The sequence below is a fragment of the Triturus cristatus genome, chromosome 2_1 (assembly GCF_964204655.1).
Source record: "Triturus cristatus chromosome 2_1, aTriCri1.1, whole genome shotgun sequence".
Classification (NCBI taxonomy): domain Eukaryota; kingdom Metazoa; phylum Chordata; class Amphibia; order Caudata; family Salamandridae; genus Triturus; species Triturus cristatus.
The window spans coordinates 112,494,703-112,783,060 of NC_140581.1; the positions used below are offsets into that span (position 1 = coordinate 112,494,703).

Below are 288,358 nucleotides of genomic sequence, written 5' to 3' on the forward strand. Positions count from 1 at the left end.
GTTGCCCGCTCGACACATGCAGTGGCTGAGTTAGCCAACCCATGGTGAATGCAGAGTCCTTCATTGTGTGGCATCTCACCACTGTGCAGATGAGTGAACACCTATCAAGGACCACTGGGCAATGAACACTGCAAGCACATTCGTTTGTACAGGAGACCCTTTGCCTTGTAATGTGGAAATGAATGTCTCTTCCACAATTGCAGCATAAGAGCCGGCGAGAGGGATGAGCTCTTTCTGTGATGCAGTCGCGATCTGAAAAGTGCTTTTTTTAATCGGTTAATTAAGCCCGGCGGAGGAAAGCAAAAGGTCGAGGTACGTTCAGAGAGAACTGCTGCGCCTGTCTGCACAAACCGATACAACTCAAAGCAGCGAATGTGGCGGGCGCATGTTTGTCTTAGATAGGAGCATCCCTTCCATTTGTATGGACCAGATGGAAGCGTTCACTGGTCAAACAGGGACGCAGGTGCAGTGATGCGTCTCTAAGATACATCTATTGGCACTGCTGCGGGGGAGTGTCAAAATAAACACTCATCTCTAAACTCAAGTGGGAGGAATGTGTGGGTTATTTTCCAACTGCATATTCGCTGACAGTGGTACTCAAACAGATTGTAACACAAGCAGTACTACTAATGCATACAAAAAGAGTACTAGCTCTGCACAAGGGTGGAGAGGATATGGATTTAGGGTGGAAGGCATATGGACTTACCTGGAAGGCATACGGACGCGGGGTGGGGGCTGGAGTTAGAATGTACTATCAGCTGCCCGCGTGGCGGTGCAGGTGGAGTTTAATGAATATTTAACGCCTTTCATTGAGTGGGTGGCCAGAACTCCCATCTGTAAATCAATATCGGTCGAATAATGGATTCCGTAGGCCTTTGAGGCCCCCTAAACGCCCCCTGAAGAAAGTGTCGATTGCCCCCGAGACCCTCCAATCTCATAGACAATCATAGACTGAATGGGGAACGTTCGAAGGATGCGGAACCACTAGAGCACAGGATCTGCGAGGGCATATATGACACACGAATATGTGTCTCTGGCAGCTTCTGCCAGTGGCTGCTGAGGCCTGCCATGTCGCATCCTCAGTATTTGGTTTGGGTCCTGTGGGGCGATAGAGGGAGCCCATGCAACAGAACCGGCATTAAAGGCTGCACATCACCGAGGTGTAATAACCAAAGAAAACAAAGAAATAACTAGAGTCTGTGCTCAGTTTACAAACACAAACGTAACAAGCATTTAATGCAACAAAAACAAAAAACACGCTAGTGATGCGCGCGCGCAGCAGCTCGAAAAAGTGAAAGTGATCGCGCTGGAAGGGAGGCAGATGGCGGCTGCACGCGTGCACGCTAGCATGCGCTAGGCCACCAAAAGCCTGTGGCGGCACTTTGAAAACCCCGATACTAAATGTCTCGCAGTGCAGCGCATGCGCTGGGTCAGTGAGACCTAAAATGGACTCAACAGCACTTCACCACCTCAGGTGAGCTCCAATACTTTTTTGAAATGGTCACATACAGTTCAAAATACTTCAAAGACCATGTCACCATTAGTTCTCTACTGCAAGAACTCACACAAAAACACAGACCTTTCAGGTGCACAATAGAATGCAGGCATGTGCTCCAAGCCATTAAAAAAAGTCAGTGGTGCAAAGAACATGAAGTATTTCAACCCAAAACTATGCACAAAAATCAAAAAACAAATCCGCATGCAATTACAACGCGGTCCTTACAATGACCGCTTTATGACCGTGCATGCCATTACTCCGCAAGTCGGAACAAAGACTTGCTCTAGGGGGGTGCTGGATGTTGGAATAGCATAATTTACTATTCCAACTCCAGTCCGTGCAACAGTAGGGAAGGTGTTGGATTTTAAATCCAACACCTTCTGACCCCTAGAGCAAGTTGTGGTTCCGACTTGCGGGGTAATGGCATGCGTTGTTACAGCGAGGTCGTTGTAACGACCTCATTGTAATTGTACGCGGTGTTCCGGATTCAGGTTAAACCATGTTTACTATGGTGGACTCCAGGCCTGTCTGCATAGAAGCCAACACACTGGAACAATATGATGACAAGCAGCAGATAGTCTCCTATGCCAGTCGTAGTATGACAGATGTAGAAGAGACATTCTCACAACCTGAAAGGTTGCGCTCATGTGGGCATGTGAACACACCACCTCTGCATCTATGGTAAACAAATCACCATTTTGATCATTAAGCACTACTCACGATATTTGGCAACTGTAGGAAATTGGGTTACTGGTTGAGGGGGGTGAAACCCTAATCAAGCAGAATCACAATTTCTGTTAGGGTGAAATCACAAGCAAACCCCAAAATTAACCTATGCTTAACCCTATGGTAGGTTGGCACAAAAGCAGTCAGGATTAACTTAGAGGCAAGGTCTAAAATATTTATGTAGCACTTCAAACAGTAAAAAAGTTAAAACATAATAAAGAAAAATCCCACACCAATTAAGAAAAAGAGTAAAATGTAATAAATTATTTGACATCAAAACAACAAAAAAACAATTAGTAGAACCGGATATATGCAATTTCAAACTTTTAAGTAACAATAGGGCCTAGAATCACAAAGCAAAACTGTGGTTATCTGGTCACACCAGATCATGAGAATGTCACAAATTCAAGTTGATTGTGATGGAGCACAGGCTGCATATATGAGCCCAGTTAGGTCTGCTGAACAAGGTACCTTAAATCCTGGTAGCTGAGCGTTTCAAAATCTCACATGGAGGATGCGTTGCGCAGAGCAGGGGAGGTTCCGATGGGCTGCAGGCAGTGATGCGAGCTCCTGCATTGAGGATGAGTCATGCAGAGGGGGTTTCTGAAGAGCTGTGGTGTCATGTGTCGGGGATGCATCACACAGTTGCGTGTCCGATGTAGGGCTGCGAGGCGATGTGTCTCACTGCGTCAGTTCTGCTTGGACCAGAGCTGGGCTGTCAGAGCACCTTCAGGCCTCCGTCCCAAGGTCCAGGATTGGGGTGGCACCATTTGGTAGTGGTTAGAACTCAGAGCAGACTCAGTCCAGGTGCTGGGATCAAGGCAGTTTGAGCCTTTTCTTTCCCTGAGGCTCTGATCAGGAGGCTAACTAACTAGCCCTAGGAGTCACTGTGGTCCTCGTTTCAAGATGCAGGTCTAGTCCTTTTCCCAAAAGCAACAGGGTACCAGGGCAGCAGGGTACCAGGGCAGAAGAGTAGTAGTCCTTCTTGCAGAGCAGCACAGCAGTCCTTCTGAGTCTTCCACAGCTCCATCGGTGTACTGAAGAGGGTTTGAGGGTCCAATATTTATACCTGGTGCACTGAAGTAGGAGAAGGTTCTGAAGGTTACCTCCCCCAGAGATATTTGGAATGTCCTGCCTCCCTGCCGTCAACAAAAGACTAGTGTCAAAAACTTTGTGAATGTGCTCAGGGAGAGGCTTTGTGGTGTGCAAGTGTCTTAAGTGACAGCTCATCCCCCTCTTAAAGTCATCCTGCCTACACCTATTCACCCTTTGTCTCACTGTCTTGAAGCAAAACACAAAGACCAGCTGCAAGTTACACCTAGTCGTGTGAACCAGGATAAAGGGTGCTGGCACCAAGTGCCATTTTCAGAAATGTGACTTAAAATCTGACTTTACCATTGAGGAGGGTTTTAAATTACAATTCTTTAGACACTAACCTCAACATTCCTATTTGCTCTCAATTGAAAGTCACCACTTATTAAATGTAATAAGGTAACCCAATGCTATCCTATTGGAGACATAAGCCTTGCAAAAATGAAAAACAAAGTCTAGAGTTCACTACCAGGACATGTAAAACCTAAAAGTACATGTCCAACCTTTTAAATAGACTGCACCCGGCCGTCTGGTTTGTTTAGGGCCTAGCCAGGAGTGACTTGTATGTGTTAAAAAAGAAGGTTTAGGCTTGGCAAAAGGTTCTTTTTGGCAGGTCGAAATGGCTATTTAAAACTACACATACAGGCTGCAATAGCAGGCCTGAGACATGCTTATAGGCTGATTAAGTGGGCCACACAATCAGTGCTGCAGGACCACTTGCAGCATTTAATTTACATGCCCTGGGTACAGGTATCACCAATTTACAAGTGGTTTACATGTAAATGTGCCAATTGTTTGTATGACAATTTCACCATGTTTAAATGAGAGAGCACAGACACACTACTGGACTCAAGTCCTTGACGACATCAACAAGTATTTAGATACAGAGATCCCAGACTTCCAGAGTACGTGCTTCTGGGGGTCCCAACCCGCTTACCTATCCGCTGAAATCCATGAGGGGGAAAAAAATGGCGCTTGCACTGGGTTCTGCCACACAAAACATTCTCACACATTGAAAATCTACACGTACTCCAACACTCACAGGGTGGCTTCACCAACTATGGCATATATTGGACATGGAGAAGATTTTGCTCGCCGCTGCTGGCAAGGGCTCAGGACTTAACAACCTATGGCAGCCCTTCCTAGCCCTCCTGGCACAGGACTTTAAGGAGTTGACATGCCCGAGATGCCTGCGCCTTCTGTGCTTGACACCACCGGACGCCTCCACGTCGGAGGCAGGCCCTACCGACTAGTTGTCGCCTATCTCTGGATCGGCAGGGTTGGGGGGGTACGGGTGAGGAGGGGGGAGAGCGCTTTTCTATTTTCTTCCTCTTTTCTTTTCCTATTTCTGGGTTGGGGGGGCTATTTCTTTGATTTTTCTAATAAACTTATATGTCATTCGTTTGCATTGGAGCCCTGCGTGGCCCAATTGGTCACACTGCTGTTTTGCAGGCTTGCAGTACATGGCATTATTTCAATAAAAAGATTTAAACCATAAATGAGAGAGCACAAGCACTTCACTACTAGTTAGCAGTGGTAAAGTGCACAGAGTCCTAAAGCTAGCAAAAACAAAGCCAGCAAAGACAGGAGAATAGAAGGCAAAAAGCTGGGTTAAGACCACTCTAAGGCTGTCAGGTCCAACAGCAACCCCAGAGCTAAAATGCCCCACGAATAGTATGATGATGAATACATCGGCAGAAATATACCTACGCGATAGAGCAGAAACGCGGAAAGGATCGAAACCCGGTAGACTACATGTCTCAACACCCATTGATCCCAACATGGGTGAGATCGTCTCTACCTGAAGAATAACTCAACTTTGTGGGGGGAAAAACCTCTCCTCCAACAGTGTCTGTTGCCATTATCACTAAGACAACCATAACAGTTCCCACCTGAAGGGAGGTAACCCAGTGGATGAGGCACCACAAATGATGGCAGGGTGAAAGGCCTACAAGTGGCACGGAAGTAGTCAAAAACAAATCTTGCTGCGGGGGCCAAATTGTCATCCCAGAGCATTTACACCAGTAAAACGACGACATTGTACATGAAGGCAATCGAGGACTTGTGCTTACCAAAAGAGCACTAAGAAAACAAGTGTGGTTCCCGGTGCTTGACCAAATTGTCAAGGAAACTCTAAAGGAATGGCACATCTATCAAGAGACCAGTCAATAAGAAGCTCCACCCCCCTCTACAAATGGCTGATCTGCCCGTTCGTATCTGGAGCCAAATCGCAGTTGATTTCTTCAGGCTGATGATGTCCGGCTAATACTTCATGGTAGTCATTGATGAATACTCAAGATTCCCACTAGTTATGGAGCTGTTATCAACCAGTTCGGCAGTGATATTGTCAGCCCTTAATGAAACATTGCCCACCTGGGGCATCCCTGAAACTGTAAAGACAGACAATGGACCACCATTCAACTGACATAAGCTTGCAGATTTTGTAAAGCATCTCGACCTTAAATATCGTAAAATTACACCACTGATGCCAAAAGCAACAAGCATATTGGAATGATTTATGCCTACACTAAGGAACACCATATACCAAGCAAAAATCAAATGGCTACCACTTCAGCAGACATTTTATCCATACTTAGAGCCTACCTGGGATCCCCACACAGCATCCAAGACAAATGCCTATCCACACTCATGATAGGGCGAGAGGTGCGCACCCGAATACCCTGGTGGGTCCCAAAGGAGGTGTCAGTAGAGAAGCGTAGGAAACTCCGCAATAACACCCAAGTACAAGAGTGAGATTAGCATCAGAAAGACCAGATGAAGAAAAATGCCAATAGCAAGCGAAGAGTCTAGGACTTACCCCTTGGGGTAGGAGTGAGGGTGTTAGCCAAACAGGAACAACGGAGAAAGTTAGATGCCCGATACCAGAGTTGTCAACTTCGAGTGATTAGGTGAAACAGAATTAGAGTTTTAGAGACCAAGTGAATTCAGTGTCTTCCGCTGCGTCCTTTGCTCTTAGGTCTTGTAAGAAAATTCTGCCGCTCTTACCTGTAAAGTGTCACCAAACAGTCGTCACAGCACTTACTATGTCTAGGCTGGATTATTTTAATAGCCTGTATTTCAATATCCAGGAAGGAATAACGGATAAGTTGCAACTCCTGCAGAATGCTGTCGCTAGGTTGGTGTCCGGTATCCCTAAATATGCATCAATCTCTAAGGAGATACGGAGGCTTCATTGGCTGCCAGTTAGGAAGCGTACCCAGTTTAAAGCTTTGTGTCTGGTTCACAAGGCGATTCATGGAACAGGGTCAGCTTACTTAAAAGAGCGGCTATTTTGGTATACTCCTACTAGATCACTGCGCTCATCTGCAGCTAAGCAGGTCTATGTACCTTTTGCAAAAAAGGCCTCCTGGGGTGGAAGAAGCTTTGTAGTGAATGCAGCCAAAGCTTGGAATAATATTCCATTACACCTCAGAGGGTTGACCAGCCTATTGGCTTTTCGCAAAGCTTTAAAAACCTGGCTGTTTACAGAATAATTTCACTTCGGCTTTGAGGCTTGGGTAGATCTCACACAGCGCCAGGACACCCACGGGTAACAGTAGCGCTTAATAAATATTACACATAAATAAATAAATTATGACAACGGCTGAGGAAGAGGACCTGTGAGTGACCAGAAACATCTCCCACTTCAAGATGTATTACCACTGAAGCAGAGTGGTAATACCTTTTGAACCACTTGGCTTGAAAGCTGGAAATAACCTCACATCATTGGATGACAGTGACACAGGGGTAAGCGAAGAACACAGGGCTGTGGGAGAGGAGAGCCAGCCTCCCACTCTCCAACATTCCACAAATATCAGAAGGAAATATATTTCTCATTGAATGAATTTAAGAAGACGCAGATACCCATACTCACAATTTCAAGTGAAGGTGGGGGAGAAACCGACCAAAACTAATTGAGGTGGGTTGGACGAGAGAGATAGAGAGGGGGAGAAAGAGGTGGGAAGAGAGAGAAAGCGCACAAGAGAAACATTGCACAATTGCTGGCCACGTGCCCGCATGTCTGTGCATGCGTCATAATTAAGGCTCCCAGTTTTCCATTTTTACTGATTTTTACAGATTAATACAGCCGGAAAATAATGTGCTTCCTGTCTGTATGTTTTTTTAAGGCGGAAAAGTACTGAAAATGGTGCTTCCTGTGAGAGACTCCCCATGCTGTCTTTCATGAACTCCAGGCAAATGCTGAGCAGAGAGACAGCATGCAGAGTTAAAAAACAGGATGAGATTTCATTAAACAGAGTCAAATATTAACTTATATTTGTAGTACAACGCTAATGTGCATCCGTGAGTGTAGTGTTTTGTTGTATGTGGGAGCTTAATTTGCTAAAAACCCGACAGGAAGCCACATATAAGTGCACATCTAAACGTTAAATAAATGAGGAAATATACCATTTTAAGGCTCCATTAATACTCAAAACACAAAATAAACATGGATAAATACCAATACGATGGCTCAAAAAGAAATATGGCGAAATACAGACAGAAATGTTAAAACAAATACATACCATAAAAGCGGGAGAACCAGTCATGATGCATGCCTTTGCATTAGAATGCCATCGAAAAAAACATCGTCCAACCCAGTAGCTTGACCTTTTGAAGCCAAGACCAATTGGCTTTGTCAATACTTGTTTTAATGTTTGCGGTCACTTTTGATACATTTGTGTCATGGTTTAATGAAATAAAGTTGGATTTAAACTCCACCAGTTTCGTGCATAATTCTTGTTCTTGATAAGGAGTGTTTTGCTGCTCATTTTTTGCCATGTTTTCCACCACTAATTACTAGAAATGGTGGAAAACCAATAGCATTTATACAGCGGATTTTCCGATTTGTTTAACCTGTAAATCTACATGCGTAGCTCTTCTGGCAGAAACACGCAGGCCCTCATTTACAGGAGTTTGGCATAGGGCAGCAGAGAAAGGCACCTTGCTGAGCTGTCCTACGCCAAAGTGAAAGAGCAGTAAAGCACCGTATTTATGCAATACGCTGCATTCCTGTCCTTTCTTCCTGCGCTGGTGCCATTTCGGCAGCCTAGTGCCAAATTAGGCACCCTTGCACCATACTGTAAGGGTGTCTTCGTTGCATGCACAATTGTTTTTACACAGGAAGGGGTACCCTTCCTGCACAGAAATATTCCTAAGGGGTGTTTTCCTCTTTCTATGTGTGCTTCAGAACGGTGGCTTTGCGTGGCTTCATAAATCTGATTCAGAGCCATGCATCACGCATGTACCACTTTACATGGTACCACTTTCGTACCAGAGACCCTAGTCTGAAGATTCTTAGATGACCCATATAAAGTGGCTTCTAGTGGTGTAATGAAGCACATTTTACAATCAGGACGCATGTTGCCAGGTTTTTGTTTGAACTGTAACTTTTATCTCTCAAAAATGCATTTGATATGAAATCCAGATGTGAACACTTCATTAATCTTTGGAAACACAGATAGTTGATTATCGAGCATTATCCTCCAGCTTTTATCTTTTCCTGCCGTGCAGATGTTATGACTTTGTATTCAGCCCGACCATATTTCCTTTGCAGAGCTGTCTAGTCTAAAATCCATTTTAAAAGCTCTGAAGCACGCCATACTCCTTGCCTCTACATATATGTCAGATAGGGTGTCAGATGTCACATTTAGTCAACTTATGTAAGATTTTAGTTTGTCCTACTGCATTGCCTGATCACCCCAGGGTCAGGAATCTGTGTCCCACAATGGTATCTTAGGTCTTGAATAATATAGGAAATGTGCTTTTAAGAGATTTCATAAGGTACAATATGGTTACATAACTTTCCTTAATGAAGTTTTTGTCAGTGATAATTTTTTGTTTTGTTAAAGATATATGTTAGACCTGTTATCCTTAGGGTTGTCTTTCCCCAGACTGTTTGCCTTTTGCCTCCCATTTTTGCGGATTCTTTTTGTTGGCCTTAGGACCATGTGCACTTTACCACTGCTAACTAGTGCTAAAGTGCATGTGCTTCTCCCCTAAACATGATGCCATTGGTGTATACCTTATTGGCATATTTGTTGTACTTGTAAGTTTCCTGTAAACTGGTATATTGTATACCCAAGGCCTGTACTTCAAATGCTACTAGTTACTCCCTTGTAATCTATCAAGTTTCCACCTCTCCAACCCCCCACCCACCCTGCCCCCACCACTCTTACCTGCATGGGCCGCTCCTGGCACTCATCGTGCCATCCACAGAAGTAGCCTTTCAAACCTGTCTCAGGACCGCCACCACACTGCCTGTCTGCAGCTTGCTGCCACTTCGATTTGCCATTTAAAACTACTTGCCAGGCCTTAAACTCCCCTTTTATTACATATAGGTCACCCCTAAGGTAGGTCCTAAATAACCCTAAGAGCAGGGTGCCATGCAAGTAAAAGGTAGGACATGTACTTTAATGTTTTACATGTCCGGGTAGCAACAAACTGTCTATTTTGTTTTTCACAACTATGAGGCCTACCCCTCTCACAGGCCAGCATTGGCAATTCCTTAATACAATTTTAAGCTGTAATTCCTGATCAGAGAGGAGTATCTTTTTCATGTTTCATATCTAATGAGAAGTCCTCTTTACTAGTGAAGCTGGATTTCACATTACTGTTTTAGAAATGGCACTTTTAGAAAGTGGACATTTATCTGCACTTACTGTTCTATGTGCCTGACAGCCTGTCTCCAACACACATCCAGGTTGAGTGACAACTACACCTTGTGCATGCCCTCTACACAGCCACAGACACAGGAAGATGATGTAATCACACGTAAAGAAGTAAGGACAGCTCTCTGGTAGGGAGCTACCTTTTAGCCCTAACAGGGAAGTTAGTTTTAAACATATTATCTGCACTTATCATTTTCTGGATCCTTTTCCTTTTCTTTGTGTTTGTATTGTCTTCCCCCATCCTATTCATCCACCTCTAGCGTTGGTCTGCGCAGAGGTGTCGCAGCAGCCCAATGATGAAGCATGCCACAACTTGTTGTGGGTGAGGGCAGTGTTTACAAAGCATTGCACTTTGCTACTCTTTGCACTTAGTCTTCTCTTAAAAGAAGCAATTCAGATGTCCTTACTTCTTTACGTGTGATGAGGTTTATCTAGCGGAGGGCGAGATGTAAGGTAATTACCTCCTCCCCCTTTGCTTGTGTGAAGCACAGGAAGATGATGTTCACCTGCATTCTGGGTACTGAACTGCATTCTGATGGGTCTTCCTGGGCAGGGAGGAATGAGAGAGGCTGACACTTACACTTCAATAGGTAGTTTACTGTCCACACACAAAGCACTGATTTACCCCCCCACAGATAGCCTGGCAGACAAGACTGGGTTGAAAGGGATCTTTGTGCACTTCATAGATCTGCTTTGAAGTCGCCCCTACATCAAAAGCACTTTTGGGTATAAGTACTGGGTCTCTGAGGTCCAAAATTCAGACACTTCTGGATCTTGAACTGATCCTCTGTCAGAAAGAATGCAGTGCTGCATAAATGACTCAACTGGACAGCTTTTCTGGAAGGGCTGCTTTTCCGCTTGTTGCCCTGCTGCCCCTGACTCCGCTGAAGGAGATCTGGACTCTGCTTTCCCTCCAAATTTATTTCCAAGGGCTATCTGGCTTGCCTCCTGTTTTCTGAATTCTCAGGGACACAAAGGACTTCCTGCAACTCTGCTTTTTGTGAGTCCTACCTATGCCTGAGGTGCCCTCTCCACGTTCTGGGTCTCAGACGTGGGTTCTGCACCTGTTTTGCTAGAAAATAGTAGCATTGTCACCTTTTTGCAGATCGGAACCAACGCATTGCCCTTCGACGCCAAGGCTGTTTGATGACAGCAGTTCTACAGCCTGCCCAGCCAGATGCCGAATACGCAATGACCGGACTGTTTGGAAAAGATTGACGTATCATGCCCTCAGCTTTGACTCTCTGCTCCATCCCAGGTGCTTTCTCAGCGGGTCCTATAGGGGGTGGGGAGAGGCACTATGGGGATGGGTGTGTGTGTATAGTGTGTATAGTGTGTATAGTGTGTGTGTGTGTGTGTATATATATATATATATATATATATATATTTTGTGTGTGAGTGAGTGACGGGGAGAGAGAGAGGGAGACCTGGCTCCATGAGCTCTTGCTATCTGTTGTGACTGTGCCATACGGCTCTTGCTCTTTCTGTCCTTCACCCTTTTGCCTTTCACTCTTACCCATCATTTTGTCTTTCTTTTGCCTTTTTGCTCTATGTCACCCTTTTGTGCATTTTTGGTCTTTCTCACCCTTGCATGCCTCTTCGCTCTCTCTCATGCTTTCAGGCCCTTCTGCTCTTTTTGTACATTCCCACCCTTTTGCTTCTTTTGTGCCGTTTTTGCTCTTTATCATCCCTTTGTGCCCATTGCTCTTGTTTCACCCTTTTGTGCCTTTTTTCTACTTCTGTGCTTTTTTTTATCCTCTGTTGCCTTTTCTGCCTCCCCCTATGCTTAGCTTCCCACCTACCACTTCCCGCGCCCCCTCTCACTACCTATTCCTTCCTGCGCCACCACCCTGCAGTACTCCCGTCAAGCCCCACCCATCGCTCCTCCCTGGGCCTGCTTACTTGCAGCCAAAGCAAAGACAAGCACACCAGCTGCGCCAAAGGAAGGCTCGTCTGCACCCATCAATTCTTGGACCTCACCAAGTGCCACAAACCCCAGTCCTTCTGCCCCTTGATGCTATTCTGCAGGGTTCCAACACTCTCTAATCACCACGATGCTGCCACACCTCACAGCGCAACACAGAAGGAGCATCTACCTGTCCTTCCGGTCACTTCTTGTGCAGCATCCCACCCACCACAGCCACTCTTTCCTCACAGATTACACACAGCATACCAACCATTCCCAACTACATACCTGCACGCCAAAACACACTATCATGCATGCATCTCAACACCCACTCACTCAGCAAGGACATCACCGATATCTGTGACATCCTACAGGGCAACGCCCTGGACCTCATCTTCCTTACGGAAACTTTGCTGACCTCAGAGTCAACACTCCACATTGCCACATCCATTTCGGCAGGATACAAGCTTGCACGACAAAACTGCCAACACAAACCAGAAGGAGGAATCACAATTGAAGGAAAATATCAGCTGCACCACGATTATGGAAAAAGCAACCTCCTACATGGAACACCTAAATCTGAAAATAAGAATCTCAACAACATAAACCTTGACCGGAACCCTCGTCGACTGACCACCAGGACGACAAACCACCTGTACCAAAAACCACGCAGACTTTGCCGCCCCCTTACCATCAACTCCAAAGACTACATCCTACTAGGGGACTTCAACGTCCACCTGGAAGATAGAACCGACACAAACTCCATCGCACTCTAAGAAAGCCTAGGATACCTAGGATTGACAACGCATCACTCAACCCATGCACTCCAGCTGACACACCGTAGACCCAATTTTCACCACCTCCAATGAAACCACACCACTTCCCTGGACTGATCACACTCTCGTCTAATTTCAAAATCAGCATCTCACATACCATCACCAGTCTGGCCAAATGCAGTTGGAGAGGCATCTTGGAATCAACACTGCGCCTTAGTCAGCCTGACTCCACCAACGACTAAAACAACTAAATCAAACAGCTTGAAGAGCAGATCACTAAAAGGTGCAGATTCCCTAGCATCCCATAAACGCAACACAGAGAAGAGAACCCGTACACAGGCCAGTTGGTACACTGAAGAACTCTGCACAACATTACAACACTGGAAACAACTGAAAAGAAGATGGAGAACAAACAACTATGAAAACAGAAATGAAATGTTCAAAGTGACCCTGGGACTCTACCATCAGATGATAAGAGATAGAAAAAGGAGGACCTTAGCAGAGCGAATAAATAGCAGTTGCAACAGCTGCAAAGAACTCCTATTGATCATCAAAGCCTTCTCCTCAGCAGCTTCCACCACCAACATCACCCCCTCACAATAACTATGTGACAGCCTATCGAAATTCTTCAGCAACAAATCAAACGCATCTACACTAACGTTGCTCACCAACCAAACCCCTGCACCCTCACCTGCTAAAACTCCTGGACTACTTTGCAGAAACTGCTAACATCATGATGGCCATCTGCTCTGGGGCACCAATGGGCCCCTGTCCCCATCACAACTACAAGGTGGGTGCCCCCCCATCAGTGAAGTCTTCACCCACATCTTGAACACCTCCATCACCACAGGGACTTTCCCGGACACCTGGAAGAACACAATGGTCAATGTACGGCTAAAGAAACTCCCAGCAGGCCTTTTTTTCAACTAGCAAACTACAAGGTCATAAAGAAAGCCACCAACAAGGAACTTGCTCACTACCTCAACAAACACCAACTCCTGGACAACACTCAGTCGGGTTTCTGGCCCAACGACAGCAGCGAGACAGCTCTCATTGCAGCCAAAGATAACATCCTCAACCAGGAATAAATAGCAGCCTCATACTCCTCGACCTCTCGGTGGTGTTTGACACAATCTTCTACTCAACCCTGATTAAAAGACTACACTAAGCAGGAATCTAAGGTCCTGCCCTTAACTGGATCTGCTCCTTTCTCTCAGGAAGAACACAAAAAGTCAAGTCAAGTCAAGTCAAGTCAACAGCACTTCTATAGCGCAGGCATATCACTCCAAAGAGTCTCATGGCGCTTGCAGCGGCTGAAAGCAAAGAGATAGAGGTAGAGTGGGACTACTGATCAAACAGCCAAGTTTTGAGTTTGCTACGAAAACACTTAACGGGGATGGAACGCAAATCGTGCGGCAATTTGTTCCAGAAAAACGGAGCTAGATGTGAAAAGGATCTACCACCCTGCCTAGTTGTATAGACTCTAAATGGGGTGAGCAAGGACTTAGCACTTGACCGCAGTGCCCTCTGAGGCTTGTACCAACAGAGTTTTCTGGCCCAGTACTGTGGTTTATTTCCATAAAGATATTTGTGGGTAAGGCAAAGAACCTTAAAAAGGATGCGCTTTTTTACTGGCAGCCAGTGTAAGGCTCTGAGGCATGGAGCAGAGGAGGTACGTTGGGGCAGATTTAAAATCATCTTGGCCGCAATATTTTGGAACACCTGGAGCTTGTTTAAAAAGGATTCATTTGTGGATAGCAGGAGTGCATTTCCATAATCCACTCGGTTGGTGATCAGACCTTGAAGCAGCGGTTTTCTTCCCTCCAGGGGAATCCATTTAAAAACTCTCCGCAGTGTACGCATAATTCCAAAACAGGAACTGATCACATGGTTAACCTGGGCCCGCATGGACAATTGATTGTCCATGTAGATACCCATGTTGCGAACTATCTCCTTAGGGGCAGGACAAGCACCAAGGTCGTGGGGCCACCATTCTGAAGACCAGTGTTCTGAGGCTTTCCCAAAAAGCATAATCTCGGACTTCGCACCGTTCAGTTGCAGATGGTTGTCCTTCATCCACCTGTTGACGTGAGACATGCAGTTTTGGAAGCGCGTCATGGTTTCCTTAGGGTCCAGGCCCAGCGTGACTGTGATCCGAGTGTCATCGGCGTACGATATGACCTCAAATCCGTATGCTCTAATCACTGGAGCCAAAGGAGCCACATAAAGGTTGAAAAGAGTGGGGCTAAAAATGGAACCCTGCGGAACACCCATGGTGACAGGTCTAGTGGAAGAAGTACTAAGCCCCAGCTGAACGGTAGTGCTACGGTCCGAGAGGTAGCTTTTGAACCAGTTCAGAGCCAAGCCGCTGACACCAATCTCCCCAAGCCGATGAATTAGAATGCTATGGGAGATGGTGTCAAAAGCGGCTGACAGATCAAGTAGTACCAGGACTACTGGTTGTTGTCTATCCAGAGCCCGCCTGATGTTGTCGGTGACCTCGACCAAGGCCGTCTCCGTGCTGTGAGCTACTCTAAACCCTGATTGTGAGGGGTCCAATAGCTCATGATTTTCCAAATAACTGACAAGTTGCTGATTGGCGATGGATTCTAATACCTTCCTGAGATACGGGAGTAAAGAAATCGGGCGGTAGTTGGGGAGGAGGCTGGGATCGGCCGTGGGTTTCTTTAAAATAGGCTTCACACAGGCAGTTTTCCAGTTAGAAGGGAAGACGGCTTCTGACGGGGATTTATTACACAAATCAGTAATAGTGCCAACCAAGGCTGGAGCAACCGTTACCAGTAATTTAGAGGAGATCAGATCATTAGGGGAACCAGATTTTACCCTCTGTAGAGTTTTGAGGACTGTTTCTGGGTCCACCGCAATGAATTCCTCAAAATGATGGGAAGGAGTCGTAATAGCAGGGGGATCATTAACTGAGTTCAGGCTATTAATATTGGACATAAAAGAGTGATGGATGGTCAAGATTTGTTCTTCAAAAAATTTAGAGAGAGAGTCCACCCATTGTAGTGAGACAGGAGCAGGCTGAGGATTCCTAGGAGTGGTGAATTCGCTCAGGACCTTATTAAGTTCCTTAGTGGAGTTACCTGCCATGTTTATTCTGTTAGCAAGTAACAGTTTTTTGCGGTTTTGATTTCCTGCATATATCTGTGATGGAGTTCTTTATAGCTGGAACGATCGTCTGGGCATTTATTCTTGCGCCATTTACGCTCTGCAATGCGACACATTGTCTTAGTGGCCCTAAGCTGGTCCGTGATCAAAAGACTACACTAAGCAGGAATCTAAGGTCCTGCCCTCAACTGGATCTGCTCCTTTCTCTCAGGAAGAACACAAAAAGTCAAGCTGCCAACTTGCACGTCGGAAGCCAAGAACCTTGTTAGACCTGGCATCCATGCATGGTTTTCTACCATACTTTTTGCCCACAGACTTCCTGTTTTGATGACTTTGTTTTTGGTTGCCTTAGGACAGCCCACTTTACCACTGCTAACCAGTCCTATAGTGCCTGTGCTCTCTCCTTAAAACATGATAGAATTGGCTTAGACCCAATTGGTACATTTAATTTACATGCAAGTTCCTAGTACAGTAGTACTACCTGTCCAGGGACTGTAAATGAAATTCTACTAGACGGCCTGCAGAACGGATTGTGCCACCCACTTAAGTAGCCCTTTAAACATGTCTTCTGCCCGCCATTGCAGCCTGTGTGTGCAGTTATAGACTGCTATGTCAACCTGGCAAAATAAATCTTTTGCCAGGCCCAAGCATTCCATTTTAATACATATAAGACACCCTTAGGGTAGTCCCTAGATAACCAAGAGGGCAGGGTGCAGTGTATTTAAAAAGGTGGACATGTACTTATATGTTTTACATGCCCTGGTAGTGTAAAATTCCTAATTTGTTTGTCACTACTGCAAGGTCTACCTCTCCCATAGGATACATTTGGAGTTACCTTATTATATTTAATAAGTGTAATTTTCAAATGTAAACAGGTAACCAGCTCATGTTTGGTGTCTTTGGAATTATAATGAAAAATCCTAACTTATGGTGAAGCATGATTTTAAATTATAATTTTGTAATGTCACTTTTACAAAGTGGGCCTTTTCTTGCCTTAGCCACTTTATGCCTGCAGCCTGTCTCTGGGTCACATGACTGGGTGCAGTTGACAGTTGGGCTTTGTGACAGTTGGGCTTTGTGATAGCCACACATACTACTGAGCTTGAATGTGTCTGGATGGGCAATCAGGATGGGAGGGAGGAGCTGGTCACAGCCCCACTTATATTTAATTAGGCTGTGTCCTGCCTCTACACAAAGGACTGCATACCACCTGTAGTCAGGAGCCAGGGCAGGGAGGGCGAGGCACCTGTGCAGTTCAAAGGCATGCCTCTAGAAGCTTCTCCCCATTTTAAAGAAACAACTGGGTATAAATACTGGACCTCAGACACAAACTCTACAGTGCAATTCTGGACCTTTGGATACTCTCCAAGGAAGAAGGACTGCTGTGCTGCTGTAAGGACTGCCACACACATGGACTGCTGCTCTGAAAGACTGCTGCCCTGCTGTGCTGACCTGCTGCTCTCTTGCCTGAATGAGAAGTACTGGACCTGCATCTTCTGATCCCAGAACCCCAGAGTGACTCCAAGGGAAAGTTGCCTGGCCTCCTGAGCTGAAGCCTCATGGACACAACAAGCTTCGAACAACCTTTTACCTGGACTCGGCCATCTGTGAGTCTACCCTGCCAAGTGGTGCCAGCCCAGTTCTGGACCCTTGAAATTGGGTCTAAGGTACTCTGCTGGCCTCTGAGAATCCAGCGGAACTGACACATCTTCTCTGCTGTGTGGTGCAGACCTGATAAGAACTACTATGCATCGCCACTGCTGCAAGGATTGGATCCGCTGCAAAGACCCGCATTACATCTTGGTCCATCAGAACCACCGCTGAGCGAAGCATTGTTGGCGCAGGCCCTCACATCTCTCACCAATGGCAGCCCGACAACGACGCTGAGCCCTGCATCACACCCTCACTGCTCATTGAAACCAGTGAATTGCTTATGCTGCACAATGCATCTTCGATGCAGATCCTTAAAATGGTCCCCAAACCAAGATTTAAATAACTTTATTCAGCAGATTTAACTGGGTCCCTGTAGCCGGGCCATGCTCCATCGTAATCAGCACTTAACTTGTGACTGTCCCAGTTTGGCATGAACAGATATCCACAGTTGCCACTTTATGATTTTTGGTGCTATTTTCACTGAAATGTATTAAATTGCATATCTTCAGATGCTGATTGGATTTCTGTTCTTTTGGTCTTATTTTATATATTAACAACAGCCTACTTTTCTAACACGATATGTGATCCTTTGAGTGTAGTTTTTTCTTAACTTTATTAGTGTTTGAAGTGTTGAACAAATACTTTACACATTGCCTCTAAATTAAGCCAGATTCTTCTGTACCAAGCTACCAAAGGGATGCACACAGTTTAATTTAGGGTTGGCTTGTGCCTTACCCTAACAAGGATTGTGGTTGCTGCTTGACCAGGGTTCCCACCCCATTCAACCAAGAACCCAATTTCTAAAGAAACCTAATCTGCGGAGTCCTCCAAGGCTCTTCTCTCAGCTCAACCCTTTTTAACATCTACATGACATCTGGCAGACCTAATCAGATCACATGGCATCAACATACTTTCCTGCTCTGATGACACCCAACTTGTACTCTCCGTGTCAGACAAGTCCTGCACTACAAAACCAACTTTGCCACCTACATGTCCACGGTGGACTCCTAGATGAAATCCAGCTGCATGAAACTCAACACTGACGAAATGGAAGTGATGATCTTCAGAAGGAAAATGTTGGCTTCAGACTCCACCTAGTGGACAGCAGACCTCAGCCCCACATCCACCCCATCACCCATGCCAGAAATCTAGGAATCATCCAGGACAACAAACTCAACATAACAGCCCAAATATACACAGTAACCTCCTCATCTTCTACACTCTGAGGATGCACTAAATGATCTTCAAGTGGCTACCAGAAAACATGAGGAAAATTGTGATGCAGGCCCTGACCACCAGCAGATTTGTGTACAGAAATGCACTCTATGCAGGAATCACCAACAAGCACCTGAACAGGCTCCAAACCATCCAAAACACAGCAGCAAGATTCATTCTCAACCTATCTCGTTGCACCCACATCACCATTTTCCTCAGGAAACTTCACTAGCCCCCCCCACCCAAAACACAAACGCATCCAGTTCAAACTCCTCACACACAAAGCCCTTCACAACACTGGTCCTGTATACCTCAACTGCCACATTTACTTCCACTGTCCCTCAACCCCCACGCTCAGCCTAACTTTCATTAGCACATCTACCCCACTTTCACAGAACAAAAACCAGATGCTACGCCTGCGCATAGATTGCCCCCAAAGCATGGAACAATCTCCCGCATCACATCAGAACTTCCCCAAAACTTCAAGTTTTGTTAAAAACTGAAAACTTCACTGTTCGAACAATCCCATCAAGGAGACATCTGCCTACCTAACTTCAAAGCACTTGGATGCCCTCACAGGCGATTAGCATGAACTACAAATACACATAACATAACAAATCCTAGTACCATAGATTAAGTAAGACCTGTGGATTTTATCACCCCCACTCAAGCTCACAGACCCCAGGAACTTCCAGAGGGCTGTGGACCAAGCTACAAGCTCAATTTTTATTGAGGTCAACTTGAACTGCAATATATATAGGCTATCTGGTTTTAGGTTTAAACCTACAATAACTGAAAAAACCCCACCGAAAGGAAAATAGCCATCACCAGTGTAAACATATAAACACTAAAAAAAACTCCTTCGAAACCACAAACTAAGTGCCATTCAAATAAAGGAAAAGATGAGTGAAAGAGTCATTTTCATTGCTACCTGAAGGGGCCGATACAATGTAACTTTGTTATACAAGGCAGCAGCAAGAAAGTCTGGGCTAATAGTGAACTGCTCGAGTCTTGTTGTTTAGGGATGTCACTAAAATATTGTCTCTTCTTCCTACTGCTTTTTTCAGTTTTGTGGACTTTGGTCTAAAGATGCAGTGCATGTTTCAGGTCTTATTTAGTTATTTTATACACTGTAGAGAATCAGGAAATATCAAAATCATATTTGATATTTTGGCTACTTTTGATTTCACTGATGGGTAAAATGGCTGGTTTCATAAGAATCTTTCCCAATATGTACCATCACATTTACCCACAGACAGAGAATGAGTGAAATCCTTTGATACATTTAGCCCCCTTTTTCTAGGGAGTCTGTATTGATTGTAGGTGAATTGCCAAACACCCCAGGCTTTAAACATTCAATGCAAGGTGTAGTGACAGACATATGTGAAAAGAATGGTGTCACCAAGCATCTGATAATGTGGTGAAAACATGACGCCAGCCGTTTGGTAAACATGGAACGCAGTGTCACTTGAAATGCTGCTGCAAAAGGTCCTACCAAGTTCAATAAAGATTGGAATGACATTGTTTGTATTTGCAGTAATTCAGCTACATATATGAAAAAGTTGTATGATGACCTGTCAAAATCGATCCCTGAGCTGAAGTGCTTCCCTGTAAGAGATCCTTTTCACTTGCAAGATGGTATGCTGAAAGCATCTTTACAATCTTCAGAGTTAATGAAGAGTGCTATTGACTTTGTAGTCCATTCTGGAGCACTGTTTTATTATGCCCGTGAACTAAAATGCTAATATTTCTCATGTTGTGCATTATGTGGCATCAAAGAAAGAGTCATCCTAACTGTCATTTAGCCGGTGGTTCTCAGTCCAAGAGACTGTGAATGCTATATTATCTATATGGCGACCGTTTTCATAATTTTTGCTTAGTGATGATGCCAAAGGCAAGAAATGTGATGACCTTTGGTCACATATTGATAGTGATGTGAAAAAAGTACAGTCTACTGCATGCTAAGGTTTTTACAGGAAAGCTTGACTGCTCTAGTGGACATTATCAAAAGACTAGAGTCTGAAAACACTCTTGTCTACTGTGTTTAGCGTAATTGGTGTAGATGTGAAACATCTCCTTGAGAGCAGGCTGGGCGACACTTTTAGTCACTTTGGCACTGCAACATGTTCCATGTTAGGATTCTTGCCACATGGTAAGCAAAGAAATGTTGAGGAGCAATTCAGGAAATGTTATTTTACAGTGCATGGGAAATTGCTTGCAATGATGCATAGAAATGTCCCTTCACCAACCATGGCATTTAAAGTTAATAAAGCCTCACTGAGGTACTCTGCACAAGTTCTAGGTCCCTTCTGAATTTTCTCCAGACTTTGAAAAGTACAGCTTTTTTTTACCGCTTCAATAACTGAGGGCATATGTGCTCAATTCAAGGCATATGTTGCAGAACATGTCAGAGAATTACGATCTTCAAGTGCACCAGTATTGGCATGGAAAGCTATGTCATTCGCCAGAGTTAGAAAATTGTGTACTGGCTGTTTTGGTGTTGCCCGTCTCAAGTGGCAATGTTGAGAGGGTCTTTTCACAGATAAACGTTTACATAGGAAGGAATGAGCAAGCATGCATAACCAAAGACTCACTAAAGAAGTATTGTGTGGTGTACTACAATAAGTTTGATTTGTAAAAATGTATTTGGACCTCATATACCCTGTACACATGCGGTCTTTACACATGCACTATCAGAGCAGACAGCAAGCAATAATTAAAAGCAAAACGTTGAATAAACACCGGAATAACACTGCTTCTGTTGTTTTTAATGGCGCGAAAATGTGTAAGCACTGATAACCACCGTTTTTTAAGGTATAAAAAACTGAAAAACACCCACCAGAATATACCAAAACTTGAAACTGACAACAGGAAAGCCTAAATATATATCAACTTACTAACTATATACATCTCTTGCTTTAAGAGTCCGATGGGTTTGTGTCGTGATTGTTTGTCTCAAAGATCTATGAGAAAAAATACATATTTTTGTATTTTTTGAATTTCTCAGTTATGTGGCTGGTCGTGCATTAGTTCTCATGAATTCTAGTAACCTTACCTTATGAAATATTGAATATTTTGTCATTATTATTATTATTTTGGTTAATGAAGAGCTTCATATTCTCTGACTGACGGATAATCTTTACATCACTTTGTACTCGTCCACTCAGTGAAATTGCAGAAAACCACCAAGGCCTAGTGGCTGCCCTGGCGGATAGTTTTTCCCAAGTAGTACAAGTAAAGGTAGGCAGTGCACCCAGACATCCCTGGTATAATGGCAAATGCCGAAAGGCTAAGACAACCCTGCTTACAGCTATTAAATGGAATGATAAGCTGACAATAAAGGAAAATAGGTTACTTCACAAACACGTAATTAAGAAAGCCAAAAAGGAGTGGGAAGCAGAAAAGTGGGAGAGCCTGAGAGATGCCTTAAATAGGAGGGATATGAGGACCTTCTGGAAACTAATAAGCACAGACTCAAAAGAGGATAAACAAGCATTCAAAACCTAATTTGGGTGCTGAGGTCTGGAGGGCCCACTTTCAGTCACTTTATTCCAGGGTAGAGGGTACTTTTGAGCAAGCTCAAATTCACATCTACCTGCCACACCCAGCCTGCCCGGAAACTCCTGCAATTTCTCTAAAAGAGCTAATGGCTGCAATTGCTCGAGTAATACCTGCAAAGGCTCCGGGCCTAGATAAGATCCCTGGAGATCTTTATCGCACCGAACCCAGCGTTTAGGCCCCGTAGTTTTGGAGCATTTTCAACACTATTCTACAGGGAATGGAGATCCCCATAACATGGCTAGGGGCGGAAATCATCCCTATCTTTGAGAAGGGTTCACCCCTCCATCCTGCGAACTATCAGCCCATTAGCCTTATCGATGTTGCACAAAAAATCTTTGCTCGAGTGCTTCTGGACCGATTACAGAACTGGATGGATGAGTCTTCCATTCTTAGCCCTTACCAGGCCGGCTTTCGAACAAAAATGTCCACAATCGATCAAGTTTTTAGGTTGCAATTATTGCACTGGAAAACAGTGATCTTGGAGGGTGGCAGTCTCTACATGATCTTTGTGGACTTAAATCGGCCTTCGATTTAGTTCCTAGGGAAAAACTATGGGCTATTTTATTTGATTTGGGGGCACCTCTGTATTTATGCGAGATCTTGAAAAGATTACATGAGAATAATTGCGCTCAAATTAGATATGGGATGAATAGAGACCTCACTGACCGCATACCCATAAAGAGAGGCGTGAGACAGGGGTGCATTTTGGCTCCAACCCTCTTTTGTATTTTTATCAATGGCCTAGTGGGAGCCTTGACAGCGAGAGGGGACATAGACGTTCCAAAGCTAGCAGACGGCAAGGTACCTGCCTTGATGTTCACAGATGATACCCTCCTGCTGTCAAGATCACCAATGGGTATTCAAAGGGTTTTGGATATCTTTTATTTGTTTTGCAAGAATAGGGGTTTGGAAATCAACACCCAGAAAACAAAATATATGGTGTTTAACGCAGGGCGCTCAAAACGACCCAATCCACAATTAGCTGGGGAATTTTTAGAGAAAGTCCCTGTATGTGAATATTTGGGATTATCCCTCAATGAGAAAATGGAGTGGGGTGATCAAACTAAGAAGGCTTGTCTCAAGCTGGCGCAAACGTCAGCGGGCCTAGCGAAACAGCAGAGGAAGTGTGTACATAAGATGCTGGGACCGGTGCTGGAAATATATAATGCGCAAGCCAGAGGGGCTGCCCTAAATGGAGCAGAACTATGGGGTCACAGGCCACCTGAACAACTTGCCAGGATTGAAAACTCATTTCTTAGACAACTGCTGGGACTTCCCAATAGTACCCCATTAACTCCGCTCCGAATGGATCTGGGTGTCAGCCCAGTGACACTGGAGGTCGCGCTTAGACCTCTCCTTTACTGGTGCCGCCTATGGAGTACTCCAGAATTATCTATGTATAAGGAGGAACTGAGGGGGGTGGCAAACCTCAGGGGAGCAAGCAAAATACCTTGGCTCACTTACATCAAGAATTCCTTCTAATCCATTGGAATAGGAGACCAATGTTACAGTCCGGAAGAAAGTTCTTTGGCAACGCCAAGAAAGGCATTGATAAAAAAATTTAAGGATCACCATCTCAATTTTTTACTGAGGGTCCCCAGGACAGGCACACTTACATCATCCTTTTTAGAAGTTAAACTGGAATATACCTTAGAATCTAACATAGATGACATACAGCCCTCTCTTGCTCAAAAACTTTACGTGCAGTTTAGGTATGGTGTACTTCCTTTATGTGCTGTTACCTATAAGTGAGGAGGTAGTTCTACGAAAGATTGTCCGTCATGTAAAAACTGTACGGAGACTGACCTGCATGTGCTGTTTTTTTGCCCCACCTACAAGGCAATAAGGAATCGTTGGTTACGACAGCTTTGCAGGAACCTTGGAACTTCCCATTGCTCACAGGCTTGCAGGATCCTAAAATATGATACCTGCATGCCAATTGTATATCCAGTTTCCCGTTACTTGTTCTCAATGTGGTGTGCACGCCGTACAGTTTTAAAGAAAGATTAAGTCTAAACCACCTATGCACTTATTACAATTCGGGACTCTGTATTATAATCTGTTTTTTTAAACACATTAATTTGTAGTACATACTCGAGGTAATCAGCGCCTATTGAGCTATATAATGCTTTAACATTTTAATGCTCTCATATTTTATGTGTATATAAAAAAAAAATTATACTGACAAATTGTACTGAATTTTCAAATGTTTTATCTGTGCTTTTAAGGTCTTGTGAGGCCGAAATAAAGTATCTCTTGACTGACTGACTGACTTTATAAAAGGTGACCAGAGGGGAATGTTGTGTAGATAGACATCAGGCACTTGCCTTGATAAATTATTTTTTGTAAACAAGATGTAATTTTAAGGTGTATAATATTATTGCAATATGTTTTCATGCTTTTACCTGCTTTTTATACATATAATTCTGAATGAAATGCATTATAAGGATGATAAATCCTCCTGTTTACGAAGGTGATTTTTTTCACTTGCACTGTAATTTAAATGAATGGTCAATTGCATGTATACAGCAGATTTCCAATGTGACATATATGGCCTTTTGTGTTTCACATCTGCTCAAATGAATTACATTTTATGCGAGTGAATATTATTACCTCCGTTTGGCTATCTATGCGATTCACTGTATTTTCATCTTACTCTTCCCCTTAACCGCAGGATGTTTTTTATGTTTATTGTGCACGTTACTATTTATTGCACCACAAGATGGCGCACCGCTGTCGTGATCAAGGCTGCTGTGTGCAGTTGAAACTCGTTGACAGTTTGTCACTCACAAGCGCTTGAAATAAAGTTTTTTTCAATACTCAATGAGGAGTTCCTCCGTAACCTTTGTTTTCGAGGGAATGCACTTTCTTTCTGGTTTGACAAAGGCAGCTGCGGCTGTTGAAACGCCCTACCGTTGTTTTTTCTACCAATAAATCGTGTTCGAGAGCGAAATTGAGCGTTCTGGAGTCTGTCCATATTAGAAGGAAGGTGTGTGGAGTTTCTATATATATTATTTATTTTTTTTACTGGGAAAAAACTAAAATTAAAGGAATGTTATAGTTAGATGAAAATATCAGTCAAAACATCCAGTTTTAAATAAACAAAACCACTGAAATGCAACAGTTATTTTTATCACAAGTAACTATAACTTGTGTTCTCACAATGCACGGTGCTTTCATCAATGTGATTTGAGTTGTGACCACTGATGTTATCATTGATATCATAGAAGATGTGATGAGTGTTGTAATATGAGAGGTAATTAGCAGTGCCAGGACCTTCTCCCAGGAGCCCAACCTCCAGCCGTGCATAGTTGCATAGTCTTTGCCGTGCACAGGGCGGGCTGGGCACAGGGCCTAGTCTGCAGCCAACACTTCGTGGGTGCCCAACCCCCAGCAGCGCATGGCCTTCGACATGTGCTTTGTGGGGTTCTGTGCCCAACCACGAGCTGTGCACGGCCTTTGGTCATGTGCAGCAGGGATTGGGTGAAGGGCCTACGTCATGTAACAATGTAAAATGTGCCATTTTATGCAAGACAGAACTACTCGCTTTGTTAAAGGATATGAACACCAAAATAAAAAAGCAGCTGGCCCATTCCAAGGGGTCAGCACATAGACATAATTAAAGCAGACCTACAGGCTTTGTCAAAAAGTCATCAATAACTATAGTCGAATGTATTGACTACAAATTCACACATGGCAATGTTTGATACTAGTGAAAATATTTGAGCATTGAGCATTTTTAACAAAAAAACATTTAAACATGTCTTAGTCATTGTTAAACATTTTTCAGGCAACTGCAGGCATAGCACAAATGACAAGGGATCCCTACACACCGGATGAAGAGCAAGAAACTCCAGCTCAGAGTGCTTTAAAAAAATATGGTAAGCTCTAGTGGGGTCATCGATTTAATGAAAGCGGCGACTTACTGTGTTATTTTTTTTTTAATGTTGCTGGGGGTTGCTGTGCTCCAGAACAGTTCTAAAAATGCTTGGTGGTGCCCTTGCCCATGTTAGTGTCACCACTAATATTTAAAATCATTACTAAAAAGCCCTTGCAGGACATTATGAGATGATCCTTGCACCGAGTCGTGAATAACAAATGAGCAGCTCCTGCCACTCATTTATTATTCTTTTGATTTTTTTAAAAAAGTCATTTTTGTGTGTCCCCGACTTCTTTTTGTTGTTGTTGGGGGAAGTTGGCAGCCAGGGGGAGGGGGCTATTTGCAGCCGGGGGGGGGGGGGAGCCTAAGGCTCCTGTGGCCACTGCCGGCACACCAACTAGGACCCATTGTGGGTTGTGGTGAAAGCTAAACTTTAACTTTTACTGTGGGTGCCCCAGTGCCTACTTTTCTTGATTAGTTTCTTATTTGGGGGCCACAGGGGAGCACCAGGGCCCCCATTGACCCTGCCAGCTACACAGCCAGCACCCATAGCTTATGCCGGCTGGAGCTGGCAATTGTTTTTCCTGTAGGTGCCCAGGGTCCGACCCAGGGTAGTCACAACTGAGAAATCATAATGGGCCACAGAGGGGAGCCCCCAGGCCCCCGCGACCCCTGGCTGCTCCCCAGTCTGCAACCATACTGGCTAGTTATCCCAAGTAAGTATAACTCAAGTAACTATAACTAGTGCCCTTGCCATGCACTGCTAATTACCTCACACATTACGCCGCTCATGAAATGCTCTATGGCGTCATTGATAACATCACTGCAACATCTGAAATGACATCATTGATGAGAACACTGTGCATGTCGGGGGTGGGGGCTCAAGATATAGTTAATTTAAAGCATCTCAAATGCTGCTGCATGTTGTTCTACGATCAGAACAGTGTTCTGTGATGAGCACAGGGTGGGAGCCAATGACTGAGATAAATCATTTGATGCACACACTGGTCGCTAAGGAGGGGTGGTGCAAAAGGTGGCAGAGACGTATCTGTATGAGCGGGCTGAGCACATACAGGTCTGCAAACATCATGTCTAGCAATACAATCCTGCTGAGAGCGGCCAGGTCTGTGGATAAGATAAAGTGTAGTAGTGTGATCCTTCTGAGAGTACCAGGTCTGCTCAAGGCAGGGAGGTCTAGAAGTACAATCCTGCTAAGAGTGCCGAGAACTGCTGAGAGGTGTAGAGTATGCTCCTGCTGAGAGCACCCATGTCTGCTGACAGTGGAGATGTCTAGCAGTATGATCAATTGAGGGTGCCCAGGACTTCTTAGAGGTATGGCAGTACCATCCTGCTGAGTGCTCCCACGTCTGCTTATGGTACAGGGGTCAAGTATATCAATCCTGCTGAGAGTGCCAGGTCTGCTGAGAGAAGTGGTCTAGCTGTATGATCTTGCAGAGAGCACCCTGGTTTGCTTAAGGTACAGAGGTCTAGTAGTGCAATCCTACTGAGAATGGCAGGTCTGCTGAGGGCAGAGAGGTCCACTACTATTTGACTGCTGGGTGTACCCAGGACCGCTGAGAGGTCTAGTAGTACAATCCTACTGAGAATGGCAATTCAGCTTAGAGCAGAGAGGTCCACCAGCATATGACTGCTGGGTGTACCCAGGACCGCTGAGAGGTCTAATAGTACAATCCTACTGAGAATGGCAGGTCTGCTTAGAGCAGAGAGGTCCACCAGCATATGACTGCTGGGTGTACCCAGGACCGCTGTGAGGTCTGGTAGTACAATCCTACTGAGAATGGCAGGTCTGCTGAGGGCAGAGAGGTCCACCACTATATGACTGCTGGGTGTACCCAGGACCGCTGAGAGGTCTGGTAGTACAATCCTACTGAGAATGGCAGGTCTGCTGAGGGCAGAGAGGTCCACCACTATATGACTGCTGGGTGTACCCAGGACCGCTTAGAGGTCTAGTAGTACAATCCTACTGAGAATGGCAGGTCCGCTGAGATCAGAGAGGTCCACCAGCATATGAATGCTGGGTGTACCCAGGACCGCTGAGAGGTCTGATAGTACAATCCTACTGAGAATGGCAGGTCCGCTGAGATCAGAGAGGTCCACCAGCATATGACTGCTGGGTGTACCCAGGACCGCTGAGAGGTCCAGTAGTACAATCCTACTGAGAATGGCAGTTCCGCTGAGGGCAGAGAGGTCCACCAGCATATGACTGCTGGGTGGACCCAGGACCGCTGTGAGGTCTAGTAGTACAATCCTACTGAGAATGGCAGCTCTGCTGAGGGCAGAGAGGTCCACCACTATATGACTGCTGGGTGCACCCAGGACCGCTGAGAGGTCTAGTTGTACAATCCTACTGAGAATGGCAGGTCTGCTGAGGGCAGAGAGGTCCACCAGCATATGACTGCTGGGTGTACCCAGGACCGCTGAGAGGTCTAGTAGTACAATCCTACTGAGAATGGCAAGTCTGCTGAGATCAGAGAGGTCCACCAGCATATGTCTGCTGGGTGTACCCAGGACCGCTGAGAGGTCTAGTAGTACAATCCTACTGAGAATGGAAAGTCTGCTGAGATCAGAGAGGTCCACCAGCATATGTCTGCTGGGTGTACCCAGGACCGCTGAGAGGTCTGGTAGTACAATCCTACTGAGAATGGCAAGTCTGCTGAGATCAGAGAGGTCCACCAGCATATGTCTGCTGGGTGTACCCAGGACCGCTGAGAGGTCTAGTAGTAGAATACTACTGAGAATGGCAGGTCTGCTGAGGGCAGAGAGATCCACCAGTATATGACTGCTGGGTATACCAAGACCGCTGAGAGGTCTTGTGGTACAATCCTACTGAGAACAGCAGGTCTGCTGAGGGCAGAGAGTTCTAGCAGTATGTTACTCACTGGGTTTTATTTAGTGCAAAATCCCATAGAGGGAACCTTCAGTGAGCTAAAGTTTGTTGTTCACAAAGCGCCAGGTTACCATTACTACTGCAGTTCGTTTGAAAACAACAGGCTGTAACATTGGTTGAAGGTGTGCACGCAACATGCACAAATATGATTGAGTTCAAAGGTATTGGAATCGTTTGCATTCTATGTTCTATTACATGGCGCTTTTATACCCCTGATGAGGCCCCTCAGTGGATTCCTCAGAGATCCACTCAATCAGACAACAATAAGTGAATGAAATCTGCCTGTGTTCGATCTCTCACACCTCTTCGTGATCACATGGATAGGCACAGCGACCACCACCATGCACCCACCTATGACAATATAAAGCTTCCCACATTGGCCACACTGCAAACAAGTGTCTAGCGCAGTGATACACAAAGTGCGGCCCTCCGGACCTTTACATGCGGCCCCTTGATCAACAGCAGCACTGAGCTGCTGTCCACTCGATTCAACGTTAACATTAGAAAGATGTTAAATATACAAACAAACCTTTATTTAAAGGTTAATTCAAGTTAAAGAAAGTAACATGTCCTGCACCACTTAATTTTAGGAACACCTTCACTTTTAAAGCCATTTTGCAGCAGAAGTGTAAAAATATGATAAGGTCTCTTCAAAATTCAAAAAGTCTATTTTAGTAACATTCAATACCTTTTTATATCAGTGCATTGAGAAGTATTTTTTAAGTGATAAGTTTCAAATATGAATTTAGAAAGATTTATTCTTTCCCCCACACTGACAACAATGCCAATTGTGAACTAAGAGGCACGTCAGTTGTTATGTGCAACCTTTGGGTGGCCTGGGTTCATATTATACATGAACAACATTATAGTTTATTAAATCAAACACAGGAGAAGGTTTTGTTTTGCGCACATCTGAAGTCATGTATTTCAAGGCCCTCCTATATGTGATAATCAAAGAATTAGGAGGGAAAGTGAAAAAAACAATTGCATAGGATCATACAATTTGGTAAAGAGGGGAAGCTGGGATTAATCACAGGTTTTCTGGCTTTACATTGTGCAATTCAGCCACCAGATGCATATGCTTCACTTTCCCTCTACCCACCTTACTGCCCCTTGCATCGCCACCCTTCTGGCACACATGTAGCCCTCAATCACATCCCAGATCAAACTTTGTGGCCCTTAGGAATATATTTGCGAGTACCCATGATCTAGCACTACGAGACTACACAAAGGGTCGTAAGCACTTTACAAATACAAATGACCATGGCCTGTAACAGACCCGACAAACTCATGTGCATGTTGTTCCTTACACCTGGAGGTGGACGAGCCACCGAAAGCTCGAGCCGGCTTGAGCCTTAAGCCTGGCTCTGGCTCAGCTCAAGATCATGTCGGAACCTCGAGCCCATAACGAGCCGAGATTTCATGTAGCTTCTGTCTACCGCCCTTCCCATACCCTGGATGTGGCGTTAGGGCAAGAGTTGTCGACTTTGGACCTGGATAACCTGGTTGGAGTCTTGGTGTCAGCTCAACATCCTGAGATTCTGGGCAAATCGCTTCATTTCCCCATCCCTGTGAACAATGAATGGTGGCCTTGTGTAATGTAACTGGTGCTTATGCAAAGCGCTCCAATACCTTAGGGTCGAGTTAGCGTGTTCTAAAAACAAAGGAAAGGTGCACAAAGAGGTAAAAGGAAAGCCTTAACATAAGAAATATTACTCTATAATAATTTGGGCCAGTTCAGGGTTTACATGACAATTGTCTTGCTTTTTAGTTCACTAAAGATTCACATAGAAAAATTATCACTTTTAATAAAGTACGTCTCCGTGCAGTCCAATAATGTGACGTCAAAGCGTCCACATGCTAAAGAAATAAAAAAATAAATTCTGAAGAGACTATCATACTTTACGCGATGTTTGGTCTATGATTTGCATAGTAAACATTTTCAGGGCTCGGCTCGTGCACTGGCTCCAAGTTCCAAGCCAGAGCCTTGGCTGGGTTCTCCCTGCTCATATGTTGCCTCGCCTCACTCTACATCCAGCTGGTGCAGGCAGGCTCTTCTGGTACCCAGCCCCTCTGCGCACCCCGAGGATGCGAGCTGCGACGCCCAGCATCCTTTGAATCTCTCAATGACATCAGCGAGGCGCTCTGTGGCTTAGCCGTCCGTGCCATCCGGCCGGTCCCTCTGCCCCACAATAGAGCGCCCTCTAATTAATACTTCAAGGGAAGCTGTAAACCCTCCAAGCCATCCATTTCTGGTGTAATTACACTGGAGGTTCACAGACCATTAATGCGTATGCCATACAGATGGCTAATACTTCCCAGATCCAATCTGAAGATTTTTATTGTGTCATTAATAGGATCTAAGAGCTCTGTCCCTTCTCCCTTTATGATTAATGATGCTCAAGCAGACAGTATGTGAAGGCAGCATCGCAAAGATTGACTCCGCTTAGACGTCAACCACTTAACAGTGCATGGAAAACACGTCAACCCTTCCTGGTACTGCTTCCCCTGGCCCATATGAACACCCAGGCCACATCTCATGAGTGAGGGCGCTGTATCACCCAATGGAAGCACGGCTAATGCCGAGCATCGAATGCAGCCAATTACACAATGCCTGACCATGACAGACAGACTGCCACTGGTGAACATCTCAAACCACCACCGCCGCCGCCACCACCATCACCACCACCACCGCTGCCACCCCACCAATGCTGCTGCCACCTCCAACGCCACCACTAGCAAGCTGCCACCACCACCACCGACACTGCCGCCCCCACTACCACCACCAACAAAGCTGCCACCACCACTGCCACCACCACCACTACCGCCGCTGCCAAAACCGCCACCAACACCGCCGCCACCCTCACCAATAATGCTGCCACCTCCAACGCCACCACTAGCAAGCTGCCGCCACCAACCCCACTGCAACCACCACCAATGCTGCTGCCGCCACTACCACCACCACCACCACCAAAGCTGCCACCACCACCAACACACCACCAATGCTGCTGCCACCACCCCTACCACCACCAAAGCTGCCACCACCACAAACTTTGCAACCACCAATGCCACCACCACTCCCGCTGCCACCACCACCACTGCTGCCATCACCGCCGCCACCACCACTGCCATCATCGCTGCCACCACCAACGCCACTGCTGCCACCACCACCTCCACCAATGCTGCTGCCGCCACCACTACCACCAACACCAGAGCTGCCACCACCACCAACTTTGCCACCACCAACACTGCCGCCACCACCACAGCCACCACCACTGCCACCGCTGCCACCACCACTGCCACCACCACCACTCCCACTGCCACCACCATCACTGCTGCCATCACCGCCGTCGCCACCACTGCCCCCAGCACCACCACCACAGCTCCGCCACTGCCACCACCACCACAGCCGCCGCCACCACCACCACCACCACTGCCACCACTACAACTGCCGCCATTGGCGAGCAGTAGGACACCCCACGTGTAAATGCCAGCTGGCCTGCTATAGCCTCAAGGAATGAAGCACCGCTGCAGTCCCACAATGTTAAGGGGTGAGGCAACACTGCAAATTGTGACCCTCGTCCCTAGTTGCCCTGGACGCTATAGTTGATTAATACTAAGAAACAAAAACCCAAGCCACCATGTTGTCCTGGCAGGAAGTGAACATCAGCTTTGTGGTGCTGGAGAGTTCAATGTGGTCCTTAGATTATAGAAAATCTCAAACAACAGTAAACATTTCATCAGTGTCTAGCTACACAAGCTGCACTGGTGGCTCGCCCATAATATGAAATCCAATGCAGACAAGGAAGTCCAGTGTCCCTCTTCCGCCAGGTGATCCAGAGTGCCGGCTAGCGAGGCTTACACTCATACCACTGAAGACGGGCTAATCCTTCTCACAAAAATAGAGTTGAGCTTTATTATAGAGGCAGTCTGCCTGAAACCCTGCAAGTGGTTACCATACATTAAGAAAGATCTGAGTTATCAACGTCTTTCCCCCTTCATTCAGGACATCTTTGAACATCCATCACGCTAAAGCAAATCCCCATCTGGCAACCAATATTGACTTAAAGATCACTTCTGAGCTGCTGTGCTGCCATCAAAGCCAAGCTCTTGTGGGTCAATTGACTTCTGCCGACTGGACCACGGATGAACTTGCCGATTGGCTCGGATTTGAAAATGTGCCTTCCATCTTGGAAACAACAGTGCAATGTCCCCCTGTATCTCTTCGTCATCAGAGGATTGTTAAGGAACCAGTCATTCCCTCTTGTGACATGGGTATGAGCTAGTGCTGCTCTTTACATAACTCCTTAATGTCACCCGCCTCAAAGCGGCGAGGCCTGGAGCTGATGGCTCCCACTTTGCAAACGATGCCTCCTAGCCTGGCACATGCCCGACTGCATAGTGACAAAGTCTGCTCACCACCGATCAGCAAAAGTGAGCTTAGAGATCAAAGCAGCGCTACAAAACCTTTGGTGGAAGGCTTCCAGCAGAGTCCGGGTCTACGGACAACCACCACTAGCCTTGAAGTCTTAGAACAGGAAATCTGCCATGATGGAGTTTGACCGAGTGGGAGGTTCTGTAGATAGGACTAATATGGATCTTGCATCGTGAAGCTGAGGTCCATCTGGAATACTCGCTGAGCGGCCTTCACAAGAAGCAGTGCTCATCTAGCCCCATTAACTCCACGGCAAAGGAAAGAAAGGGAGAGGATCCCAAGCAGGCTCTAAGGCAAGGCTGATGAGATACCTAGATTTTTGTAGCAGTCCGACCCAACAACTATACATGGATTACACGGTGAGCACAAGGTGACTTCAAGTAAAAACTGGTTGATGATGAACAGCAGAACTCCTATGTGTATTGAGCAGAAACAGACAAACTCAAGGTGTGTTCTGCAGACCAGCAGTAGTTGTAGCTGGTGTGAGAAGAGAGCAAGGTTTACAAAAAAGGTGTATATGAAAATAAAACAAATTCCACAGAAGTTCCAAAAGTTAGAGGTCTTTAAAAATTGAGAGTAGGTACTAGTTTCCAGGGTAAGCAAATGCCCTCGAGGACCATGGGGAGGAAAACAGACAAGGTGAAAAAGATCATAGCAACGCATCCTACTTCATGCATATGGATGGCACAGCTGGCGCCATGACTGCAAAACACTGTATGGCGGAATTTAAAAACAGATGCTCCAAACAGTGAAATGTCTATTTGCAAAGGTTTTTTGAATTAGTACTTTCTGAAGTAATTGTACTCTTTCATGCCTTTGTGAACTGGCCCCAATATATCTAAAATGGAAAAAGGAAAATGAGATAATTCAGGGAATATTCATATACATTTAGTCAAAAGCGAAAGGACTGTACCCTTTTTGCACTGTAGCTGCCATGGAGCTGGTCGGTTCAGGTCAGGGTCATTCAGGCGGGTGAGAGTACCCTTAAGAAAACACCTGCAGTATTGCTTCCTGCGCTCAACTTTTGTTTTTAATTTGGTCCCCAGTGTGTGGGCAATGAATAAACTAACCTGATGGTATATACATTTATCATTCTATATAATCTCACCTGTTGTGCACGGAACAAAAATAAAAACTATGATTCCAACAGTTAGTCTCCAAAGGTGGTGCTCCACCTCACTCTTCTATCCCTGGGCGATGCTCCACCTCACTCTCCTATCCCTGGGCGATGCTCCACCTCACTCTCCTATCCCTGGGCGATGCTCAACCTCACTCTCCTATCCCTGGGCGGTGCTCAGTCTCACTCTCCTATCCCTAGGCGATGCTCAACCTCACTCTCCTATCTCTGGGTGGTGCTCAACCTCATTCGCCTATCCCTGGGCGATGCTCAACCTCACTCTCCTATCTCTGGGCGGTGCTCAACCTCATTCTCCTATCCCTGGGTGGTGCTCAGTCTCACTCTCCTATCCCTAGGCGATGCTCAACCTCACTCTCCTATCCCTAGGCGATGCTCAACCTCACTCTCCTATCCCTGGGCGGTGCTCAGTCTCATTCTCCTATCCCTGGGCGGTGCTCAACCTCACTCTATCCCTGGGCGGTGCTCAACCTCATTCGCATATCCCTGGGCGGTGCTCAACCTCACTCTCCTATCCCTGGGCGGTGGTCAACCTCACTCTCCTATCCCTGGGCAGTGCTCAGCCTCACTCTCCTATCCTTGGGCGGTGCTCAACCTCATTCTCCTATCCCTGGGCAATGCTCAACCTCATTCGCCTATCCCTGGGCGGTGCTCAACCTCACTCTCCTATCCCTGGGTGGTGCTCAACCTCATTCGCCTATCCCTGGGCGATGTTTAACCTCCCTCTCCTATCCTTGGGCGGTGGTCAACCTCACTCTCCTATCCCTGGGCGGTGCTCAGCCTCACTCTCCTATCCCTGGGCGGTGCTCAACCTCACTCTATCCCTGGGCGGTGCTCAACCTCATTCGCATATCCCTGGGCGGTGCTCAACCTCACTCTCCTATCCCTGGGCGGTGGTCAACCTCACTCTCCTATCCCTGGGCAGTGCTCAGCCTCACTCTCCTATCCTTGGGCGGTGCTCAACCTCATTCTCCTATCCCTGGGCAATGCTCAACCTCACTCTCCTATCTCTGGGCGGTGCTCAACCTCATTCTCCTATCCCTGGGTGGTGCTCAGTCTCACTCTCCTATCCCTAGGCGATGCTCAACCTCACTCTCCTATCCCTAGGCGATGCTCAACCTCACTCTCCTATCCCTGGGCGGTGCTCAGTCTCATTCTCCTATCCCTGGGCGGTGCTCAACCTCACTCTATCCCTGGGCGGTGCTCAACCTCATTCGCATATCCCTGGGCGGTGCTCAACCTCACTCTCCTATCCCTGGGCGGTGGTCAACCTCACTCTCCTATCCCTGGGCAGTGCTCAGCCTCACTCTCCTATCCTTGGGCGGTGCTCAACCTCATTCTCCTATCCCTGGGCAATGCTCAACCTCATTCGCCTATCCCTGGGCGGTGCTCAACCTCACTCTCCTATCCCTGGGTGGTGCTCAACCTCATTCGCCTATCCCTGGGCGATGTTTAACCTCCCTCTCCTATCCTTGGGCGGTGGTCAACCTCACTCTCCTATCCCTGGGCGGTGCTCAGCCTCACTCTCCTATCCTTGGGCGGTGCTCAACCTCACTCTCCTATCTCTGGGCAGTGCTCAGCCTCACTCTCCTATCCCTGGATGGTGCTCAGCCTCACTCTCCTATCCCTGGGCAGTGAGTGCTCAGCCTCACTCTCCTATCCCTGGGCAGTGCTCAGCCTCACTCTCCTATCCCTGGGCAGTGCTCAGCCTCACTCTCCTATCCCTGGGCGGTGCTGTCTCACTCTCCTATCCCTGGGCAGTGCTAAGCCTCACTCTCCTATCCCTGGGCAGTGCTAAGCCTCACTCTCCTATCCCTGGGTGGTGCTCAACCTCACGCGCCTATCCCTGGGCAGTGCTAAGCCTCACTCTCCTAACCCTGGGCGGTGCTCCACCTCACTCTCCTATCCCTGGGCGGTGCTCCACCTCACTCTCCTATCCCTGGGCGATGCTCAACTTCACTCTCCTGTCCTTTTGCGTTTCTCAACCTCATTTGCCTATCCCTGGGCGATGCTTAACCTCACTCTCCTATCCCTGGGCAGTGCTCAGCCTCACTCTCCAATCCCTGGGCGGTGCTCAGCCTCACTCTCCAATCCCTGGGCGGTGCTCAGCCTCACTCTCCAATCCCTGGGCGGTGCTCAGCCTCACTCTCCAATCCCTGGGCGGTGCTCAGCCTCACTCTCCAATCCCTGGGCGGTGCTCAGCCTCACTCTCCTATCCCTGGGCGGTGATAAGCCTCACTCTCCTATCCCTGGGCAGTGCTCAGCCTCAGTCTGCAAGCCACCAGCCACTATCTGGAGGAGATTCACAGCTAGGGAAACACACGTTAGTTATCTCTGACTGCCTACCCAAAACAGGTTCTATTCTCCAGTCATTTTGTGATCCATAATTTAGATATATTCAGATTCAAGACAATTGGAAAATGTCTCAATAAATTAAGAAGTTAACAGCAGCAAAAACTGTATAATACTGTTGTACGGTATTAATAGTGAGATGTGCATAGATAAATACAGCTTTCAACTGTATGTTGTCTAAGCTATTTATCAAATCATATTGAATTTGTCACATTTTCCACTGACAAGTTTAAGACCACAGCCTTCTTATCAAAATGTTAATTTACAAAACAAAATGTCCTTTTTTTTTTTTTTTTAAGGAGTGTTGATTTGTCACCTTCTGGTCCACTTCAATGTAGTGTGCCACACATTCAAGCTACAGGGTAAGAATTGTTATTAAACTGGTTACCAAGGTTCTATGTGTTGGTGATATGAGCCTTCCAGGCCTTCACAGTGGTGTAGTGGTGCCCAAGGGTGTGTTTGTGACTCTTGTAGTGTTGATGGCAGCTTCGCTGTGGCTCCATCTGAAGTAGGATTGGTCTCCGATGTAACGCTGCCGCACTGTTGATACTCGCTGCGTTTCAGCCGTTTTTAAAAAAGCTTGCACTTTTTCTGTATTATACATTTGTTGCACGTTTTAACTGGCTATGGGGCGTGCACGTGTGGGCACCTGAGGGGTTATCCTTCAGCTGCAGGTCCTACAGTTTCAAACACAACCCTCCTGGTCCTATCGCTAGACCTATCCCTCTCCCCCAAATTACGGAGTTTAAGTTTTCCAGCATCGATGGTCGCTCCCTGGTCTGTCACCACATGGACGTCTTCAATTTTATCCAGGACATTGCACCTGACATTCTATTTCTTACAGAATCTTGGTTGGGACAGTCTGCGGCAGTAGAATCCGCTTTAGCGTTCCCCCTGTCTATTACCTGAAGAATTGTGATAGATCCAGTGGTAGCGTAGGCTGCATTGCCAAGATATACAAAGAGATGCTCGTTTGCAGCTTGACCCTATGCCATTTCTCTGACTGTGAAAGTGCCATCTTCAAAATCTCTCTGAATAACAGCTTCACACTCTCAGGGCTTCTAACTTACAATCCCCCAGGCCCTTACAAAGCCTTCAGGGAGGCGCTGATCAATTTTACAGCACCACTGGTCATCAAGCTAGCCAATTTTAACATCATTGGAGAACTCAATTTGCATCTCGACGTCACGTATGAGAGCGATATCACCAACTTCATAGACGACCTCGCGGCTATGCAGTTAATCCAATTAGTTATGGATGCCATGCACTCTGCTGGCCACCTTGTAGACCCGGTCTTCTCAAACCTCAGGTCCTTACGGGCCGCGACCCCTCTACCCATAAGCTGGACTGATCACTTCATGATCTCCCGGTCCATTTGCTTACCTCACCAAGGGTATTCTTTGCTTGCTCACCCGATCCACAAGCGTCCTTGGCAAGAGCTTGACCTTCAAAAATGTGGCCATTTTATTTAGGTCAGCTGCCCCCGGCAGAAGTGCAGGTGTTCGGCCCTGCTGAGAGTGTCTTCGGTGGTGGTCGAAATTCTGAGGGTATTCCTGTGGACGATGGCGATTCCTCCTCCTGGTTTGTTGGTGCGGTCCCTGCAGGTGATCTTGTAGCCGTCCGGGATGGCTATGGCAATGTCAGGCGCTGAGGAGGGGTTCATCCTCAGCGCAACGTCCAAGTAGGATGAGTCGAGAAGGTCCCAGAGTTAGACGGCGTCTAAGTGGACTGAGCAGGTGTTGAGTAGCATGCATCTGAGATGGGTGTGACCTGCCCTGGTGGGATGGGCAGGTCGTGTAGGTGTTCGCTGGCTGGTGAAGCTGCAGTTTCGGCAGGTGAAGGGTCCGTGGGTGAGCTTTGGGATGGCCTGGTAGCAGGTGGATGATCGGCCGGGGTTGAGTGCGTGGAGGAGGTTGGCGTAGCCGAGAAACTTCACAGTGACCTGGATGAAAGTAGATCCTCAGCCCTCATCCTGCTCGATTTGAGCGCCACATTCGATACTGTGTCTCACAAAACTCTACTCCAGCACTTACAAGACATCGGTAAAGGTGAGTCTTCACTGTCCTGGCTCGCCTCTTTTCTATCTGAGCATTCATTCCAGGTCATTTCTCCACCTCATGGATCCCAACCAAATGTCCTACACTATGGCATCCCCAGGGCCCTTTATTGAGCCTTACCCTATATAACATAGGCATTCAACCATAGGCACAGGTAATTAAATCCTGGGGGCTTAAGCTGGTGTTGTATGCTGACGATATGCAGCTCATTCATTCACTCTCTGAAAACTCTATGCAAGACATGGCAAACTTTCAAAAAGGAATGCTTCCGGGTGGCAGAGTGAATGAACAAAAACTGTCTTCGCCTGAACGTGAATACAACAGAAATACTGCTATTAGGAAAGTATGTCCACTCCTGGGGCGACAACTGGTGGCCTTCTCCCTTGGGCCTCCCCCTAAGCCCAAGTCATCCATCAAAAATGTAGGAGTCTGGCTGGATAACACCTTGGCTTTCGAGGCTCAAGCCAAAACTGTAGCTGGTACTTGCTTTGGACTCTTGCGAAGCCTGAAGCCCATCATGGGACTTATCGACTTACGCACCAGACAAACCATATTTCTGTCCCAATTAAATTACTGCCACGTTCTGTATCGGAGAGCCAACGAATCAATCACTAGAAGACTCCAGCTGGACCAAAATGCTAAATATAGGCTGCTAATCTTCATCCACAAATTTTGCTCCACCTCTGGTCTTCTTCGCAAGCTGCACTGGATAAATGCACTCACTTCAAGACCCTGTACATTGCTCACAAGACCCTGAACTCCCAGGGGCCCCCCATCCTTTTCAACCTCAAATTACCAAACCCACCCTCGGAGCGTGGGTATCAGCCGATGTCAACTTGGTGATCGTTCCTCAAGTCAGGAGAGCACGAGCGGGTGGTCACTCTTTACGCGCTCTGGACCCTTTTCTCTGGAACACTCTCCCTCAGGAAAACCCAGAATCATCTGCTTTTCAGGAAATCCCTTAGACTTGGCTCTTCTGCATCTAGCACTCCCCCACCCCATTAGGAGACAGCAGCTGCGGCTCCTATGTCCTTCGAGTCCAGCACTGGTATGCCCTGTAACTGGGGCAGCTATGCGCCTTACAAGCCCTTAAACATAACATGACATAACATAAAAAGACCAAGCAGCATACCCCAGATTTGCAAAATGTACACACAATAGCAATCTGTTACAAAAAAAAAACTCAAGCACACACTTTCAGAATGCAGATATCAGGCAATAAAGAGGAAAGAAGGTCAGAGTACAGAAATACATTTGTTTTACTGCACATGAATCAGAACTAATGCCACAGTGACCCAATAATTTGGCAGTTATTAGATCTGGTTAGACACATATTTTTACCCCTGTGCAGGCTGTGCCATTTTCAAGGTGCCCTTATCTTGCCCGTTTGAAAGCTGATGAATATCACTGCAATGCTGAATGGTTGGCATATGGTGCCAATATGATAGTCCCAGCTGCCCGCTGTGATGCCATGATGAAGCCCATTAGGCTGCTGGTGCAGACATACGTATAAATCACTCTGTCAACTGTTCCGCAACAAGTGCTGCTCCCTCACGGGACAGGAATCAAGCTAATGTGATGACTGTTCCCTGCAAATCTAATCCGCCTCGTTCCCAGCATTCAATCATCCACTCACGCAAAGCTGCAAACATAAAAATCCATTTGGCTTCTTTGATTAGCTTTGAGGGAAATAGCAGTGAAGGTGACATTTCACTTAACACTATCTAAATTGTTACATTAAATTAGAATTAAAAAACCTACAAAATATTAAGTGATATATTATTGTGAGCAGCTGTAAAATTAAGAATTTCCAAGAGCCACCGCATTAGTTCAAGGGATATTGTTTTAAATATATCTGATATTAGCCACACTAGTGCCTCTTCAAGGTCATGTGAATAAGCAGGATTTGTATCTCAATAATAATATATTCCGCGTTTGTTGTTTACACTGGTGAGTGACACATTATGAAGCGCGGTTCTTTCATAGATTCCCAGGCCTGAATCAAGTCGAATCAAAGGTGGAGACGAAGAGGAGACGCAAAGGAAGACCACCTGACAGCGAACCCACCTGTCAAGGTCACATCCGAGCTTGCAAGGGTGATGCATGGATGTCAGCTATGCTGGTGACCACCATCTAGCAGAGCTTCAAAGGAGCTTGGTTTAGCTTCTTAGCTTTGAAAGAGTTGCAAAGGAACACTGGTAGAAATGCTCAAAATCTAACCACCTTAACAACATTTAAAGAAATGGGGGTCACACATTTCCTGCATCCACCACAAAGCTTTTCAGTGTTCCACCTTTGCCTCAATGTCTATACCCGGTGGACCTCATAATGCCAATGCAGGGAAGTCAATAACTTGCATGAGCAGATGGCTGGTGCATTGATGAGCAGAGTATATGTTCTAGCCACAGTTTATCTTTCAGCATGCCCTACGGTCTTAGGCCTATCGGACCTTGGTCTCCGTGCTTTACACCTGGCACTAAATCAAGTAATTTTAAATTTTTTGCTACTGTAGTACCAGGCATTCGGAACCTCTTCACTAGTTAATTTAGTAATCTGGCGCATAAAATCTGCAGAGATAAAGAACTTCCTGTAGGGCGTGCCCTTTGATTAATGTCAATGAATGAATGCATGAATGGCGAGATTTCTAAAGCGCACGGCTACTCCCACGAGTGTCCCGGTGCTGAGCAGAATGTAAGAGAGCATAATTGAATCTTAGCTGGATTCCGTCTATAAAAGCCTTGCAGAAACTATTTCTTAGGGTTGTATGGCCCCGTTAGGCCAGGCTGGACTGGATTAGCCCTCAACAGCGTCCAGAGTCAAGCCCCCTCTTCTTCATAGCTAGAATGCCCCCGTGGCTCCACTCGCTATAACACGCGTAACTGCTGTGTCCGACACAAACACAAGGTCCCTCCGTTCGACTGGTCTGCTGCCCGTGGTCCGCGCCGGGGTGCTGCCCGCTGCGGAGGGCCACGGAGCTCAGTGCTGGGGTCGCTCGTCAGCTGCAGCCTGCTTCAGTCTGTAGTGCTCCTCTGGGAGACCCCTCAAGCGTTGAGCTGCCTGTTGAAGAGAGCATAGGGTCAGAAGAGACAAACAGAAAAATACACTGAGCCCAATATAACTCTACATTTCTGAAGGACCTTAGATATATCATTTTCAGTCCACTACTTCCAAACGCCAGCGAGGGGGCTCTAAGCCGGGTGAGTGGGAGACACAGAAGCTTTAGGACGAATTTCACATCATCAGAGGACAGATTACCAGCAGAGGGCATTAAGCGCTGGGTCCCCTCCAGGCGTGTAATGCACTGCTTTAGGTTTAAAATCCAGAGCCTGTCTGACGAGTAGTACAGTATGTGAGCGCGTGTAATTACTATTGTGTATTTAGTAATGGTGGTCGCGAGGCACAGAGTTACTGAGCCTTCACAGGCACGCGCGCACGCAAACACACACTCGCGTAATATTACAGCGACAGCACTACAAACAAGCATTGGCATAGCCAATAGGTCTCGCCTTTGGGGCCTTATAAGTGTTTAGCCAGAGCTATTGACTTTGTCAATGTCTTTAAGCTGTGCTGTAGAGAAGTGTGGCTGCTGTTCAGCTTGCTGAAAAGTTTTAATAAAAAAAGTGTCAGAATAATTTTTGTTACCTTATATATGACCAAGAAGGCATTATGTACAACTGAACGACCATATTAAAAAAAGTATTTACTATACAAAATTTCCTCAGTTTTCTTTTGTTCTTGCAATGCTGGCAACTTGTTGCTGCCTGTTTCTGAGTGATGCTATGGTGGTGCTGGGCGATGCTGTGGTGGCCCTGAGTGATGCTGTGGTGGCCCTGAGTGATGCTGTGGTGGCCCTGAGTGATGCTGTGGTGGCCCTGAGTGATGCTGTGGTGGCCCTGAGTGATGCTGTGGTGGCCCTGAGTGATGCTGTGGTGGCCCTGAGTGATGCTGTGGTGGCGCTGAGTGATGCTGTGGTGGCGCTGAGTGATGCTGTGGTGGCGCTGAGGGATGCTGTGGTGGCCCTGAGGGATGCTGTGGTGGCCCTGAGGGATGCTGTGGTGGCGCTGAGGGATGCTGTGGTGGCGCTGAGGGATGCTGTGGTGGCGCTGAGGGATGCTGTGGTGGCCCTGAGGGATGCTGTGGTGGCCCTGAGGGATGCTGTGGTGGCCCTGAGGGATGCTGTGGTGGCCCTGAGGGATGCTGTGGTGGCCCTGAGTGATGCTGTGGTGGCCCTGAGTGATGCTGTGGTGGCGCTGAGTGATGCTGTGGTGGCGCTGAGTGATGCTGTGGTGGCGCTGGGTGATGCTGTGGTGGCGCTGAGTGATGCTGTGGTGGCGCTGGGTGATGCTGTTGTGCCCCTGAGTGATGCTGTCGTAGCCCTAAGTGATGCTGTGGTAGCCCTGAGTGATGCTGTGGTAACGCTGAGTGATGCTGTGGTGGCGCTGAGTGATGCTGTGATGGCGCTGAGTGATGCTGTGATGGCGCTGAGTGATGCTGTGATGGCGCTGAGTGATGCTGTGATGGCGCTGAGTGATGCTGTGATGGCGCTGAGTGATGCTGTGATGGCGCTGAGTGATGCTGTGGTGGCCCTGAGTGATGCTGTGGTGGCCCTGAGTGATGCTGTGGTGGCCCTGAGTGATGCTGTGGTGGCCCTGAGTGATGCTGTGGTGGCGCGGAGTGATGCTGTGGTGGCGCGGAGTGATGCTGTGGTGGCGCGGAGTGATGCTGTGGTGGCGCTGAGTGATGCTGTGGTGGCGCGGAGTGATGCTGTGGTGGCGCGGAGTGATGCTGTGGTGGCGCTGAGTGATGCTGTGGTGGCGCTGAGTGATGCTGTGGTGGCGCTGAGTGATGCTGTGGTGGCGCTGAGTGATGCTGTGGTGGCGCTGAGTGATGCTGTGGTGGCGCTGAGTGATGCTGTGGTGGCGCTGAGTGATGCTGTGGTGGCGCTGAGTGATGCTGTGGTGGCGCTGAGTGATGCTGTGGTGGCGCTGAGTGATGCTGTGCCTGTGTTCTGTGGGCCCCATTACTAAGTCTGTGAAAGTTTACCAGGTTCATTACGAGTATCTTTTATCTTTTCTAGTCCAGTAGTTTTCTTTGCATTTTGCTGTGGTGCTACTGAATTTATAAGCGGGTTGACAAGATTAAAAGTATCAGGAGGCAAAGAAAAAACTATTCTGTTAAGTTTTGCTTGATCCATAGTTGAAATAATGAACCTTCTGCCTTTTAATGAGCGAATGTGTAGCTCGAGATGTCTTGCAGTTCACACAAAAGATAAAGGGGCAGTAAGTGACAGAGGACTGGGAGTTTAAGAGTGAGGAGGAGAAAAGCAAGAAGCTAGTGATAAAAGGAAAGAAAGAAGGGGCAAGTGCATTAGAGTTTGCAAGGTCTCCAAAGAGGCCGGAACAGCGTAGCATGGAACTGGGGAACCAAGTCTGAGTTTCGACCTCAGCTCAACATCGTAAGATTCTGGCGAAATCGCTTAATCACCCTGTGCCTAAAAAAGGGACCCTGTGTAATATAATCTAGTGTTTATGAAAAGCGCTATGATACCTTTGGGCCAGGTTTGCGCTAAGTAAAACTGCAAAGGGAGAGCAAGAGAACACCATATAAAGGAGGAGAGGGTGTAGCACTATTAGCACGAGACTATGACACAAAAAGAAAGCAGCACACGTTTAGTTAGTGCATACAGTAGAGTAAAAGTGTTCAACAAAGAGCTTTGATGAAGGAATTAGAGAGGTATTGGAAACGAGAGGAAGAGAGAAGTAAGGGGTCAGGGAGCAGAAGGAAAGAGGAAGACAGGAACAAATAGGGAAGAAAGAAAGATGGTGAAAACCCCGGAGTAATAAAACTGGAAAGAGAGGAAAATGTATGGAGGCTAAAAAGTCAAGAACTTGGGACAAGCGAAGGAGAGGGCCACAGGAGGGTGGAAATGGCTAAAAGGAGGGAAGAAGTGACAAATGCACAAGAGAGACATGAAGGACTAATGAGGGGAAGAACAAACTGATTGTGAGGGTTAAAGTGAAAACTAGGAGTCAAAAGCGAAATATGTGTGTGGGAGTTGAGGCTGCTTTGCAGAGACGAACATAAGGAAAGGCTGGAAGTGAAATGGCAAGGACTAAGGGATTTAACAAGAGGGGTGGGTGTGCTTGAGGGTGCTGTTCTAGTGGGCAGACCAGGTAATGGAAGAGGTGCGAGTCTTTCTTAGTAAAAGCTGATATACTTATTACACGCAGACTGTAGGATGTTCAGACGTATACTTGCAAAATGCATGATGGGCGTTTTTCCCTCATAATGTGTGTAGACTAGCAAGGCTTTACTGGGCAGGCAGGTTAGTGAGCTAACAAGTCTTAATGGACGGCATCGATATTGCTGTCAACAACTATAACACACTGCGTATTATTTTTGCATGAAGGTTTTGTTTGCCTCCTGCATTTTAAAAGTTTAATATTTGTTTGCAAGTTTTTTACTAGGGAAAACGAATACTTCGATATTTCTGTTGCTTCAACATGTTATGATTATTTAAATGAGCAATTTGTATAATTTTTGTCGTGAAGCCTGCACATTGAAAAGAAGCGTTCCTTTTAGATTAATGTTTTTTTTTAGGATTTCACAAAGAATGTATCTGGATGCAAGTTAACGTGTGAACCAATTGCCTATGGTTTTCTTTTAAGTTTACTCTGGCGTACTTCCAAACTTTGACAAAACACATCCCCGAGCTCAAACGACCACTGGTTGCGGTGGGAACCCAGCTCCGAAACTGACAAATAGGTAAACTGAAGAGCAGCCTGCTGAGCAATGGCATCAAAAGGGTGTATGATGTAGCCTACCCCTGCAGACCACCTTCTGATATTTACACAAGACCTCCATGTTTGTAATTTTTAGTTTAACCGGCTTCTGACCCGCGCCTCGGGAGGTTAATAGACATTCCTGGCCGCTGCCAGCCTGAAAGTGGTAAAGGCGGGTGCTGGGCAGCTGCGGGATCAATGACTACAACCAGGAGAGAGGCAGCCCGTGTGTGTTGCGGAGGCAGAGCACGGAGGAAGGGAAGGTGAGGGTTGGCCCCATATGGAAAGGAAAACAAGCAACAACAAGCATTGGCAGCGCGGCCGTGAAAATGACACGGCCGCGCGGCCCGGGAAGGAGAAAGTGATCGCGGTCGCAATCAAGGTGGTGGAGAAGACACATGGTGGCTGCGCGCATGCACGCTCACATGCACGCAAGCTTTAGGCCACAGGCAGCACTTTGAAAACCCGTACACAAAATGTCTCGGCCAGACCAGCGCATGCGCTGGATCAGGCGAGACCTAAAAACTGCATAGAGGAGCAGAAAACGAGGTCAAAAATAAGCACACAGATATTATATATAAACATATTTTAGTGAGTGAGATAGCTCAGTGGGCTGCAGGTCACAGGTTTCAAATCCTGGCAGGGCCAGCTCAGCCTTTTGTTTCAAAGTAACTAAAACAGAGTATCCTTAAGTTTGGAAATAAGAACCCAAATTCAAGTATCTGGAGACGTCTCGTAAAGTTGTGAAAAATACATCAGTTTTAGATAATAAAAGTGTAGTGTTATAATTCATAAAACGAAAAGTGAAGATGCTTTGCCATGAAAGTAGGTCAGCTGATGGCACACGGCGCCAGCATCCTCAAGGGGACAGCTGGCAGCTCCTGGAGTATTCCACTACACGGTCAGGTAAGGAGGGGGTGGGGGGGATGGGGGAAGGGAAAAGAAGAATAGGATGCTTATACATTAAAATCTGAGACAGTCCAATATAGCAAGAAGTATGAATTACAACATATCTTTCCCCTTCTAGGGACAAAAAGGAGAAAACGTAAACAGTCCAATATAAATATAAAAATCTACAATAAGACAACCTAATGTTAGGAAAAAACTAACAAATAGTCAAGTATATAAAGGACCAGAAAGGGAAGGGAAGAGAAGGGTACATACGGATAACTGGTTTCAAATACAGAGAGTATATGGGACAAATAAGGGCACGGTGTAAAACCCATGAATCCAAGATAAAATCTTGGGGGGAGGAGAGTGGGGGGTAAACACCCCTGAGGGATTCTTTTCTGGAAGGGACAGGATTGTGAATTCTTTTTGGCAGATCTCCGCTTGTACCTTGACACACAAGATTATGTTTGGATATTCTGTCAACACTCCATGTTTGTCCATTACTCAATTTAACTACATTGAGACCCAGCTAAAGTATTCTGAGCATGAGAACATGCTACTTCCCTCTTTACGGGTCCTAGGTGACTTAATTTTCACTCAATTTCCTTCAGAGACCATGGGTTCTTTTACACTGTTCAACCAATCAGAACATTCTTTGTACCTCTCTTGGTGAAAATGGATTCTTTTCTGGATCTTCTTCCTATCTATATCAACAGAACATTCTTTTCTGATCCAGAATGGTGTGATGGAGATTTTGGGATGCATTCCTTTTAGGGACAAAAAAGGGCAAAGCATGTGACACTGTTAGAGGTTGTGCGGTACGCCCACACAGTTTCTTGTAGAGCTTCTTTTTCAGGTGTTTTCATTACTTCCGGCCTCTGCACACATTCTTTTTACCATTCTATTCATTCTTTCTACTAACCCACTGGCACACGGGAAATACAAGGCGGGTTTGAGGTGGCAAATGGATGATTTCCTTAGGAAGTCTTGCATGGGTTCTGAAGTGAATTGTACCTTATTGTAGGTGATGAGTATTTCTATTGCGCCTTCCTCTAAGAAAACATTGTTATCAGGACAGTAGTTCTACTATGCACACATCTTGTCACCACCCAGCAAGTGCGGTAGCCTACCAGAACAATGGCATAATTATGACAGACAGACTTATATCGGACAGGCTAAATGATATCTCATGCTAATTGGACCCAAGGCTGATCAGGGATTTCAATAGGAGATCATGGGGCCTGAGTGAGTACACAGGACTAGTCACTTTCAGCACAGGCTCAATTTCTCACTATGTTGTCTAGGAATCTATCAATACAAGGCCACCCGTACTCAAATCAGGCTTTGCTTTCTGTTAAGCTGTGACGTAGATGTCCTAGGTGCGCTAACTAAGATTTGTCCTCTCAATTCTTACTTCCTCTATAAATTGACTCATTTTCTATACTGAGCTCATGTCTCACCTCCCAAAATGTCTGCACCGAACTTGGTAGCTCATGACAAGAGTCAGACAAACCTTTTAAAATATGTCTTCAACGATTGCATTTCCATGGATTTTTCACACTCCTCCTTGTTCACCCCTGCTATACTGACTGCTAACACACAATATCTAAAATACCTTCTTCAGCATTCATGCCTTTGTTGATAGGCATGCTTGATGGGCAGTCAGCAACAATGTTCTTGTTGCCTGGCACATACTGCATGGTAAAAATGATCCTTTCCAATCTAAGGAGCCACGAGGATATTCTGGGCGTAGTACGTTCAGAATCCTTGGTGGTGAAAGCAAAAATGCGTGGGGGTGTAGTCCATACACATCACAAACGGTATTCCCCAAAGAAAAAATGTAAAGGGCTTTACTTCCCAATAACACCCCAAAGCTTCATGCTTTACTACAGAATAGTGCTGTTCAGGAACCTTAAGCGAGCGTGAGGAAAACCCAACAGCATGTTCACTCTCATCACCCAATTGACTCAGAGTAGCATCTCGACCAACACTGCTCACATGGGTGGTGAGAAATGTAGGTTTTTTGGGATCAAATTTGCCAAGGGATGGGGCATTACTGATGGAGGCCTTTATCATTTCAAAGGCTTCCTGAAACCTAGGTTCCAATGCAAAATGTGTGTTTTTCTTTAAGGGAGAGCGTAATGGTTCAGTGATGCTGGCATAATCAATCAAGTTTCTTGTAAAGCACGACTACTCACCTGTTAGGGTCTCAAGGTGGTATGGGGGCAGGGGGGTGGTGGATCTGCAGTTCAGTCTTAGAGCCAGGTCTTGAGGTCCTTCCTGAATTGAGGCAGCAACGGTGATTGCCTGAGATGTCGAGGCAGGGAGTTCCAGGTCTTCGCAGCGAGGTAGGAGAAGTATCTTCCTCCAGCCGTGATCTTGTGGATCCCTGGGATGGTGGCCAGGGTCAGATGAGTGGAGCAGAGATGTCTGGTGGTTGTGCAGCAGGAGAGGCTGTGGTTGAGGTATACAGGTCCGGCGCTGTGGAGGGCTTTGCAGGCGTGCGCGAGGAGCTTGAAGGTGCTTCTCTTATTAATCGGGAGCCAGCGAAGGTCTCTCTGCGGTGACTGGTGATGTGGCTGCAGTGGGGGATGTTCAGGATGAGTCTGGCAGAGGCGTTCTGGATTTTCTGCAGTTTCTTTAGGAGTTTTTGGGTGGTACCGGAATAGAGTGTGTTGTCGTAGTCGAGTCTGCTGCGGACGAGCACATGGTTGAATGTTGTCCTGGACTTGGTAGGAATCCACTTGAAGAACTTCTGAAGCAAGCGGAGCGTGTGGAAGCAGGACAATGATACGGAATTGATTTGGCGGTTCATTGAGAGCACCTCGGACCAACAGGAGTCGTCCCAGGCGGAGAGGGTGGAGCCCAGGATGACGACTTCGCCCAGTCTGAGTTGTGCTTGGGGCAGTTGTCCTTCATCCAGGTAGTGACAGCCTTCTTCCTGTTGTGGAAGTTGCTCTTGGCAGCCGTGAGTTTGTCTGTGAGGGAGAGAATCAGCTGGGTGTCGTCGGCGTAGGAGACCATGTTGAGTCCGTGGCTTCGGACGATGGCTGCAAGTGAGGTCTTGTAGATGTTGAAGAGGGTGGGGCACAGGGAGGATTCCTGAGGCACCCCGCAGTTGATCTCTGTGGGGTCTGAGTAGAACGGTGTAAGTCTGACTCTCTGTGTTCGGCTGGGTAGGAAGGAGTGGATCCATTCTAGAGCTTTGTTGTGGATGCCGGTGCCGTGGAGCCTTGCGCAGAGGGTGACATGGGAGTATGTGTCGAACGCGGCTGAGAGATCCAGGAGGATGAGGGCTGCAGTTTCGACTCGGTCAAGTAAGGTGCAATTGTCGTCTGTAGCAGCGAGAAGAGCGGTCTCGGTGCTGTGGTTGCTTCTGAAGCCTGATTGGGAGAGGTCCAGTTGGTTCATTTCGATGAACTCTGAGAGTTGGGCGTGATGGCCTTTCTGCTCGTTTCCTGTCTTCGGGGAACGCGACAGACTCGATGGAGCAGTTGATGGTGCTGTAGAGTTCGGGGGCAATGGAGGTGCTGGCTCTTTTACAGACGGGGTGCAGAAAAGGATCCATGGGGTCTCCAGAGTGGATGTTCTTTATGATCCTGAGGGCCTCTTCAGAGGTAGGGGTGGTCCAGTTGGGCAGGGTCTGTTGGAGTCTGGAGCTATCAGATGTGGTGGGTGCATATGGGGTAGGTGGGCCCTGGGATGCTAAGCTGTCGTAGATCTCCTTGATCTTGCGGTGGAAAAAGGTGACAAGGTTGTCGCAGAGGTCTTTAGAGGGGGGGAATGTCTGCTGTCTCCGTGCTGGGTTTGGCGAATTCTTTGACCACGGTTAAGAGTTCTTTGCTGTTGTGTGCGTTGGCATTGATGTGTTCCTGTACAGCTCTTTACTTTGTTCTGATAAGGGGGTGGCATGCAGTGATGGCAGCTTTGAAGGCTGAGTGGTCTGCCAAGGTCTTGTTGCTCCTCCATCTTTTCTCGAGCTGTCTGCAGGTGCGCCTGGACTCTTCGAGGGTGGGAGAGAACCAGCGGACTTTCTTGGGGTGCTGCTTGTTCGAGGGTTTCCTGAGGGGAGCCAGTGTGTTGGCACAGTTGGAGATCCAAAGGTGGAGGTTGAGTGCTGAGGCCATGGTGTCCTAGGATGCCGGTGGTGGGGTTATGGTGAGGGAGGTGGTGAGCTGGTCTTCAGTGAACTTGTTCCAGCTTCTGCGACGATAGCGGTGGGTGTGGTGGTGTACAATGGGTTTGGTGAAGGAGAAGTGGACGCAGTGGTCATTGGTCCAATGTAGGTCGGACGTGTGGCTGATTGAGATGATGTTGCTTGTGGAGAAGATGGGATTGAGCGTGTGTCCTGCTGAGTGGGTTGGAGAGGTGACCAGTTGGTTGAGTCTTATGGTGGCAGGGTTCTCCAGTAGGTATGAGGAGTTGTGGTCACCGAGGTGGAAAGTGAGGTCGCCAGGAGGATGTAGTCCATTGAGGCGAGAGCGTGGTGGGGGATGAAGTCGGCTACGGCTTCGCTGATGAGGTGGCGGGTCCAGGAGGTCTGTATACGAGGGTTCCGCAGAGGGTGGCATTCGGGTTGGTCTGGATCTGGAAGTGGAGAGCGGAATTGAAACTGGACAGGAAAAGAGGCAGAAAAAAAAGAAATAAAAAGGCAAAAAAGAATAGAAACAACAGCAGACAGGAACAATAACTCACCACTGGGCCACCAAGGATGAAGAGCAGGCGGGGGACTGCGTCTGGAGTAGAGCCTCCAACTCAGGACCTGGCCACTGGAGGGCAGACCACTACTAGGTGGAGCTGTGCGGTGGGGGGAGCAATGCACTGACAACTATGCCAACGTGCTGCAAGGTGACAGCTCGTGGAATATTCCACTACATATAAAGGTAAGAGGTGAACGTGAAAGGTGGAATAGAATGCTATATATAAAAATGTGGGACAGTCCGATATAGAAAGAAGAATGAATTTCAATATTAATCTTTACTGTCCTCTGCTTAGGGTGTGATTAGTGGTTACCACTGTCTTAGGAGGGAGCTAACTGTGCTTAATTGTCCGTCACACAGTTATGGGTCATAGCCGCAGAAGAAGTAGCATAATGAGTGAAAGGGCAATTAATAGCTGATAACGTTCAACACCATGTTGGAAATTATGTACCCAACCTCCTAACTCAACACAGTTACTGCTATACTTGACATTTATTACAACATCATCTCTTAAACTGTAAACTCTGCGGCCCCTCTGAAATCAAATGTATTCATCTTCAATCCTGTCGCCCACGGATCACCTCACAACTAACAAAAGGCATAAAACACATATTCTTGAAGAACAAATGGAGGCTCACTAGCTTAGTAATAATTCGTAGAAAGCTGAAATCACTAACAAAACTATAGAAACAGCACATCCTTCAGGCTAAATCACACTATCTCATTACGCAACTTCAGACCTTCCAGAAACCATCCAGAGTTCTCTTCCACTAGATTCGTCACAATATATCCTATGCAGTCAGACATCTCTTATACCTCCAGCATCAAGTGCAAAACTTTCCAAAATAATTTTTTCAAACGTTAATGGGCTGAACAACAAGATTAAACGAGGTGCTGTCCTGCAGTATCTCAAAAAGCTTAGCCCCCAATTAATAATACTGCAGGAAACCCTCCTGTTGGATACTAAGTATGGATTCCTAGGCAGACACGGTTTTTCCAAGGTCTACCATGCTGGGTTCACATCAGGTTCTAGAGGGGGGATCTTGATAGATCATACCTTTCCTTTCCCAGTCCCCAAAACATACACTGATTCCCCTGGGCCACTAGATGGGATTGTTGGGCCTGTTGGAGGGAGTTACCTGGTCTCCTGTGAGCGTCTATGTCCTTCGGCATTGACAGATAGCCGTTGACTACCCTATCCGGCCTGATCCTGGAGCTCCTTGTAGGCAAACTGGTTATAGGAGGGGACGTCAATGCAGTTATGATCCCAGAACGGGATGTCCATACACTGGACAACTGAATGAATGAATGAAATGAATGAAAGGTAGATTTATATAGCGCAACTGTCACTCCGGACGGAGCCTCCTGGTGCTGAAAGATAACCAGACTGACTGAATATGCGAACTAAATAAGGGCAAGAGAGTAGGCGTCAGAGAGACCAAAGATCCAGGTCTTAAGGGCACGTTTAAAGGGATCTTGCTGTTGTATTGCCCTCAGTTCCTTAGGTAAATGATTCCATGCTTTTGCTCCCAGTATCGTGGCTGATTTCCCTCCCTTTGTTGACAGTTTAAACCTGCCCACTGCCAAAAGATTAGCCGAGCTTGATCGTAGTGTTCTGGCAGTAGTGTAAGGTTTAAATCTGGCGGAGAGATAGGCAGGTCCGACTCCTCGAACGGCTCTAAAGGTCGTCAAAAGAAGTTTAAAAAGGATTCTTTTCGGAATTGAAAGCCAATGCAGAGTCTTCAAAGCAGCTGAGGCCGATGATTTACGGGGAAGTCCTAAAGCCAGTCTAGCAGCTGCATGTTGGACCACCTGAAGCCGTTTTAGGGAAGATTTGTTAGTCCCAACGAGAAGGCTGTTGCAGTAGTCCAACCGCGACAGTATAAGAGCTACTGTTACTGTTTTCCTTGCTGCTGATGGAATGACATTGAAGAACTTTTTCAGTGTACGAATGTGGCTAAAGCAGGTCCCCGTTAGTTTTGAGACATGAGGCTTAAATGAAAGTGAGGAGTCAAACAGAACTCCCAGATTTCTAGCAACCTCAACAGTGGATGGAGGGGCTGCAGTAGCCTCTGGCCACCAGTCTTTGGGTTGAAACGTGTTGTTTTTACCAATGGGAAGAATCTCTGTTTTGTCGGTGTTACAACAGAGATGGTTGTTATTCATCCATCTAATGATCGCTGAGAAACAGGCTTTAAAATTCTCCTCTGCTGATGTTGATCTATCCTCCAGAGACAGAATGAGTTGTGTATCGTCAGCATAGGATGTGGTCTCAATTCCAAAGGAAGAGATCAGTGAGATCAGTGGAGCCATGTATATGTTGAACAGCAGGGGACTGATAGAGGCCCCCTGAGGGACACCCGTGGAGACGGTGCGTTCAGATGACACACAAGATGCCAAGGAGATAACCTGTTTCCTGTTAGACAGGAATGATGATATCCAGGCCAAGGCCAGGTTTGTGATGCCGCATGATCTTAATCTGGCTAACAGGATATCATGGGAAATGGTATCAAACGCGGCAGACAGGTCCAAAAGAATCAAGACTGCCTTCCTGCCACTGTCCAAGATGAATTTCAGGGTGTCAGTAATCTCAAGTAAAGCTGATTCTGTCGAGTGTTTCGGACGAAAGCCCAACTGTCGGGGATGAAGGATAGATGCAGATTCAGTAAAGCTGGCAAGTTGTTGACATACTATTTTCTCAGTGGTCTTACCCAAGATGGGGAGAAGAGAGATAGGCCTATAATTGGATAAGATTGAGGACTCTACATTCTGTTTCTTTTTTAATGGTTTGACCATCGCGAATTTCCAATCCGTGGGAACATTACCCAAGGCGAGTGAGGAGTTCACTATACCATTGATAACTGGATTAACCACATCAATAATATGATGTAAAAAAGTTGGAGGGCAGACGTCCAGTGGTGAACCAGATTTGCAAGCTAATATAGCCTCTCTTGTTTGGGCTAAAGTAGCAGCTTGAAATGATAGCAAAACAGGAGGATTGGTACTGGGGTCTGATTCACTTGCGTCATTAAAATCTTCCAGTTTCCAAGTCCTAAAGTTCTTTTGAATGTTTTTAACTTTGTCTTCAAAAAAGCATGCAATTTCATTGCAGAGTGCCACGGACGACGGTATGGTAGTGTGCAGGGCCTTAGGATCAGTAAAAGATTTTACAATTTTAAATATTTCTTTTGTATTGTTCTTAGCTGTAGTGATTTTATTGCAAAAGTATTCCCTTTTTGCAGTATTAATGGCCAACTTATATTTCTTCGTAAAGGCTTTGAAGATAAGCAGACTGGATACTTCGTATCCCCTCCTCCATTTACGCTCCAGCTGTTTGCTATGTAGGTGGAGATCCGCTAGGTCCTTGGAAAACCAAGGATCGTTGTGGATCTTCCTTTTAGATGTTCTAGTGGCTCTTCTAGGGGGTTCCAATTTATTCCCAATGGATGTGATCCAGTTATTCAGTCTGACTGAGTCCTCTTCAGGTTCCCCTATGAGTTCAGGTACAGTATTTAGAGCAGTATTTAGAGCCGTAGCTATCAAGAGGGGATTAGAGGCCAACAAGAGCCATTTCCGCTTGCTAGTATAAGTATGGTCACTGTCATTTGTACCTGTACTAACTTTTTGGGGAATAGAAAAGCCAAAAGGGATAAAACAGTGGTCCGACCAGACCTGCGGCAGTGAGTTACTAGTCTGTAAGGACTTTAAGTTGGTGCAGACGGTATCCAGTGTATGTCCACCACAGTGAGATGGGCCTTGGACCGTCTGTTATAGTCCCAACATAGAGATAGTTTCTAGGAAGGATGACACTCCCGAGCTACTCTCGCATTCTAAATGAAGATTAATATCCCCAAGAAGAGTAAAATTTGAGTATCTAAGCACTGCCTCACTGAGGGCATCTCCCAGGGATTCTAAAAAAATGTTGCTATTACCTGGCGGCCGATATAGAGAAGGAAAAGGAGTTGTCCATGGTACAACAAAAGCCCATGTTTTCTGCTCCTTTAAGGCCTTGGGGGGAAAAAGTCTTCACCTGCACAGTCTCCCTATGTATGATGGCGACTCCCCCTCCCCTGCCATTGTCTCTGTCCAGCCTACACATAGTAAATTCTGGCGGCAGAGCGGTTACTATATCTGGATTGCAGTCTTCCCTCAACCAAGTTTCGGTGATAAATAGGAGGTCCAGTTTGTTCTCAACAATCAACTTCTTTATGTCCAGGGCATGCTTCCTTAAAGAGCGAACGTTTATTAAACCTCCAAGGATGGATACCGAGTGGGTGTGTGTGATGTCTGGGTCAGTCGTTATATGATGGTCCATTACATTAATTTGGGTCCGGCATTGCAGGCAACTTATCGGACCCATAATACCCTTAACCTCTAACGAGTGACCACATTGTGTACCTGTATTTAGTTCCTCCAGATTCCGAGTGGTCATGGTCTGGATTGGGGGGCAACGGGCAGCATGGCTGGCGCTGGGCGCGTAATGGTCGCGGACGGGCGCAGACGGGCTTGCCTTGGGCGCGCCCGCTGCGCGCGTCCGCTGCGCGTCAGCGCCATAGCCTGTTTAAATACTGTGTGAGAGAGAGTGGGTCCGAGGACTAGACCGTGACACTCTCAAGATGGTGGATGTCAAGTGTCCCACAGGAAGTGGGGAAAACAATTGTAGCGTAGGAACTCCCTCCACACAACCAGCACCAGCTGTGGTGGACCGGGAAGTGAATGCCAAAGTCAAAATTACACAAGCAAGAATTCACAAGGTAAAATTTAGATAAATCACAATTCCTTCCCTGCAGCGTGAAATAAGGCGATTTTTATGTCAGGTTAAATTTAAGAACTCCAAGCACTGCAAAATAAAATAAAACAGTGATTTAAAAACGTAATTTTTAAGCCCAAGAAGCAAGCCTTATTTACAGCATTCACAGCACAACCGCAACTGACTTGGTACTGCCCCTCTGCCAACCTGAGCCTCTTCACTGGGGCTCACAGATGCATTGTAGAATACACCACACAACTACCCGGGCATACACTTATTACTCTGGCGCCACTGCTCACACTCCTGGTTGGATCCCTTCTTTCCCACAGCCAACCGGACGTCACTACAGTCCTCAGATATTCTGCCCAGATGTATGTATGTATGTATTTGTATGTATTTATTTCTTGTTATGCGCAGCTGTCACCCAAAGGGTATCCTGGCGCTGAGACCCTATTAAACCATCGGAAGGAATATTTTACATTGCTCTTGGGAACAGATAGGTCTTAAGATCCCTTTTAAAGGAGAGCAGATCTTGACTACCCCTCAGCGCCAGAGGAAGGGAGTTCCATAGTGAGGCGGCCGTATAGCTAAAAGCACGGCCACCTATCCTTGCTCTAGTGATCCTTGGAATCCGCACCAGGAACGCCGATGAGGATCTCAGAGGTCGGGCAGCTTGATACCATGAAAACAGACCCTGAATTGGAATTGGTCCGAGTCCATGCAACGCTCTAAATACAAGACATGACGCCTTGAAAGCGATCCTCTGCTGTACCGGCAACCAATGTAGATCAGCTAAAGCTGCAGAAGAAGAAGCAGAGCGTGGTCGCGACAAGGCCAGTTCCGCAGCCATGTTCTGGATCCTCTGCAACTTAAGATGCCTTTCTGACCACTATCGAGTCAAACTGACCATAGGAGGTCTCCCAAAATCTGGGTCCGCCAGTGGCGACTGAACACATATAGACTGAACAGTGGTCATTTCGTAGGTCACATCTGGAAAGGCATTGGAAACTACTTAACCTTTAATATGTTTCCACTGTCTCAATGGTAGTAATACTTTAGGAGCGCGGAAAGCAACGATCCGGGGAGACATTATCTCCTCCACTGCTGAACACCGAAAGGTTGAGGAGTGGGACATTGGTAGGCTAAGCGCAGACCTTACGAGCCTAGAGGAATCTCTACACCACGAGGATGGGGAAACTGTGTTCTGACGTGTAGAGGCGGTCAGATAGGAGCTAAAGCATCAAATCAATAGAGAAGGCCAGGAGGCGGTGGGTTTCCGCTCATCACCATTTATACAACATGGGAGATAAAATGGGAACACTCTTGTACTGGTTAGCACACAATGACCTGGAGCAAAGAGTGGTGGCAGGAGTCCACGACCTCATGACAATCATGTCTACTGCGTCTGCAGATATCACCAATATATTTGCATACCACTACAGCGGGCTATACAAAGTGCTCCTGATATAAAACCGGATAATAAATTATCTCCCCATTGCAACACTACAATTAGAGGGTAGGGACGCCATAGACATGCTAATTTCAGACGTAAAAATAAATGCTGCAATCCGTGCCATGCCATCGGGAAAAAAGCACTTGGCCCAAATGGCTTTCCTTTCCCTCAGAATTCTACAAGAGATTTGCCAGTTACTGGATGAACCATTAGAAGCCATGTATAAAAGAAATCCTTCGTCCAGGAGAACGGCTATGAGGTTGTGGGGCAGCCATATTGGTAATTTCCACAGCAGGGAGCGATCCCCTGGGCTGAACTTATCATCGCCCCATCTCCCTTATTAATAATAAGGTGAAAATACTGGGCAAAATGCTAGCCTTCAGGGGGGCTGAGGTGATCCGTACCCTGGTCCATCTGGACCAAAATGGCTTCATGCTAACGTGTGGTGCCAGGCACAGTATCAGACACCTGCACATAGCTCTGGACCTCCTTCATTGTTCCTGAGACTGGCAGCATTATTAGCCGTAGACTTTGAAAAGGCTTTTGACTCTGTTCTGGCCCTTGATGTTTCAGGTACTAAATAAAATGAAGTTCGGCCCACGATGTATTGCATACGTCTGACTTTTCTCCTTTCTCTGGGATCAGATTCACATTAATGGCCTATTCTCTTTCTCCTTCCCCCATTTGATGGGTGACAGGACAGGGCTGCCAACTGTCCTCACTCCTATTTTTCCGGATTGCTGAAATGCTTGCAGCGTGGATCCAACTAGATACCTAACAAGGGGGCACTGACTGAGGTGGGAGGGTGGAAGATCAAGTTTACTTCTATGCAGATGTGTTATTGTACCTGGAGCACTCACATCTGTTTATCCCTGAATCTTTCAGATGACAGTCTACGGAGAAACCTTAGGCCTCAAAGTCAAATTGAACAAGTCGGTGGTGACCCCGGTGGGGATGATCAAAAAGGTGGTTCTGTCCATGACTCTGTCTCTTGACAGTCATCGGGCCCCTTTAAATACCTGGGCATACAGATCATGCAGAGACTGGAAGACTACTTGAGATTCAATTTAGAACCATTGGTACGTAACCTCAAACTGTAGCTTGCAGCTTGGGGATGGCTCCCACTTTTGATTGTGGGGCGAGTGGCCCTTTACAAGATGTTTTTTTTTCCCCCAGCTGCTTTATATACTACAAAACTTCCCACACCAGCTGCCCAATACCTTCTCGGCGAGGTACATGCCACCCTTTCCGCATACCTGTGGGAGAGTGGTCCCCCGTGAGTTTCATTCACAAAGGTGATGTAGTCAACATTGGATGGGGCGGGCTATGAGTGCCAGACATACAGCTCTTCTACTGGGAAGCCCACATGCTCCCTATTAGAGACTGGCTCTACATGGTCAAAGATGATCCTATGGTCAGATTTGGACTACGAGAAGCTGAGAAGTTTGAGGTGTTGGCACTTTTTCATGGAGCTAAAATACCGACTGACCTTCTTTCGGCCACAGGACTTATGATTGAATCTTGTCCAAAGCTTTGAAATACATGTAATGGATGGGGCGACCTACATGAGCAACCTCTCAGTGGGTGAGCCACTGAAAACTTAGTGGCACAACTACCAAGATTTGAGCCATGGAATAAAATAGGTATTTCTATACTGAGAGATGTTTAGACTGCATCCCACATGAAACAGTTTACCGCACTAGCAGCGGAATACGATCTCCACAAATCAAAATTTTCTTGGTTTCTCCACATAACATAAGAAATGCTCTGGAACCCTATAAAAAGCGCTCAGCTCTATCCATGACCATAGCCCTCTCGAGGCCAACTTAACCCTTGAGGCAATCAACAATAAGGGAATATCTAGTTTGTAAAAAAAGTTAGTCATAATCACCCCACACCCTTTCTCACTATTGAGGGAACAGTGGATGTGGGAGATCTAGAATGACGACTGGGGAGAAGCCACAATTGCAGCCAGGATGCAGGCTAACTCATCTAGGCTGTGCCTAGAGCAATTCAAATACTTTCATTGTATCTATTAAAGCCGAAAGAAACTATACAAAATGCTTACGTCTTCGATTCCCGAAAGCACTTAGTGCAGCGGTCTCCAACCTTTTCTGAACTGAAAGCTACTTAAGTTCAATGAAACGCATTGGAAGCTACTAATATTGTTAGTGTTGTATAATTTTAACTTTGTTATATGTATATTAATTCAACCAAGCAAAAGCTTTCTAATTTAATGCGCTGGGCTGCACAGGTGAGCTACTCAGAGGTTGCTGGAGAGCTGCAGTAGCTCACAAGCTACTGGTTGGAGACCCCTGACTTAGTGTGAGAGATGTAGGAACCCTGCTACACATGATATGGGGTTGCCCACTGATACATTCATATTGGTCTAGAGTACATGACACTTTATGCAGCACCCTAGGCTACCCGGTAGAGCGTGAACCCTGGACAGCTTTACTGGGCATTCACCGTGGGTGGGACGGTCCAACTAGAGACATTACACTGTACAATATCAGTTGTCTAATAGCTAAAAGGGACATTGCTAAGCACTGGCGCTCACTGGAAGCCCACACAATGACAGAATGACTAAACAGCCTGGATCGCTGTGCCTTGTCAGAGGCCTTGGTTTTCTAAGACCAATGATTGCCCTGGAAAACATAAAAAGATATGAGGCAAATGGATTGACTATTTTAAGGATGACTTGTAATCTACCCATTGAGGTATCCCGAAATCTCTGGACATTACTTTGTTATATACTCCGATATGCGTTTGTCATGACCAGCTGTAATGATGTGTCATGCTGCGGCATTCTCAGTCGTTTCGGTGCAGGCTGCTTTCTATTTCTTTTGTTAAAAAATACAATAAAAATATCTTTTTAAAAAACCAAAAGGGACTCAAAATGTAAATGACCTCAGCTCAGAGCTCACCACACAAAGCCTGATGCTGGTACTGCAACACCCTCCCACAGAAAATAATGAATTTAGGGAATTAAAGTAAAATCCCATATGAAATTAAGTTCAATTAAATTATTAAAAATAGTTACAAATATAAACAAATATATTTTGAATGTTATTTTTTTTTTAAATAGTACATATTTATTGTTTAATTATAAAATATTTCAAAAACTTCTTTTACTAAAAATATTACCATAGTATGTTTCATTAAATATGATTGCATTATTTTTTATTGTTATGTTATGCAGATTTGTAGAGTGCACTATCAGCCAGGAGTGTACGCCTGGCACTGAGAAGGTGAGAGTCTAGGCACACCTAGTTCCTAGTGAGACTACTCAAAAAGCCAGGTCTTCAGCTGCTTGTGAGATTCAAGAAGTGTGGACAAGGCTCTTATGTGTCGCAGCAGTATGTTCCACGCTTTAGGAGCGATGTAAAGAGAAGGCTGGACTGCCGGATCTGGTTTTCCGAATGTGTAAAAATTGTTCAAGTAGGAGTCCGGACAACCGGCGGTGTCTGGAAGATTTGTAAAAACTGATGCGATTGTGGAGATATAGTAGGCCAGTGTTATGCAGTGTCTGAATTGTGCTAGTTTGTGAATGGGAAGCCAGTGGAGGTCCTTTAGGTGTAGTGTGATGTGAGTGTATCATGGGAGGTTGAGAGTGATTCAGGCCAACGAGTTTGGAATTGCCTGCCGCCTTCTGTGAGTTTGTGTGGACCCCAGCATCGAGGGTGCTACCGTACTTCAGCTTGCTTGTGACCAGGGTGTGCGTGATGGTTTGATTGGGAGTAATTTGAAAATCTTCCCCAGCATCTTCAGAGTATGGAAGCATGAGGCGGTGATGGCATTCACTTGGCCGGTCATGTTGAGTTTCCGGTCTATGATGATCCTGAGGTTCTTGCCGTGGGTTGTGGAGGAGCGGGTCAGTCCTAGCTCTGTTTGCCACCAGGTGGAGTCCCACGGTGATGTGTGCTCTTCCATAAGATCATGATTTTCAGTCTTGTCAGTGTTCAGCTTTAGACAGTTGGAACTCATCCAGTGGGGGATTTCACTCATGCCTTGAACTTGATTCGGGAACAAGCGGTCTTAACCATGAGGGAGAGAATGAGTTTTGCATCTTCGGTGTAGAAGAGGGCATGGATATCATGAGAGCAGCTGATGCTGGCTAGAGGGATCATGTATACGTTGAGGAGGGTCGGGCTCAGGTAGGATCCTTCCGGAACTCCGCAAATGAGGTCGCAGGCATCCGTGGTATACAGTGCCAGGCTGACTGACCGGGTGCTTCCAGTCAGGAAGGAGCAGATACATCAGAGTGCATGTCCTTCGATTCTGATATCGTGTCGGCGTTGGATGATGATGGGGTGGGATACTACGTCAAATGATGTGGAGAGGTTCAGGAAGATGAGGGCCGCCGTGTCTCCTCTGTCTAGAGTCATGTGAATTTCATCCAGGTCAGCTGTTTCTATGCTGCTCGGTCTTAACCCAGACTCAGTGGTGTTGAGGAGTTGATGGTCATTGAGATAGTCAGTGAGGTGTCTGTTGATGATTTTCTCTAATTAATTCTATACATCACTTTTAATAATTTAACATTTAATTTGGTTTACTTTAGTTGGATGGCATTTTTAATTTCAACTTGAGAAAAATATTTAACTCTATAGTAATGTATCTTTTTTCTTTAGTTCTACATTTACAATTAATATATTAAAATAATGTATATTAATATTTAACATAAAAAATATTTACAAAGATTTTCCAAGTTTAATAACCTTTTATTTGTTTTCCCTTATACTGTACTATATATATTTTAAATTAAAAAGTGTTCAATTAACACAATACATATTTATTATAGTTTAACAATATTTTCTATGAGATTTTATTATATTATGTGTAGGAGAGTAGGATCTGCTTCTTATGGTTACCCCCACTTTTTGCTCATGTAACACTGTTTTTCGACTTTAGTCTGGCTGGGGCCCTGCTATTCAGGACCCCAGCCTAGCTGCTTCCTCTCTAAATGGATTCCTAGTACTTTAGGTACACAACAGATTGGATTCTGAGGTGCCCTTATAAGTCCCTAGTATATGGTATACTATGTACCCAGGGCATAGGTACCCCAGAGGCCTACCAGGAGCTGCATCATGTATTATGCCACCCCTGGGAAGCCTTCCAAAATGACATCACAGGTCTGCTACTGCAGCCTGGGTAAGGTGGTGCATGCACCCCTTACTGAGATATAGGTTCACTATATCTCACCTATCACTGCACATACAAACCTATAAGTCACCCCTATGGTAGGCCCTATCAATTCTGAAGGCAGGGTGCTTGGTTTTGTGTAAGAAGGTGCACATGCATGAGCAGAGCCCCTCTGCAGCCTTCGGAATCTCTTCTCCGGGGTTGTCTGTGATGCAGCCTGACCATATATTCTTAAGTGCATTATAACCAAACAGTAAATGCTAACTTTGGACTGGCTGCATGGAAACATGCTGTGTTTGGTGTCAAACACCTTGGAATCATATCCCAACACCAGTAACTGGTGTGGGGGTATGATCCCACCCTTCTAGAGGGAGAGACATGACAACACTGGTATACCCGGTACCAACTTAAAAGAGCCCTGGCATTACAAAATGGATGCTGCAGCCACAGACACGAGTCTGGCCTCCTGCTGCTGACTGAAACTCCGGCAGGGGAGGCCTGGACAATAGGTTTCCTGACACAGGGAGGTGTTATCAACTCCCAGACAGGCTTTAGTGTATTGGGGCTGGGTGGGTGCACTCAGAGTGCTTTGAAGTCCTGCACTGGGGGCACATTTGGTGTCCCTGTGCATAGTCCAGCTCAAACCAGTTGCAGGTGCTACCAGCCCCTGCTCTAGCGTGAAACTGGACAAAGGAAATGGGTGTAGCCACCCCTCTTTCCAAACCCTCCCATAGGTGGGTCCCCTGAGTTAGTCCAACCCTTTCCTTGGGTATAAAGAAGGAACCTCTGTAACCATAACTTTAGATGTTCCTGGACGAAACTCTGAAACTGAATCCTGGACCTTCGACGATCTGTTCAACGCCAGATGACTGAAGAATCTCCCTTGGGGTAAAGGAGTCACTTCCCTGCTTGGTAGGCACCAAAGAAGCATCTGTCCGGTCTGCATCTCCAAAGCTCCCTCTGGACGCCGAAGACTTTGCAACACCAGAGGTGGATTTCCAGACTTCCGAGACCGAACCAAGTCTCCAGCAAAGCTGAGACCCGCAGCCCTTGTGGGTACCGTGGAACTGGAACATTTGCAAGTGCATCAGCTTCTCAACGTCCCTTGAGGCTATGCATTGGGTTACTTGTAGCCCAGGCCCCGAGGAGAGAATCCACCGAAGATTATCGGCCTACCCACTCCGAGTGACCCGTGGGCCGTCATTTTGTGATTCCTTTCGAGGTCCCTTCGCGATCCCTGGTCCGTCGACTGGTGGGTCCCTGTGAAGGTAACTTCCACTTCCATTGGGCTTCCCTGGTTGCTCCAGACGTGCCCCGACTCTCCATTGCTTGGTGAGTCCCCAGGACTCTGCACCGAAGCATCTTTCTGCGTGGGTTGCTGTTGCCAGGCCTTGTTGTGTCTAATCCAGGCACCGACGCTGCAGCACAAGACATCCTTCGTGGGGCAGCTCGAATCCAGCTCCTGGTCGTCCTCGACAGCTCCTGGTCCTCGTGGCTGAAGAGTCAAGCTTCACCTCTTTCACCTGAAACACCCGACATCCGTGGGCATTCGTCTATCGTGCCCCTGGTCACTGGCAAGTGACCCAGACTCTGTCCCCTCTGCTTTCAGGTTCTTCACATCCCCGATCCAGGCTTGGATCTCCTTGGACACTTTGCATCTTCCCGGCAACAGCACTTCTCTGCAAGCTGCCATTGAAAACGACGACGCGACCCGACACAATTTGACAACTATGCACCCGGCTTCCCTGGGTGAGGTAACTCGAGTACTCCGGTGCCCCCATGGGTGTTGACCCTAGAACTCTCTAAGTCCAAGAGGGTTTGGTCCTAGACCATTTCCAAGTGTCCTTTAACTTTACAAATCTAACCGCAACTTTCCCCATGTTCTCACACTGCACACGGCCCCCGTGGGTCCCCTGTGTCACTACCTTGGGTGGTTCTTGGGGCCCAGCGATTCTACAGGCTCTAGGCCTTGTGTCTAGTTAAGTCGCGGTTCTTATACCACTTTCTTAGTATACGGTGTGGCTCGCCCCTAGGGCCTAACGTATATTGTGCTTATTTACTGTGTTATTTGAAGTGTAACTTATGTGCTTTTGCCTCTAATCTCATAAAGAGACTAGAGGGGTGTGTTTAGTAATAAATACATATATTTTATATATATACCTGGTGTGGTCTCCTTTCATATAGCCACTCAGGAGATTATAACTGGTAAAACGAGCAGCTTTACATTCTTTCAAGACTTAGCCTGAAGGCTGCTCTCCATACCTATCACTAGGATAGCTTTCAATAAAGGTTGTCTTTAACCTTTCATCAATAAGGGGTTGTTTGGACTGGTACAGGGTGCCCACTATAACTAGAGGACAGCATATACCAGGCCAACTTCTCACATTATCCTCACTCCATTACTTTCTATGGGATAGCGCTGCAGTGTTGCAGTACCAGTGACTGGCCACGTGTGGTGCTGGACTTACTCTAGCTCTGAGCCGTACCCACTTTGATGAGGCACGGACAAACATGAACTGAGATCAGTGTGCCAATTGGTGGCAAATATACTGTGGTGTTACTACGTCAGGAGGTCTGGCTAGAAAGTTCGTTTTTTACCATCTTGCCACTACATGTTGCTCACGAGGGCCCTTTGGAACTCAGCCTTTACATAAGTATAGGACAATATACACATCTACACTGTTGAACGCTTAGTTTCTCTTCACCTTTCAGTTCTGGTTTGTATCCCACTTCCCTGGCAGTTCCTTCTGTTGTCAGACCCTTCCTAGGTCACATCCTGGTGGTGGTTTTCTGTTCACTAGCCTGGTTCCTGGATTCTAATGCTATTCCAGCCCTTTCAAAGCTGCATTGTGGTACTTTCTTTGTCTTTACTCCAATCTATACTTCATTCCTAGCTTTCCTGTTTCCTGTCTTGTGCGTCCTGGATCTACTGGTCTTCGCCCTTCCAAGTCCCAGTTCAGCCTTCCTTTTCGGTGGTCCCCGATTCACTGCAACTGGTTTATTTCTTGCACCTGGCTCTCTCCCTGCACCGGGCTCCTGCCTTGCACCTGGCTCTCTCCCTGCACCGGGATCTCGCCCTGCACCGGGATCTCACCCTGCACCGGGATCTCACCCTGCACCGGGATCTCACCCTGCAGCGGGATCTCGCCTGCACCGGGCTCCCTCCCTGCACCGAACTCTCGCCCTGCACCGGGGGCTCTCGCCCTGCACCGGGGGCTCTCGCCCTGCACCGGGGGATCTCGCCCTGCACCGGGGGATCTCGCCCTGCACCGGGGGATCTCGCCCTGCACCGGGCTCTCGCCCTGCACCGGGCTTTCGCCCTGCACCGGGCTCTCGCCCTGCACCGGGCTCCCTCCCTGCACCTGTGCTTGTACCTTGAATCTCCAGATATTTCAGCCTTGTCAGCCCATAGTTTAGCAGCGTGCAACTGGCTTGGTTGTCGAGTCTCTTCGTGCTGTCCCATCCTCGCTGCTGTGTTGCCATGCTTGCGTTTCCATTCAGTTTCTATCTCTTGTTATCTCTCCACGTCGTTTCCATGATGACTTTGTTCCTAGTTCTGTCTGAATTCTTCCTGCTCGGCCCTTTTACACTGAAAACCCTTGCCTTATGCGGTGTGTATTCTAGCCCTGAACCGGACTTTGATTCCAGTCCTGTGTTAACCGAAGTCAAATTCATGAGTTCCCTCCACTGCTTCCCTCTGTCTTCTTGTGTGTTTATATTGTAATCTTGATAGTCATTGCTACCCACAGCCCCACTTAGATTTCCAGGCGCAAGTCTCAGGCACAGAAGACCACCCAGCACTCTTTACCCACCGGAGCTGCTCGCTGTTCCTCCCCAAACTCTGAGATTCATTTGCTCCTTGTCTTCTTCTAAGATCTTTTCCCCTCAGAGACCACAATCCAAGGAGCGTACAAACTATCATTTAAAATCATTTGTCTATCATTTCCCTTGTATTCCTTTGTTGTAGTACTTGTGCAAGCATATAGTCTCCTTTTGCAGACTTTCAGTTTCCTGGTCACAGCTTGCTTCAGTCCTTAGCTTCTCTCCTTCCTAGCTTTCCAGCTTTCGGCCATTTAATTGTCTGTGTTGATCTCTTCTCTGGAAACCCCTCTCCCTTCAGAGATCACACAACCCCAGTCGAGTACCAATCTCACCCAGCTGCCCCCTGGCATGGAGCCACCTGCTGCAAGTGCAGAGCTATCGTTGAAGCTTCTCTGGACCAGTCTGGAAGCATAAGATGAGGATTCTGAGGGAAGATGCTTCCATCAGACTCAGAATAGGTATTGCATGGTGAACCCTAAGCATCCGCCCATCATCCCCGGTCCCCCCTACATCATTTCTGTCAAGACGATTATTTACTTATTGCTCAGCACGATTTCCAATTAAATTTAGAACGGATACCAAACTAGGAGTATGAAGTCCACCAGTAAAAATTACATAATGAAAGAGCTGTGAGCAAAGGAAGGCGTTTATGAGTCCATAAGGTTGTCCTGTAATGGATAATAGGTTGTCCTGTAATGGATCATAGGTTGTCCTGTAATGGATCATAGGTTGTCCTGTAATGGATCATAGGTTGTCCTGTAATGGATCATAGGTTGTCCTGTAGAGTTCTCACCTGCTCTGGCGTCAAGTCTCGCTGGGCTTGCGCCAGCATCTCATAGCCCACCATGAACTTCCGAACAGTAGCCGAGCGCAGGAGGGGTGGGTAGTAATGCGCATGAAGCTGCCAGTGAGAACAATCCTCCTTGAGGTGGGGTCCGGTGGGAGCTCCTAACATTGAAAGAAAACACATGGTCACAACAGGATTCACAACAGAATTGAAAGAGTTGATACGTAACATGGTTCACTTTGCCGAAAAAAGACAGAGCAGAAAATAAGGCAAAGGTAAGACATTAACATCCATACCAGACTAATTTATCTCGATATTTCACTTAATTTCTCAATTTGACACTTAGTTTCAGCATTTTCATATTAGCAATTTTAATTGTCGTGCATTTCTGACAGATTTGCATCAGAAGTGATGTGTTTTCAACTACCACCACAAATTGAACCATCAATAAATGGTATAAAGTAAATGGGTTTGTCAGACATAGGATTATGCACTGACAGGCTTATGGGCGTGGTTTGATATGTAAATCACCTCACCCTTCTATATGAATGCAAATCAGGCCAAGGATTGTCAGTGATGAAGTTTCCTAATGCTAGAAGATGCAAGGTCACGTCTCCATTTTTAATGGTGAATACTTAATTTTAGTCATACACCTAATCCTTAGTCCCAAACATCCACCTTAATTCTAGCCATACACCTCTCTTAGGCCCAAACATGTACTTTTTAAAATCTTTTATTTTCGTTGGTGACGAGTGGGTTCTTTGTGATCCTGTCCTGATGAGAGCAGAGTCCATGATTCTCCTTTTAAATTACTATGAGTATGCAAATGTGCCAATCACATGGAAGCTTCAACCGTTTGGCCCACCCACCTAAGTAGTATGCACATTTCTTCCTGCATTTTGCCAGGATGATGAACAGCTTACTAAAAGGCCCTCCAGCTCGTTTTTCAGCAATTTTGGTGATGTGTTTTTCATGCCGAGGAATAAGAGGACATCTCCATCAAACAAAAAAGCACTTACTTCTTACAGATAAGAGGAAGGACCCTAGTTTGGTAGAGATTTACCTCTTTGTAGTCTAGTTTTCCTCTCTGTAGGAGGATTCATGTAATCACAGATTTCTAGATACAAACTCACAAGAAACAATCGCATTGCCGAAATGCATGCACGGTCACTGGAGACATTTCCTCATGGGCCATTACACAGATGGATTGTAGAAAACGCACTGGGCATTTACCCGAGGTAGCAGTTTCTAATTAACCAGAAGAAAGTGCTCCACTTGAGTAGATATTTTGTGCAGACTCTTGTTGGATAAAGGGGCAGGTGCTGTTCCATTGTAGCCCAGTCACTTACACAGCTACTGACACACCCACACATTCACTTAGACACCCACTCACAGACCCACTCATACACCCACTCATAGACCAACTCAGACACTCATGCACCCATTTACAGACACTCACACTCACTCACAAACCTACTCAGGCACTCATACACCCACTCACAGAAACACCCACTATGCACCCACTCACTGAGTCATTCAGACACTTCTGCATTCACTCACAACTGGGTCACACATTCATGGAAGCACTAGCAAACCCACTCACAGTCTAACACCCTCTCACAGACCCATTCAGACACTCACTCATTTATGCACCCACTCAGACACTCATGCACCAACTCACAGATGCTCATGTACCCACTCACAGACCCATACAGCCACTCACACCTGCAAAACTAATCACACACCCAGTCACAGACCCATATTGCCACTCACACAAATACACACAAACCTATACAGCCACTCCCACACACACACTCGAAGGTTATAGGTTGAAGTTAGGAAATAACAACGAATCTCTCTACTACTTGCACTTTACCCTCAAAGGACGGCTCTGGAAACTCTAGCCCACACTTCCTTATAGGGTGCCTACCCCCCGTTCCACCTAGTTACTATGCCATCCGACACGTCAGCCTACTCCAACCCCACCTCTGCGAACCACTTAAAACCGCACGACCCGAACTCCTTCTCGATCAGTTTCCCCCCAACCTCTCACCCAAAGCGAGAAAAAAAACTTTAAACAAAAACTGATCAGACAACATCCTGAATCACTATTCGTGGACATGTATCACTGCGCCTCCAAAGGACAAGCAAAAATGGATCTCATCTTCCACACTGAAAGACCCGAAATATGGAAATCCATCCTCAGATCGCAACTCAATATCTCCAAAATGACTTACACTTCCCATAGCTGCAAACTGACATTCTCAGCCCCTAACCGCACTAGGTGAAATGGGAACACCACTGCGACCATCTACTCCAATGGCACAGTCCTGATACAAGCCAACAATGACAATCTAGAATCCTTTGACGCCCTCTTCCCATCCCTCCGGACTTCCCCCCCCCTCCCACGCACTCCTCGTCTCCCTGAAGAACCCGACCCGCCAACAGAAATCACCCATCATTCCGGTGCACCCTAGTAATCACACCTGCCTCCTACCGCGAAACACCACCCCAAAAACTACCAGAAAGAACAAGACCCCTCTACCCCCCTCCGACAACCACCCTCACCCAACCCCTGCCCTCCATCCCTCCCAACCAACTTCGAACAACTTCACACAGTGCGTGACTCCCAACCCCCTCCTCATGCAATTTAACAACGATGCCCCAACATGGCCCCCGCCTCCCCGCACCCTCAGCCCCGCCTAGATCCCACACGGACAGCTCACTCAGTTCAGTTCAGTTCATAAGGCTTTATTCGGAGCTTAAACACAAAGTCCATAAAAGCACAAACATTACATATAAAACAACATCATTTTAACAAAATTAGTCGGACATTTAAAAGTACATTAAAACAGTTTTAAAATGACAGACTAGGCCTTGCTTTGATGGCCCGTATAAGAAAAGTGGCAGTAAAAAAACAGACATCAGGTGACGGGTTAAATAACAATTTCATGGTATCTTTTACAGTCCTAACTCCATACTTCTTAAAAACAGGTTTTAAAAAAGCTAAACGAAAATTCCCATAAAATGGACAAAACAGTAAAAAGTGCATGGTACTTTGTACGGTAATATTATCACATGGGCAAGGACCAATCGGGTGTTTTCTAATGCTTTGGAAATGCCACCAAATGGTGAACAATCCCAAAACGCAATCTTGTCAGTACGAACCTATGGGAGGGTCTGGAAACAAAACTCAAATACGGTTGGAACCCTGTCGTTTCACTAAAGCTTTCATAGAACCGACAGGTTGTTAAGTTACCACTGGCCCTCCCACGCTTCTCATTCCTGTGGTTCATAAAAACAGATTTCAACTCGTTTTTGGTCAGACAAGAGGCGGCATAGTGATCCTCAATTACATTAAGATCATAAATCTCAGAAAAACTACCCGAAACGAATTTAACCCATGGCATTCGATACCGTCCCACACAAATTGCTCCTGGAGACACTAGCCACCAGAGGCATTAGGGACAGAGCACTGGGATGGTTGCGGTCCTTCCTATTGGAAAGATCCCAATCGGTGCATTTGGGCAAGTTCTCATCCTCCCCCCGGACCATCAAATATGGGGTCCCACAGGGGGCTTCGTTAAGCCCTACTCTGTTTAACGTTTTTGTGTCTTCTCTGGCCGGAATTGGCAGAAAATGGGGGGTGGAAATTTGCTCCTATGCAGATGACACCCAACTTACGGTAGTCCTGGATGAGAAGACCAATTCCAAGGACAGACTTAGGAGCTGCCTCTCAGATTTGGCTGATTGGATGCATAAACACTATCTCAAGCTGAATGCAGACAAATCAGAGATATTGTTGTTTGGAGGCCACACACAAATGTGGAATGACACCTGGTGGCCCGAAGCATTGGGCATCCCCCCAGCCCCTACATTAACAGCAAGGAATCTGGGGATAACGATCGACACGTCCCTTTCCATGAAAGATCATGTAGCCGCTATATGCGGCAAAGGCTTTGCGATCCTGAAAATGCTCAAAAGAGTTTTTCCTTGGATTCCATTAGATTGCAGAAGGATCCTAATTCAGTCTCTCTTGATGAGCAGGCTGGACTATGGAAACTCTCTGTTTGTTGGCATGGCGGAGTATCTGTTCACCAAGCTACAAACACTTCAGAACGCAGCAGCCAAGGCCATCTGTATGAAAAGGAAATTTGACTCGGCCAAAAACTGTCTGCGAGATCTGCACTGGCTTCCGATGAAGCAGAGAGCAACTTTTAAGATGCTATGCATTACTCAGAGCACTTCATGAGACAGGCCCTCTCATCCTTAGAAACAGGATCCGGTTCTACACTCCCACTAGACACCTCCGCTCACAAATCGCGGCTCTGGCCAGCATACCGAGGGTAAAGAAAGCCAGAATGGGTGAACGAGCCTTTTCCTACGTTGCCGCAAAGAAGTGGAATGAACTTCCCATGGCCCTTCGACTTACAGAGGATCATCTGGCGTTCAGGAAACTACTGAAAACTTTTCTTTTCCCTGACTATGACTAAAGACACCTATTTTTTCCCACTGCATCCTCACTGTAGCAATCGCAGCGCCGTGATATCCCCCGGGATGATTGTTAGCGCTTTATAAGTAACCTAAATAAATAAAATAAATAAATAAATGATTATCGATAGAGACACAGTCTTCAATAATAGCTCTATTTAAAGAGGTCTCTTCCTTTACCCAGATTGCACGCCACAGCATAAGTGGTCTAAGGGCTACGGAGTCTGAAAGATGTTGGATTCCAAACTCCCTATGCACCAAATCGGTAGAAGCCGAAGTAGGTAGACTTAGAAGTCTTTTAAGGAAGATATTTTCCTCCACTTGTAAACTTCCGCTCGGGGCGTGCCCCCAAATACCAGCACCATAGAGAGTAATAGAAAGACACCTCATTTGATAAATGTTCAACATGTCTTTGAGCCGTTTATCCCCTAGTTTAGACGCAAACTGAAACACCCCGTGGGCACTTTTCGCCATTCTACCCCTGACATAGTTGATCTCGCTAGACCAGCTACCTGATTTGGAGAAGGTGATACCTAGGTAGTTGAAAGAGTCCACCGTTTGGACCTTATGCCCTTCAATAAAAAATGAATGTGGTTTTTTACAACTCTTACCACACTCCATGACAAAGGTTTTTGATTTATTGATCTTCAACTTCCTGTCCTTAATGAACAGGGAGAATCTGTCCATTAGACGTTGAAGGCCGATAGGGGTCCTAGATAAAATAACGGCATCATCCGCATAAAGTAAAACAGGGACGTGGAAATCAAGGGTTTTAGGGGTGTCAGCCACTACAGTCTTTAAGACCGTGTCAACCTCGTTAATAAAGAGTGTAAAAAGTAGGGGGGCGAGCACACACCCTTGCCTAATACCGCGTCTAATAGGGAACCTAGGGGTGCACTCCCCTCCCGGGCCGTAACGGACGCTAGATCTGAGATTGGCGTATAGCCGGGCCAAGAAATAAACAATGCCCTCCGGAGCTCCCATTTCCAGTAGTTTCTCCCATAAAATCTTATGGTTCACCATATCGAAGGCACTGCTCAGATCTGCGAAGCAGAGAAAAAGAGAACCTTTCTTGGCCTTCGTATACTTCCCTATTAGAAGTTCAAGGTTGAGGCACTGTTCTACTGTCCCCCGTCCCTTCCTGAAACCATATTGAGAATTTGCCAATATGTTATTAGAATCGGCCCATTCTTCAAGTCTGACCAGGAGCACCCTGCTCATGATTTTCACGGAGGAGTCTAGAAGGGAGATTGGACGGTAGTTCTTAGCATCCCTCCTCTCTCCCTTCTTATAGATTGGTATTATAGTAGATTCCTCCCATGAGGGTGGGACACCGAGGCAGACCGCTGCGTTAAACACGTTTGTTAATAACGGGCCCCAAATCTCTGGTTCTTTTTTGTAAACATCAATGGGCACCCCGTCTGGCCCCTGGGCCTTACCTCCCTTACTGGCAGAAATACTATCCTGAACCTCAGAAGTGGATATATCTAAAGGAATGGCAGGCCAGTCGCCTCGACCTTCATCCAGAGATTTGTCCGAATCGAAAATCATGGAGAAGTGGGAGACCCAACTTTCTGCGCTAACGTTAGCCGTCAGCTCAGGCATCTCCTCATTCTTAAGAAAGGGACAATTAACTGTTGCCCAGAAAAGGGAGGAGTCCGAGGTTTCAGCCGCCTGGTCTAACTTGTCCCAGGCGTCTTGCCTTAGTTCGGCCTGCCTATTGTTAATTGCTGCCTGATAGGTGGCTCTAAGCTCCCTAACCAAATTTATGTCCCTAGGTTTAGCAGCAAGTGCCTCTTTGAGACCCTTAAGTGCAATAGTGCTAGCATGGTCGAACCATCCCCTTTGCCTGCACGACTTGCCCTTAAGAAACACGGTAAATTTTGCATCAATAATAGTATTAATATTAATAAACTTGGGGATAATTACATCCGTCAGTTCTTTACTCTCTAAAATAACGGAAATATCGTTAACACAATTGTTAATAATGGAGTTGGACAAGATATCTGCTTTATTCCCCCTTCCACCTAATTCTAGTTCCGTTGGAACGGTGGAGTTCGATATTAGCTATTATGTTTGGTTTGGGGCCTAATTTCGCCTTCCATAGTACGGCCTCCATAGTTAGGCAGTTATGGTCGCTGATTAGGTTATCTACTATCAGAGGGGCTGTACACCACGGGTTGAGGCTAGATGAAATGCAAATGAAGTCAATCACCATGTTTGCATTCCGGCCCGTGAATGTAGGGATGGTTTCACCAGAGGCACCTTTCAAGTTCTCCAACAATTCCAAATCATAAGTCATCAGGATTTTATTTAATGACTCTCCATAGGAATTGTGGGGAAAATGGGAGGCGCCTTCCCCCCAGCAATTAACAAAACCACAGGCCCTATGGGCGGGGGATGGGCACACAACAGTGTTAAAATCCCCTAGCCAAATGAAATCAAACACAACATTGTTACCCGTGACTATATCTGCCAAAGCGGACTCTAAAGCGAAAACTACCTGCTGCCTGGAATTATCAAATACATTATTATAAAAATTGATTAAAAGGATATTTCTACCCAGCTCCTGAGAAAGCCATAAAATCTGGGAATGGACCCCAATGGTTACATATTTCTTGACAATAAGTGGTACATCCACAGAGATCAGAGTCAGAAGCCCACCCTTAGCTCTGCCCGAAGTGGAAGCCACAGCCGGCAAATGGTAAGAAACAAAACCCAAATAATTAATGGGGGCCTGACTCCAGGTTTCCTGAAAACAAATAATAATAAAATCAAACCTTCCTAGACATGTATCCTTTTGTAAGAGACCAGCAACATTCCAACATGCGATAGAGCACCGACCTCTATTATCCAATATAATGGGTGTAGTTGGAACAACCCTGTCCCCAACGCCAGAGGTCGGTCTTACAGTTCCGCTGTCCACTGGAACATCAATAGGATTAACACTGGGGCCATTTAGACCAATAGTCTCTACTGATTCATAAGCCCCGTTGGTCATACTACACCTTCCCTTTCCCATAGGAATGGTCACAGTCCCTGGGACCACCGAAGGTAGCCCCAGTCAGTCGTTACAGTCAAGGCCACTCAGGGGCTGAAATCTATTGAACGTGGGAATGGTAGGACCAGCACACATATTCAAATCTCTAGACCTCCCTTGATAACGCTCAGCATCAGGTTGAATATCAAAGTCTCTATAGAAGAACCCCAGGGGACGTAGAGAAATTCCTTCATCTCGAATAGGAAGAGAAGCAGCTTTAATCAACGCCGTGGAGGTAAGTTGCGGATTTCGAAAGTTGATAACTATACAATCCCCTCCACAAGTCTTGCGTGATTTCCCCACCCAATTGGTTCTTCTAGTACTTAAGATATCCCCTGAGAGTGCTACTGGGAAACCACACTGCCTATGAAGCCAATGCACGGTTTTATTCTTTAAAGAGGAGTGCGATTCAACATAGCCGTGGTTGCTTCCAGACATTCTCAAAGGAGGAACATTGGTTAAAACTGCTACAAAGGGTGCACAGGACGGTGGTAGATCCGGCTGGGGGCTACTAGAACTGTTAAGATTTACATTGGGACCCATCTGCTTCCTTAGTACTGAGCTAAAGGAAGGTTTAGCTTGGGCCGACAACTGCGGGAGGGAATTAGACACAACAGGAATTGCAACACAATCATTCCCAGAGCTAAAGTTACTGCTCTCGGCCGTCGATGGAACTGAAATGTGAGGATTAAGAGACACCACAGCAGGTCCAGGATCTTTTTCGACGGTAGTTACTCCCTTTGCGGCATTTAAGAAGGTATCCACTAAACCGCCCAGTCTGACTACTTCGTCAGAAATTGTAGCAAGTTTGGTCAATAGGGGTGTAACAAGTAGATCAAGCTTGGCCTCGATAGCATTAAGCAAAATATCTAGTTGCTCATTGTCCAAACTGATCGTGGGACCATCCAATAACTTAATTTGGTCATGCTGAATATTGGGCAATAAGGGGTCAATTCTTTTAGCGGGGCGATTCCCCCCTCGTTTGGGCTGATTGATCTTGCTATTATTCCTGCATGAACGTATTAATCTTTGTGGCCTCGGAGCCTGCACATTTGGAACTATTGGGTCTGGAGAGATTTCTGCATCCGATTCTACTTCATTGGTGGGCATAGTAATGACAATTGCCTCACTTATGGTATCATTGGAATCAACCACAATGGGACTGACCATTGGATTCGTATGGACACTAGCATCAAGGATGGGGATTGACTGAGATGCTGGTCCAATAGGAGAAGAAGGGCATAGACTTTGAGGCCCCGATCGTCCTAAGGACTTCCTCCTTTCCTGGTTGATTTTATCCACCATCTTTACCAAATAGTTATCCATAGTGGACAACGCAGCCGCTGGTTTGGCTTTAGGCATTGAAATGCCGGGCTGGGCCAGTACCAATAATAAAAAGCAGATTAACACGACAACAATCAACAACCTGTTACCCAGGGCAAAATATGGCTACCCAGCACAGAAGGTCACTTCATGTTATACCACTATATCATTCACTGCCCCACCCTCATAGCAGTTACGTCACGGCAGATCACACAACCAATTAGGCAGGATAACAGCAAACGATGTAAAGCCAAAGATAATGGCCCCCTCCTACCCCCTCCTGTCCCGGACTGTCACAGACTGTCCGCCCTTTGTCCGGGCTTCGTCCTGGGCGTCCCGCGGCGCGTCCCGCTCTGCGAAGGGTGGTTGTTTTTGAATGAGCGGGAACCAATAATCAAGGGTGTGGGCAGGAAGGCGGACCTCCGCGCAGGTGTGCTCACGCACGGACTCCTGGACAATGGAGTCCCGTGCGATGCTCTTTCCCGAGCACAACAGCGATGTCAGCGGCAGCAGTCCCTGGTCTCTACCCCTCCGGGGGTGATGAACAGCACAACGTGATTCTGGCTCCAGGTGCGTCAAGTGCGAAGCGGGACCATCAGTCAAAACTGTGACCTACACACGGCATTCTCCAGAGACCCCTTCACAAGTTAGGAATATGTCACTGTTGGAACGACGAAGAGACATCAGTTAGTACAAGTGACAGCTGCTTCCCTCTCAACAGGGACTGTGCTAGTAGCGCACCGACAGAACTGGTATTTCTAGCTTCTTTTTTCTCACAGAATAGGTAGTCTTGTGTAACGAAAAGAGTTGAACAAGTCGTAAGCAGGCCAACGCAGTCCAGGCGTCCCTCGAAATTAAAATGGTGTCCGAGTCACAGTGAACCAACAGGAACCCGGGAGTAAAGTTCGAATGCACGCCACCGCGTTCGCACAGCCTGTGAGGCCACTGGCACTGCCAGAGTCACCACAACCAGCTCCCAGCGCTGCTTCAGAGGGGGCCCGGCCTGGATCTTCAGCCCCTCCTCCCACCCCCCAGCCGGAGGAGGGAGCTGGGGTGTAAAGGTGAAGAAAGGAGGCAGGAAAAGCCCAGGTGTGTGAGTGTCTGAGAGGCGCTTTCACTCACAAAAGGGCAACTTAACAACGTTAGGTTCCCCCCCCCCCCGGCTTAACTTACCCGCCCAGAACACCCACACCGACAGAGACTGGGCAGCGTCTCACCCTGCTTGAAAGCCAGATAACAACCATAATCCAGGGTCTTAGTGAAATCCTTACCAACCTCGCCGCACCCCTAAAGCCACACTGTTTCCCTTCCTTCCACTCGCTCTCTCAACAGAGGCTTTCCAAGGCTCCCCACCCAAAAGGGATCTCTTCCCCCCTCTCTAATCAGACACAAAGACCAAAAAGAACTAGAGATGAAATGTCTGTGAGTGAAGCGGCAGCTCTCGCTTCCTCGTACGACAATCCTATTACTGCCACCCTCCAATCCAAAATACAGGTGATCACCGGACTGGGAAGAGAACAGGCCCCTCCGAAATCCCCTAGACCCCCGGCCACACGCACTATCATTCCCACGGTCCCCCGATCGAAAAACCCACAACAGAGACATCCCCCACAAACTGCATGCTCATAAACTGCAGATCAGCCACCAAGCATGCCACAGAGCTAGCGGAATCCATCCTCACCCACAACATAGACATAGCATTCATCACCGAGACATGTCTAAATGACTCCTCATTGCCACTCATGGATACTCTTGTCCCCCCCTGGCTTTGTAATAATCAACAAAGATAGAAAAGATCAAAGAGGTGGAGGCATAGCAATCATCCACAAAAACAATATTTCCGTGACGGAAATAGGCTCCTTCAACTACAACACCTTTGAGTGCCTAGCCGCCAACATCAACACTAGCAACATCAAAACACTTATCTGCCACCTTATTTACCACCCCCTAGGCAACACCACCACATTCACTGAACATCTTTCCGACCTGATTGCCCACTGCTCTCTCCGAGACATGAACAACCTTATTCTGGGCGACCTCAATCTACACTGCAATGAAGAAAACAACCTGCTAATCCAGAACCTGAAGGAGCTGCTTCACAGCAACAACCTTACCCAACACTGCTTAGAGGATACCCACAACAAAGGAGCAATACTAGACGCCATTATCTGATTCCAGTGACCATTCTAGCTGCTGCGTTGAGAGCAGTTTTGAAGGGAGCTAGGTGAGATTTTGTTGTACCAGTAAGGGTGGCATTTCCATAGTAGAGTTTGGATAGCACCAGTGATTGAGTGGCTTGTTTGAGGTCGTTGGTTGGGATGAATGGTTTTATTTTGTTAAGTAGCTTCTGGTTAATGAAGGCACTCTTTGCGGAGTTCTTGATGTGTTTGGCCATGTTGAGTTTTGAGTCTAGGGTGATTCCTAATGATTTTACAGAGTGGGTCAGAGTGTGATTACCGTTAAGAGCATCCAAAGCTTTTAGCCATTCTGAAATATGAGGGTTCTCTTCTATGTCGGAGATGAGGAAGATTTCGGTTTTATCTTGGTTGAGTTTTAAGTAGTTAAGCAACAGCCAATGTTGGATTTCTTTTAGAGTGACATTTAGTCTGTGAATGTCATCTATGGAGGAGGTTTCTAGATAGATCTGGGTGTCATCTGCACAGAGGTGGAAAGGGATATTAGCATTTTTGAGTAGGGTGGTGAGGGGTTCCATGTATATGTTTAACAGTTGTGGTGAGCGCACTGAACCTTGGGGTACGCCCCTGTTGACGGGGTGTAGGTCGGAGGCAAAGTTTTTTTATTTGTATCCTTTGTGAGCAGCTGTGTAAGAAGGAGGAGAACCAGCGTAGGGCCACCTTATCAGCACCTACCCTTTCTTGCAAAGCCTTGATGAGAAGTTGGTGATCAACCGTGTCAAAGGCTGCTGATAGGTCTAGGAGAATGAGGAGGCAACATTGGTCGGTATCAAGGGATTTGTGGATGTTGTCTGTGATGTTAAGGATCGCGGTCTTGGTGCTATAGCCTTTTCTGAAACCCGATTGGTGGGGGTCAAGAAGGTTGATGCTATCTATATGCTGAGTCAGTTGTTGGAGGAACCATTTCTTAAGGATTTTGGAAAGGAGGGGGAGATTGGAGACAGGTCTGAAGTTATTCAGTTCCTTGGAGTCAAGGCCTGTTTCTTTTAGTAGTGGCTTAACTTGGCCAACTTTGAGGCATTCTGGTATGATGCCGGTTCTCAGGGAGCTGTTTACGATCTTGCACCAGAACGGGGCTATGGAGAGTTTCAGTTTTTTGGTCAGTTGGATGGGTATCGGGTCGAGGACTCGAGAGGCTGGTTTGGAGGTGGAGATCAGTTTGAGGATCTCGGTTTCCAGGATGGGGTTGAAGGACTTCCAGGTTTTTGTGGGGTGCTTGAGCATGCTCTCTACTGTGGGCAGGCTTTTGCAGATGGGGTTGACGTTGATGTCCACTGAGAGCTCAATCTTGGTGATTTTTTCTTCGAAGAAGTTGGCGAAGTTTTCACACAAGTCCTTGGAGGCCTGTAGGGAGGATTCCAGGGGCTTGGAGGTTTGTTGCCTGATGATTTAGAGGAGTTGGTTGAGCCTGTTTTTTGCGTTGTCCAGGGCGGCGCAGAAGAAGGTGGATTTTTCGCTGCTGATGTGTTTTTTGTAATTCCTTCGGGCTGCTTTGAGTTGTTCGAGTAGGCTTGAGGAGGGGTTGCTCCTCCATAGTCTTTCTGTAGCTCTTAGTTGTCTTCTTTCGTTGTTAATGTCAGTGTTGAACCAAGATCTGGATGGGACGTTCCTGTTTGTTTTTTAGTTTCAAGGGGGCTACGTGATCTAGAATGGATAACATGTTTGTGTTCTAGTGGGAGGTGAGTACTGTTGTGGATAGATCATCCGTGGAGGCAGTGAGGAGAGAGTTAACCCTTCCCTCTAGATCAGTCATGTTAAACTGAGTGAAGTTTCTAGTCCATTTCGGAGGGTCTTGGGTGGGGGGTTTAAGTGTGATCGGCTGAGTGCCCTGCACACAGGAAAACCTGAGTATTTGGCTGCTAAACAAGAGGGCTGGTCAGGCAAGGAACCTCAGGAGCTCCAGCACCCTACTACTCATCCCTATGAAAAACAAAAAACTGCAGCACGGTCCTTCGCCGGAAACGCGCCAAAAATCTGGAACGCCATCCCAGTCGGAATCAGGGCTATCTCGTCCTTCACAAAATTTAAAAAACACCTAAAAGTCCTTTTCCTCAACCGCTCCCTCCCGAATGGATAGCCGCCATCTAAACGCAAATCCCAGCTCGTCGTCTCTTCCAGACATTGTAGCTCTAAGACTTACCTCCTCCCTGCTATTTGACCCCTAACTGCTCCCCCCCCCCCCAAGTGGTTCAACCCCAAGACAACGTGCACTCTATGAGGTTATCTCAGGACTCACGTACTACCTCAATGCTGCTCAGCACACTTTAACTTGCGAACCTATATGTAGAATACTGCTTTATTGCATGAATCTTGCTCAAAAACTGTTGTGAAGCGCTCCAATACCCTCGGGTCAGGCTGGTGCGATATAAAACTCCTAAATAAATAAAAAAATAAGTAAAAAATAAATAGAAAACCTTCGAAATTTACTAAAAATACAAAGGTTGCAGTGATGTTATAGTTGGGAATGAACATTTAGAAAAAATTCTAAAAAACCCAAAGCTTACAGGAACGTTTTAGTTAGGCTTAGATTTCACTCTTCCAAACCATAGAAATTAAGCAGTTATAGTTACCTGAACTAACTATAACTTACATCCCCGAAATGCACTGCTTATGACCTTACAGATTACATCACTCATGACATGTTCAGTGACATCACTGATGACATCTCAAATGACAGAACCACTCACATGCTCACACCCCCATAGAACCTCTCACACACCCACACAACCACTCACAAACCCATTCAACCACTCACACACCCACTCACACATCCATAGACATTAACACACCCACTTATTCACCTATAGTCACTCACACAGCCACTCACTTACCCATACAGCTACTAACAGAGCTACTCACTCACCAATACAGCCACTCACACACCCATTCAAACAACCACTTACAAGGCCATTCATACATCCAAGCACTCACATGCCCACTCACCCACCCATAGAGCCACTCACAAATTTGTATCCACTCATGCAGCCACCCACACACCCACTCACTCATCCATCCATCCATCCAGCTGCTCACACAGCCACTCACTCATCCATACAGCCACTCAAACATACCACTCACCCACCCATGTATTTATCCATACAGTGACTCACACAGCCACGCACCCACCCATACAGCCACTCACATACTCATTCACTCACCAATACAGCCGCTCACTCACCCATACAGCTACTCACACCCACTTATTCACCCATACAGGCACTCACACAATCAAATGACATGACAGAAACAGTATCAGTCAGTAGTACATAAACAATAGTAATTCAACTTCTGCAGTAGCTTAGTATATATCTTTAACTCTCAAAAAAGTTTGCGACACTCTGACTCACTGGATGATGTCATCAGTGATGTCATTTGAGATGTCATGAGTGATGTCATGAGTGATGTAATCTGTGAGGTCATAAGCAGTTTATTGCGGTAGCGTAAGTTATAGTTAGCTCAGGTAACTATAACGGCTGAATTTCTATGGTTTTGTACGAGTGAAATCGGAGCCTATCTTTAATGTCCCTGTAACCTTTGTTTTTTTTTGGTGAATATATATATGTAAACGTATTTATTTTTGCGGCAATGAGTGTGTGCTTGCAACTTGTTGCGTAGTGAGCTGAAGTCTATACAGGGTTTCCTCGGACCCTGGCACGCACCGCAGCTGACCTGTCCGGGCTTTTGGCGAGGCAAGTGAAGAAGTTGTTTTACGGTATGGCCGATGGACCGCGGTGTTGGAATGGATGTAATCCTTACACGCAGCGTTTGATGATTGTTTCTCGCAGAACGGAAGACATTACAGCATTTCGGGAGCTTTACGAACAATGTGCACCTGAATTTGTTTCAGACACGGAAGTGACAACAGTCCGAAAGAGGTGAGGCTACGTTGGAGTCTGCCACGTTTGCTTCTATCCTTTCCTCAACTCTCTCACGTTGTTTTGCTTTTTCATTTAATTGCTGTGGTTTGGAAATTTCAAAAGAACGTTTTTGATTCATTACGGACACTTTCCACATATCGCAAGCTTTCCCTGTGAGCTGAGTCTGTCACATGGATGACTGGGGCTTTTTGGGCTTCCGCGCAATTTATGGCCAAATTCCGTTTGTAATGTCAGAAGTGCCAATTGCCTTTTGGAGATAGTGATAAGCTATAGCAATACTTTGATTAAGGTATCCAGTTAACAGCTGATATGGAACAGGACAGAGAGCCACGACGAAGGCTTAGAGACAAAACCATGTTTATTCAGCGGCAAATCAAGTATAAGGTCAAGAAAGGATGGTCCTTCCTACCTCAATAAATCAGAAAAATCAAAAATTGGAGATGATGAAAAAAGAAATATCCAAATGGTGGCAAGCCATAACCTTGGAAAAATATTTTGATGAAGGAAGGGTCCCACGAGGACTTAGGATTCTTATTGCTCCCTCATATGAGGAACCAGATCCAGAATTGGCGAACGAATGGGCAAGCAATTTATTGGACTGTTCCAACTGCATGTTGTCTATCTTAATAAAGTTTGCTTGGAAGAAACGTACAGTCCTTCTGAAATCAATTGAGGAACTAAGAGAGGAAAATCAAAAAAGAGAGAAGCCAGGATATATTCACAACTAAAATTGAGGATATTGTGAAAAGAATAGACAAACCTGAAGAAGAGATCATAGCTAAAAGGGAAAGGAAAGTTTTGAGAGATAAAATTGATTAATAGGTTGGAAGAGTGTTTACTTTTAGTCGGAGATTTGATCATGTAAGCAACAAAGGAGGACGCATACTGCCTGAAGATACAACTGCAATGAGTGAAACCGGGAGTGATGTCAGTGAGCGGCACATTTCAGAACATGGGACATCAGTAGGTCATAAAGTTATTTCTTTCCCGACACACTTTTGGGGAGGAATTTCGTCTGCTGAACTAGTACAAAATCAGCAGAACTGGCAGAAGGACAGAGGTCGGGGCAGAGGAAGGGCCCAAAGTGAAAGAGGAAGAGGAAAAGTAAATGGAGAAAAAGCCATGTCTACAAAAAACAAGGAGAGGTCGATGGAGCAAAAGCAGCATCAACCCCAGTGGGAATGGAAACAAGGGGCCAGAAGAGACAGGGAAAATGAAGAACAATAATAATGTGGTAAATCTCTCAAAACGTCCGTTAAGTAACATAGAACATAAGGTGTTACAATATGGTTATCATTTAATCCCACGACCTCCTTTTCCTACCCACAAGAATGAATCGATCTTTTTCATTTTGTGTGGAAACTTAGATTACGTAAATGGCATTAGCTAAAAGTGAAATTATCCTCATCTCACACTACCTCTTAACGACCAACAACCTTACGATTGGTGAGATTGACACTCTAAATGCCTTGAACGAATTTGTTTTGGAGAATCCGGATCTCTCACCTATTGATGCTTGCTCATTGGGCTTTAAGGTTGACTTGTGTTGTCCAAATGATTTTAAACTGATGTCTACCTTTAACCCTTCACTTCGCCAATGTAGGACTGACATTTTTGAAACTTTGGTGATCAAAGATTTTTACAAAAAGGACCAAAAAGAAAAATTGGAGGAACGACAATTTGAATGAGAATGAAAGACTGGCCGTGAAGACGTTGCAATCTGATCAAAGTATAGTTATTCGTCAATCAGATAAGGGGGGCAACCTTGTTGTATTTAATATTGAAGATTATTTGCAGGAAGGTATGCAGCAACTGGATAACCCTGAGTGCTATGAGAGGATTCCAAAACAGAACATAGAGAGTTCATATTTGTTACATCTTGAAATGTTGAAAACATGGCACACACAGGGTATCTTAGAATGGGATGAGTATGCCTACCTTCTAAATCGCTCTCCCAAGATAACTATTCTCTATTTGTTGCCAAAACGATATAAGGACCCACTGAGACCACCAGGGAGACCCATTGTGTCATCTATGGGCTCTTTATTGGAAAACACCTCCAAACGTATAGATATTTTTTGTGACCGTATGTGGACGTGTTACCTCCTACATACAGGATAGCAAAGATTTCTTGAATAATATTAAAGATGAGGTTTGGCAAGACAACTTTCTGTTGATAACCTTGGATGTGTGCAGTTTGTACACCTCCATAAAACACGCTGATGGCATTCAAGCTTGTAAGCACTTTTTAAAGTCATGCACTATTTCCTTTTTGCGAACACTGAAATTCTATTGACCATGATTGACTTTGGTCTTGAAAATAATTTCTTTATTTTCAATGCCATCTTTTTTAGACAGAAGCAAGGGACTGCTATGAGCACCTGCTTTGCTCCCAGTTATGCCAACCTCTTCATGGGGTGGTGGGAGCAGCAGGTGCCCAAGGCCTACAAACAATATAACAACCATATAAAAATGTGGTTGCGTTATATGGATGATCTTTTCATTGTATGGGAGGGGAGCCAGGAACAAGCAGCTAATTTAATCTCCTTCCTCAACATGAATGAGCTCAATCTAAGATTTGAAGGCAACATCTGTGAGACTTGTATTGAGTTTTTGGACATACAGATTTCATTGGTCAGTAATCAAATTACGCCTAGATTGTTCTGCAAAAAAACTGCAGGAAATACATTACTTCATGCGGACAGTGGCCACTCCAAGATGTTGATTCAGAGCAGCCCATATGGTGAGTTCCTCCGGGCTCGGAGGAATGTGACTGTATGGTAACCAGATTCAGAGGTCGTGGTTATACAGTCACAACTATTCAAGAAGCACGTGACAAAGCAACTATTTTGAGGCGAGAAGAGATGCTAGCTCCCAAAGTAAAGATTGCTAATGCCAATGATAACATCATTAGCTATGTTACTACATAGAACACGACCTCACAAGACCTGAAAAATTGTCTGGGTAGACATTGGAACATTCTAAAAACAGAGCCCACTTTGAATGAAGTGTTAGCTACGGAATACCCGAACATTTCATACAGGAAAGGTAATTTATTACGGGATAGGCTGTGTGTCAATAAGATCTCACTAACCAGACAAACAGGCTTTGATATACAAGGCTTCTACACTTGCATGTCCTGTAAGGCATGCAAGTTTAGTACGAATATCAAAAGGTCTACTATCCAGTTACAAATACTGAGAGAGTGATAGAGAAACATTTAACTTGTCTTTTGGATGTTTGTGTTTATGTGCCGACATGTTTATTCTCTAAGCATTATGTGGGCAGCACTATGTTCCCTGCAAAAAAACAATTCTGGAGCATATGCGGGCCATCCAGAATAAATATAAAGTTTATCCGGTGGCACACCACTTTGAAGAAGAGCATAAGAGTAATCGCAACCTGCTGCATTTCTTTGTCATTGATCGCGTCTCTCAGACCATCAAGAGGAGGCAATAGGATACGCAGATTAAAACAATTGGGATCCAAATACATATAGGAACTAGGTAGCAGAGCCCCTCAGGGACTGAATTCCGCAGAGGAATTATCATGGTTTCTAGGTGACTAATCCTGATCAGTGTATGTTATATTCCCTTCCAGTTGTTAACTTGTACTATGTACTTTGTTTATCTAGGTCTGTTTTATATTTAATAGTGATATTTTGATATATCACTACTTACAAGACTAAGATGCTAGCGTTGTGCTTTTGTTGTCTCAAGGTTTTATATGCAATTTTATTTATATTTCACTTTGAGTGTTTTCTCAATTTTTCACCTTTACATAAATAATCTTTTGTATGCAATAGAGCATTGGTCATAAGGGTCTAATTGTGATTAACTGTTTATGCCTCTCTTTTCAGGTGGAGAATCAGTACATGCCCTAAAGTACTAAGATGGTATCCCTTTGAACTATTAAATTGATGTTAATATGGTGAATCATGGAGATAAACATGTAGGCCCAAATAACTGTGGTTACAACGCCATACCTTAGACAATAGATGTATATTGGTTGTATAATAATGATATATTTGTTGGCCCACTGGGCCTGGATTGTTACAGGTTATTTAAGGCCTCAGACTGTCCACGGTATTAGCCCACTTGGGCATAATTGTTCAGTATGTGGATGTTACTCATTTTCATCCGCATTTGTGTATGCCATCCTATATTTGTACATATGCTTGATTTATTTGAGGCCACAGAATATCCACGGCATTAGCCCACTTGGGCATTATTGTTCAGTATGTGGATATTACTCATTTTTGTCCGGATTTGTGTATGTCTTCTTACATTTGTGTATATGTTTGATTTCTTGCAGTTTTTGATCATTATTTTTCTATATTTCGGATGCAATCGTACTTTACATATATAGCTATATTAGTCTATGATGTTAATGAAATACGGGCTTGTACTATCCACTGTGATGCAATTGGTATATATATATTTTTTTAAATCTTAGTGATTCTGATTGCCAAGATGGTTTCACTACTGTAGTTATTGTACATGCATATGTGTATGTGTGTATGTTGATTGCCTTAGACATTATTGTACATAACCATTACAAAATGGCTGATTTCCTATATCTTGACTGGTGCTCTGTCAGTTCGTCATTTATTTTGTTTCATTTACATTGTCACGTTGCACGTAATCATGTTATGAAAAGTGTTCCCAAAACTTTGTAATTCCACCCATGATCAAGGCGTTTACGCCGAAACGCGTTGGGTTATTCGGCTTGGTACCACAAATAAATTCACCCCAAGCACATTTGGATTGTGCCTTGATTTTGCGGCAAGGAGTGTGCGCTTGCAACTTGTTGCGTAGTGAGCTGAAGTCTATACATGGTTTCCTCAGACCCTGGCGCGCACCGCAGCTGACGTGTCCCGGCTTTTGGCGAGGCAAGTGGAGAAGTTGTGTTATATATGTTTTATTTTGCAAAAGGTTTTTACAAAACCACCAGTCATTGCTCAACACAGAGCTCCCAATTTACGATCTCTTATTGTGAGGGCTGAACTCAAGCAAGCTGTAACAAATGCAGGGGTTCATTGCTGTGACTCTAAAATGTGGATCACGAGTGAATATCTTTAACATCATCAGAAATTAGTCCTGTTATGAGAAGGACCTATGGAATAAGACAGCATTTTACATGTCGCTCAACATGCAATATTTATGTGAATCAGTGCTAAAGCCAAAGCTGTAAAAAACAATATGTAGGCCAAACAGTAAATGACCTCCGTACACGATTTAGGAACCAGAAATCGGCAATAATTATTAAGAATCTTGACCAGTCTGTAGCCAATCATCTCAACTTGTGGATCATTTACTATCAGATTTGAAGATTTTCCCTGTGAAATATGTCTTAAAGGAAGACTACTGGACTCCAGAGAAAACTTACAATCACTGCATTCAGATGAACTGAACATCACTGACAATACCACCTGATGACTGCATATCTCAAGAGATCTCAGGATTGCATTGATTCCCCATTCCAAATGGAATCTTCACTCACCGTGTCAACTGTGCAGCCACTGAGCAAACCATCTGGTACTACCTGAGGAAGGCAGAAGCTGAAACGTTGTAGAGGACATATATTTTTGTTCTTTGGTGAGTCCATCTGTTTGGGGAGATGGAGATGGGGAGATGGGGGGATGGGGGGGAAGGAGATGGGGAGATGGGGGGGGATGGAGATGGGGAGATGGGGGGGATGGAGATGGGGGAGAGATAGGGGGGGGGAGATAGGGGGGGGGAGATAGGGGGGGGGAGATAGGGGGGGGGAGATAGGGGGGGGGAGATAGGGGGGGGGAGATAGGGGGGGGGAGATAGGGGGGGGAGATAGGGGGGGGAGATAGGGGGGGGGAGATAGGGGGGGGGAGATAGGGGGGGGAGATAGGATAGATAGATTAGATAGATAGATTAGATAGACAGATACACACCGAGAATCTTGTCACGCCCTGAATGAACCAGGAGCCAGCACTCCAGGGTCTTTTTTACAAAAGCCACACAGCTTCTTTTTGTATTGTCATCAATAACGCGTTTTGGCCAAGCTCAGGCTTGTTCACATTCCACCTAACATCACCCTCGACTATGAGCACCGCACCAAACAGTGTTTTTTGGAGCACATATATATAGATATATATAGATATGTATTCCACACCTATCTAAGGCTAAACCAAAAGATTTAAGGGCATGTTGTTTTTTTCATATGGCCTCTGCGCCAGTCAGGAGGATCTGTTGAGTGTTGCTGTGTGAGCCTTGGAAAACACAAATACTTTGCCTCTATGTACCACTCTAAAGGGCACTGGGTACCTCAGTACACACATACTCTCTAATTGCCTGCCTAGGTTCTCTGTTTCCTTGTATATCTGGCTGAATAGCAACCCTCCCCCTCCCCACCCAAGGTACCCACTCCCACGCGTCTTCACAGCAGCATGCTTGAATCTTCAGGCAGGCATCTTCTTGAAAGCCTTGTGGAGAAAGGAGGCTTCCTTGGCTGACTGTTTGCCACTACTAGAACCTCTCTGTGTCCTTGAAGGTGAGCTTATACCACCTCAAAGTACTCTTCAAGAGTCCACTGTGAGGCTGCGCGGTGAAAAAGTCTCCAGAGACAGGGGCAATTCACGGAGAAAAGCAGCTATTAAAGCAACCACCTAGCTCAGCTCAGAGTTTGAGGTATTTAAGCTAAAACAGAAACCATTAATAAGAAAAGCCATTCCACTGCAGTCTAATAATTTAACACCATCACAACTAGGACTCACAGGGGAACAGAACAAAAGAAAAGGCCGTGTGTTAAGGATAACATTATACATCTTAAAACGTTGGAAACAAGGGAGCAAACAATACTTTAACAGAGGTGCAGAAGATAACGGGGAGAAATCATCACATGGCTAGTGAGTCACTGTAAAGTCAGGGTGTCTCAAAGACTGAAATGTGTTGTAAAGAAGCTGTCAAGGTATTAAGCCACACAAGCACACTTAAACCTTAGGCATCAAGTTTTTCCCATTTATACATTGTCACTAATCCCTCTCGCCACACATTTTGCACAGGTTTAATGTCTCCAAACACCATTTGCACCTGGGCCTTCAATATTGCTCTCAAAACTGAAATTAGAGCAATATTCCCACAGTAATTACCCAACTGCTGGCTTCCATTTTGTGTAATTGAAGTAATTTAGACCAAAACCTTAGGATTTGAATAATTGAAACTTCATTAGGTCGAGCATTCGAGACCTCTTGTATATACTTTAGTGTATACTTATATGTGTATGTACTTTGTGGGCTCTGGAGATCAGCCTAAGACTTGTCTGCTTCCGCTTAGGGACTTTTTTCTGTTCAACTGCCTCTGTTTAACTTTCTTGATAGAAAACGACAGCAGATGTCAGAAAAATACCACAATCGCTGTAGCATTCTCTAGATTCCAGTCCATAGTAATAGTCTTCCACGAGCACCCGTAGACAATAGTATTTTTTTCTAATCTTGTATTTTCAGTGATATGACCACCGAAGGCCCTGCTTTTATATTAAAAACAGAGCTTTGGACTATACCATTTTCCGCTGAAAGGCAATATTTCTCTCAATGTGTTCCCATACCTGGCGTGTCACGCAGTTTGGTGCTTACTTTCACTCCATGTTAAAGAACAGTAGAGGTTTCAGCACCCAGGCTAATGTGCTGCATAGCTTAATACATATAAGGTCCTAAAGGCGAGACCGATTGCATTGCAAATGCTTGTTTTTAAATTCTGAACACTTTAGTCTAATACTTTTTTCACGATTTCTCCACAAATGTTAACTAAAGCACTGGGGGGACGTCCCCTCCTGACACCATTAACGCAGACACGAGTCATCGGCGAGCTGTTGCACAATCAACAATGGCGCTCTCTGGCATAAGGGTTCACTGCAATGAGGAAATATGGGCATGGCACTCCCTTAACGGCCCTTGATGCACGGCTCAGTCCACGGTGGCCTTCTCCTGGCATATGGGGTTGCTAAAATAATCCTGCATAGAGCAGTGACCAGATCAGTGCACAGCCATATCCTCACACCTCGAGTCCTGTCGGTAGGGCTCCCCACTGGACCTTGCTCCCTCCAATGCTCTCTGTGTCGTCACAGGGCACACTGGTCTTGGCGAGCAGGCACTGGTACTACAGGCTCCAGGGCAGGTTGTCTTAGTTTCCCTGGGTGATGCCCCCTCACCCAGCAGAGAGACTAGCAGGCCTTGGCCCCCAGTCTTGGCCACAGGGAGAAATCTTGCAGAGCTTCCTCTTCTCGCAAAGCCCTACTGGCTGCTTGACAGATGACAACTTCTGGGGTCTAAAACTCCCCTTCTTATAGTCAATTTCCAGATATCAAATGTGATTTAGGGTATGAGTCTTTGCAAGTTTTATGTTGGGGTTACGATTCTTTTCAAGTGTACACTTTTCTTTCTCTTCTTTCCTCCTGGAATGTTGTCTGTCACATTAGGAGGGACCCAGAGCTGAAAGTCCGACAACACAGGCCATCTGAGTGACTAGAGTTCACACCTGGATGTCAGCCCCAGTGATATGTGCATCAAAAGGTTAATCCCGGGTTCCCAGCCCCACTCTTTAGGAGTCCTGTATCAGCTCCATCTTTGTTCTGAGATCTGTCCAGACCCCTTCCTTGTGATCTTTCACTGAACCAAAGAGCAGACTTTTGAAATGTAAGGGGGCAGTCTCTTTCTCCCTTCCTTCAGTGTGTCCCACTAAGCTCACAAGAATACACAAATCTGTCTTGGTGGGGTTCCTCAATTCCGCATGTCTTCTCCAGTCAGGCCTGGGCTTCCCAAAATGGAACACAAGGTCCTACATGTAATGTACCATTGCAGGCACACTTGCACTTACTGTATATACTCAGACCACATACTGTCCAGCCCGGTTAACTCTGTATTGTGCCACCACAAACACACATACAGTCAGTACACACATTCAATCTGCATGCACTGTTCAGTGCTGTAGCCTTTCTGTATTATACCAGTGTGCTATTTGCAAACACACACACTGCCAGCACACACACATAGCATGTGCGCACTGCACAACACTTCACCCTTCATGTAATGCACTTCCCGCAAGCACACATACACCCAGCACATGCTTTTTAGGGCACGCACTGCATAGCACTACATCTCTCACGTAATGTAATCCTTGCAGGCATACATACACTAAGTACATTCACTAACCATACCTGTACTGCACAGCACTGCTCGATCCCTGTACTGTACCCTTCCCAGTTTCAATAACTACTCCTGCACTGTGCAGCACGCTATAGCCAACTGATGTAGGCCAAAAGAGAGTGAAGCACACAACAGCGGAACTTTTAAAAAGGTGAGGGAGTCTGTAGGCCTCACTCCAGTGACACAGGTTAAAAAGGACATGTTCACACCCACTGATCACTAAACGGTATGCTGCCACAAACACAATCGTGCCGTTTAACTCTTGGTGAAGGTGATAGCCTTCCTTCCACCACTATGACAGTAGTGCTTTGGGCGCCCCTCCCTGTCCAACAAGACCACAATTGGTGAGACAGGTCTATGTCACACATGATCCGTGCTTGCCTAGGACAACATAAATCAGCATTAAGAGTCCAGACAATAGTACAGTTGGGCACTCAGGGCAGGGGTACACATATTTACAATGCAGAGGACTTTTCCATCTCAGTATGGTGCTTACACTGCTAAACAATTTGAAGGGCCTGCCTGGCTGGTGTTCTGGCCTGCCAACCCAGCTAGAATTGTTGGATCCTGCATCCCTTCGGGTCGCTGTGCACCTCAAAGGGCAAGCTAAAGGGGCTTGGCTGGTGTAGTTGTAGGATGGGTCTGAGCTGTTTAGGAACACCTGGGAAGACTTGAGCCACCGAACCACAAAGGGCATGGGAATAGCGCCCCAAGTGGCAGCTGGGATTTACAGATCCATGTGCCAAGCTGGTGGATGAGGAGAACTTTTTCCCCCCAAATGCCTCCGACTGTTCTCATCTATTCTCCACCCCCCATAGGAAGTCAGAAAGCGTTAAAGGTTAGTTTTGCTAGGACGCCTGCACCACCAAGCTTTCAGGGGAGTGGTACTGAGATACAAATATCAGGACGCCCAGAACAGGGCGATGGTGTCATGCAATCTGGCGGTTCACTAGGGGACCGGAGCGAGATTTGGCCTATGCCCCCAAAAAAGTGACTCGTTAAAAGGTAAGAGGGGCTCACGGACTGTTGGGTGCCAGACCGTTGAGCTTTATCAGTGACTTGGCACCAAATTCCAAGATAACACTGCAAAGCTGACTATTTCAGCCCTCTTCCAGGTCTTTATATTAATAAAGATCAAGCCAATGACAACACTCAAAAAACTCAAATCAGTTGTGCATGCTCGAACACAAAATTGACATGGTAAACGCCAACGAAATAACCCTTCTATCGCAGCAATAATCTCACTATTACAGCATTACAATGCAACATCCAGAGCAGGTGCAGGCTACTTCTGGTGATAACAAAAGCTACTCCTGTGCAGCGCGAAAACTCTGCAAGTCAATGCCAGAACTCATCAGACATCACTGTGCAGACTACAAAGGTCCTCCAAAGTAATTCCCTCCAAGTGTTTTCTCGCTACTCAATCATCTTTATCTCTCCCCAAACCACTTCATGTAAAGGACTTTTGAGAATAAATTTTCTTTTTTTGTTCGATGACTTGTATATTATTACTCTTGTTCAAAGTAAAGAGTTGCAATGCTGTTTGGCCAGATAATGCTCCAAGTCCCTCAAATACCAAAAACAGTGGTTTAATAGCAGCTTCAGTAACTAGATATTTTCTGTCACTATATTGAAAATACTGCCAGCTTCCAAGAGAAAATCATTTTTAGGTTTCACCTCAACAGTGCACGCGTTGTCTCTGCGAAATATGTGGTTCACAATCCGTTGACATACAGGCTGCCAACACCTTGCCATTTGTAAGCTTCAGCATTGCTCCCATTTACTTCACTCCAGTTGTCACAGAATGCTGGCATCATGCCCTCTTCTCATGTTTGGCCCGCCCATGGAGCATGGACCAAGCGCTTGTGTCCAGCCACTGCTCATTTTTGGAGCTTCTTTGTTCATCGAGTTCAAGCACTCCATAGGAGTGCTTGTGTTTTCAGTCCATCTCCCATATCCCCGTCCATGTAGCTTCTATAACCTCTAACCCACCCCCTTCCATGCTGCTTCTTTTCCCACCCACCCCCTACCCTGTACTCTATGCCACTGCATTCTACATCACTGCGCTCTATTCTGTACGACGCTACCTTGTCACTGCACTCTACACCACTGCACTCCCTCCCACTGCATTGTACATCATTGTACTCTATACCATTCTACTCTATGCCACACTACTCTGCACAACTCTATTATATGTCACTGCAATTTATGCCACTACAATATACTCTGCACCACTCTATGCCACTGCACTTTAAGCCACACTGCTCTGCACCACTCTATGCCACTGCACTCCACTCCACTCTACTCTGCACCACTCTACTCTACTTTGCACCACTCTATGCCACTGCACTCTATGCCAATTCACTCTACCTCGCTTTACTCTGTCACTACACTCAATGCCATTCTACTCTGCACCACTGCACTCTATGCTTCTCTACTCTGAACCACGCTACGCAACGGTACTCTGCACCACTCTCCGGCACTGCACTCGATGTCACTCTACATCACTGCATTCTACACCACTCTACGTCACTGCACTCTACACCACGCTATGCCATATCACTGTCTACCACTGCACTCTATGCGACCCTACTTTAAATTTGCACCATGCTACACCACTGCACTCTACGATGCACCACTCTACTCTACCTTGCAGCAATCTACTGCACGTCATTGCACTCAACTCTGCACAGCTCTACACCTTTGCACTCTACTTTGCCCCACTCTATGGTACTGCACTTTACACTGCATCACTCTACTCTACGCTACTACACTCTATGCCAATGCACTCTGCACCACCCCATTCTTTGCCACTCTACTCTGCACCACTGTATGTTACGGCACTCTATTCTACACCTCACCACTGCAGTCTACTCTGCACCACTCTACACCACTGCACTCTACACCATTGCACTGTACTCGGCAGCAACCTACACCACTCCACTCTGCACCAATCTCCGTTACTGCACTCTAATCTGCACCACTTTATTCCACTGCACTGTATGCCTCTCTACACTGCACTCCTCACCACTGCACTCTACACCACTGCACTCTACACCACTATCTAGGCCACTGTCCCTCTATCTACAACACTGCACTCTACGCCACTATCTAGGCCACTGTCCCTCTTCTCTGCACCACTCTGCACTTTATGCCAGTGCACTCTACTATGCACCAGTGCACTCTACTTTGCACTGTACTCTGCAGCACTCTACTCTGCTGTACCACTCTACTCTGCACCACTGGAATCTACACCACTGCACTCAACTCTGCACCACTGTACCTCACTGCAATCTATGCTACTGTACTCGACTCTGCACCACTCTACTCTACTCTGTACCCCTCTACTTTACTGCAGTCCACACCACTGCACTCTACTCTATTACACCACACTCTACAACACGGCACTCTATGCCACCACACTGCAATCAACAACACTGCAATCTACAACACTGCAATCTACTCTGCAACACTACAGGCCACTCTACTCTGCACCAGTCTACGCCACTGCACTCTACTCTGCACCAGTCTAAAGCACTGCACTGTACTCTGCACCACGGTACTCTACACCACTGCACTCTCTGCCACTGCAATATACTCTGCACAACTTTACTTTGAAACATTCTACTCTACACCACTGCACTCTACACAACTCTGCTTTGCACCACTTTACTCTTTGTCATTGCACTCTATACCCCTGCAATCTACACCAATGCACTCTACTGTGCAGGACTATGTCACTGCAATCAACTCTACATACTTAACTCTACTCTATATCACTCCACTCCACATAATGGCCCTCTAGGTCATTCTACCCGACTCCACTACACACAATGCCACTCCAAACAGTGCCACTCTATGCCATTCAACCCCACTCCACTATACACAATGCAACACCACAAAGTGCCACCCTATGCCACTCTACCCTACTATACACAATGCCACTCTACCCCACTTTGCTCCAAGTTACTCTACTCCACTCCACTCCGCTCTGCTCCACTGCATCCTATGCTACTTCATACTAAACAAGTCTATGCCACTGAACGCTACGCCACTCCACACTACTCTAGTATATGCCACTGCATTCTACACCACTGTACTCAACTCTCCGCCAGCCCACTCCACTCCACTCTCCAGTACAACATGGCTAAAAGACATTAGCAAAGCCAACAGCTCTCACAAATGCAAAACCTATTTGCTATTCCAATGCTTGTTACACTTCAGGTGGGTTCCCTTGCCTATCCTCCCCAAGGTTTTCACATGGTTCTTTCTACCTCATCTATCTAAGGCACGCCAATGGGTTGCTTCCCATTTGCTTTGAGTAAATAACCTCAGTGTGGCAATGATGTGTTCCAATCCGTCAGCTCAGACAAAACAAGCAGTTTCAGCTGCACCGCAAGACTGTGATTGAACAAGACGACATATTTGCAAAGCCCATACAGTCAGTCATAAAGTCTTTATTCGGTTTTAGTGCAAACCATAAAAGCATACTACAATAAATACATATTAAAAACAAAGATTTCATTATTAATAAAATATCAACATTAAAAAGGGTACAGTTCATTTCTTCAAGGTACGAATTACCACGGTTAAAAAACTTGCAATGTTGAAGGTTTCCCAGACATTATTTAAAAGCTGTAAGTACAAAAAAGCAGGTCTCACTTGAACAAAGCCTTTATCTTTTAAAATTGGGATTAAAAAACGTTTCCTAATGTCAATAAAGTGCTCACAGAAGAAAAAAAGGTGTATAATGTCCTGGGGGGAAAAGTTATCACAGGAACAAGGGCCAGGGTCCAACGCCCTTTTCCAATCTTTCTTAACTCCGATCAATGAGTATAGTTGGTTCAATCTAAATCTGGTTAAAAGAAAACGGTGATTTGGATTTGTTACATATCCGAGATAAGGTTCCATAAGAGGTGTTGTTTTACAGAGTTGGTGGCTCCTAACGGAACCCTTAACCAACTCCTTCTCTTCCCTTGCCAAAGTGGATATGCAACTATGACTTTCTTTGCACCAGTTGATGTCGCCTTTTACCAGGGTCTCGGGAGAAAGATACAGCTCTGGTCTCCCGAGATTTTTGGCCAGGGTCCAAATGTATTTCAACCAGGGTATATACAAACCATGATCGAGCGACAGACAATCTCTCAAAATGATGTGGTTCAAGTGTAAATCCGGGTTAAGCCAGATGCTAATCCATTTCAGCATCGGGGCCAGGGCAATGCTGTCTTCAAGATAACCAATACCTAGTTCCTGATGGACAATATAATTAGCGGTACAAATCGGTACTGAGAGGAGATTTTTTAGAAATCTATCCTCAACAGTCTGAATGCTTTTAGCGTTGTTAATGCCCCAGACCTCAGCTCCGTACAAGGCTATGGAGAGACACTTAGCCTTGTACACCTGGATAAGGGCCTTCAATGGTCTGGCTCCCAGTTTTCTCGCAAAACCCAGGACTCCTACTGTAGCTCTTGAAAACACAATCTTTTTTGCCTGTATTTGGGTAACCCCGGAATCTCGATCATCAAAAAGGACACCCAGATAAGGAAAAGAAGAGACCCTCGATAATTGATGACCCCCACATAAAAAGGTTTTAGATTTGGCAGATTTAGGGCCAATGACCATAACGTGTGATTTAACAAAATTGACAGATAAGTCCAAATCCTTCATAAAATCAGCGAAAGAATTTAATAGTAGCTGAAGGCCCACTCCCGTTCTGGCGATTAAGGCAGCATCGTCAGCATATAAAAGGGCAGGGACCGAATATTTCCCTGCACGGGGGATATCTTTACATGAGGCGACAAGGGTGTTGTCCAAATCGTTTATATATAGAGTGAAAAGGAGAGGTGCCAAAATGCACCCCTGCCTGACCCCATAAGATATGGGTATATCTTTGGTACAATTACCCTTTTGGTCATAACGAACTGTGGCTATTAACTCTCTATGTAGGTCCGCTAAAAAATGAACGATCTCTTTATCAACACCAAGTTCTAGGAGCATGGGCCATAGTTTTGATCTATTTACACGGTCAAAGGCCGAAGACAAATCCATAAAGGCAACCAACAGGGTTCCTTTTTTGGCCACCGTGTATTTACCAATTAAGAGTTGTAGGTTTAAACATTGGTCTATGGTGCCCATCCCTTTCCTAAATCCATACTGGACCATAGAGAGTTTTCCAGATTCCTCTAGCCAACCGTTTAGTTGGGCGAGAACAACCCTCCCCAAGACTTTCACTGAGGAGTCTATAAGAGAAATTGGTCGATAGCAGCTCGGGTCGCCTCTGTCCCCCTTTTTAAAAATAGGGACGATGACTGTTTTCGCCCATGTTGATGGGAGGCCCTGTTGGCATGCATTTAAAAAAACATTAAAAAGAATTTTAGACCAGAGTTTGATATCTGATTTGAAAAGGTCAGCCGGGACTCCATCGGGTCCCGGCGCCTTATTACTTGTCATTTGTAAAATAGCATTTGTCACCTCTAATTCTGTGAAGGTCAGCGTATAATTGTCAAAGTTAAGTAAGGGCCCCGCCCTTGAGCCGTCTCCATCATACACCTGTTTAAAATGAGCATACCAAACATCCTCTTGGATGCCGCATTCAAGCTCGGTGTGACTTTTACCGTTAAAAAAAGGTTTATTTACAATAGACCAAAATTTCGCACTATTATTAATGACATCAGTAGACAGGAGGTCATTCCATGCATTTTCCCTAATTTCGGTTTTACGTTTCTTCTGAGCCATTTTGTAGGCCTTCCTACAAATGGCAATTTCCGCTCTGTCAGGTGGAACCACTTTAAGAGCTGACATAAGCTTCCGTTGGGAGGATGAGCAGCTGTGATCAAACCATTTCTCCCCAACTTTGGGTTTGTGCTTGCATGCTTTTTTAAGATCACTGTTCACCTGACAGCAGATTTTTTCATAAGCTGTCAGAACTGCATCACTACAAATCCCGTCCTGTGAACACAGAAGTATTTCATCCCCAACCGTCTCCCACAAATTTTTGGTGAAATCCTCTGGGACCAACTGACACCATTTCAGGCGTCGCATTTGGTCTGTTGGCCTTATGTCCAGTATACTGACAGTAGGTTTATCCACTATTCCTTTTTTAAGATCATCAGTAAGAATTAACTGGACGGGATTGTGGTCACTAAGAGTAGACCAATTGACCTTATAATGACTTACATTACCAGCTAAGTTAGACGTAACAAAGATGTAGTCAATAGTGGATCCTGTTCCACTTCCTTTAAAGGTCGGGGTGTCATTTATGTCATTTACGGGATAAACCAAATGATTCCCCACTAGAAGCTCATCTAAAAAAGTCCCCTGTGGTGTGTGTTCAAAGTGTAAATTGCCTTGATCTTGTGGACCTAAACTGTCCCATATAAAACAATTTTTAAAACATGGATGAACATTAAAATCACCAAGCACAATAACCGAATACGGATTTTTACAAAGTTCATTATACATTTGTAAAAAATCAAATAGACTGCGTAAATGTTCATTAGGCATATTCTGAATAAATGAATTATAAAAATTAACAATAAGCCAGATCCCATTTAAGTTGGAATGAATTTCAACTGCTAAACAGTAAGGCGAGCCCGTTTCCACTTTACTGTATTTGCCATCAATGGTTAGTGCAATAAGGGTCAAGAGACCACCTTTAGCCCTTCCCCTATTAGAGGCCACCGCTGGTGACCAAAAAGCACAAAATCCGTCCAGCAAAAAAGTATTTTCAGTGTCCCAAGTTTCTTGTAAGCCAATAATTTCATGGCCTAATAGAATGTCCCTCCAAATAGGGTCATGAGTTTTGTTGTTTAGTCCAGCTATATTCCAACTAAGGACACTTGTGCCAAGGGGCATTTGAGAGGCACTAACAGTCGCATCCACTCTTTCATCATTGACAGTCCCCGATGCAGACGTAACATTTTGTGTGCCCTCTCCACATGTAGCTGGTACAGAATCACCTGATGCCGTGACCTCTCCCTCCACAACGGTTAAGTTTTCCATGCTGAGTCTTGAAGTGCCCCCGTCAGGGTGCAGTCAATCGTTAGAGTCTAAATTACTCAGAGCCTGAAAGCGATTTGAAATAGCAAAACCTTGAAAAAACTGGCTTTCAGGATGACTTACTCTGAATTCCCATGGAACACTGGGGGGTAAATTTATCTGTTCTTTATAGAAGTAGCCCAGTGAATGCAGGGTAATACCCTCGCCAGTGTGAGGGAGCAGGGTGGCTTTTGATAGGATGTTATGCACTATATGGGGATTACTAAAGTTTATTATTACACAATCCCCCTTTATAGTCTTGCGTGAGCGCCCAACCCAGGAAACTCTTCTCGCGGTTAAAATCAGATGAGATAGATGTGCTGGAAAACCATAATTCTTATTTAGCCACGAGACTGATTTATTTTTAAGAGATTCATGGGTTTCAAAAAAAGGGTTCTGGGCAACGTCCTTCAAAGGGGGAACATTTTTTAGCACAATAACAAAAGGGGCGCAGTCAGGGGGGAGATCTGGTTTTGCTCCTCCCAAGTAGGTACTTGCTGTTGCGTTATTATCGCTTAAGCAGCTGCCAGAAGATAAAGTGTTCGTCTCGTTTACTGGTGAAACAACTACCAATGGGGCTGTACTATTTAGAGTATCCTTTGAGGACCTCGTAATATCAACAGAGACAGGTACGCCCTCTGTGGCTTTAGTCAGATTCTCAGAGGAATTGGTCTTATTTGCCAAAAGATTACGTAGGCCTTCAATCTCAACAGATAATTCGCCAATTTTGGTGACTAGGGGTTCAACAATTTTCAGGATTTTAGACTCTACGAGGCCTAACAAGGAATCAAGTTGATCGGAATCTAGCTTGGCCATAAGATGGTTAGTAGTGGCTGGTTCCTTAGTGGCCTGAATTATTGGCACAGGACCCGTCTTTTTATGATTACTTCGTGTGGAACCCTGTTTAAGATGAGTCCGTTTACGGGATCTTAACGCTCTCTGGAATGGCCGGTCCGGAGAGTCTTCTACAATCTCATTAACGTCAGTTGCTAAATCTCTATTCACTTCAAGTGGTTCTTGTTGTTCGCTAGGGAAGTGATCATCCAAGAGTGCTAAATCATTCTTTTCATTTACACAGTTTGTGGCGTGGGATGAAGTAGAGAATACAGTGTCTGTGTCATTTAACAAAGGACCAGTAGTCAATGAGTTTGAACCCTGACCTAATGATTTACGCCTATCACTGTTGATTTTAGTGACAACTTTAACTAGGTAGTTATCCAACGTTGATATAGTCGTGGATTTACCTCCTGCAATTGCTTTAGCCATATTTTGTTATACCCCTGGGAGGGCCTAAAACTTCAATTAAACTTTCACAGATGTGGCAACGCCAACATGTATAATAATACCTAATGAGACTTAATAACCAAACATTAAAAACAATCCAATAAAGTCTTACAGTTTAGTGGGGGGGCCCGTCCCGGCCTCAATCGGTCCTCTGAGGGCCACAGAGGGCCCGCCCTTTGCCCGGGCTTAGCCCGGCGTCGCCCGCGCGCGTCCCGCAGCGCGGGGGCTCACAATCGATTTATGCGCTTCAGGCGCGCTTCCGCTGACGTTGGCGGGTTCGTCCCGCAAGGGCCGCCGGGAACTGTAGTTTTCCCTGCACACGGCGGCCGTATAGATGGTAGGTACGGCGGCGGCAGGGAAACCCCAAAGTGCGGTGGTGAGTGCGTCCCGCTGGCGCTGACTAGGACACCCTGACACAAGGAGCGGGTAGACAAAGAAACCGCTTCAGGAACAGACAACCCCGCTCTGCCGAGGGCTCACAATCTATTTATGCGCTTCAGGCGCGCTTCCGCTGACGTTGGCGGGTTCGTCCCGCAAGGGCCGCCGGGAACTGTAGTTTTCCCTGCACACGGCGGCCGTATAGATGGTAGGTACGGCGGCGGCAGGGAAACCCCAAAGTGCGGTGGTGAGTGCGTCCCGCTGGCGCTGACTAGGACACCCTGACACAAGGAGCGGGTAGACAAAGAAACCGCTTCAGGAACAGACAACCCCATACATTTTGCCCATCCTTCCATAGTCTACAGGTAGCACAAAGGTGCAACCATACAACTATACCAGATATCCATACCCTGGCACGCCATTTATGGGGACGGCTAACCTCCCTTCACCATCCCTGGACATGGAGACCTGATCTGAAATGGTTAATTAGACGGTTTTTGCCACAAGCACCAGTACCAGCAACTGGAAAGATAAAGTTAAAAATATGTGGCTCTTTGGAAGAACTGATACAATAAAACTATTTATTTGCAATAATCCTGCTGCTCTCAGCATCCTTACCATGCCATCCCATGGAATAGGGAAAGGAGATCTCAAAGAGATTGTCATACTTTGTGAGAAGCCTTTTCATGATGGAAGCCAGACCTGCAATAAAAAACAAATATATACCTTTAGTAGTGGCAAAACATTGTGTCTTACAGATTGCTAAAATTAACAAAAGCTAAATAAAGAAATAAAACAATCAAATGTTCAATGCTCGTACAGTAAGAGATCCAGCCGATAGATTCAAAAGTAGAAAAAGAGGCTGGCGTGTGGAGGATCTCTCGCCCACCATGAGCCTCCCAGATCCTTGCTCTATGACCAGCATTATCAACCACTTCAACAGCAGGTGACTGGTAGGTAGGTATGTGCAAGCTTTTTTGTTTTGCAGCTTTCATGGTGTTTTATGGGAAACTTTTCTAAGGCTGAAAGGTTTTACGTTTGCTATACCTGTGCCACACTGTACAGAACCATTTTCTAAAATATAAATCTGCAGGGAAAGGTCTGCAGACCATTCCTCCACCACTGGGCGCAAGTGGATTGAAGGGTATCTTGCAATGCAGTCACAAAGATCCTGCCATCCGCGGAAAAACTAGGCCCGGGCAAAGTTAGAATGGAACACTGCAAACTATGCAAGGAGGAAAAACGGAAACATTGCAGAACTTGACTAGCAGGGAAAAAAAAAAACTTTGCACATCCCGGCAAACAGAGCACATACAAGAATTTGCAAGTATTATTTCTGTGTGAAAGGTCCTGGTTTTGTCAATTCACGGATAAAGCAAGGCATGAATGGTTTCTACACAGTAAACCATAGACAACCACGACTGGTCCTTTTTATGATTCAATACATTTTAATTTCAATCTTAGATAACAAGACCATCCGATGTGTAGGCAACATAATAATTTGCCTCTAGATGACATCACCGTGGTTCAGTTCAGGAGGCAGGATCTACAATACCCACTGTGTTCTTGGGCATGTCATGGAAGCCACTGCTAGCTGTCTTCGCAAAAGATGCCAGATCCATTGTTTCAAAATGTCCCACCCTGAACCAACAGTGCCGCAAGAAACCTACTCTACTTCCACTACCTGGCACAGGCGATGGTACCAGCCCAACCCAGGATGGACGCAATTCCGCCTGCCCAGGAGGGTTTATACGCAAGCAAGCGCTACTCAACAATTTTTTTTGAGCCTCTCACCATCTCTCACTTTGACTACGGTGCCCACCCAACAAAACATTTGGTGCACTGGGGGAAACTCTAAAGCCTGTGATTTGCCCTAAAGATGTTGTTCCAGAACCAGCTAATTTGAGGGCAGTGCCAAAGAATATGGGGTAGTGAGCCACCCTCCCTGCATACCTCCAGCATTTATCTGGGCTTCTCTTGTCAAAGCTTGTAGCATGGATAGTGTGTAATACAATCTATAGTATATTTTCAAAAAAGCTGCAAGTCTGTGAAAATGGCCCTCTGTTCGATTTGCATATAACGTCAGTCCTTTCCTCATGTGCGAGTGAGATGGTCTCCCAAGAGCCTAGAAGGCTCCATTTGGGTGATTTGAGTTGCACTTCTCTTAATATGTGGCTTAAGCCTAGACTAGCTGCCTATCTGTCTGAGAAGATTGCGACAGCTTGTCCCGTGGAGTAGGTTCCCTTGAACCCCCGGCTCTTATGCAGTTACAGCATGTTACAGTTGCAAAAAGCAACATCTTTCAGGACTCTCCCAAGTTGCAGTCCCACCTGAAATGCTCAACTGGTTTTACAATGCCATTGCTAACAAGGTCCCCCAGCCTCAGGCATCCATTCTGCCACCAGTTCCCCGAGTGCCTCCCCGTCTAGTCCAGGTTGGAAATGAGTTCCCAAAATGGGAGGCAAGTGAAGACGGGTAGCCCATCAGCCTCTGTTTTATTTTTAATCTCATCCCAGACCGTCAAAGCTGCTGTTCCAGAGCTGCAGATCACAAGTGTTGTGTCAGCCCTATCATTCTTTATCCACAGGCCAGTGGCATAACGCAAAATAAAGGGCCGCCCCTGCAGAATGCGAAGAGGGGTCCCTGAGTCGCTCATATCCAGGACCAATGAAATTATCGTATTGTATAAAATGTTTATTTTGAATACAATAGAAGCTGAAGTGAAATTTACACTCCACCGCCGGATGCACAGCCATTTACGTGATTAATAAGCACCATTTCAACTTTCTCCACGTTTCAACAATACGTTTTTATTCCAAGTAATCAAATTCATATTTATTCACATTTTTCACTTTTCATCCTATCACATGTGCGACGTTTATGTGTTCAACAATTTCTCGTGCGCAGATATGCCGATCCGGGCCTTTGTCTAGCGCATGACGAATACATAAAACATCCAGAAGTTCGTTATTTCACCCAATGCATTTCGGGCTATTTATATTATAGCCCTTCTTCAGGGGTTCCCTATAGATTTAAAATATTAACATTAGTTTTTATGTTCAGACCTGTATACATCCATAGTTATAATGCATCATACAGTTCCTGGCTCATATTCATAATCAACATTTTCCCTCTAAATGCGCAAAAACGCGCCAAAAAATATGCCTGAAGCAACCTTTCCCACCCCTCAATCCTTTCCTGTATACACCCTCATTTTCTCATTCACAACCCAACTTTAATTTTCCATCTGCTAGTTCAAACGTCCTTTTTATAATCCATTCCAGCAACTATGTGGCCAAAAAACCTCCCCTGTACCTTCAACAAGTCACAGCATAATCTCCTTCTCTCCATGTTCTCTTATTTCAAAGTTAGTACTTTACTTCCGGTTATTTTTCACCTTATATACCGTAACTCCACCCATCTACAAAAAACAGGCCAATCTTGTCAAACAACCTTTTAACGAACTGCAAGTCCCATAAATCATCACTGCTGGTGCCTAATGTATTGACTTTTGACTGAATAGGGGGCCCCGATGGGCTGGGGCCCCCCTGTGCCGCAGGGGGTGCAGGGTCCTGGGTTAGGCCGCTGACAGTAAAAAAAAAAAAGCCCATGGATTTTCTCGTCTTCTTTTGATCACTCCCACATATACGTCAGACAAGATGCTCTTTATTAGGAAATGAATAGCCAGTCCCCCTGGAATCACCAGACCCACAGGTCATATGACTTTGACTATACCTGGTGTTCATTAGGGGTGAGAGAAGAATTATGCTCCGCTGGCTGAGTTTTTCCCACTCAATGCTTAGTTCGGAAAAACTCTGCTAAGCAACAGAGTTTTTTCTCTTGCGCAGCTCTCCAACGTGAAGGGCTTCCTTCGGCTCCCTCTCTCCTACTGGGGAAGGCGGTGCTAGGGAGCAGGAAATTCTTCTAGACTCTGGCGTATTTTCCAGCTCTTCTCTTTGGCAGAGTCCTCTTGTTCCTGGAAGTAATCTAAAGTGCTGGGGTTTTAGGTGTAATACTTATACCACAAAATGTATTTGTTCTCCAAACCAGTCCTGTCCTCCCTGGAGCAGCATGACCACAGGGGACGGAGACAGAATTGTGCAAAAGGAAACACCGCCTATTCAGATCTAAGCAAAGCTCCTCCCACCACTCTAAATGCAGACCAGGTCTATTCAGCCCTGCGATGAGTCACCCAGGCAAGGCAGGGCACACCTCACCCCCCCCCCCCCCTCTCCCCCAGTGACTGTCTAGAGTGAATGCACATCTCAGCTCCTGTCACTCACACACAAGATGCTGAATGCACAAACAGCCAGAGGCACACACAATGGTGAAGTAATAAAATGCCCACTTTTTAAAAGTGCCATTTTCAAACACAGAATTTAAAACCTATCTACACCAAAAGGTACATTAATAAATTGAGTTCAGAGAGCCTAAACTTAATTTCTCTATCTTGTCCCAATGGGAAGTTCTACTTTTACGGTATCCAAAAGTATTTCCCATTCTATTCTATGGGACAGATATCCTTTCAATAGTGAAAAACGAAAGTGGCAGTATTTTACTATCAGGACATGTCCTACTTTTCATACACACAGCACCCTGCCCAGGGGGGTACCTTGGGCCTACCATAGGGGTGCCTTACATGTAAGAAAAGGGAAGGTTGGGGCCTGGCAAGTGTGTGCACTTGCCAGGACAACATGGCAGTTCACAACTGCGTGCGCAGACACTACAGTGGTAGGTTTGAGACACCTTTACAGGGCTACTCATGTGGGTGGCACAACCAGTGCTGCAAGCCCACTAGTAGCATTTGATTTACAGGCCCTGAGACACACCGTGCACTTTACTAGGGACTTACCAGTAAATCAAATATGCCAATCATGGATAACCAATCATTGTCAACATTTACACAGAGAGCATATGCACTTTAGCACTGATCAGCAGTGGTAGAGTGCCCAGAATCCTTTAGCCAACGAAAAGCGGGTTGAAAAATATGAGGCAAAAAGTCTGGGGATAAACCTGTCAAAAGGACCAGGTCTAACAACCCCTAAATGCTCTAGGAAGGTTCAAGAAATGAAGGGAAAGACTTCTCCACTTAAAAAATGCTTTCCTGGAGTACTCCATACTGAACCTAGTTTACAATTCTGCATGCAGGTTTACAGATGTGCCTTAAATTTAGAGAACAGGTTTTCCAGCTTGAGGACATCTCACCCCTCTGTGCCCCCAGCGCCTGTGACAGTGCGACATCACCATTTCCTCCACATGCACTTACGCCTGCCCTTTACAGGAGCAGCTGCTTGTCTGTATCTAGGGTGGAAACACTTCGAAATGTCTGCGAATCCCACAACCCCGTAAATTTGCAAGTTCTCATGCCAGATTATCACACTACTAACTCTAGAACTGTGAACACCACTAACCTGCCATATTGGACGAATTTCCACATTTGTAAGTGCCACTTCTGTGACATTTCAGCATTCCTAATTTAGTGAATCAGTGGTGCATTTCAACTTTTATTAATATTTGTATTTGTGACCTTAGCTAAACAGTTACGCAAGAATGCATAAAAATAAAGCCTTCAAACATTCGGACTTCGTAGAGCAATTACAGATGCACTATTCCCAGTGCCTAATTTGTGAAAAAATAAGTGTCAGGGCCCTCGTCAGGAGGCCACCACACCTTGCACCACCCATTGCCATTACATTACTTACGCAACTACTAATCGTCGCACTGCTACAAGTGTGACAATTCAGACTATTCGAGGCCGCCAAAGCTTTAAGAGTGACTTGAGTGGCAGGTATAAGTTGTTTTTAATGGATATTGAAATGATAAAAAACACTGTGGTTCTGCTGATCTCAAATTCACACAAACAGCGCCACCATGTGAAAGCCGTCATAAGTGCCAGTGTTGACAATTAAGTGCCGGTGCCAAACACCAGAAACCACCGGCTCAAATAACGCCCTGGCTATTCTATTCCTAACTCCAGATTCACTTAGACTAAAGATATCATACAATGGAGGTGAGGCCGATGCAGACGGTGCTGTATTTTGGCCATGCGATATATTGCATATCAGGCGCACAACACCCATTGGGCCCACCGGGCTTCAGCCCCCCCGTCGTCTTCTACAGCCCGGGCTAAGATGACACGCACTGAAATAATGAACGGAGGCTGGGCATCGGATGAATACTAAGCATCCGAAAATTAGATTTTTATGACCCCTTCTGAGAGGCCCAGCAGCCCGAGCCAGCCAGCCTCTGAACGGTTTCAGTGAAGCTCGCTGCCCCCACTTCTTGTTTTCTTTTAGACTGGTGTCACCGAGGTGATATCCTTGCCTGAAGGCAGGGATTTCACCTAAGCACTTGATGTGTTGTGAGCATGGGGTGGGAGTGGGAAGATGTGCACAGCAGGGGGAAAGGGATGGCCAATGCAGGTGATGCTTTTCCTTTGTAAAGGAATTTCTGCTGGCGTCATAGCCCAGGGTGTGCTGTCTGTGCACTTGTATGGATGTGTATTCCATACAAGTGCACAGACCGCAAACCCTGGGCTATGACGCCAGCACGAATTACTATACAAAGGAAAAGCGTCACCTGCACAGCCATCCCTTTCCCCCTGCTGTCTGTGCACTTGTATGGAATACACATCCACGGCGCTGCTCACCAGATGAATGGTGAACAGGGCCATGGAAAACCAGGAGACATTTGACCCACACCTATCTACACAGTGAGACCTTCGGGAGGGGCTGGATGCCAGGACGACAGTGCTGCTGATCAGCCCGACTCCACAGAATAGTATCAGAAGAGCAGGCAGCTGGTTTTTAAGTAAGTTCCAGTAACTTTAATGCATTCTACAGCATCAGCATTACCTACTGGCTGCATATCTAGGTTACTCTAAGTGAACGGTGTTCTAGACTTGCATACATGGAAACGTCAAGGAGGACAGTCCCCTCGGAATATGCAAATGTAGTGTAAGCTTGTAGTTTTCAGCTTTTGGGGTGCCAGGGGTTAACTTTAGGGTTCAAGGTGGGTGTGCGTTTTAGGGTGCCATGGAGTCATTTTAGGGTTAGGGATTGGGGTGCCAGGGGGTAATTTTAGGGTTCCGGATGGGTATGGGTTTTGGGGTGCCAGGGGGAAGTTTAGGGTTCGGGCAGGTATGGGTTTTGGTGTGCAGGAGGCTTCTTTTAGGGTTCAGGGTGGTATGAGTTTTGGGGTGCCAGGTGGTAATTTATGGTTCAGGGTGGTAATGGGTTTTGGGGTGCCAGGGGGATAATTTTAGGGTTCAGGGTGGGTATGGGGTGCCAGGGGTAATAAGGTTCAGCGTGGGTATGGGTTTTGGGGTGCCAGGAGTAATTTTAGGGTTCACTGCAAGTATTGGTTTTAGGGTGCAAGGGGGGAATTTTAGGGTTCACAGCGGGTGTGGGTTTTGGGGTGCCAGGGGGGCTATTTTAGGGTTCAGGGTGGATATGGGTTTTGGGGTGCCAGGGGTAATATTAGGGTTCAGTGCGGGTATGGGTTTTGGGTGGCAAGGGTGTAATTTTAGGAATCAGTGCAGGTATGGGTTTTGAGGTTCCAGGGGGGTAACATTAGGGTTCAGGGTGGTAATGGGTTTTGGGGTGCCAAAATTAACCAATCCTGATTGTCTGCTATTTTAGCCCCGCCCCGATTGATTAACATTAGCCAAGCCCCATCATTTGCCATGTTAGCCCCCCACCGGAAATTAAGACCTAGTTGCACCCCGGTTGCATATGATATAGTGTCACTGCACCTCCCCCATCTCCCACCCCTCTTATAGCACCGACTCTCTGGGAATGCCAGTGCCAAAGAAAAGGACACTTGTAGGTAACCCCAACTTTCCATCGCTACGAACATCAATGATTTGGCCCGATAGTCGATAACGTGAATTAGTCTGAATGATTCTGTAGTGCGCTGAAATGAAGGATGTTTTTGTTCTTTATAGAATACCTCATAAGATTTTCAAAACGTAGGTTTATTGTGCTGCACGGAAAGAATACAAAAGCAGCCGCGCCGGCGCGCTTCGGAATGAACTAAATACTGAAAGAAGCGCGTTGCCACGTTCGGATTCCTTGAAAGAGATTCATTCAACGCTCTGCGGAGAGGGGATTCCAGCCTGGAGACCAGCGGGGCTTTGTTCTGCAGCTGAAAAGATGTCTGCAGAGGGGAGGCGTTTGTAGAGCGTTGGACACATTCACATGATTTTTAAAAGACGTGCATCTGTCTGTCAGGGTCCTAATTCCAGCAGAAGGCAGGCTGCCGCACTGCCTCGCTGCAACGCAACCATGTCTGCCAGAACGGAGATAATTGGCTAGAAAGATAGCTCAGTGGGTTGAGGGCCTCAGGAGGGATGAATTTGTAACCAGGCCGGTTGGACAGCGACTCGTACTGACAACGTGCATACAATTTGTAGGATTGCGTTGGGTTGCAATATGCTTAGTCCCCAAGAACAGCAAACATGGCCCGCTCTAAAGAGGTCACCCTCGCAAATTTCAGCAGGGCCCACCTGTTGTCATTTACTGGTGGGAAAATGCTTGGTAAATTCCGATACATACAAAATTGATGTACACAATGCAGGATATGTACAGAGTGGGTGCAGAAAATATTTAACTCTTTCCTGGCCCATTTGGAAGTGGGCAAAAAACAAACAATTGATGGACGGAATGCAGAATAAATCAAACATTCACCCCAGTCAAGAGGTCTGGGTTATATCAATCATTCTTATGCTCACTGTGCCACCCCAGTTTATACCTGGCCATATGCAAATCAGTCTTGACCCTGTGCCTCATGGGAACAGTCCAGCCCGAACTGCCAAGCCTAGTCCTCCCTGGACTGGAAACAAACATCCTCGGACTGGTTTCGGGGTTTCATCCCTCATTAGCCGGATAGCTTGAATCAAGTGGCACAGTGAACGAGAGAGCACAGGACACACAATTGATGGACGGAATGCAGAACTAATCAAACATTCACCCCCAGTCAAGAAATCTGGGTTAAATCCATCATTCTGTTGCTCACCATGCCATCCCAGTTTAAATCTGGCTGTTAGAATTGGGGATCTCTGGTTGGCACAGGTAGGTACTTGTGACAAGCAGGGACCCTCTCCTCCTGTCAGGGTAAGGGGTTACACTCCTAAAATAACCCCTGCTCACCCTCTAGGTAGCTTGGCGCCAGCAGACAAGGCTTATCTCAGAGCGCTATAGGTTAAGCATTTGTGACCACATACAGTAACTCAGTGACAACACCACAAATGGACTCCACACTGGGATTATCAAAAATAAGTATTTTATATCAGGCTTAGCACAAGACCAAATAACGATAAAAAGGCCCACAGTACTATTAGCAATAAGCAGTTCTTCGTTACAGCGTACTTTCGAAGTTCTGTGCGCTTAGTTCTTATTGCTTCGGCCCGTATGGGGATGAACTGGCCTATAGAATGAGCCTATAAGCGCTGCGGACGCTCCGGGGCGAAGCGTACACCCTATGGTGCGAAACTACACAGTACCTTAGCTTTGGAGAGTTCGTCACGGACACTGCGGTGAAAACAATGCGTTGTACGCTGCGATGTCCTCCTTTCGCGGTGCGAGCTTACGGCTCGGTGGGGCCCCGAGTCGCGTTGCTTGAGGGGATGGGACCTTGTACGGTGCTTTGGTTCGTTGCGGCGTACGCGCCGTACTGCGGAGCGGCTTTCAGTCTTTGGCTGCCATGCGGAGCGTACGTACGGTGCGTACTCCCTCCTTCGATGCGAACGGCAGTCTTGACTTCAGCGCCGGGTGCGGGTCGTACCCACCAAGATAGTTCGATGAAGCGCAGCATTGTACGTGGCGAAGTCAGCCAGTCACGGTGCGATGCTGTTCGAGGCGGACAGGCGGGTACGGTGCGTTGCTGAACACGATTTGGCAGTACGAAGCGTACACAGCTCCCGGCCTCGGAAAATGCTAAAAACAGCGTTTCTAGCAGCGGATTGCGAGGCGGATGAAGTCCACTGGTCCTGGGACTTCGTTCAGGGGGCAAGCTCACTCACAAGCCCTTGGAGATCTTTAAGCACAAAGTTTCTTTGTAGTCTTTCTCCACTCCTTCAGCAGCAAGGCAACTACTGCAGGCCAGTCCCCCTGGTCAGGGACAGTACTCCTCCTTACAGCTTTCCCAGTTCCTTCTCCTCAGGCAGATGTTCTTCTGGTCAAGCAGGATCTAATTTCTTGGGAGCAGGGTCCCAATACTAATACCCCTAATGCCTTTGTTCCTCTGGGGTAGAGGGGCCTTTGTCCAGTCCAAACCAGTTCCTGAGCACTTTGTTGACATGACTTTGACTTTCTATTCAGGGTGCAGGGCAGAGACATCAGCCGCTCCGCAGGAGGTGGAGCCAGCATTGTGGTGGCAGAGCACAGCCCTATTCAGAGTCCAGGTGTACTCCTCCCACCCATCTGGATGTAGATCTCTCTATTCACCACCGGGCGGCCCCAGCCTGTCTCCTGGAATTCCCCAGCCCTGTCACTCACAGAAACCAGACAGCAGATACACATCCTAGCAGAGGCGGGCTGAAATAGTTAGGCAAGCAAATACCAGCTTTCTAAAAGTGGTATTTGCAAACACAGAATATTAAAATAAACTTTGCTAAAAGATGTATTTTATTATTCTGAGTTCAGGCATACTAAACCTGAATTTCTACCATGTTCCCTGGGTCTGTTAGGATCATAGAATGTAACAATTCTAACAGCCCATTCTGGCCTATGGAGAACAAGTAGCCTTTCAATAGTGAAAAATGAAATTGGCTGTAATTCACTATTAGGACATGCCACACACATCAGGGCTTGTCCTACCTTATGCTTACAATGCACCCTGCCCTTGGGCCTACCATAGGGGTGACTAATATGAAGTTAAGGGAAGGTTTAGGGACTGGCAAGTGGGTGCACTTGCCCAGTCAGCATGACAGTACCGGACTGCATGCAGGTTCTGCAATGGCAGACCTTAGACACATTTTACTAGGCCGCTTCTGTGGGTGGCACAACCAGTGCTGCAAGCCAACCAGCAGCATTTGTATTTACAAGCCCTGGGCACTCCTGGTGCACTTTACTGGGGTCTGACAGTGAACCAAATAAGCCAATCATGGAATCCAACCAACATATACATTTTACAATAGGGAGAGCATATGCACTTTAGCACTGATCAGCAGTGGTAAAGTGCCCAGAGTCATAGAACAGCCAACAACAGGTCAGAAAAAATACAGGAGGAAGGCAAAAATTTCAGGGATGACCCTGCAAAAAGGGCCAAGTCCAACACTGGCCATAAGCAAATCAGTCTTCACCCTGTGCCTCATGGGAACAGTCCACCCCGAGCTGCAAAGCCTGGTCCTACCTGGACCGGAAACAGGAATCCTAGGACCGGTTTCGGGGTTTCACCCCTCATCAGCCAGGACAGTTTGAATCCAGTGGCACAGTGAGCCCGGGACCCACATCTGGGCATACCCGGCACACTTAGGGCGAGAAAGCAAAAGACACACAATTGATGGACGGAATGCAGAACAAATCAAACATTCACCCCCAGTCAAGAGATCTGGGTTAAATCCATCATTCTTTTGCTCACCATGCCACCCCAGTTTAGACCCGGCCATATGCAAATCAGTCTTCACCCTGTACCTCATGGGAACAGTCCAGTCCGAACTGCCAAGCCTGGTCCTACCTGGACCGGAAACAAGCATCCTAGGACCAGTTTCGGGCTAGCCAGGTTAGCTTCCAGATTCCCCGAATAGGTTTTACAGAAAAATTATAGTTAGCAGGACATTTCACCCGTACAAAACCAGTGAAATTCCCCCGTTATAGTTAGTTCAGCTAACTATAACTCGTGCCCCCGCAATGCACTGCTGATGACGTCACATATTACATTACTCATGACATAGTCATTGACATCACTGATGACATCACTGATTACATCTCAAATGACATCACTGATGATATCATCCAGTGACTGTGTTTCTGTAAAGTTTAAATATGTTTAATATATATAGGGAAAGGCGTATCAATGAATGAGTGGGTGTATAAGTGTCTGAATGGATGATTTAGTAGGTGCGTGACTGACTCTATAAGTGAGTGATGAAACGTACCTTACTGAATGCATGAGTTAGTGACTAAACTGTGTGAATGTCTGTATCCGTCTGTCTGTTGGTGTGTAACCGGCTATATGGGTTTGTGAATAGCTATATGAGTGTCTATATGTGTTATTGATTGGTTGTCTGAGTATCTGTATGGGTGCCTGAGTGTTTATGTGGGTGGGGTGTGTGTGACGTTGTGCATAGATGTGTGAGTGGGTGATTCACTGGGTGCATGGTTTCAAGAGTGCATCTGGGATGGACTATATGGTTGAGTGAGTGTGTCTATGGGTGTGTTAGTGAGTGAATGTATAGATGTGTGAGTAACTACATATGTGAAAGGCAGTATATATGTGTGTTGGAGTATATAAATGGCTATAAGTGAGAGTGTGTGATTCTGAGAGTGGATGTATGGATGACTGTGTGCTTGTATCAGTGATTTTATAAGAGCGTAAGAATTTGCTAGCATTTGTATGAGTGATTGAGCTGGTGTATGTATAACTGTGTAGGTGAGTAAATGGCAGTGTGATTAATTATTTGCATGACTGACTAGGTGTGTGTGAGTACCTCTATGGATGAGTGGTGGTGTGTGAGTGTTTATATTAGGTGTATGAATGCATATGATAGTCCTGTACTGAGTGACCATAAGTATGAGTGACTGTACGGGTGAGTGAGTGGATGTGTGTGTAAACCTAAGAATCAGTGAGTGTGTATGTAGTTATTGCTGTTGAAGTGTTTATGGTTGAGAATGGCAGTCTGTAATTTAGAGTGGGTGTATCAAAGGTTATATTAGGGTGTGAGAAGATGCATCAATTTATCAGTGATGTCATCAGTGATGTCAAGGGTGATGTCATCAGTGATGTCACTGACCATGTCATGAGTGATGTAATATGTGGCGTCATCAGCACTGCATTGCGGGGGCGCGAGTTATAGTTAGCTGAACTAACTATAACGGGGGAATTTCACTGGTTTTATACAAGTGAAATGTCCTGCTAACTATAACTTTTTGTAAAACCTATGGTTTTTTTTCAATGAATTTCAAAGGTTTTTTAAATGCTAATTTCTAACTATGACGTGCCTGAAACCTATGGTTTTTAAGTGAATTTCTAAGGTTTTTTAAATGCTAGTTTCTAACTATGCCTACAGAGGTAGAACATGTGAAGAAAGAAAAAACGCACAGAAAGAAGCAAAAGAAATGCAGAAAGAAGCAACAGAAGTCCAGAAAGAAAAGAAAAGTGCAGAAAGAACGAACAGAGGAGCAGAAAGAGGTATTGTTCCAAAATTATCCTGTGCCCACAAGTTTTTCAGACGGTACTGGTGGTAACTGACTCTGACTAACCAGGCCTAGAGCCAGTGCTATGCTAAAACACACTTAGAATACAGTTAAAAAACCTACATACAGTAGGGAACACTATGCGTTGGGGTAGCCCTGTGATTAGCATGACCTCCTCTGTAAGGCTCTAGTACATAATAGGGCAGGGGGATTAAAACGACCTCTTAAAACGCGCTACGGCGCGTTTGCACAGTGGTGAAGGGAGGGGGGGTCCTGAGGTGAAGTGTGCAAACACGCCCTGTGGTCGTTTTAAGTTGGAAGATGAAGTCCCCTTGAATCCCAATGGTCCCTGGGGTCCAACTAGCCAACCAGGTACCGCCAGTAAGCGCCACAGAGCTGCGTTGCAGAGAGGTGTAAAAAGGGGCATGGCCCGGAGCACCTCTCTGCAACGCAGCGCAGTGGCGCTTACTGGAAGCACCTGGTGAGCTAGTTGGCCCCCAGAGGCCCTCAGAATTGAAAGGGAATTAATTCCCCAACTTTAAACGCGCCACAGGGCGTGTTTGCACATGTCACCTCAGGCCCCGCCCCCTCCCTTCACCACTGTGTAAACACACCCCATGGCACGTTTTAAGTTGGGGGATTAAGTCCCCTCGAATCCTGAGGGTCCCTGGGGTCCAACTAGCCCACCAGGTACCTCTAGTAAGCGCCACAGAGCTGCGTTGCAGAGAGGTGTAAGAAGGGGCTTTGACTGGACCACCTCTCTGCAACGCAGGTCTGTGGCGATTACTGGAGGTACTACCGAGGCACACGATGGCTGCCAACACTTCCTGGTTTGGAGTGTTGACAGCCAATTAGCATGAAGCTCATGATCGGGAGGGTGCGCGGATCCAGCACGGCCATAGATATCACTATCTTTATTTCTTAATGTGTCAAAAACTACTAAACGGATTTACACCATTTTTAAAAGGTTGCTTTCTGAGCCAAACAGTACCTTTTTGCCAAATTTGGTGTAAGTCCGTTCAGCAGTTTTTGCTACAACTGTGTCTAAAGTTTCCTATGGGATATTGATTTTTTTTACCTCTATTTTTTGAATTTCTCAGAAACTACTGAACGGATTTACACCGTTTAAAAAAAAGGTCTCTTTCTGAACCAAGGGCTACCTTTTTGCAAAATTTGGTGTAATTCCGTTCAGCAGTTCGTGCTGTAGCCTGTTCCAAAATTTCCTATGGGAAATAACATGGAGAAAACGCGTTTTGGGACCCCCCTTTTTTCTCGGCCCCCGCTTGACGAATCACCCCCAAACTTTCAGGATAGGAGCTGACCGGAGCGCCCCACCAGTTTTGAAAATTTTGCGAAGATTTGTCATCCGGCGCCAAAGTTATTGGGAAAAGAATGTTACGATTTTCCTATGGTAACTAGGTCCTAACTATAACTACCGACTGGCAACCGCCAGTAGGTAATATACACACACACACACATATACATACATACATAATATATATATATATATATATTCAGTGAAAAAACCATAGGTTTCACACATGTTATAGTTAGCTGGACATTTTACTCGTAAAAAACCAATGAAATTGCCCCGTTATAGTTAGTTCAGCTAACTATAACTCGCGCGCCCGCAATGCACTGCTGATGACGTCACATATTACATCACTCATGACATGGTCAGTGACATCACTCATGACATCACTGATGACATCTCAAATGACATCACTGATGACCTCACTGATGACATCATCCAGTGAATGTGTGTTTTTCTGAAAATTAAATATGTTTTATATATGTATATCTCAAGGTCGATGGAAGAATAAATGGGTATATAAGTGTCTAAATGGATGATTTGTTTTTAAAAAATTGATTGTGTAACTGACTGATTAAGTGTATCTCTCACTTTGTGTATAAGTGGCTGCATGGGTTGGTGAGTAGCTACATGGGTGTCTATATAGGTTAGTAGTTGTTTTTTTGAGTATCAGTCTGAGTGTCTGTATGGTTCGGTGGGGGGTATTACGTAGTGCATAGGTGCATGAATGAGTGACTCACTGTTTGTATGTGTTGAAGACAGCATGTGTGCAGGACTGTATGGGTGGATGAGTGTGTGTATGGGTGTGTTAGTGAGTGAATGACTGTCCCAATAGTGTCTTCAGGAGTAACTACATATGTTTTAAACTAGTATATGTGACTATTGGTGTATATATGTGAGTATATGTGAGAGGGACAGATTGAAAGAGTTCCTGTATGAATAAGTATGTGTTTCTATAAGTGATTGTTTAAAAGACTAAGTATGTGTAAGTTTCCGTAGAAGTAAGTGTGGTGGTGTGTGTATAACTGTATATGCAGGTGAATGTATGTTTGATTCTTTATTAGCATGAGTGACTGTGTGTGAGTAACTCTATGGATGAGTGGCATTATGTAACAGGATGTATAGGTGTATGAGTACATATGATGAGTGAGTACATGTATGAGTGACTGTATAGGACTGTTGGTGAATGAGTGGATGTGTATGTTGATCTTAGAATTACTGAAGAGGTTGTTGTAACTGGTATTGGTATGTCCATTGTTTTGAAAATTTTAGTCTCTATTTTTGAATGTGTGTATCAAAGCTTATATTAAGGTGAGAGGAGGTCTGCCACTCTATCACAAGGATGATGTCATCAGTGATGTCATCAGTGATGTCATTTGAGATGTCATCAGTGATGTCATGAGTGATGTCACTGACCATGTCATGAGTGATGTAATATGTGACGTCATCAGCAGTGCATTGCGGGCGCGCGAGTTATAGTTAGCTGAACTAACTATAACGGGGCAATTTCATTGGTTTTTTACGAGTAAAATGTCCAGCTAACTATAACATGTGTGAAACCTATGGTTTTTTCACTGAATTTCTAAGGTTTTTTAAATGCTAATTCCTAACTATAACGTGTGTGAAACCTATGGTTTTTTCAGTGAATTTCTAAGGTTTTTTAAATGCTATTTCCTAACTATAACGTGTGTGAAACCCATGGTTTTTTCAGTGAATTTGCAAGGTTTTTTAAATGCTAATTCCTTACTATAACGTGTGTGTAACCCATGGTTTTTTCAGTGAATTTGCAAGGTTTTTTAAATGCTAATTTTTTTTTTTATTCTTCATTTTTTTCAAACATATTTTTAATTTAATTTTCTTTCATTTTATAAAGACTATGCTTAAATTTTTAAAATCCTTAAATATTTTTTTTTAATATATTTTTTAAAATAAACATGTAAAATTTATTACCAGATTTTTTTTTTTTTTTATTTATTTTTTTTTAGTACGCGTACCGTAAGCTCACGGTAAGCGTACGGTTTACGCAACGTCCGTAATCTATCTACGCTGCTTGCGTATAGTTACGCAATTTGCGTAACCGCGCGTACTGCGCGTGGGACGCGTGCGCGCTTACGCCACACGCGCACGTTACGCGGAAGTGCCGGGGAGTGACTGTTATGCGCATGCGCGGAAGCGCGTGTCTTTTTTACGCGCACGCGTACTTTTTGCCGTAAGCGTACCGTAAGCGTACCGTAAGCGTACGGTAGGTCATGTGATCATGAAACACAACTTTTGATTGGTTGAAAGTACTTTCAGTTCTAGAACTCTCCTACACCACACCCATTCCCCTCATTTCTGCTTGTGATCCCTTGGGAGAAGGAGCTGGTTTGTCTTTGGGATACGATGGCAGAACAGCAGAGCTCTTCTGAGAGTGAGGCTAGCACCAGCAGCACTGTCTTGAGGCAGAGAGCGAGGAAAGTAAAGCCTTCTTATGTTTGGGATTATTTTACTTTTCCAGAAGGCCAGCAAAAGGTGAATGCACCCTTAGTTACTTGCAAGCTGTGTAAGCGTGTACTTTCTAGAGGTAATCCTAACAGGAAGTATTCCTTTGGGAATCACACCATGAAGAGACACCTCCAGGATGTACACAGAAGGACACATGGTCATCTTTTTGGAGGTAACTCTTCAGAAAGACGAGCCAGTACATCCACAGCAGCTCAGCCTGGACCATCACCTGCAGGGCTTACTCCTTCTTCTGCAGGTCAGGTGAGCCCTTCATCTGTGGGGGGAGAATCTCCTTTTGCTGGCCCTCTGGAAATGAACCTTCGATTTCGGAAGGTTGATATTCATTGCACATTTTGTAAAGGTCTAATTTGTCATAGGGAGACCAGTGTTTCCCTAGTGAACAACAAAATAGATCAGCACATTTGTAGCTTTGAATGATTTTCCCATGCTTCCTTTCCTCTGTCCCTGCATGAACACAACGGTTCTTTTAAGAGCCAACCTTATCTTCCATCTTTTTTTTACTTGTTTTTAAAAACTTTTTTTTTTTTTTTTACCGTACGCGTACGGTAAGCGTACCTTTTTTTTATTTTTTTTAAAAAAACAATAAAAATCATTTATCACATTATAAAGTCCTTGAGAGACTACAATTTTTATTATTGACTTACCTAAGCCTCTGCTTCTTCCCCCAAAAATTCGCTCCCCCTTTCCATCTAATGCAACTGTGAAATCACCAGAGCAAGACGCAATAAATCTCTGCCTATAATTCTTCTATGCACACAGAGTCATGTTTTCACATTAGTGCCAAAACGAAATTTCTTTGCCAATTTGAAAGCACACTTACTGCTCTTTTTTTTTTTCGGGGCAAGTGTAAATCACTTTTACACACTGACACATTATGAAACCACCATGTGTAACTACAACAAAAACAATTCCCATTTCTATTATTCATTTCTTAAGTTACCACATACATCCCCTCTCAAACTGTAAACTCACCTTTAAAATTAGTTAGTTGTGAAAGAAATGTGACACTCAAACAGCAGATTATCAGAGCCAGGATCTCTGTTCTGTTCACCTCTCTCCTCTCAGCAGAACCAGATAATGGCAAATTTTCCCTCTATTTTTCCACACATATACATGTAAGTTTCAAATCTCAGTGCTTCCCCCTTTTTTTCACATGTATTCACACATTTCTATTGGTTGAAAACCAACCCTTTTCCAAAAGTACCCTGCCCCCAACTTGACTTCTGCCTAGTACCCTTCCCCCAACTTGACTTCTGCCTGCTACCATAGCAACAGCTCATGGAACACTGCTGTGTGCAGTTAGGTCAGAAGTTCGACACACAATGTTTCAATTCCACAGAGCAAGAGTGCTTGACTTTTCAAACCTTACAGCAAATCCATAGTACTGTTCTTTGGTTACACATTTTTTTGTACCAATACAAAACATGCTTCTATTAATTTTCACATACAGCCTAGTTTTTATTCTAGAATGGTATGAAACAGCCAATCAGTTCTTTTTGTTTTAAAAAAATATGTATGCCTCCATTTCCAAACTGTCTTTCTTTTCTTATTGCCATTCTACTGAAAGACACCTCCTGAGTGCATCCAGTTCTCCTTTGAAGATGTTCACAGTGTGGATTGTAGGGCACAGCTATGTCTTCTGGAGTGAAAAGTTTGCAGAGAAAACAGATATGGTGAGAGACCTTGCTTTGCCAAATGTAGACATTAAATGGATTGGTCAGAGAGGGTTAAAGTGGCACCAATTGATGCCATTGGTGAAATCCTTCATTCAAATCCAACACCCTGACCTCATAATAGTGCACTGTGGTGGCAATGACCTAGGCACTTTGACTGGGGTAGGTCTGGAAATGCTTATGAAGGACACCTTTGCACAACTGTTTACACTTTTCCCTAAAACTGCCTTTGTGTTTTCCAACATATGCCAAAGGCAAAAATGGAACTGGTCCAATCATTTCTGTCCACAGATTGACAAAGCAAGAAAGCACGTCAACAAATCTGTTTCTGCTTTCCTCCGTGACTATGGTATGGGTGCCATTTACCACAACAACTTGCGTTATGACATGCAAGACATTTATAGAGGAGATGGTGTGCACTTCAATGATGAAGGGAACAGAGTCTTCCTCTTGAACCTTAGACTCTGCATCGGTACTTACTTGTAGGTACCACTAAAAAAATGACTTCATAAACACAACAGCTCTTTTTAGAGCTCCCTAATTTCTAAACTCTTAAATCTGCTTTTCATTTATCTATTTTTTTTTTTTTTTACCGTATGCTTACCGTAAGCTTACCGTACGCGTACCCCGTGATTTTTTTTTAAATCAATAAATGTTTTTTTTGTACTTTTCTGTCCTTCTTTGACCCCCTTACAAATGTTAGGGGGTCTGTAACTCTCCTCATTGCCCCCTTTCCTTGTTTTCACTCTTTTTTTTCAGAGTGAAATACACAAAATGGCGGCCGCCGCTTCCTGGTTTCGACCGATTCGAATGTTTACTAAGATCTAACAGCCAATCAGAATCGCGCTCGCGCACGCCGCCGTACGCTTACCGTAAGCGTACGGTAAGCGTACCGTAAGCGGGCTCAGATATATATATTGATTTAAAGGCTATTTTCTCAGAATCTACTGAACAGATTTACACCAAACCTACAAAAGGCACTTCCTTGACCTGAGGACTACCTCTCTGCCAAATTTCTAGTAATTCTGTTCAGCCGTTCGGGCTGTAGCCCTGTCTAAAGGTCCTATGGAAAAATGAATGGGAAAAACGCGTTTTGGGACCCCCCTTTTATCTCAGCCCCCGCTTGACGAATCCCCCCCGAGACTTTCAGGGTAGGAGCGGAGCGTAGCGCCCCACCTATTTTGAGAAATTCGCGAGGATTCGTCGACCGGCGCCAAAGTTATTCAAAATAGAATGTTGAGGTTTTCCTATGGAAACGTGGTCCTAACTATAACTACCTACTGGCGACCGCCAGTAGGTAATATATACACACACACACACACGCACACACATATATACACACACACATATATATTGTTAGAAATGGGATCTCTGGTTGGCTAAGGCACCCGCCAAAGCCAGGCAGAGACCACCACTCTAGTCAGGGCAAGGGAGTTACACGCCAAAGATAACCCCTGCTCACCCCCTTGGTAGCTTGGCACGAGCAGGCTTATCCCGGAGGCAATGTGTAAAGCGTTTGCGCACGCACCCAGCAACAACACCCCAGGCACACCACAAAAGGAACTCCACACAAGGTTATATATAAAAATAGCCTTTGTATTGTCATAAATATATTAGAAACATAATCAAATAATATACACTGTGCCAACTGGCACTAGGCAATATTCACAGGGGACTATTTATACATGACAGGTCCAATGGGGCCACTGTCAAAACCATCACAAATCACCAATTGTAAATGTAGCACAAATAGTAAATGTAGCGCACAACCAGTAACTACCGGTAAAGTTAGGAACTTAGCATGAGATCCTGCAACGTAAAACAGAGGATGCATAAATCACCTTGCGCTTGAATCACCTTAGGCATAAAACTACCCAAGGCCCAAACCTCATTAGCATCACACATTACACAATAGGCATCACAGTAGGCATTACAAGCATAAATACATTACGCAATAAGTGTAAGCATGAGCGCCATCACATAAAAACACTGGGCATCACATTAGGGCCTTGCGCCCTACCACCTTAAACTGACCCCAGGCCGACTGGCCTTTCACAGGGGCTCAAATGCCCTATGTCCCACAGAGTCAGGGCTGGCTGTGTATGCAGCGAAGTAAAAGTGCACAGTTTCACAACCTAAACATGGCAGCTGGCACTAAGTGCTGCGCAGCTGTGAAGAAAAGGGGGCAAAAAGGAGTGCCTCTCACTCCTGACTGCAAAAGGACACGCCCCCAAAGCACTGCGGCCTAAACTATGCAGCTGCCCACTACTTGCTGGGCAGTTGTGAACCAAAATAAAGGCCGGGCACTCACTGTGCCCTTTAATTCAATGTGCCAATGTTGGAGCCGCACGGGGCTCTAAAACAATCATGGCCACAACTAAGTAAAAGTACGGGCCCCACTGGCCCTCAGGACCCCCACTGGGGCCTTTAAACAAATATGGCCCACGTTGTAGCGCACAGGCTCTAAAACAACCCATGCCCATGTTGGAGCGGCCCACTGTCAAGTGGGGCCGCTCATCAGATCGGCACGGACACTGGTGCCTCTTATCTCGCCTTCCTTAGAGCCCTCACTCACCAGGCTTCACTGGCGCCGATCGGGGTCTCTGTCCTCCTCGCTGGGACTTCACATGGAGCCTGTGAGGCTCCGGACGGCTGGGGGAACACTCCGTTTCTCTTCGCGGCGCAGTCACACGCGGGGCTCCGTCTTCCACACAGGAGCCCCGCCTGGATTCTCTCCGCGTTTCAATGTCCAGCGCGGGGTGGGCTCCAGCCTGGATTCTTTGGTTCCTTCACTCGGGCCATCCTGCGGCGGCATTCATGAAGGCGGGGTGGGCTCCCACCGGACTCCAGCAGCACGCGGGGCTCCCACAGCTCAAGGGAGCTCCGGTCACTTCCGGGTCGCACTCATCAGGCCCGCCCACAACCAGGCAATAGTGCCTGTCTTCCAGGTCGCGCTTGCAGTGGCCCGGCAACTTTTCTTCGGTATTAGGCTGCGGCGGTGATTCCACGGCAGAGACGCGGGGTGGGCTCCCGCTCACCAATTAAAATGAACCAGCGGGTTGGGCACCCGCCAGGCTCCCAAAGAATGCGGGGTGGGCACCCGCCCTGTAAGTAAAGAAATAAGCGGGGTGGGCACACGCAACAGGCACAATGCGGGGGAATCCCTACGCTGGGGATTCCCTCCAAAAGGGGCAGCAGCTATGAGCTCCAAAGCCCACGCTCTTTATCAGCTGAGCTAATTAAGATAAAGCGCTCCCCGGCGCTAGGCGGGAAGACCACAGTCCAGGGTCAAACATGGAGCGCTTTTCCCAGCAATGAAGAGCAAAGCGCTCTTCCAAATAATGGAAAAGTTCAGGGGGCACAAGGCTGGGCTCAGGCAGGCCAGCACACGGGGCCCTCCAGCAGGAAGGCAGTCCCTTGTGGTGGTTCCTCCTGGAGACCAGCAGCAGAATCCCCTAGCGTCAGGACCAGCACAGCAGAGAGCATTTTCATGGGGTCACAGCCCCTATATTTATATGCCCTTTTCCCTTTGTGTCACAGCACAGGGCTTGGGGATACCAGTCAGAACTGGTTTGGGGGAGCTTTGGAGCACTTTGTTTTGCTCAGCTCCTCTCTCCTTTGTCAGGTGGGGGTTCAGGGATCAGACACACCACAGGGGGCGGAGCCGGCATTGTGGAGGGAAGGCACAGCCCTATTCAGGTCCCAGGTGCAACTCCTCCCTCCCATCTAGATGCAGATCTCTCTATTCAGCCTGCGCTGACTCACCCTGTCTATTGGAATTCCCCACACCTGTCAATCAAAAGCCAGACATCCAATTCACATCAGGCAGGCAGACACCTAGCACACAGAAATGGCAGCTTCTAAAAGTGGCACTTCTCCACCAGTCACCATAAATCTGCGCACACCATTGCGCAGCTTTTATTCTCACGAGCACATACTAAACTCGACCCTGCACTCTTCTCATACCAGGAATTACCATGGCCAATCTCACTAAATGTAACACAGAGCGCTCGCACTTTACACTGGGCCACAGTGCAAAAGTACGCAGAGGCCTAAAATCACTACCACTACGTCAGAGCTTAAGGCAAAAAGTTCAGGGGTGACCCTGCCAAAAGGGCCAAGTCCAACACACATATATACACACACATATATATATATATATATCTCCAAGCTCCAAGTACCCAAACGTACAAGGAGCACTCGGGCCTCAGCTGCACACAAGGAGCCTTGATAGGTAAGCACGCCTCCAACACAACAATTCCTTTCACTGTTCAAAACTGCCCTGGATGCCTGACGCGTTTCGAAGTGTCCCCACTTCTCTTCAGAGGCTTTGGCAGTTTGGAAAAAGCGCTTAGGGCACCACCCCCTTAGTTGCATAGATGCACGCCCTGGATGGGCTTGTGGGACTTGTAGTGCTTCACGTTGCGCAAATGTTCAGCTGGCAACCTTTCAAGCCCACAGATGGGCCTCGCTGTGCGTGATTCGTGCAAAATCCATATGCTGCTGCCCCACGATATTGGCCCATTATTAAAGACCGCATGGCCCCCGGTTCTCTCAGGGTGGTGCTACTCCCGCGGCAGGGTCACCGCGTAAATATCCAAGCACCCAAACATACAAGGAGCACTCGGGCCTCAGCTGCACACAAGGAGCCTTGATAGGTAAGCAGGCCTCCAACACAACAATTCCTTTCACTGTTCAAAACTGCCCTGGATGCCTGGCTGACACACTGACACACACACTGACACACACACACACACTGACACACACACTGACACACACACAGACACACACACAGACACACACACAGACACACAGACACACACACAGACACACACACAGACACACACACAGACACACACACAGACACACACACACACTACTTTGTAGAAACAGTGAGTCAATGTGAACTGTGCCGCTATGAGTTAAGCTGGAAAGCCAGGAACACGCCAGAGTACTTTTAAACCGTGAAGTGCAACAACGCCTATGTAAATTGATACTTGTATAGCGCACTACTCACCCGCAAGGGTCTCAAGGCGCTTGTACGAATACCGCTGTGGAACCCATCCTGGCTTTCCCTGTGAGGCGTCCACTCCTGGGCACCCCCAAGGTGGAGGCCAGGCATCCTTAGCGTTGTGGGGGCCGTTGTGGAGATTAAGCAAGCTATTGCCCAGAGTTGCAGAGTGGGACTCCATGATTGGAATGGCACCGAGGCGAGAATTATCAGGTCCGTGGAATTTTGAGCCCAAGACCCGCCGAGGCGAGGAATAGAACCCTGGTCCCGGGCCAGACCTCTGCATCAGGGTCTGCCGCTCTAATCATTGAGCCACACTTCTCCATAAGTCATAAGTATAGAAAGCAGACAGGAATAGTGCAAGGGGACTCTAAAGATTTACAATGGAGGGATTCGTGCATGGGGGCAGAAAACACACTAACAAGATGTACAGGAATAGAATGCGAAAGACACAATGTTGTAATGATCATATAGCATGTAGCATGCGGTCAAACCATGTTAGAAATTAGTATATGTACCGTGTAACAAACATTATCCTTTGTGCACATCTTAGTGCAACAACGTCATGACTGTATTAAAACATTGCACTACATTGTGCACAAAGTGTTTTCCTACAGAATGCATGTAGTTGCATATTAGCTCTAAAAAGACAGCGGAATAACATTAATACAGTGAATATTATCATAAAAATGTACTACACATATCATGCTGTAACCTCGAAGGTTTTGCGTCATATGGATAAGGCTGCTTAACCAGAGAGAGAGCGCAGAATCTTGAGAACATGATTTACAATGGTAAACAAAACATTGTGACGCAAATCAAACAAAGCTTATTGCAGTGCAGTGTCATATGAAATCAACCACTCGGAGAGGAAGAAGAGAAACAATAAATCTTCAGAGTACGAGTTACCACCATGTTATCGCCCTAAGAGTACACGTAAATATGATCAAATAAATGAACTGTGATTGATGTGCCATAAACATGAGGTGCATTTGCCTAATTGTGGAGCCAAACTCATAGAAAACTTGCCATCTCCAATTTATCGTTAAAACCCTGTGGCAGAAGAGTATAAAATAATCCAGAAGGTTTCTCTCGGAGATAAGATTTTGGGTGTGTTGATTTCTGTGTAAAATGCACGTTTCACATCTGTGTGAGACTACAGCTCCCAACAGGCAAAACCATACGCAAATGGGCATATAGTTAATCACTAGCAATGGCGTTTCACGAATATTGAGTCCATAATCGGTAACCTTGTTAATGCCGAACAAACTGCATGCCGGGACCTAAAAGATTTTGATCTGCACTCATACGCAAAATACAAGTCCATCCAATTTGTTTGTTTTAAGATTGTTCTTTATTCTTTCTTCTAGTAGCCAACGCGTTTCGTCCTGTTAAAGGACTTCTTCAGGGCTCAGCAGTTGATTTCCTTATCAGTGTTTAAATGATTTTCAGTACGTTGGTTCTACCTCGCTTTTCTTTCTTGAGACCTGTTCGGTGGTATTGTTAAATCCGTGTTGGAATTGGTGATTATCCTATATATCCCATATGTGGGGGGATGTATCCTTTAATAGCTTTTAGGTCATCGCTATTTTCTGGGTCGTACGTCTAGTCCTTTGGGAGCCGGTACTCCATCATCATAATACACGCGCGTGTAAGGAAATCAACTGCTGAGCCCTGAAGAAGTCCTTTAACAGGACGAAACGCGTTGGCTACTAGAAGAAAGAATAAAGAACAATCTTAAAACAAACAAATTGGATGGACTTGTATTTTGCGTATGAGTGCAGATCAAAATCTTTATATTGCTTTGAAGTGAAAGTTTTCTTTCACTTTTTGGGAAGCGGAGGGGTCTTGCTTCTCTGATCCTTGCACCATAAATTTACTGACATTCCCGAGACAGGGATAAGTGCTGTACCTATATCCTAGACCTCTTTTGTAAATCCTTTGCATGCCGGGACCTGCAGTCTCACACGGATGTTAAATGCGCATTTTACACAGACGGGCGGTTACTGTTTCTCGGGACAATAGTTTCGCTTATATAAAGACAGCATGTAGATTTGTAACACTATGACTAGTTCAATCTTTCTTCCGTTTATGTTCACGAGATGATGGATACAATGATGTATCATCATGAATAAATTCTACTTTTGTTGAGCAACATTTGTATATTAACTGAGAGAATCAATATTCATGTCCTAGAATAAATCACTCAAAATGTTGTCAACTATCAATTTCTTCTTTTATGAAGAGTTTGTTCAAAATTAACTGCGGAATGTGAGACCGTTAACACTGGCAGCCTGTGGGCCAAACAGCTGTGCACGTTGGGTCTGGTCCAGTTTTGTGGTTCAGCTATTAATGAATGATTACACGAGCAATTGGCAGAGCTCGCAGCACGCCGAATTCTGTTGAAAATGATTTCCTATGTTTATGAATGCTTATTGTTTGATTATGAGCCTATAGTACATGGGTACACTATAACACACTTTTTTTAAAGGTTTATTTTGCCAGGTCGAAATGTCAGTTTAAAACTGCACATACAGACTGCAATGGCAGGCCTGAGGCATGTTTAAAGGACTACTTAAGTGCGTGGCACAATAAGTGCTGAAGGCCCACTAGTAGCATTTAATTTACAGGCCCTGGGTACCTTAAGTACCATTTTACTAGGGACTTCATTTGGTTTACAAATACTTAAAAGATTTGGACCAACCTATTTGGGCATGAAATTATATTGTTATGCCACCTGCAGAAACATTCACATGGACTAACATAGCTTGATGAGCAAGCCACATAAAAAAAAAAATTAAAATTAAAAAAAAAAATCACCATATCATAGATACAACCCAGTAATGCGCTAGGCCCAAATGGGGTCCAGACGGAGCAGTTCACCTCAGCAGTGGACCCTCATCACCTGAACAGGTTTAAAGAGGATGCCCAAAGGAGGAGAATATCCAGGAATCTGAGCAAGGCTACTTTTGTAGGGATACCAAAACACAACACGCCCCAGACTTTTTGCTCTACCTATAGACCCACCTCGCTATTTATTGCTGAAATCAAGATTCTTGTTTAGGTAAGTAAAGGTTTTATAAAGCGCGTTAATGCCGAGGTCTCTTGGCGCAAGCATCCCTTGAGAAAACAATGAGACGTCAACTTGGTAAAGGGAGGAGAAAAACCAAGTCTTTAGCATTTTCCTAAAATGTATCCAGTTTGGTTGTGGTCTCAAAGAGAGAAAGCGATACCAGAGGGGATGATGGACGGAACGTTTGAGCAACTCAAACACTCAACTGATCTGGGTTTAATCCATCATCATTCTTTAGCTCACGCCACCACCCCAGTTCAGACATGGCCATATGCAAATCAGTCCGACTCTGTGCCTCATGGGAACAGTCCAGCTTGAACTGCCAAGCCATGTCTTCCCTATGCGGGAAACAAGCATCCTGGGACCGTTTTCGGGTTCATAACCCTCATCAGCCAGGCTATCTTGAATCCAGTGGCAAAGTGAGCAAGAGACCCATGTCTGGGCATACCCTGCCAACTTAGGGCAAACAAAGCGATACCCAAGGGGATGATGGACCGAGCGTTTGAGCAAATCAAACACTCACCCCCAGTCAACTGATATGGGTTTAATCCATCATCATTCTTTAGCTCAGTCCACCACCCCAGTTCAGACATGGCCATATGCAAATCAGTCTGACCCTGTGCCTCATGGGAACAGTCCAGCCTGAACTGCCAAGCCATGTCTTCCCTGGACCGGAAACAAGCATCCTGGGACCGGTTTCGGGTTCATAACCCTCATCAGCCAGGCTATCTTGAATCCAGTGGCAAAGGGAGCAAGGAACCCACGTCTGGGAATACCCTGCCAACTTAGGGCTTGGACTGCTCCCATGAGGCACAGGGTCAGACTGATTTGCATATGGCCATGTCTGAACTAGGGTGGTGGAGTGAGCTAAAGAATGATGATGGATTAAACCCAGATCAGTTGACTGGGAGTGAGTGTTTGATTTGCTTAAGCGCTCCGTCCATCATCCCCTTTGGTATCGCTCAAAGAGAGAGGCATGGTGTTCCAATGCTTACATGCCGAGAAAGAGATGCTTCTGCCTCCCCATCTAGTTATGTTTAATCTTGGAATAGCCACTAATTTAGCCACAACTGATCTGAGATTACAACAGGCGACATGTCTAAAGAAATTTTCAGAAATTAGAGAGGGCCAGTTTTGTAAAGTCCCTTGTGGACCATACACAACGCTTTAAATTTGATCCTCTCACAGACAGGTTGCCAATGAAGGCCAAGAATGCTCTGTGAAATGGAACTACATTTGGAAACTTTTAGAAGCAGACGAACTGCCGCATTTTTCAAGGATTAGAGCCTCAATTGCAAGCGATTCTGAATTCCTATATATATAACGCATTGCAATAGTCAATTTTGGAAAGGACAAGGGCCACAAAGACCATTTATTGCAAATGTAGAGGGATTTAAGGAAACACTTTTTTCAAGACCCTAAGTAAGTAAAAGAAGGAAGATGTAACATGATTAATTTGCTCAAAAAACAGAGTTGTCCATCAAATATAACCCCAAAATTCTTCACTTTCCGAGCTGGATACCAAAGAGAGCCAAAACTGGAGAATCACCACGACAAGTTCCAGAACGAAACGTTATTTCCGAAAAGAAGCACCTCTGTGTTCTCAGAATTCAACTTAAGGCAGGTTTCCTGCATCCAAATTACACGATATTTTTAAACATGTTGGCGACCTCGTTGACGTCAGATGAAATTAACACATTTGTGTCGTCCGCTTAAGAGACCGCAAAAAAAACCATTGGACCGATTAAGTTTTGCCAAGGGGGTGACAGAGGTGGAAAAGCATGGCGCTTAAAGATAATCTCTGAGGCACCCCACAGGGAAGAGAACATGGATTAAAAGTAAAATACCAAAAGACAACCATCTGTTCTTTTTTGGATGGAAAGAAACAAAGAATGGTGAGGGGCTGAGCCTCAAATCCCGGCTGATAAGCAAAGAATGATTCACCGTATCAAAGGTGCCCGAGAGAGATCAAGAAGAATCAGCACAGCCCTCCCTCCCTTGTCTACCAGTATTTGAATCTCCGCACGAGTCGCGACTAAGGCGGATTATGTGCAATTCTGAGGTCTGAAGCCATACTGAAATGGATCCACAGATTGTTGGCATCTAGAAAGGTCATTGCATCCTTATTAACACCCTTTTCCAATATTTACATGTGCAACAGTAGGTGCGAAATGGGGCAGTCATTTTTAGTGTCACCTGGATCAAGGGAGGGTTGTTTTTGTTTTTAAAAGAGGAAGCACAACACCTTTTTCTAGGCTGCTGGAAATTGGCCTGAAGCCAGAAAATTGTTCAGGAGTTTGTAAGCTGCTGGAGACCATTTGCAACGTGTAGGGCGGGCAAGGACCCAAAGGAGAACCTGGCTTAGTGGTCTCCAGAAGCCTTATTACTGTGTCTTCAGTAAAAGGAGTGACGCTATCAAGAATACTTAGGACACAATCAGCATTATCGTGCAGCCCTGAAGGAAATATAAAAGAGCAAAAAGGATCCACTGCAGAGTTGAAACCCTCACTGTAGGAAAATTCCTCATAAACGCTATTTTTATTAGGAAAAACTCTGCCAACTTATTACAGAAGGTAATGGGGGCAAATATGTTACTATTGTTGCAATTTGAGATAGTGGTAACCGTCTTATAAGGTTCTCTTGTAGAATTTATGGCGGTGTTGATTTTTTCTGTGTTGCATTTGTTTTTTTCTGAAATAATTAGCGCTTTATACTCGCTAATAATTATTTGCATTTATTTTTGCCATTAAGATTGTGATCTCTCTTCCATCTCTGTTCTTCGGCCCTGGATTTTTAGTTAAGTTTTGTTGGCTCAGGGGTGTGCCTGTGAGCAGATGGGCTTTTCCTAGGATTATTCATAGTTTTTTCTGGGGCTCATCGAATAACTGCAGAGTTTATCCAATTAGTAAATTTAGTGGGGGCAGCTTCTAGATTAGTAGCTAGTACTGGGATGTGATTTTTTAATACACTTTCAAGCTCAGAACTATCCATTTTATGGCATGGGCAGAACTTAACAGACTTAGAAGAATTAAGAGAGCATGAGTTATTGGCTGGAACCGCAAGTTTCAAAAATACTGCTCTATGATCCCGAGCATATCAGAGGCAGAGCTTTGTCAAAACTTAATGCAGGATTGTTTGTAAATATCCCATACACAATATGATTAGCCTTATGGGTAGGTTGATTAATTAACTAAGGTCGAAACTGCAAAGGCAGTGGACAAAATGCTCAGTTTCCATGTTTTCTTCAAGCTCCAAATAAAAATTCAAGTCCCCCAGTAGAGTGAAGTTAGGAAACTCCATACTGGACTCCATAAAGGTCTGAACAGATACAATAAATCGGTTTCTTGGACCGGGTGGATGATACACCAAAGTGCAGTTGAAAACAGTGATGTTATTAAATTTAAAAGCAAACATCAGGACCTCACCATCCAAATGGGTGACAGCATTAAACACTGCCTTAATGTAATTTGGATAATTAGCGCTCCGACTGCCGCATTACGATGTGGTCGGTTGGACCGCAGTGGATGGACAGAGTTACCAACGCTTCCAACAGGCTCAAGGAGTCCATCAGAGCAGCAGTCAGACCGCACTGCAATCCCTACAATGGGGCGGTGCCTGAGGAGGCACAGCCGTAGAATTACGATGGCCCTCTCCCCTCTGCTTTTGCATGGCGGTGCTTTTGCATGGCGGTCCAAATCAGTATGTAAGAGCACACGGAATTGGAATTTGAGAGCCCCTAGCAGGGCCCCTGTTCCCCGTGGGCCTCCACTATAGGCCTGGAGGGGGGGGGGGGAGGAGCACATGTGATACCTCCCCAAACATCTATGCACCGTGTGCCAGGCACCACACGGTACATGGATGTTTGAAAACTGATCTTTTGCACTGTGCTGCAGCACACGCTTTGGGAGCAGATCAGCAATAATTTTAGGCTCATCTGACCCCCAAGGGGGTCTGAAAAACACTAGATACGAGGGAACGTTTGTGTGTGAGAACTGGAGTTCTGCAGAAGTCTGCATGTACTGGTGTTTGGCTGGCTATGTGTGTACTGGTATTTTGCTGGCTCTGTGTAAGGACTTGCACTTGGCTGGTGGTGTGTGTGTGTGTGGACTAGTGCCTGGAGGCAGTATGTGTAGACTGGTGTTTGCTTGGTGGTGTGCTTGGACTTGCGCTTGGTTGGCAGTGTACGTGGACTGGTGCTTGGCTGATGGTGTGCATGGCTGGTGCTTGGCTGATGGTGTGCATGGCTGGTGCTTGGCTGATGGTGTGCATGGCTGGTGCTTGGCTGATGGTGTGCATGGCTGGTGCTTGGCTGATGGTGTGCAGGGCTGGTGCTTGGCAGGCGGTGTGTGTGGATGGCGCTTGGCTGGCCGTGTGCGCACATGGCGCTTGGCTGGCCGTGTGCTCAGCGGGGGCTTCTCTGCTATGGCAGAGGAGCGTCGCCTCCCCAAAAAAGGCAGGAAAGGAAAAATAAAACAATGATAAACATTTGTTTTATTTTTTCTTTCTTGGCCACTCTTGGGGGGCGGGGCCATGGGGGGTGGATGACTTGGGGAGTGGTAGATGCACTCCCTTCACTGCGCGTGGAGAGAGCTTTCACTGCGCATGGCGGTTTGGCCGGCCGGCCAAACCGTCATGCGCAGTGAAAGCTCTCTCCAACCCAGCTGTGCAGCTGGGTTGGAGAGACCAGGCACAGACTTACAGCCTGTCCTGGAGAGCCAATCGAGAGTTCTCAGGCCAATCCTGAAGCTGCTCTCATGCATGAGAGCAGCCTCATGATTGGCGGCATTGCATTCTGGAAGCTTGTGCCGCCTGTAGAAGAAAGGAGAAGACCATGACGCGGCCAGCTGCAAGTAAGGTATTTTTTTCCCCCACCCAAGACACCTATGCCCGCCCCACCTCGCCCCACCTCCCCCGCCCACCCCGCCCACCCCGCCAGCACACCAGCCACGCCTGGTTGTGCGTGGACTGGTGATGTCATATTTTCCTGACACTCCTGTGTGGGGGAAGATGAAGGATCACCGCAACAGTACAAATTTCTAAACACCCAGCGTTCCCCTCAGTCTATCGAACAAAATGATACTTCACTTCTCTGGGTGCCCAAAGCAATTCAACTTAAAAACGTATAAAGAGTCACACAAGCCAGACCTCCCTGGACTCCCCCGGGTGTCCAGTTTTCAGATATGTCTTGGTTTGGTAGGTTTCCCTATGTGGCTGCCAAGCCTAGGACCAAAAACACAGGTGCCCTGCTATCTGGCATAAAACGGCCTGGTTTTGCAAAGGGGTCACCTGAGTTTTTCAGCCTGGGCTTGGGGGCCATCTAAGGCAACCTACCAAACCCAAACATTTCTGGGAACTAGACAACCTGGGGTGTCCATGAGGTGTGATTGAGTGGATCCCCAACGTTTTCCTACCTTGAATCCCCTGCAAACCTCAAATTTAACTAAAAATATAAAAAAAAAAAATGTGGGACCAACGTCCGCTACAAATTTCCACCCACCCAGCATTCTCCCGATAAAAATGGAACCTCACTTTTGCGGGTAGGATTAGCGCCTGCGACAGGAAGATAGCCCAGAATGTACTGTAGAGACTTCAAAATTATCGATCGCAAAACTGCCTTGTTTTGCAAGGGAGTCACCTGCATTTTTGGTCCCAGGCTCAGACGCCATATAGGGAACCCTACCAAAACCCAGACATTTCTGAAAATTAGACACCCAGGGGATTCCAGGGTGGTGCGGCTTGCGTGGATCTCCCAAAAATTTCCTATCCAGAATCCCATCCAAACTTCAAATTTAGGTTACAAAAAATTAAATCAGATTTTGTGTGTGGAAAAGTTGTGGGATCACCAGGTCGCTGCAAATTTCCTACCACCCAGCATTCCCCCAGGTCTCCCAATAAAAATGGTACCTCACTTTTGTGTCCCGGGCTCGGCGGCCATCTAGGGAAACCTACCAAACCCAGACATTTCTGAAAACTAGACACCCAGGGGAGTCCAGGGAGGTGTGGTTTGCATGGATCTCCCAAAATTTTCCTACAAAGAATCCCCTTGCGAACCACAAATTTAGCTAATTTAGCAAAAATGCCGTTGACTCCCTCACAAAACCAGATAATTTTGAATTGTCCACAGTACATTTGAGGGCTTTACATGTCACGGGCTCCAGGCACACCTTCACAAGTGAGGGACCATTTGTATCGGCACACTTGGGGAAATGCTGGATGAGTGGAAGTTTGTGGCACCCTGCAGATTCTAGAACTTTCCATCACATAAATGTGAGGAAAATATGTTTTTTGTAGCGAAGTTTGAGGTTTGCCAGGGATTCTGGATAACAGAACCTGGTGAGAGCCACACAAGTCACCCCAACCTGGATTTCCCTGGATGTCTAGTTTTAAAAAATGTACAGGTTTGCTAGGTTTTCCTAGGTGTCGGCTGAGCTAAGGTCCAAAATCCACAGCCTGGCACATTGTGAAAAAAAGGTCTGTTTTCCATTGGAAAAATTGATGTGCCCATTTTGCGTTTTCATTGGTAGACTTAAGGGAACACAGAATTGTAGAGCAAGTGTAATTACCAATTGACTTTCTATGCTTTGTTGCCTTCCAAATGAAAGACAATGTGTAAAAAAAGAAGTCACTTTGAAAAATGTCCTCTAATTCACATGCTAGTATGGGTACCCACAATTTTGGAGATGTGCAAATAACCACTACTTCTAAACTCTATATTTGGTTCCCATTTCAGAAATACATAGGTGTCCTTGATACCTATTTTTCACTCTTTATATTTTACAAAATGGATTGCTATATACCCGGTACACAGCGAAAAGCCATTGCAAGGAACAGCTCAGTTTTTAAAAAAAAAATGTATTAGGTGTTCCTCCAGAACAGCAAACAATGTACAACAATCAACAGCAACCGTTTCCGCCTCTGCCTTTTTTGTGATAATACAAATCAGGAATTAGACCACCAGTCTTATCAGTGGAGGAGTCCTCCCGGTCACTTTTCGTCATTGTTCTTATTCAGTGTTATAAACATCAAAACGTAACTGCAACTCATCTCCCCCCTCCCCAACTACCCCTCCCTGAACCCCTTCCCGTCGCTTCTCATCCCTTCACTCCCCTCTACCCCTCCCCCCCCCCCCCCCATCCTGCCAGGTCTGGGTAACTCGAGGTCCATGTGTCGTATCGCCTATACAGGGTCCCCTTGCGTCTGTTCCCTAGAATCTGGGGCCGTCCCCCCCGCAGAATGCGGCGGCTCTGAACCTGCCTGTGTGGATTGTGCGGTGTGTGTGGCTATCTCATTAATCATAACTCCCCACGCCAGCAGCACTTCTGGTACTTTGTTATCTCTCAAGGAACAGCTCGGGAAACATCCTTTACCACGCAACCATTACAACGCGGTATGGTTACATCGTGGTTTTAACAACACAAGTCGTTACACCGACTTGCACTGGAGGGCGCTGTAGGATAAGGAATAGTGTGAATTACTTTCCAACACCTTCCCTACTGTACGTAGACTGGAGTTGGAATAGTAATTCACACTATTCCTATGTCCAGTGCCCTCCAACGATGTAACGACTTGCGTTGTTAAAATCGCGATGTAACATACCGCGTTGTAATGGTACGCGTTGTTACATCATACATCCAACAGCTCAGTTATTGGCTTTGGGTACCTCGGGTTCTTGGTGAACCTACAAGTCCTATATATCATCCCACCCAGAAGGGTCCAGCAGACGTAACAGTATATTGCTTCAAAAAATCTGCCATACATAAAAAGTTACAGGTGAAACCGTTGGCACATATGGCTGTTTTTTTAAACTAAATTTCAATATTTTTTTATTTCAACTGTTAGATTCTATAGGAATACTTTGAAGGATCTACACAAATATTTTGTAATCAAAAGAGGGGGGGGCTAGATGAAGCTGTCATCCATTCTGCTTCCTATCGTATACTCATAATCAAAGGGAATGGATCACTTGTAACTGAAAAAAAGGGGTTCCGAAACGTTCTATCCGTCAGTACCTTAAGTAGGTGTTTTGAGAACCCTCAATCACGTATTATTGGTGGTGTGGCGGTTTATCTTGATTCTCCGCCTTATTTATACGTGTCAGCATTTTCATTGGGTCTCTTTTTTGTGTAATGCTTCCTCCACCTGGAGGGAACCACTGATTTTTCAGTAGTGATCAGAAATGGTCGTGCAAAGGTGTTATTGTGACGTTAAAAATGTCTTTCTCTCACTGCCCCAAAATTGATATTTATTCTGTCCGGTGTGTGAGGAGACTTCTAAAAAAGTGAGAAAAGTCGTGCAGTAGGTCAAATTATGTAGCCATTGCACTTGTTAGTGTCCAGATCAAAAAAGGTCGACATGTTTCTGCCCTTCCAGTGCCCCAGAAGGGGGTCGTTGGGCTTTCTTCAGGACCTAGTGGTTGTGAGAACTGGTTATACCCAGTTCTGAAGAAGAGTTTACAGGGTTACTTCGTAAACACGAGGTCTAAAAGTACCTCAAGGTTAATGTTACCTTATTGCAGTACCGGGTTCAGGCTGCTGCGTTGCCGCCGTGAGCGCGTAGCCTCTTCTGTGGGCTAAGCACAACTTGTGCTGACGCTGACCTCCGGGGATCTACACAAATAACACCTTGCTGAATTCAGAATTGTGTCTACTTTTCAGAAATGTATAGCTTTTTGGGATCAATTATTGGTTATACACCCATTTCTACCACTAACTGGAAGGCAGTTGAAAGCACAAAAAATAGGAAAAATAGGCTATGTCCCTGTAAAATGCCAAAACTGTGTAGAAAATGTTGGTTTTCTGACAAAAGTCTGCTTGTTCCTGAAAGCTAGGAGGATGGTGAATTTTTCCCCATTTTTCCCCCAAAATGTAGCTGTATTTTGGCTAATTTCTCAGTCCCTCCAAGAATCTCCACAAACCGAGGGTACCTTTACCACCTCAGGATGTTGAAAGAAAAGGACGCAAATTGAATGTAGATGCCGTATGTGGACAAAAAGTTACAGGGGTCTACGCGCATACTACCCCAAATAGCCAAAAAAGGCTTGCAAGGGGGGGGGGGGGGGGGGGGGGAGGCCTAGCAGCGAAGGGTTGAAGAGTTGTCACTGCCATGTTTTCTATTTGATACAGTCAAACATATTTTGTGGAGATAATTTGATCTAGCATTACAGGGGTCCATATTTCAGGAATGAAAAGATAGAAAAGGTAGTTTACTGGTATGCGTCACAAATGGCGCTAGCCAGTGATTATTTGAGCTGTGACTTCAACACTCAAATATGACTGCACCATCTATGCAGGTATGCATTTATAATCTTCTTGCAACCTACCAAGTGGATCAGTAGACATTTAATCTAAAATGCTCCTTTCTGAACTTCTTCAAACACAAACATGCTGGCAGTCAGAAACGCCTGGTTGGTGCAGACCTGCCATCTGCTCTAAGCAACTTATAAGGCATGATAACAGAACCAGAGCACAATAACATGCGATAACCTTACTGTCTCGCTCCTTGTCGCTGAGATCCTGAAGCCGTAACACATGGCGACGAGGCAGCAAGAGAGTCTGGAAGGGCCAAACTGCCCAATAAGGGACAACCACCAGCCAGTCTTCGTTTTCAACAACGATGCGATCCTGGAAAAAAGGAAGTCAAGATTGAAAGGAGACAGGTGCAGAAATACACAAAAGTGGGGCTAAGTCAGGGCTGACATGAGGAGAAACTCTATAACTGTATGACATACTGAAACTAACACATTCTTCTGGGCACCATCACTAGTTTTTCATGCATTTCAGGGAGATAGCTAGAAGATTGTTTGTTTCCCATATCTAACTTATCAGTTGCATCCCAGAAACGATTAACATGCAGTTGCCAAAATAGAATGTTGGCTTCAAAGCGCTATATTTCAGTAACTGACCTTCTGAGCGGCTTCCAGCTTTCCGTACTCCACCAGCATGGGCACCTGGTGCTTCTTAAGATACTCCATCTGGGTCCGATCCTCCACCCGGGCTTCATTCGGCAAAAAATTACTAGCCCATATCTAAATGAAGGAAGAAATGTAAGAGTTTGCAAACTTTATCCTCAGAACAATCACGGTATTACAGACACTTTCTGCCTTTTCAGAAAGGATGGACTGAGACTGGCCCATGCTACAGGCTTACCATGGCTCCGAGGTAGCCACGAAGAACATGTGGGGCCAGCGGAGTGCCGGAATATTCAGATAACACACAGAGGCGTCGCTTCAAGGGCATGGACATCATTTAGGGGTCGCCAAGGGTCGAAGCTGGCACTGCTTTTGTGAAACCTGGCCTCAGGGGTGGCAAAAACAGTCTCTGGAACACAGGGGCAGCTCTTCCTGATGGACACTGGTTGGAGCTTTACTTGTCTGGTTTCTGTCAATTTTTTTATTATACAAATAGTGAATAACATTATTCGCTATCAGTGTAATAAAAAATGAAGTTCATTAGCTGCTATATGGCCGTATCTGGAAGCTAAGGTAAGTAAAAAATGCTGTTAAATGTATGTTGTATATATGCTTGTAGGTGAGAGTGCGTTTATGTGCGCGAGAGTGTGTGAATGTGTTGGTATGTATAAGCATGTGTGTGTGAGTCAAAGTAAAGGTCAAATGGCGTGCGATGTCACTTCCGCTAGCCCAGGCATATTGGTGACCGACGTCCATGTTCAGGGGGTGTTTGGGGTGTTACACCCCCTAATAAATGTATTTTATGATAAATAGTTTGGTACGGGTGCCTTCAGTCGGATATGGTGAAGTGTCTGTCGGATTTCACCTGGACTTTTTACACACACAGATAAAAAGGAAAGCACGCACTCTCCCTCTCTTTGTTTGGGAAGACTTCAAAAATGGTGGTTATTTCACGAAATGTATTTTAACATTAAGCACCAGTGCGATTGCTGGAAAATCTGAAGCTCGCACTCCTCTCCCCTCCCCCAATTTCACTGGCCAAGCTACACATCTGATAGCAACACACCACAGTTCAAAAGGACCGAGAACACATTTTTTTTAATCCAGCATTAAAAAAGTAAAGTTATCGGACAATTTGAAACTCATGTATGAAGATCACCGTATGGTATGAAAAGGTTTTCTTTAACGGTACCCTCTTCGATAGGGCTTTGCGCAGAAAATGTTTGTTTTCAGTTCTTTTCGTTAAATTTGACGTGATGCTCAGTGATTATCAGAAGGATAAAAGGCTCAGTTGGCATACAGGGCGGGGTCTAAGCCTATGACCATCAAGTCACTCACAATTTAAACATGTACAGGGCTTAGCTGTCAGGATCTAATTATTACGACTCAAAAAAACAATAAGAGGCGATTAGTCATACTTAGATCTACGTGAATGATCAAAATACTCCCTTATATGAACACACACACACACAGACACACACACAACAGCAGACATCTGTTGACAGAAGAAAAGACCCTTCCTTCTGACAACAAGGGTGAGGTGACGTCCGATGATTACACTTCTGTCAAAGTTATCACACATTGCCCATGACTATTATGTTTCCCATTTATATTCTTTAGGATTTGTACCTGGGGAGCACGTGTGACTGGAAAACAAAAAATATTTATGCAGTTAGAGGAAGGTTCACTAAGTGTGCTTGCTCGCTTTATCACCAGGGAATTTGTTGCATCTCAATGTATGTTTTCTACATACTTCCAAACATCGTTAAAAAGCAAGCAAAAATAAATAATACAACACCACAGTGCCATCTTGTGGACATTCATTGAACTGAATTGATATGATGCAAATTGAGACGGTTTCAGTACAACCAGGAAAGATTAATACAAGAGAGAAAAAAATCTAACTCAATGAGCCTATTACGATAGGAGTGCAAAAAGGAGGTATTTACTGTAAATGCAGCTGTTCTGGTCCCTCCTCCTACTTCATTTCCAAGATAGTTTTTTGGTATTAACATTTTTGGAGAAAAAGGTTATTTTGTCAGCTGAAAGCGTTATTACGTTTAACAGTATGCTCCTTTTTAGGTCTCGCCTAGCTTTGCGAGACAGGCAGTATATACTGTAGTGTGAAAGCTTTGTGGAAGCTCCACCCACTCTCTGCCCATTGGCTTTTGTCTTAAATGCTGCCTTCCGATTGGTTTGAGGCTTGTTAGTCCCTCCTCATTCATCATTTGTACTCTTCCACAGCTATTGGCCCCTTTACTCCTAACACTATTTTCTTCCCCGTCTCCCCACCCCACCGCCCCCTCCCTCAGTCTGTGACTTCTCACCCTCATCCTCACCCTCCCCCCCCCACTCCCGTTTGTGTTTTCTTGCCTGCAGGCACTTTTGTTTTCTAGTATTGCCACCTTGAAATATGCGAGTTTAAGATGCATGCCGTACAAAAACTTCTTGTGTTTAATGAACTAGATTTTAATGTTACTCTACATATAATAAAACTCTAGGCAACATTCGGGGTATGCATGGCAACTGACGCCTCTTAGTTCACAAATGGCATTGTTGTCGGGCCAGAGGAGCGGCAGTGCTTTAACTCATGCTTAAAACGAGCACTTTCAATAACTTCCTCCCAATTCAGTGCTATAATCGTGTACGGAGGTGACGCGAAAAAGAAATGCACTGAATGAATTCTGAAGAGACATTATCGCACATTTACATCACGTTTACTGTATGATTAACATGCCGATCATTTTCACGGCTCGCCCACTGGCTTGTATATGCTTGGCTTGTCTCCGGCTGGCTCTACCTGTTAATTAATACATTGGCTTGCGCACCTCTAACAAAGAGAGATGAATGGATACATGACAGTGAGCCCGGTGGATGGTAGAGTAATAGACTGGTGCAGACAATCAGACAAAGTCAGTCTCCATTGCCTCACGTCAGAATAATCACTTTCAATAACCTGAAAATCTGCCGGCAACTCCTGCATGCCCCAACATCATCCCCCTGACCTAAGGAGCAGATTCTGAGCTGTGCCCTGCTGGTGGGGAGGAGCACGGCAGAGTCTGTAGAAGCGCTGGGATCCCTAGCCTCTCCGGGCGGGCACCTTAGCCTTCCGGGTGCCTTCACACTCAGGATAAATGAATACATTTTGTTCTGTGCTTTAGTCGCCCCTATGTGAGCACTGTCTGGTAGATGAAGCTCTGTGTTAATAAACACATTCAGAGAGGTGGTTGTGTACAAACAAATAACAGCCACAACACCGTACGTTTTGAACGTGTAGTTAAATACCTGCTCATCGAGTACCTCATTGGCTGATCATGCCATGGCACTACCAAAATTACATTTGGACACATTTGCTCAACTGTAAAACACTCCCTTCTATGGGTCATTTAACAATTCGGGGCTTTGGGGTTAGGTAACCTACTTTGGATGCTGTGTAAAAGAGTAAATACAAAAATTAATGCAATGAAACTAAGCAACCAGTACTGTCTAAAACACTGTGAAAACTGAAAACTGACACGCATTCTGGCATTTTGTTTAGTTAATGTCGATTATCTCATAGATGCGAGTAAAGTACCCAGTGTTTGGGGGATAACCAAGAAGCTGGAGAGTGAGTCAAATAGTCTAGAAAATGAAAGAGAAGCTGGGATTTGGATTCACATGCTCCGATCCGGATTGCGTTGGTTAGTCTGTAAGCACTACTTTTATTAATGAGTTTTGCATTAGTAAAGCACCACGGTGTGCCTGTGTGGCGACACTTCACCCATGAGGTACGTGCCAAGCAATTGTTGACACAATCCACACTATGCATCTTTTTCAATATATTTATTACGAAGTGCAGGACCTTTCCAAGGGATTTTGCACACTACATATATTCACTCCAAAAATAAAACGTGTAGGTAAAAAACATTGCCATTTACGACGTCAATAGCTCTAACTCACAAATGCGAGACCTATTTGCATTGCAAATGCTTGTTAGATTTTGCCTGCACAATGCTTGCGCTGTGCTTGAGAAATCTATTGTATTCAATATAAATCTTAAAACAGGCTTACATCCCGCCCCCTTGCTTTCCTTTCTTTTCATTGGTTCCCACTCACTTTTCCTCTGCTTTTATTGGCTATACCATACTGTTTCCTGCATTTACCAGTGTTTGTTACTGTGTTGTTCCTCATGTTCTCTTTTCAGTTTCCAGACACCGAAGTACTGTTCCCACCATCCGCCTTTGTGGAACTTACACAGTCTGACTTTAATATGGTCGCCAGACACCAACGCAGGTATTTAGCAAGATACTTTGTTTTAGCCCTTTTTTCATGTTTATGGCACCTTCATAATCATGCATGATAATGACAGCAACACACGCATAGAGTACGTTTCAAATCACTAAGATTCAGGTCTACACAGGATTCTCTAGTTGCATGCACTGATAGGTTGGAAAAACTACGCATGCATAGTCTTGTGTTAATGACCGAACACTACTCTAATTTTCACATTGACCAGCATGGTCATATTTCACACTATGTGGTTTTTTTGCTCAAAAATCCAAAAAATGTTTTCATTAATTAAATGTCTCTTCACGTTTAAACTCAAATCTTCTTTATCCCCGGCCCGCGGGTCGGTCTTTTACTTTTATTTCAACTTCCTTGATTGATCAATTGCCTATGTTAGCTTAAAAAGGCAGCTATGCACCGACATTCCTTGTGGCGGTTCGGAGCTTTGTTCAGATGGCGCGAGTTCCACCATGGTAATTTTAGTAACCTGCACCGAGGATATATTTTCGGCAACCTTTGGAGTAATTTGTTAAGTCTAGAATCACTATTATTGTTACTTCTGTTACAGTTTCTTCTTTCGTTAGGCACGGCTCATCATTATATGTCGCCATCAATATTAGTGGCAACCTGCACGACATTGCACTTAGCAGTTGGTCATTTGAGGTAACAAGCCTGCCATACGTGCACACGTTTTAATTTGCAGTAGTAACCTTTTTATTACTTTCAATTTGGTATCTCCTTTTCATGTTTCATTATACAGCACCTGCCTTAATGAGGCGCAGCTGTGTCGTTCATTTTCAGTACTGTAGTTAGCAGCGAGTGCCTCAACACAAGAGTCATTGGATGATTGTTTCCCGGGGGGAACCAATACCATGAATCAGAGGTATTGGTTCGTTAAAACACACACATAGATGATGTTTTGAGAGGTTGCCGCCTTTTCTAAATGTGGTTATCCTTTCAGTTAAGGTTGCATTTCAAACAACAAATACTCACAAACTTAAACCCGAATTAAAAAATATATATATATTATTTATCATGCAGGTGAAACAATGCATTTACCAATGCTTGTTAAGTTTCGACTGCACAGCGCTGGCGCTGTACTTGGGAAATCTATTATTTTTTATTTATCTTAAAAGGAACTTACATCCCGCAACACTTTTAATTGGTCTGTATGCTTGCCAGTTTACTTTTCTACTTTTCTAGTGGTTCTAACCTGTTCTCCCTTCTATGTCTCTTTTACCTGTTTCCCGTGGCCTAAATACTCATTCCCATCCACATTGGTGGTTCGACCTTTTTTTCCTTTTAGTTAACGGTGCATACCGTTTACTGTTTACATTTTATCTTACCCTCTAAACACCTAATATTGCTATATTTTACTACTAAACAGGCAATCACAATTGCAATTAAAAGGGGCTTCATTTAAATGGTGCAGTAGGTGCAGTAGCACCGGGGCAAAAAAGATCTAGGGACCCCACTAAACAGAGTTTATTGCAAAATGTTACAACTGAACAGACAGTCACAAGCGCAGTTATCTAGCAGGCACTATGGTCATGATTACAATGGTGCAGCAGGTGCAGTGACACCAGGACCAAAAGCTCTAGGCACACCACTAAATACCTAATATTGCTCTATTTTACTAGTAAACAGGCAGTCACAAGTGCAGTTACCTTGCAGGCAATAGAGCTATGACTGAAATGGTGCAGCGGCCACTGGGCCAAAAGAATTCCTATCAACAACAAATATTGCTATATTTTACTATTAAACAGGCAATCACAAATGCAGTTATCTTGCAGAAACTAGGCTCATGATTTGAATGGTGCAGCAGTTGCAGTGGCACCAGGCCCAAAAGTTGTCAGAACTCCTTTAAACATTTAATACTGCTATATTTCACTACTAAACAGACAGTCACAATTGCAGCTACCTTGCAGTTAAAAGGAGCTTGATTTAAATGGTGCAGCAGGTGCAGTGGCACTGGGGCCAAAAGCTCTAGGGACCCCACTAAACACAGATTATTGCTAAATTTTTCTACTTAACAAACAGTCCCAAGTGCAGTCATCGGGCCATGACAGGGTCATGATTTGAATGCTGCAGCAGATGCAGTGGCACCAGGCCCAAAAGTTGTGGAACTTTTTTTCTTTCGTTAAGGCTGCACAGCGTTTACTGTTTACTGATACTTATCTTACCCTGGCTGCACACATTTTAACCTCTTCAGTGCCCATGACGAGATAGTCTCGTCATGGAGCACGGTTGCGCTGTGCCCATGACGAGACTATCTCGTCATGAACCCCACCCACTAATGAAACGCCCGGCACAGGAGGGGGAAAGGTGTGGTAAATAAAAATACCGGACTGAATTTCATACGGAATCTTAAAATAAAGTAAATAGCTCAAAATAACAAGAGGCAGAATCCGTGGTATAAGAGGTTTTCTAAATGGGCTTTATTCCATTCAAAATGGCCGACTCGAGTCGCGGCCTTCAGGTTCCGTCACCACGAGGGTTCAGGAAGTGAAGTACAATACTTTATTGACAGACATGTATTTTTATAATAAGTGCATTACAATGAAACGAATGTAGAAGGCGTAACATTTGATAAGAAAAGTGACAAAATAGGTACGTAATCGAAACTAGGCGTAATAAGGAATAAAAGAAACATGATTGGTTAAGATTATCAGACATAGGTGGATCTATAAGATAATACTTGGCATAGATGCGCGCGCAGCAGCATGACGTGTGATAGACGTGCAACTAGGGGTGAAGGGGACTTGACATTTAGCTCTACATGTGGAGACGAGAAGTCTGGGGGGTCAAGTCAACCTAATCCCAAATCATATCTACCATCCTATGTTTGGAGAACTATGTTATCCACAAGGAAGGACTCTCGGACAGAATCTATTCTATACTAACTGTGTGTGCGTGTACAAGCGTCTAAGTGTCTATATGAGATGCGAGGGGCAGAAAACTTTCCATGGCAGCAGGGCTATGAATCACTTGCAGGAGGACGGAAAGGCTGAGTCCTTTGCTTGTGAGCTAAGGGAAATGTTTACCTAAATCACTAGACAGGAATGCATCGGCTGAAGAGCAAAATAGATAATTCGAAGGTGAAATACAACTTCTTGGCAGGCAGGCGAAAACTGGCCGAGGCAGGCACCGTTAGCTGCACAGGGAGTAGGACAAAGTTCATGGATACAGATGCGAGCTCAAGCTGAAGCTGTCAAAGACAGAGAGCAGGGAAAGGCTTTGAGGACAGAATCGGGCCTACTTGCCTGAACTGTAAAAATGGAGTAACTTAGCCATATAAAGTCGGTGGCCTTTCATGTTTAGGAATCGAATATCCAGCCCATTGATGGCGGATCTGACAGAGAACATGTCGGCGGTAGACACACATATGTTTGCGTCTTAGAAACTGGACCCGGAGGGAACATACATGTACTTGTAACATGCATATAGAACCGTTGGGGTCCAAGATAGGGGACATAACTGATCAGGAAAATCCACATTTCCACATTCCCTCCTTGTCCCCTTCTTGCCCTTCAAGAGATATCAATCTTCATCATTCCATCGATTTGCTCATGGAGCATCATTTCTTCTTCCTTCTTCTTCCGGCATTTTGAACGAGAACTTTGATATGGGATGCATGATGTGGCACACAGACCACAAATCGCTGGTCCACATTGCAGACATAAACAACAACTGAAGAGCATAAGAAGGCCAATACCTAGGAAGGATAGAACTCTCCATCCCCAGGCTGATATCACATTCCAAAACCACCCGGACCACGTCCAAGTGCCTGGATTCTCGTGTATCTGGCTTACAATCTTATGAAGTCGTGTTATAGCTTTATATACAGATGGCGAATTTTCTGGTATGAATATGCAGCAGCTGGATCCGATGACCCTGCAAGCTCCGCCCCTATCGGCCAGGATGACGTCAAGGACAAGACGATTCTGGAGAACAACAATTCTCATCACTGATTGTTCCTCTGTCAGATTGCCTAGGGCGGCTATAGTCTCGTTTACTACAGCTTCAAGAGTCTTGGTTAGTCTACGTATCAGCTTACTATTTGATATTGTACCTATATAGGGAAAGATACCTTTATTGAAATCTACATACTTGTCCCATGCCGTCTCAGTATAATCGACAACTGGGAGATCTCTACGCTCTCTTTTATGTACTAAATGAACATTTCGATAATAATCAGGGGGAGCTAGGAAAACAGGTGGCAAAAGGAATGCTATGTAACAGGTACCATCCCAATCTAGAGGCAGACGCATATATGCCGTCTGGCCACATATGAAGTAAGAATGGCGAGAAGCTCTAAATGAAGATTTACCTTGATCACTATATTCTATTGTAGTAATGCATTGGCTATGGCCCATATGTATGGAACCAACTTTTCTTACACATAATTCACCTTTAACTGGAAATACTGACATAGTGGGCAGAATTAGTTCAACTTCGGATTTGACATTTAAAATCATAAGATTAGGCGTAAAATTACCTAATTTATACACTTCATTCTCTAAATCAGTTCCTGTTCTACTGGGGTGACCCTCCTTATTAGGGTGACAGACTTTGAATAAAACTAGATTCAGATTTCCCCATATCCAATGTTGTTGATAAACTGCTGTGTCTGGGTCTATGGAATTTAATAAACTAAACCATGCTCCACAGGAGCCATTGTGTGTGAACGGATGTGGAAAGAAAGGCAGAACTCCTTTGTTATTCTGATAGGGAGGGAGTCGGCCACACACCCAACAATTGGTGGCATTACTAGTCTGATGGGAATGATGTAACATACTAATGAAGGTGTTATTGCGCAGCGCAAGTCTATAGGACAACTCATGTGGCGGTAGGTCACTAAAAGAATGTTCACCAGTTATATTGAAAGTACGTTTAGAAACAGGATAATACATATGCAACAATATACTTGCAGTAACTATTAAAAAACTCAAGGAAAACAAAATTAATAAAGTCACAATACAGTGGTTACGCAGTAATTTACAATAAGCATGTCGTTTCATTATGATTCTGGACTCTACATGATTCAGACCTAAGGGATACATGTCGGGACAGATTCAACCGCTTCACCTTGGAGAGGACTTAAACAATCAAATCGTCCGACAGCTTGGATCTGGACCTGAGTTTCTGTTTATAGAGTTCGGTGCTACTGGCCTCAGCCAAAGGTAGCTTTGAGTCAATGGGGGAAGACACACGGGGAGTACTGTTTGTGTCAGGAGGAAGTCCATGAAATTTCTTTATATGGCTGGAATGCACCCATCCTTTTCTTCCTTCGATCTTCACAGCTGTTCTGGTCGTCAGCAGGACCAACTTAGGAAGCCTCCACCTTGGCTCCAGTTGGGTTTTCCGATCAAAATTTCTGATGAGAACATAATCACCGGGAATTACATCATGAGGTTTCACCTCGGTGTTGTCGGGAAAAGCTGCGACTACCTGTGAACGACAAGATTGTAGTGCAGACGTCAAGGAAGCCAGGTAATCTGTCAGCATATTACAGTCAACATCAGTTATTTTACGGGGTATAGGCGTCCCCCACATATTCGGTGGTCTACCAAAGATCACTTCATACGGGGATAGCCCTGTTCGAGAGTGTGCTACCATTCTCATGTAGAATAGCGCAACTGGTAAGGCTACTATCCAGTCCACACCTTTTTCCTGACATATTTTAGACAATCTGATTTTTAAAAGTTGATTATGTCGTTCCACGAGACCTGCTGCCTCGGGGTGTCGGACACAGTGGAATTTCCACTGATATCCCAACAAAAGTGAGACATGTTTCATTAATTCGGATGAGAAAGGCTGGCCGTTATCTGAATATACAACACGTGGTAAACCGTACCGTGGGAAGAATTCTCGAACTAGCTGCTTGGCAGTAGTCGGGGCAGTGTAATCTGATACGGGATACGCCTCTGTCCAACGGGAGAGAGCGCAGACAACTACGAGGACATATTTGAATCCTCGACAACGTTCCATCTGAATATAATCCATCTGGAGGACTTCAAAAGGATGGTCAGGAGGCTGAAATCCACCCTGCTCTACGGGAACACTCTTTCCTGGATTAAACTGACAACATATCATACAGGTACGAACTTTTTGTTTAGCTGCTGCTCGTAAATGTTTATTGAACCAAATGTGCTGAATGCTGTCTAGCATAGCCTTCTCTCCTAAATGTGCTGGACTGTGAACTGTAGCTATAATGGCTTGAACCATGGAATCAGGGAGAAACCATACAGATTTCTCCTTCGTCATCCACCCTTGATCTGTCTGGATCCCTCCTAGTTCAGTCCACTTCTTTATTTCTTCTGCTGTGGCATGTGTCTGTATGTCAATTACGTCAAGTGCGGGATCCTTAATTGTCATACACTGTGTTGGTGTCTGAACTATTGGCTTTGTCATGTCTAATGTGCGATTCTGAGCAGTCTGTTTAGCTGTTCTGTCAGCTAAATCATTGCCTTGAGAAATGGTATCAGTAACCTTCGTGTGTGCTTTACATTTCATAATCGATATAGCAGTGGGTAGATGTATTGCGTCTAACAAAGCATGAATGAGGGGTCCGTGCTGAATGTGGGCACCATGGGAGGTTAAATAACCTCTCTCTCGCCACAGCACGCCGAAGTCGTGTACAACTCCGAATGCATAACGTGAGTCAGTGTATACATTAACTTTCTTATTTGTGGCTTGAATACAGGCTTGTGTTAGAGCAATAAGTTCTGCTGCTTGGGCTGACAAAGTATCTATACAATTTGTCTCAATAACTTCAGTGTCTGTTGTGACTGCATACGCGGCCACTAAGTCTCCTGTACTTGCTCTCATGCACGATCCGTCTACATACAACGTCAGGTCTGGATCTAGCAATGGAACGTCTGTCAAGTCTTGTCTAGGTTTCGTCTTTATTTCAATGATTTCAACACAATCATGAGCTAGTGGGTCTGTTCCAATTACAGGTAATAGTGTAGCAGGATTCAATGTATTACACCGTCGGATCTCTATGTGTGGTTGAAACAATGTCAGTTCATAACCGGTAAGTCTTGCTATGGTCAAGTGTTGTGTTTGTGTTCGGTTCACAAGAACCTCTACCGCATGTGGTACTTGTACTGTCAATGGGTGTCCTAATACTATGGCATCGCTTTGTCTGATAGCTAAGGCTGTCGCTGCCACTGATTTCAGGCATGCAGGCAAAGCCTGAGCTACGGGATCTAATGTACTGGAAAAATAAGCACATGGCTTGCGTGATCCTGCTTGATCCTGAGTGAGTACTGACAAGGCAGTACCTTCGCGTTCTGTAACAAAGAGTGTAAAATGTTTGCTATAACATGGTGTTGCTAAAACAGGTGCTTGACATAAAGCTTTCTTTAAACTTTCAAAAGCTTGTGTATGTTCTTGAGTCCAAGGGAGAACAGTCGATGTGGCTGCCTCCTGTGTGGTTAACTGAATGAGTGGTTTTGCTAGAAATGCGTACTGAGGGATCCACTGCCTACAATATGAAGTGAGGCCTATGAAAGCTCGCACCTCCTTTTGTGTCTGGGGTATTGACATGTTAGCAATTAACTGGATGCGATCTGGTGTAAGCTGCCTTCCCTCCTTGGACAGCGAGTGACCAAGATAAATAACTCGCTGAACACAGAATTGCAGCTTAGAAGGGGACACCTTGTGCCCCTTGTCGGCTAGGAAATGTAAAACTGTCAGAGAAGCTTTTTCACATTCTGACTCGCTTCTCGCGGTGATCAGCAGATCATCGACATATTGAAGCAGTGCAGTATTGACTGGCATGTGGATACTGTCAAGTTCTCGTTTCAATGCTTGGCTGTAGATGCTGGGGCTTTCTGTGAATCCTTGGGGAGCGCGTGAGAATTTAAAGCTGCGCCCATTTAAACTGAATCCGAACAAGTATTGGCTTTCCGGATCTATTGGGACGCTGAAAAAGGCATTCTTGAGATCAATTACAGTAAAGAATGTTGCTTCGGAATCAATTGCTGTCAATAATGATGATATATCAGGGACCACAGGGAATTGTGGTACAATACACTTGTTTAGTTCACGCAAATCAATAACCAATCGGTATACTGGTGGGGCAGTAGGATCAGTTCGTTTAAGAATCGGAATTATCGGTGAATTACATATATTAGAGTCTGTTTCTACAACTACTCCCTGGGCAATCAGCTCGTCAATGATTTTCAGCAAAGCCACTACAGCATCATGCGGTAACTTGTATTGTCGCATTCGTGGTAGTACCACTCCTGCTTTCAATGTAACTCGATAGGGTGTAATGTTCATGCAGCCAACATCCGTAGGGCCTTGTGCCCATAGATGTACTGGTAAAGTCTGTAGTCGGGGATCCATGTCTCTAGACACATAGTGACCTTTAAAATCACGCAAAAACAACCTTACTCCTTCCGGAGAACAACATATTATGGCTCCTAGTGCTTTCAGAGTCTTAATTCCTAACAGATTTTCTGGGCATGATTTAGTAAGCAATAAATCTGTAGTTCGTGTCAAAGGTCCTATCGTAAGTGGTAGAGGCTGTGATACTTCATTAACAATAGGTTTTCCCGAAAAACCAAGGGAAACATTTTGAGAGCCTGAGAGGGGTGCCCCTGGAACTTCACTACGTTTTATTGTTGTTCGACTTGCCCCTGTATCGAGTAAGAATTTTCTATTTTGACCTAATAATTCACTATGTACATAAGGTCCTTCTTGATCTACAGGAATCTCGATGAGTGGTAAGTCAACTTCCCTCTCTAGGCTGGTTCATGCGTAACGCTGATACTCAGGGTATTCATACTGTGCGGTCTGATACATTTGTCGTGTTGTGGTTTGTGTGGCAGTAGCAGGCAACGGTGGTGCAGCTGGCACAAACTGTATGGGTTGCTGTGAGGCTGGCATGGACTGTTGCTGAACTGGCATGGACTGTCCATGCTGCATAGCTCCTTGTTCATTCTGATCTTGTCTAACTAATCGTGGTCTCTCTTTTGCAATACCTGTAGCTATATTACGTTTCAGGACTGGGCAATCATGTACATAATGGCCTAGTTGTTTACAGTAATTGCAGGTTCCTTTTACAGGAACTGCAGAATCACCAGAATGTGTCACGCCCTTTTTGTGACCATCTGCTGGTACTGTGAGAAACTAGCATTTTCATTTTTGTATCCTTCATGCGTCTATGCTCATGTTCTTGTTCATCCCTAATTCTATTGTGATGATACTGTAACATTTGTAGCATTTGCGACGGAGTGTTACTTTGCCAGGTACTCTCGAATTTCAATATTCTATTCTTCACTGGAGGCAATGCATTTTCCACTAATTTTGTCACAAATAGATGTGGATATGAGTCACTACTTGCTTTTATACCACTATTTATACCAAAACATTTTTCAAATCGAGCATAATAATCGCTTGTGTCTTCATCTTGCTTTTGTTTGCAGGCTGTGATTGCACCCCAATCTTCCTTTTTTGTAGTTAATAAACGTGGCAGTACCTGTACTAGTAAACCTGGTAACAGTTTAACTTTATCCCCGAGCCCTGAACCTGCAGTTCGGCCCCTTTCTTCCTCTGCTAATGCTGTCCAGTCTATCTTTTGGTCTCCTACTTCCCACTCTTTTTCTTTCAGTTTTTCATATATGCCAGCAGGCAAAAGCACCTTTAATATCGTCATAATATCAGGAAAGGTGTACTCTCCCATCAGTAACATGTCTTTAATTTCTCGGTGGAAACCCGCTGGGTCCTTGTCGTGACTAGGTACTACTTTCTTCATTTCTAATAATTCCATTTTTGATATGGGTGTGTAAACAAATACACGGTGAAACTCATTGTCTTCGCCTTTTATTGGGTGCACTTCTCGTAAAGGATTTTGTCTATCCATATAGTACGGTGCTCTTTCTCTGCGGGGCAGGGAGAGAGAATCTGGATTTACAAAAAGGACATACTGTTTACGTGACACTAATATCTCCTTAATTAGCTTGTTACTAGAACCTCTCCATCTGTTCGTGAGTAGTTCCGTTAATATGTCAGGTAAAGGACCAGGGTCAGCATGTTGGCTCTTATATAATATGAGGAGTTGCTGAATCATATAGATTCCAGCTAAGCGTTGTTCATCTGTACTGAGATTAAAAAACGTGTGTGCTACGGTCTCATCACCGTATTTTTCAGGACTGTCAATCCAGTGAACGGCTGATCTGGCTAATTCTTGCTCATCCATGGAATCGAGGAGGTGGTAACCCCTTCGTTCTCGTAGTATCTTATCTGCGGCTTGAAACGAATGTTCAGGAGATTTCAGATTTATTACAGGCGTCGGATACGTTCTGTTATTATTTGGACATACAGAGTGTATGGGATCAGAAAAACATCTAGCATTATCACAGGATCTTCCTCTGCCTACATAGGCTATGGTCTCTGACTGTCTTGCGGAATTCCCTGATTCGGACACTTCATCTTGCTCAAACTCGTCTGTTCCCAATCTTTCTTCATGAATACGCTCTATTTCTTTACGTATTTTTCGGCACATGGCTATTATACAATTTTGCTTATCGTGTCTCCCTTCTGATATATTCTGACTCCATCTTGTAAGAGTAAGCATTGCATTCGGGTCTACCCCCGGACGATCTTGATTTCTGATTACACAGTTTATGAGGAAACGTAACAGTTCCCCTTGTATTTCTACTTTCTGGAATTCCATAGCTCTGTTAATACATCCTGGATCTCGTCCTGTTTGAACAAAATGATATATGTTATCTAGATGCGTAGTCATTCCTGGTAACCTCGCTAAATACTCGGCGGCTCGCCTGATACGTAATGATGCCAGGACCATTTCGTCCTCTTTACCAACCACCGGGTCATATCTACAATTCACAAGGAGTTCCTTAAGCGTACGTTCACTTACGAATTTAGGTGTACGTGAATGTGCTGACTCTTGAAAGACAAGTTTATTTATTCTAGGTGGTGTGAAGGTATTGCTAGCCCCTCCCGTGGCCCCATCTGGGGCGTCGGGTGTGAATGGGTTCGTTGAACGTGACACAGCAACTATGGGTGTCGATACCCCTGTAGAGTCGACTGCGGAGACAGATGCGGAAACAGATGTGCTTGCCAAAGCTTGTGTCGGGACTTGCTGTTGCACGGGGACAGATACCTGATCCTGACGTTGAACCCCTCCGCCAGACGGTCTATGTGGTGCGGGGTTAGCATACTCGGGAGCTGCTTCGTCTAGATATGAGGAAAGAAAAACATCTTCTGCGGTTCTGGGATGCCCTTTTGGATGTACCTTAATTGGAAATAATGGGGGTGGCAAGTCTTTTGGCATCTCTGGAGCAGCCTTAGGTAGTCCTTCGGCTAGAAGGGGATACATACCATTCGTAAGAGCATTTCTTTGTCTATTTACTTGTTCTGATTTCACTCGGATACCTTCCTTAATTAATAGATTTTCTTCAACTTTATTTGAACTTTCTTTACTCCTCTCTTCTTGTCTACGTGCTTTTTCTGTTCGTCTATGAGATTCTTTACGCCATAACTCAACAGCGTCTTTCTGTGACTGTCTGACCTTTCTTTTCCATAACTCTTCCTCCACTTTCATGATGCATTCTGCATCCCAGGTTCCCGCTACGGGCCACCTTTGACTTTCCGGCAATCCCTTGGTATAATCTACCCATAGATCAAGAAACAATATGGCATCTAAGCCATGTTTATGGTACATAAAATGCCCTGGAGTGTCCCTAGGAGGAATAGGAACTGCTTCTTCAAGCACCCCTTTTCTGGTAGTAATCTGTCTTAACTTCGAGAAGAGCGGCATATTTACAACTGATCTGATACTTACTCTTGAATTTTCTTAATACGAAAAACACAATAAATGAACAGTGAACAATGAGCAGTCATTCATACCACAATATGCAAGACATTTCTGAATACTTTAAACATTAAACATTAAACATTATAACAATGATCGACAATGATGACAGTCTGCCTAACTAATCACCACGCTGAATTCTTGACAATAACTGAATACTTCGGAATACTTGATATACTGCTAAACAGTACATATACACTGCTAAACAGTGCAGACCGGATTTGTGTACCCAAATCCGTCTTGACCGGCACAACCTATGTGCGCGTAAACACGCCTCCCCGGTGATGGTACTCACCGAGTAGCTCCTTGAAACGGAAGGCCTCAGAGAAAGGACAGGACTCGATAACTGCGGACAGCGGACCCTCTGGACATCGGGATTTCGGAAAACCTGGTGGGCCTCAGTATACCTCGGATCTTGCTCTCTCAGCTAGGCTCTGGTCGGGATACTTCGCACTTCTCACCGCCTCGTCTGGGTTGATCGCAGCCTCAGTCGCCCCCGCTTGACCGGAGGGAGCTTACAGGAAATCCTGCTGGTACGCGTTTATGGTCCGTCCAGCTGTGGCAGGAGACCGGGCCTGCAACGCACCGCCGGCGCGTGAGATGAGAAAGTGTCCCTGTTCGGGCGCCATTATGTGGTAAATAAAAATACCGGACTGAATTTCATACGGAATCTTAAAATAAAGTAAATAGCTCAAAATAACAAGAGGCAGAATCCGTGGTATAAGAGGTTTTCTAAATGGGCTTTATTCCATTCAAAATGGCCGACTCGAGTCGCGGCCTTCAGGTTCCGTCACCACGAGGGTTCAGGAAGTGAAGTACAATACTTTATTGACAGACATGTATTTTTATAATAAGTGCATTACAATGAAACGAATGTAGAAGGCGTAACATTTGATAAGAAAAGTGACAAAATAGGTACGTAATCGAAACTAGGCGTAATAAGGAATAAAAGAAACATGATTGGTTAAGATTATCAGACATAGGTGGATCTATAAGATAATACTTGGCATAGATGCGCGCGCAGCAGCATGACGTGTGATAGACGTGCAACTAGGGGTGAAGGGGACTTGACATTTAGCTCTACATGTGGAGACGAGAAGTCTGGGGGGTCAAGTCAACCTAATCCCAAATCATATCTACCATCCTATGTTTGGAGAACTATGTTATCCACAAGGAAGGACTCTCGGACAGAATCTATTCTATACTAACTGTGTGTGCGTGTACAAGCGTCTAAGTGTCTATATGAGATGCGAGGGGCAGAAAACTTTCCATGGCAGCAGGGCTATGAATCACTTGCAGGAGGACGGAAAGGCTGAGTCCTTTGCTTGTGAGCTAAGGGAAATGTTTACCTAAATCACTAGACAGGAATGCATCGGCTGAAGAGCAAAATAGATAATTCGAAGGTGAAATACAACTTCTTGGCAGGCAGGCGAAAACTGGCCGAGGCAGGCACCGTTAGCTGCACAGGGAGTAGGACAAAGTTCATGGATACAGATGCGAGCTCAAGCTGAAGCTGTCAAAGACAGAGAGCAGGGAAAGGCTTTGAGGACAGAATCGGGCCTACTTGCCTGAACTGTAAAAATGGAGTAACTTAGCCATATAAAGTCGGTGGCCTTTCATGTTTAGGAATCGAATATCCAGCCCATTGATGGCGGATCTGACAGAGAACATGTCGGCGGTAGACACACATATGTTTGCGTCTTAGAAACTGGACCCGGAGGGAACATACATGTACTTGTAACATGCATATAGAACCGTTGGGGTCCAAGATAGGGGACATAACTGATCAGGAAAATCCACATTTCCACAAAGGGCGTGGCACTGAAGGGGTTAAACATGCTTGTTTAACTCTGCTTTAGTGGGTGGAACTTTTAACTAACTTTCACATTCTTTACGATATTGTTCCACCAATAAAATTGCATTTGTTTTCCTGCGTCATGTGTTTGTCGCTAATAATATTGTTTTTTTATGTGACATTTGTTGGTGGTACATTATGTAGCGTAAACCCGAATGAAGTGATTGCAGTGCTTTATAGGAGCATACCTGAAGGAATGTTTTGTCTTCCTTTTTCCATTGGGACAGTTTCTGTAGAACATTACAGCACCAGACAACTGCTGCAGAGTCTTGGGATTGTAAACATGGTCATGTGCATGTTCTAAAGGTATTCCTCAAGTTTTGTGATTACAGCTTATTCATTCTGCTGGCCGGTAAGGGAGGCTGTATAGCTTGAAGAGCAGTGAATTTGAAAATTCCAGCTGCTGGGCATTGTTGTTGCATTGTGTCAAAGCAGGTCTTTGTGAGCAAGCAGGTTTGGTGAATGTATGGGATTTGTGCGGCTGTTCTTTTTTTCCCCGAAGGTACCTATTATTTTGGAATACTTTTTTTTTTTTTTTTAAACTATTTTTTTCTTCTTTGGTATGAAAACTCTACTGTTTTAACACTAAGGGGTCTATTAGCATGTAGGGCGGATCGCCACCGCCTGCATGGAGGTGGCGATCCGCCCTACATCCTTCACCGCCCGCCACCCATTTCCCCCCGCCATATTAGTATGGCGAGGGGGACCCCGGCGGACGAAAAGACCGTCCGCCGGTCGACCAGTCAACCGGGCGGAAAAGGTGATCAATATGGTGGCGGTGTCTGCATGACACCGCCATCCATACTTGGATGCAGGCGGAGACGTGCCTTTCCGTGGCGGCGATGCCACAGCGGAAAGTCATGCGGGGTTTGCTGTCGGGGACCCGTTGCAGGCCCCCAGGGTGGGGGAGGTTGGGGTGCACATGGGGGGGTACCTATGGTTCCCCCCTGCATTGTCATGGACATGGTGGCAGGCACCTCGCGGTGCCGGTCACCTTGTGCATGACAATGCACACAGTGCATTCCCAGCATTGAGGCGGGCGGTGATGTGAGCACCACCCGCCACAATGCTGGGAATGGAGGATGCCACCGCCATGGTGGTGGTGGCCTCCTAATTGCAGGTGTGGGACCGCCGCACCACTGGCGGCATCCTAATGGGCCCCTCAGCGTTTAGCTTAGTAAGCAGGTATGTGGTAAGACTGGCTTTTTTTCGGACTGGCCTTTACTGTGCAGATTGTATTGTTCTAGCTCCAAAAACATGTTACATCGTTTGCTGTATTTTCCGTTGGTCATATGAATAAGCAACTTGGTAATTGAACAATACTCTATAAACTGAAGCAGGAGTTATTGCTTTATAGTGAAAATGTTGCCGTTAATCTTTCCATGGATGTATAGTGAAATCATATTTATTTGCATACTTTTAAATGCGTGGTATTTTAGCTTAATAATTGCTAAAAGGGGGTTGAAAGTAATTTAAACAGCCTTCATAGTTATATAATATAAAGAACATCAAGTGCACATACTTAAAACATTCAAAGTGCAGTTATCTTGCAGGCACTAGGGTCATGATTTCAATGGTGCAGCAGGTGCAGTGGCAATGGGACTTATAACAAATAGCTTGAAAAAAATCCAGGATTTGTTACAACATGCAAACTTAAAAGTATACAGAACAATAATTGAAAATGTCACAGTGTACTGGTTCAATAAAGAAAAAATGTAAACCTTAAGTAATACAATGCCAATGACAATGCAAGTACAAATATTTACCATATGCTCATTATTGTTTCAGAGTTTATGTTCAGGTTTACTTTTTTCAAAATAATAAAAACAAGCTGTGCAGTGCAAAAAAAAAAAAAAAACCATTGTAAGAGAAATCTGCAATATATATATATATATATAAAAAAAATTAAACGTGCCCATCTCGATTAAACAATCTCACTTTCAGTGTGTCTCTTACTTACACTGCACAACTGCTCAAATGCTCATATGAATAATTTAAAGTTACATTTAATTTGTTTATCTTAACAATGGACAATAACCAAACAACACGTTCTCATCTAGTTTTCGTAGTCTTTTTTGGGGGGGATTTCAAAAACAGTGCTTGCACTGTACTTGTATGGTTTTTCATCCACTATTTACCTATTCTCCCAATAGCAGCACCACTTTCAATCCACCTTATCAGATAAATTTTTTCTATGTCCTCCACCCTAGCTTATTATTATTCACATAGGCGAAACCTAATGCATTTACTAATGCTTGTTTTGTGAGTCACCCTTGTGTACGGACATGCACGTTTTGTGTCCGATTCATCTTTTTTCTCAACTGATTGTTATGACTGCTAACATCAAACTGGTTGTGCAGTTTCAGGAGAAAAATGCAACAAGCTTTTACTGTCACTTGAGACATAAACTTATGCATTTTTCCTGAACTTTTCGCTTTCTGAAAAATAAAAAAAGCAATTTCACCAGGTGTCCCTTTAGTGCCACAGTCTTAAAATGACGTCCCAGACAACTGGCTACAGTATAAAGCTTGCCGTCTGACTGCCTCATGTATGATATGTTATATATGTATGTATATGGGATTTCTAGAATACGAACTTAGCCAGAAGGCAGCAGAGTGCTGTAAATGGTAAAGACAAGCATAAAGTTGTGGATAGTTAGTGCATTGTGATACAGAGGCGAGTCTTCAACACTTTCCTAAATTGAACCAGCTGACTCTTCGAAGGAAATTGTGTCTGCTAGACAGAAACGCTGTAGCTGCTCGTAAAATTGTTGTAAAACTGTTTTAATTATTCTCGGCTCCCCTCCCTCCCTTAATGTGTAGGGAAGGAGCTTGTCAGCGTATTTGTTTGTGTTCTGTGTACTTAATGCGGAGTGCACTATTTTTGTTTTAATATAACTCTTGTGCTCATTCTCTCTTACCCGCACATTAAAATTTGATTCACTCCTCGCTACTTCGCGAGTTTTTCGGGGTTTCTGAGGGACTAGGACATTACACGGCGCCATTTTGGTCAGCGCTCTAGCGTTCACATTGCGGGGGCTTTAAGAGCACACCCATGCCAGCGCGCAGCGCACGCGTGCAGCGGGCGCGCCAGAGGCGCGCCAGAGGCAAGCCCATCTGCACCCGTCCGCGCCAGGACGCCGCCAGCCGCCAGATACCCTGATAGTTTGCAGTTACTATCCAGACCTGTGTTTAACCCAGCGTGGACATACTCACGTGAGCATTTGCTGTCTTTAAATAGGGTGTGCTGTAAGGATCTGTGGTACAATCTTTTTGAGGGCCCCTTCTCATGTTTGACCTGTAAGTTTCAAAGCATGCATTGCCATTGTCCCATCTCACCCATCTCATCCTCACTTAATTGTATTTGCTTACCTAACTCTCTGAGGTTGGATCCCCCTAGTTATTCGTCTCCTATTGTGCAGCATCAAGTATGGAACTGTATCCTAGCCAATGTTAGATCTTTGGTTAGGCACTCTGCAAATATATGGGATGTTTTAACCGATCAGAAGCCTGACATAGGTTTCATTACTGAGACCTGGCTTAAACCTTCCTCCACCCCGGCTATTGCTTTAGCAGGGCTCGAAAAATCCGAAAAATGGTACTAGTCCTGCAGGTCTAGTGCCTTGGAAAATCCCCTCGACCTCACCTCAACCTACTTGACCTCCGTCTCCGAAAATGGAGCAAAAGTGACAAGATAAAAAGATTTAAAGGCATCTTTATTGCTCATTCCCTTTGTGAGCAATAAAAATGCCTTTAAATCTTGTTATCTTGTCACTTTTGCTTCGTTTTCACAGACAGAGGACAAAAGTTAGTTTCTCTTCCTACTCGCCAGAAAGGGCGAGTAGGACCTAAAAATAGCTCGTCCTCATCAATTCTCCCTCGCAAATGCAAGCGGGCGAGTGGATTTGTCGAGCCCTGTTTAGCTATAACTGAGAGCTATCGGATTCTCAGGCGGGATAGAATAGGCAAAATGGGTGGGGGTATAGCCTTAATTCACAAAGAAGAACTGGCTGTTACCATTCTTGATCAGATGAGGATGGAAGCATTCAAATGCATTGTTTTTAGATTGGATCTCTCTACATGTTGCATCTGGAAAGGTGCACTAGTTTACAGACCGCCTGGGTCAATATCAAACTTTACCAATCAGCTGCTCGAATTTATTTCTCCTCACTTAATTGCTACACGTAAATTTCTCCTGCTTGGGGATTTTAACATCCACAGTGAAGATGCCTCTAATCAAGATGCCACACTATGCCTACAAGACCTAGCTGAAGGAGGTTTAGAGATTATTAACACCGCTCCTACCCACATTGCTGGGCACACTTTGGACCTCATCCTTTCCAACTCCTTGGATATCAAATGTGGTGAGACTCTTCCGCTTACATGGTCTGACCATTCCATGATAAATTTCCAAGTGTTGGGTCCCATGGACCCTCCTCCAGTGATAAATAATACTTCTGTCACTCGCCAGTACAGACCTTGGCATAAATTAACTGCCAATCATCTTTCCCTACTGTTCGCTGAGTGGGATTGGAACAGTATGCAAGGGGATGTAGATCAACAGCTCGATCTTTTTGATTTGAGAGTTAGCAATCTACTGGATAAAGTAATTCCTCTTAAACCTCTTAGATACTAACCCAAAAGCTCTGCTACTGGCTGGTATACGTCTGGCCTACGTGCTGAGAAAAGCGCTTGTAAAAAATTGGAGCGGATATGGCGTCGCTCACATGATGAGCATGCTAAAACTATGTATAAAGCAGCTATGGTAATCTATCATAAAAATGTCAAATTGGCCCGTAAATCCCACATTGCAGAGATTTTGGAGCAGGCAGGTAACAATGCCAGATTGCTTTTTCAAATTGTACACGATTTTACGAACCCCAAATCTTGCCAGACTAGGGATAGTTTTTCTCAGTCATTATGTGATAATATCTCCTCCTTTTTCGTACAAAAAATTGAGAAGATTTATCAAAATATCACCCTCTCTAATACTTTTGCTCCGATTCCTGTAGAGGTTGTGTTACACCCCAATACTGAAGGACCTCGCCTGACCACATTTCCTGCTATTACCATCACTGAAGTGCAATCACTTTTGGAATGTACCAGATATGGACCCCCCCTGGATACTATCCCTGCTAAAATCTCTTCTAGAGTTGCGGCCCAGCTGGCATCCCCAGTTTGCTCTATAATCAATGCCTCTTTAAAATCTGCTACTCTCCCTCAAAGATGGAAACACGCCCCAATTATCCCCATCCGCAAAAATTCTAACATCTCCCCTGAGGAATTGTCAAACTATCGCCCGATTTCATTGTTCCCGCTACAGAGCAAGATCACAGAGAAACATACCAATAAGCATTTATCTGCTTTTCTCGAGTCTTCTAGGGCTCTGGATGTCTCTCAGTCAGGCTTTCGTGCTAAACATAGCACTGAAACTGCATTGGTGGAGGTTGTGGACAATATCAGAATGGCTCTGGATCAAGGTCTGGATCAAGGTCAAGCGGCACTTCTGGTGCTGCTTGACCTATCAGCAGCATTTGATACCATCAAGTCCTCCTACATAGACTTTGGGAGCTTGGCATTGACGGATCTGCTTGGAGCTAGTTGTCAAACTTTTTGTCTAACCGTACTCAGGCAGTGTCAATGGGTCCTTTTTCATCGGCTCCCACACAGGTTACCAGAGGCGTCCCGCAGGGCTCATGTTTGAGCCCTACTCTATTTAACATCTATGTGGCGCCTCTGGCTAAACTGATGAGGGATCTGGGGTTTAACAGACGATACCCAGCTCCTCCTCACCTTCGATAAAACGAGATCCGATATACAAACCATCTTTTCTCAGGGTATGATGGCTATTGCCTCCTGGATGAAAACTAACTATCTCCAGTTAAACTCTGAGAAATCTGAGATCCTGTTGTTCGGAGGTGCTGACATCTGTTGGTCACTTAGATGGTGGCCTGAGGAGCTGGGTAAAGCCCCTGCTCCTAAAGAGGTAGTTAAAAATCTAGGCATTAAGCTTGATAAGACACTTACGATGCAAACCCATGTTAATATCACTATTGGGTCCTGCTATCACATCTTAAGTTTACTCAGAAGAGTTTTTCCATTGCTTCCACTTTCCACCAGGAAGACTTTAATTCAAGCATTGCTCATGAGCAAGATTGATTATTGTAATGCTCTTCTTCTTTCTGCTCATGCTACCTCATTGGACAAATTGCAGGTTATTCAAAATACGGCTGCTCGTCTGGTAACCAACTCTCCCGCTAGGACCGCCTCGCTGCCTTTATTGCATGAACTACATTGGCTGTCAATTAGGAAAAGAGTGCAATTTAAAACAGGCTGCATGATTTTTAAGGCTCTAAACGAACTTAGTCCTCGCTATCTTACTAGGAAACTGGGAATGTATCATCCTATATCCTCTCTTAGATCAGGATCTAAAAAACTTCTCTCTGTTCCTAGAATAAAGAAAGCCCGTTCTGGTGGTAAGGCCTTTTCGTACTTGGCTCTATGTTTTGGAACAGTCTTCCCCTTTACCTCCGCATGGAAATGCCCCTTTTCCGTTTCAGAAAGCTTATGAAGACATATCTTTTCTAGTTCAAGACAGCTCGCTGTTGCTAGCGCAGAGATACCCCTCGGGGTGATTCAGCGCTATATAAAATTATAAAATCAAATCAAATCAAGTCAAAATCAAGCAGTGTTGAGGCGGTGCTGATGGGTAGAGTTTACAGCTTGGGTGTATAGTGGAAAACGTCTGCTGTCTTGTTTTTTCCCCGTTGACAATTCGTAGTCTGATGCGGTCGTTAACGTGGGTTTCCCGAGTTCCATCAGAGATGGTGGGCTTGCCTGCCAGATAATATGGGGTGCTGGTCATAACAGCTTTGTAAATGATGCAGCTGGCTTTGAAGATGGTGCAGGCCAACAAGGGAAGCCAATGGAGTTCCATGAGGATGGGATCAAATGTGATTATATTTCTTCAGGCCCAAGATGAGACGCGCTGCAGTATGTGGCACCTTAATTGGTGCCAGTGTGGCGTCTGGGAGGCCATGGAGTAGGGAATTTCCACACTACGGATCTTAGTGTACAGGGGTGTGAAAAGCAGTTCTGAAGTCACTCTCTGGTAGAACTTGTTTGTCCTTCTTTAGAAGAGAAAGCTGGTATCAGCCCATCTTTGTTTTTTGACAATGTGTTCCTTGAGGGTTCGGTTGGTGCCCAAGGTGAAGCCAAGTGACTTGCCATTCAGTTAAAGTTGGGGTTAGAGGCAGACAAGGTTCATGTCATTGAGTCAGGTTTGTGATGTACCTTGTTTATGATACCTGCCACATAACAGGAATTTTGTTTTGTTTAGGTTGAGATTCAGGTAGGCTATGGACCTCAATGTCTTGATGATGTGCGGTGTTAACAAAGTTGGGTATCTGAAACAGAGGAGACTTTCAAATAGAGGTGTGTATCATTAGCATACTGGTGAATTTTGATGCGGGTATCTGTGAGTAGAGCACCAAGCAGCTCCATGGACAAGTGGAGGATGACAGGAGACAATAGAGAGCCTGGGGGGACCCCACAGCTGATAGTGATCTTTTGTCACCTGCATGTGCCCATATGAAAAAACTGATGTTGTTTGGAAGGTAAGAGGAGAACCAGTGAAGGTCATTGATGAAGGAGACGTATCAGGGTGGTATCGTCATCTGGGTCAAATGCAGCTGGGCGGTCCAGCAATATTAGGAGGCAAATGTCATCTTTATCCGTAGTCAAGAGAGTATGCTCTATGATGTGTGAGGTAGTGATTTCCGTGCTGCAACCTAATCTGAGCCCAGACTCGTAGTTGTACAAGAGATAGTTTGCATGGATGTAGTCTTGGAGTAGAGCACAGACTGCTTTTTCAGTGATACTGGTGATGAATGGTAGGCGAGTGATGGGCCACTAGTTGGCAATATCATCAAGGTCTAGTCTCGGCGAACGCTGTCTTGCAGACTGCTCATCACCTACTGCAGGCATCAGAACACCTTTGTGATCACTCACTTAAAGAATCATATACTCAATGGGCGCTTCATGGCAGCACATAAGCCTTGCACACATCTGCAAAAATCAACTACCAAACATGAGGAGCTCAGGACAAAATGAGCAAAATCGGGGAAGTGTGGGACAAAATGTTCAAAATTAGAGCAAAACAGGACCAAACAGGCGAAGGTGGAGGATAGGTGTGGTATGAACTCAAGTGAGGTCAGTGTGATGTTCAAAAAGGAGTGTTGCTGTACAATCTTACTGAACCTTACCAATTCTAAACTGGAAACTTCAATGGCTGCTTCAAATCGATCGCAGAGGGAAGAGGAGGTGTGGGGCAGCGGCCAGAGCGGCTGACTCCAGAGTGAAGGGCTCATGGTTTGATCGCCGGCGGCAGCTCAGCTCAGCACAGCACCATGTGACTCTGGGCAATCGCTCACTTAATCTCCCCAATAGCCCGTAGTGCCTTGAGACCCTTAGGGGTGAGTAGTCTATGCTTTACAAATACCAGATTTAGATGCTATTCTAGGTATGTAGGTAGTAGAATTGCTACATATTTAATGAAAATGCAGTAAACAGGGACTGCATGAAAATCGTCAACCGAGTTAAAAAAAAACCAAATTCATAACTTGTGGGGGATACATTAGTTGTTTTCCTCTTAGGACTGTGAAGCACATAAAGCAAGAAAGCACTAAAGCGCCAACAGCTGGCTACAGTTTCAGAATAGATTCACAGCAAACAGGTCCAGGCTCTTCAGCTCACAAGAAGCTACTGAAATGGTGGCATGTAGGGAGATGATTGGCACCAATTCAGAAAAAAATGGCATATTGTTAAAACAAATGGATAGTAAAATGCAATGAACACAAAGAAACATCATAGGGAGTATTCATGATTTGATGGTAGTTTACCCCCCCGGAAATGTTCACAAAAGCATTCATATGCAAGGAAGGAGTAAATGCCATTCCAGGGTGAGAAAAAGAATTGAACACCCTGTCAAAAAAGTGGTTACTCTTTAGTAAAAAAATGTCAGTAAGGAGAAAAGAAAAATGCTATCCAAACAAACATTGGCAAAGCCAATAGGTCTTGCCTAAGCAAGAGCTACTAGCTTTACCAATGTTTTTTAGCCATGTTGTAGAGCATGATGCAGCATGGCTAAATGTTATTTAAAAAGTACTAAGACATGGCCAGCACTGCCTATGGTATAACACTTGTCTTTCTTATTGTGGGTGGAGCTGAGCAACACGGGCAACTAAAGAAAGGGCAACACTGATAAGGAGGGGGTGGGTCGGAGGTATTGGGCAATGGGACTAAAAAAGCAGCATGTCACTTTATGGTGGGTGGGTGGTGGGTAACTCAGACAACGGGGCATTGGAGCGGGAAGAGGTAACAGAGACAATGGTGGGTAGAATGGGGAAATAGTAACAGACAGAGAGATTGTAGTGAGAAGGAAACAAATAATAGACAATGGGGAAGGAGGGAAAGAAGCAACATGGTCAACAGGAGTGGGAGAGAAAAGCACAGTGGGCAAGGACTACAGGGTAAGAAGAAATAAAAATACCTCAATCACAGTGCGATCAGCGGAAGGACAGCAATTTGGCCATGCTCCAGCCGAAAGAATAAGTGAAGCCTGCACACACTGGCTAATTAGAAAGCAGCAAATAAATGATAAGGAAACCAATTAATGGTAAGCAAATGGGCAGGCTGCAAGATCCTTGTTGCATACAACAGAATAGCCCTTGAAAGAGAGTGCATAGACCCTCGCAGGCGAAACCTAAAAAGTGGTGCACAGTCTGCAAACAAGGGCAGTTATGAACTGGTAATGAAATGCTGTAGAGGTGTTTTGCAAGGTATGGGTGACTGCATGCACCGATTCAACAGAACAGAAACCAGCCAATAAAAATACAAAATCTGTCCCACACTAGCCTATCAGACCAGCCCTTCTGACCGTGCCAGACTGGCATACAGGCCAGACTGACTCTGTGGGTCACATGGCAAACACAAGGAGATGATTGGCGGAGCCCTGAAACTTTTCAAACACTCACCCCCAGTCACAGATCTGGGTTGAATCCATCATCGTTCTTTAGCTCACTTCGCCACCCCATATCAGACACAGCTGTATGCAAATCAGTCTTGACACTGTGCCTCATAGGAACAGTCCAGCCCGAACTGCCAAGCCATGTCTTCCCTGGACCGGAAACCAGCATCCTGGGACCGGTTTCAGGGTAACAGTCCTCTTCCGGCAGGCTAGCTTGAATCCAGTGCCAAAGTGAGCAAGGGACCCACGTCTGGGCATACCCTGCCAACTTAGGGCAAACAAAGCAAACACAAGGAGATGATGGACAGAGCGCTGAAACTTTTCAGACACTCACCCCCAGTCACAGATCTGGGTCACATTCAACTTCTGTCAAGACCTATTCAGTCTTTCATTATTCCACTGTAAGTGAAATTACATTTCTGATAATAACGTGTGTTATTCATAGTATTAAGAAAACACAAACCATAGAAAGAAGCACTCTTTACAAAACATGTTACTAAGATGGCATTATAACCGATTCTTTCCCAGCCTTATGTAACTTTCCAAGGCAGCTGCCTTTCTGGGAATGGGATTTCAATATGCACCACCAGCCATCTGCAGAACAATCTTAAAAATAGCCATAATAATGTTTGAGGCAGTATGTGTGTGTTGCTTCCTGTGTGTGTTTTGCTTTGTGTGTATCTGTACCCATGTGTGGTTAGCAGTACGCATATTGATGTGTGTCTAGCTGGGTGTGTGTTGGTATCTGTGTGCTTAGTGTATCTGTGCCTGTACGTGTTTAGCAGTGTGCATGTGTCTAGCAGTGTGTCTGTGTATGTGTGTCGAGCAGTGTGTGTGTGTGTGTGTGTGTATCTGTGCCTTTGGGATTTTAGCAGTGTGTATGTGTGTATAGTAGTGCGACTGTGTCTGTAAGTATCTAGCAGCGTTTGTGCGTGCAGCAGTGTGTATGTGTGCATTTAGCAGTGCGCATGTGTATCTTGCAATACATGTGTGTTTAGCAAAGTGTGTATGTCTAAAGAGTGTGCATGTGTCTGAGTGAGTCCATGTCAGTGTATTTGTCTAGCAGTGGGTATGTGCGTGTAGGTATGTGTGTGTGAGTGTAGGTATATGTGTGAGTGTAGGTGTGAGTGTGTGTGTGTGTGTCAATAAGTGTCTAGCAGTTTCTCTGTGCCCGTGTGTTAAACAGTCTATTTTTTGGGTGTGTGTGTTTAGCAGTGTGTTCATGTGTGCCCAAGTGTTTCTAGCAGTGTGTATGGGCTTGTTTAGCAGTGTAACTGTGTCTAGAAATGTATATGTGCCCGAGTGTGCCTAGCTGTGCGTATGCGATTAGTAGTGTTTATGAATCTGTGCCTGTGTGTATCTAAAAGTGCGCCTGTGTGTCTACCAGTGTGTACTCGTCTGTGCACGTGTCTAGCACAGTGCGTTCGTCTGACAGAGTGTATGTGCAGAAGCTTGTGTGCCTGTGCTGGTCTAGCAGTTTGTCTGTCTGTGTGTCCTTGCAGGACATACACAAGCAGCCAAATGCTGGAGGTCAGCTGATTGTATGAACTTTATTTGTGGAATGTTCTCTGGGTGTATTGCCGCAGATAGGTTCACGTCCATTTCAACAGGAATCTTCCCTTGGGTATCTTTGGAGGTACGCCCTTAGCCACACCTCGTGAGTCGTGACACACATTACACAGTTTCATCGATTACTTCTGCATTGTTCTGTAGTCGCTATTAAACGTTTAACCGGTCGTGTATAACTCACTTATTTAGCAGGATTGCTTGCAAACCGTCCGCTGACGTGACCACCGTATACAATGTAAACTGCGCTTTTCACATGGATATTCTGCCGTTTCAGCACGCTTTAACAGGTAAGCGGATGGAAAGGATAATAATAAACCATTTAGAGTATCCAGCTTGAACTAGTTTAAAAGGGGAGGTAACTGGAAATCAGTGAGTATGCCTCGATGTGAGGATTTCCTTGTAATGATGTTTAGACGAAGGCGGTTATGCCCCCCTCCTGCAGAGAGTAACCCCTCGCTCGCCGGGGTTTTCAGTGCTGGCAGCAGGCATGTGGTGCTTGGAATGAGTACATAGAATGAATGAATGAATAAATAAATAAAGAGCAAGATTGCTAGAGCGTGCTGCTACTCCGAGGAGTGCCCCTGCACTGATCAGAATTCAAGCGAGCATAAAAAAGGCGGCAGAGCACCCGCTATTCAAGGCCAAACAAGGAGTCGTTTATGTGTTAGGTAATCCTGTGCTGTTAAGGCACCGCGGCATGATCCAGCTGCTTGGTTTAGGAGGGTCTGGCTGGCAGCTGGATAGCAGCTTTGCTTGGCAAGACTGGGGAAAGGGGAGCGTTAGTGCACACGGCTGTGGAGCGTCAGTGCACACTGCTGTGGTGCGTCAGTGCACACTGCTGGGGAGCGTCAGTGCACACTGCTGGGGTGCGTCAGTGCACACTGCTGGGGAGCGTCAGTGCACACGGCTGGGGAGCGTCAGTGCACACGGCTGGGGAGCGTCAGTGCACACGGCTGGGGAGCGTCAGTGCACACGGCTGGGGAGCGTCAGTGCACACGGCTGGGGAGCGTCAGTGCACACGGCTGGGGAGCGTCAGTGCACACTGCTGGGGAGCGTCAGTGCACACGGCTGTGGAACGTCAGTGCACACGGCTGTGGAGCGTCAGTGCACACGGCTGTGGAGCGTCAGTGCACACGGCTGTGGAGCGTCAGTGCACACGGCTGTGGAGCGTCAGTGCACACGGCTGTGGTGCGTCAGTGCACACGGCTGTGGAGCGTCAGTGCACACGGCTGTGGAGCGTCAGTGCACACGGCTGTGGAGCGTCAGTGCACACTGCTGTGGAGCGTCAGTGCACACTGCTGTGGAGCGTCAGTGCACACTGCTGTGGAGCGTCAGTGCACACTGCTGTGGCGCGTCAGTGCACACTGCTGTGGAGCGCTAGTGCACACTGCTGGGGAGCGCTAGTGCACACTGCTGGGGAGCATCAGTGCACACGGCTGTGGAGCGTCAGTGCACACTGCTGTGGAGCGTCAGTGCACACTGCTGTGGAGCGTCAGTGCACACTGCTGGGGAGCGTCAGTGCACACTGGTGGGGAGCGCTGCCTTTGAGGCAGGCCAGGGAAGGACACATCGGCTCCTTGAGAGGCAGAAACAGAAGAAAGGCGGCCAAATGGATCGCTTCACTCTTATGCTTGTCCCTCCTACCCCGCCGTACAAGACAGAACCGTGACCCATACTGCAATGCCCATAGGGGAGAGGATGTGGCGTTACAGCCAGAGCTGCGGACTTTGGCACCGGGGAGCCAGGTTCGAGTCCCGGCGGCGCTGCACATCCTGCAATTCTGAGCAAATTAATCGCCCTGTGCCTAAATAAAAAAAAAATGAATGTAATGTCCCCATACCTAAATATAAAAACATTAAATGAATGTTATGGTGGTCTTATATAGCGCAAACTTGAGAGCTTTACAACAATGCAAAAAGAAAAATGGCTAAACAAAAAAACACACTTTCCTATAAACACTCTCACTTTGAAGTCAGCCGAAAGCAAAGTGAACACCAGGCTCCACCAAGACACAGCTTGACATTTGACCGGTCTTTGAATGCACATTAAATGTGATGAGATGAGAACAAAATGTACAAGCCTGTTTACAGAAAGGGAGCTAACGGAAGGATACTGGTAAATAAGGTTTTGGTATCGGAAGAGACAAAGTGAACTTGGAGAGCCTAAGCCAGCAAATGGAAAGCAATAAAATGCAACCGTCAGAGTGCATTCCAGGTCTGCTTTTTGAAATACCCCAAGATGTCTTTCACATACCAAACAGCTGCGACCTAAAAAGCACATTTCAGCATCATTTACTCAAGCGTATTTTCCACCGGATGGATCCTGAATATCCAAGTCTAGCACAGATTTCGAGCGTACTCCTGGGATTCTTTATGAATTCCTCAGAAGTTCTACAACTACTCTAAACACAGTAGGAAACATACTGGAGCAGAGGGCTTTTGTACAAAGATGTTTTATGGTCTCAAAACCTGCAGTTCACACAACCATGGTATTTGTGACCCAAAACACCTCTTTAAAATGCATCAAAAGCATTTTACAAGTTATAAAAGTCTTCTTTACTCGAAAGAGGACTTATGCAATCTATGAAAAAAAATCTAAAATAAGAGGGGGCAGGAAAGAGGCACCTCCCCCCGCTCTCATTTGGGGGTTTCAGTGGAATGTATTCATGATCTGTGATCGCAATTGCTGGTGGTAACCGATTTGATTTAAACATTTATATAGCGCAAGAATGCCCGAGGGAGTCCAAGAGCGGGTACCAGAAAGACCCAGAAGGTTGCCGGTGAGAAATGTAATATGAAATTTCTATTTGGCGAAGAGCCAGGTTTTTTGCGATTTTCTAAACGATAACAGCTTTGGACTGTTCTTTTTGTCAGTCAGAAGTGTGTTTCATATTTTAATCATCCCCAAGATGAAACTTCTTCCACCCCAACGAGCTTTCTTAAATCTGGGGGTCTTAGAAATTTGCTGTGTGTAGACCTTTGGTTTCTAGAGGGCATGCACCAGATCAGATGATCCTTCAAATATTCAGGGCCGGCACCGTGCAATGCCCTAAATGCTAAGCACTGGGATTTAAATGTAATCCTTTTTACGACTGGAAGCCAGTGCAAAGTTTTCAAACCGTGGGAGACTGGCTAAAATCTAGGGATATCCAGGAGCAATCTAGCGGACGCGTTTTGGAGACGCTGTAACTTTTGTAAGAACTGCGTTTGTATACTCACGTAAAGAGCATTACCATAATCCAGTCTGGACAGAGCTAATGTGGTCACAAATGTTTTTAAAGTGTCAGGCGGTATGAAAGGATGAATTTTTCTGATTATCTTTAACATGAAAAAGATTGCAGAGGTGAGAGTACTGATCGGATTTTTGAAGGTCAGATTGTCGTCAAAAATAAACCCTTTGTTTTTCACCTTCGTCACTGGGACTGGAAGGTCTCCCAGACTAGAAGGCCACCAACTCAGTGTCCGAAAGGAGGTATCTGTACCCAACAGGAGAACCTCAATCTTTCCACCGTTCAATTTTAAGCAATTGGAGATCATCCACAGGTTCACCTGGGTAATACATCTATTGAATCAATCTGCAGTCTCTTCCATGTTACTGGAGACTGACATCACTAACTGAGTATCATCAGTGTAGGAGACGACAGAGAAGCCAAACTCCCTAATATTTTTAGCCAAGGGGGTAACAGAGATTGAACAGTGAGGGCTTAAATTGCTTGGATGAAAAGGCTCCCGTCTCTACTGATTGGACACTATTAGACAGAAATGATTTAACCAGTTTAGGGTTGGTGCCTCTTATCCCTAAATCTGATAACCTGTTGGCCAGTATTTGATGATTCACTGTGTCAAAGACCGCCGATAGATCTAACGGAATCAGGGCGGCCTTGCCACCAGCATCCAGAATTGATCTGAACTCTTCGGCAGCCATGACCAAGGCCGTCTCAGTGCTATGCCCCTCCCGGAATCCATATTGAGATGGGTCTAAATGTTCCTTGGAAGAGATGAACGACGCGAGTTGAAAATGTAACACATTTTCCAATACCTTTGCTGGGAAGGGTAGTCTAGAGATTGGTCTATAGTTGCTGGGATCGGCTGGATCTAAATTGGATTTTTTCAAAAGTGGTAGAATTGAGGCTATTTTCCAAATAACAGGGAAAATACCTGAACTGATAATCTATTTAAATACAGCCCCCAAGTTGTTCACAGATAATTTCAGGTGCAGGGTGCAGTATTTTTCTGGCATGGATCAGATGGAGCCCCTGATTTAGATGTCCTTACCACCTGACTCACTGACTAACAGATTCACAAAGGGGATGTTGTCCCCACAAGATTGGATTCCGCTTTGGGAATCGTGCTGGTAACCTCAAGGGGGAGCAGTGGTCCACAGGACCACTGCCACCTCCCCACATGTTCCCGGATGGGAAACATTTTTTTAAATCAGCACCCATCCTTTTATCGGACAAGGGTTGCTTTGAAAACAAAAAAGTTTCTCTTTTTGGAATACAAATGCAGGGATGGAGGTCTGCTGTCCCTTGATGACATCCATCCCTGCATTCGCAGCCAATCACAACAGCCCCAACAAATTGCAGACTACATAATTAATATTCAGTAGACAGGCCATTTTGAGACTCCTTGACAATGTTCAATTCACGATGTAATTTAGAAGTGTAGTCACAATCAGCGTGTGTGCAAATTGCACAACCCTGGTTTACCAATAGGATTAGAACACACCAGGACCATGATTGGAGTCCAGGCTTTGTTAATGGAAGATGTCAGGAATGCCAAGATAGAGAAATGTACACTTTGATGAGGCTTTCAGTGATTTCGATAAAAAAAAAAAAAGCAAATTTTACTCATATTACGAAAAAAACACATCACCGATGGCCCATAAGAGAACCTCATGCTCCACGCCCATGATTGGGAGACTATTAAGGGTCACACTGTCCTGCAATAAGTAATTGTGAATTAAGAATAAATATAACATATAAAAATACAAATTGGTGTTATAATATCTGTGCATCTGTCCATACTTGTGTTCCTTTAAACATTAAATTTGGTCTTGTAGACTATCCTCAAATAGAGGGTTCATTCATAAATGTCATACACTAAAAGGTAAACACAGATGTTCAGCTTGATTTTGCAATATTTGTATGTAACAATGATAAAAGATAGCTGGCATTAATCTAAAGTTGATATGCGTTTAGAGGCATTCATTATAGGTAATGTTAGGTTGCACAGCATTGCTATTGCCTGTAGATAGGGTTGGTGATTTCTAAGGGCGTAGTAACACTGCACCTGTGGGGCATCACCACTATTCAATTCTAAATTGCAAGAAAAGGCCCTGTTGGGCGCTGTAGCCATACATTGCTACTTTGCTTGAAACGCTAAACATCCTTGCACCATTCCTCCTTGTACAAACCATCAGTCTCTCGAGTACTCATAGAATTGTCTGGACCTTCGTGGTCACATACGCTAAACAACAGTCTTTCACGTTTGAGCATAATGTGGTTGTGTCCCTTATGCACTACTGTAAATTCCAAAACATTCACTAGAAATAATTAAAATAATAAAATAGGGATGAAGGACTTTACCTGACAGTGTGGATGAGGATTTGAGCAGCCCATCATTGAACCCTTGTTTTCAAATATCTGTAGAGAAGAAGACACAAACATGTTGGTCTATTTACTTGGCTTTTAATACATCTCTTCCAAACTCAAGACTTCAAAATTCAATAGGTGATAAATTACATCTAAACATATTAGAGAAAAAGGGGTGGCATGCCTGCACTACACTACATCCTGTGTTATGCAAATATTGACATACTTTTTATTTGGTCTGATGGTGTATACGAGAGCATGAGCAGTGATCTTGTACTCCCAAAAGACTGAACTATTGGCTTTCAAAACACTGGCCTATGTCATTGAGATCAGTTAATGGTGGACGAGGTGAAATTCCAGGCCTACTATGATGGAGCAGAGGGTGGGCACATCATGAGCAACACTCCTGTTAAGGTTTTTACCTCAGGACTTAGTTTATTTTCTGGAGCTCCAAATCCTCTGGCTGGGCAAGGCAAGAAGCTGAAGCTGGCGAAGGTTCCTCAAGTCAAATAATCCATAGTTACATACGCCATCGTCAAACTCCCACTTAAGCCGTATGAATTGATGTCACAAACTCTGAGAAGATCAAAGCTTGATTCTGTAGCCAGCAAAGTCGCTTCGCCACTAGGGTATATTTGCCAATTTGCCCAGCCAAACATTTGACCTTTTAACGTAGTCACTTTTTTGGATCTAAAAAATACACCAGCGGGGCAAGGATGGAAGCTGTGGCTAGGAAGTGCTGTGCGAGGCAAGACACCCTCACTGCAAGGTCCGGCTAAAGCGTTTTTTCAGCACAGTAAAAACCTCAGAGAGGGACCAACTTGTTTTTCTTGTCCACTGAGATTGCATGTTCCCTGGGGAAGTCTCAGCTCCTTTACCCAGACTTCTGGAAGTGGAAGAAATAATTAATTCCCACTTTTCTCTAACTCCTATGAAAGTTCGTCATGGGCATTCCTACAGCCATCAAGTGTTTAAAACATGCCTCCAGGCATCAGATCTCTCTCCAGCCAGGACTCCTGCACAGTCCAGTTCACAGTGGTCAGCTAGGCCTTCATAGAATCAAGAGCCCCTCTGAATTTTGTGTCCCTGTAACCTACAAAAAAGAAGAACACAATATGCCAAGGGAAGCTTGGGTAAATGTCTATATATAAAATAATAATTCACCAAGTTTATTAAAAAGTTGTGAAATCAGTAGCAGTTCAGGTTGCTGTAAACAGTTAATGCCAAATTTGCAGTTGTAGACATTTCTGCCAGTGAGATTAGTGGATTCAACTAAAAATCACTCCATATTTCTAAAGAATATTCTAGTATGTTCTAAGAACAACTTTACTTTTATGAGAAATCATCAACTACCAATCAATGGACATAGCACAGATTTCACATTTGGGCACTACATATAAGCACCGTCCAAGAACTCCAGCAATTCTACACCTGATGAGGACGATGAAACTGACTACAAGACTAAGGCTAAAAAATAAACAGAATTGTACATATATGAAGAATGTAGCCTAAAATAATGGTAGCTCAAAGGAACGTTTTCCAGCTAAAACTCAGTCCGACATAACCCTTGCGGGAACTGAGTGATGGTTAACCTGTGCACAATATATGTCTGCAGCAAGGTAATGTGTGCTAAAGGTACCGCACTACATCCAACGGCAAAATCTACACAATCCATAGGTTCTCATCAGTTACTCTTCCACAATTACTGTGGCAGATCATCTTACATTATTGGTGTATTTAAGCGCTGCTTTATAACGCTCAGCCTTATTGGTAGATTTTTATGCAGCTGTTGAAAAATCCATTCCACTGCAATTAGGAGGAACGGTATACAGCAGTTGTATTTATCATATCAACTTTTTGAGGAGAACTTAAGTAAGCAGAGTTGCACGAGTCATCAGAAAACTCCTAGGAGAGCAGTGGAGTGAAACAGCTCCTCAGTAATCAATTCAAAGCCCAACAAAATTCTGAAACCTGACTAAGAAAATATATTGTTGAAATGGAAAAGTCCTCTGCATGGTAAAGACATGCACCCCTGCCCTGAGTGCCCAACTGTACTGTTGTCTGGATCCCTAATGCTGATTTTTTGTCATAGGCGAATACGGATCAGGCGTGTACGACATTATATATAGGCCTGTCTAATGGGGGCGCCCAAAGGGCTACCTTCATAATGTTGGAAACATACCTCCTTCACTAGAAGTTAGATCAGCACGAGCGCGGTGGTGGTGGCAGCATTCAGATTATTGATTAGTAGTAGTCAACAGGACCCTTTTACTCTCTGTCTCTGGAGCGAGGCCTACAGGCTCACTCACCTTTTAAAAAGTTCTGCTACTGTGTCCTTAACTCACCTTTGACCTAGGTCAGGCAAGTTGTGGAGTGCTTCACAGCACAAGAGTAGTGACTCTGCATTATTTGTATGTGTGCCTGGAAAGGGTACAGTACAAGGAGATAGCAGTACTCTGCAGTGCATGTGTGGTTAGTACATGTACTGGGTAAATGTATGCAGAGAGGGATTCATTACATGAGAGATGTAGTGCTGCGTAATGCATGTGTCGATAAAACATGTGATGAGTGTTTGTGTGCTTGCATGGATCACAATTTGAAGAGTGAAGTGTTGTGAAGCGCGCACATAGCAAGTAAGTGTGCTGTCAGTGTGTGTGTTTATAAAGAGCACACCCTGCTTCAAACGCAGAAAGTCTTCAGTGTTGAACAGTGAGCATGGACTGAGCGTCTTTGCTGCATGCACATGTCAGAGTACAATGCAGAGGTATTAGTGCTGACTGAAAGTGTGTTATGAATGAATGTACACTGAATGAGTGGGCCTGCAATCGTACAATATATGGAGCACCCTGGATTCCATTTTGGGAAGCCCAGGCCTGCATGGTAAAGACTTGGGGAGGAGAGGAATCCCCCCCCCTCAGACAGATTTATGTATTGCTGCATTACTGTGAGCACGGTAGGGACACACTGGAGGGCAAAAGGAAACACTCCCTTTGCACTTCAAAAGACTGCTCTTTAAGTCCGCGATAGATCACAAGGAAGGGGCCTCGACATCTCAGGAAGGGAGACGGGGTTGATAAGAGAATCGCAAATAGCAGGGCTAAGGGTCTGGGATTCACTTTTTGATGCACATATCACGGTGGCCGACATCCAGGTGTGAACTCTGGTCACTCCCATGAACTGTGTTGTGGACAATCACCCTCAGAGCCCTGCCTGCTGTGGCAGTCCTCTTTCATGAAGGAAGATGACAAGGAGAAGTGCTCACTTCAAAAGAGGTAGAACCCCAACATAAACCTCCAAAGACCCAGACCCTAAATCACATTTGGTGTCTCAGAAAAGGCTATAAGAAGGGGAGGTTGAGGCCCCAAAAATTGATCATCTGTCAAACAGTTAGACGGGCTGCGTGAGAAAGGGAAGCTCTGTAAGACTTCTGCCTGTGACCATGACTTGGGTCCAAGGCCTGCTCGTCTCCCTGCTGGGTGAGGGGACATCACCTAGGGAAACCGCCGCCATGGAGCCTGGAGCACCATCGCCGGCCTGCCAAGACCACTGTGCCCTGTGAGGAAGAGGAGAGCCCTGGAGGGAGTAAGGTCATGTGGGGAGCCCTACCAGGAGGACTCCCTATGTGAGGATCCAGCTGAGCACCGATCTGGCAGTCGCCTATCGGCAAGATTGTGACAATTATTGCCTCTTGGGAGCACGATAATTTACATAAACATTGTAAACTTCTTTGTGCCACTTTTTTGTTTTATTTTGGACAAGTACGAGTGAGAGAGCGAAAGGCTCTGTCCTGCAACAGCGATCCCTGAGACGGTCAAGATCGTTGTGTTCTGGGGTGCAAATCACTTGTCTCTCGGGAAATGTTAGGAGGGCAAGTGAGGCACAATAGCTAGTCCGACTCGGGCTCATAGATACAGAGGTGGTATGGTGACTCAGTCCTCTACATACTGATGTTATATGGTCCCAAGCATAGTTCTGTTCCTGAGCAGAATCCCTGCAACAATTGGGAGGAGAAACACAAGGAAAAGGAAAGAAAGCCAGGAAGATAAAGAATAGCCCTTAAGGGAGAGAAACTTAGGATGGCAGCAATGACAACTCGATATGGGATAAGTGACTCTACTTCCAGTTTGGGTCAGGTTGTGGCCAAGGTTCCAAAAGAGATTGTGCATGTGGAAGGTCAGGACATTTTGGAATGGTTTGTGGGCTTTGAGGTTGCTTGTAAAGCAAGGGTCTTAAATAAGATTGCTAAGGCAGCTGCCTTAATGGGGAGCAGGCCAATGAAAGGGTCAGCTGTTATTGGGAGGATGCCTGGGGCGTACTAGATGGTCTAAGAGCGAATGAAGGAAGCTCTCATTATGAGGTCTGAGCTGAAGCCAGCTCAATACCTGCAGAGATTCCGTGACTGCAAGAGAGCTGGTGGTGTTCCGTTTGGATTCACGGTGTACTGAGTGATTGGAATGAGTGGGTATGAAGGATGGAGGCCAAGGATTCTCAGTCTCTTAACCAGTTTATGGTGACAGAGCAACTCAAGGAGGAGTGCTCTTCCCCACTTAGGCAATACCCATCTGATCTGACAGAGAGGGATCCAACAAAACATGCAGTGTTAGCTGATAAGTGTTAGGGCTGGAGCAGCATAGTTCTATGCCAAAGGGAAGGAAGAACTTTCCACATAATGGTTCCAAACCAAAGGGTAAGGGCCCGGGTAACTCTTATGGAACCCGGAAACATGGGAATAGTAACGGTGAGTCCTGGAAGGAGCATCATGAGAAGGGAAGGCAAGGAATCACATCTGCGCCCAAGAGATTTGTTTTAAGTGCCACAAAGAGACGGTCATGAGAAGGAACTTAACACAGCAACACCCGTGATAGCAAGTATGTTACACATGGGTGAAGGTACCCACGAGAGGCTGGTTGCAATCAACGTAGTTTGGGAGAGGGGCCCAGATGCTCTAAAGCACAACCACCCTAATACAATGGGATTTGTGCAGGAAGTTAGTATCAATGGGAGGAAAGTGCCTGCCCTGAAGGATACTGGAGCCTCTCGCACTATGGTTGAGGGGGAAGTACCTTAAGCCTGGGGAGACACCCCCTAGAGCCAAGGATACAGGATGGGTAGACAGTGGAGAGGGCCTGGAGTAACCACTTGCCAGGGTTGAGATTGAAAAATAGGTGACTGAGAGGGCAAATGAAAAAGGGGAGAGAGGTGAGGGAAAGGACATTGAGTAGAAGAGTGGAAAAATTGTTGAAAAGAAAAGAGCAGTTTTCACTGGCTGACCATGCATTTGTCAGCTGGAAAACATTAAGATGTAAACAAGTGAGAAGGGAAACAGGTTTGCATCTGTTAAACACCTTGTACACTATAACACACCTTCAGAAAAGAGCCTAGAAATTAATTATTACGATTTCTAATGAATAATACTAAATGTATAATAGAACTGTGTATGGACAAGAATAAATACAATTAACATCTGGCTTACCTGCACCCATGGGTACGTTCCTCCCTGTTCTCTCATGATTTCTGCCCACTTGTCAATCACAACTCTTATTTCAGGGGGTGTCATAAGAGGGAGTGTCATATCAGACCAAGGATGGAAACACATGACTGTGCTGGCAAAGAGACAACATGGAAAATAAGTATCAGGGAAATCAGTGAGTGAGGGAAGGGAATGTCATACAAGATACCAATCAAATTAATGGAAGGAACTGGAACACTCTGGTCTAAGCAAAGACTTCTCACGCTGCAGCTCCCTCCTAAAGAGGAAGAATGCCTGCTGGGTATGATGGACCTCAACAGCCATGGACTGTGTAAGATTTTTCAACTCCTATACAGGTGTAATCTTACTCTTTCAGAGTAGGAGGAGGAGCAGGAGTAGTTGAACGAATAATTTGTGGTATGTTAGATGAACATACTAGCATAATCTAACACTATAATGCATTCCTAGGCAAATACCCACTTACCTCTGCACTGGTAGGATTATCTCAATATCAAAATAAAAAACAGTAACGTTTACCATAGCAATATGAAACCAGCAACAAACAAACAAGCACATCTGCCTTTAGTGTGGTTATGCATGCACACACTATTTGTGAGGTCTCTGTATGCAGCTAGCCAGGATCTGTCTTTGTTCATTCTGTATGAAGCCTGTGTACGTCTGTCCATATTTTTTAATATTCTGCAAGCTTGTGGTACGTTTAAACATATAACACGGCGAGATGGTGTGACGAGTCTGCACATTTTGGTTGAATGTGTTGCATGCATAAAAGTAGCAAAGTGATATCCATTGCCTGGGCTGATGATTAGCAAATGTCAAATATTATAGTCCGTGGAAGGTATCATCAAAGCAGCAAAAAGAAATGCACATAAGGAGGGCCAGGGTAGATTTAGGGACCAGCGGGTATTCACTCCCAACTCATAGATACTTCACACCACGAAATACTCGGGTCTAACACAGAGAGCAAGCTAGGAACCTAGAAATCGGATGGGGTATTCCTTTATTAGGATGAAATCCCTCACCCATCAGAGGTGGCATGCTTCATCAAAGGAATTCTCCTTACACCCGACCACGGTGCGGCTACAACTCAGTCTTTAATCGGGGGACCTCTTCATAGGGGTTATTACAGTACATTAAAACACCTGAGCCAGTGGAGTGGTGAGGCTAGCAGAGTGTGCGATGTGCTGTAGTATAAACAAGGATGATGCGAACAACGTGGTTATAACTAACTCCAGAGCAGGCGTTCAGCTTTATTCTGGTCTGCCTGGGTCAGGATTAAAAAGAATGAAAAGACACGGCAGAAGTCGGGTGTTGTGTCTCAGCTTGAGATACCCTGGCGTTGGGGGTCAGGATGCACACCATCCTGGAGGGAAGGACATGAGGTGTGTGTGTGTGTGGCATGGCATCATGGGAGAAACTCGAGTGTATAAAGGCGCCAAACTGGACTTTGTGTTTGGTAGACTAATGCGAATGCGAGACCTATTGCATTGCAAATGCCTAACGTCCTTGTTATATCAAAAAAAAAAAACGTTAGGAGAGAGTGTGTCCTGCCTGCAACAGCAGGCAGGACAAAGTATTTGGAGTAAATAGCGCTCAGAGGCTGTAATTAGAGCCTACCGAGTAACAACACACGTAGCAGGGTATGTCGCCATGGGAGGTTACAAAGTGAGACAAGGCGGTACTAAGGAGGGACTACTATGTTTTTTGACCAATGAACAGCCATAGTTTACAGTGGACAATAACAAAAGCCGATGAAAAATATGGGCGGAGCTTCAAGTCCCTACCTGAATGCAGCATGCCTCACAGAGCAGTGCAAGCGCGTCTCAGGCTCGACCTTAAAAGCAGCAAAGCTCAATACAAAAGGGGCTGAGGCACAGAGGAGGAACTGCCTACATGTGTCAATTGCCTGATGCGGATTATTGCCAAGCCGCAGCTATCCATATGATTAAGCAGCAAGGCCGTAGGTATAGCAAATAGCCGTAATAGCTGATTTAAGAGATAACAACGAAGAAGTAGATAGGGTCCCGATGGGGTGCCAATACGTACCAAAGGCATAATAGTAACAGACAGTTTAGGGTGAAAGTGCTCCACCGATCTGCTCTTTGTGTTGACTAAAAGAAGACAAGACACAAAGTGGGATGGAACGCAGACAGCAAAAGCAGTGTTTATGTTTTTCAAAAGCTTTGTGAATTAGAGGAATGCTGAGAAAGAGGTGAATTTAGTTTAGACTATCTTCACTTATAGGCATGCTCGAGGCAACCACTTTTGGAGGAGTGAAGTGACCCCGTTGCATTGCTAATTGGAAGGTAAAACAATGCGCGTGAAAATAAAATAAAGGAAATTGCGTGTAATCAAAATAAACGAGGGCCGCTCTGCGTGGTGTTCTCTCTTTATATAGTGTGGGCATGCAAAGGTTTGAAAACTACTATAGGTAGTCTATGGAGCGTAGCTCCAAAGCTACGCTTACCTTCAGAGTGTCCATAGAGAGTCCGACAGACGCCACGTTCAAGGACACTGGCAGTAGCCGTGGCTACTTAATTTAAAGGCGGGGCAGGGTGGCAAGAATGACATGCTCGTCAAGCACCAGGAGTAAAGAAGGGAATTGCAGTCCTTAGGAAGAATGAAACCGTCGATGCGGCGAGCTCAATATAAGCCGCTAACAGTAAAAGAAAACGTGGTGAGTTTACTATAAACAAGGCGATTTGCGCACCATGGAAAGCATGCGGTGCTACTAGCGAAGAGCGTCAATAACCCTGGCTAAAAGACCAGGGAGGGAGTTACACTACCTCAGGAAGGTGCCATAGATAAAAATGTAATATAGAGATCATAGCTTTAAAGCTTTAAATGACACAATGTCATAAATGAGATAGGACCCTCTGTAATTAATGAAAATGAGGTAGGGAACGCTACAAGATGTAGTGTTCAAGAACAGCCAATCCACAACCGAGATGGAAAGCAAGTCACTGTGTGTTATGATCATATATGCAAGCTGCTTGAGCGGAGGAGTCATATTGTCGCTAGGGACACCGGCACTAGTTAAGTCGGGCTCAAATGTCAAGCGGGTTAGAAAGAGGAACGGTACGCTAGGGTAGAGAGGTCCACAGTATCTCATCATTCAGACTAATCCCATGACTTCTCACCCTAAACACTCCGCGTTGTTCTTTGACAAAAAGGAACTGAGACATCTCTTGAACTGTCGTTGGTGGTGTTGGTTTGTCTAATACCGTCCAACGTAGATCGTTGGCGGTATGGCCCTGTTCAATGAAATGACTGGTCAGTTTAGTTGGGATCTTCCTGCATCTTATGGTACCGCAACGCTGTGTGATACGGGTTTTGATTTTTCAGGTTGCCGTGTCGACATATCCCAGGCCACAAGGGCAAGTGATACGTTAAATCAGTTTGTCGCAGTTGCAATTCGTATGTTGTCTGAGCTCCCAGAGGATGTTAGTTCCTATGTCAACACATGTGGTCCTTTCAGTATATGCACACACTCCGCATGAATCACAAGGGAAATTACCCTGCACTGGTGGTAGATCCCATATAGTCTCATGTATGGTGTTCTGGGAGGGGAGGGGTCTTGTATGTACCAACTTGTCTCTCAGGTTTTGACTGCACTTGAATGCAAAGAGAGGCCTTTAGTCCAATTCCCTGCATTCAGAATGTTCCAGTTTTTGCGCGTGACCCACTTAATTGAGTGAGAGAAACTACTATAGGTGTTCACACAAACAGTCGGTGTCTGTAGGCTTCTCCATTTTGAGGGCAAGTCTCCCTTAGCCACTGCACAGCCCTAGTTTACAAATAGTTTTTAAACCTTCTTACATCCTGATCCTCCATACTCCCAGCATTTTTGTACTTGCTCCAAGCAACAGTTTAGTTTTCCTCCATTACAACCTCAACCCATTTCTAGTATGAATTGCATCACTTAACAGGATCAAAATATGTGAATACAGGAACCATGTCCTCCACACCTTCTGAGACAGGTATTGCTTTTTAGCGGCCACGCTTCAGGAGATGCGTTCTTGCATTGTACGTTCCGCGGAGGGTTTTTACCTGCACTAAGTGAAAATTGGTCCTGACTGCAGTCACACTAGGGACCACTAATCCTTCGAAATAGGTTGCCTCATTGAGTTCATCGATGTCCCTTTCTGATCTGCTTTTCAGATTAAGTATGTGTTTAGCGGTGCTGTTCATTAGTGTATGGTGAGTGGAAGATAGGACCCCTCCCCCTTGCCTAAATCCGCATGGAGTAATCTTCCCTCTAGTAGGGACTTTGCCTGAAGGGTTTTATGCCCTATTGCTTCAGGGCTCCTTAAATTTAACACAATTTGTGTAAATATTGAAGCATGATGCTTAGTTTGCCATTTCAGTACATTGTTCATTGGAGCTTGTACTAAATGAAAAAAAGAACAGAAACATAAGAAAAGAACATGCACATGGTCAGGATATAAAAATACATGTAATATAAACTGATTACACAGGAATGGTATGATGTCCTGAATTGCATCGTTTACAGATTATGAGGGGGAAAAGTACACAGAGAGAGAATGAAGCAAAGAGGGAACACAGGAAAGACAATGAAAGCAGAATAAGGGTGGTGAATAGGATGCATAAAGTAATGTGTGATAATGTAGGAATATTGATGTAATGTTTACAGTAGTGCGTATGTTGACAGCTTTTGATAAGATCGTATCATTGGATGTTTGAGAGGATTTAAGGAGGTTTAGTCTTGTCGATATATGTATCTAATTTTTTTTGTAGCTTCTGGAAGATTTGGTGCTGAAGTTGTGGGTGTAGTTATTGTTGTTTGCACGTCTCATGAAGCAGACCCAGGTCCACCACGTCTGACAAGAAGTGGGGTTTGCGGTTTTCCCAGTCAGTCAGGATAGTTTTGACACCTATGGTTAGTAGTAGGTCTAGTAGGCAAAGTTCCCAAGTGTCATGTGTGGAAGGAAGTGAATAGTGTGTGGGCCTAGGGCGACTACTATATGGTTGAGTGTGATGTTGATATAAAAGATTTTGTATCGTTTCGGAAAATGGTTTTTGGAGGATAGTAACAGCAAAACCCTTAGGGGGCCCTAAGATGCGTCACCATGTGGCAAGGGTTGGTTTAATTGACACATGACATAAGAATACCAAAAAGTTCCAGAGGATAAAAAAAAGATATCAAAAGTCCCAGAGCTTGTGTCCAGAGCCCACTAGGTATATAAAGAAACCAATGTTCTGCATGGGAGATTCTGGCCATCAGAAGTAACTCCGTACGGTAATCAATAAACGATATGTGAGGTTTGCATTATTCCTAAATTGTGTTTATTCAATTATTATGATTTCAAGATCTGTATCAAACGATATAGCGCAAAAGCAGCAGAAACGGTGGCAAATTGTGAATAACACAGCACCGTGGAAAGTAAGTGCTAGAAACATCAAATATACCATTTGTAAAGCGCATAGCTACCCGAAGGCTTCCCAGTGCTGAGTAAAGCAAGGCCCATGATGGCAAATCAATACTAGGCATTAATTGTGCCAATAAAAACTATATTCACAGGGAATTATATTCGTGTAACTGTTCATAAATGGATATGGGTAACAGATTTCCACACGTTGCACGCTTTCTAGAGTAAACTCTCTCTTAACCCAGAAATCATATGCACTGGCCTCATTCCCTTAGTTGAGCAATGGTAAACCAGGCATGTGCTTAGACCACACTTTGTCCAATTTTAAGTGCATCAGTTCAACAGTTTTCACCTACCAGACTCCTCTGGCCGATCCCGCTCTAAGCAGTGGGTGGACACTGTCACCTGTAACAAAAAGACCAGAGTAAAGCCCTCCTGTTCTATGGGTTGTAAAAGTAAGTAACATTTTACCAGAGACTCTAAATGCAGCTGTATATTACACATCGGCCTCCTAGTGTTTCCTATTACAGCTTGAGTGTTTCCTATTACAGCAGAAGGATACAGACTCTTTCTACAAGGGCCCTTCCTTGATCCATGCGGTTGCAGGTCAGTTATGGGTTATTTCTTTAGGTACTCAGCTGGCTCTGGATTGGCTATTGTATATGGATTTCAAGGATGCCAGGCAGCAGGCTGCAATCTTATGACCAGGCACAGAATGGGTTACTTTGAAATGTTGTGCCTGATCCCAATTTTACATGGTATTAGTTATGAATCTGGGTGCAGGCTGCAAGGCACAAAGCTCATGGTGTTGAAACCGAGACTAATTTGTCATGCAGTGTCCCACAAAGCAAGTACCCTCTCATCTCAATATGAACCCTAAAAACTTGATCCTATAAATATAGCATCAACATCTGCCACATGGACCTTTGACTGTCCAGATTCCTCTTCATGGGTAATATCCACCAGACTCCCAGTATTCGAATGTGTGGCTTCAGCGGATGCTATGGTGCCCTTGTGGGATTCACAGATGTGAGCGAGGAGTCTGGTATCATGCTAAAGAGAAGGTAAGCCGAACCAAAGTTCTTCCAGGCAATAAAGAGGTATTCGTGGGAGAAATCAGAGCTGCCTACCAACGCAAAATAATTGTGCAAAACACAGCAACGTCACAGGAAGAGGCGATACGGATCAGCAGTATAGCTGAGAAAAGAGGCAGTGTCTTCCTTCTAATTCTGTGCCTAAAAATGTAAATATGTGAAATGTAATTGTGTATTTTAAAGCTAAAAATCCACATTTGATGTACACAATTTTGTATGGGCTCCCAAACCGCCCCCCCCCCCCCCCCCCAATAATGTACATCGCTCGACTACTCCGCAGCGAGGAATGCACTATATAAAATACTAAGACACACATTGATTAATCACAGCTATAGTCCAGTTGAAGGTTACTTGACTATCTCAGGGACTGAGAGATGTAAGCAACTTACCAGGTCCCGGAGCATCCGGCTGGAGGGCTGGGAAGTCATTCTCAAAGAGGTATGTGCTCTCGTACAGGGGATTCACCTTCAGCAAGAAAGAAACAAAAAGGGGTACGATTAGGCATGGGTACATTTACAACACCTAGATTTCACCAACCAGTATTTATGTATTGCTAGAAGCAATGCTAAGGCATCTAAGCATGATGGGTTTGTGGTGTGACAATAAAAAAATTAGTTCCATACCAAACCAGCACTGAAAAAGAGGAAAACAAAAACAAAAATCGATTACTTACTGTATACAAAGCATCTGTATGATAAAAATGTAGAGGGATAATTAGTGTACTTTTAAGATGTAAAATAATCTCTCACACATTGCAATGCAAGCATGCCACAGGAGGCAGAATGATATACTCACCACCCAACAGCAGGAGGGGAGGGAGAAACACTACTCAAGAATTTTGCGCACATATTCTCTGTAATGGAATGACTACAGAGCCAGACAAGGTGCAAGCAATGTCATCCACTCCCCCCCCCCCCCCCCCCAAGATTTTACTATGTTGCAATCCTTTCAAGGCATGGCTAGTTATTGCTTGAGATACATTTGCAACTTTGCTACAGTGAGTACCCCATTTAGAAACTTGACAAACCGAAATATACCTTTTTAGTAGTCTCTGGAATGCGACCAGAGTTTCAAAGACCTCAAACATGCAATCATCCACTCTATGTATATTTTAAGGAACTGGTAATAATAGCTCATGCAGACAGCTAAGCTAAAATGGATGTTGTAGGAAGCTGGCTTTGTGTATACTATACAACAGTAAGGTATTGAGTGCACAGAGTCCAGGGACTCCTCAGAGGCATAGCAGAGGCTGGATTAGGCAAGTACTAACAGCTCTCTTTGTGGTAGTTTGGGTGAGCAGTTAGGCTTATCCAGGGGGTGCATTAAGCATTAGAAACAATTTACATTGCACACGCTGCAACGCCAACTCGGCGATGCAGCGCATGCAATGTAAAGTGTGTTATTTATTTATATACTTATCTCCCTTCGGCCGTATGCCGGAGTTTACTACCCCCTGCCCCTCCCCCGCAGCACACCCTCGGCGAGCCCACCACTGCGTGGGAGTCTGGTGCAGAATCGCAGAGTCACCTGGATCCGGGTTATGTTCTTGGGAGTCTTTCTTGAGCAAATCCAGCGCTCTCGGGAGCCAGACTCTGTAAGGTGAGTGCAGGGCGGGTCCTCCGGGTGGCTGCTAGACACGCCGGTTTCTTTGCTGTAGGCAGGTCGGAGGCAGGTAGGGCTGGGGCGAAAGCAGTAGGTGTCCTCTTTTTCCTGGGTCAGGATGGCTCTTCGGTCCTTCTTTCTTCCTCAAGTTTGAGGAGGCAAGGTTCAGGGTTGCCCCTTAATACTAGATTTAGGGGCATTTAAAGGGGTGTGCAGGTCGGGACCAATGTGTCCCTTCCTTGGGGTGGGGGACACACTCTGTTATGCCACCCTCCACTGGCATTGGGGGCATGAGCCTCTCCCTAATTGGCGGAGTCCCCTCATCTTCAAGATGGAGGGGACTGAGATATATGCTTCACCTCACCTCCCCCACCTGAGGGGTGGGGTTGGCAAAGGTAGGCACACCTCTCTTCCTAGCATGGTTTTCCCGCTGATTCTCCTGCCCAAAGAGGGGACTAGAACTGGTGGGAGCTAGTTACTGGGGGCAGCACAAGGCAGGACCAGCTTCCAGAGTCAGCAGGCCTTAGAAGTTTCTCCTTCGAGGACCCAGCCCATCCTGGGGGAGGAGGCATGACACCTCAGCCCAGGATGGCCTTTGTTTCTGGACCCAGAGAGTAGAGGCCCTCTAGCCAGGGGCCCAGAAACCTGTCCTGTGGTGGCAACTGGTGGGTAGCCATTCAGGAACCACACCTAGGCTGGTCGCTTTTCAGGTGGCATCTCTAAGATACCCTCTGAGTGCATTTTACATTAAATCCCACACTGGCATCAGTGTGGGTTTAATGTGCTGAGAGGTGTGCTACCAGTAAAGCCAGTACTTAATAAAGCGGTTATGGATCTGTGAAGTTCGTAATGACCAACTCCCAGACCATATACTCTTTATGGCTCGACTACACTCACAATGTCTAAAAATGGACTTAGACACTGTAGGGGCACAGGGCTCATGCCACTGTACCCTCACCTGCTAGACGGTAAGTTATCTAGGCGTTAGGCATTGTATTGCAGGGATGAAACACAGGGATGTGTGCCATGTCGACTTTCCACTTTACCTAAACACGCAGCCTGCAGTGTCAGTGTGTGGTTGTTAATGTACAGGGCTCTAAGGGTGACGCAATAGGTGCTGCAGCCCTTAGAGGCCTTCCCTGGTCATAGTGCCATTGGTACCCATGGTAGCTTTTACAAGGTACTTACCTGTGGCCAGATATTTGCAATTGTGGGTATAAAGGTACAGTTTTGGAAAAGAACACAGGCCATGGGAAACTGGCTGGCAGGGACCCAGGGCACATCAAGTCAGGTTGCATCAGATGTCAGGCAAAACGTGTGGGGGGGTAACCATGCAAAAAGGGGCACTTTCCTACAGATGTTGAAAGCTTAAACAGATTTCAAAGCCCCTTAGAGTAACAATTCAGCTACTGTAGTTTAGAATCAGCATACTTCACGAACTAGCGCTGATAATAATTCAAGTGTAACTCACCTTTGACTACAAAGGCGTTTGACCTCTACATCTTGCTGCTTATCATGTCCTGTTTTGTCTGGAGTGCGATTAAATAAAAGAGCACAGATTGAGTAATGGGCAGGTCACTTCCCATTAGCTGAGTTCTGATCTAGTTGAACTTTGGCATTTTAGTTTCTTATCCCTCACAACGGGTTTATTGTACTATAAAAAATATCTTTAAGTATGCAACACAACGGTGCTGTTTGCAAAGGCACTACAGCTTGTACGGATGCATGTACGTGACGGTGCTGAAACCTCGGTGTAAGGCAACACAGCGTTGTACAGGTAATTTGATAAAAACAGAGCACAGAGGTGATCAGGAAGACTAACTGCTGGGTAAGGGAGGTAAAGAGTGGAGTAGCATTGCAGTTTAGGGGGGGGAGGGGGGTTACAGAGTGCCAGAGAGGCCAAGGATGCAGGACACAAAGTGGCAGCGGATCCTGCAGGTCAGGGATTAGAGGCTATCATGCGAATTGTGTAAAAGGGGCAGTGGGGGCAATGTGGGGTCTTTCCATCAAGCACTGCTGATGGGGAGTGATTTATAGTGAAACAGTATGCTTTAATATAAAAATGGCAGGTTGAACGGTAGTGTGTGTTGGGAAGGGTTGGCAGAGAAGGTGGAAACAATCTCTTTTAGTGGGTTGTGCCCCTCAGATTAGAAAAAGCATGCACAAAGTCTCATTTTCTGATGTTACAAAAACATTTCTCTTATGACTACTGTATATTTACATGTATATTGTAGCGTTTAAAATGCTCTGCTGCAAACGATCTGGGTTGCAATGTCTCATAAGACCCTGGGACCAATAAATAACATTGAGCAGTGGGTTTTGGTCCCCCCACTTAATGACAATGAACTCAAAGATTATGGAGGAAAAAAGTAAATCGTGAGGGGGAATAAGTATTGCGGCCTTTACCCTCCTGCCAGAAGCTGGACAACTTTAAATGAAGCAGACAGTACAGTGTCTGTCCGTTATGCTGCACTATGTTGCCTGTCTAAGAATTGTTGGCACCAGGAGTGAGCATGATGGAGGAGAGGATGTACTTTCATTATAATCTGGAGGGAGGAAATTTGTAGTGGTTATTTAGGTTTACAAGAGGAATTGGATTCAAACAGGAAATAAAGCATGATTCCCTTTAAGGTCTCACCTAGGGAGCACTTGCGCCGTCTCTCCGAGACATGCTGTATTTAGGATATGGGCATAAAGCTGCACCCACTTACCGCTCATCTTTTTAATTGGCTCCTGTCCCAGTCCTGTGTAAATGGCGGCTTTTCATTGGTCAATAGGTTTAGTAATCCCTCCTTAGTACCGCCTTGTCTCTTGTTGTAACCGCCCATGAGGACAACCTCCGTTACATGCGTCGTTACTCCTTAGGTTTTAATTAGAGCCTCGAGGCACTATTTTTTTTTAAAAGGCTTCAGGCAAGACACACACTTGGACCTAAACTAGGCTGGCAGTGGTTACTTCGCTCACTAGAACATCTCACATTTATTTGCGACCGTTTATAAATTTCCCTTCATCAGTTCCACAGAGTACAAGCTAATTTCGAAATTAATGTAATAATTATTTTGTCACATTTCAAAGCTACTAATTGTATATAAGGACATAGCTATTTGAATGTACTCGTAACACTGTCTTGCACGCAATGCATTATGGCTAGGGTGGGTTTACCATATCTTCTGCAGGGTGCAGTACCATATGTGACCAAAAGAGGTCAGCAGTGCTGGTGCCTTGCTCAATAGGGAACTCTAGGAGCAGTTTGAGGTCCTGCACAGAGACATGTAGTGCTGGTGCCTTGCTCACTAGTGACCTCTAGGAGCATCTTGCGGTACTGTAGCGAGACATACAATGCTGGTGCCTTGCTCACTAGGGACCTCTAGGAGCAGCTTGCGGTACTGCACGGAGACATACAATGCTGGTTCCTGGCTCACTGCACAAGCATTTGCAATGCACTAGGTCTCGCATTCCTGAAAGTATGAGCTATTGGCAATGCATTATTCGCAACGCCAATACCTCGGCCTATCAGTGATGCGAGACCTACAGCATGGCAAATGCTTGTTGTCCCTATTGCCACAGGACTTGGAGCTAAAAAAAAGTCTGGACTGGTGCACTGCTCACACTTGAAACAGGGGAATTTAGACTTTAATTCAAAGTGGTCTACAGTAGCATCTAAAGATTTTGTTTTTCAGTAAATACCAATATTTTTATTGGTGATTAACGAAGAATGTATAGCCCTCTAACAAGAAAGTTGAATAGTACAACTGAACGTTTACAGGTGAGGCAGTAACACAAAGGTATTGCAGTGCTATATAATGATTTGAGTAGAGGGACTCCGATAAGGTAAAAAAACAATGTAGCATGGTATTACAATTAGATTCACTATTTACAGCATATAAATAGTAACACTGCGGTGAGAGGCAATTTGGTTAACTGGTATAGTCTTTCCAAGTTAAGCAGATTACATTGAAGGAAGCCTTTGACCACCATGAGGGAGGATATTTCCACGAGTTGGTAATGGGGAGCGCCACAAAGGAGAGGACCACGCAGTCCGAATGATCCGACGCATGAGGAGGGTCCAGATAAATTAAGGAGGCCATGACTGGCAGAGTGTATGGAGTGGGTTAGGTGCAGGGCCAGCTGGGATAGAGGAGAAGGGGCTTACAAACTGCATTTTAGAGATACCATACTGCACTGCTGTAAGAACATACATGAGCATTCTAAAACCAATAGTATATATATTATTATTCCCAAAAGCCAAGTAATAACGCTCTCTCAGGGCATTCCAGATGCAAAGTTTTTAATACCGGTTACACGTTTCGGGGAACGCAGTACGCAGTGTGTGTGTGTGTATATTCCATCTTCTCTCTCTTCTCTCTCTCCTGTCACTCTCTCCTGTCACTATTAGCATCAGCCCATGGACGCCTGGACTGCAAAGTGCCTCCACTAGCAAACAGCATTAAACCTTAGCGCGTCTTGTTGTATTACCTCTCCATTGGCTCTCTTTGCTCCAGGGCAGAGCGGGTTCGAAGGATCATTGCGCGGAACATGCTCTTGGGGTGGTTTCTCAAGCTGCCCTTGCCATGGCCTTTTCATTCGGTGCGCAGACACCAGCACCCATTCGTCCCGCAGGGGATTGTAACGCACATGCTGGTGCTCTAGAAATTGAGGGAAAGGAGAAAAAAATAAAAAATTAAAAAAGGTGTCACCACATTGATCCGCTAATACTTAGGAAGTAACATTATATATAGAAGTAAGTACATCTTTATTCGGTTTTGAAAGATAAAACCATAACAGCACATAACATCACATATACATACAGCAAATAAAAATATATGTACATGATGACTGATAAATAGTAAAATTATTAATCAATAAACAATCACAACAGACTTGATGAAACAAGGTCATAGAATTACTTTGCTGTGATTAGAAGTACAAAATGGGCTGAAAATAGAGGGCATTCAGCCAACACTATTCAAAGTGCAAGGTACAGTTCAAAAATTGGAAAATCATTAAATATATATTCTTGCTTGGGTGGAGGCAGCGGCGTAGCGCGGGTTGCCAGCGCCCGGAACAAGGAAGTTTTCTTTTGACATTTTGTGCCCCTAAGAATGCCCCCGAGTCCCTAAGAATTTCAGGCCTGGGGTAACCGCCAATGTGGCCTTGCCCACGCTACGCCACTGAGTGTTGGGTAATTAATTATTTTGGATTCTGGGGAGTAATCGAGCATACAGCACCACGAAGCAAACGGTGTCTCAGCACAACGCATAGGGACTCTTCACAGTGCTTAATACATGGGCAACATTTGGTTCAGACATCAAGACTCGAAGCTTAGGATGGGCAAGGCGTTTCATTCGCAACTACTGAAGTATGTGGAAGCAGCGAGAAGAAGAGAAATAGACTTTCAAAAAGTCTCAGTGCCACACTGGGCAGTAAAACTGAGGGACAGCCACGAAAGAGGCCATAGAATGAGTAGAGACCTGTGGGTAAATGTACCTTCCTACACATAAGAACAGCTACTGTCTTCCCTAACCCAGGCTCTTAAGACATTGCTGTGTGGACTCTTTTAACCAAATGCTTACGCTTGCATGAAGAGAGATTTAATAACATTGGCAGGCACGGTTCCCGTGAGGAATTATAATAAATTAAAAAAAAAAGAAAAATAAGAAAATGCAAAACAAGCCTGCCCAAAGAAAAACTAAATGCTCTTCCTGGAGGTAAGACAATGGTATTAATCAGTTGAATCTATGTCCGTTATCTGATATCAAAACATAGTTTGACTTATTCTGAACTATTTTGTGGCCTAAACACTGAGCCGCATTACTACAGCTAGTAGAACACATGAACTATACTACAGGACAAGATTTATCCCTTACTCTGCATGTATTATTATTTCTCACAGATTATGTTCTTATATTATTTTTTGGGGGTTGTTGTCCATCTTAGACCTGAAGTGTTCTACTTTGCAAATTGTCCTATACCAGGTCCCGTCCTTAAAGAAGTTGCTATTTTTATACATGTCGCCTTAAACATTGTAAAGCACTCTGGTACCCACAAGGGTCATGTCAGCGCTATATAAAAAAACTTTATAAATAAATACAAGTAATTTGGGAAACTAATTTGACAGTTGTGGCAAACCAAAATGAACACAGTGAATAAGTGTAATAAATTAGGTCATTGATGTAGGGGGAGAAAGCTCTACTTAAGCAACAACTACAATCCTGGTTAGGGTGAACAAGTCATTAAAGTAGCCTGTGCTTAACCCTCTGGTAGCTTGGCACAAAAACAGTCAGGCTTAACTGAGAGGCTTTGTGTAAAGTATTTATGCAGCACACAAATAGTGAAAAAGTGAAGTAGAATTGGAGGCATGCTATTTTAAATTTTGAGGTATCTATAGCACCTAAAAAAGCAAAACTCCAACTCACAGTCATCTGTCCTTGCTAGACCGGGGATAAGACACAAGTTGAGGCTGGCCGTGACCGTGCCGGATAGACGGACCAGGTTAATCCCGCTGAAAATGTTTGCTTTTCAAAGTCCGGCACTAAGAGTCAACAACTACATGATTTCTCCTTTAAAGAAGTGCACTCTGATGCCAGCCTAGGGTCCAGAACGAGAGGGAGAGGGGTCACCTCTTGGGGATTAGGAACTCACTCTAGCAGAGGTCCAGTTGCAGCAGGTCAGTTGGGCAGTTGCAGGGAGGCTTAGGTTTGGCAAAAGATTAATTTTGCAAGGTCGAATTGCCAGTTTAAAACTGCACTATAGTCTGCAGTGGCAGACCCGAAATATGTTTTAGAGGGCTATGTAAGTACGTGGCACAAGCACTGCTACAGGCCCAAAAGTACCATTGAATTTACAGGCCCTAGGTAAATGTAGTACCATGTACTAAGGACTTAAATTAAATATGCCAGTTTGGTGTATGCCAACTGTACCATGTTTTAAGGAGAGAGCACAAGCACTTTAGCATGGATAAGCAGTGGTAAAGTGTACAAAGTCATAATGCCAACAATAAAATTAAGAAAACATAAGGGGTAAACGAAAAAGGTTTGAAGCAAGCCCACACCAAGTAGGACATGTCAAACAATAACGCAGTTAAGAAAAGCAATTTTGTGTGAGATTTGGGTCCGTGTTGAGGATGGTTGCACTGATGGGGGCCGTGCGCCCGAGTGCTACTGTTCATCGCCCTTGTATGGCATGTGGAGGCCACAGTGAAGATAGAGGACAGTTGCACTAATCGAGCCGCCCGCCTGAGTGCTGCTGTTTGCAAAACCTGTATGCCAGGTGGGGGCTGTAGAGAAGATTAAGGGCCATCGCCCTGGTGCATGTCGGTGACCAAAAGCGGGCTGTCACCCAGTGCAGTGTTTCGACCGGCAGGGGCAATCACTCAGAGTGCACTGGTCATGGCCCCCTGTATGCAAGGTAGGGGCTGTGGGTTTTGGTGAAGAGAGAGAGGGCAGTCACCCTGGAAGAGCTTAGGACCATGCAGCATAGCGAGTTACAACCTGTGGGAGCAGAGCATCGATTCAATCTCGCGAAGCCAGAAACATCCAATACCTGCAGTCGAATTCAGGAAGACGAATCCTATGATCTGAAGTGCTTCATGAGCGCCTGCCACCTCAGCCGCAGCATCCTAGCTTCTGCCCTCTGCATGGCCACTGACATGCACTCGGGTCTGCCAAACCATAGCAGGCGCGGGCAAGACTGGTCCCAACTGCTCTGGCTGCTAACATCAATGTTGCAGATTTTCTGCAAGAGAAAGTTTGGGCATAGCTGACTTCTCCTCACTCTACCACTGGGGTTACCCCATTCGAAGCACTCAGACGGAGGGAAGCCAGATCTAAACTCGTGCCTAATTGGTTCGTAAAATGTTCTGCTGGATTAGATTTGGCGGAGAGGAGAAATACGAAAGGGGATGTTCAACTAATAAGGGACAGGGTGGCAGCCAAAGAGTTAGTGCATAAATTATTGCATGATAGTAAGCACAAGGTCAAAGACACTCATTTTGCTATCAATGATTGGGTGCTTAGTAAAAAAACGTTGAGAGTCAGAAAAGGAGAGTTCAAATGTTCCCTTCCTGTACGTATTGTAAGAGTCAGCAAACCTGTTTTACTTAAAGGCAAAAGGTGATGGAAGGACAATGCGGTTTGCTTAAAGAAACAGCAACTTGACATTTTTAGGCGTGCCTATCCTGACCCGGAAGGAGTTGAAGACTCTACTCGGAGTTATGATCTTGAGACTGTGCCTGAGCAAACAACCCAAACACCGAGTGCTGTTGGTGGTGCTGGTGGAAGCGGTGCTGTGGTCACTTCTCAAAACAATGGTATTTGCACTGAACTTCCTACCGCGCAAAATGAGGAGGGCCAGAAGGACTTGGTTTCTCGCAGCCAGCGTTCTATCAAATTGCCCTCGAACTTTCGTGACTATATTCTCACGTAATCGATTCTGTATAAAGGAGCGGGGTGATGTGGTATTATGGCATTCTCGTGTCACTGCTCGTGCATGGTATTATGGCATTCTCCCGTCACAGCTCGTGCATGGTATTATGGCATTCTCCCGTCACTGCTCGTGCATGGTATTATGGCATTCTCGTGTCACTGCTAGTGCATGGTATTATGGCATTCTCGGGTCACTGCGAGTGCATGGTATTATGGCATTCTCCGGTCATTATGGCATTCTCCGGTCACTACTCGTGCATGGTATTATGGCATTCTAATGTCACCGCTCGTGCATGGTATTATGGTATATTCTCCTGTCACTGCTCGTGCATGATATTATGGCATTCTCGGGTCACTGCTCGTGCATGATATTATGGCATTCTCGGGTCACTGCTCGTGCATGATATTATGGCATTCTCGAGTCACTGCGCGTGCATGGTATTATGGCGTTCTCATGTCACTGCTCGTGCATGATATTATGGCATTCTCGGGTCACTGCTCGTGCATGATATTATGGCATTCTCGGGTCACTGCTCGTGCATGATATTATGGCATTCTCGGGTCACTGCTCGTGCATGATATTATGGCATTCTCGAGTCACTGCGCGTGCATGGGGCTCTGCTTTCTCCCGAGGACTTGCCTGGGTTTGTTGCTGCTTACCGCTGCTGTTCCTATCTGACGCCTGACACCTTCTGCAACAGGAAGCTCCGTCCCCCGCCGCCGCTTCCACCATCTGCGGCCGCGGAGTGGGGACGGGACTACATCCCCCATAACCCTTTGCGCCAGGGGAGCCGCCCACGCTGTTTTTGCGCCAGGAGGCGCACTAAATACCACCGTGACCTCGGCAGAGCGGGCTCTGCTTTCTCCCGAGGACTTGCCTGGGTTTGTTGCTGCTTACCGCTGCTGTTCCTATCTGACGCCTGACACCTTCTGCAACAGGAAGCTCCGTCCCCCGCCGCCGCTTCCACCATCTGCGGCCGCGGAGTGGGGACGGGACTACATCCCCCATAACCCTTTGCGCCAGGGGAGCCGCCCACGCTGTTTTCGCGCCAGGAGGCGCACTAAATACCACCGTGACCCCCGCGTCGCGGGACGCGCGCGGGCGGCGCCGGGCTAAGCCCGGGACAAGGGCGGGACCGTCTGTGGCCGTCCGGGGCCGGAAGAGGCCGGGCTGGGCCACCGCTCTATTAGCTACTACCATAGAAGGTAATTAGTGTGACTGTGTACAATTGGTAATCAAAATGGTGAAAGGAAAAAGAACCAGAGCAAAAACACCTGCTGGTGCTACACTAGACTCATTCTTGGTTAGGGCAACGACTCTGCTGGCACATGAAATAGAGTTGACCGAAAGGAGATTGTCCTTGGAACCTGGATGTCCCTCACTGAGATGCCAGGGTTCGCCCGCTCATTCAAACTCCCAAATTAGTAATCAAGCCTCCCCAGGTATTCCACGAGATTTAGTTGGCATTGAAGATCCTATTCCACATCCGACCCCAAGCGTTGGAGACGGTAATTCAACAACTGACATTCATCCAAGTCCACCGATCTCCATTGAGTCTTTAATTTCACCGCCCAAGCTAAGAGAGACCAGAACCAGGAATACGTTGCCCGTCCATAACCCTAGGGTCCTTAAAGTGACTTGTGCAACGAAAAAGAATGTTCTGCAAAAAAAAACTACCAAAAAGCTTCATCAGCCTAAAGCAACCCTTTCAACATCAAATTTACCTGTCCCTTATGTCATCGACCAAACCCCAATTTGGGACGATTTACTTAAGAAATTAGACTCTATCATAGACCCGATAATCGACAAATTGGCAAGCATCGAAGTAAGGATCTCTAAGTTGGAGTCACGATTTGATAATTTTCCAGTAACAGCTCAGAATAATGCTATCCTTGATGGTCCCTTATATGGGCCTCAGCCAACTTCAACGGAAAATACTCCCATGCCAGAGTCTCAAGCCGCCCAACCTCCGATCATAACAGCCCTATCCGTAGTGCAACCAGAAATCACTAGGAGCTTACAACATCCCAATGCCCCCCAAAATAGAACTGAAGGGCCCTGTGCACTACCCCAGCCGGAAACATCTAAAGTTATACTCACTACGATAAATACAAAACAAGTACAACCAATATTCCACTTATCTCCTTTAGCGGCTCCTTTGGCGTTGGTCCTGGCACAGGTACCCCCGTTATTACCTAATCAAAGCGAGACTACTATCCATTTAATGGACAAATGTGCACACTGGATATCGTCCAATCTTAGTGCCCCTGAATGGGTATGTCAATCACTTGTAAGAAAGATCATCATGGCGAGAAGAGTTGACTGGGTGGGCTCTCAGGAGAAGAAGCTAAAAGGGGACTGTGTTATTGTGCACTTTTCGAGCACTAATGTTTTGCCTGTACTTCTTAGAAACTTTTTCCCCCCTCAAAGGAGATCGTTTGAAATAGTGCCTCTAACATATCATTACTTCTACAATAAACGTCAATTTAAAATTCCAAGCTTGACCAGGGTAAAAAGCTCTACGGTACAGTCTAGTGCCCCCACCATTGTCAGTTCACCCTGTGTTAATACAGTATCACTGACCAATAGATTCGAAGCACTTTCCAATCTGGAAGAATGTGATTGACTCGGGAACAATTCTTTACCTTTTTCACAAATCCCAAACAAACACATGAAAGTACATGCTAATGCTATTGAACCTTGTTTTAACCTATATACTCCAACCCATTTGTCTACTTATTGTGTATTGCCTAGTTTTAATGAACCAGACGTAAGCGAAGAAGCCAGTAACCCAGCTAATGTGGAGACTCCTTGTATCAAACGCCAACCAACCATAGCCTCCCCCTCAGATCTTAAAATCAGGATCCTATCATGGAACATCGCTGGTATAAATTCAAAGATAGACAACCCAGAGTGGTCTAAGTTTATATCAGAATATGATGTTGTATTATTGCAGGAGACCTGGTCGCTTGTGCCTACACAGTTCTCCGGGTTTTCGGCACATACCGTAGTAGCGACCAAGGGGAAGAGGGGTAGGCCTTACGGGGGCCTCTCCATATGGGTCGCAACTCATTTAGACTGCACTATTTCTGAACTAGATCTGTTCTCAGTAGATCTTCAAGGTCTGGCTCTTTTATTCAAACCCAATTTTAAACTAATTCTTATTAACGTTTACTCACGTCCATCTAGCCTATCCCAAGATTCTCCGATTTTTGACTTATTATCTACTAGCATACCAGACCTACCTAATCATGATAGACTAATAATTGCGGGTGATTTTAACTGTCAATACGAACCGCTAGTTGACCTCCCATATATATTAGAAAACGAGGAAGATAATTGTAATCTAATACCAGATCCCCAAATCCAGAAGGTAAAGGCTTGGACCCCATTAGTTATGCAAATTAATGCATTTGTCCTTACGCATTCATTGAGGGCCTGTAATGGTCGTTTAAAATCTGACCAGCCAGGGAAACCTACCTTCAAAAGGGACAATTATTCCTCCCTAATAGATTATATTCTGGTGGAGGTATCTTCTTGGAATAGTATTGTAGACTTTACCGTCATTTCTAGATTTGACAGTGACCACGATGCGTTGTTGCTTGAGATATCAATTCCTGTCTCTCAAGCATCTTCTACCATTGGCCCTATGCCCGACCGGAATCTTTCTCTGGTCAATAATAAAAGAAGAATTAGGTGGGATGCAGTAAAACGCACCCCGGACAAAATTTTAGAACTTTATGGGCTGATTCTCCCAGCGCTTCTAGAAACGGAAAGGTTATTTACCCCACTTCCAAGTGACTGGGATTTACAAGCGATAGAATCAACGTACCTGCATCTTACCTTGGCTCTTAAAATATTCTTTAATCCCCCATCAACTAAGCCCAGGCAAAATCACTTTTTTAATACCTGGTATACTAAAGAATGTAGGCAGGCAAAATCTGCTCTTATTAATGCAATAAAAACAAAAAATAAGGCTGTATTGAAGCCTTCCAGGAAGTTTTATTACGAGACTATTAAAAATGCAAAACAATCATGGGAGTTTGAGAAATGGGAGGCCCTCAAAATTGCCCTTTCTAATAAGGACATGAGGGGATTTTGGAAAATTATTGCCAATTCGGGCAACAAGGACGAACGATCCCCAATCCTACCGAATATCGCAGCATCTGCCTGGGAAGCCCATTTTAAGTCATTGTACTCAACTGGAGATGATCTGATTCTTACGGAGGGTCCTCTTCAGTTAGCACAATTTGACTCTTTAAATGAAATAACGGCCCAAGAAGTTGAGGGTGCTATCAAAACCCTCTCTACATCTAAAGCACCTGGCCTAGATAAAATCCCCGGGGACCTATATAAAGAAGAACCCTTGATCTGGGTCCCTTATCTATGGACCTTATTTAACGCCATCATGAAAGGTATGAACGTCCCAGATACATGGCTAGGAGCTGAAATATTCCCCATTTTTAAAAAAGGATCACCGTTGCTTCCTGCAAATTACAGGCCAATCAGCCTAATAGATGTAGCACAAAAGCTGTTTGCTAGAATTTTACTTAATCGTCTGCATTCCTGGATGGAAGAGATGAATATCTTGAGCGATTTACAGGCAGGATTTAGGAAAAGGGTGTCAACTGTTGACCAGCTCTTACGGCTGCAATTATTATTCTGGAAGACAGTATCAATGGAGGGTGGCAGCCTCTATCTGATATTTGTCGACCTGAAAGCAGCTTTTGATATGGTCCCAAGGGATAAGCTCTGGGCGGTACTGCACAAGCTGGGAGTCCCCTTGGACCTATTAGCTATGATCATTAGACTGCACACTGGCAACTATGCGCAGGTCCGATATGGTAAGGCAGGCCAATTAACCGCGCGCTTTCCAGTCAATAGAGGAGTCAGGCAGGGATGCGTGCTAGCCCCTACCCTGTTCTGTCTTTATGTTAACGCTTTGGTTAATCATATTAATAAAACGGACCGTGGTGACTCCCCTAGACTTAATGGTAGAAAGGTTCCAGTCATGCTATTTGCAGATGACACCCTTCTTCTATCTAAATCCCCGATGGGCGTTCAACGTGTTTTAGACAGTTTTTTAGCTTTTTGCATTGACCATGGGCTCGAAATAAACATTTCGAAAACTAAATACATGGTTTTTAACCCAGCTAACACAACCCGGCCTAATCCCACACTCAATGGAACAACTCTAGAAAGGGTCTCACTATTTGATTACCTAGGGATCACACTTTCTGAGTCCTTTTCCTGGGCTCCCCAACTAGACAAAGCAGCTATGCGGCTTGCCCAACTATCTGGCGCGATATTAAGAATGGCTAAATATACCACACACAGGGCCCCTGGCCCCGCAGCAGAAATCTACAAAGTACAAGTAAGAAATGCAGCTCTATATGGGGCAGAGTTGTGGGGCCATTCTCAGCTGAAAGGTCTTTCTCTATTAGAGAACAAGTTTATTAGACTTTTATTGGGCCTACCGCAAAGCACCCCTCTAGTACCGCTACGCCTTGACCTGGCAATACGACCAATAGATGAAGAAGCTGGCCTACGTCCTTTAACATACTGGCGAAGACTTTGGCTCACAGATGAGCTAGGGTCCTATTGTCGTGATCTAAGTTCAATAATTGCAGTTAGCACTTCAAAGAAGTTTCCCTGGCTTGTCTATATTAAGGAGATGTGCTATAGGATTGGTTTGCCTGAACTCTGGACTAGCCCTGGGGTATTCTGTTTGACGCTCTCTCGTGCCAAACTGGTACAGGTATATAGGCAGCATAAGCTAAGTACATTACAACAAAACACAACTCTTGGCAGTCTTTCGAGGCAGTTTTTGGTAAATAAAGACCAGTATATCTTTGAATCATTCCTGAATGAAGTGCACCCATTTCTGGCAAGGAAACTATATACCCAATTTAGGATGGGCACCTTACCTCTTAGGGACTTTACTAAGAACTGGGCCAAACAAAGAGAAAACATTTGCCCAGCCTGCGGAAGGTCGCCTGAGACAATAATCCATGTACTGTTTCTTTGCGTTGCATATAGAGCCCCCAGGAAGTATTGGCTCATTCCTCTATGTAGGAACTTAGGATTTACAAGATGTACCGAAGCCTATCGCATCTTAGCCACTGACACAAGTACTGTTGTAGTGTTTGCTGTTTCACGTTTTTTACATGCAATGTGGATTAAGCGTCTTAAGTACTAAAACTATTGTATGCTGCTATGTATATTTTCCATGGTCTATTTTTAAATCAATTTTTTTAATGCCTTTTATTATGCTCAAGTTTGCTTTTTATATGTATTTTATGCAACTTTTATGATCTTTTGATCGAAATAAAGTGTACAAATGGAATGGTATTATGGCGTTCTCATGTCACTGCTCGTGCATGATATTATGGCATTCTCGGGTCACTGCTCGTGCATGATATTATGGCATTCTCCCGTCACTGCTCGTGCATGGTATTATGGCATTCTCCTGTCACTGCTCGTGCATGATATTATGGCATTCTCGAGTCACTGCGCGTGCATGGTATTATGGCATTCTCGGGTCACTGCTCGTGCATGATATTATGGCATTCTCGGGTCACTGCTCGTGCATGATATTATGGCATTCTCCTGTCACTGCTCGTGCATGATATTATGGCATTCTCGGGTCACTGCTCGTGCATGATATTATGGCATTCTCGGGTCACTGCTCGTGCATGATATTATGGCATTCTCCTGTCACTGCTCGTGCATGATATTATGGCATTCTCGGGTCACTGCTCGTGCATGGTATTATGGCATTCTCGTGTCACTGCTCGTGCACGGTATTATGGCATTCCTGCGCGTGCATGGTATTGTGGCATTCCTGCGCGTGCATGGTATTGTGGCATTCCTGCGCGTGCATGGTATTATGGCATTCCTGCGCGTGCATGGTATTATGGCATTCTCGAGTAACTGCTCGTGCATGGTATTATGGCATTCTCCTGTCACTGCTCGTGCACGGTATTATGGCATTCTCCTGTCTTTTCGTGTTTGGTGTTATGGCATTCCTGTGCGTGCATGGTATTATGGCATTCCTGCGCGTGCATGGGATTATGGTATTCTCGGGTCACTGCTCGTGCATGGTATTATGGCATTCTCGGGTCACTGCTCGTGCATGATATTATGGCATTCTCGGGTCACTGCTCGTGCATGATATTATGGCATTCTCCCGTCACTGCTCGTGCATGGTATTATGGCATTCTAATGTCACTGCTCGTGCATGGTATTATGGTATATTCTCCTGTCACTGCACGTGCATGGTATTATGGCATTCTCCCGTCACTGCTCGTGCATGATATTATGGCATTCTACTGTCACTGCTCGTGCATGGTATTATGGCATTCTACTGTCACTGCTCGTGCATGGTATTAGGACATTCTCACGTCACTGCACGTGCATGGTATTAGGACATTCTCACGTCACTGCACGTGCATGGTATTAGGACATTCTCACGTCACTGCTCGTGCATGGGTAATATGGCGTTCTCGTGTAACTGCTCGTGCATGGTAATATGGCATTCTCGGGTCACTGCTTGTGCACGGTAATATGGCATTCCTGCACGTGCATGGTATTATGGCATTCCTGCGCGTGCATGGTATTATGGCATTCCTGCGCGTGCATGGTATTATGGCATTCCTGCGCGTGCATGGTATTATGACATTCCTGCGCGTGCATGGTATTATGGCATTCCTGCGTGTGCATGGTATTATGGCATTCCTGCGTGTGCATGGTATTATGGCATTCCTGTGCGTGCATGGTATTATGGCATTCCTGCGCGTGCATGGTATTATGGCATTCCTGCGCGTGCATGGTATTATGGCATTCCTGCGCGTGCATGGTATTATGGCATTCCTGCGCGTGCATGGTATTATGGCATTCCTGCGCGTGCATGGTATTATGGCATTCCTGCGCGTGCATGGTATTATGACATTCCTGCGCGTGCATGGTATTATGACATTCCTGCGTGTGCATGGTATTATGGCATTCCTGCACGTGCATGGTAATATGGCATTCCTGCACGTGCATGGTATTATGGCATTCCTGCGCGTGCATGGTATTATGGCATTCCTGCGCGTGCATGGTATTATGGCATTCCTGCGCGTGCATGGTATTATGGCATTCCTGCGCGTGCATGGTATTATGGCATTCCTGCGTGTGCATGGTATTATGGCATTCCTGTGCGTGCATGGTATTATGGTACTCTCGGGTCACTGCTCGTGCATGGTATTATGGCATTCCTGCGCGTGTATGGTTTTATGGCATTTTCGGGTCACTGCTCGTGCATGGTATTATGGCATTCTCCCGTCACTGCTCGTGCATGGTATTCGGGCATTCTCGTGTCATTGCTCGTGCATGGTATTAGGGCATTCTCGTGGCATTGCTCGTGCAGTGATTATGTTTAAGTTATATTCTATGTTCCACACTGTTGTGTGGCTCTTGGTTGCGCGTGCCCATCCGGTTCTAGAGCCTCTGGTCAGTCTGTTGCCTGCCGATCTAGACTGGATGGGAGCTCGCCATCGTGGGTCTCAAAAAGGATAAACAACTAAAGAAAGTGTGCCTTTTGCTGTGTCCGGATTCTTCACTCTATTACCCCAGTAAACAAAAGATGAAGTCATGTTACAACTAAATACATACAAAGTCCTATTTTGTATCAAGTCCAAGCCTTTGCAAAGTTATAAAACAACAACAAATCGCATGTATTGGTCTCTTGGAAAGGTGGCAGCCCCACATACAGCATTTTACAAAACCCCCTCATAAAATAAAATAAGTAACGAGTCACTGTGATCCAAGAGGTTTAGATATCGGTGGACACAAAGCGGATGGGGGTGAATAGAGTGGTTTATTTTTAATCCAGGTACTTTTCATGGAGATTATACAAAATTGTACACAATGTAATTGGCCAGTTTCTCGCCTAAAAATGTCATATGAAGGCACGCCTCATGTAAAAACGTCAGGTAACATACTAGCAGGAGTCTGGAACCAGCAGATAACATCTCTGAGCCAGTTTTCCTAGGAGACATTCTCTCTTCAAACTATCCTCACCTTACCAAAAAATGTGCTAATTTTGCCTAAATTTACACAAATTCAGCGAGACTTCACCCAGGTAATACAAATTTCACCCGAGACCAGGCACACTGCCCGTAGTTTTATTTTCAGCTGTCCTTTCTCTTTTAACTAGAAGGATGAAGTCATAACAGAAGGGGTCGAACGCTTTCAAGAACATAATACCATAGCTGGAGAAATATTGTGCTTCTGTGAAAGAAAATTAATTTGCCCAGAATATATATCTCAGAGAAGCAGAACAAAAACAGTGCAGAAGCTAGTACTTTTTTTCACTTCCCTAACACTGCTGGGAAGCGGAAGTACACACTATTCTCCACCAGTTTTAATTCCTCATTTATATGAAACAAAAACATTGGGTTCTAGCAGAAAGTGGGTGCTGTGGTTACAATGCATTGCTTCTGCTTGGCTACAGAGCTTCCAGCTGAGTCCACAATGTTGTGTTGGCTTCAGTGAGTCTTGGTACTGGATCACAGAATACTAGTCTACGCTAAACTCGAAGATAAGTCATAGAGGACCAGCGAGGATATATTAATAACATAACGCTGCTAACCTCAAAGCTTATGACTAATGTCTGTCCCTGCAAAAATAAAGTAAGCAGCAAAGCCCAGAGGTTGCACAAAAACAGCAGTCATCAAAAAGAGAAAATTGCACAATAATGATAGGGCTTCAGAAATCTACAAAATTGTTGAAGAAAATATTTTAAACTAAATCTCAAAAACAAAATGACGCCTACCCAAACAAGCATTGGCAAAGCCAATCAGTCTTACCTTTGGGGCCTACTACCTTTGTCAATGGTTTTTAAATATGCTGTACAGCATCCTCAATTTAAAAAAAAAAAGCGTCATTTTGAAGGTGCATGCATCACACATGCAGGTCTTTTTTTTCCTTTTTATATGCCAATACAACTCTGATAGGCAAATAAAAAGAGAGAAAATATGGGGTGGAAGCAACAGAGGTGTGAAACGAACAAGAGGAGCCAGTAGGGACTGTGGAACACAGGGGTCCGGACGCAACACAGAGGGCACGAGTAAGGAGAAACAACACCCATGCTAACAAATAAGAAGCAGGCACATGAGAGTGACAATGAAGCCAGCCAATGGTAAGCAATGGGCATGTTTTAAGCCCACTGTAAGCTAACAATATGTCTCGCAACAGAAAGCGCATGCGCTATCTAGTATGCTAGACCTAAAAAAGGTCATTGTCACTGGGTGAATTGATCCAGTCAATTTCAATTTTTATTAACAAAGCATATAGAGTTTTTAACTTATTTTCTTTAAAGGGTACATGTCTGGTCAAGCAAGTGATAAAGCTTTGTGGGACAGGGTGAGAAAATACCTATAAGGCCATATTCCTTTGCTATCTTAAAGCGCCGGGCAGGGTCACTGGATAAGACTTGATACATTTACTTGAGCATTTGGGGTTCTGATAGAGGGATTAAGGAAACAGATTTAAAATGGAGCTTTTTTAAAAGCGCTTTGGGCAAGTAATATTCATCAAAAGATGGTATGATTTCTAGTTATGTGGGGATAGTAGATGTGCCTTTCCCCAAGGAATGCAAGGAGACGGTGGTAAATGGTACACTAGAAGGTGCTCAAAACATTTTGGGATTTCAACATTTTTTCAGTGGATTACTTTAAATTAACAAGTATTTGCAATGCAATAGGTCTCGCATTTACGTGAGTTTGAGCTATTGGCATTGTAAACGACAATGCCTTTTATTTATGTTTTGGTTTTTAAAACAAATAAAAGGCACTGTCATTTACAATGCTAATAGCTTAAACTCTCGCAAAAGCAAGACCTATTGCATTGGCATTACTAAAAACAAAACAAAAATAGTACTGTTATGGCTGTAATTTAGACAATACTGGTTGCTTAGTTTCATTGCATTTATTTTTGTATTTACTGTATTTTGCAGTATCCAAAGTAGGTTACCTAACCGTTAAGCCCCGAGTTGTTAAATAAAAGGAAGTGTTTTACAGTTGAAAAAATGTGTTCAAAAGTAATTTTGTTAGTGCCATGGAATGATCAGCCAATGAGGTAAGAGATGAGCAGGTATTTAACTACATATTCAAAATGTACAGTTTTGTGGCATTTTGGTTGTTTGTACACAACCACCTCTGTAAATGTGTTTAACACAGAGCGCCATCTGCCAGGCAGTTCTTACTGAGGAGCGAGTAAAGCACAGAACAAAATGTATTTATTTATACTGAGTGTGAAGGCACTCAGAGGGCTTAGGTGCCTACCCAAACAGGCTGATGATGCCATCGCTTCTACAGACTCTGCCTTGTCCCTCTGCACCAGCAGGCCACAGCAGCTCGGAATGTCCCCCTTCTGCTAAGTTTGTTAGGGGAGGAGGTTGGGGCATGCGGGCATTTTAGGCAGATTTCTAGGTTGTTGAAAGTGATGGTTCAGACACGAAGCAGTAGAGACGGACTTTGTCTGTTTGTCTACACCAGTTAATTTCTGTACCATCCACCAGGATCACGGTCACGTTTCCATTCATCTCTCCTTATTAGAGGTGCACAAGCCAATACATTAGCTGGGAGGGCCAGCCGGAAACGATCAAAGGGTATAGGAGCCAGTGCACGAGCCGAGCCGTGAAAATGTTCAGCATGTTTGTTATACAATACAATCTTCAGAACTAGCGCGTCACCTCAATACACAACATTGTAACACTGAATTCCTGTAAAGGTTATCCTCATTTTAAAGGAACTTTACGGCGAACGTAATTTGCAAAGAGATTTAAGTTTAAGATTCATTCTGTCAGATCAATATCACAGTAGCACTCAAACTACGGTCAGAAATAGAGGAGCGATGGGCATGTACAGCTGTTAAACTAAAAGTATAATAACAATGGAAAAAACAAAAACAAAAAATAAGTTGTAGTCCTGCGGGACAGATAAGTAAACCATTAAGTAAAGCCCGATCTCAGCCTAACACTGTAGACAACAGTGAAACGCCGCTTGCCATTATCCGGTGCTAACCACGACCGTCCTTCACAGTTATTACACCATATGGAGAAATAAGCTCCTTTCGTTCGCCAGTAAGTGGGGGAAACACATACTACCCACAAACTGCCAGCAGTGCAGGAAATTGGAATGACAATTAGTTAAGTATTAAAGGTCGGTAACCCGGCGCTAGGGGGGGTGGGTAAAGTGGTTCCAAGTTCGTACAGTGGTCTTAAAGTACCCACTAAAGTATAATTGTTCGATTTAGTTAAAGGGACAACTAAAGGCCAGAGAAAAAAACTACACAATGCAAACTTATTAAAGGATCCAATTTAGCTGAAAGGTCGCTTTACGGACCCTAACATTAATATCAACCCATTTTCACTTGCGGTATATTTAGTTCGCAAAACGTTCGAGAGGCCATATGGGATAAGATAGTAAAACATAGCTACAAGGTGAGCAACACTTTACTATGAAATCAATCCACTCGTCAAATAATTAACCAGTTACGACTCTACTATAATCAACTAACACGCATCGGGGTAAGGTCGAATGTTTACCTTTGGAAAACGCCAGTGTATTGGCACCAAGTCCACTTCCACTGCTCGGTATGTCAACAGCAATGACTAGATTGCCACTCCGTTGATTCCCGATCAGTCTGGGGATGAGAGCTGTCCTAACAAGATTGTTTCCTTAAAAACATGCTACAAAGAACATCGATGCCAAACTTAGTTTTAAATGTGATTGATTAAGTTAGGGAGGAGAGAGAGAATTCAATGTATCACCATAATTAGCATTCCAAAACAAACCCTAGTATAAAGTCCTCTAATGGTAGGTTTATTTATACAATGATTTAATACAACAGTAATGCAGAGGGGAACGCTAGAAACCAAAGAGTGCTGCGATTAGTAGTTTGAACCCATCTTCATAATTCTTCGAGAGGTCAAACAGTTAAGCACTTTAATGTCAAAATGTTCATCTGCCCAAGCCCTTCAGTCTCCAGGTGTAGACTATGGCCCTACACCACAACATATTTTATATGTAAAAAAAAAAGAAAAAGACAAAAAAAACACGTTTGGTATCCTACTGGGTTGCCAGATTACTGCATTAAATTCTGACAATATGCTTACGCTATATTTATGATGAGGCTTTCATTGCTGTACTATAGAAAACTGCTTTACCAATCAAGAGTGAATATCTCATACATTGCCGTAGGTTAATACGAGAGCCGAGGTGAAGGGGTTAATAATTCAAGTTACGCAATGCCTGCTTATAATCACTTACACAATTTAGCCTTTATAAAATCAAATGGTATCATGCATGTTCACTTGAATTATCAAATCCACTCTGTGTGTAGTAAATGCCACACGATAATCTACCACTACGGCGATTTTCGCATAATTATATGGATTTGCCGCATAATCTATGATTGCTGCATAATCTGCAGGTTTTAACAAAAACAAGTTTTGTTTCTAGGTCAAACGGTTAAAAAATTATTTAAAATGAAGTAACAAGTGTTGCCGCAGGCAGTAAGGCCCTTTGCAAAACTGGTCACCTTTCTGTTGCTTATTGCTATACGTACGTGTTAAACTGCTTCTAAGGAGGTGAAACCAATGCCCAGGCGCCTCGACCGGGCCTAGGGCCACGCCATATATTCATAACATGTCAGACCGTGAGAGCTTAAGTTACACAAGCAAGGAGTTGCTATCGCTCAGGCCCAAATCATGCTGCCGCACGCTAAATCTTATGAGCGAAACCAAGATGTGCCCACTATGCCAACTCCCCTTTGAATTTACACTTATCCGAAGGCTAACTCCTCTCCAGATTAATCCCATTAAACCAACCTGCCAAACCGTTAAGGCCGCACTAATCAACGTACGTTCCTTAGTTAAACATAACACAGAAACAGCTAATCTCATAGAGTCCCAGAATTTAGACATGATCTTTATCACTGAAACCTGGGCAGATGACGCCTCCGACATAGATCTATCATTAGCCGTCCCAGTGGGATACTCTATCATTAGATCTGATAGGAAGGGAAAGAGGGGCGGCGGCCTGGCCATTATTTTTAGAAGTGAATTAAGAACAAAAGGCTCAGATCAGGGCAGCAACCCTGACTGTGAAACCCTTTTTTTTCAGTCGAACATTACAAAAAACCACACTTTTAAAGGCCTTCTATTTACAGGCCACCCAGAGCAAAAACTCCGCTGTTACATCTGATCAGTCCATTCTTGGAATCCAGTGTGAAAGGCCCTGATTTCTCCGTTCTGGGAGATTTTAACCTACATCTGGAGAAAAGCTCTGATGCATCTATAGCTACACTGGGCGACGCGTTGGCTAACCTGGACATGGTCCAGATTGTCAATCAGAGTACCCATGTAGCTGGACACACTCTTGACGGGATTTTTACTTCTAATCCCGACATCAAACTCCTAGACATCCTACCAGTTCCCTGGTCGGACCATAAGGCTATAATCTTTACTATAAATACTAGAGACACTCGTAATACAGCTGTCATTCCCTCCAATAGAACATCCTACCTTGATTGGAGCAAACTAGACGCCACAAAATTAAATGATCAGCTCACCCTATCCATTCCTAAATTAGCACCTGACAGCAATATCGCAACACTTCAAATTTCTAGCTGGATAAAGACAGCAATTCATGAACTAGTACCTTTAAAAAAGAGTACTTCCAGCCGAAAAACCCCTTCTCAACCTTGGTTTTCAGATGCTCTAAAAACACAAAAGCAACTTTGTAGAAGGGCGGAGAGGAGATGGAGGACCAATTATGATCCTCTGCTGAGAGACAGTTATAAAACCTCCTTGGCCTCCTATAAAAAATTAATTTTAGAGGAAAAAAGCAAATACTTTGTCTTGAAAATTAATGAAGCAAAGAGCTCCAGCAAGGAACTCTTTGCCACTGTGAAGAAACTGTCAAAAATTGACAGTGATAAACAGGCAGTAATAAGTACTGAATTTAGTAACATTCTGGGCCAATTCTTTGTGGACAAAGTGACCACAGTTTATGAATCCTTCAAACAGATAAGGTCACACATATACAGTGGCACACTATTCCCGATAAGGTTCCACAACTTTCAGAATACAATACCCACTTCCTCTTTGTACCACCGCCTGTGGAACAAATCCTTCAAACTGTCAAGACTATGAAATCAGGGAGTCTGACGGATCCCTGTCCTCCCAAGGTTATGCATCTTTTCCCAGAGCTTATGAGTGAACAACTATGTAATCATTTCTCACATATATTAAACTCCTGCCAATACCCTGATCTCTGGAAAATCACCTCGGTACTGCCTCTCTTGAAAAAACCTAATTTGGACCCACAAATCCCAGCTAACTACAGACCTATTGCAAGAATTCCTTTTTCAGCTAAAATTCTTGAAAAAATATTAAATAAACAACTGTCTAAATTCCTTTCAGACACCCATGCTCTAGACCACTCGCAATTCGGCTTCCGAGAGGGTCACGGAACTGAAACAGCATTGATTACGGCAGTTGAAGAACTTAGATACATTCTAGACGCCGGAGGGAAGGCCGCCTTGATCCTACTTGATCTCTCGGCGGCCTTCGACACGGTCGATCACGACACTCTTCTCACCCGTCTAACTGAAGCAGGAGTACATTCATCAGCTCGATCATTACTTGCCTCCTATCTGTCTAACAGAACCTTCACTGTAGAGTTGGGGGGAAGTAAAATCACAATCTTTTAGCTCCCCATGTGGTGTGCCTCAGGGGTCTTGCCTGAGCCCCACTCTTTTTAATCTTTACGTCAAGCCCCTTGCTGCCATTATTAGAAACTGTGGATTTCTGCCAGTTTCTTACACCGATGACACCCAAATAGTGGTGTCAATCAAATACGACATCAGGGAAACAGCAGATAAATTCCAAGATTGCATGACACAAGTTAATCACTGGATGCAGAAGAACTGTCTAAAGCTGAACGGAGATAAAAGTGAAGTCATGATGCTAGGCACGGACATGGAAATCTGGTCCCCAGAATGGTGGCCTAACAACCTAGGCCAGTGCCCACGTCCAGTAAACAAAGTGAAAAATCTTGGCTTTATACTGGACAATAAGCTGACTTTTGATGCACACACCAATAAACTTGCATCTACTATATGGTATACTCTGAAAGTAATCAGGAAACTCCTGCCTTTTATACCCCTAGCTTCCCGCAAAACGGTGGTAACCTCACTGGCCTTATCGAGGCTCGATTACGGGAATGCTCTGTTTGCTGGGATCCAGGCCCAATACCTAGCTAAACTTCAACGCCTGCAGAATGCTGCGGCCAGATTGATCCTTGACATACCCAGATCCGAGCCAATTTCACATAAATTGAGATCCCTACATTGGCTACCAATAGACAAAAGAATAAAGTTTAAATCTGTCTGCCTGACATACAAGGCCTTGCAAGGGATCGGTTCTAAGTTTCTGAAAGATCACCTGCAACTGTACGAGCCCCCTAGGACCCTTCGCTCAAGTCAATTAAAACTCATCCAGACTGCAAGATACAAGCAGGTCAGATGGGGGGGGGAGAAGCTTTCTGTTACATGCAGCAAGGGCTTGGAATCTCCTTCCTATCGCAATCAAAAACAGTCCCTCCATCCTGTCTTTCAGGAAAGAGGTAAAAACGTGGCTGTTTTCTTCCTTGTAGATCAGGCCGTTGACATTTTCACGAGGTAGTTATTGTCTCTGTTCAGCGCCAAGACGCCCATGGGCATACGTGCGCTTTATAAATTTTTAATCAATCAATCAATCAATCAGACAATATCACCAAATTTAAAAGTGATTAAATGATGAGGTAATACTATTACAAAATGTGCCGCAATATTTGCCTTTTCTTGCCGCATAATTTATTCAAACCCTGCTGGGGAATAATTCCAATGGTCGGATCACAAACAATGGTTTACCCTGCCCCACCTATGACAGAACCACCCCACCACTCCCTCCTTCAAAAGCACGTTTCCGCTCACAAGAGGTGTGGCCTCCGTATTCGGACCGAGTTGTCACGGTCAGGTTTTGCGTTGGTCCTCTACTCGTCGAGACAAAAAAGACGGGAGTACACAGTTAAATAGTAAACTATTGTATTGTAGGGTGCCTCGCTGATGCAAGAATATTAAAAACTCGCCCAAATAACTGCAGTTTTAGGAGTGCCCGACACCACTTTTTGCTAACTGCAACTAACTACCTCCAAATAAGCAAACTCATGAACCAACTTTTGACAGAAAACAAAATAATACACAAGCTTCGTACAAAAAAAACGCAATATCAATGACCTGCATCAACAAGCAGATGAAAACAACCGAGTGTATGTGGCGGCAAAAGTGAAAACAGCTGCAGCGTCCCGCGAGTGGTGCGCGCGCGCTCGTGTGAAATCTGACACAAAACAGATGGCATACTGCGCGCTGCTGCTCGTAACCGCAAGCCCTAGGCCTTTTCCTAGAACAGCGCATGCACTGTACTAGGCTCTACCTAAACAAGCATTGGCATAGCCAATAGGTCTCGCCTTTGGGACCTTATAAGTGTTTAGCCATGCAATAGTTGCATAACTAAATACTTATAAGGTCCCAAAAGCGAGACCTATTGGCTATGCAAAGCGGCCATGAAATTGATCGCAATCGCGATCACGATCAAACATCAAAGAGGCCGTGAAAGTAATCGCGGTAAAGCGCGGCGCGCGCGCCCGCGCACATGCACTGTAGCTCTAGGCTGGCCTGGTAGCACTTTTTGGAGCCCTCTCAATAAGTCTCGCCAGACCAGCGCATGCGCTGGGTCAGGCGAGACCTAAAAATGGCAAATGGTGCATTTGAAACAAGTTGTCGGAGCAGCACGGATCAGAACTTGGCCGAATTAAAGGAAAATGGACAAAGAGAATGAATTTAAAATAATTCAAAAGGTCAGAGGGTTGGGATAAATTCAGTCACATACTAGCAATAATACCATAGAGGTGTTCTCATGTAAGTTACTCTGGCCCTGCCTTGCTACCTGGCAGGAAATCTCATTGTTTGCCTATGGGCCAGTCTGTCCCTGGAAGGCCAAACACAGATGTAAATCAGGCAAGTGATCCTCAGAGTTTCTGTGTAGAGAGTCAGCAACTCTCTAAAGTTGTATATCAATAGCTTTATTGCCCTGACCACTATCTAAACATCAAGTTAAATAAATGTGCCAGTCTGTGGACATCACTGCCACAAATGTTTGAATTACCAGAGCTGTCCCTGCAGATGACCATCCAACAACATACGGTGTCCATCTTATTAATGTAATGATCACTCAGAAGCATGCAGAGTAAACAACGGGCACAGAATGTATCACTTTGGTGGGTTTTACACAAACGCTTACTCTACCCAATGAGTGACAGAGCGCTTTACATGGACTGAAGTGGGCTGATACAGGTTACAATAGTAGTCGAATACATTATATATTTAAAAAGAAAAGATTTAAAATCTCAATCCAATTTCTAGATTGCAAAGGTGACCACTTGCTAAATTCACAGAAAGAGGAGATTAGGGTAGAGTGAAAATGTATACTTGTAAGTGGTGAAAAGACTAACATTATAAAATATAATGATGTAGCTCAGGCCCAGGAATAAACCAGCACCGGCAAATCTAATAGGCATGACTAGTAACAAATAGTAAAAATGCTGTTTCCATCTAAAAGTGGTGTGCATATGTTTACAAAAACAAAAGTGAAGTCAAAATAATCACCCATCGCAAAAACAAAAAAACATGGAATGAAAAGAGAGATTGGCTTTATAGCATTTACAGTAGTCATACATGTACATGTGCAAGAGCAAAATGCTGTCACAGTGAAGAAACCCAATGGCTGAATTGAGCCGACCAATTGTGCCATGCTGTAAGCTGTGTTGGTATGAAGTAAAAAGCTAAAGACCCTTGAACAGAACAATGGTCGAAGAGGGCTGAATGAAAGACCCTCTATCTGGATAAACATTTATGCTTTTATTGGAATACATGAGGCTGGAGAAACAACGAAAGCAGTCTCTAGGCCACAACTAAAAGCGTAGCTGCACCTACCGTGTGAAGGCCAAAGGCCTAGCATGACAGAGTCAAGCCGAGTGCAGCACAAGACACACAAAACAAACTGGTTAACTGTAAGGAAATGAATCTTTTTACATGATCATCACTAAAGTTTTGGACTGATGCTGCCGGCTTTTCGACTCTGGAGAGTGTACGGAGGCCTGATAACCAGACCTCAGTGTTCTAACCCATTACAAAAGGTATGATGGATTGACTGGCCCCTAATTGGCATAGACTGACCTACTTATAAGACTCTAGTATGTAGTACCCAGGGTATGTAAGAAAGTGTCCACCCAGGGCTGCATGTTGTGTGTGACAAGGTACAAAATGTCTTCCAGGGTACTAATGCAGCCTGGAAGAGCGTTTTTAAAACTTCTAGTTCGACCCAACATTTAAACCAATGGCAAAGCCCCCACTTCCCTTAACAATATATATGTGAGTCTTCCCTAAGGAAGGCCTACCGAGCCATAAGGCAGAGACCTGTATATTAAGTAGGACATATATGTTTAATATGCCCGAACAGCAAAACCCCCAAATTGTTGTTTTGCTGTGGCAAAGTTAGTAGCTCCATTGGCTAACACAGAGTTACCGGCTCACCTTTCAGCCCAGCTAACTTCTGAATGGTACTACTAAAATGGGTAATTCAGGATATTAAATTAATCGTGACGTTAAAACCGAATTGATGCCCAAGTCAAATTTAATGCCACTTTTAAGAAAAGGCAACTTTTAGAAAAATGCCAATCTATTGCCCAGTTTGTCCAGTGGTCTCACACAACTGTTAGCCACAGACAGCCTTCTGCCCTCCTGGGGAGGCTCAGGGAAAAATGAAGCCTGCTACAGGGAGAGGGGTTATCTCCCCCTTGCGGGAAGCCAAGGGTGTTGGCCCAAAAGGCAAGCTTTAAAGGCAAAGCTGTCTTTTGTGGGCAAATGGAGATCACACTCCTGAAGGGTTTACCCCTTTGTTCGGGTAGACAGGCTGGCGGTGGGAACAGGAAGGAGAGGTCAGTGCCCAAACCGGTTTTCATGCAAGCGTGCAGCACACAGGTTGCCACACCTCTAGGGTGGGCTACCAAGCTTATAACATCCAATGATGGGATCAGACATCTTGGCAGTGGCCAAAATAGTCCACCCTAGGATTACTAGATGCCACTGGAAACACCCTTTACAATGCCATTACATTGCGTTACACTTACAACGTGGCAATGACCGCGTTGTTAGAACGAGATACTTTCACATCACAAGCCATTAGATCGACTTGCTGTAGGGGGCGCTCTAACCTAAGGAATAGTAGAATTTACAATTCCAACACCTTCCCTACTGTTGTGCACTCTGGAGTTGGAATAGTAAATTGTACTATTCCTAAGTCCAGCGTGCCCCCTACAGCATGTCAATCTAATGACTTGCGATGTAAAGGTACCGAGTTCTAACAACGCGGTCGTTGTAACCACCGCATTGCAATAGAATGCGATGTAATAGCATGCGTTGTAACATGTAATATTCTATGCCACACTTAGCTAGAAGTCGTCACAGGGCGGGAGTGATCCTGCTAGCCCATTGGCTAGTGACAGCTTCATCTCCCCAGGGAACTTTCTGGACATAAATATGGCATCCTTGGCACCCTAAATAAATATGGTGTCCCTGGTACCCTGATCATCATAGAACTGGAGAAAGGACGGAAGAAGGACTGTCTTGCTGACCTCCTGCACCTGGCAATGAGAGGCTGCACCACAAGCTGGACTGCCCCTGCCACACCTTGGGCTGCTGAAGGAAAGACTGTGGAAACCGAGGAAATGACGCTCCTGAGCCCCAGACCCAAGAAATGACTCCAAGAGTCAGTCGGCTAACCGCCTAGAACCAGCACCAGGGCATCAAAGCTGAAGTAGACCAACTCTGCAAGTCAGTAGCAACTTCTGGAGAACCGCCACTGGCCACCACTGGGCATCCCAAGAGACTGCTCCACGGTGGACAAAATTTGCACCTGATTTGGTCACCCTAGTTGGGCGGAAGTAGCCAAATACAACTCTTCCAAACTTTTTTTAAGTTTTCAAACTTTGCAGTTACCAATGCTTGTTTTCAGTTCTGACTAAAAGTACTGAGTTTTACCTTTACTTTAAACATCATATATCTCTGGACCCTCCGATGGATTTAGTTCATCTTGGACTCTAAAATTTCATAACATATCATCTATTTTTATAAAATGGTGTCAGATTTCTTTTGTGTTGTGTGACTTTCTTTTTTCGTTGTGTGGTACTCCTTAATGCTTTACGCTAGTTTCATTGTTTAAGCCTTGCTGCTCAAAGCCACAGCTACCCAGGGTTGAGCTAAATGTTTTTGCAAATTACGCCGACTGGACCAAAGACATTTCTCTCGAGTGTATTACACAGTAAGGTTGCACAACCATGCCACATAATACACTCAAACTCACAGAAACCGTATAATAAAGAAGTGCAACACCAACAGAAGATAAAACATACTTTCAATTGTAAGGCATTTAGTGAAATATAAAGTATCTTCTTTTTATTTCGGTTAAAAATAACCATAAAAGATTTTGCAAAATAGTACAATTATTTCCACAGTACATCATATGGGAAGTAAAATGCAATACAATGCTGCATATTTAATTATGAAGTTAACCTAAATTTAACCAATCAATTTAGCGATGTTCTAGCAGTATCGAGAGTTTCTTAAGTATTAGATTATTAAAAAATATTAATAAAAAAACTGATTTTAGGAACAACTCTTCCAGGACATTCTAAAAAGACAGAATAAAATACATATGTGAACAAATAAAAACCGGTAAACACATTTCTTTAAAAAAGGATATTTTCATAAGACAGATTTATCACGTAATATACAAGTAAGTATATATTTTGTTTAGTTCTAGTAAAGTGCACGTGCCAAGCTCATAGTAATTTCCCATTCATTTCCGAGCCTAGAGTTTCAGACCTTCCCTTATCCTTATCAAGCTTACACCAAACAAATATCGACTAACACTAAAAACCACAGTCTGCCTGGTGTCAGAACGTAGTAGTCTTTCTGCTTCCAGGCATGATCTAGTACCAAGCAACCGGCAAATAGGTTTTATCCATTTATTCCTACAGAGCGCCTAGGCCGGACAGAAGAACAGCAGATGTGTCTCGTTCTCCATTGCACCTAAATCACACGAAACGCATCTGTCCTCCTCGTCCTTGCCCAGCGCCCATTTTACTGTATTTGCCTTTATTTGTAGGATACCATAGCGATATTTAAGGTATAAGGACTTAGCTAATTGTGGGTGTATTTCATCCATTAAGGGTTCAAAGTTCCAAGCTATTTTCATTTGGAGGAACCATGTGGTTAAATGACCCAACCCTAGGAGAATGGGACAGGGAGTCATGTATAAAAGACCAGTAGGTTTCCTTTAAAAGTTTTTTTGAGGCAAATGTCAAGTCGGACGGCTCATCCCAGTAATGCCTTAATCCCAATTTAAGAAACCAATCGTGAATGTGCTTTAACCAAGGCAAACCTACACCTTCATTTAGACCGAGAATTTCCACAAGACCCTCCCTATAGCGAATAAGCTCCTCCGTACTCCACAAGCGAAACCAAAACAATAATGGTCTACGGTTCGCCTGGTCATCCACACGATTAAAATTTAAATCCATCAATACAGGAGTCAATGGTGTTCGTGTGGGCAAACTTAATACTTTTCTAATAAAGTATCCATCTCGGGTGAACTACAGGGGAGAGGTAGGACAAAAAAGGCTGAAAGGGAGAAGGGGGTCATGATGAGACACAGGAAGTAATGAGAAATAAAACCTAAAATGATTCTGGCCTTCTAATAGGCACCAATTAATGTCCCATCCAAATCGGCTTCCTGTGATGTGTGAAATGGTTTGAACTCTGCTAATAGCCAAAGGTCCACCAACATCTACATCAACAGAAACACAGGGCCTGATTCCCAAAGCTAAACTTCCATTTTGTGTACATTTAAGATTTTTTGCAATTCACAAAGGAATTTTACAATTAGTCTCTTTACGACTAGAAAGTTCCTCCACTTGTGGCAGATAAAAAGATAGGCACTAGTAAAGATACTACTTGCAACATTCCTTTGTGAATAGCAAAAAATCATAAACTTGCACAAAACAATAAGTTTACCTTTATGAATCAAGCCCAATAGTTCATTCTATTTGGAAGCCAAATGTCCAGTTATGGGACACACACAGGCTATGCACAAGAGAAGACATACTTGGAAAAGTTTGAACAAAGAACAATGGAAATTACACTGTTTGACAAGTAAAACGAAGTTTACCAGAATGAGAGTACAGCCCCAGCTGTAGAGGACCAGCACACGCAGACACACTTCCAGGTCAATAGTGATAGTTAGGGTATTTAGGCCTGACCCACACTGAGCTCACTTATCTGGCAAGAGTGGTTATTGCGATTATTCATTCCTCATATTAGTTCACACTTAGCTTGACTAGTTTCTTCACTATTGTCCCCTGGTTCCCCACCACCATTAGTTACCCTCTGTTCCCTCTTCTGTTGTTCCTTATTATTCTCTTGCTCATCCCTTTGTTGAGTTGGTATTTCCCATCCCAGTCTACTTCCCTCCCGGTGCTGCAATAGTCTTTACCATCGGCTGCTGTGCTGGATTTGTGGTATACCGGCGGCTAGTTACAGGGTATCATCTGTTGTACTAAGTAAATCCCAGTCTCTGGTACTTCTGTCTGGTACGTACCTTCTGAACGTAGGACCCCTACTAATTTGTGTTCTCTTACCCGATTCTTTGTTTCAATCCTTTGCTTCATGCCACGGGGTGAGTCGACCTCTGGAAAGAGGGAGGGTTTTGCTTTAATACCATTTTGTTTGCAACACCGAGTCCGGGACACATGCTCAGATCCGGACCAGAAAGGTTTTTGCCATGTCTGTTTGTAAGAAAATGTAGGTCTTGTCCCTCAGCACCACTTGCAATCTGCCAGTATTCCATAAGTAAGATGCAAAATCCACACTCAAAAACTCTTTGAGCAACTCCTATAGTTCTTCCTTCAATGCGGAGTCATGGCACTGAAGTGTAGGGCCAGCAAGAACCACGTCTTGCCATTTCGAAGGTAGGATTGCAAAAGTCGGAATTTCTGAGGAGTACAAAGGCAGTGCTGATGTTAGAGTCAGTAAAGAGCCTGAACGAAAACTGTGTAAAGAGCCTTCATAAAACATAAAAAATTATTTGAGAGGTGTAGCTTGTAGGTCGCACTTGCTTGGAACTCCACGGATGGTGTTTACAGTCATTCAATGTTGTCAATGTTCCACCAGGGACATTACAATGAGTCGCTGCTCTACATTTTCTGCAGCTCTGGGTGATATGCTGTACAACTCAGTGGGCTGCATCCAGTAAATGGCACAAAAACTTAAATAAACCAGAAACCCAAAAAGAAACTGAGAATCCATAAGTCAACAATGATGGTCCAGGGCTCAAAAGGTCAATTTCCAGAGACTTGGTGTCCAGTTAGTGTCAGTACTGGGAACCTTGTAGCTGTCCTGCAGTAAAGAATGGGATGCACGTCAGGGAGACAATAGTTAGCACCAAACTAGTCACTCTGTCATGGATTAATGAATACTTGTACTTGGGTTTATTCACCACCTGAGATATATCCCAGTGGATACAAAAGTTCAAAGGTTTGTATTATAAAAGTAGCCAACTCCAGACAAGATGTTTGTTTTAGTTAAGTCTCTGCAGAAAGTGGGATATTGACTTAATGCAGAGATGCACCTCAGGAATGGGGAACTTGGGTTCAGGGTCAGAGTTTAACCATGACCTAAAATGGAGCAAATCCAGAACTGTAGGGATTACAACAAAAATTCAAATGATTGAGAATCCAGATGACTGGCCCAGTCAAAGAGATACTACCTTAATACCTAGATAACATGTAATTGTAAAGCACACGTATCACCCAAGGGTATCCAGGCGCTGAATAACATGTTTATTGTTACCTAAATGGTACTCATATTTTCGAACTCAGAATGACGAAAGGCTGAGTGGACTCCCCAGGATTTGAACCTGTGATCATGAGGCCAAACACAGGCCCATACAGTGGACGTATGAGTCCGCTAAGCCACCAGACCCAGCTAGAGTGAAGAAGAAAGGCATACAGATCACTCTCAAGCTGGATCAGGGCAGATAAAGGCTCCCACAAAGTCAGGGATAGAAAAGAACTAATCAGGGACAATGAAGATCTCCTGCATTAGCAGCCATGGAGGGTTCTCTGTGGTGTCACAATCTCTGGATGGACCAAAATGTTCTTGAGCTGGATGGCAATGTTCTAGTGCATTGATGGCGTGTCACGCACCTGAAACTACCTCCATGGCTTTAGGCCCCTTTGTCCTGATCAGGGACCAGCGCTTTTCCAAGCTTGCCAGTAAGCGACTTCTTAGAGGACCGAATGCACAACCCAAGTCTTTCGCAAGATCCCCGGCGTATTACTACCCTTTGAGAGTGTCTAGGAACACCATAGTCCTGCGTTTGAAATCTGTCTCTTTTGGCTTGTGCAAAGCCTGTCAGTTCAAGTCTAAATAGAGTACAACTACAGCCTGGGTGTGGCAGTAGGGCACTACCACATTCTCCAATTTGCAGAGCGCACTTTTACCCCAAAAATGTCAAAAATTTATATTTTAGACACTGCTATTTGCAGGGGCAAATGTCTATTGGCAACCGGAGGGTGAGGAACTATAACACAAAGCGGGTTAAATATCAAATAAGGATGGCCTCGCTGTGGCCGACATGAAGGAAGCTTGGTGGAACCACTGAAAGTGATTGGACACAGTAGTTTATATGACCTCAAAGATGGGCACACGAGAAATGAACAAAACACAGATTCGAAAAGCAAGATTGCAACAAAAAACAAGCATTTGCAATGCAATAGGTCTCGCATTTACGCGAGTTTCAGCTATTGGCATTGTAAATGACAATGCCTTTTATTTATGATTTAAAAATAAAAAGCATTGTCATTTGCAATGTCAATAGCTCAAACTCGCGTAAATGCGAGACCTATTGCATTGCAAATGCTTGTTAGCCATACCACCCAACACGCACAAGACCACTACTTACAAGAACCTTACTTACACTTTTCAATTTCATTCCCATTATTTAATACGTACTGCAAACTCTACTAAACATCAAGGGAACAAACCTAACATAACTAATGAACAAAAACATACAAAAAAGTGCTAACATACTAATTAATAATCTTGGGTTCCGGAGTAGCTTGCACACCACAAAAAAGCGCTTCAATGTTATATCAGGGGTCGTAAGCACTAAATAAATACATGTGCAATTGCAGTTACTCTAAAAACTAAATATAGAACCAAAAATAAGGTTCATCATAAACACAGCAAAAGAAATACGATAGCACTACGGGGAGTCTCATTTAAATTAAAACACCGCCAACAAACTGACACTAGTAGACCAAGAGGTTCCTGGCCAAAAGGTTTCGATCGAGTGCCCGACTAGCAAATCAAAGCGAAGCTGCTGCATGCATTGGGCATGAAGGCAGCGCCTACTTTAGAAGGGAAAGGTCAGCCCTCCTGGTCAGCACAATCCGCACCGGGCTCGTTTTAAAGCAGCAATGCCACCGATAACCACGATGAGAAAATCACGAGTAAGTCACTTTACGACAGTACATACGTTAACAAAACCCTTAAACCACAATGGTGAGGAAGTGAAAACTACCATAGTGTCTTTGGGCAATAACTCACAGGTCATTTTCCCAAAACCCAAAAAGACGTTCTACAAAAACGTAGGAAGTTAATCACAATAGACACTTGCGTCGAATATAGTCAACACAAACATTCGTCCCATCAAAACAAAGTTACACTGGCTTACGTCAAAATAGTGGAGACCCTTCCTAAACTACTTCTCCATTTTCAAAATTTCAGGCGTTATATCTTTGAAACATGTTTGACATCTTAGCACACGGTACTTCGACTGACCGAACAGAAGCTTGGGTTGCCCAAAAAGGGGGCACCTCTTAGCTTCAAAAATGCACCCAAAATGACAGCCTGTAACACGTGACACACTGAGGTCGCAGCCTCGAACATGACATGATACATTTTGAGAAGGGTCAGCAATTAGCATATAAAGTCTGATAGAAAACTGCATGAATTAAAAAGCTTTCCAGAAATGCCATATGATAGCGTGGAAGGCCGGGTCAAATGCACGGTCAACGGAAACAGGCCGCAGTGACAGCAGCGGGAAGAGCCCGGGGGAGAGAGGCTGACGGTGCCAGGAATGGCAGCTCGAGAAACGAAACCTAGCTCCTCTGACAGCTACCCACGTGTGAGCGCCGGTGGGGGCGCGGTTATAAACTGCTAAGATCCACGGTCGGAGACTATAGAGCTACCTTTACCCACCCATCCACGTTTGCCAGAGGGGCCAGGCCCACTCTCTCTCAGCGGTCATGAGTCACACGTACATGACACCACTTAACCGGTCCTTGAACATGGTCAGCCGTGCCAATATAACCAAAAGACGGAAACCTTAGAGATCTCAATGTTTGGAATTACCCGTTAATTCAATGACTTGAGTAAAATCCACACACTCAGTCGCCAAACTCTTACCCCTGCAGGACTGGACTGTAGTTGCCACACCTCCTCCTCCAGGGGGACCCGGGGGAGCTCTGCGGGGCCCCGTGCGTCAGCAGATAATTCATGCCGTAGGTGCTTGCCTTGTTCTCACGCTTCCGACTACCTGGGTGGTACTGGTGAATGTGGTCATAGTAGTTTGGGTGGTGTAAGGGGGTGGTGGGCGCGGATTCTGGCCGGGTACAGCCAATGCACGGAGCGCCAATGCCGTGGGAGCTGCTGCTGCGGGCAGTGCGCCCGATGAGAGTTGATGTAGACAAGGGAGGGGGGCTGTCATGACCCGGGGAAGAAACAGGGGAGGGCGGGGGGGCTGATCTCAGCAGGGATACTCAAGCAGAGATAGTGAGGGTAACAGCAGTCGGGACCCCCAGGGGCACGGGAGCCCCCGGCGGAGGAGCCACGCAAGCCTTGCTCGGAGGTCACCCATATTTGCATCCAGAAGGCATTGGCAGGGCCCTTCTGCTCCGGCTGAATCCAGCCTACTCTGGTATCCATGCAGGGGCCGCGCAGGGGCTTCACAGAGGCACGGACACCATTCCCGGGTGGTCAGTGGGGATAGGCGCGCGCAGGGAGGGAAGGTTATGGTTGAACGGGATGTTAGGGGCGAGCTGTTGCTGTCTCTAGGATCCGCTCTCTGGCTCCTTCAAACTGAAACGCTGGACCAATGTGGCGAAGTCCTATCGCTCGAGCCGGGAGAAGAAGGAACTGCGCATAAGCGCAGGGAATTTAAACTTTTAATCCTCACGCCATCGACAGAGATTTACCTCCGTTACACTTGTCAATGGGCGAGATAGTGAATACCCTTTTGTTTAGCTCTCACTCAGCAGGTAGAGGCAAAAACGCAGATTCACGGGCCGAAGACTGCTTGTTAAAACAGCGGGTGGTAATTCCTGCACTCTGTAATTTGTCCCTAGGAGATGCACGGCAGTAGAAACGGGTGGATGTAAAACCTAGTCCAGTGCGTTACCGTCACGTACTGAGAGCTCAAAGTAAGGAAACAAAATGAAGGCGGAAGTGAGGGAAAGTCACTTCAAACAAGCCCACGAATGGTGCACGCGAGATGCGGGAGCTGCTTGTGTGCGCGCGCGGTTGCGAGCAGCAGCGTATGTTTCCAATTATCGCGCCAGTGTCTGGGCACGATAATTGGAAACATATGCTGCTGCTGCTGCGCGTAACAGACACCAATAGGCCATGGGAGGAGCAATGTGCCCGCCTTTGGCCAATTGCGTGCTGTCTTTGTAAAAAAAGGTCCCAGACGCCGCTGAGGGCTGTGAATCTCAGGGCCATGAGCTTAAACCACTACGATTCAGGAGCAATGCAATGGCAATTCGTCTAGTTCACCCATAAAAACAATCCCGCGAGTGGTGCGCGCGTGCCACAGCGAGCCATGTGGTTTCAATTATCGCGCCCGTGTCTGGGAACGATAATTGAAACCACATGGCGGCGGAGCGCGTAATAGACACCAGTAGGCCATGGGCGGAGCAATGCGCCGCTTTTGGCCAACTGCATGCTGTCTTTGATAAAAAGATGCACGCAAAGGCCAATAGCATGGCCCAAAAGGAAAAGCACACGCTCGTGCGATTCCTAGATCAGTTTCCAAAACGCCCTACAAAAGCTCTCTCGCTGCGCAAGCAGTGCTACGTACTGCAACGCTAGGCATGAGACCTAATAAGCATTTGCAATGCAATAGGTCTCGCATTACAAAAAGTTAATGCTATTGGCATTGCTAATAATAATGCAACACCAATAGCGAAAACAATGCAGTAATGAGAGACCTAGTGCATTGCAAATGTTTGTTTAGTATAACTAATGCTTCTGAAGTGTTATACATTTCTTAAACCACATGCATTAATAATACCTGAAGTTGTTCAGTCGTTTGTTTTTATGGACTAGATTTATGTGCTTATTTTTGGTAAGAACATTCTAAAATGTTTGATAAATAAACAGTGTAAAAAAAGTAACAACAAAGGATGGTATAGAGGGGGGCAGGCTCTTGAATTTCTAGGAAGAAGCAAAGCAGAGGAAAGCCAGGGGTCTGGCTTTCTTTGCAGATTTATATAGCACAAACTCAACCCGAAGGGATTGGAGCACTTTGCACGAGCACCAGTTACGTTGCACAAGGACACAGTCATTTGTTTGGTAGGCTTGGGGAGATTAAGTGACTTGACCAGAATCACAGGATGCTGAGCCGACACAGCGTCTCGTACCTGGTTCCCTACCTCTAATGTCTGCAGCTCTGGTCGTAGGGCAAAGTGCGAGCCGAGTCATGAAACATTCGGCATATAAAGGATGCATCACACTTCTTGTAAAAACACGATAAGGCGACATCCTCCGGATAGTGCTTTTGCCCTTTAAAAGGTGCAGTATGGAGGGTAAAGTCCACTGGTTGAATGCGGTACTCGCATGTAATGCCTACATCTTCAAAACAATAGAAATTCTAATCTAGTGCCCATATTTTTATAATTGCAGAGGCAAATAGAAAACGAAATACCTTTTTACAAAAATCTGTAAACTGAATGAAAATTAATTTACATTTAAAATATAAGATACACTATGAACGATATTTTTAAAACAATCAACAATTCTTGTATATCCATTTGCAGTATAACAAAACTAACAATACATGCAGATACAGCGTACGAAGCTTCATTCACCACGCTCCTTTAGTCATACACAACAGGTTCAGGTTTCAGAATGTGCATAAAAATTACATTGCACAGCATAAATCAGGGAGGTGCACACAGGAAAGAAACTGTGACTTTGACGTTAAATATTTTCATGCTGTGAATAAACTGGGATATTTTTGTGCGTGATTTTGTGTCTGGTAGGACTTCCATTGTCTCTGTAGGTAGACAGGAGGAGGAAAGGCTTCAGCCATATTCATTCCTTTTTCATTCAAAAATATTCTGCGGTCTTCAACCCTGTATTGCGGGCTGCCCGAAAATCATTGGAAACATGGCGCGATTTAGTTTGCCGCATGAATAAGGCGCCTCAACTCCCAAGAGACTCTGTTAGTAAAGAGGAACTATGTAAGGCAGGGCTTTAAGTGGTATGAAAAAACTGGAGGCCTCTCAAAAGGGGCGTGACCCGGCCCACTTAAAGCCCTGATGTAAGGAGAACATTGTTTATATCACATACTTGCGTTATATATTCCGGCTGAAGATGTCACTGGCCGCCACGGGGAGGCACCTTTGTTTCGTTAGGTGAGCACCAGACATTGCCCGGCCTTAGCTGTTTATCCGGAATACTCACTGTGTGTGCATAGGCAAAGCATAGCTGGCAGGGCGTTAGAAAAAAAGAACCTTGGCAAAGCCAAAAGAGCTAAAACATTAACATAAAGCGTTGTGTCCCTGTAGCGTGCGCCGCTCTTATCTTTTAAGTTAAAAAGAAAAAGCATTTGCAATTCAATAGGTCTCACATTTGCGAGGGTTTCAGCTATGGGCATTGTAAATGACAATAACTTTTATTTATGTGTTGGTTTTTAAAAACAGATAAATTAAAGTTCAAGTTCAAGAAAACTTTATTTCGGAGTAACTCCATAAAAGTACATAAAATCAATTTAAAACATTTAGCAACAATAGATAAAAGTCTTTGAAAATAATGCATCCATACAGCTAATACATACTAATTACATACATAAATCAAATTGACATTTTCAAATATTTTTTCCGTTTGTGCCAGAGAGCCCCCAAAAATGTTGCCACTGCAAACACAATGTGCGCGGCCGTTTCGCTCTTAAGAATTCTAAAGGCTTCTTGACACCTTATGAAGCCCAGGTTCCTACAGATGGGAATAATCCACTTTCTGCGCGCCTCTGTGTAACCTGTGCAAAAAAATATAAGATGCAGCTCAGTCTCCTCACTTGCACTGCATGCCGGGCAAATACTGGGTGTCGGCAGGGACCAGGAGCTAGTGAAAGCGCGAATTGGCAAAGACCCGTGCCTCCATTGCAAATAGAGCTTCCTGATTAATACAGGGTAAACATTATCCAAGGCCAATTCAAAGATGTAAGTACTCTTCATAAGAAGGAATTGATTTGTTAGAGACCCTAGGGATTTGGAGGGTCGGAATAAAGGTGCCTTGGAATCCTGATACACTTTGGTTAAAGCTTTTTTTGAAAGCTTAGGACAAGCATTGCAAGGGTCATTCCATAGTGCATCTAGACCTAGGCTCATCAAACTATTCCTTACGAATTTAAGCCAGGGAATGTTCCCCGAATTTGGGAGGCTGAGAACTTCCTGGAGACCCTGTCTGTAATGAATCAGTTCGGGCACCGTCCACAATCTACGCCAGTAGATCACCGGACGGAATGCCAACTCTTCTTCCAGTGGTCTAATGCCTAAGTCAAGTCGTAGAGGCACTAGCGGTGTACTCGGAGGAAGAGCTGCTAGACACCTAAGGAATCTGTTCTCCTCCTTTGTCAAACTGTCTAGGATTTTGTAACCCCATAATTCACTCCCATAAGTAACTGCTCCTCTTGCTTGGACCCTATAAATATGGAGAGGAGGACCTATGGGTTTAAGGGTTGACCTATTCTTCCCCACCATTGCTAATATTCCACCAATATGTTGCACTAACTTCAACCTCGTTTTCTCCTGATGTTGACCCCACCCGAATTCCTCGTTGAGTGTAACACCAAGGTATTCAAAGGTGCTCACTCGATCGAGTGCATTTTCCCCAATGCGAGGAATACGGTGAAACCTGGGTGGCGGATTGAAGGCCATGAATTTGGTCTTTGTGGTGTTTATTTCCAATCCATGCTCTCTACAGAAGTCCCCAAAACCATCCAGAACACGCTGGATTCCCATAGGTGACTTGGAGAGAAGGAGGGTATCATCAGCAAACATAATTGCTGGGACCCTCCTTCCCGCCAACCTTGGGACATCCGAATTGGGGACCCCGTTGAGGTGGTCAATGACCCCGTTGACAAAGAGGCAGAACAGGGTCGGTGCAAGTACGCACCCCTGTCTTACCCCTCTCTCAACGGGAAACTTGTTTGAGAGTGCACCCTGCTTACCGCACCTCACACGAGCATAGGTGTTTGTGTGGAGGCGGATGATCATATTCAGGAGATCAGCTGGCATCCCAACGTTCGCCAGGACTTCCCAGAGCTTACCACGTGGGACCAGGTCAAACGCAGCCCTTAGATCTACAAATACAGTATAGAGGCTGCCACCCTCCAACTGTATTGTTTTCCAATGCAGAAGGGACAGCCTAAAGACCTGATCCACAGTAGAAATCTTCTGACGAAACCCGGCCTGAAGAGGGCTCAAAACATCCCTCTCCTCGATCCAGTCCAAAAGACGATCCAACAGAAGCCTCGCAAAGAGTTTCTGTGGAACGTCTATCAGACTGATCGGTCTATAATTGGCGGGGAGCAAAGGTGAGCCCCTTTTGAAAATGGGCACAATCTCCGCCCCAAGCCAAGTTGGGGGGAGTGCCATGCCACGAATGATTGCATTGAACAGTACCAAAAAGTATAGTGCCCAAATTCTGACTTCATGCCTTAAGAGGTCGCCTGGAATCTTATCTAGGCCTGGCGCTTTTCCTAAGGAAAGGGAAGTAATTGCCCTTTCCAATTCCTCCAGCTTAAAGTCTCCCAGCTCAGTATGGTGATCGATGGTGGGGACCACTAAGCTCTCAGGCGGAATTCCCATTTGGTCTAGCCCAGCTCTGCTATAAAGCGATGAGAAATGTTTTTCCCACACTTCAGGTGCAATATTGCCTTCTATTGCCATAACAGGCTCAGCAGAACCATGCCTGACTATGTGCCAAAATTTTCTGGAATCTCTAACTTTAAGAGCAGATGTTATTTCTGTCCAGTTCTCCCAGTCCCAGTCTATTTTTGCAGCTTCAAGAATGAGCTTATAGGCCACCCTCTTTTCCCTAATCACAGAGGATAATTCCTTATTTTTGAGTGCTTGGAGGAGATCTATCTTGGCTCCCCTACAGCTGGCATTGAACCAGGAGGCTCTATCACTCCTCGATTTCCTGCCCCGGACCACAGGATTCAATACCTCAGCTAAGTTGGCACAAAAGGTCTGATGAATATCCTCAAGGGAAGAACAGCCTTCTGACGAGGACAATAGAGGGAGAACACTCTCCACTCTTTCCAGGGTTAATGCCACTTGCTCATATATAGCCCTTATACTGTTCGGTTTCTCTAGTAGTCTGTCCCACCTTAGTCTTCGTCTGTTGCTGGACAAGGAGAGGCTGGGGGCAGGTAATCTATTTCCTCGGGTTTCGGGCCTAAGGAAACCATCCGCAGCTAGCGAGAGGATTAGGGGGTTATGATCACTATCAGCCCTTAGGGCAATTTTAAAGTCTAATGCCAGTTTCCAGTCCTGGAGTCTGATCAGTATGTAATCAATCCGGGACTCCTGTCTTGGTCTATTAAAGGTTGGCTGGGGCGGGTTATCCCCCTTGAACCTACCATTGCATGCTCTAAGTGAATTTGCCAATGTTAATGTTAGAACTTGCAATAAGAGGGGTGATGCTACCCTGACTGGCGGACCTACAATACTTTGGATTCCCCAGAAGTCATCCTCCTCACTGCTGATCCCATCTAGATGCGTCGGAAGTGGTTCAAACTGAATGTTAAAATCCCCTCCGACCAGAAGTGTATCTGGGCCAGTGAAAGAGTCAAGAAAAATCCCTAAGTCCTCCAGTGACCTTGAGGTGGCCGCAACTCCGACTGGTCTAGAATAAATATTTACCAGACTCAGACCTGCCCCGTTGGGCCAACGTAAGACCACGCACAGGATGTCCAGGGAATTAGTTTCTACCACCTCGGCAGTACAGCCTAAATGACAGGCAATCCATGTTGATAGTCCGCCAGACGGGCGTCCCTTCCCACCCCATCTAGCTGGAATGTTAAAAATTGCAAAACCGGGGTGGCAAAGATTTTCTCTAGCCCACGTCTCTTGGAACATGCATATATCATGTTCTTTGATAAAGGTTTCCCAGTCAGTATTGCCTAGCTTATTAGGGAGCCCAGCCACGTTCCATGACAGAATATCTAATGCCCTCATAGTCCTAGTTGTGGGCATAGAAGCCTCGTACGGGGTGCTTTCTTCTATCCTTAAAGGGGCACAAACCCCCAGCTCACTTTGTGCTTTGGAGGAGGACCCCTGTAGAACTTTAGTCTTTCGTAAAAGGCAACCTCCCTCCACCTCCACCCCGTCCTCCCTGTGTGCGGAACGGTAAGGTTCAATAACTATTTCATCTGCGGCCACCAGAGCGTATTCCAGGGGCCCTGTATAAGTCGCCAGTGAGGACATGTGTTGCCCAACAGAAATAGAATGGTTTGGACAGGAGGTCGACAATTTAGAAATCCGATCCATTCCCTCAACCTGATCCCCCTGTGTACTAGGCCCATAGACAAAGGAAGTACTAAGTCAATCGCAGTCATCGACTCCTGATAGAGCCCCAAATCTATTAACAACTTCAAGAGGAGTAAATGGTAGCGTGTAGTTCACCCTTCGTAGTCCCATTCTGTGGTTCCCAGGTGGAACCGTAACCCATTCTGCTGCATTTTCATATGCCACAGAACTGGGTGCATGCATGTTACAGTGTGGAACAAGGGGAACAGATGTTGCTACGAATGGGTGAGAATAGGCCATCGATTTTCCTGGAACCCTGGGGTATGCATTATAAGAGACTATTGATCTTGGGTAAAAGTAGGATAGTACACGGGGGTTTATAGGCCCCCATGTAGAGCCCAAGGGGTAGTCTAAGATGTATTTGACTGCTCTAGGGTCTCTAAAGTTGATAATGATTACATCCCCTTCAAGGTCTTTAATTCTGTGACCTAACCAAGGAAGTCTCCGAACATGCAATATCTCCCCATTGATATTAGGAGGAAGGGGTCTGTTTGTCCTGAGCCAGTGCACGATTTTATTTTTTAGGTTATAATAACCCTCATTTTTGCCCTTATCCAGAGGCGGAACTTCAGTTAACACCACCACATATGGTACCGCCTCTGGGGGTAGATTAACTTGCTGGCTACGTAGGTCGCTTACTCTAACTAAGTGATGATTCTCCCCCTTCTCCTTTAGGGATGTTACTAGGATAGGGTTAACTATTTCTTTCCTTAATTCACCATCTACGTGTTGACCATGACTTTGATTAGTTGTAGTGTGGGCGGGCTTATCCCTACGCTGAGAATTAGGGCTACCTGTCTCATTAGTCCTAGTGTGCGTAAGTGATGCATCTGAATCCATAGGGGAAGGCGGGTGTAAGTGAGTGGAATTTTTCCGTGTCCCCGGGTGTTTTGTGATTAAAGATTCTAAATTCCCCAGTCGTGACTCTATATTTTTTAATCTTTCTATGATGGGTAAAGTAAATGATCTAATCAATTTCTCGATGCTCTCAAGATGTAATGGCATTGTACCTAAATCAGGTAGGAGCAACGGAGAACGAGACGAGTCAGGAGGGGGAGGAACCAAGGAAGTGGAGGATATTGAGGCCCCGCCGTGTGTTATAAATGGTGGCGATGGGACCTTTATCGGTGATGCAATACCCACAGTTTGCATAGGGCCCTTGCCAAAGTCAGTATAGTTAATATTGCCTCTTGGCAAATTGCCTAACCTCTTTCTTCTCTTGGGCGGAGGGGGCCTTATAGGTTTAGGCACCAGCACCCTCCCTGCCTTCTTAGTAGAGGGCTTAGCCTTAGGTTCGGAGGGAATAGTAACAATGTCAGTTTCCTTTCCAAGAGTGATAGTAGTACTAGCAGGGGACAAAGTAGTTAAAACTGGTAACAAGTTAAAATTACTGGATGTAGATTCAAGTGTTCTAAACAGCTCAGGGACATTATCCATAGCTAACGCCTCCTGCGTCAAAGTAGAAGGGCTTAACACAATAAGGGACGAGGTCAGGGGAGATGTACTGTCCAATAATGTCCTGTTTTTCATACACTCTATGGAACGACGTCGCTCAGCCCTTCGTTCGGCGAGTGTAGTCTCCTTGTCCGTAGGTACAATTACCTTTTTAAAATAGTCTACCAATGTACATTTGGTGGGGGCGCCATGTTTAGCAGGAGAGTTATTAACCACAATATCAGCCATGTTAATACTAACAGTGTCAAACTGGGGACTCACGGTTAGTAGATGGTACAAATAGGGAGTTCCCCAGTCCGGTCTCCTCGTGTCTCTGAGGGCCTCAGAGGGCCCGCTCTTTGCCCGGTCTTCGCCCCGGCTCTCGTCCCGCACGCGTCCCGCTAACGCGTGAGAGCAACAATGTGGAGATGTAGAAGAATGGGGCGGAGATGGAGGAGGAGTCGGGAAGAGGGCCAGGTGCAGCCAATGTGCTACGCGCACAGCTCCCTGGTCCTCGCAGTCCCGAGTGCTTCGCTGTTACTGCGGATCTCCCCTCTGGCAGGTAAATAACTTCCAGGCAGCGTAATGTTTGGCAGAATGCTGCATCCGTTGTAGAGCGCTATGCCCTAGAGACCAACAGGCAGGCGGCAGTCCTCGAGCGGCACCAGGCTAAGGGCCATATGTAGGTGGCATACAATTTACCGATTCTTAAATACCGAATTTTAACGATTCGGTATTTAAGAATCGGTAAATTGTATGTAGGTAATAATTCGGTAAATGTTACCGAATCGGAGAAATTCGGTAATATGAGGCATACCTTCCCATTGATTCCTATAGGAATCAATGGGAAGGTATGCCTCATTACCGAATCGGTAAATACCGATTCGGTAATGGGGGGAGCACATTCAAGGGTGGCAGGGTGTCACATTAACACCCTGTTGCACCCCTGATTCCTGCATGTGTGCACATGTGGCAGACATACATGCCCTAAGGGCATGTATGTCTGCCACATGGCACTCTTATTTCAGTAAAATATTGCTTTTTGCAATGTATTCGGTATTTATCACCAACCTATATTTGGTGGTAAATACCGAATTCTAATTCCTACACAACACTCATTAGAGTGTTTCCTACATCTCATTTCAGGATTCGGTATTTACCTATTCGGTAAATTACCGAATACTGAAATATGCCCCCTACATAGCAAATGCCTAAATACCGGTCAGTAACGGGATATTTACCGAAAATCGGCCGTTACCGACCGGTATTTGGCTTCCTACATATGGCCCAAAGTCATTTACAATGCCAATAGCTTAAACTCTAGCAAATGCGAGACCTATTGCATTGCAAATGCTTGTTTTCTGATGCAGTAACCCAGAGACAGCCATCCTTCCTTTAGGCTCAGGGAATGGTCTTTCCTGTTATTGAATCCAATTCAGTGGGTAGCCTTAAAAAGAAAGTAAACAGTAATATGGTTTTCAGGTTTGAAAGAGAAGGGAAAGGAATGAGAGTGATGTTGATTGAAGAAAGGCAGGAAAGAAAGGAAGGAAGGGAAGGAGGGAGGACGGAAGGAAGGAAGGAAGGCAGGCAGGCAGTCAGACTGGTGAGAAATAAATAAATGGGTGAAAGCCCGTCCAAGAGCTGGTGTGAGTGTCACAGGCTGATAACCACTGGAAATCAATACATGACCTCCGATTAGGAGGACCTCTGACTTACTGGAGATAAGACTCTATAAATCAATGCTGGAGAGGGGCAGTGCGGGTCATGTGTGTGCTGGAGCCGTGCCTGGAAAGGAGGCGCTGGGTTGCCTGGTGCGCGAGCCGCAGTTGTGCCTGGGAGGTACGGGAGAGCAGGAGCCGTGCCTGCGCAGGGAGTGCAGCACCTGGGGCGGGCAGGGAGGGTGCGGCACCGAGAAGGGCTGGAAGGCAGCGCTGATGTCAGGGGCTGGGCCGGGCACAGACACCTGTGGGAGGAGGGAGCAGGCACCGCGCACACCACAGGTGCGGAGAGGAGGGCAGGCGCCGCGCACAGCACAGCTGCTACGGAAGCCTAACCACAACCCCCCAAACTCACATAAAGATGATGGCAAGAAATGTGTTTGGTTGTTGGCTTTAGGCGATTTAGCGACCACTCCTTGCTTTGCTCCGTAACTTTTAAAAACACTTTTCGTACTTGGATCTTTTTGCTCTGCGGACTTCACCTGTGGTTTGAGGGCAGACCCTGCCAGGTGCTTAACACATGAGAGACATTAGCTGGCGAACGATTCTGCTGCCAAAATCACATGATGCTCCTTAGAGGCAGACTGCAACAACAACGCGCATAGCACTGTCTTCTCTGTCTGTCCCACATTCACCCCCACAATTACATCTTCATATGTAATGTATGGTGTGCACTTTTTAGCTCATGTATATGGGATTTTTGGAGCGTCAAAACTCACAGTGCTGCCACCTCAAACACCAGAAGAAAGGCGGTGGAAAGAAAGTAGCCAGGGGTATTGTAAAGTCTGTAGGCGCAGCCTCGTCGGAAGTCCTACCGTGTCAACAGTAGCATCCATGGCCCGAATTGTATTGTCTTGCACCTTTACGACATTAAAAAAAACTTTACGAACAAAAAAAGTGGCAAGGAAGAGACTTAGCGAACCTGTGCAGTAGTGGGAAAAGGTCACAGACACCGCTGAGGGCAGTGAATCTCAGGGCCATGAGCTTAAACCACTACAATTCAGGAGCAATGCAATTGCAATTTGTCTAGTTCACCCATAATAACAATCCCGCGAGTGGTGCAAGCGCCACAGCGAGCCATGTGGTTTCAATTATCGTGCCCGTGTCTGGGCACGATAATTTAAACCACATGGCAGCGGTGCACGTAATAGACACCAATAGGCCATGGGCGGAGCAATGCGTGCTGTCTTTGATAAAAAAAAGATGCACGCAAAGGCCAATAGCGTGGGCCAAAAGGAAAAGCACACGCATGAGCGTTTGCGATTCCTAGGTCCTTTTTCAAACCCCCTACAAGAGGACTCTCGCTGCGCAAGCAGTGCTACGCACTGCAACGCTATGCACGAGACCTAGACCGGGTCGAGTTTGCGCTATTAAAAATTGCAAGAAAAACATTTGCAAACAAAAAGCATCTTCTTTTTTTCTAACAGAAAATCGCAAGAAAAAAAATAGGAAACGCATTTCCAAATGTCAAAGTAGCATAACAGGCTCAACAAGCGAGAACAGAAATACCTAGCCTCTAAACCATGCAACCATAGTAGAGAAACATCCACTTCAGGGCTTAGTTGCCTGAACCTTGGATCTTATCACTAAATACAAAATAGGACATTGCTCCTCTCTTTGGCCTTCTAGTGTCACACCTAGATTAACTACTCTTTCCACATTTAACCACTGGCCTTGAACACAAACTGCATTCCCTTTTACAACATAAGCGTTTGAAACCTAAACAAACCTTTATTCAGTGGTCATAGATGCTTGCCAAAAACAACCTAGCCAGGTGATACGAAATTCCTAAAATTACCATCTGTAATTTGCATCAAACAACTATTGTGAAACAGAAGTTGCCCAGCAGCAAGGTTTATTTAATAGTTCTAGGTACTTTGGTCATAGCGACACACATTCCTTTCATCTACACGGGACACAGCTCCCAGCTCACTCATATCAAATGGAGGCAGGAGGGTGACCCACAGCCCACCGTGGCCTATTACAGTACCTATAACGCGAATTGGTTTGCAGCAGTCAATCACCTACTGAGCCCTCAACAAACATCCTATTCATGAGTTAGGTTGAACTATTTCATTCCGAGAGGTACAAACCTTCCTGTGACAAATACCAGGTTGTGTCAAAAACTGTTCTATCTTTTGACACAAATTGCACCCGTTATCAGGAACTCTCTCGACAGAAAGACCTTGTCTTCGGAAAAGGCATCTGCCAAAAAAATGCCATAAACCGGATATCCAACCATAATAGTCTGAATTGGACTAATGCAATACATTGATTAGCAAAAGAGGAACTCAGAGAAAACACACACCCATATATTTGAAGAAAACATAGCGAGAACTATTATAAACAAACATGTTTTGGTAAAATGTTAGGTTTAGTGGAGCCGATAAATCACTGGTGTACTGTACTGCCCTATTGAAAAGAATTACAAAGTTCCAGAAACCAGCGAGTGCACAAATGGCATCCCTGGACTGGAATGCCACCCAATGTCGCCTTCGTTTTGCGCACAAATACCGAAAAATATACTTTTTCTCATGTGACCCTAAAGAGAACTTTATTTTTGACCAATGCACTGCAAAAGCTTGCCTTAACCTGTAATGTATATGAAAAAGTAAAGCCATCATGTGAAAGCTGCCCCTCCAGGTGTGAGAACGCGCCTTTCGCGCCCCCGCAGTGTGCAGCCCCATAAAATACACCGTTGTTACCGGTTGGATCGAAGGCTGTGCCTGGCCGCCTGGCGGGGGCGTCACCACACTCCATGCTCGTGCTCATGCTCATGCTCGTGCTCGTGCTCACGCGCGCGCAGCCGCTCTCCGCCTCAGGGGGTCTCCAGGATGCTGCTGGCTTCTGTACACAGCGCATAAATCCTACAGCTCCTAAAGGCGGCGCTACACTCACGTGACATTCCGGCAATAGCAGGGCTTGGGTGCAGACATAGAAAGGGGCCACAAGTGATGACCGAAAGCATGGAGAGAGAAAAGGGACTGCAGTGCTTTACCTATGAGTAGCTATATAATGAATGTTTCCAGAACCAAAGCTGCCAAGGTTTCAGATCGCTTACGTGTAGCATTTATTATTTCAGTCTGCCTATGAGTGACATTCTACTGTGAGACACTTCAAGGGACACTTTCTTGCGAGCAAATCAAAGCAAGGACCATTATTTGAATGTCTCTCCTGAGTTTTCAGTTACTTTATATAGGCATATCACACAGTAATAAACATACACCTAATCAAAAAAGACGTACCTATTGGTGTTGCGTTGCCAATGCTTAGAAGCCCACTCAGATCAATGATGTAGTGATCGTCTGATCACTGGTCTAGTATTTCAGCATTGGGCTGCAACCACACTTTACACTCACCCCTCACAGGCGTCACCAGTCAGGTGACCCTGACAATAAAAGGGGCCAAGCACATGTGGTCGTGGCCAGTTCTGCACCATAACTATCTGTGTCCGTCATTCTAGTTTGCATGTGGGCCTAGGGCCCAGCACTAACCATCACATTGGCAACAAGCGGGCTAGTCCCGAGTGTGCAGCCGCCAAGTTGAAGGTGGTGGAAGGGGGAGAGTGTTTCCTGTGTCGAGGGCACCCCCTGGAGCAGGCGAGGGAAGCGCCTGATCGCCGCGGGGCATGGGAAGAGCTCCCAGCGTGAGAGGTGTTCCGGAGCCCACCAGCATCAACTGCACCCCCCTGCGAGGAAGCGCCGGACGCGCCTGATAGCCCGCTGGGCGTGAGAAGAGCCCTGGGGCTTAAAGAAGCAGAGCAGGAGCCCAACCCGCATCGAAGAGCCTGCTGCCCATGTATCCTGGGACGTAAGGCCCTGTGAGGGCAGAAGAAAGGGCGGGCCGGCCGGATTGCTGAGACGCTGGCCGCAGACTGCCGTGAGGCCGAGTAAAGTACAACCAGGAGTGGGCAGAAGGTGAGCGACTACAGGGCATGAAAAGGGAGCCGTGGCATGCATCTGCCACAGGCCTGCTAAGGCCCCAATGGAAGCGGAGCCCACACGCATTGAAAGTGAACAGTGTCCCGTAGCTACGCTATGCAATCTCCGGTGGCAGCTCCTACCCCTCCCCGCGCAGCGTGGAAACTGTGAGAGGCTGCTCCGGTGGGGGGGAGGTAGAGAGGTGAAGAGTGATAGCGGGCGCTGTGAGTGCCAAGCACGGGGCACAAGAATTGAACCCCCCCACCAGTGAAGTAACCGCACCGGTGGTGACAGCTGCACAGTAGCGCCACGTTCCTCGGAGCGGGAATGAGCGGACAGATTTGTCCCCTTGGTGAAGGAGAACTGCAGATCAACAGAGGCCGCATGGAGACCGTGTGCAGTGTAGCCAGGACGGCAGCAGCAGGTCCGGAGAAGTGCTGACCTGGCAGAGCGCACCACGGTGAAAGGAAACGCGGCCGGTGGCATAGCGGGTGTATCGACATGCCTTCAAGTAGATGCGACGGGGCAACTAGGGCCTGGTGAAGGCTGTGGAGTGGCCCGCACTAGGAGCGGATGAAGGGACAGTGCACGGCCCGTGCCGCTGACAAGGAGATCAGCCACCTGACATCCAGCCTCAGGCAGGACCAGCGGCTGTGAAGGAAGCGTTAGAAGACGTGCGAGGACAGCGGGAGGCCCGCGCGGCCATGACTAAGGCAGATGGAGGCGTGAAAGGAATTGCGAGGAGGCACCCGCCTGGGAGAAAGTGAGTCAAGCGCGCCGACGAGCGGCCAGAGGCACACCTTAGTGGGGACAGTATAGAAAAATAAAACTTACGGGGAGGGGAGGAGGTCCCTCTGCTGCAGCGGAGTTTACCAGCTCTACACGTACACAACACTCATTTGGGCCCATATACATTCATACACTCAATGAGCTAGCAAATATCTGCTGGACATCAATTTTGATTTATCTTAGGGAACCTTTACACCAGTATTCTTACCAATCCTGTCTCCTAAGTAAATGTACGTTGTCGAAAGATCTAGTAGTAGATTAGAATAGGGAGGAAATGATATTAGTAATAACAATACATTTAACTTTTATTCAAAGAACCACAGACTCAGAAGGAGTTTCAAAGATTTATCTGAATTAATAATTTTGTGGGTCAAATCAAAATACAAGTAGATACACCACAATCCTCCATCAGGTAAAAGTAGTACAGTTAGCTTATAATTCAATTCACATTAATTCATTCTTGTGATGACAGTACCTGAGGGGAGAAAGAATAGAGAGCAAATACGTAACATAACCCCACAGAACTATACTTAGCTAGAATGGTGCGAGGACCTAAACATCAGAGTAGCAAGGATTCAGGACAGGTTCAGGACCGGGAAGGTGATCTCTTCTAGTCTAACGCCAGCGTCACACCCCTCTCTGGTGCTACTGCTGGAGCGGGAAATGCAAAATTTTGTATACCCACCCCATTTTGCATGTCGTTTATTAATTAGATTAATAAATTAATTATAATCATACTAATGGTTTGGATTGATGTGGAAATAACTAATCAACCTTATTAATGACCAAAATACACATGGGATTTGCATCTGCATGGCCTAATTAATTACGTAAACTAAATTTCGGACGCATACTAATGATAGATAATTAGAACATTGCATGATACATGTCGCTTTAGTGATGTAATTGTGATTCATGCTTTATTTAGTAAGTATAAACCGCATTGAGTGTTGCTTTTGGCTAGATAAATACACACACATATGGGTATTAGCGAGGGAATAACATTTAATTAGTCATTTCTATGTATTAATTACGTTTTTGTGTTTCTTTGCTTAAGTTGACTATTCTGGCCTATCGAATGATGGCTGCTCTTAGTGCCTAACCCGACTGCCAACGCTGAACCAGGCTTGGGTGAAGTGCGCCTGCGCTAAGATGAGCAAAAATGGCCCCGTCCTGACCCCAGGCAAGATGTACTTATCAAGGCCACTGGGAATAGTGCCAACGCTACAGACAAAAGACTTTATTAAAGAACCGGAACCAGCAAGTATGCTGACACCATGGACTAAACCTTATGGGAACGGAGAGGTTGACCCCTGATCAGCCAATCAGAACAGTTTAAAACTCAATTTTGTTACATTATGTTATTGAAATTATTATAAAAACCCATAGAATAGAGAGGTCGAGAGTCGCTCCTTTCGATATCCTGATGATATGCTGACGGAGAGGACGGTGACACTGCAGGACAGCTGTTAGCCTGAATCTTTGACGGACTAAATTAATGCCCAAACTCCTGATGAACTGAATCTGCTAAAATTGATGGGCATAGATTTGCGAGACTGCAAACTTTGACATAGAGGACGACTTTAGCCAGAATAGGTAAATATGAATGGCAACTTGATCAAATGAATGATTTAATCTGCAATATTAATATAAATTTGGATTTGAACATCTACAGAAATGAGTTGGGTTGTTTATTCATTGAAATGTGTTAATGAAAAGGTTAATTAGAGTATTAGGAATTCACTTAAATCTACAACTAACAGATCCGTCCCGGTTATGAGGGGAATACCAAATGTGGAATCTAGGGCCTAATGAGTATAAGAAGGGTTTGTAGGGTTGTTGCTCATTAGGGTAAAGTGGTATCTTCCTCCCTCATTATTCAGCGCTTGTAAGGATAATCGCCTCTCGCACGGACTGATGGTGAGTGTATGTTGGTGTTATGGGCCCCACCAGCAAATATATGCATAGTGTGCGTGTGTGAGATCTTTTAGTCCGTGACAGTAGGGAGGGATTTTGTACTCCGCGCTGCATCCGTTTTTCTGGTAGCAGTATGATGGTTAGTTATTGTTTGGTTTAGTGATTATTGCTTGTATATTGCTTATTGATTTTGATTATTGATTGGTATTGACATATGTACTAACACTCTATGTTGAGTTGCGTTGAGTTTAATATTGTTGGAACGGCTTATGGGATGTAGGAAGTCGGAAGTTTGTAACGGTTCCGTAGTAGAGCAGAGGTAAGCGCTGCTCTCGGGAAAGACGGAATTGTTGTTGCCCTGTAGGTACACAGGGAAAACGTGTGACAATTGAAGTTGCACGGCGCATTGTCTGGGTCCGATTCGGTGACATCGTCGTGTGTTGCCATTAGAGACATTTTCTGTGTGAGAGAAGTGTGTATGATAGCGAAGGTTACCTGTGAAGTTCTGGTCTTGGGTACCAGGGATCCAACTGGCATTCCGATAACGCTTATCACTGTAAATGTAATAGGTACTCTCTGAGCTTGTTAGAAGGACAAAGGAGAGGTAAGCGCTGCTTTGTTAACGTATGTCATAATTCTGTAGTAGAACAGACTGTTCGCTGTTCTCGGGAAAGACAGGATTCTGTGTGAATGTATTACATTTTTCTTGTGTGAACGAGTGTGAATGCCAAGGCATTTGGGTTGATTGCGAAACTCTAGGTTTATTTCTCAGGAGCATTGGGTCTCCAACTATGTGTCTTAAATACTAGAGAAACAATTAGCTAATGCTTGTTAGAAGGGTGAAGTAGAGGGATGTGCTACTTTATCAACGGAAGTAATGATTCCGTAGTAGGGCAGAGGTAAGCGCTGCTCTCGGGAAAGACGGAATTCTCGTGAGAAAGGTCTTTGCTGTTCTGTGGTTAGCGAAGCGGACAATGGAGATGTTTCTATGTTGTTACTAACAGAAGTGTAGAAATTGAATCAAAAACTTACTGAGTGGATCTGTAAAGGAGGGGTAGACAGCAGCAGAAGCAGGAGCTGCCGCAGCGGCTGCTGACGTCAGAACGACCGCGCTGGGATTGGGCAGTCGGTCAGAACTGTGAAACGCCCCGGATTGATGCGTTAGTGTACGCCGCGCTAGGATTGGAGGAAACAAGGTGACGTAGACGCTTCTTATTGGTGCGTTAGTGTGAGTCGCGCTAGCATTTGAGGACTGTGACAGTGACGTGGACGCTCTGAATTGGTGCGCTAGTGTGAAGTCGCGCTGTGATTGGATAGATTAGCGGAACAGTTGTAAAGAGGGACTAGCGTTGCGCGAAAGACAAGAAAATGTATTACGACCCACCAGAAAAGGAGAAGAAAACCTGGTTAGGAAGAATCAAGAAGTGGTTTAAGAAAGACAAATCAGTTAAGATTAGGGAAGGACAGTTACTTCCTCCACCGAAAACCCCTGCATCCTTTATGATTGCGAAGTATGGGTATCATACTTGTATTTGGTTTGATAACTGGGTGAGATACACCAAGGACGACGGAGTATTAGCTTTTCAAGAGCATGGTTCATTTAATTTGGCTGTTTTAAGAAATTTACGGGAAAAGATGATGAATTTGGAACCAAGACCTAGACCGACACAGTTTGAGGCTTTGACAGAATGGGAAGATGAAATGCATGAACGAGAAAGACAAAGAAGTGGTAGAGGATATAGGTACTGGTTTGGAAGACCCTACGGACACGAAACGCATTGCGATCGAGTGAAAAGATGGCGAGATGCGAGTATGACTAAGGGTGTGTTCCCTGTAAGAACTGTAGGAGAGAATGAAGGTCGAAAGTGTGCAGAAAAGAAGCATAATTTAGAGCCGAGAGGGTATGGAGCGGATGAGTCTGAGGATGATGTTCTTGATGATATGTTCTATAAAAATCCACCACCGTATCGACCAGAACCAGAAATGTTAACCCCAAGTGCCCCAATGAGAGAAACAATGCGAATTATAAAATCGGAACCAGAATCCCTAAGTTTGAGTAAAAACAGTGGTACCAGGGAAGTAGAAAAGAGATCGGAAGGAAGAACAGATGGAGATAATTCTGTGGAATTAGCAAAAACAACCCTGGAATTAACTGAGAAAATAAGAGAATTGACTAAGAATCTAGAAGTCGTAACTGTTACAGTAACAATAGGTCCAGTGATGCCTATTTTTGAAAAACAGAAGGACAGTGAGCATTGTTTGACAGTCCCTTACAGAAATAATAACCTTGTAGAACAACCAAGAGTGAGTCAGAATGAGAATCCATGGAGACAGACTATGAGTGTAATGGAACCAAATTTTACAAATAATCCATTTGTAGATCAGAATTGTGCAGAGAGACGTATGACAATGATAGAGACAGTGTCAGAAACACAAAATGATTTTGGACACGGAAGTGTAGAAAAACCAGTAGGACCATCAACAGACGAGCTAAGTGAATGGTTAAGAAGCCTGCAGAGGAAAGACAAGGAATCCCAATCAATTGATGTGGCCAAGTTACGAATGGTATTGGAAGAATTGATCGTAGGGACTATCCCGACAGAAAAATTGAAAACCTATCAGGATGAAGAACTATTATTTCTGTGCAAAAGCGTGACCTGGAGAGCGAAAAACTTGCATGAAAGGCTAGAAGAAGTAGCAAATGAAATGGGTATTGATATTGAAAAGGTAAAAGCCTTACAGAAACCTTATCGAGTAGAATTCACTGAAAAAGATATTGAAAATATGGACACCACAGGACGAATGGGTCAAATTAAGGACATAATCATTTTGCTGAGAAAATGGGGAGACGTGGATAAATGGAGAAGCAGGTGGTATAGAAAACGAGATGATGCCTCAGATAAGACATTTTCAGCCTTTCCTGTAAGAGAAAAGGAGAAGGCAGTGACAGAATGCCCTATGAGAGAGATTCCAGGAGGAGGATATGTACATGTCCCATGGACAAGACAGGATATTTTGTCTTTTACGAATGATTTCCCTCGACTACGCGAAAAGCCCGTCGAGTGGTACAGACAGGTAGACAGATTTGTGAAACTATCTAAAGTACTATGGATTGATTTGAATAGTCTATTTGACATAATTGTACCAGCAGATCTATGGTCAGAGTGTAAGCTGATGATAAATTTGCCAACCAAGGAATATCCAAGGGATCCTAAAACAGGAGCACCAGACCCCGAGGTAATGAAGAAGTATGAGCAGGACATGGTATTTCTGAAAAATAAAGTGCCCCATAAAGAAACAGACTGGGTAAAAATTGATCGAACACACCAGGAAAATAAAGAGTCAGTACATGCATACTATGAGAGGCTAATACAAGCTTTTAAGCAGTTGAGTGGAGACGAGAATCTGAGTGAAAAGGATTTGAGCCATTTTGTATACAGATTTGTATATGGTCTACGACCAGAAATTGTTGATATGAATAAACAGCATACGGTAGATTGGCAAAACAAGAAAATAGATGAAGTATTGAGACATGCTAAATACTTCAGTGATGAAATTGAAGCAAAACAGCGGAAGTTAAAGGAGAAGGCAATGTGGGCACAGGTAAAGGTAGCGGAGAGACAGGAAGCACAATTGGTGGAACAGGCAGGGACCAAGCCAAAATGTAATAATGGAAAGTACAAAGGGAACATTGAAGAAGCTAAAAAGAAATTTCCGTGTCATAATTGCGGCAGGATAGGGCATTGGAAATCCGAGTGTAAATTTCCCTCGAGTACTAGCAATGAAAATCCATCATTGAACCCACAGGTGCAGCATGAGGTGAGTGGTCAACTGCAGCAACAGCAGCAAGTTGTTCCCCCACAGAATCAGGTGCCAAAGCCGCCTTTTCCACAGAGCAGAAACACACAGAAGTATAGGAGTGAATCTGGATTCTACAATGAAGAACAGGTAAATAAGCTGTCTCGCAGTATTGGCTGCAACGCGATGAGAGTGACGCAGAAGAGAGTTATTGACGGTGCTGAAGGGAGGAAGAAGAGTGCGTACTTGGTGCAACTCTAGAAGTAGACCAGACAGGACCTTTTGTAGATGGGAGGGTTAATGATGAAAATATTACTTTCCTAGTGGATACTGGTGCTACTCGATCAACTGTTAGATCAGCTGATGTTAAGAATCTTCCTCTCTCGGATGAAACGATCCAAGTAGTTGGTGTGTCCAACAGACAAATTAAGACATATCTTACAGAACCAGTGAAAGTTAGCATAGGGACATTTTCAGAAATGCACCGCTTTGTGGTGTGTGACACCAGTCCTGTGAATTTGTTAGGTAGGGACCTGTTGTGCAAAATGAATTGCACTATATTTTGTACCCCGGATGGAATAGCTTTTGAAACACCAGATGATGATGTATTGTATAAGATGACCCTAGCTAATAGTGAATAAGTGAAGTTACTGAAACATATGCTGTGTTCAACCCTGATGAATTACCAAAAGAACTGAGAAAATCTGTAAAGGCAGAGGTTTGAGATTTCACTGGAGAAGATGTAGGACTAATGAGAAATGTAGATCCAGTTAAAATAACTGTAAAAGAAGGAGTAACATATCCAAATGTTCCACAGTACAGATTGACACCTGCAATAATTGAAGGTGTAACTCCTATGATAGAGAAAATGATCAGGCAAGGAATCTTGAGGGAAGTAATGAGTAGTCCATGTAATTCACCAATAATGGGACTGAAAAAGCCTAATGGGAAATTCAGGATAGTGCAAGATCTGAGAAAGGTAAATAAAATTGTGGTATCCTGTTGTCCCATTGTACCAAATCCATCAGTGATTTTATATCAGATTCCCCATGATGCAGAATGGTACACAGTAATTGATCTGTGTCATGCTTTCTTTTCCATCCCATTGCACCATGACAGTCAGCAGATTTTTGCTTTTCGTTTTGGTGAGCATATTTTGGCATGGTGCCGAATCCCACAGGGGTATACAGAGAGCACCTCAATATTCAATCAGTTATTAAAGAAGTCTTTGGAGAGTCTAGAAATGCAAGAGAGCTCTGTATTGGTTCAATATATTGACGACCTTTTGGTAGTGTCAAAAACACGTGAAGCCTGAGAGATAGATACAATAGCCTTGCTGAATCATTTGGCAGACGGAGAGCTTAAAGTGTCACCCGCAAAACTACAGTTTTGTAAGAAGGAAGTGCAGTATCTGGGACACAACATTGAGAAAGGACTAAGGAAAATAACCATAGACAGAATCAGAATAATAAAAGGAATGAGAGCTCCCATGACTCAAAGAGAAGTGAGAATGTTTCTGGGAATGGTAGGGTACTGTCGTCAGTGAATAGGTAACTTTTCCTTGATCGCAAAGCCTTTGGTGCGATTAACGAGAAGTGATGTAAAAGATCCCCTTGAATTAAACAAAGAAGAATTAGCAGCATTTAGACAATTGAGAGATGGTTTGTGTGAAGCCCCTGCATTAGGTATGCCTGACTATGAGAAAGAATTTGAGTTGTATTGCAGTGATAGAAATGGATGTGCACTTTCTGTGTTGACCCAGAAACACGGAAAAATGAGATGACCAATTGCATATTTTTCATCAATGCTAGATCCAGTAGCTGTAGGTTTACCTGGATGTTTGAAAGCGGTGGCTGCAACATGTCGAAGTTTGGAGCAGAGTGAAGGAATTGTGATGGGATATCCATTGAAAGTGTTTGTACCCCATGATGTAGCAATTCTGTTGACAAGGAGTCGTACTCAGTATATGACACATAGTCGGCTGACTAAGTATGAAAAGGTCATATTGGGTGCAACTAATGTGAGTCTTGCAAGATGTGTGAATGTGAATCCTGCAACATTGTTGCCTGATAATGAGATTGTGGAGGTAAGAGATGAAGTTGATCATGATTGTCTGGATGTACTTGATTTCTGTACCAAACCACGACCAGACATAAAAGATGTACCTTTGCCAGAAAGGGATTTTGTGATGTTCGTTGATGGGTCATGTTTGAGAACAGATGAAGGAGTGCTGAGTGCAGCGTATGCAGTATGGACAGTCGCAGCAGTAATTGAAGCATCATATTTGAAAGGAGTGAAATCAGCCCAGGTAGCAGAACTTGTGGCTTTGACTAGAGCATGCAAGATTGGAAAGAGTGTGAGAGTGACTGTGATAACTGACAGCCAGTATGGCTTTGGAGTCGTCCACGACTTCGGCCAACTATGGCTACAAAGAGGTTTCCTGACCTCGAGTGGAACTCCCATTTAAATTGCAGAAGTGGTTGGAAAGTTGCTTGAGGCGATACAGCTGCCTAAACAATTGTCTGTTGTAAAATGTGCTGCACATAGTCAGGGTGGTGATTATATTGCCACTCGGAATAGGTATGCAAACGACATGGCGCAGTATTGTGCACGAAATCAGAATTCGGTCAATCGGGCTAATGAAAGAGAAATGTCTTCTTGCTCATTGATGTTCACTAACATTGTGGGAACTTGGGAAGAGGTAAAACAATTGCAGGATGAGGCAGGAGATGAAGAAATGAGACAGTGGGTAAAAGCAGGATGTGCCCCAAGGGAAAAGGATCATGTGTGGGTCTATCGAGATGGAAGACCAGTTATGCCTGATAGCATGATGTCTACCATGGCACTAATGTATCATGGTCAGGGACATATTGGGAGAGATGCCATGATCAGGTCATTTAAGCAGACCTGGTACAATGCAAAATTCAGACTTGTGGCAGAAAGTCTTTGTCAGGGATGCTTAATATGTCAGCAGTACAATCCTGGAAGGAAGACAGTAGTGAGTATGGGAACAATAGGTCGAGAAGGAGGGCCTTTTACCAGAATGCAAGTAGATTTCATTGAGATGCCTCCCTGTAACAGACTGAGGTATGTTTTGGTAGTGGTCTGCCTATTCTCCAGGTGGGTGGAAGCATTCCCAACAAGAAGAAATGATAAGTTGACAGTAGCCAAGCTACTGCTGAGAGAATTCATTCCCAGGTTCGGGTTCCCAGTGACAATTGAGTCAGATCGAGGAGGACATTTCCATAATGAGATTGTAGGATTAATTTGTGAAGCATTGAATGTACAACAAAAACTCAATTGTGCCTACCGACCAGAGGCTTCTGGTGTGGTTGAACAGATGAATGGTACTATAAAAAATAGAATAGGGAAAATGTGTTTGGCTACAGGTATGAAATGGCCTGATGTCTTGCCTCTAGTACTCATCACAATAAGGGCAATTCCAGGCAGAACTACAGGATTGAGTCCTCATGAAATAATCATGGGATGTGCAATGAGACATGTGTTTATACCAGTCAACAAGCTGATGACAATAACTGATGACATGGTGTTGGAATACTGTAAAGGCCTGGCTGACGCAGTTCATTCTGTATTTCATCAGGTTGGACCAGATGTCACCACACTTGAAAAGAAGCAAGCCCATGATCTGAGCCCAGGTGATTGGGTAAGGATAAAAGTCCACAGAAGAAGAAATTGTCTGGTTCCAAGGTGGGGAAAACCACGACAAGTCATTTTGACCACGACCACAGCTGTGAAGTGTGCTGGACTGAAAAACTGGATCCATGCCAGTCATACATTGAGAATTCCAAATCCGGTGGACAGCACAAGAAAAGAATACTTTGATGAATCAGAATTAAGCACCGAATCAGATGACGAAGGGTCAAAGACACGAGGGAACCCTGAAAGGGGGGAAACAGAACAAAGTTCAGCTTTAGTCCCCAGAAGTAGCTCTCTGAGAAGAAGATTGCAGATTTCTGAATCCAGCGATTCTGGAAACGAGCAAGAAGCGCAGGGTTCCAAGAAGGAACACAGGAAGAAAAGAGGAAAGAGTACTGAAGACGCAACAAAAGAAGTTCGTGAAAAGGAAGTACCAGATGAGAGACTGAGAGAAATTCCACCTGAAGTAACAAATCTAAGTGAACAAGGGACAGGTACAGAGAGAGAGGGACAGATTTCTGCGGAAGACCCCCGAGGAGGTGTAGGGAACTGCAACATCCAGTTAGGTGAAGGGACAAGTAGCCAGCAGGAGATTGTGTGTCGGAGACCCGAGGAGGGACAGAAGTAGGGAAAACCAAACAAGTGGTGGAAGAAGAAGTTGCTGAAAAGACAAAGCAAGTTGAGACAGAGTCTGAAGAGAGTGAAAATGAAATACCTGAAGGTCGAGTTTTAAGAAAGAGAGCTTGGAGGAATGAAAAGAATGACAAAGGAAGTAAAGTAAAAAGATTGCAAGAGATGATGTTTGGCCCAATAAAATAAGGAAACTGAGATATCGACTGACAAGAGTGAATTCACCGAGAGCTGAACAGGTGAATGAAGTGACAAGTCAAGAGAAATCAAAAGAAGACAAATTAACTGAAGACAAAGAGAGTAGAAGAACAAGGAAACCTAACCAGAAGTATAAGTCACCAGAATGGACGTATGTGGCTCTGCCTGAACAGGGAGAAGAGGCAGATAGTCAAGGAAATCCAGAGGAGACTGTACTGAAAGTGGTTGAGGATGAAATAGAATCGGAAATCCTGAGAGTTCTCTTGTCCGACATTGGAGAAGAAGAAACGGAAGTTCAGGAAAATCCATATTTGGAAGATGAGAGGAGAGTGAAGAACGATGGGATGCCAAACTGAATGAGTTAAGAAAATTATTGATGAATAAAACAAGATATTGAATTAAAGATAGTGACTGGTAGAACCAAATAGGTGTTAGAACCTTAGGTTAGAAAAACTAGTTGTGAAGTAAAAGAGGCTAAGTCAAAAGACACGGTCCATTTTAACAAGATGGCTAACATAGAAAGTAGTAAAGGTAGATGTATATTCATGAAAAGATGGTGTAAAATGTGTTGTTGTACAGGATTATTAATGCTTTTATGGAGCATCCTTGCTCTTGTCATTTCTTTTAAGGCTACCATAGATACATTAGAAGGACATAGTGAGAATAAAACTAACATAGGGAAGATTCCAAAGGTAGTTCCAACTAGAATACATAAAAATTATTTGCATAAAGACAGGTCAATAACAGATTTTTCTAATAATGTGTTTTCAAAATTATTGTATGAATATGTAAAGACAATGGACCTACGGGACTGCTACGTATGTATGCAGTTACCTGCATCTGTTTCTGAGGGAGTGACTTATCATCACCTTCCGGCAACGTATGGAATAACATGTAGTGTAATAGCTAGTTTATTTTATGAGACAGGAAAATTAGAATAATATTTTTCAGATGTAGATAACATTTTTACGCAAGTGCCTTCTTATAATAAATTAAACAAAGTAAAACCTGCTAAGGTATTAGGTGAATTTTTCTTAGAAACTAAGGAACTTACATTAGAGTATATTTTTACAAACAATCTAACATGCAGTTTGAAGAAGGAGGAAAAGACATTCTTAGACATGGTTGAGGAAAGAAGATTGAAAATGCAAAGAAAAGCAGCAGAAGGGAAAGTGGAGCAAACAATCTGGGATATAGAGAAAGAAAAACATTTGAAAGGAGAAGCTAGTCCACCTATAGCTTTAGATTGGCCTCAGAAAGGAAAATTTTGCATTCGAAGGAATCAAACTGTGTATGATAATTATTTTTTAGGTAATAGTGAGTGCCATGATACATATCGAATCATGGGTGGATGGGGATTCAAAGGTGGAAGAGATCCAGTCTTTCCTGGATTATATTTTATTTGCGGGAACAGGGCATATTATCGTTTGCCAGACCATTAGTATGGCACATGTTACGTAGGCCTGGTCTTTCCAAAAAGCTTTCATATGGATAGAGGAGAAGATGGTGGACATAGCTTAAGTAATCATTCAGCTAGAACCAAGAGAGAATCTTGGGCAGAAATTGTAGGTGACATTTTTCAGGCATTGATACCAGCAGTGGGAATAACTCTGAATGCAAACAAAATTAGGAAATTGTCAACAGTAGTGGATCGCTTGTCAACAAGCACCGCTGGAGGATTTTTATTGGTTAACACTGAATTGGTTGCCATGCGTGCTATGGTAATGCAAAATCGGCTTGCCCTTGATATTTTATTGGCAAAAGAGGGTGGAGTCTGTGTAATGCTGAAAGTTCAACATTGTTGTACTTACATTCCTGACGAAAGCAAAGATCTGAAAACTTATATTAAGAATATTACTGAATTGCATGATGAACTTGCACCACTGGAGGTTGAAAGTGTTTGGGATACAATTGGAAAGAAAATAGCTGCTATTAAGAATTTCTTAGTAAAAATAGGTAGTACTCTTATAGGTAAAATATTGTTTCCATTAACATGTGTAATTTGCATAGTTTTAGTGATAAGATTATGTTGTATGTGCTGCAGAAACAAGAAAAATAAGAAAAGAATAAAAAGTGAGAATTCAAAAAGAAAAGATAAGAAACGAGAAATTGAAGAAATAGAATTGGAGGAGTGGAAGGAGAGTATGTATGAATCAGTAAAAAGAGAAGACGTAGGTGAAACTGAATTATGATTAAAAGCATGAAAACATTTTAAAGATTCTGTAAAGACAGAACAAAATGTTGGGTGGTGTGATGATAAAATCACCAAAGGGGGGATTGCTGGAGCGGGTTATGCAAAATGTTGTATACCCACCCCATTTTGCATGTCGTTTATTAATTAGATTAATTAATTAATTATAATCGTACTAATGGTTTAGAATGATGTGGAAATAACTAATCAACCTTATTAGTGACCAAAATACACGTGAGATTTGCATCTGCATGGCCTAATTAATTACGTAAACTAAATTTCGTACGCATACTAATGATAGATAATTAGAACATTGCATGATACATGTCGCTTTAGTGATGTAATTGTGATTTGTGCTTTATTTAGTAAGTATAAACCGCATTGAGTGTTGCTTTTGGCTAGATAAATACACACACATATGGGTATTAGCGAGGGAATAACATTTAATTAGTCATTTCTATGTATTAATTAAGTTTTTGTGTTTCTTTGCTTAAGTTGACTATTCTGGCCTATCGAATGATGGCTGCTCTTGGTGCCTAACCCGACTGCCAACGCTGAACCAGGCTTGGGTGAAGTGCGCCTGCGCTAAGATGAGCAACAATGGCCCCGTCCTGACCCCAGGCAAGCTGTACTTATCAAGGCCACTGAGAATAGTGCCAACGCTACAGACAAAAGACTTTATTAAATAACCGGAACCAGCAAGTATGCTGACACCATGGACTAAACCTTATGGGACCGGAGAGGTTGACTCCTGATCAGAACAGTTTAAAACTCAATTTTGTTACATTTTGTTATTGAAATTATTATAAAAACCCATAGAATAGAGAGGTTGAGAGTCGCTCCTTCGATATCCTGATGATATGCTGACGGAGAGGACGGTGACACTGCAGGACAGCTGTTAGCCTGAATCTTTGATGGACTAAATTAATTCCCAAACCTCTGATGAACTGAATCTGCTAAAATTGATGGGCATAGATTTGCGAGACTGCAAACTTTGACATAGAGGTCGACTTTAGCCAGAATAGGTAAATATGAATGGCAACTTGATCAAATGAATGATGTAATCTGCAATATTAATATACATTTGGATTTGAACATCTACAGAAATGAGTTGGTTGTTTATTCATTGAAATGTGTTAATGAAAAGGTTAATTAGAGTATTAGGAATTCACTTAAATCTACAACTAACAGATCCGTCCCGGTTATGAGGGGAATACCAAATGTGGAATCTAGGGCCTAATGAGTCTAAGAAGGGTTTGTAGGGTTGTTGCTCATTAGGGTAAAATGGTATCTTCCTCCCTCATTATTCAGCGCTTGGAAGGATAATCGCCTCTCGCACGGACTGATGGTGAGTGTATGTTGGTGTTATGGGCCCCACCAGCAAATGTATGGATAGTGTGCGTGTGTGAGATCTTTTAGTCCGTGACAGTAGGGAGGGATTTTGCACTCCGCGCTGCATCACTACTCTCTCTGGCTCGGGCTCGGGCTCGTCCGGACCCCTTCCTAGATGTGCCTCCTTGGTTGTTCCACGATCTTTTCCTAGTGTTGGATTCTTCAATCAGATTGCAGCAAAATCAGGCAGCATCTCAGCATAGCATCGGCATCAAGTGGGTCAAGTGTGTCTAACTAACTAGAACTTACCTCTGTTATACCAATTCAAATGTATGATCCACCCCCAAATGTTTCAATTCCATGTACACCCCTCAATTTGATTGGGCCAGGCAATGGGGTGAGGACATCACACCATACTAAGTGCAATAACATTTTTGAGTTCTATTGTCTAATTCCCCGCCCCTTAAGTTTAATACCCACAACCTTTATTCCCACAAGCATTTTATATGTGGATCGATAAATCTGTAATACAATGTTTCGTCTTCTTCCTCTCGTAGGGTCAGAAGTTGATCTTCCCATGTCTTGCTGGGCACATGGGTTGGCAGCCATTCAATGTCTCTATTGGTCTCCGAACAAGGAGGTATCACGCATGCGTAGTTGCTGCAAGGGGACAAGGACGTTGGTCACCCTCCAAGGCCCAAATACGAACTATTAATAAAGTCAGAGAAGAACATGTTAGAATACAAAATTAAATGAATTAAATGTATACCACTTACTTCTACTCTAACCTCATGTACTTAATATTTCTTTTGCATTAACAGCTTAGTAAAACTTGCATAGGTTAGTTTCAGCACAGCATGTGCATTAATGCGAGGTTTTTGATCAGCCATGTTAAAAGCTATTGTGCAGCTGCAAAGATTTCCCACCAAGCGACAGGAGACGTCATACTACGATACTACGTAGATATAGTAGACGCATGCGCAGAAGAGTTCCCGCGTTTTTGGCGGCCATTTTAAGGACACTCGGGTAACTCATTAGTAAAGCACATAGAAAAGCTTCCCCTAGATACAATATGTAAAATGTGATGCAAAGTTAGTACTCACAAACAGGTTGGTTATAATGTTACAGGTTATTTGAGAGGATTGCATTCGAGCAAGTTTCTTTTTACACAAAACCTAGCTCCATCAATCCCCTCCCTGATGGCATTTTATGCTATTGATGCAGCGTGGAATACAAAATCGCTCCCTCCGTCACAGACCAAAGATTTCACAAACACACTTAATCACTACATTCGCTGGTGGGGCCCATAACACCAACATTCATTCTCTATCGGTCTGCTTTTCTAGGGAGGTGATTGTTCCATCCGCTGAAATGAAAGGAAATACCCTTTTGACCCTAATGAGCAATAACTTCACCTAACCTTCTTTAACTCATTTGGCCCTAAATTCCACCTTTGGTATTTCTCTCATAGGTTGGTCGTGGATCAGCTAGTTGCTGGTTTAAGTGATTATCTAATCCTCTATTCCATTTGCATTAATACATTCTCATAAAGAAACAATCCAACTCATTTCTGTAATGAATCAAATCAATTTTTATCTAATTAATGCAAGTAAAATCATTGGTTATTCAAGCAGCTGGCCATCATATTTACCTATTCTGGCTAATTATCGTCCTCTAAGTCAAATTCAGTCGTTCTGTCACTCTATGCCCATGAAATGCAAGAGTTCAGTTCATCAGGAAATTGGGCATCCGATCAGTCCGTCAAAGATTCAGGGAAACAGCTGTCCTGCAGTGTCACTGTCCTCTCCGTCAGCATAATGTCAGGAAAACGAAAAAGCCACTCTACATACGCTCTATTCTACGTGTTTTTATAAGGAAAATCGACATAATATTGTATCCAATATAAGTTTTCACATCTCCTGATTGGACAGTCCAAGATCGTATGACAGGTTCCCACAAAAGTAATGTCTCTTAGCTCATCGGTCTTGATTGTTCCGGTTTAAAAAGTCGCCTTATTGTTCTTTTGGAGAATTGGCTTGTTTCCCAGGGCGTCCTTGGTGGGTACAGTCTGGTTAGGGTCATGAGGAGGCCACTGTTGTTGGCGTTAGCGCAGGCGCACTTCACTCAGAACCTCATGAAGCAGCTCATGTCACGTCAAATACAGAGGGCGGCCATTTTTCGATAGGCCCCAATGGACAACTTAAGGAAAGAAACACAAAAATGTAATTATTACATAGAAATGACTAATAAAATGTTATTCCCTCGCTAATACCCATATGCGTGTGTATTTATCTAGCAAAAAGCAACACTCAATGCGGGTTATACTCACTTTATATAACACAAATCACAAATACACCACAAAAGCAACATATATCATGCAATATTCTAATTGTCTATCATTAGTATGCATACATATTTTTATTAACGTATTAATTAGGCCATGAAACTGCAAATCCCACGTGTATTTCATATATTAGTAAGGTTGGTAAGTATCCACGGCAAATCAATTAATAAGATTACAATTAGTTAATTAATCAATTAATATAGACATGCAAAATGGAGAGGGTATACAACATTTTTTTAATTACCCGCTCCAGCACTATCACTAGCTTCTATTAAATCAGATGCCAACTTTAGCACTCTACCATTTAGATTTCTTTAAATCTTTTATTCCCTCCTTCATCCTTCTTAAATTGTGATCCTTTCATTCTTTTGTAGATATTTCCCTTCAATTCTTCAAGTCGTATTTCATCTAATTTTCTTTTCCAACACTTCTTACTACTTAGTACCTTTTTCTTTTTCCATTGCATTTGTGGCAACACATTATCATCAGAGCTAATAAAGTTATGCCCATGATCAGCAATAATATTTGACCTAAGATACTCTTACCTAGGTTAGAAAACCAACTACTAATAGTGGAAAAACTATTGGTTATCTTCTTCCATACACTGTCAACCTCCAGTGGTTTTAGTTCTTCTTCCAAATGTGTAATAGTTTAAAATATCTTCCAATTTCTACACTTTTGTCAGGTATTTATGTGCAACAATGTTGCGCTTTCAACATTTTACAGACTCCACCCTCTTTTGCTAATAAGATATCTAGGGCAAGTTGATTTTGCAAAACCATAGATCTAACAGCAACTAATTCTGTATTGATCAGTAAAAATCCTCCAGCGGTGTCAGTAGATAACCGATCAACTACTGTTGATGATTGACAGATTTTTGGAGAATACAGCAGAACCCCAACTGAAGGTATCAATGCACCAAATATATCACCTACTATTTCCGAAAAACTAGCTCTTTTATATTGGGTTAGTCCATTACTGTCATTATTGCTTCCAATGATTCTTTTAACATGATACACTTTAGGGAATACTATTCCGAAATAGCAACTCCCATACCAATAATCAGGCAGCCTAAAATAGGCTTTGTTTCCACAGATATAATAAATTCCAGGAAATACTGGATCAGTTCCTCCTCTTAGTCCCCAACCCCCAATTACTAAAAAGTTATGTTCACATTTACTGGAACCAATAAATGCATTGTTATATTCTGTTTTTAATCTATGGAGACAGATTTTCCCTTTCTTTTCAAAATCCAGAGACATAGCAGCATGAGTCTTGCCAGTTACCAAAAGGTCTTCCCTTTCATCCCATTTAGGTATCTGAGGTTTCAGTTCTGAGGCCCTTCTCTGGAAATCCTGTCTCCTTTGTTATACTAAGTTCAAAAATATCTTTTCTTCTTCTTGCAATTTACATGTTAGGTTGCTTTTGTGTGCATCAGCTATATCTATTGTCTTCATTGTTAGCAAATATTCACACATGAATTGTGAGTCTCTAGTACTAAGGACAGGGTTCATGCTCTTTCGTATAGGGACTTCTGAAAATATTACATCAAAATTTGAATAATAACTCGGCAGTTTTCCAGTTCTATAAAATAAACTAGCTAATGCACTACATGAAAAACCATATGTCAAAGGCAAGTGATGATAAGTTACCCCTTCAGCTACTGAGTTTGGCAATTTCATGCAAACATAACAATCACTAACTTCCATTGTTTCTACATAATGTACCAGGAGATTTGCAAATACATTTAAATCAGTTTCGTTTTTATCTACGGTATGGTGTAAATCTAACTCATCTGGTGTTTCTTAGTCTACTGTTTCTCCTTTAATGTTTGCTACCTCCGTATGTGCATTAGTACTATTCTGTTTGTCAGTAACCATCAAATAAGGAATAGCTATTGCTAATATCACCCATATTATGAAGACTAATAATAAGCTACATATACAGATCCTACAACATTTCTTTATACAACTTTGTTTTGGTTTCCCAGTAACTTTGGCATCAGACATATTTGGACAAGAAGATTTGTCTCTTTTTAAATTCCGAACTTGGTATGAGATAACACCTTAAGTGTCTTCTCTCCTTCAAGTCAGTCTCACTTCTTCATCAATTCGTTCAACATTCAGTTCTTCATCACTTTCTTCATTTAAATCGAGATTTTCAAAATCTTCAAGAACCTTAAACTTGTTATTCAATCTCTTCAACCTTTGACTTCTTCATTTTGGTGTTACTGTGAAAGGTCCAGATTGACTGGATACTTTGTTTACTTGATCAGGTTCTTCACTAATTGTCTTAAGGCGGTATTTCAGTCTCTTAATAATTCTTGGCCAATTATCATCTTTTCGACTTTTCTTAAATTTCACTGCACTGCCAGGTTCTTCAAGGCTTCTTTTATTTTCCTTTATTTCTGGCACAATTTGATTATCTTCGTCTTCAGATTTTCTCTCTATCTGACCTTGTCCAGGGCTTATTGTTCTGGCCTGTTCTGCCTGGATATGTTCGTCTACCTCAATCTGACCCTGTTCAGGATTGGTAATATCTGGTTTTTCTTCTGTATCCTGAACTTGTGTTTCTATACCTATCTGGTCCTGTCCAGGTCTTTTTACCTCTGTACCTTCTTCCGCCTGAATGTTTTCTCTAAACCCCATTTGTCCCTTCTCAGACTCAGGAATGAGGCTTTGGTTTTCTTCTGTCTGAGTATAATGTTCTTTCCTTAACTGTTCCTGCTCAGGTTCCCTATTAGTCGTTTCCCTACTCTCCTGAGCGAGTTCTTCTACACCTGACTGGTCCGCACTCTTTTCCTGTCTGTCTAACTGTGTTTTGCTTCTTGTTCTTATAAATAATTCAGGTATGTACACCACTGGGATCCAGTCGTCCTGATAAGTGCTTGGTTGTTCTTGAGCAGCTACCTCAGAATCTTCTATAGGACGTTGTTCAGCTGCACAACCTTCAGCAACTTCAAATTCCCGTTTACAATGAAACTCTTCTTCTTCAGGAGTTGGTACAATTTTGGTATGACTTGCATGGATCCAAATAGGCAATCCTGCACACTTTACAGCTGTTGAAGTAGTCAGTATAACTTGATGTGGTTTGTCCCACCTTGGTGCTAGACACGATTCTCGAGTGTGATTCTTCACAACTACCCAGTCACCAGGATTCAGATCATGCGCTGGGTTCAGCTGTCTGTTAACTGTGTCTTCCCCAACCTGATGAGAGATAGAACGCACTCTGTCAGCCAACTCTTTGCAATATTCCAAAACGAAGTCATCCGTTATATTCAATAGCTTGTGTCCTGGTACACATGCTTGTCTCATGGCTCTTCCCATGAGTATTTCATGGGGACTCAATCCAGTATTTTTGTCTAGAATACTTCTGAGTCCCATCAGAACCAGAGGTAAAGCATCAGGCCATTCCAGTGGGGTGGATGCACACACCTTTCCGAGTCTTGAGTTGATTGTGCCATTTAATTGTTCTACCACCCCAGAAGCCTCTGGACGGTAAGCGCAGTGCAATTTTTGTTCGATTTTGAATGCTTCGCAAACTAGTCGAATTATTTCATTATTAAAATGAGATCCTCTATCTGATTCAATCGTTACTGGAAAACCAAATCTAGGGATGAGTTCTCTTAATAAGAGTCTGGCCACTGTCAAGCTGTCATTTCTTCGGGTCGGGTATACTTCCACCCACTTTGAAAATAAACAAACTATAACAAGTACATATTTCAACCCTCGACAAGCAGGCAGTTGAATGAAGTCTAATTGAAGTCTTAAAAAGGGACCTTCTGCCTTTCCAATCTTTCCCATACTAACCACCATTTTCCTGCCAGGATTCATTTGTTGACATGGCAAACATCTTTGGCAAAGACTCTCTGTTATATTCCTGAACTTTGTGTTAAACCAATCTTGTCTGAAAAGTCGAATCATTGCATCTCTGCCCACGTGTGTCTCCCTGATACATTCTAGCCATCGGTGCAAGCATACTGTCTGGCATTACTGGTCTGCCATCATAACAAACCCACACACCATCTTCAGCCCTTCTTTGACATCCTATTTTCACTCACTCTTCCTTTTCTCTCATGTCTACTGCATCCTGCAGATCTTTCACCTCCTCCCAGGTCCCCACTCCTGCAAGTAGCATAAGTTGGCAGCTGATTCCACAAGTTTTAGTTTTCTTGTTTAGGGCGTTTTTATGTCTCGCACAGTGTTGGGCAACTTGGTCAGTAGATCAGTTACCGGCTGTCACATAGTCATTTCCTGATTGGTGAGCAGCACACTTAACCATGGCCACTTCTTTTGATAATTGAATTGCCTCAATTAATTCTCTCACAAAATTTCCATTTTTAATAGGAGTTCCTGAGATAGTCAGGAAATCCCTTTGCATCCATAGCTGGCCAAAATCATGCACAACCCCATAACCATATTGGCTGTCAGTAAATATGGTTATTCTCCAATTTTGCATGCTTGAATTAAAGCAATCAATTCGGCTACTTGTGCAGATCCGACTTCTGGTAAATAGGATGCCTCGACTATTTCAGTTAATGTACACACAGCGTAAGCAGCACTCAATCCTCCCTCCTCGTGTCGCATGCATGAGCCATCTACAAATAGCTCATGATCTGCATTTTTCAAGGGTTCCTCTTGTATGTCAGGACGTGGTTTGGTGCTAAGTACTGTCACATCAAGACATTCATGTTCACCCTCATCTTTCACTTCTTCTTGGTAGGGATCAGGTAGTAAGGTGGCTGGATTAAGAGCAGTACACCTCACTATAGTCACGTTTCAGCCCCCAGTATTATTCTTTCATATTTTGTTAGCCTACTGGGAGTAAGGCACTGCGTTCGGGTTCTGGTCAGCAAAATCACCACTGCATGGGGAACGTACACCTTTACAGGGTGTCCCATCACAATTGACTCACTCTGTTCTATGCTCACACAGGTTGCGGCTACAGCTTTCAGGCAACCTGGTAATGCACATGCCACAAGATCTAGGGTAGCAGAAAAATATGCCACTGGTCTTCTCATTAATCCATGTCTCTGTGTCAGAACTGAAAGTACACAATTACCCCGCTCATAGCAGAATAATGCAAATTCTTTTGAATAGTCCGGCATTCCTAAAGCAGGTGCTCCACACAAACAATCTTGCAACTTTCTAAAAGATCCCATGCTTTCATCATCCCACTCTATGGGGTCCTTCGCTCTCTTTCTGGTCATCTGTATCAGGGGTTTAGCTAGTAAAGCAAACCCTACAATCCACTGCCTACAATATCCTACAACCCCAAGAAACATTCTTGTTTTTTTGGGGGTTCGAGGCAACTGCATTTGTCGTATTATTCTGATTCTTTCAGAGGTCACTCTTCTAATTCCTCTTTCTATTTGATGTCCTAATATTTGACTGAGTTCTTACAAAACTGAAGTTTCTCAGGGGACACTTTGTGTCCACCCTTTGCCAAATGATTTAATAATGCAATTGAATCAGTGACACAGTCATCTCGAGTGTTTGACGCCACCAATAGGTCGTCAATATACTGCACCAGGACTGACTCTCTGGGCAACACAAGAGATTCAAGGCTTTTTTTGAGAATCTGATTAAAGATTGAAGGACTTTCAGTGTACCCTTGAGGCACACAAGTACACAATTAAACATGCTCTTCAAATTTAAATGAAAATAAAAACTGGCTATCTGGATACAATTGACTAGAAAAGAATGCATGACATAAATCGATTACTGCGAGCCAACCTGCTTTCCATGGTATCTGATAAAGAATCACAGCTGGGTTGGGCACTACTGGGCAGCATGGTACAACAATCTTATTAATTTTCCTAAGATCTTGAACCACCGTATACTTCCCATTAGGTTTCTTAATGCCAATTATAGGTGAGTTGCAAGTGCTACTCATTATTTCTTTCAGAATGCCTTGTTTGACTAGTCGCTCAATTTCTGCTGCAACACCTGCCTTTATTTCGTGACTCATTCTGTATTGTTGAGTATTCGGATAAACAGCACCTTCTTTTACTGTCACTTTTACGGGATCTACATTTGCCATCAATCCTATTTCTTTTCCAGTAAATTCCCATATTTCTGCATTTACAGTTAGTTTGACTTTGGCAGGTAATTCATCTTTGGTTATCATTGAATACATTTCATTTACTTCTGTCCCTTGTTTAGCTAACATGAACTTGTAAACTCCATCTTCATCTGAGGTTTGTATTGCACCACCATCCGGTGTGCAAAATATAGTGCAATTCATTTTGCACAACAAATATCTTCCAAGTTTACAGGACTTGAGTCACAGACCACGAATTTATACATTTCTTTAAAATTTCCAATTCGCACCTCCATTGGTCCTGTGGTTGGGGTTCTAATCTGTTTATTCAAAACACCTACTACTTGGATGGCTTCACACGAGAGGGGCAGGTTAGGAATGTCTGCTGTTCTCACAGTAGACCTGGTAGCACCAGTATCCAACAAGAAAGTGATATCATTTCATTCCACTTTACCTTCTATGCATGGACCTGACTGAGCTACCGGTAGTGATGCACCAAGTACGCACTCCCCTTCCTCCACCCTCAGGCACCGTCATTCCTGATCATAATCAATTAGTGGGTCCTGCAAAAGAAACTGTGATGTTACAAACTTTTTCTTACCACTTCCTTCTGGAAATGCGGTGTCCACACTGTACTTGGCTTGACTCACAAAGTTTGACTTAGGGGAACGCGGCAATTGACTCTGAAGATCTATACCCTGTTGCTGATGACTCATTAACACCTCATTCTGCATCTGTGGATTTAAATTTTGATTTGGGCCATTATTAACTTGGACAATTTTACACTCGTTCTTCCAATGCCCCAACTTCCCGCACCCATGACAGGGAAACCTTTTCTTTGCCTCTTCCCGATTCAACCTTCCCCGTGGTTTTCCCCCATTATTGTCACCTTGACCTTGTGCTCTTCCTTGATTTTCTGACTGTTTATTCAATTGAAGCTCTTGCTGTTTAGCTAATTTTACTTGAGCCCACATTACTTTTTCTTCTAAGGCTTTAAGTTTATTATCAATTTCATCCCCACAATATTTGGCATATTTTAAAATGTCATCAATGGGCTTTGATTGCCAACACAACATGTGCTGCTTAATCATTTGTGATATATCCAATCTTAACCCTGCCACAAATCGATTCACAAAATGAGTCATGTCCTGTTTTCTAAACTTTCAAACCCACTATACTGTTTGAACACCTGTAAAAGACGTTCGTAGTAGGCATGTACAGACTCGTTCTTTTCTTGGGTTGTTCTGTCTATTTTTACCCAATCAGTTTCTTTCGGGGAAATTTTACTCTGCAGAAAAGTGATCACTTGATGATATTTTTTCATTACATCTTCTAACGGGGCTCCTGTCTTTGAATCTTTTGGATATTCCTCACTAGGCCAATCTATAGTTATTTTACACTCTGTCCACAAATCCGCAGGTACTACTATGTCAACTAGACCATCCAGATCTTTTAACAAAACCTTTGAAACTTTCACAAACCTCTCAACCTGTCTGTACCACTCCACTGGTTTCTCTCTCAGTTTTGGGAAATCATTCGTAAATGACAAAATATCTGGTCTAGTCCATGGTACATGTACGTACCCCCCTCCGGGTACTTCCCTCATCGGATACAACCTCTCAGCCTTTTCTGCTCCTCTCATGGCATATTCAGATGTTATTTGATTTACCTGTGCTTCTTCCTTTTTCTTTGCCCACCTAACTTTCCATCTTTCAAGATCTTCCAACTTTTATAGCAGAAATAACAACTCTCTGATCTGTAATTTTCTTCCAGACACATTCATGTTTTCCAAATCCTTATCAGAAAATTCTGCTCTATATGGTTTCTGCAACACCTTTGACTTCCCTATGTCAATCCCCATTTCAGATGCCAAATTTGTCAGCTTTTCATGGAAGGTCTTTGTGTTTCGTGTAATGCATCTACAATTAAACAGTAATTCTTCCTCACTGTATGTGTTTAATCTGTCTAGACCCACATTTCCAGCAACCATTTCTTCCGATTCTACTCTCAATTTGAAAATATCTAATAGTTTTGGCTGTGACTTTGGCTTTTCTGTTTCTTGAGACCATCTCTCTATATCTTCTGGGGTGACTATTGTGGGACTTCTAGTTCCTGTCGAGGTTTCCAATCTAACTTCCTTTGAACAACTGGGCAAATTTCTCCTCGGTGTTTCCATTATTGGCTCTCTTATGGGAAAATCCATAAATGATATTACTGACTCACATTCACTTGCTTGATCATCTATTATTACTTGTTCTTTTCTAGATTCTATGCTTGGGGTAGGTATTACAGGAACTTTGGGACAATTTGACTTTTTGCCATACAATGGGACTACAGGACCTATTGTTACTGGCATGGTCAATGCTTCTGGATGAGCGTTTATTTGAGCTATTTTCTGGATCAATTAATCTCTATTCTTATTTATCGCTTCCTTTTCTTTTTCTTGAAGTACTCTGTCTACTGTGTCATGTACTATTTGGGGAACCAAAGGGGTTCCTATCATCTGGGCACTAGGGGTCATTTTATTGAATCCATCATTATAAGGTGGAGGACTTTTAATCAATATGTCTTCTAAGTATCCTTCTTCTGCATCTCCGCTACCTAGCAGGGTTAAGTGCTTGGTTTTCTCTGTACACTTACCTCCTGTCTGCTCTTCTGATGTCAACACAGGATATAAACCTTCTGCCACCATGGCCTGTCTCCATTGTTTCATCTGACTATCTCTAGTCTCTCGGGGAAATTTCGGATAATATTTGCTTAAGGTCCTGTTACTTCGTGGTCTATCATGTTCAAAGGCTTACATTTCCCATTCTTCTAGAGCCTCATACCGAGTCAATCTAGGTCTGGGTTCTAATTCATTCATCCGTGCTCTTAAATTGTACAATATTCTTCCATTAAAGCTTCCGTACTCAGGAAATTCTAATATTCCATCATCTTTTGTGTATTCTACCCAATTTTCTAACCATACACAGGTATGATAGCCTCTTTCCACCATCATGTATGATGCAGGCGTATTAGGAGGAGGAATGAGAATCCCTTCTCTACTCTTAATGGGTTTATCCTTTTAAAAAAAATTCTTGACCTTTTGCATAAATGACATTTTTCTTTTTTCTCCATACATTGCGTGCTTGTGCTTATTGAGGTACTGTTCGTAAGCAAACCCTATAAATATCCTGTCTGGACGAGTCCCTGTTAATGTTGGATCGTACATGCAAACTCCACTATCTATTATTATTCTTGGGACTTCTATTTTGATGACCAATCAGACGCTTGCTTTAATTCTAATAATTTTCCAATACCAAAACTTTTTCTAGTCTGAAGACTAATCAGCTTCTATTCTGCTCACTCCCTCAGCCAATGCTTGTGCGTTTTTTTCTGTGACGTCTGTATCACTCCTTACTACTGACCCCTCCTTTACAATTTCGCATCAACTACACGCCCGCTGTTTCAACCAATCCCAGCGCGGCCCTCAGTGACGACAGTACAACACCCACAACTGACCCCTCCTTTACAAGGTTATGCAAAAACGTATTTTCTCACAACATTTCACACAATTTTCATTAATTAACAACGTATAAACATTCGCTATTGTGTCTGACCCACTAATTCAAAGAATAGTAAGATTTCTTTCACTGCGAGTAAAACCCTTCCGCTTACTCTTCATACACTACAAGTAAAACCTTTCCGCCTACTCTTCACACAAGCATCAGAGAACCTGCTACTCCTTCAGCATTACCCTTTCTAAAGTGATATAATACCAACATTTCACCAGCGAACTCCTCTCTACCAATTACTCTCACTAGCAAACAAGAAATTATTCCCTAATGTAGTGCTTCTAGTCCTTCGTAACTTTCAGCACTTTCTCGATCCAGACCAATAACCTCACTGCAGTGTGGCTTCCATTTACCACCCGCTATTCAATATTCCCTGGAATTTCCAAACAACATAAAACAATACATATCGGGTTTGGTTAAAACATAAATCAATATTTCAAATACAATCCTCGCCTAACTAACTATACTAACCATGCCACCAAGAAAAACTGCTGCAGCGGAGTTTACCAGCTCTACATGTACACACAACACTCATTTGGGCCTATATACATTCATATACTCAATGAGCTAGAAAATATCCGCTGGACATCAATTTTGATTTACCTTAGGGAACCTTTACACCAGTATTCTTACCGATCCTGTCTCCTAAGTAAATGTACGTTGTCGAAAGATCTAGTAGTAGATTAGAATAGGGAGGAAATGATAATAGTAATAACAATACGTTTAACTTTTATTCAAAGTATCACAAACTCAGAAGGAGTTTCAAAGATGTATCTGAATTAAACATTTTATGAGTCAAATCAAAATACAGGTAGATACACCACAATCCTCTATCAGGTAAAAGTAGTACATTAGCTTATAATTCAATTCACATTAATTAATACGTAACATAACCCCACAGAGCTATATTTACCTAGAATGGTGCGAGGACCTAAACATCAGAGTATCAAGGATTCAGGACAGGTTCAGGACCGGGAAGGTGATCTCTTCTAGTGTAACGCCAGCGTTACACCCCTCTCTGGTGCTACTCTCTCCGGCTCGGGCTCGTCCGGACCCCTTCCTAGATGTGCCTCCTCGGTTGTTCCGCGATCTTTCCCTAGTGTTGGATTCTTCAATCAGATTGCAGCAAAATCGGGCAGCATCTCAGCATAGCATCGGCATCAAGTGGGTCAAGTGTGTCTAACTAACTAGAACTTACCTCTGTTATACCAATTCAAGTGTATGATCCACCACCAAATGTTTCAATTCCATGTATACCCCTCAATTTGATTGGGCCAGGCAAAGGGGCGAGGACATCACACCATACTAAGTGCAATAACTTTCTTTAGTTCTATTGTCTATTTCCCGGCCCCTTAATTTTAATACCCACAAGCTTTATTCCCACAAGCATTTCATATGTGGATCGATAAATCTGTAATACAATGTTTCGTCTTCTTCCTCTCGTAGGGTCATAAGTTGATCTTCCCATGTCCTTGCTGGGCACATGGGTTGGCAGCCATTCAATGTTTCTATTGGTCTCTGAACAAGGAGGTATCATGCATGCATAGTTGCTGCAAGGGGACAGGGACGTTGGTCACCCTCCAAGGCCCAAATACGAACTGTTAATAAAGTCAGAGAAGAACTTGTTAGAATACACAAAATTAAATGAATTCACTGTATACCACTTACTTCTACTCTAACCCCATTTCCTTAATATTTCTTTTGCATTAACAGCTTAGTAAAACTTGCATAGGTTAGTTTCAGCACAGCATGTGCGTTAATGCAAGGTTTTCGATCAGCCATGTTAAAAGCTATTGCGCAGCTGCAAAGATTTCCCACCAAGCGTCAGGAGACGTCATACTACGTCGATGTAGTAGACGCATGCGCAGAAGAGTTCCCGCGTTTTTGGTGGCCATTTTAAGGACACTCTGGTTACTCATTAGTAAAGCACATAGAAAAGCTTCCCCTAGATACAATATGTAAAATGTGATGCAAAGTTAGTACTCACAAACAGGTTGGTTATAATGTTACAGGTTATTTGAGAGGATTGCATACGAGCAAGTTTCTTTTTACACGAAACCTTGCTCCATCACCGCTGTGTAAGAAGGTGGCATGGGAGTGCCTGCAGAGTGGATTCAGGCAGCGCCATCCCCAACAACGAGGCCATGCAGCATTAGAGTTCTGCAGAGACTGGGACACGGAAAAGGCAGCAACACTGCCATCTAGTGGCCCAGTGGCCATGTTGCATCAAAAAACAATAAGGATGAGAGAATAGTGAGTGCAACAGCACCGGAACACAAGGAAAGATTGACTAAGGCACAAAGATGATGCACAGAGAGCGGCAGCTCCAGGCTGCTTAAGAGAAGACAAAAGTGCCAGGTGGAATTCACAGCAGCTCTGGGAAAGCTGCTACACAGTAAAGCAGAGCGGAGAACTGTAAAACTGCCTACGCTGAGGTGGCAGACCAAACAAGTGCGCCTGTTAGGAACTCTCAAAAAGGGCAGGCTGATAGGGTTGTGTGGGATGCGGTGACGCCTACTGGCCAGGGGTGGTCCCTGCAGGAGAAATACCATCAGAGACTACAACACTTATATGGCAGGAGGGGCATGGGACACATGCCTCAAGCCTGAAGAACAGAAGGTGCGCAGCATGCGCCCAGTGGCAGAAGCTAGCCACTGCAAAGGAAAAGAAGGGGTGAGCAACACTCAGCTGTAGTATAAGCACCCATCAGTGGAAGACTGAAGACAGGGCGCAGCTTGCATGCCCTGTGGCAAAAGGACGTCACCGCAAGTGACCTGTGAAGGCGAGCAAAGAGCACACAGAGTGACAGTGTGCAGAAGAGGTACCCAGGACGTGGACGGTACAGGATAGAGCTCGATGAGCGACGTGATCTGATAAGAGGTCAGAGCAGGGACCGAATAAGTGGTCAGAGAGCAGTGACCGAAGAAGCGGTCAAAGAGCAGTGACCGAAGAAGAGGTCAGAGAGCAGTGACCGAAGAAGAGGTCAGAGAGCAGTGACCGAAGAAGAGGTCAGAGAGCCGTGACCGAAGAAGAGGTCAGAGAGCTGTGACCGAAGGAGAGGTCAGAGAGCAGTGACCGATGAAGAGTTCAGAGAGAAATGACCAATGAAGAAGTCAGGGGACCTGACAAGAAGTGCGACCAGGAGAATGAGGACCAAGGAGAGGTCCGGGACGAGGACCAGAAAGAGGTCAGAAGAGAAGTCTGACAATATTGACCGAAAGTCAGAAGTAATCGAACAAAAGAAGGTCGCGACGACATGTTGTCAAGGTTCGGTGGCTAGCTTCTGCCCCCACAATGTCCTTACTGTGAGGATGTGCGCGTGATCCTTTCACGTATGCGGAAGAGAGTCTCCTCACTTCCGCGTTGCAGACGGGTTAGCGGTTCAGCCTTCCTGGCCGGAACCGCCGCCGCGTCACTCAACGCTTCCGGGGTAATCCGCTTATCCTCAGCGGTTCCCGCCGGATCCACGCTTCGTATTGACACTCAGACCCGGACGGACGCCTCGGATCCTTCAGAGCGCCTCTCCTGGTATTTCGCTGTGCGCAGCCTCTTTCCTTGCCTCAGTTGATGTCTGCCTACCAGCGCCATCACCGTGCATGACATTGTTCGTCTTCAAGGGATTATTTGAAGGTATTTAACTCTGCCTTGGGACTGTTCTCCACGTACTCTAGGGGGGTTGGGTCAGGGGGGCGCCTGGCTCCATTAACCTCTTCCCGCTTTTCCACATTGCGCAGGAGCGCTTATATTGTTTATTTCTGCCTCAAGCTGGATGGTTTCTTTTGTTGTTTCTTCACCGTGCTGGAGCGCTTGACTTGGGTACTCCTACACCGCGCTGGAGCTCTTTTTTTTGGGCCACTAATACACCGCACTGGAGCGCTTGACTTGGGTACAAATACATCGCGCTGGAGCGCTTGTTTTTGGGGGTATTTTATACACCGCGCTGGAGCGCTTGTTTTTATGGGCACTGCGCAGGAGCGCTTTATTGTTTGCCTTCATATGCGCAGGAGCGCTGATCTGTACATTTGTATGATGGCTTCTAATCCTATGGTGTTCCAGTGATGAGGTAACTGCTTTTCGCATATGTGTTTGAAGGGACTAGAGGGGAGTTTGCCTGTGCGGGTAGTAATAGGACTCTCCCATGGTCTCCCTTCCTAGCTGGTGTTCCGGTTGTTCTGATCAGAAAGGGTCCTCTACGAGTCTTCCGAACATCATCACCACCATCCTTCCCACTCCCATCTTCAACCTAGTCGTTACCACATTCCGAGTAGGGGGTAAGGTGGGTATGGGGGCGATAGCTCATGTAGTCTCTGTGAGATCCCTCCACAAGTAACAGGTAACTTGTGGGGAACCCGACAGAGGTCCAGTCACAGAGCAAAGTAAAGGCAGTGTCCTAGGGGTAGGACAAGACCAGGGAGACACATGTGGACTGCACGCCACACGGAGAGGCCTGGTTAGGGCAGATAAGCTAGAAGAGAAGACCGGGCTGCGTCGCAAAGGAAGGAAGGAGAATATAGAAGTTGAGTGGCAAGACGTCATCGTGCAGAAGAAAGCAGAGGAGAAGAGTAAAGAGGTGGTTGTGACAGGTCAACTCACACAACAGAAGGAAAACACCTGAAGGGAAAGGTGAAACGTGCATGAACGTCGGAGCACAGGGCCTGGAGAACATCAGTAGCACTGGCAGTAAACCATCAACCTACGAATCCTCAGAGCACCTGGTGACGGCAGAGGTGAGCAGTTTGGTCCATTGGTAACAACTACCTTTGGGATAGAACGGAAACAAGACCATGGCTATCCAAGGGGCAAAGGCCTCAGGGACGCCAGTGGCAACAGGTCCCGACACGAGAGATGGACTATTGGAGCTCGCTCTGAAAATTCCGGGATAACAGAGGTAGCATGCAAAAGGGCAGGAGCCAACAACACCCTTTCAGGTGGAGCTTGCGACACGTAGAGGTGGCCCATAGCGATTCCTCCAACGTGGTTGGAGTGACGCGGTGGAAGTCCACCTCATCCAGTGGAAGCCTGGTAAAAGAGGGCCTCCTGGTCATCCGGTGAGAGGGACACCCACGATAGAGGGGCATCCGTGAGACAGGTGTCCTGCAACGGCAAATCTATTTGCAGAGAGAATCATGGCTGCCCATCGGGAGATAATACATTTAACCAGAATACATTTCACCAGGACTGCGTGGTGGAACACAACACACACATCATCCACCATCACTCCACATGTGCCTTCACTGCACATGGAACAGGAAGAGAGAGACTGTGGAGTACCCTTCAACGTTGTTGAGTCCAAGAAGGACTAGATCCACAGGGTACCCTGTCATCGTGCCAAAGAGAACTAGTGGTCCCGACTGCAAGGATACCATTGTCGAAGGCTGGCAAGCAACTAAAGAGACTCTGTGGAAGTTTTTGTTATTGTACTGTATTTTGGTTCAATCATATTTCCTTCCCACAGGTTTGGACTTTGTTTTGACTTTTAAGAAAGTTTGGGAGGGATGTAGTGATTGTCTGATCACTGGTCTAGTGTTTCAGCATTGAGCTGCAACCACACTTTACACTCACCCCTCACAGGCGTCACCAGTCAGGTGACCCTGACAATAAAAGGGGCCGAGCACACATGCTCGTGGCCAGTTCTGCACCATAACTATCTGTGTCTGTGTCCGTCATTCTAGTGTGCATGTGGGCCTAGGGCCCAGCACTAAGCATCACAAATGAGTAACAAATATGAGTTTGATAATAATTAGAATCAAAAACGTTTTCATTATGAAAATATTAGCCTTTGAATTGAACAATTCTACATTTATTTATTTTTTGGCAGTTTTCTATAGCGCAAACTCAACCCAAAGGTATTGGAGTGCTTTACATGAGCACCAGTTACATTACACAAGGACAAATTCATTTTTTTGTTTTTTTTAGCAGACATTTATATAGCGTGAACTTGACCCGAATCCAATCAGGTATCAGAGCGCTTTACATAGCACCAGTTACGTTACATGAGGACACGCATTCATTTTTTTTTTTTTGTTAGGCACGGGGAGATTAAGTGATTTGCCCAGAATCACAGGAGGTTTAGCGTTGTTACCGAGACTCGAACCCAGTTCCCCCAGGTCCGAGGTCAAGCGCCCTAACCGTTAGGCCAACTCCTCTCCCCAGAAACACAGGATATTGAGCCTGTCGGGCGGAGACTGATTTCCCAGGCAGAAGTACCAGTTCCCCAGGAGCGAAGAGTGAGCCCCTCCCTTCCCCGGAGATACAGCCACCCCAGTGCAAGGCAAAACACACTAGAGGAAGGCTAATATCCCCAGGGAACGAAGAGACCAAGGAGGACGACCAGAAACTTCTCTAGCGCAACCAGCAGGGAAAATGTCCAGCCCAAATAGACACTAGAGTCCTTATGTTAGAAACAACAAGGAGATAAAAAGGACACAATTAACCCAAGGAACTAATATTTAGGGAATATGCAACACATTCAAATAACTGAACTAGGGACATAGGTTGTGTACCCTCCCACACTTACTTGATTCAATGCTTGTTGATGTCCCAAAAAGGTGGTCTCTTGATAAACTTAAAAGGGGGAGAGGCCGGAGGTTAGCCTGTCACTCTTCCAGCTCTATGGGTTAATGCAAGCAATCCTAGGGCATACGTCTGCCCATTCTTTTAGGGTACAGTCCTTATGACAAAGTTCAAATACCAGCAGATCCTGGAAAATGTATCAAATGGAAATAATCCTTAATAACAGAAAGAACTCGAAAAGGACAAAATATAGCAGTATTCCCCACGGGAGGTCAGCGAATATCAAGCGCTCCACAGAGACGTTTTAAGGCATGGGCAAAGTGGGCTCTGGCCCAGGGCCCCAGCCTTTTAGGGGGCCCCCTGATAGAGCCAGATGTGATAAAACAAAACAAACCCCATATGTTAAATCTTCAAACCCCTATTATTCATGTTCATCATTCACCCATAAACGTCAATAAAAGTGAACCAATTCTAGAAAAATAACTTTCAAATAGGCTATGTGACTTTAAGATAAGCTATTTAACATCCTACTCTCCCTGTGAAGATTTTTTTTATTTCTAACGGTATTTGCTTGTTTCATCATTTTGCACCCATCGATACAAACACGTTCTCATCCCCTCCTTAATTCAACTATCTCTAATCACGTTTATGGGTGAATGATGAACATGAATAATAGGGTTTTGAAGATTTAACATATGGGGTTTGTTTTGTTTTACTATCACAGTTATTTAAAAATCATTTAATAATCATATATTGTTTGAGCACAAAATGACACGTAAAAAATGTTATTCCAATAGATGGTACTATCAAATATTAATGCATTATTTGTAATTGTCAATTTGCAGTTACCCCTGACGAAGGGCTTTAGACAAGCCCGAAATGCATTGGGTTCTAAATAAAGGAATGCTGCTCTGAACTATCTAGTGTATTTGGATCGTATTTTCCGAAGAAGTCCGGATGGGCACGTGTTAATATGAGAAGTTTCCAAAATGCAGTACGTTATATATGTGGATTGGACAAGCGAGAGTAAGAATACTTTGGCAAACATCTAAGGTTACTACCAGATGAACTCTAAGCAAAGATTAACGGATAAACATAGGTTGGATCTGGCATCCATCAAATGCAGTGCGTCTGGGAGTGGAGCGTGTATCACGCGCTCCCCACATGTTCGTATATGTTCAAGTGCATCTAGGGTATGTACAGCCCAGTTCCGCACGCAATTCGTATAGCTTGTTAAACATGGTCTAGACAAAACGGATTACAAATGAGTAAAATACGGTGTGCATACCACCTCTTTCATTGTTTCCATGGATTTAAGTGGCATACACTATAAAAACAATTATGTATAGAAAGTGGCCTCATGCAATGTTAGCTCACGGGATGTGATATCAATTAGCTTGATTAAAGGTGCCCAAAATAAAATGGGGTGCACACTTTGGCAGGTGTGTTTTTATTTTTGTGCCCAATTATACTAGGCTAGTGAACTAAATAAAAAGTGGTTTTGCACAATTTGCCTTTTGGTAATTTGTTTCACCAAAGCTTAGTCTCGTGCATCATCCTACTTTTGTACCTTGTTCCCTCTTACATCCATCCATCATCACTTGCTTTATTATTCAATTTTAGTTTCACAATGGCCACCTCACTGCATTTCATCAGAGATACTGTGTCCAGCCCCAGGCGTTTTGCCTGAAATCATTTCCTTCAGATGTTAGTGGGCTGTCGTTTTGTAAAGCGTGATGTTTGCCTGTCAAGCTGAGCAAAGATCAGCCTGACAGACACTGACCATATCAGGGATTCAGGCGCTTTATTTGCACTAATGCGCAGGCACCTGGCAGCCGAAGCCAAGGTTTACCGAGTGGAACATCTCACAACCCTAATGGCAGTGACATCAACAGCCTGACAGAGCCCTGCGAGGATCTTCTCCCCCCCCCCCCCCCATGATGAGGGTGAGCGGTACTGATAGAGGTGTCTGTGATGAGTTAGGGAAGGTCTTCCTCTCATTGGCTAACCCTAGACAAGGGTAGCCAATGAGAGGAGGCATCGGGATCTTCCGTTCCATGCTTTTCATCCCAAAGCCCCTGGCTCCGCCTGGGCTGCTGTACTTCTACCTGGCACTGCCATCACTGCTGTGGTGTGTGAACTGTTGGGTGCATGTCTGCATGTCCGAATGGCCACAGCTGCCAACTTTGGAGCTGGGACACCAGGTTTGAGACTCAGCGTTGGCTCAACATCCTGTGATTCTGGGCAAATCACTTAATCTCCCCGTGCCTACCAAAAAATGAACATGTCCTTATGTAATGTAACTGGTGCTCATGTAAAGCGCTCCAATACCTTCGGGTAGAGTTTGCGCTATGTAAAACTGCAAAAAATAATAATAATAAAAAAGTGTATTTATGCAAGTGTTCTGTGAATTAGTGAGTGTGAGCATGCACATGCATGTGTGATTGTGAATGGATGGGTGTGAGTGTGTGCTTGTGGATGGGTGGAAGTGACTATCTACATGTGTAGCCGCCCTACTACTCCTCCGGACTACCAGCCTCCACTGATTAGTCCATGTACTAATGTCATGTAATGTTAGAATGTGATGGTGTGATGCAGGCTGCGGAATGACAGTGTAGAAAGATAATTCTATTGGAACTCGCTGTGCCTGTTGTGATTAAACAAATTATCAAAGTCCAATTAGTTTAATGTAAGCAAACCAAGACTACACCACCCAGAATACATTAAACTGTTGTTCGACTTGGCCCTTTTTGCAGGGTCATCCCTGAAATTGTTGCCTTCCTCCTGTATTTTTTTCTGACCTGTTGTTGGCTGTTTTATGACTCTGGGCACTTTACCACTGCTGATCAGTGCTAAAGTGCATATGGTCTCCCTATTGTAAATTGATGTATGACGTGGTGATTCCATAATTGACTGATTTGGTTTACCTATCAGACCCTAGTATAGTGCACTGAGTGCGCCCAGGGCTTGTAAATCCAAATGCTGCTGGTGGGCTTGCAGCACTGGTTGTGCCACCCACAGAAGCAGCCTTGTAAAATGTGTCTAAGGTCTGCCATTGCAGAGCCTGCGTGCAGTCTGGTACCGTCATGCTGACTGAGCAAGCGCACCCACTTGCCGGTCCCTAAACCTTCCCTTTTCTTCATATCAGACACCCCTATGGTAGGCCCAAGGGCAGGGTGCATTGTAAGTATAAGGTAGGACATGTCCTGATGTGTGTGGCATGTCCTAATAGTGAATTACAGCCATTTTCCTTTTTCACTATTGCAAGGCTACCTGTTCTCCATAGGCCAGAATGGGCTGTTAGATTATTATATGTTTATACTTTTAACTGACTCAGAGAACATGGTAGAAATTCGAGTTTAGTATGCCTGAACTCAGAATGGTAAAATACATCTTTTAGTGAAGGTTGTTTTAACATTCTATGTTTGAAAATACCACTTTTTAGAAAGTTGATATTTTCTTGCCTAACCTTTCAAGCCTGCCTCTGCTAGGTTGTGTATTCCTTTGTCTGGTTTCTGTGATTGACAGGGCTGGGGGATTCCAAGAGACAGGATGAGTCAGCCCAGTGGTGAATAGAGAGATCTGCATCTAGATGGGAGGGAGGGGTTACACCTGAACCTTGAATAGGGCTGTGCCTGCCTTCCACAATGCTGGCTCCACCTCCTGGGGAGCGGCTGATGTCTCTGCCCTGCACACTGAATGAAGAGAAGGAATCCTGTCAACAAAGTGCTCCAGGGCTGTAAATGCCTTCCACGATGCTGGCTCCACCTCCTGTGGGACGTCTGATGTTTCTGCCCTACACTGTGAAAGGAAAGGAGAAGTCTGGTAAACAGAGTGCTCAGGAACTGGTTTGGACCAGGCAAAGGCCCCTCTTCCCTCAGAGAACAAAAGATTTTGGGGTATAAATAGTGGAACCCAGATCCCAAGAATTTAGATCACTTTTGGAACAAGAAGAAACCTTTACTGAGGATTGGAACCTGAAGAAACTGAGGAGAGACTATCCCTAAGCTGAAGTGCTGCTTGGGGGATTGGCCTGCAGTGGTTTGCCTGACTGCCAAAGGATAGAGAAGAGACTTTGTGTGCTTATTGCAACTTGTAAGGATCTCCAAGGGCTTGGAACAGAGCTTGCCTCCTGCTGAAGTCTCAGGGACAAAAACAATGGTTCTGTTAGGAGTCTCGTAACCTTAGTTTGAAACGCACTTAATACATATGATCAATGTCTCAATAATCATTCAGTAAAAGATACAAAAACACACACATATACCAATTTGAGAGATTCAGAAAATGAATTCCTTTTTACTCTGTTATATGAATCAACCAGATATTTAGCAAAATATTTACAGGACTGACCAACAATAAAAAACAAAGACCGTGAGACAATTAGTGGCTAATCGTGCTTAGTGACATAGTGTTTGACCACAGATTCACATATATAACACATATTTACAATGACGGACGTATTTTTACAAAGAAAGTCCAAAGTCAAAAGCATAAACCACAACAGGATATAATATTCCGTATTCTAATTGTGGGATTGCGTGGACAAGTTGAACAGGCAACGTCGACGTTTCGACCCTATGAAGTAGTGCAGGTTTGTAAGCATCTAAAGCGGGTCTTCATCAGGACAAAAAAGGGGGAATGGCAGCCTGTAAGTCCAAAAAATTGAATCAGAACTATGTGTGTGTTATATAGCTTAAGATAAACTAAGCATTGCATTCAGCGGCAAACTGCTCACCTGGTATCCAGGAAATATATGATTTAAATTCCTGGAATCACATTTAAGGAGATGTCAGCCGACACCTCTCTAGGTCGTCTGTTCTGTAACAGATAAGGGAGATTGGAATAACACAAAACCTTCCCTGTAGATCTAATCAGTGTCATGCAATTCAAGGGAAAACCACGTACCTTGAAAGTTATTTACTCCAATGGGAAGGTGGTGCCGTCGTAACGATCGCCACAAACTGTAAAGGGAACGGCATAGTTTAAGCCACTTGGCATCAGCAGAAGCTGATGTATAATTAACTGCGAAAAATGCGCATGGCCGAGAAAACAGGGGAATCGTTAATTAGTCACCCGTGGGGAAGGACATACACGTGGTAGTACATCCAAAGGGAAACATATTAAATAAATCGCCCATTAGGAAAGTGATTATTTGCATGTACACGCATAAGTTATATTTAAAACGGTAGAGGAACCAATGAAAAATGTGTATATTACACACCACAAGGGCTGAGGCTGCAATACTTTAACGATTCAGAAATTGTCACAAAGACATTTTGACATTTATAGAGATTGCGTGCATGAAAAACAGAAAAATAGATCGCTTCGATTCTGAAAAGCCAACGATCTTTCTAAAATCTTTTAACAACGAAGGGGAGCCGAACAACTCACAGAACGAATCGCATAGATCGTCTAACAGTGAAGTAATCAAATTACGCGCTCGCTAGACAGATCACATCATGGCAAGTCTAGTGGGAGGGAACGTGTTGATGTGAAGTTAACGTTCTACCGAGTGAACTAAGTGTCACAGAAGGGAGTTACCAAAGTAAATTAGTCGAGAAGCTTACTTCTTGTAATCTGGAAAGACGTCCGCGTCCGTCAGTTACTCAGCAACTAATGACAGCGAGCGGGTAGTGAGATTCGCTATTTGACGTAATGTCATGAGGCATGTACGTGCAAGAAACGGACACACCTCTCATTGTTGCAAAACCTGGTCCGGATTCCTGCATCCACTTTAACTGTTGCAAGCAAAACCTAAACCGCGGTGTTTATTCAAAATTGAAACATATGAATAAATGAAGAGGGGGGGGGGGGGGAATTGTGTTTTGTATATATCGGGGATATCTATCCTCGTTGATTTTTCACATACGGAAGGACCCTAAATGGTACATTAATGTTATACATTCAATATATTGCAATGATGTGACCAAGGCAATTATTATGCAGTAAAACGCCTAAACGCATTAATTTCACAACAATGCATGTAATGCAGATGACTAGTGAAGTAGTACATAAATATCACAAAAGTAAACATATTGGAATAGTGTGATTCATCATTATCACGATTGTAGTATATTGTAATGGTATAACTAAATGTAACAATGTGCAATAGACCACATGAGCATATTTGTTTCACGTTAGTACATAGTAAGCAAAGAAATAATGAAATAGTTCAAGATGCCATAAAATAAACATATTATAAAGATGTGAGATTATTCTTTACAGCTGAGCACGCATGTCTCACATGAATGCAAGCCTGATTGGAAATTTACATGGTACAGGAAATATTGCTGTTTTACAAATCCAGATAAGAGAGCTCAACAATTGAGTAATCTCACAGTTTGCTCATTTGAATATGTCTCTTCATGCTCATTGAGGCCATGGCTAACAGCGTCAAGGGTATGAATCCAACGGCATTCTTTGTAGTTAAGAGAGGTGGCAATGTTCCTCCCCTTTGGTGTAATACGATTTTTTCTACGACTCACCATTCAAGATGTTCATGGGTGTGTCCTGTCCTTGTATAGTGTTCTACTAGGGGGGCTCCTTGGGTCTTACATTTAAGTCTACTATGATGTTGCAGAATCCTATTCTTGACTTTCTGGGTTGTCTGACCAACATAGATCAGTTGACATGGGCATCTAATAGCGTAAATAACATTCTGACTGTTACAATTGGTAAACTGATTAAGGGCATATGTCTTTCCACGGTGTATGAACATAGTTCCAGATATGGTGTATTGGCATGCTTTACAGTGACTACATCTGTGGTGTCCTGTGATAGGTGGCAAACTAAGTTGTGATCTGATATCAGGCATGGGAGGTGGTTCTAAATACGAGGACCCTACAAAGTCCTTGATATTTTTTGCCCGCTTGAATGAAAACATGGGTGCCTCGGTCATACAGATTTCTGATCCAACCAAGTTCCAGTATTTTTTAATAACCTTTTTTATTTCATTGCTTCTGGTATTGAAGGTCATTACGCATATCAGCTTGTCCATTTTTTGATCTCTAGGTTGTACTTCCAGTAGAGTTTCTCGTGGTCTATACCAGGCTCTTTTTCTGGCTCTGTTAAGGAGTCCCTTAGGGTACCCCCTTTCCTTTAGTTTGGTGATGAGTATGTTGGTTTCTTTGAAATAATCCTTTCTTCTAGTACAATTGCGACGCAATCGCAAAAATTGTCCATATGGTAAGTTGTCCCTAAGGTTCCTAGTGTGATGGGAATTGTAATGTAGCAGGGTATTTCTGTCTGTAGGTTTTTTATATAGGTTCATCACTATTCTTCCATCCTCTACTTCTAGTGTCAGATCCAGGAAAGGGATTGAATCATTGCTGTGGGCTATGGTAAATTGAATATCCAAGCTGCGAGAATTCAGCCATGATAGAAATGCCATCAATTGATCGACTGTACCTGACCATAGCATTAGAATATCATCAATATATCGCTTCCAAGCAGAGATTTTATCGATATAGGGATTAAATAATCCACGAATAGATTCGCTAGGCTCGGCGCGAACCCTGCTCCCATCGCTACTCCTCTGCACTGGTAGAAGAACACATTTTGGAAAATGAAGTAATTTTTTGTCATCGCAATTTGTAGCAATTGTACAAGAAATTCAGTGGGAATCCAATGGGGTGTAGGACGAGTGTCTAATATGTTCCTGATGACTTCGATGGCCTCCTCTTGCGGTATACTAGTGTACAACGAGCACACATCAAGTGTGACGAATAGCTGTATAGATCTATCAAAGGGTTGATCTTCAAACAATTGAATAGTATTCATTGTATCTCGGATAAATGATCTGGTCTCAAGGACAAATGGCTGTAGGAAACTGTCCAAATATTTGATTCAAAGGTTCCAAAACTGATCCACACCCAGACACAATTGGTCTTCCCGGAGGTTTTTGTAGATTCTTGTGTACTTTCGGGATTGTATAGATCGTAGGGATCCTTGGATTTACTTTGTTGAGGAACTTGCATTCGGGTTCTGAGAGGAAGCCTTCCTCCATGCCACGGCTGGTAAGGTCTCTAATCAATTTGGCAATTTCCTTGGTTGGATCACATGGGATCCAGGTGTAACTGATAGTGCAACTGAGTTGTTGGTTGATCTCCTCAATATAGTCTTCTGTGTTTTGTACCACCACCGCACCACCCTTGTCCGCAGTCTTGATCACGATGGATTTATTATCATTCAATGAATGTAGAGCTAGTCTTTCCTCTTTTGTAATGTTGTGCCTGATGTATTTGGTATTATTCAGCAATTTCATGACTTCGCTCATCACTATTTTTTCATATGCTATGATTTTTTCACTCATAAGGTATGAGGCCGGTGTGAAAGTGGATGCTGGGCGAAATTCTGTTGCTGCCGTTTTTTTATTATAACCGTCATTCTTCACGAAGAAGTACTTTAGACGGATCTTCCTGAAAAATTGCTGCAGTTCTAGTTTGATGTTAAAGGAATTAGGAGTGGACGTAGGTACAAAGGACAATCCTCTTGACAGGACATCATGTTCAGCCTTATTTAGGGTGTATTTGGAGATGTTAAGTATAGGGTCTTTCATATTCGGGATCTCAGCTGACATTCCTTGTGTTATGGTCGGAGACTCCATTCTTACCGTAGAATCATTAATGGATATAGAAGTTACCATCGATAAGTCTGACGTCTGGTCCGAATTTCGCCGTGATTCTGTTGAGGCTATGTTTGAAACCGGACCCTGGTGTTCCCTCGTTGATTGCCCTTCACTTGGTTCCATCTGGGTGGTCTTCCCCAGTTCTGATCCCGGTTGGTCCAGACAGGTTCGCCTAAAAAAGACGAGGTAGAAGGTCCAAAATGATCTTGGTACGAGGCACGAGATTGATATGATGGACCTTGTTGGAAAATTGATTCCTGTGGTTGAAAAGTGGTTCCTTGTGGGTATGTACGAGGATCGGAGCTGGTATTAGACCTCTCGGATTCGTTCTCGGACCCACTACCAAAGGAGGAGTTGGAGAAGGTGGCAAATCTCCTCGAGTTTTGTCTATTACGATTGATGAAATATCCCTGTGAGTCTTGAATGTAGTAGTCTTCACAGGTGTAAGGGTATGTGATCTTTTTATCGTATGCCTTGATGTCTTTTGCTAATTTTTCTAACTTTCTGTTCAATGTTGTAGTATTGAATTCTGCTGTAACTTTGTCTGCTCACTCCAGTGCTTCTTTTGCGTTTTTTAAACCTCTATCCTCTAAGATCTCTCTTTTGAGGTCCGCTATCTCTTGGATCAGTTTTTTCACGTATTCAAGGGCTGTTTCGACCCCAAGCACCATCCAGTGACGGGAGCAGTTATTGGCCACAAAGCTAAACCCTTCACGGAATGTGGGCAGATTAATGAAGATTGCTGGCTCGTTTCGAACCTGTAGTCATTTCGGAATGATGTTTGCTTGTAGATACTTGGTTAATAGGTGGCCATGCAAACGTGTGCGTATAAGTTTCTTCTCAAGTCTCTCTAAACGTGATAGTTTGTCATTCAAGGTGGTATCTATGAGAGTTAGGCCAGTACCTAAATAATCAAATTCAGCTTGTTATTGAATTAATTTGTTAATGTAGTCCTCACTGTAGGACAAAGTTTCCTTCTCTGACATAGTATAATACTTTAAAGAGTCTCAATAAATGTTTCAAAAACCCTCGCAGGTAAAAACCTGCACTAGATAGCCATTAAAGATAATGGGGTAACCCAGTAACCCTCAGAACCTGGGTGTATAAGTGGAACAAAAACAATGGTTCTGTTGGGAGTCTCGTAACCTTAGTTTGAAATGCACTTAATACATATGATCAATGTCTCAATAATCATTCAGTAAAAGATACAAAAACACACACACACATATACCAATTTGAGAGATTCAGAAAATGAATTCCTTTTTACTCTGTTATATGAATCAACCAGATATTTACAGAACTGACCAACAATAAAACACAAAGACCGTGAGACAATTAGTGGCTAATCGTGCTTAGTGACATAGTGTTTGACCACAGATTCACATATATAACACATATTTACAATGACGGACGCATTTTTACAAAGAAAGTCCAAAGTCAAAAGCATAAACCACAACAGGATATAATATTCCGCATTCTAATTGTGGGATTGCGTGGACAAGTTGAACAGGCAACGTCGACGTTTCGACCCTATGAAGTAGTACAGGTTTGTAAGCATCTAAAGCGTGTCTTCATCAGGACAAAAAAGGGGGAATGGCAGCCTGTAAGTGCAAAAAATTGAATCAGAACTATGTGTGTGTTATATAGCTTAAGATAAACTAAGCATTGCATTCAGCGGCAAACTGCTCACCTGGTATCCAGGAAATATATGATTTAAATTCCTGAAATCACATTTAAGGAGATGTCAGCCGACACCTCTCTAGGTCGTCTCTTCTGTAACAGATAAGGGAGATTGGAATAACACAAAACCTTCCCTGTAGATCTACTCAGTTTCATGCGATGCAAGGGAAAACCACGTACCTTGAAAGTTATTTACTCCAATGGGAAGGTGGTGCCGTCGTAACGATCGCCACAAACTGTAAAGGGAACGGCATAGTTTAAGCCACTTGGCATCAGCAGAAGCTGATTTATAATTAACTGCGAAAAATGCGCATGGCCGAGAAAACAGGGGAATCGTTAATTAGTCACCCGTGGGGAAGGACATACACGTGGTAGTACATCCAAAGGGAACCATATTAAATAAATCGCCCGTTAGGAAAGGGATTATTTGCATGTACACGCATAAGTTATATTTAAAACGGTAGAGGAACCAATGAAAAATGTGTATATTACACACCACAAGAGCTGAGGCTGCAATATTTTAACAATTCAAAAATTGTCACGAAGACATTTTGACATTTATAGAGATTGCGTGCACGAAAAACAGAAAAATAGATCGCTTCGATTCTGAAAAGCCAACGATCTTTCTAAAATCTTTTAACAGCGAAGGGGAGCCGAACAACTCACAGAACGAATCGCATAGATCGTCTAACAGTGAAGTAATCAAATTACGTGCTCGCTAGACAGATCACATCGTGGCAAGTCTAGTGGGAGGGAACCGTGTTGATGTGAAGTTAACATTCTAACGAGTGAACTAAGTGTCACGGAAGGGAGTTACCAAAGTAAATTAGTCAAGAAGCTTACTTATTGTAATCTGGAAAGACGTCAGCATCCGTCAGTTACTCAGCAACTAATGACAGCGAGTGGGTAGTGAGATTCGCTATTTGACGTAATGTCATGAGGCGTGTACGTGCAAGAAACGGACACGCCTCTCATTGTTGCAAAACCTGGTCCGGATTCCTGCATCCACTTTAACTGTTGCAAGCAAAACCTAAACCGCGGTGTTTATTCAAAATTGAAACATATGAATAAATGAAGAGGGGGGGGGGAAATTGTGTTTTGTATATATCGGGGATATCTATCCTCGTTGATTTTTCACATACGGAAGGACCCTAAATGGTACATTAATGTTATACATTCAATATATTGCAATGATGTGACCAAGGCAATTATTATGCAGTAAAACGCCTAAACGCATTAATTTCACAACAATGCATATAATGCAGATGACTAGTGAAGTAGTACATAAATATCACAAAAGTAAACATATTGGAATAGTGTGATTCATCATTATCACGATTGTAGTATATTGTAATGGTATAACTAAATGTAACAATGTGCAATAGACCACATGAGCATATTTGTCTCACGTTAGTACATAGTAAGCAAAGAAATAATGAAATAGTTCAAGATGCCATAAAATAAACATATTATAAAGATGTGAGATTATTCTATACAGCTGAGCACGCATGTCTCACATGAATGCAAGCCTGATTGGAAATTTACATGGTACAGGAAATATTGCTGTTTTACAAATCCAGATTAGAGAGCTCAACAATTGAGTAATCTCACAGTTTGCTCATTTGAATATATGTCTCTTCATGCTCATTGAGGCCATGGCTAACAGCCTCAAGGGTATGAATCCAACGGCATTCCTTGTAGTTAAGAGAGGTGGCAATGTTCCCTCCCCTTTGGTGTAATACGATTTTTTCTACGACTCACCATTCAAGATGTTCATGGGTGTGTCCTGCCCTTGTGTAGTATTCTAATAGGGGGGCTCCTTGGGTCTTACATTTAAGTCTACAATGATGTTGCAGAATCCTATTCTTGACTTTCTGTGTCGTCTGACCAACATAGATCAGTTGACATGGGCATCTAATAGCGTAAATAACATTCTGACTGTTACAATTGGTAAACTGATTAAGGGCATATGTCTTTCCACGGTGTATGAACATAGTTCCAGATATGGTGTATTGGCATGCCTTACAGTGACTACATCTGTGGTGTCCTGTGATAGGTGGCAAACTAAGTTGTGATCTGATATCAGGCATGGGAGGTGGTTCTAAATACGAGGACACTACAAAGTCCTTGATATTTTTTGCACGCTTCAACCCCCAGCTCCCCAGAGTTCTTTGGAAGTGCCTGCTGCTGTTTTGGGCCTTCTGAGGGACTGCGTGTCGCAAGGAGCTGGAAGCGTGACTCAACGAAGCCGAAGCGTGTCGCTGTCGCTGCTGCTGCCGTCGCACTTCTGAACAAGGGTGTCGCCGCTGGAGTTGTCGCACTGCACCGCATCGAGAGAAGCATCTCGCAACGAGGAGGAAGCGTGTCGCTGCTGCCTGCCACCGCACTTCTGAACAAGGGTGTTGCCGCTGGAGTTGTCGCACTGCACCACATCAAGAGAAGGGTCTCGCAACGAGGAAGAAGTGTGTCGCCGTAGCTGTTGCTGCCGTCGCCCTTCTGAACAAGGGTGTCGCCGCTGGAACTGTCGCATTGCACCGCATCGAGGAAAGCGCCTCGCATTCCAAGAGAAGCGAGCCGCAGTCGGAGCTGCTGCCGTCGCATTTCTGAACAAGGATGTCACCGCTGTAGTTGTCGCATTGTGCGGAAGCTTCACGCAAACTGGGGGAAGAGTGTCGCAGCTAAAGCTGTTGCCGTCGCACTTCTGAACAAGGGTGTCGCCGCTGCAGTCCACGCATCGAACCGAGAACTTCTCGCATCCCCGGAGAAGCGTGCCGCATCTGGAAGATCTTCACGTCTTTATTTCTTTGCACCAGAACTTTGCCGCATTTCCATCGCTGCGACATTGCTTGTCGTGGAAGCGCAACGCATTGTAAGGTATATTGACGCAAAGTGTCGCATCTTAAGAACTGAACTGAACTAAGCTAAAACCTACCATCTTAATGTAATAGTATTGTGTATTTTTGTAATTCATGGTCTTGTGGTAAATCTATATAAAGTATACTTATTTTTTATATAAAACCTGTGTGGTGTCCATTTGTAGTGTTGTCACTGGATTACTGTATGTGGTCACAAATGCTTTACACACTGCCTCTGAGATAAGCCTGTCTGCTCGTGCCAAGCTACCAAGGGGGTGAGCAGGGATTATTGTAGGAGTGTACCCCCTTACCCTGACTCGAGGCAAGGGTCTCTATTTGTCACAAGTACCTACCTGTGCCAACTAGAGACCCCCAAATCTAACATTGGTGGTCAGCGGTGAAGATTCTGGAATTGCATTTCTGACTCATGTACAGTGATTGGTGAACACTACTAGTGAGTGCAGACCAAACACAACCACATACTGTTTTTTCTGTTTGATGGTGTCCTCCTGAAGGTATTTTTTGATACTATGGCTCTGGTTAGTTGTTGCAAAATGGAACTCGACTTCTGGCACATGTTTGTCTACACAATGACAACGTGTATTTTGCAAGGAAAGGGGGCTGCCTGTGAAGAGAAGGTCCAGGGGGGATCTAGAGGCATCCCTATTTCAGTATGAGTTACCCAGCTGGAAGACAACACTATCAGTTGAGTCTGAGATGGAGGAATTCTCTAAAAATGAAGGAGAAACAGAAAAAGATAGCTGGCTTCAGGCTCAAGAGCAGAGGCTGAAAGAGATTGATGAAGAGCTGAGAAAGCTTGATGAGGCCAAAAGGGCCTTAGCCCAAGAAGAAGAAATGTGGGCAGCTCAGGAAGTGAGCTTTGCTGAGTTGGAGGTGGAGTCCAGCTCAGATGGTGGCAGCAAAAGTGAGTTATCTAGTGCTGAGGGAGTAGTACACACACCTAGAGATTTGGCACCTGACTTGGAGGGGGTTAACATACACCTGGAAGTTCAAGGACATGAGGTAGCTCCAGTAGTGCGCAGTGTCCCTGAGGAGAATGGGAAAACTGGCGCAGGGGTTCATGGTCCTAGTGGTGGGAAGGACACTCTACTGACTCTAGATGAGAGGTGCAGGGAGAGGGGTTCCCCCAAAGTTGAAGTCCTGGTATATGAGTGTGAAGACCGCCCAGAAGAGTGTTGGTTGAGTGACAGAGACAGTCAGATACAGTCTTGCCAGTCTCAGGAGAGTGGTGTGGAGTACGTGTGTGAGGCACTGGATGGTGAGGTGAAGGATAGTTTGGTTAACCCTTGTAGGGGGCTGTGTGATCCAATTGTGGGAGAGCATATTGTAAGTCCCTGTTTTCCAGAGCTATGCCAACACCTGTTGGAGGGTGAGTTCTCTGACCCCAGGGAGCTCACATTGGAGGCAGACCTTTTGCTGGATTCCAGAGGGTCTGGAGAGGCATTGGGGAGTGACCCCATGGGGAGTGGCTCAGGTATCTTCTAACCCAGAGTGGTGGAAGTGGTGCAGAGTAGCCCAGCTAGGTCCCATTGTAGTGGGAGGGATGTAGGGGCTCACGTCCTGTCTCAGTGGAGAAGGAGTGAGTGTGGGGCTGCGTGTCCCAAGGTGCCTGAAACCCAGTCTCAGAGCCTTGATGGTTCTTTAAGAGAACACCAGGTGGGGAGCCTAGGCTGTCCTGATGGGCCACCCGTTGAAGGGGATCCTCTAGTGTCTGGTGAGCTGGGAGTGTCTGTAATCAGACCTCCATCAGTTATGGTGTCTGGCAGTGCTGCTCCAGTTGGGAGGGTACAGAGGTCCAGACTGAGGGGTGAGAGGGGAAAAGAGTCCCCAGTGGAAGAACCAGTGGGTCAGGGGCCAGCCGGAAGGGCATGACCATGGTAACACCACTTCTGTCCTGAGGGATCTTCACGCACTGTCAGATGGACAGGGGTCGGGAGATCTGCACCAGGCAGACTGTCACATGACACATGAGTTATGTGTCACCCTCGGGGGGAGCATATGTGCTCCCAAGGAAGTCCTGGGTTGCCAGGCAAGTGTTCAACTGCAGGGTTTTGTGCCTGGGTTGGGAAGCCAGGTTCAGGTGTTGTTTGACCTGGAGGAAGGGACAGCTGTAATCAGTGTCCTGACCAATGTAGCTTCTAGGGGTACCGCTCCAGTTGGGAGGGTATAGCACTCTGGAAGGGAGTGCAGAGGGACGGAGTCCTCGCCTCTGACCCCGGTTTCACTGGAGGGTTTAGACCCAAGATTGGAGGGCCAGGTTCAGGGTGTCCCCCCTGACCTGGAAGCCCAGTTGCAGGAGAGAACCCCTGAACTGGTGGGCGAATTGTGCAGGACACCTGCTACAGGCACCCTGACAATTCTGGAAGGGCGTACAGTTCCAGGTGGGAGGGTACCGAGCCCCAAGGAGGAGGACAGGGTGTGGGAGAGGCCACCCCGGTCTCTGGTCCAGACACCGGGTACAGGCCTGGGGCTGGTGGGTCAGTGTCAGGAGGTCACACCTGACCTGTCAGGAGGGAGAGTGGACAAAGGGTACCAAGCACCTGGGGCTACTGCCCCCTGCTCTCGGATGCCACAGAGGTTTGGGAGCCCTGAGAGGCATAAGGCCTGGGTCTCATCCCTTACTACTGTCAGTGGCCATGGTGACTTGCTGCCTGTCTGTTGGGACACACCTGTGAGCAAGTTAAAGTTGGATGCTGCACAGGTGGTGTCCACAGGTGAAGAGAAGGGTTTCCCATGGATTAGCTTGGGGGACCCTGAGAGTATGGACAGAGGATTTGAAAACGGGTTCAGATTGGCATAGAACTGGAGTATGCCCCTGCTGTTGTGGGCCAGGTCCAGGTTCTATCGCCCAAATCAGGGAAGCCCATCAAGGTAGTGATTGGTCTACCCTGCGTTTTGGCAGGAAGGGGGTTGTATTGGACTTGGCCCTTTTTGCAGGGTCATCCCTGAAATATTTGCCTTCCTCCTGTATTTTTTCTGACCTGTTGTTGGCTGTTTTATGACTCTGGGCACTGCTGATCAGTGCTAAAGTGCATATTCTCTCCCTATTGTAAATTGATGTATGAATTGGTGATCCCATAATTAACTGATTTGGTTTACCTATTAGACCCTAGTATAGTGCACTGAGTGTGCCCAGGGTTTGTAAATCCAAATGCTGCTGGTGGGCTTGCAGCACTGGTTGTGCCACCCACAGAAGCAGCCTTGTAAAATGTGTTTAAGGTCTGCCATTGCAGAGCCTGCGTGCAGCCTGGTGCTGTCATGCTGACTGGGCAAGTGCACCCACTTGCCAGTCCCTAAACCTTCCCTTTTCTTCATATCAGACACCCCTATGGTAGGCCCAAGGGCAGGGTGCATTGTAAGTATAAGGTAGGACATGCCCTGATGTGTGTGGCATGTCCTAATAGTGAATTACAGCCATTTTCCTCTTTCACTATTGCAAGGCTACCTGTTCTCCATAGGCCAGAATGGGCTGTTAGATTATTACGTTTATAATCTTAACTGACTCAGAGAACATGGTAGAAATTCGAGTTTAGTATGCCTGAACTCAGAATGGTAAAATACATCTTTTAGTGAAGGTGGTTTTAACATTCTGTGTTTGAAAATACCACTTTTTAGAAAGTAGGTATTTTCTTGCCTAACCTTTCAAGCCTGCCTCTGCTAGGTTGTGTATTCCTTTGTCTGGTTTCTGTGATTGACAGGGCTGGGGAATTCCAAGAGACAGGATGAGTCAGCCCAGTGGTGAATAGAGAGATCTGCATCTAGATGGGAGGGAGGGGTTACACCTGAACCTTGAATAGAACTGGGCTTGCCTTCCACAATGCTGGCTCCACCTCCTGGGGAGCGGCTGATGTCTCTGCCCTGCACAGTGAATGAAGAGAAGGAATCCTATCAACAAAGTGCTCCAGGGCTGTACTTGCCTTCCACAATGCTGGCTCCACCTCCTGTGGGGCGTCTGATGTTTCTGCCCTACACTGTGAAAGGAAAGGAGAAGTCTGGTAAACAGAGTGCTCAGGAACTGGTTTGGACCAGGCAAAGGCCCCTCTCCCCTCAGAGAACAAACGATTTTGGGGTATAAGTAGTGAGACCCTGATCCCAAGAATTTAGATCACTTTTGAAACAAGAAGTAACCTTTACTGAGGAGTGGAACCTGAAAAAACTGAGGAGAGACTATCCCTAAGCTGAAGTGCTGCTTGGAGGATTGGCCTGCAGTGGTTTGCCTGACTGCCAAAGGAAGGAGAAGAGACTTTGTGTGCTTATTTCAACTTGTAAGGATCTCCAAGGGCTTGGAACAGAGCTTGCCTCCTGCTGAAATCTCAGGGACAACAGACTTCAACCCCAGCTCCCCAGAGTTCTTTGGAAGTGCCTGCTGCTTTTTTGGGCCTTCTGAGGCACTGCGTGTCGCAAGGAGCTGGAAGCGCGACTCAACAAAGCTCAAGCGTGTCGCCGTCGCTGCCGTCGCACTTCTGAACAAGGGTGTCGCTGCTGGAGTTGTCGCACTGCACCGCATCGAGAGAAGCGTCTCGCAACGAAGAAGAAGCGTGTCGCCGCTGCCTGCCGTCGCACTTCTGAACAAGGGTGTCGTCGCTGGAGTTGTCGCACTGCACCGCATCGAGAGAAGGGTCTTGCAAAGAGGAAGAAGCGTGTCGCTGTTGCTGCCGTCGCACTTCTGAACAAGGGTGTCGCCGCTGGAACTGTCGCATTGCACCACATCGAGGAAAGCGCCTCGCATCCCAAGAGAAGCACGCCGCCGTCGGAGCTGCTGCCGTCGCATTTCTGAACGGATGTCGCTGCTGTAGTTGTCGCATTGTGCGGAAGCTTTACGCAAACTGGGGGAAGAGTGTCGAAGCTGAAGCTGTTGCCGTCGCTCTTCTGAACAAGGGTGTCGCCGCTGCAGTCCACGCATCGAACCGAGAACTTCTCGCATCCCCGGAGAAGCGTG

The 288,358-nt window shown here is 44.8% G+C and overlaps 1 protein-coding gene across 2 annotated transcripts; it reads right to left on the reverse strand.

The window, feature by feature from the left end:
* Positions 1-40,235: 40,235 nt before the first annotated feature.
* GALT (galactose-1-phosphate uridylyltransferase) lies at positions 40,236-236,247 on the reverse strand. 2 transcript variants are annotated; one of them, XM_085628382.1, is made up of 11 exons: positions 236,058-236,247; positions 191,169-191,338; positions 185,480-185,555; positions 184,353-184,401; positions 178,592-178,721; positions 173,113-173,169; positions 137,953-138,075; positions 137,539-137,671; positions 101,741-101,824; positions 67,328-67,482; positions 40,236-42,051 (listed from the first exon to the last, which is right to left on the reverse strand). In XM_085628382.1, the coding sequence occupies exons 1-11, from the start codon at positions 236,212-236,214 to the stop codon at positions 41,971-41,973; spliced, it is 1,215 nt and encodes a 404-aa protein (XP_085484508.1). In that variant the 5' UTR covers positions 236,215-236,247; the 3' UTR covers positions 40,236-41,970. The 2 variants fall into 2 exon arrangements, with proteins under 2 accessions (XP_085484508.1, XP_085484517.1); XM_085628391.1 differs by lacking the exon at positions 101,741-101,824 and having other exon boundaries at positions 236,058-236,243.
* Positions 236,248-288,358: the final 52,111 nt, after the last annotated feature.

Excerpts from the sequence above, each read along its gene's own strand:
- GALT (XM_085628382.1), bottom strand. The coding sequence starts at position 236,214 with ATGCGCTGTGTACAGAAGCCAGCAGCATCCTGGAGACCCCCTGAGGCG. Across the intron at positions 173,170-178,591 it reads GAACGTACCCATGGGTGCAG|ATATTTGAAAACAAGGGTTC; the intron begins GTAAGCCAGATG and ends TCTTCTCTACAG. Across the intron at positions 42,052-67,327 it reads GAGACTTGACGCCAGAGCAG|GCAGCTCAACGCTTGAGGGG; the intron begins GTGAGAACTCTA and ends TCTCTTCAACAG.